A 288,358-nucleotide genomic window follows, 5' to 3' on the forward strand; every position below is an offset into this window, starting at 1 on the left:
GCCCAAAAATTGTTGTCATCTAGGGAGTTGCACGATAAGCACATTTGGATTTGAAAGTATAGTTGCAGAGACTCCTAGTCTTAGAATTTAATTTACTCGTTTTTTTTCAAAGAAATTCTTTGGATGATAAGGAGTACTTATATGTTTTTGGGAACAGCATGGGAATCACACTTGAATATAGTTTTTTCCTCAAAAGTGCATTTCTCGTTATTTTATTTTTATTTTTTGCGAATAATTAGTTTTCCGTCCACTTAGTACAGCTAAAAAAAATCTACTTTGCTTTAGATGCTCACATATATATGCTTATCTCTATATATATTTTTCACACCACGACAAAAACTCTCATGAGACTCAATACATTTTTCGCAGCATTTTTTCTAATTTTCAAACGAAAGCTCGGCGCGCTCATAACTCATAACACCTGCGCCACACACGGTGGGGGCATGCCCCAACGTTGAAACGCCAAAAGTGCCGCAAATGAAAAATGCAAGCGGAATTAAATTATAGTCAGCAATGAAACAAGAATAAAAAAAAATGAAAGAAATAAAGAAAAAATCAGCGCAAACTAAAACTAAAAAGTTGAAACAAACGTCGCGCATAGTTGGCTGCTCGGGTCGCACTCGTTGCCTGTTACTTTGCGAAATTAAATCTGAGCGGAAGCAAAGCAAATACACACACGCTTTACTCTACACACACACACACACACACACACACATACTCACACATACACACACACACATTGGTTACAGACACACTCACGTAATGATGCAGCAGCTGCGCTTAGATTGCATTAAGTGGGCGGCCTGTTGGAGGCACTGCAGGCGCAAGGCACTGAAGGCAACGTGCGCAAGTAAAAATTTTAATTTCCGCGCAAAAATCACAAAACTGGCAAATAGCAAGGCAAAGAGTCTGAAAAAATAGCATCACAGCTCGAAAAAAGAGGTGTACAAAAATTGTGCACGCTTTTGCGCACGTTAATGAAACGCTCTCGAGTGGAGGGCGGAGGCAGCTCGTTCAACTATACTTGTATTGGAGGTGAAGCTGGTTCTGGTGATTGGTGCTCGCTAATGGATGTGGAATGTGTAGTTTATGTGGCACTTCTCTGAACGAAGTGTTTGGTTCACACAAATAATTTCCATCAAATGCCAGAGAACAACCAAAAACAATCGTTTGATAATGAAAGCCATCGAGCTGTTAAAAATTGTGGTAGGAGATCCCAACACTCGCAGATGTTCTTTAGCGGAACAATCGTTTTTCAATCATTTGTGCTCGTTAGCGTATTGAGAGGAATTGGAGAGGAACTCTATCTCTACTTTTGGGAATACGATGGGCTTATTTGATTGAAAATATTGATTCCTCCCACTAATATCGCATAAAAAGCGAAGCAGCCTGAAGACCTTAGTTACTATGCTTATTAAGATTGTTATTTAGAATTAAGTTATAATAATTTAAATTTTTTCATTCATAGACCTGTTTTCACAAGCTTTCTTAAGCATGCCCCACAAATATGCATTACCATAAATAAAAGGTTCAAAAACTCTTTTTTCGTTGAATCTGTGAACATCAAGACAGCATTGTGGACAGAGTTTGTCTCAAATTTAGGTATAAACCAGGCAATAGAGATTAAATTTGTTAATAATACAGCTGTACATGTATTTAAAAGCCAAACTACAAATATATTGCATACTACTTTACTCGAAGAGCAAAGACAGACTACCCTAAATGTAGTTTTTAAAATCAAGTTAGAATAATATAGTATGCATGATTAAAAGAAGAAAAACAAGAAAGGAATGCTAAAGTCGATCAGGCTCAACTCCTAAATACCCTGTACCACCTCACCAAAAAAAAAAAGAATTTATAAAAAAAATTTAATTAATTATTTAAATTAAATATAAAATGTTCCATACATGCATACATACATTTACATCAGAATCGTGTCTATTCGTGTTGGTGTACTTGTACATATGTATGTATGTGTGCATTACATAATTATGTCAAGGCAGCAACAAATACAGCTGCAGCCAGAGCTTGGGCCTGGTTATGCGGCTATAACTTTCTTTCTAATCAACATATCATAACAAAACTTAGCATACGGATATAAATTCACGTAGTTCAAAATTTCAAGAATTACGGGAGTTATATAAAATCGTGAATGGGGGGAGTGGGGCTGAGCATCGGGAAAAATGAACACACTTGTCCTTTCTCGGGCTCAGGAGAATCTGTACACCAAGTTTGGTTATTCTAGCTCTTATACTTTCTGAGATCCTTGCGTTCATACAGACGGACGGACGGACATGGCTATATCTACTCCTGATTAAGAATATGTATACTTTGTGAGTTCCATGTACACTCGCACAAAACTAATATACCCTTTTATAAAAATTTGTGTATCCTTAATGAGATCTGTTCAGAGCATTCGATCAACCAGACCAATATACTCGTATACCAGTCTGCAGAAACATAAAATTCAAATTCCAGCACATTTTCATTTGAACGTAGAATAGAGACAGTCATTAGAGTATATCAACGTCGACATTAAACTCATTCGAAATGCAGGGTAATACTCTGCTCCGCATCCGCATAAAAATAGTAAATTACTTGAACAAGTTATTAAAACATACATACATAGGCACATTAAAAAATATACTATACAGTATAACAAATTTCTTGCAGAACTCTTGCAATTTCCAATCAAGCATGTGTTTATATTTTAAATGGAAAACTTGTAAAATATACATACGTAGGTACTTACATACGAGTGTACGAGTACGAGTATGTGCAGGGCTTTAGGCAGGAGCAACATCTTGCCAGGAAGTAATAGAACTTCGACGGCTGCCATATACACGTGATTAAAAAGTTTTACTTAGTCGATGTTGTGTCATGTACATGTACGAGTATTTATATGCATGTGCATGTGTGTGAGTGAGAGTGTGTGTTCGAGTCTCCTTCTATGGCTTGGTGCACTTGTTTTTCTACTTTGTATGCACTTAATAACTTTTACATACTTTTGTACATTTTATGGAACATTTTCTTTTAATTTTCTTACTAATATTCTGCACGACTTGAGCTAGTGGCCCTGGCCAGCACGAAACTTATTTGTAGGTGTGTGCGTGTCTCGTTAGTGCTTTGTACGCATGCATTTACCTATGTGTGTGTGTGTGTGTGTGTGGTCATGTTTGCACTCATTATTGTTGTTCCAAGTAAATCAATTTATGGCAAATTTCCATTTCTTTTAAGGATTCAAGTTCACACACACAATCTGTCGCATGTTCTAAAATGCTTCATTGCCTAGCAACTAGCAGAATAGGACGAGTGGCTAACAAGAACAGAACAGCAACTAATTGGACAAGTGCAATTATTATTAAAGAAAGCTCTGCTAGGAATCGGAAAGAAAAAGTTTGATTCGACTTCGACCGTCAAGTGAAGGTCCTACGTCTAAATGAAGGGCATTCCGGTTGCAGCCACTTCCCGGAAGGATGCGCATGGCTTTAGTAAACGACGTAGCACTTTCTTCGCTTTGACACAACATTATAAGAAAATCAAAAAAGTTAAATCAACTCGTGGCGCCTTAATATTAGCAGAGTCTTCTTGCTAAGTTTGGTGAATGTGGGCTCAACCGTCTCTGAAATCCAGGCGCTCATCCAGACGGACTGGCATCGCTCTATCGATTCGTCTCGTCATACTGGTTAGGAATATATGTATAGTGCTTTGGGTCGATTAAGCTTCCTTCCCCCTATTACATACTTTTAGCAAACCGTACTATATAGGTACAGGCTGTGAACAGAACTCTTAATTACATTCATTCGGATGTGTTTATTGTATTGTGGAGAACAGCGAATACATAGTGTAATCGATATCTTGTTATCGTATTTCGCAGAAGGAGGCTGCCAGATTTGTCCCAGTTTCTTAGTTGATTGCGCCACCTTGTTTGTTAATATCATTCCTTATTTATTATTTCGTAATAAATTCAACTCTGATTAATTGGCGTAAATACGTAAATACTCTACTGGTTTCTTAACTCTTTCCAATAATGACATTTCCATAATGCATATTTTATTTATACTTGTATAGAACCATTTTTAGCACAAAGTACTTTTAAAATTCTTTTGTTATTATGAATTAATTATCTTGATGTTTTTTATGCCTTTTAGTATTTAAATAGTTTCGAAAAATATTAATATTAAAAGTGAAAGGCGCAGCTAGTTGATTGGAATAACACTTACTTGAAACATACCTAACGACCGTATATGTATGTTTGTATGTTAAGCGGTTACACTTTGTATTTATACCCCACAATACCGCTGAAAACCGACTTGAGAATTCTAGTCAATTGAAAATTAATATATTTCCAGTATATTTAAATCGACTACAAAAATTTAAAGTTGAGAAAGATAATATAATTTGCTATGGAATATAGTAAATTTAACTATTTGTTTTTTGAAGTGTGTGCATATTAATATTTAATATGGTTCAACATTAAATTGAATATGACACACTTTAATAACGAAGTTTTAAACTTTGTGTTGAATATTATTCATATTAAAATCACTAATTGAATATGTTTTCAGTAAAATTTACGATGCTTCTATTTGATTTGAATATGAAATAGTAGAACATTAAATTTAATATGCAAATATTCATCTGTACTATGCAACTATTTTATCAGTGTAGATGATGCATCTGACACATCAATTATGACATGCTCTAACAGATTGTGGTTGCTTTTCCTACCATCTAATAACTGCTATAATTAATAGATCATACAGTATGTAATTTCAGCTTTTTGCTGATATACCAATGGTTTGTACCTTTAGCTTCGCTGGTTTATTTTTTATTTGCAGAATTAATATTCCTCTACTTTTATAATTTCTCTTTTTCTGCAAGTCTCTAGCCCGAACCATCATCAAAAGCTTAGCAATTTGTTACTTTGCCCAGCGCTCGTCAGCTAAGCCCTTCACAAGTTGCAGCTGGAGTGCCGCTTCCCACCGCTCTCACAATATTTGTCTTTTTTAATAAAAATAATATTTTTACAATGTACGCTCCGTGTGGCACAGCTCGTTACCTTAACAATGTCGTCGCAGTGCCGGCTAACAAGTTGAAGTGCAAAAAAAGCTCAAATAACCGCAGCATATGCGCAACATTTGAGCAAATATTTTTACTGGCACGACTTCCCTGTTTTCTTTTTTTTTTTTGCAGCCAACAAGTTAAAAGTTAATGAGACAACATAACTTTTGTGGTCAGTAAAATGAGTTGTGGAAAGCGAAAAAAATGTACATTTATGTAGCATAAATTGCGGCGCTCTGTCGCACTTGGGACTACGAACGCTATGGGCAACTTTTTAATCAATGTGCTGCTCAAGTTACTGAGCCGCAAATAAAGCAACTCATCAACACAAGAAGAAATGGCCAAAAACGGAAATAAACGTGAATATTAAACAAAATCATTTTTTGTCAATTCGAAGATTTAGAGCTTTCCAAAATAAGTTGGCAAACCCAATAGTAGTTAGCTAGCTAATTAAATGGCTACCATCATTGGAATGAAAAGCTTTTTGATTAAATATAAATTCGTGCGAACAATTTAGCAAACACTAGTTTCAAGCACTTAACGACACATCACTGAGGATTCAATAAATGCCACTCAATATTTTTAAAGCATTCTGCGATTGCATGCACTGGGACCACATCCGAAAAAAAAGAAGCACATTTCAAAGAATAAGATCAGATTAAGATTTCGAATTCAAATATATGCAGAACATTAAAAAGAAACAGGAAATCAAAGCAGAATCAGTTCCTTTATTTGAGTATATAATTTAATTAATTTACTGGACCCAAGCATTAAGAACCGTGCAAATTGTTTCGATATTTGGAAAATGTATAAAGTTCAATAATGAGTTTAGGAATTGCATAAATTGAATACATTTTTTCTGATATAACATTGTGCTGTACAAACTCTAAGCCTTACCTTGAAATGTGGCTGAAGTAACACAGCTCTAATTCCACAGCATTCGGGTGATCGAGAACGAATTGTAGGTGGAAACATAGTCCATCTACAATGAAAGCCAGTACCAATTTTCGGTTTCATCTAATATTTAATTCTGTTTCAACTTTCTTTATTTTACAAATTTAGTTTTGTAATTCATTAATACTAAATGGCAATAGATCAAGGTCCATGTACAGCTTTATTTGCATGAGGAAATGGATTAGAAGCATATGTTAGGCCATTGGTACTCGTAAATAAAATAAATTACAAAATGAATAGAATAGGTGTCGCTACAAATTTTTCCAGCCCGTAAATTTTACTTCGCATTCGTTGTGCTCATTTAAGCCAAAGGACAATTGCAAACCCACTCCTAACAAGGCAGAAGTGGCTCGACACTTGTGCAACTCCTGTGTCTTACGCCGTGTTAACATTGCAATATTTATGTGAGTTTGACGCTGAATGTTGGCAACCTCCTTCACACCTCAGCCCCACAACTAATCCCAGCGTATCCCTTTACAAAAATCAACCATTAATCAGCGCTACACTCCATGCCACACACTTGTCGCTCAAGCGACGCTTATCACTTGCGCCATTGAACGGTGAGTGCTGTCCACATCCCCAGCATAAATATCACTTAAATCAGTTGACTTAGCGACGGGCGAACTGGCGTTGATGCTCTGCAGGACATATCAACTTGTAATTGTGACAATTGCTGTCAACAAAGCGCAGACACAGACAGAGACAGAGACAGAAACACAGGACCAAACCAAAGCAAACCCGAATTCCGGCCAGACACAGGATGGCAGCGAGAAGTCCAGGACTGCTTAGTCGAATGCGCGACTCCAGTATTCCTTTCCTTTTTTTAATTCATTTTTTCAGTTCTCCTCTGCTGGACAATTTTTTGACAAAATAAGATAAATGAGTTGTTTTCGCATGTGTGTGTATGGTGGGTGTGTTTGTGTATGTGTGTGTGTGTGTGTGTGTGTGTGTGTATGTCTATATGTATGTGTCGGAAGTGTGCGCCATAAAATGACGCTTACTATAAATTTTAAAGCGAGACAAAGTTATTTAAAAATCACTGAGCCCAGCACACGACTTGAACGCCCAGCTTGGCTTTCTCGCGCTCATTTGCCTGCAACTACAATAAATTCGCGATTTCGTACACAAACCCTACATTATATATTTGTACAATTGTATGTCCTTTAAAATTGATTGAAATATTGATTACTGGATAATATTTCCCCGATGAATACATTTTGTAAAGAACAAAAAATAAAGCTCCTCTAAATCGTACTTGAAGCGTCAGATGAATCCATTAAATTAGCTACGTCTAAGACATATGACAGTATATGATTGTTTTGGGATTGAAATATTAGATATTCAAGGCCGCTGTCTAAATATATGTTAACAGTTTTAGATAGTTGCACCAACTATGATAATATATAGAACCTATCGTTGAACTGACGAGAACCTTTTGGGAATCTTATGGGAATAATTTACAAAACATTGGGTGAAAGCTTGAAATCAAATTTCAACACCTTTTGTGAAAAGGGTTTAGCATATTAGAGAGCACAGAAAAATAGAAGTATTTAAAATAGAAAAAATTTATATTAAAGGATAAACTTTTAGTCTAGCTATTAACATTAGGACATTTATTATACATCTCTAGTGTTTAATTTTTAAAAACCCCATCATTTGTTTTTAGTTGATTGTACATTTTTAATTGTAACCACATTAATCTAAGTTAGAGTAATAATAACAGTAAAATTAATATACTTGTAGAAAAGAATAAAATATTTTACGCAATCCTTGAATTTATTTTATTAAATGCTGCTTATAGACCTTAGGTGTTTTTTAAGAGATTATAAAAGGTTTGTAGAAATCAATCCATTCTTCCGTAGAATTTAACAATCCTTCGTTACTTGTAAGCTCGCAGCAGACTCACGTTTACTGCATTCAGGCAAACCTTTCTAGAAGATCTCACAGATACAGCAAAACTGCAGATTGTAAAACTAACAAAGTCAGAAAACAGACCAATAAAAGCGATGAGGATTAAAGGGTGTAGGTGTTGGTTTAGGCGCCATAACACCCTACCTAACATAACAATATCGGATTATGGGTTCGTCATTTCGCAGTGAATGCGTAGTGAGCAGTATAGGGCATCTAATATTCGTATCAGCACTTTGTGTTTTTACTCTTTTTTGTAGACCATTGGCTAAGCCAAAGTCTGAGTCTGATTCTCGAATTTATTATGCCCATACTGCAGTGTGGCGCGCGCTTTTTTGTTTTTTTTTTGTTTCTTCGCTTTTAGCTTCGCCTTTTTTAATTCAATTTATTTTTGGATTTATACGTATTTATGCACATGGGATTCATTTCCGTTTGGCGACCGCTTTTCTAACTTTTCGCGCGGCTATTTTTTGTTGTTTGAATTTATACTTTTTTTGTAATACATACGAGCGCCCGTGTGCTTTTAATGAAAATTGATGCAACACAAGTGCGCAAAGGTTATTGGCGTGGCTGAATTAACGTCTCTGCCACTGATATGTATGGGTGCGTACCTATGTATGCATGTATTTGCATATGTGTGTGTGTGTGTGTGTGTAACGCCCCCGAAGCGCCAAACGGGTACAAAACTGTGCGCTGCATTGTGTTCAATAAAATTTTGACATTTCTTAATTGAATTCCGCTGCACAAGTTCTTCGGACGGCGGCAGTGGCAGTGGCAGTCGCAGTGGAAGTGGAAGTGGCAGCGATGCCAACTCAAACAAAAGCCAACAAACCAAAAATCAAATTACAACAAAAGTCAGGGCAAAATGAAATTTGTACACACACACACACACACACACAGACACTCGTTCATATAAACACATGGCATGCGCGCCAAAAAGTTGTTTCCAAGTACAAGCAAACTTAGAACTGACATCGCTATATGCTCGCATAACATACATACATATTCATACCTGATCAGCGTACAAGCAAATTTTATAACTTCATTAAATAATTGCGCGCAAAATGTTGGGCAAAGCCATAAGTGTGTATGTGTGTGTGTGTGTGTGTGTGTGTGGTGTTTGTGTGCAACCGTGTCCAAAAACTTTGAAGCGCCAACTGGCAAAAGACTCGAACAGTGAAGGCAGCCGCAGAAAGGTGTTCCCTGGCTTCGGACTGGTGCTGCTGTCGGACCCAAAACTCTGCGGGCATAAGCTGCCTGTGCTCAAATATTGAATTTTCCGATTTTATATTGAAATTCTGCACTGCCACTCAGCGATGAACAGAAAGGTAACTATGATGTGCCAATGGGTCAGTGGCAGACAAATTTATTGCACTTCTGGCTGCTTGAAGTCCATTAGGCGTGAAATTGATCTTAAAATCGTTTCCGCAGTCTAAAAGTAAAACTAGTTATATGTAGAGTAGTCGAAAAGGGTACGAGAGATAAGAGATGCTGGCAGAACAACCAAGTTGATCTCAGTTCCAACTACTTTCTTCTAAGCAGGGATGCGATTTCAATAAATATTCATCCTGTTCTCCAACAAAATTTGAATTCAGAACAGTAGTTCACAATTCCAATTCTGCTGCTTTAAAAATAATAATAAATATAAATACTGCAAGATTGATTGACCTAAAAAAACAAGATCATAAATTATCTAAAAAAGTAAAGAAATGTATACAAGCAGACTTGAATATGTTTCTGCTCCGTCTACTTATTATCCATTGGGCCTACTTCTCTTGGTCCTGTTCTCCAACAAAATTTGAATTCAGAACATTAACTCACAATTCTGTCTTACTACTTTAAAAAATGCAATGAACAAGATCTAAGGTTCATAAATATTCTAGACAATTTTAGGAATGAATACCAACAGAGTTAAATTGGAAAGGATTTATATTCTGAAACAATTTCGTTTCTAACGTACCATCTCTAAAGTTTCCTAGAAAATATTCACAACAATACTATATAAGAGGGAATAAATTATGTACCCAAACAGACTTGAGACCAAAAATCAAAAAGGAAGAACACAACTAATCCGCCTTTCTTAGGATTTACACAAAAATAAAATACTTAGGAATAGAGAGACATTTAAACTGCGTGTACAAAATTTGGTTTGCGAAGGAATGTTAATTAACAACAATTCTGTAGGTGGCTATGCTCACTTACCCCTCGGCTAGAGGATATGAAAAGTTGCGTCCGCAAGTTATTTGTGACATGCCTCTGTTCAAAGCCATTTTACCACATTTTACGACTCATTAACCTAGAAATGAAAGTGTCATTATTAAGCGGAGTTGCATGTAAATGAACCAAAAATAATATCCACTAATATTTAACACACTAATTCTATTAACTAACCATCGATTATAACGCTTATGAGTTGCGTGTAAGACCCAATTCCTTCCTCCAGCTAGTCAGCCAGTCAGCCAGCCAGCCAGCCAGCCAGCCAGGTGAGTAATCGAAACAAAGCAACAGCAAACAAAACGCAAACATTACACATTAAATGTTAATGCTGCCTAATTGTGTAATTTGGTGTCGCATTTGATGTCATTTGCATAGACAACAAAAGCGGTAATAGTAATGCCCAGCAACAACAACAACTACAAAAAAAAAAAAAAAACAACAACAGTAACGGGGAACGTCGCTATTCACGCAAGACTTACCTGAGGGGTTGGAATACGCTTAATGGACAGAAGGTAGCAGCAAACGCTAATGAAGTAATTACAACAATTAATTTAATTATAAATTAAGCTATTGTAGCTTTGTTGCTCCGCCGAGCATTTAACCTGACATTTATGGACATACTCCTACTTTGTCAACATGTTTACAGAAAGGACAATGAAGCAACCAAGCTACTCGTACTCTATATACTATATACCAAGTATATTCCAAGGTTTCAAGGACAATGCAAGGCGCGCTTTAAACTTGCCTAAAAGCAAGTTCGAGTGGCAATTAAAACACGCAATACGGTCAACTGATTACGGACTTCATTAAGCGCGTATTGTAATACTATACATATGTATATGTACATACTCGTATAGTCTGTTTGTTTGCAAACGTGTTTATGTGTGTGTGGCCGGCACACTTATCAACAAGGCCATAATTTACAAATTATCGCCAAGTGGCCAACAACGCGGCCAATCTCCCCACCCACCCTCACCACCAGCTCGCAATCATTTCCAACAATTTTCAATAAATGCAACCCGCTATCACACGTCTGGCATCATTGGTCATTTGCGAGCATAATTTTAATTTTAATTGGCTTATTTAATATTTCAATTAAGTGCCATGTGTCCATGAATCCATATATATATGTCTGTGTGTGTGGTTGTGTTTGTGTGCGTGCAAGCGCATTGAGCGGCGGTAAACCCCAAAAGCCAAAAGTGTGAAAATATGTGGCAAAATATTTGAAGCCTCTGTGCATATGGGAAATTATTTGCACATGTGTGTAAACGTCGGAGCGTTCTGGGTTCCCCACTAAGTCGATAATATTCAACGTTTGAACTAGTTACCTCACATATTACTCTTCGCTGCACAAATTATTGCATTTTGATTTAATTGGCATCATTTGAATTCAAACACGCTAATAGGCACGCTGTAAATGGAAGCTGAGAACTGATGTCAGAAACGAGGGATGAAACCCGGCCAAAAAAAAAGGTAAATTATTTTAATTGATAGAATAGAAAAATTATTTTAAATTAGTAAAAGGTTATTACTTGATTAGAGCGAATGGTCATATGTAACGACATTCAAAGGATCAGCGAAATTTGCACATAACATTTTTATTTGATAAGGAATAATAACAACATATATTAATAACTTAAAATAAATAGTTATTTGAAAAATAATATCTTAAAATTTGATAAATTCTTCAACTTCAAAGATTGTACTCAATTGGCCTTTATTGTAAAATAACAAAATAAATAAAAATAACATTTAAAAAAGTTCCGTACTAGTTCTTAAAACAACTAGTGATCAACCGTATTGTTCCGGCACATACGAATGCTGCTTTGTTCTGCCCACTCGGCTCACATTTCTGTGGTCGTGTGTGTCTGTTGCACTCGATGTTACCGCAGCCGCCACATTTATGCGTACTTAATGCGATAGTAATTAATATGAACACTTTTAACCAGCCAATTGTTATTGCATTTGTATTCATAACACATTAAATTTAAGGTACATTTTGCAGCACTAATTATCCAGAGATAAACCATATAAATACTTAATGGTCCCGCTTAGCTTGGTTAGCTTGTAAAAAATACCAAATCGCTTTTAAATTGTCACAATGATTTAGTACGCCCTTTGTGTTAGTAGTGGTATGTTTTTAACTTAGTAATTGTATTAAAACAAATCTGCAGTCGTCCTAATATATGATATAAAACTCATAAATATTATATTTGCTTCAAATATCTACATAAAAGAAAAGGTTATCCTGCTAAGAGTGACTTTTGCACCGATCGATCGTATGACTACTTTTTAAAATAAAAAGGAAATTCTTATTCTGGAATAGACTTTGTTTGCATATGGTTAAGACAAGTCTACATACCAAGTTTGGTGTCTCTAACTGTTATGGAGCAAAAGTTCGCGACGTTCATACATTCGAACGGACAGACAGGCATGCCTATAACGACGGTCATGCTGGATATGTATATACTTGTACTTGTATATATTGTTATACATTGTTCTGCTACCTAATTTTGCCGTTGTGACTTATCTAGTAATCTGGTATGTGTGTAGTAATATTTTTTACATATCTAATATTTATTCAAATATGGGAGGCGGCCATTAACGTTAGTTTTGAATATAAGTAGTACTCATAATAGATACATCGAATTGATTGCAAAGCTACCATACCAATATCTTCAAAATTCGATCACTTCTTAGAAAGTATTTTCAATAAAGATAGAATTTTTGTTCGCAAAACTTGTATAAGTCCGTTTATTACAAAAATTACCATTCACTCATGAATTAACATACATTGAATTCAAACATACTCCATACATACATTTCCATTTATCAATACAAACATTTTTCTGATATGTACAAATTTCAGGCCACATATTGATTAATGGTTTCTTATAAATGCTAATAATGTAAAACTTGATTAAATTAAATAAAATGTACCTACTTACATACTTACAGCCTGAGTAACTTTCGCTAAAATGAATAGTATGTATTTGAAGGCTTATAACTAACGGGTTTGCAAACAATAACATATCTGAATTTGATCCCAATGGTTGTTTTTACTTACTTATATATATTTATTTCGATTTATAATCCCCAGCACTATATTATAATATATACATATACACGTATTAGTATACTGTAGTTTTTAGCTTTCGATTATAAAAGCAAAAATAAAGATCGTTGCTTTTCTAGTTTAATAATAATATAGTAAAAACAACTTTCAAAATAGCTCTTGATCCAAAATATGCCTATCTCTACAATTGTAGAAGCGTAATAAATTAGATTTGTTCAAATCCTCTATACGTGCACTTACATATATCTATTAATGCATAGTTTATTCACTCAAATGCATATCGTTAGCCACTCAAACCACATCAGAGCTCTACGTCTCACAGTACTCATTGCAAGCAGATAGAAGGCCCCAAAAGCAGAACTGAACGAAGCGCCAACTCCAGCTACAGCAACGCCAAAGAGCGCAGAAATTGCAGCGGCTAAGAGAGTGCGCAAAACAGGTTGCTCTTGGACTGGCCACGATGCTCTCAGCCAACGTTAGGCGCTGCACGTGGTCGCGTTTTCTTCTTTTCTTTTATTTATGCCCCCGTAGCTGCCTCCCCACTCCCGTCCAACTACAACCATTAGCCATTAAAATGAGCAACAGTGGAAATTGTGTGCGCGCTGCAGGAAAAAAGAAAAATGTGCCAAGCAGCGCAGCTGGCGTCATGTGTGCAGAGAGTCAGCATGCGAGAAAATGAACGAGTGAGAGCAGCGGCTTTTTTGATGCTGTGGAAAAATGGCACGAAATGAGCGACGCTTCGCTCTTTTTATTTTTTTCTACTTACGCTGTCGCTAACATTTTCGTCGTGTTGCTTTTTGCGTGCGATTCGTAAACAAATTCTGTGATTGGTTGGACATGGGCTGCCGCAGTAGTTGTTGTTGCTGCTGTTGGCGGCGGGCGGGCGTGCAGGTTGGTTGCTCACACTTGTGTGTATTTGTATGGGAGTGTGTGCGTGTGTGTGTGTGTGTGTGTGTGCATGATTGTGTAGTTTTTGCGTCACGTTTTCCTCTTATTAACGCGTTTTTGTGATTGGGTTTGGGTGCGCCTGCAATGTGTCGCTACTCTGCGTGTACATGTGTGTAAGTGTGTGAGGTGGCATTGTATATCGTATTTGTGTGTGAAAATGTGGAAAATTGCCTATGCGAGCACCCAACCCAACTACAGCAGCAAAAACAACAACAACACCAACAACTATGTGCGCGCTCCAAATATACGAAATGAGTGTAATGAGCGTAGCAGGCGCGCATTTACTCGCTCGCCTTCTCGCTCGCTCTCTGACTTTTCTGCCTGCTTCCTATTTCACTTGCACATTACACATACGCCACGTTATCTATGTATGATGCGTTTTTTTCGCATTTTCTAACTGCGTCGTCGTCGTCGTCGTCGTCTTCGTCGTCGCCGTCGTCGGGCGCCGTTGGCTGTTGGTTGGCCGCTGTTGGCTGTGTGTATGTGTGGAATTGTTAATGTTTTTGCGTGTTTATGTTAATCGCAAGGGGTGCAACAGCCGGGCAGCGACGTCGGCTGCGTCGACTGCGGCGGTTGCAGCGTACTGCCTAGGCCGGTTTGCTTAGATGACGCCTATTTTTTGAGCGCCCACTAACCCCGCTGCCATGTGCATACATATATACATACATACATACTTGTATATGCATGTATGTTCGTGCATATATACATATATTTGTATTTGTGCGTTGTTTTTATGCATTTACTGCTATAGCAACATTTTGATTGCATTTTTTGGTTTGGGTTGTTGCCATTTGCTTTTTTATGCAGACTAGGCCGGTTCCGTTTTCCGTTTTGGTTACTTTTTTCAGCTTTTGCAATGGCATAATGAAAAATTGTGCCCCACTATGTGTATATGCAAATATATACAGACATATGTATGTACATATGTATATACGAACGAGTATGTACAGCATATGAACTTGAATCAAAGAGAGATAGAGCTAACAATTTTAATTGCAATTTTTCATTAATTAAAATTTGCTTAGCTCGCATTTGAAAGTTTTTATTACTGTACGTTTGGGCATGAATGGGCCTGAGTGCACAAAAAAAGGAGGAGGACAGAAATTTGTATGGATTTGTTGTGATTGAAGGCACGGAAAATTGAATGTGCTTTGTAAATGTGAGTAAAACATAAAAAAATTTACATATTTCGGATAACATGAAAAAGCATGGGCATAGATGGTTTTCATATTTTTAAATTACCTTAAAGCCGTTGTGCCTAATATTGTTATAGTTCGCATATAAATATTAGTTGCATAACCATATATTCATAGACGAACACTTATACATATAGTATGTACTTATAATTGTAAGAACTAGTTGAATAAGATTGCATGTTTTTGAGTAAGTGCTTAAGTGCCAACAAAAAGTAAAAGATACAGTGTAACCCAAAATACGCCTAATTCTTTTTTTACACGGTCTTTTTTACACGATTTTGACATAACACGGTTTGAAAATAAAGAAATTCATATATATTTTTTTAGATAAGGAACCAATCACCTACTTTTTGATATGATCAATGTCTTTTTTACACGGTTGTTTCTGGAACCAATCCACCGTGTAAAAACAGAATTAGGTGTACAATACAATTCAGAAATCTAAACTAAATTTTACCCCTAATACCATATTACCTTACTTGTCAACAACCAAATACATAATGGCAATATAGTGCCCTTTTTATTTAATTTGCATATACCAATCATTTTTATTTAATTTCCTTATACCAATAAATTAAAATTAAAATATTGATATTATCAACAATTTGCCATGGAAATATTAACAATATGGTTTTCCACTCCCGAGGTTTTTTTGCGGTTCTGGAACTGAAAGATTGTGGCTCCACTAATTTGTGTTCCACTTTTTATGCTCAGTGCTATAGCTAGCGGCAATTAATGATATGGCCTCAGCAGTCAGAGCACATCAAATAGCAAGCATGCCACCAGAGACGCACATGCATACCACAAACCGATACATATATACAGAATAGGGAATACAACCCGCACATATATATGTATGTACATACATCTCTACATGCCCTACCCAGAGTAACGCAGCTAACCAACCAACCAAACAAACATTTCCCCAACGAAAGTCAAAAAGTGCGTAATGCCCATGCCATAGTCTCCCTACACACACACACACACACACACACACACAGGCATTCGCACACACCTACCACACCATACTGCCTGCACTGCGCTCGCACACGACTGCAAAATGCGTTGAGCTGATTGGTGGGAAGCAAATAAGACGAGAAAAACTGCAATACATGCATAGACTCGGCTTACACACATACACACACAAGCGTACACAAATGCATGTGAGTGGAAAGGGGGTCGGGTCGAGTCGCCGTTGCAAAAACCACAACAATACAAAAGTCAAATTAGTGGAAAATGCAAATGGCGAGCTACAGAAAAAAAAAACAAACAGAACAGCAAAAGCGACAAAAACCTGCGTGCAAAAAACGCCACTAGAAAATATAGACATATAGACACATACAGCGTGTTATATGGCAACAACTATGACACGTTTTAAAAACTGTACAAAATGTTGTGACAAAAAATCATATTATAATTACAGCGCACGCTCGTCAAACCGCAGTCGGTGTTGGGGCAACCCTGATGCCAGAATCCAAACTACAGCATGCTTTTAGGCCCTGCTTTGTTTGATTTCAGTGGGTATGTGTGTGTGTGTGTGTGTCTGCGGAGTTACTGTCATATGAGTTTTGCATAAAGTCAACTAAGTCAACAAATTGCAAAAAGTTAAGGCTCAATTTGCTGTTCTTTTCTCCCTCTTTTTTGCAACATTTTGGCGCACATATAGTATTTAGGTATTATACCTATACATACATAGGTACATATGTGAATGGTTGCCATTTTTGTGCTGTAATTGCCATATGTTTTGCATATAATAAAATTTAAATCTTTGATGGCTTTCATCTCATTTTGTTCCCTTTTATTCAATCGATAGCTGTCTCTGCAAACGTTTGCGAATTATACATTGTATTTTCAACATATTTTTAGTTTTTTCGAATTTCTCCCCGCTTAATGCAGGCTTGTGTCTATATTCATAGGTAGGAATATTTGCATACGTAAAAAGTTAATTAAATACAAACACAAACTTGTGCATCAGTTCAGTTTTTACGAAAATATTGAAAGGGTTGAACTCGACAACTTTTCCACAAAGTACAGAAACTATGAAAGCAAGTCTGAAAAATTAATCATAAGCTTAATATTTTGTACCTATTCTGCTTAATGAATGCAGCTTTTATTTAGCTCGAACACATCGGCCTAGCGAATTTATGCATAAATATATTAAATATTATTTTCATTTATCTGTGTCCCTGAATATATGTTTTTGAAAAACCATTACACAAAGGGTAGTTCTACAGATTTCTGATGACGGACGTAGAATACGATGGCAAGCCGAGGTCGGGATCCCAGCTTAAACCACGAAGTGGAAAAAGTAAGCATCAATTTGGAATCAAAAAGTATCCCAAAATATTCGACTGTCGATTTATGTCGGGAACCTCCATTTAAAGCAATTGAGTTGATTAGCCAAGCACCAAGATTGTAAGCAGATCATATGTTCCTTCATAGGATTACAATGAAGGGGATCATATGATAGAAGGTGCCTTACATGATCAGGAAAGGGTTCAAATCGTAAATAAATAAAGTAAATGGTAAACATACTTGTAGTCATCATTTCACAGTGCACATAGATACTAGTTTTTTTCTGTCTCAAATTCTCCGAAAGAGCAATAAACATTCAAAAAAATTAACAAAAATTAATAGCGATCCACGACAAGAATAATGCTCAAAAGTTATTTGAAATGACAAATCACACAAAATGTTAGAAAACGTGAAACATTCATAATTTTGATTTCGATTCATAAACATATGTTTGTCAATTGTCTGATAGATATTTTTGTTCACATTTTTTCAATCAATTTGTTGGTTCTTCTCTGTAAATTCTTTACTGATTGTATTTTGCAACTTTCCCCTTATTCTCAGTTTCTTTTGACAGCCTAATTTATTTCACAAAAAGTTTAAATGTCATGAAAGTGGTTTTTATATGGCTAGCATCTTATCAGACACTTGGATAGTATAAGAATATATAAATCTTTTGCAATACTTCCTTTCTTCTTCACATATAGCTTTTATTTCTTTAATACTGAGTTCTCGCGTTATATTCTTTTTAAATGAGCGCCTGTTGGTAATACTTGCCTATCTACTTATTTAAACAGCTCATTCTGTTGACATTTTCTTACTCATATTGTATACGAATAATATGTGTAATTAGCTTTTAATTAAGACTCTTTATTTAAAATGTTTATTTGTCTTTTCACGCGAGCTTATCAAGCAAAGAGGAACTGTAAAAAGTTGGTAATACGAGCCAAATATAATTTCTAACTAATCCAGCAAAATCTAAGGAAAAATACCGTGACCCACAAAGTTGATAATTTATTTGCTTTAACAGCAGCTGTCGACGTATACTCGTACCGGGTGCAGCACCCTCCCGCAGACTAAGCTTTAACCAAACATTGTGCAGGCAGCGTTTAAAAATAAAAACATTTCTTATCACATGGATTTCATTTAAATACACACGGAAAAAACTATGCGGTAATTAGATAATTCCACTTGAATTTCAAATAAACGCAACTAGTTTTACTCTTGAGACAATTTTTTTCGGGGAATCCAACTATCGAATTGGTTCCCAATCGTTTATGGGAAAAAAAAAAACATCGATATCATGGTTTGGTTAAATTATTCTTCTTATTATTTCACAACACCAATTGATATGATTTTTTAATTTTTGAAACTTTAATAGCTTTTAGCTATGTATTAAGATAAATGCATTAACAGAGAAAGATGTTTCAGTCCCTACTCCCTATTCACTAATTATTGGATTTTGGAAAGTAATATTCGAAAAGATGTATAAAGCCGTATTTTATTTTCGTTCGTTTATAAAAATTTCTGTTCTTTATTTAGTTGTTTTTAACGAATCAGTTGTTACCCGCATTAGCTCTGTTGTGGGTTTGAATCACTCCACAATATTTTTTTTCAACTAGAATATTCAGAAATAATCAAATATATTTCTCACCTTGGTTAGAAATCTAGTTTAAAACACACAATCGCAATAGATTATTATAAATAACTCGAAGAATAATCATGCATTGTTCGTTTCTGAATTTCAAGGCGAAACGAGCAAACCCTACAAGTAAACACCCTCTACCCAAAAAAAAATTCCGCAGAAGCAAAAAAATGAAGAAGAAAAGCAGGAAGAAATGAAAATACTTTATGTGATCGCAGATGTTTCCGTCGTGTCCAGGAATGTGAGAAAGATTTCTCAATTTAAATAAAATATTTCCTCTTAAGAGAACATTTTAAAATATGGAAAATTTGTTTTTCGCAGTGATAGATGTACCAACACGATGTTATTGCTGCTGCTGTTGTTGTTATTCAAAACGGCCAAGTTCAAAAACGAGAGCTCCGGAGGTCATCAGTTGCTCGGCATTTGAGGCTTTTACTATATATTTGCACAACTGCAGTGACGAATGGCATGCAGGTTTTTGTCGTCATTGTCATTGAAGTGGGAAATCGTTTAAATAGTATTGAACCAAAGCGGCGTATACGCGACGGCAAGCAGCACGCGTATAAGCTGCAGGTACGCCTATTTGTCTAACCATGTTTTATCAACTGTTTTCATTTTGCGGGGCGCTCATTTTATTTTATTGTATTATGAAGCAAATTGGATTCTTTACTCGCCTCTAGTTTGTATTACGCTTGGGGCGCAAGTGAAAATACGCGCAGTCTAGAGTTCGCATTTCAATCGGGCGGTCGTGCTAAAAGTAATGTCTTCAAATTATCTGATAACGCTCTGCGGGCTGGTAGTGCTGCTCGTGCAGCTCACTGCGAGTGCCTACTTCGCGGGCTGTGACAATACTTATCAACTACAGCCCGGCCTCTCCTATGTAGAGTCGCCCTACTACCCCAATAATTATCCAGCGGGCACCTCCTGCCGCTACAAGTTTGTGGCGCCCTTGGACTACTACATCAAAATACAATGCAATGTGAACTTGCCCTCAGTAGGTGATGGTCGTGGTGGACGGTAAACCATTTACTGGAGCTGATTACTTAAGTCATGATCTTTATACAGACAAACGGACAGTGCTCAACAGACAATTTCTATCTGGACAACGAGGGGGATTTGCTGATGCGGGGCTCGGAGAATTTTTGCGGCACTGGCTCCTTTTCACGGGAGTCGCTATTTACCGAACTTGTCTTGGCCTACATTTCGGACAGCTATAGTTCGGGTAACTTCAAGTGCACCCTAGATGTCCAGCCTCAGCCCTGCAGCTGTGGTTGGTCAATCAATATGCGCATTGCTAATGGACAGCAGGCCTCAATCAACGAATTCCCCAGCATGGTAGCCCTGAAGAACAGACAAAGCAATCAGCCTTCGTTCTGTGGTGGGGTCATAGGTAAGTGAGGATAGCAATCATATAATCGTAGAAAACATTATTTCAAAGGTGTAGAGCTAGCCCATGCAAAAGCGTGGCAAGGTATGGTGTCTATATTATGAGCCATTAGACGAAATCACCAAAAGTGCACCTCAATAATTACATTTTTGAAAGTTGAAGGATCATGACAAACTAAGTACAAAAAGGAAACCACGCTAAAATATATATATAATACATCGTATTCTAAAATGTTACATCGACTCTGGGCTGTGACATCCACATAATATGATTTTTTGTTTTTTGTATACCCTGTACCCAAAGGGTGAAAGGGTATACTAGTTTTGTGCGAGTGTATGTAACAGACAGACAAGCCGAGTCGATATAACCATGTCCGTCTGTCTGTCCGTCTGTATGAACGCAAGGATCTCAGAAAGTACAAGAGCTAGAATAACCATATTTGGTATTCACATTCTTCTGAGCCCGAGAAAGGACGAGTTTGTTCCTTTTTTACGATGCACCCCCCACTCCCCCGCTATTCGCGATTTTATATAGCTCCCGTAATTCTTGGAATTTTGAAATCAAATTTGGTAGTTACGTCCAGTTAGCGCTTATGTGTCCGTATGCCAACATATCATCATGATAGCTCAATTCTGAAGAAAGGAATAGCCATAAATAAAATCGCTGCCCCTGCTCGGCTTGTAGCGCTGCCCGCAGCTGTTGTTGTTGCTGTTTTGGTTCAACTTTGTGCTGCATACATATACGCATTTAAATACACATAGGCACATGATATAAATGTAAAACTCTACATAAACATGTCTTCGATGTATGTATTCAATCAATTTTCTTTATTAATTTAATTAGTTAATTCAATTTGTTTTAAATAATTCAATTCTTTTTATGTCTTTTTTTTAATTTTCTTTTTTTGTGGAGAGTACAGGGTATTTTACTGTCGGGCTTGCTCGACTGTAGCGTTCTTTCTTGTGTTATTACAGTTTCCCATCGACATATTGTCTCCGCTGCCCATTGCGTTCTACAAATCGCTCAGCCCTCCGACGTTATAGCCATTGTAGGCACAAACAATTTACAAAACCGTAAGTGCCGGCATTTTATATAGATCAATACCCGTATTTGACTAATCAAGCAAGAAATTATTTCTGTCACAGCATCCAGCTCTAGATATTATGCGCAATATAATATTATGCAAATATTGAGGCATGAGCAATACCAAAACGACCCAGAGGTAGTCAATGATATAGCAGTTTTGATTACGTCCACCACTATAAAGTGGACGCGCGGTAGTGGACCCGTTTGCTTGCCTCCAACAGGAACGTAAGTCGAACCAACCAAACAGAGATAACAGAGATATTAACACTCTTTCGCACTCGTAGCACCAACGATTTCACCTACAGCAACGTAGATGTGATTGGCTGGGGCACCTTATTCTTTGCCGGTCCCACCTCAGCCACTCTGCAGAAGATCACCCTCATGGTGGTGGACAACCAGGTTTGCCAGACAGAATACAATGGAATCGCTACCATAAATTCGGGTCAAATATGCACATACGACGTTTCTGGCAATGCAAGAGACTCCTGTCAGTACGATTCGGGTGGCCCAGTAATCTTTAAACAGCCCCGCCATTACCTGGCGGGCGTGATCAGTTTTGGCAAGGATTGCGCAGCTGGCTCTTATCCCATGGGTGTCAACACCCGCATTACCAGCTATGTACCTTGGATACGGAACAAAATCGGCAACTCCAACTGTGTGGTCTCAATGTGAATAAAAGCATAAGAAGGAGTCTTGCCAATTGGGTTACTATTGTTATGTTAAATATATATAATTGATGAGTCGCAGAATGAGAGCCATGAACGGTCTTACCATATCTGTACAGTGTAAATACTTCTATATACAAGTATGGCCGATATGCAAAAATCATTAAAAATGCTTTCTGATCGTTATTCAAAGGGGTCCACAAATAAGGCTGTCAATGCATGAAAAGATTTTTGGAAACCACACTAGTACTAGAACAAACTTATCAGATATCAGAATATCAATAATATATTACAAAAGGCTTAAATCAATGCTTTAATCTATTTGAAAAGTTTAATATCGATGCATCCGCTTTTCATGCAAATCCGAAGTTTTATATTCCATTAAATACAATAAAAGCTAAAAAGAAAACGACAACAGTTTAATGTTGCGTCAACCATTTTTGGATAATCTAATGAGTTAAAGGGAAGCCTGTTGTGCACGAACGGATATATTCATTTTGGTTTTTGTATATTTGACAATCTTCGACCTGTCAGAGAATATGTGGCAGGAATATGTTATAAGAGAGTGTCACGAAGATATCGTTGGCGTTCAAGGAATGCTAAAGTGTCTGTAATCGAAGGCTGAATAGAGACAATGAAATCCACCAATTCTTATACCACGATAAGCTTAAGTTTTCCAAAGGACTATTTTTAGTAAATAGGTTTGTTTTACGATAATATATCAAGGTTTAATGTTCTTAACACAAGTGTAAAATATATTAATCAATTAATGAACTACTCATATGATACAACATTAAACGAATTGAAAGCGAAATAAACTTGAAATAATACCTATTTTGTACTTGTACTTGACTTATCCCTAATCAATCTAAATATTACAACACTCACTTGTTACTCAGATGAAACTTCAAGATTAAGCTCTTTAATAAAGTTCGATCGGTAAAAAATAATGCGCACGCTCAAAATATAGTACTTAATTGGAATTCAAATGGACGCGAGGTACAAAGAGCTAGAATTTACCAAACTTGATATCCAGATTCTGTTATTTTTTTTAAATAAATCTATCTATAAATCTACAGCTATACACGACACGGGTCGTATTTGAGAAAAAACCAAAAGGCGACGCCTTTAGTTGCATTCCATGAGTTATGAATTGCCTTCGCACACTGACATTGACTTTAAAACCCCATTTGTTTTGTCTGATATTTGCTCTGATCTTAAGAGTTATGGCTCTTATGCAATGAAATTCTCGCGCCTTATCAGCTGCCATTTACTATATAAGTATAGAGCGCATTTGCAGCTTTAGCTTCAGTGCATTAACTCGTAGCCAAGTCAAAGACATGTTTGCACGGTCTAGTCTACGGTGTAGTCTGGCGCAGTTTCTGGTGCTCGTCACAATTGCCGGAGCTCAGCAATGTAGCCGACAATACAACCTACAGATAAATCAGCGACTGAATATTAGCAGCATCAATTACCCCGGCGCCTATCCTCCAGGCAGTAGCTGTCGCTATCTCCTTGTGGCGCCCCCAAACCACGTTGTACACCTCAGCTGCCGCTTCGAAGTGGTAGGTGCTGCTTAAGCCAAAACAAAACTGGAAAATGTTCTCTAACTCTCTATTCCATGGCGCATAGTATCCCGACAATTGTGGCACAGAGTCCCTGTTTATCTCTCGCGATGGTGACATGCAATTCCGAGATGCCGAACGCTACTGCCGCATGGGTCAGATTACACGCCTCTCCAACTTCCAATCTCTGGCTCTGGCATATTATTCCAGCAACTCGAATACCCAGCAGCGTGCGCGACTCAGTTGTCAGGCCACAACCCGTCCTGCACCCTGCGATTGCGGTTGGTCCTTTCCTGCACGCATAGCCAACGGCGTGGAGGCGGCCAAGCACGAGTATCCCTCGATGGTGGCGCTACGAGATCTCACCTCCAATCAACGTGTCCTCTGTGGGGGCAATATTGTGAGCGATCGCTACATTATTACTGCAGCACATTGCACTGCCAGACAACCAGTGGCCAGTCGACTGATGGCCCTGGTGGGCGAGCATGATCTAAGCAGCAGTAAGTTAACAAAATCCTACCAAAGCATTCATTAGCGAAGTTATTGAATTGCATAATACCTGAAGACGACCAAGTGGGAGTCTGTCCGACAGTCCGTTCAGCCGTCTGTTAGTATGAACATCGAGAACTTCTGAATAAGAATAACTAGATATCTCAGACTAGGAACGTAGACTTGTTTTATCCTTTTTTACACACATTAAGATTATTAAAAACCATATATAGCTTAATTATGTTTATAGCCTGCATGGGAAGAAATGACTCTGGCCAGTGGACACATCGCTTATCTTGGTGGGAAAACGATATTCTCTTTTACATAATGTCCCACTCTATTCTGAAGTTTTATAAATTATTGCGTCCTAAATAAATTTTGTATGTGTTAGTATTTCTCAACATTCCTTAGCTACCATTATCATATTCGAGTAATAATGTAATTTATTTCCCTCGCAGATAGTGAATCCATTTATGCCGCTCAGTATCCCATACGTAGCATCATTAACCACCCGGCCTATACGGTAACAAGCTCTGGGGACCTCAATGACATTGCTCTGCTACAGACCGCCAGGCCCATGCGTTGGTCGCGTGGTGTTGGGCCTATCTGTCTGCCTGCACGTCAATCGTAGGTGTCGAGAAATCGCTTTTTTAGTCGGCAGTGCCTAAATCTATTTATTTCTGTAGCGGCGAAACATTCGCTTACGAGAACGTGGACATTGCTGGCTGGGGAACTTTAGGATTTACAGCGCCCAAATCGAATACCCTGCAGAAGGCCACACTGCTTACGATGGAGAACCGGGTGTGCGAGCAACGATACAATGCCAGCATTGCTGCAAATCAAATATGCACTTACGACTCACGAGGTCAGGGCCAGGACTCGTGTCAGTATGACTCGGGAGGCCCAGTAATTTTGCGGCAGCAGCAGCGACTCTTCCTGCTTGGCGTCATCAGCTATGGACGCGTCTGTGGACAACGCTATGGCATTGGTGTGAACACGCGGATAACAGCGCATCTCAATTGGCTGTGGAGATATGTGGGTGGTGGAGTTTGTGTGCGCTAAACGAATTACAAATTGAAGTAGAGCCAAGTTTGGCAAGCCATATTTCCTTCGACATGCATATGCCTCAATCTCGTCCTTGCTAACTCTATTTTGATTCCTGCTCCAATGCACTTGCCACAAGCACTTGCTGCTCGAACGCCTTGTGCGTTGCCCTGCGTCTTCCACTTCTTAGTTCTTGCCAGCCTTCGAGTGTTGACAAAAGCCTTAATTTGCATTTAAATTAAAAAGCTGTGACATGTTTTGCCTATATTTAAACAAAGCACAGAGAATTTCCCTCCAACCATGCACATCACATCCGAACGCACTTCAGTCCGCAGGCTCAATACCTAGTTCTCTAACGCAAGACAGCAAAGTAATTCTGAATGTGTGACTACACTTTTCTAAAATAGAAAGTATTCAAATTTTATAATAAAGCATTGCCACATACTATATTGTATAGGTGGACTAGACAATAGAGTTTCTAAGAAGCGTTTTTGATCAATCAAAATGTTAAAACTTTACCGATTTTATTGAACCTTAAAAAGTAAATACTAAATTATTTATAAACTGCATATAGTGTTCTGGAAGTCCTCTTTTTCTTTTTTTTTTGATAATGTCTCATACTTTTCCATTGGCATAGCACTTCATTGGTTTCTAAATCCTAAATATAGGCTCAAAAGAGGCACTTGATCGATTTTTAACCAGTTATAAATGTATAATTTATAAATTTATACAATCAAGCCTTTGATAAAGCTTTAGGAATGAAAGAAACGAAATACTTAATGCTTTTCAGGGAAGCCACAATCGCACGAGAAAAAGATATATACATAAGATTTAATTTATGCAACTATCAGCATGAAATACTATACAATGCCATAAAAAGTGGAAGCCCTTCAATGGCCAAACGGTTGTGAGCCAGTTGGAAAGAAGGACGACACAAGTAATAGAAATATTTTTGTAACTTATTTGTTAACTAAATTATTTCCCCCATTCGCAAAATAGACGCTAAAGCAACACATTATAAGTAGTTTGAATATCCGATAGGCTAACAAATAAAAGCTAAAACGGAGGGCATATCCTCACTAGAAAAATTCGTACCATATAGTATTCCAGATATTTGCTTGTTAAGGCTGCAACACATTTTCAATTGCCTAATGCAGCTTTAGTTTCAATACTTCTGTGCTTTTAGTTTGAAATCTTATGCTGGCCTTGGCCATCGTAGAGTAATCAGACGTCGTTTTCCTTCAAGTAAATGCTCGGTTTACTTTAGAGGCCTTCTTGTTGATTTTATTGTTGGTGGGTGGCTTGTAAAGTGCAGCTTTATCATAATTGTTGTTGTTTTTGTTATTGTTACTGCTGTAGTTTTATTGTAGTAATTGTGTACTAACTCAATTGTTAGTCATTGTTTTTATTGTAGTTGTCTGCTTTTTGTTATCTCAAAACTGCGTTAAATTCTTGTTGTCCTTTAGCAACACAGCGTTCGACAATTATTAATTGGGAAAGGCAGGGCACAATTCATTATTAGTTTTCGATTTATTGAGGAATTTGGAAGAGTAGATTTTGATTGAAATTTGCTGAAATAAATAAATAGACATATATAGTAGTAAATGAACCAAAAGACTCTTGATTGTTCGCCTTACAATGCTTTCTATTGAACTCGCGAGGTATTCTAAACGAAAATAGCGCCAAATCGTGATAGCATTTAATAATATTTCAATGCGTTAGTCATTTGTCAGAGCCCAAGCCTAAGGTATAGTCAGTTTCAAAATTCAGGTCAGCTACAAACAACCACAAATATTTTATTTTATTATTTATTTTTTAAGTAAAAAAAAATAGCCGAAATTCAGAGTTCAAAATTTTGCAGTTTCCCAAAACAAAAACATGTCGTCGATGTCTAAAACCAAGGGAATTCTAGCGATGCCGCACCTTCTGGGGGGCATCAGATACATGCAGATCGCCAATTTTAGGAGACTGGCCATGGATGATGAGGAGAGGATGCGGCCTGCTACGCCTAAGCGCAGGTACTTGGAAGAGTGGCCGAAGCGCGAGGAGGCCTTTGCTGCCGTACGAGCGCATCTACAGGGCCCCAGCTTCCGTGTGGCCCCAACTGAAGGAAACTCGGAAGAAACCATCAAAGGAAACATCAGCGCAACCGAGACCCGCTTCAGAGGAACCAGTCTGGAAGAGCCGTTCAGGGGGAGCAGGACAAATCTGATGCAAAATGAAGGCAGTACTAGACCTTCACCTGCCTTCATGGAGCCGAAGCTGAGGCCATTAAATATGAGACAGCAGAGGGAGGTTTATATGTGGTCCGAGCCAGAACCCAAAGAAGAAACTAGGGCGGAAAGTGTTCAAGAAGAGTCGAGCGAGGAGAATATGCGAAAGAGATATGTTCCAATGCAGGAGGTGGTCTACGGACGCAACGAACCGGATGACCAGGTGGAGATGCAACGTAAGGCTGATGCTGAGCTCCTGCGTCGAGTCAGAAACCGTTCTCTGACTTTTCCGACCGTATCGGCCAAAGTGAACCTCTCGGACGGCGCATTCAATCAGCATCGTAACCGCTGGGCAATCTTTAGACGTAAGATGGTCTATGGACGTGCCGAAAGCTAATAAAAGACCAGTTGCCGGCATTAAAGAAAAGCCGCAAGGCCTGGACAACTGATTTACAGCACATAAGAGCGACACAGGACAGACATCTTCCTACTGCTTACAATCATCTAGAATCAACGCACGAGAACAATACGTGTCTGAGCTTTCGCAGCTCCGACTATATCCATCCAGCTGGTCTTTGCAATTCTCAGGCCGCAGGAACAATCCGTTTTTGGGTAGCATAAGTTGTTTTTTTTTCATGAAATTTTAATGTAAATACACTTGAGAGCGTAAAGGCATCACAAATTAAAAACCAAAAAAATAAATAGCTGAACTAGCACAGTAATAAAGAGAAGCTACAAATAAATAGTTCTCTATAAACATGCCATCTTTTCTTCTCCCTATAAGTAAGCTAAATACTCATTAAAATTGCGAGTTTCTGTGCAATATATGTTTTTCATTAAAGTAGCAGTAATACTGAAAATAGTTTACTTTGATTAATTTCAATAAGAATACCTTCAAGTCGATTGATTACAATTCTAAATTTGTGTGCTTGTATAAAATAAAATACTCCCAATGCTCCCATCTGCTGCAATATGTTTCTTATTTTTGTTTCAATTCATTTACATAATTCCATTAATGCCTTTTCACACTTCTAATATGTCCAAATCGAATTTGTTCTCTTTTCTTCGTTCTCAAACCGAATACCACTCTCTACTTGTCCATTACTATTGTACACGTACTGTAGGGAAACTCACTAGTGAGCCTTCAAGCCCTCGAAATACTTGATTGTTTCTTTTCAAGTTGAAGCGATTCTTCTCATTAGTGCACAGCACTCGTAAGCAGCAGCAATGCCGAAACGTAATTAAACAATTAAAAACCCTTTGACACCCAAACTCTACAGTGTGCTCGCACTCAGACTCTCGGCTCTGCTTACTAAGTACTTAGCCCAATTTGGCCAGGCACATCAAAGCCTCTGTCGCGTCTAATTACGTCAACAAGTGCCAAGCGGCACACAGAACATAAAAAAGGGAAAAAATGAATTGCAAATTTGCAACAACATGAAAAAAATGTATGTACATCAAAATTAACTCGCAGAAAACACTAGAAATGGCAACAACAATAACAATGAGAAATGAAATCAGAATTTTCCTGCAAGTTAATTGCAGACAAACAGACAGGAGTCGGCAGCGGCCCGTCCCCACTGTACTGCGGGGGGCGGTCAGAGTACGCTAGTGGGACACCAAGGACTTGGTGCTTTGAATGAGAAGTGGCCAACAAGCAGGCAGCCAAGCACTCGACGAGTCGGTGGCAAGGCAGCCAGCCATATCCTTCTGCCTGGACCCTAATCCTTTGCTCTGCAGACGACTGCTGTGCGCGTCGCCTTTTTAACATCGATTTTTTCTACTTGTATATTATAAAATTTATGCTACTTTACAAAAAACAAAAAAAAGTGCTTGATGCTGTTGTGCGCTTTGTTGCATTCACCAACTGTTGTTGTTGTTGTTGTTGTTGTTTTTGCTGCTGTTGCCGCTTGCACTTCATTTTGTGCCTTTTGCTTTGCGTTTGTTTTTATGCCAAGCGCTCGTGAGCTTTTGTTGTCAAGTGGCAACCCAAATGGGGTTGACAATAAAAATTATGAAGCATATTACTGGAGTGCACTCGGTTTTGTATGCGGACCACTCTTTGCCACTTTTTTTTTTACTTTTTTCGAAAGAAAGGACATGAAAATATGCCAAAGATTGTCGCTAGTTTGTGAAGAGCAAACCTGCGTGTTAAGTAGCAAACGAATAAGAATACTTGGCTGATAATAAACACAATGGCCAGAACAGGTAGGCCAACACATCAAGAAGAAAAACAAAGCAGTTCTGACATCGCTCTAAAAAATAATAACAACTGGTTCTACAAGTATATATTAATTATTTTGTGGGAGTTTTTATTAAATTGTTGTCAGTGGAATGCAAATATTTAGGGTCTATACTTGTAGAGCAGAACATTATTATTTCCGATAAAATTCATAAAATATTTGTGCAATCACATTTCCGTTGCACGCCTATTGACTTCCTTCCAACCTACATCTTTAGTATTTCAAATGAGGTGGTTGGAAATCGCCAAACCTAGCTACTCATTAATGAATGTCTGGCGCCCTTATAGAACATCTTCTAGCCTAACCACTCAAGTGGCATGTGCTCCAAGGACCAGTTTACGCCGGAACTCGTTCCAACGATGTTTGTGTGAGAAGCATCGATTCTCTTCGTGCAGCGGATGCTTTGTCAGAGCCCTGCCATACTTTATACGCATACGCCTCCGCAAATTGATGTCCGAACCAGAGCCGGGATGTATGTGCTGATGACGCTGCAAGAAGTCATGCACATAAACCTCGTCTTGGCTTCGACGCGTTTCCGGGTGACGGGACTCGCAACTGGGCAGGAAAGTTGGACGAACGCGATAAAAGCGTACTGCAAGCGGCGAAGTCGCAAAACGACGGCAGAGCAAAGAGCTGCTGCGCAGCTGATTGGCCAACATGGTGTTAATAAAATTTAATAAAACTTAAAATTTGGAATTTGAATTTTTTCGTGTGTGTTTCCTTTTCCTTTCCTGACTAAACCAAAGTAAGTGACTTAAAAGTCTAAACAGGCTTAACGTTCAAGTGGCGCACAGTCTTTTTACGAACATAAACCTTATGCACCAATTGTTGTACTGGAAGCTACACTATGAAGTACTTCAACATAAAAAGCTCATGAATACGAACTTCGGTTCGAACATCTTTCCAATTTCCAGTATTTTTTACCGATCGTTCATATGGAACTTGTAAAAACTACAAATGCTGTTTAGTCGTGCACCATATGGGAGTCCTTTCCTGTGGGGTGCACTCGATCTAAGTGGTGATCGTTCGACCCATCCTATAGTTAGTCATCTTTTGCCCCTTAACGTCATCTGGCGAGAGTTAGCCTAAAGGCTTAGAGAAACCTTTGCATGGAAAAATATGGTAAAGGGTACGCAAGGATTCTTCGTCCAGTAGTTACCTTTGTGAGGCAATAAGCAGTTACATATGTAGGTTTCCCACACGACTGCCTCTGGGGGGAAGTATCTTCTCTTAGCTCTTAGCTTCTGCCACATTCTAATTGTATGGAGTTTTATTCAAATCGCAGACTTTTCTTGAACAGCAACCTTTAATCTTTTAAGCATTAATCAAGGCATCTTCTAAGGCTAGGCTACAAATTCATAGATACAGATAGTTCAAAGATATATTTTTCATTTATTGTAGTCTTTCCACCAGGGATTTGATTTTAGAAATGCAGCACACTGCGTGTCCGTGAGAATAGTGCTGTGACAGAGATAGTCCGCAAAATAATCAATATTTCGGTTTTCAAACCGCTAAGCAATACAAGTTTCGGTTTTCAAAAGCTGCATCTCATTTCAGTTTCCGACAAAATTATATTGGCTCGCACCTTGTTCCCGCTCTGGACCCTTGGAATTTTGTTTAAATTTCATTTTTTTTTTTTTTTTCTCCACTATCGTTTGATTTTTCTCTCATTTCTATATCATGTATAGAATGCTTTCAGTGCTGCTAACAATTCTTCTTTGGTTTGTCAGCTGCGAAAACCTTCTATATATCGTATATTCCATACACCATGCGCCTGCGAAAGTCGGCCCAACGGTATCGAGGGTTTGAATGGATTATCCTGTTTACTCTCAACTCTTGCCCATGCTTCTCCAGATCATTCTGGTACTTCATAAAGTTCTTCACATAGCAGCGCGGTGCATGGTGGTACTCGGGATTCTGTTCACCGCGCTGACTATAAATGAACTGTTGCAACTTAGTTTGCTTGCGTTGGTTACCTAGAGAGTCTAGGGACTCTCCAGACCTGTGCGCTTCATTATGCTGCAATCGAGTCTTGGAGCCGAACGGTGATTTGGTTGCTTCAATGATAGTCGTTCTTAGTAGTCCCGTCGAAAGCATGGTAGGCATGTGATTAAGCAATAGATTCCGGATATCTTTTTTTCCACGCGTGCGCAAATTTTGAAAACTGAGGCTCCAAAGCTGCGATGTGTTTGTTGGCAAACAATAGGCCGAAACGTTGAATAAAAATTAAAAAGAATATACAACACGTACACTGCGTAAAAGTGTATTTTGATAATAACAGGCTTTTTGAGCCGAAGTAGGGCGACTGACATTTGGCTGAAGTATAAAAAAAATGTACCTATATTTTTTAACCAAAACTACTAGAAAAGAAATTAAATAAGAAATGAAGAATTAATAAATTTGACAGCTTTTTTATTACGAAATTAATTTTCTTAATATCTTTTTTTTTTTTTGTGGGTCTATGCGGGACTCTGATTAAATTGTTATATATCGAATAAAGTATATATTTTAAACCAATGGGTACACTTCTTTAACTGAAATGCAATTTTATATTGATATGTTTACCGAATATTAATATTGAATATATCAAGTTAAAGTCAATAAAGATATAACCCTGCGCCCATAAATGAGAAGATCTGATTGGTAATTGAAATGCAAGCTTATGTTTCATTTTACGCAGACACTTTTTAATTATACCGCAGATACTTTATAATTATGACACAAAAAACTGTGCAGCTCTACAAAGAAAAGACCTTGTATACCTAAGCAGGATGCAAAACCCCAGTAATAAACTCAGTAATATTTGCAATTGAGTCAAAATTCCAATTTTTTCGCTTGGAGTGAAGCCTCAACTGATAATTCCAATGTTAAGTTTCTTCTGTTAACTAACAACGCATCGTCTTCGTTGCTAGCGTTCGCTCGAGTTTTAAAGAAAGAGTATTTGACCTTTATACACAATATTGCAAACAATTAAGGATGGATCTGTTGAGCTCTTTAGAATAGAAAATCCCGCAATGCTTTTAAATATCTAGAAACAAAAGAATTCAATAAATTCAAGTGAACTTGTCGAATTCGATTTGCACAAAACAAATGGCTTTATTGGTCTTAATTTTAAAATGGAAATGCTGGAGTTATCGCTTAGTAAATGTTCCTACTAGACTTTTAAAAACGGCACAGGAACCTATATGTATTTATGTTAACTAATTAATTATTACATTTATGATATTGAAGCTTAGAATAGCAATAAGCACAAAATTGACAAACCATAGTCCTTTTATTTAATAAAAACTTGTTTTTGAAAACCGCTTCAAACCCATGCGAGCGTAACTTTTGGGCATCGCCAGCAGACTTGAGCCAAAGAGCCGCCAATGCTCAAAAGCTAGCTTGCATGATACAGTGCGACAAAGTGGCATCAATTCCGGAAGTACGAGTTGCCCGCTTCCCGTTCAAAGTCTATCCAGCGATGTCGTCCGTCGCGAATGGTGCGATACGTTCGAAATATCGGCTCGGTCGTTAATCCGAATCTGTTTAGGAGATGTCGGGGAACCGGCAACATTCTCGCCGCCTCCATGTTACGCACATTAATAAAGCTTCTGATAAGAAGTCGGGGCGGTCGGTTCTCATCCGGCAATTTAAACGCATGTGGCGGATTGATGAGTTGCCTAAATTTGTGCACCAAACGGACCGAACTCTGCAGCCCCATCGAATTCCAATGCACCAGCCACTAATGAATTTTTTGTTGCAAGCGCAGATTTTTATTATGAAAACTGTAAATTTGGACTGCTCTAAATGTTTTCGGTGAAGTGTGAAGTGTACATGTGTGTGCTTTTTCCTGAATTTTGAAATGTGAACACAAAATACAACTAGAATGTGTTGCCTACTGATAAAGGTCTGTTTCGCTAATTTTTGACCACGAGAAATTGTATGGAAAATATTGCAGAGTGGAAAAAAAAGCCTAAACTACAAACCCGTATGCTTTTTGCGATTTTTTTTCAAGACAATTGGCCAGCTTTTGCGCCATAAAGGGTGTTAGGTTACGAACGCCCCGTGCGCGATCGAAAACGTCAATTGCATGAGCAGTAGCGTCAATATTTTTTAGCAATTTCTGCTTCCGTTTACCAAATTGCCTTTTAAGCTTGTTAGCTGGGAGTTGAATGCATGCTTTTTACATTTCCAAAACGAGAACTAAGCGTCGATGTTTAGGCGCGCATTACGCCAACGCTGCCGCCGCTCTATTTTTTAGTTTTTATTTCACTTTTTTGTAATCAAGTGCAGCATAGAAGAGCGAGATGGATGGATAGAGGCATTGGGCTTGCTTTCTTATTAATTGAAAACTGCAGGTAGTGGCTATTCCTAGTGCTGTTGCTGTTGCTGTTGCTGCTTTTCAATTAGTGCCAGAGCACATTTTGCCACACCCATGGGCGCGGCATGTGCCTAAAAGCGCGCCACAACACTTGATGCCTGCTGCAGTTGATGCGGCACAAACGTAAATTGAACAACAGGCTTGCAAGGCACAGACATGTACCGACTAAAAAAAAAGCAAACAAACACATGCAACCAACACACATGGCAACATAGTCAGGAGCAGGAGCAGTAGAGAAAAGGACACAGCCAATACATTGCAACAGCGCCTAAATGCAGGCAAAAGAAAAATGCAGGCGGCTTAGTTGTTGCAGACATCGGAGTCTGCGTGGAGAGTGCGGGTGTGCATTGAAAAAATGCAACGAACATTAGACAAAACCTCTCCATACAAAACCTCCAACCACCAACGTACCATACTAGTATATGGCGGGGGCGACGATAACGACGATGCCAGTCAGCCAGTCAGGCAGTCAGGCAGCCAGGCAGACTACACAGTGCTTGCGATTTTTGTTACCTTTAAGCCTAAAAGCAATGTTCATATGTTATGCCAAAACGTTTAATTATTTATTTGAAAAGAAGACGACAGCATCAGCCAAATGCAAACAAATCAAAACAAACGAGCCCACCAAACAAAAGCAAAAAGAAACATACAAAAAAAAGAGCTGCTAAACAACATTGAAGATCTTTCGCATTGACAGTCGAAACGGTTGGGTTTGGGCTGCGGATTCGGCTTTGGCTTTGGCTTTGGCAAGGACTCCAGTTTCAATGGCAGCCAACGTGGCCAGCACAGCCTGTGCAGTCCATGCCATCCCTGTGTTGTTAATTAGTTGACATTTGCGCTTAATTGCAATGTGCAGCAGGCATTGAGCTCAATTGAGGCGTTAAGATTTACATGAATGATTGATGAGTGCCTGCATGAATAGCTCGGCATGCGAAGTGTTCAAGCGAAGTGAAGAAATTTACACCAATCGTATGTACTTATGTATTTATCTACAAGTATGTATGACAACTAGCTGATTGAACAACATTTTGAAAAATGGCATGTTCTTATGCCTAGCCTAGTTCTGAGGCTTTCCACAACTTTATGCTTATCTACTTCAATCATATACTCGTACTTCCCGCACTTTGACATGGCTTGGATGGAATATGGAAGATGACAAGCTGCCTGGAAGAGTGCGAAATTTAAACGCACTTCTAGCGCACTTCTCTTTGAAAAAGAACCTTTTTACTTTTTAATTCTTCATATAAACAGCTAACAATATTTGGAGTTCATATTTAATAAATGAAATAAATCAAGTCAAGTTTATTTAACCATGATTGATGATTGATTGATGATGATGATTTAACAATGATTGTCCACGATAGATAGTTTTAAATAAAAGCACTCTGTGAATACAAATATTTTGACAACGCTTTGTTGAAATCCGGAGTAAGATTCTGTTAGCGTTACCTGGAAGAGAAGAAACTAAAAATGCACTTCTCAGCCACTTCATTTCTTTTCAATTCCCACCGTTTTTATGATTTTGATAATGATATGTTACCCAAAGCTTTGCAGAAGGTAAAAATTATGTAATTATGTAATTACAAATCCCTCCGACCCGATACATTTTACAAGACTGAGCCCGTTCAAATCCGTAAGCAAAACGAATTTGTTTTTTTTTTTAATTCCCACCCCATTTTTTCGTTGCAGAAACGTTATCCTTGTCATTTATTTGTAATTGTCAAATCGGTTAGTCGTAAAAAGAAGTGATTTGCGAGACCAAGTCAAGCTGCTATCGGTTTATTAATTCTCTCTTGTTGTTATCACGTCTATTACGTATTGTCGAGCCACCATGGATCCTGTACAGGCCTTCATCTCACACAATACTTCACCTCGGGAGTCTTGGCGCGAATCCATTTCACAAAAGAAGCCACGCGTGTATTGACTGAAGGCTGTTCTGTGGCGCACGCATAGCCATAGCTAACAATTCCCACTGCCACGAGGCGTCCACTGCTGCGCTCATACAGAGCCCCCCCAGAGTCGTACTGGCAGGTGTCCTTGCCTGGGGTGTATGTGCAGAAGGTGTGTGCCGGCGCGCCCAACAAACGACGACACTGGGCGACGTCGATGACATCAAGCGTGGTCTTCAACAACCGCTGAGATTGTGGACCACCAAACGAGGTGGTTCCCCAGCCGGCTGCTACCACCTGTTGCCCCACATGGGGCAGCTTCTTGCCGTCCACTGGACGCAGTGGCAGACAAGCTGGGCCTACACTCCGACTCCAGATCATGGGCAAGCGGGTGCGCAACAGCGCTATATCATTCCGTATCTGGCCATTGGTGCGACTGAATTTCTCATGTGGAATCAGAGCGTCCAGGTCATAGTGTTGTGTATACAGAGATTCGTAAAGGCTGGACAAATCGTGCTCGCCCACAACCACACGCAACAAGGAGGCGCTGCCCGTCTCAGGGGTGAGAAAACAATGCGCTCCGGAAATCAAATACCGCTGGTGTACTGTGTGGAAGAGCAACAAATTCCATTTGCATTAAGTGCGGGCTCATTATTTGGATGAATGTATGAGGAATGGCGATGAATAAGGGATGTGGGTTATGTTGATTGGCAACCATGTTTTAGCTCCAATGAAGTCCAGTTACATAGCAGGTCACATTTTAACACAACACAACATTTCCCAGCTTCTAAACTGCTTAAAACATTACAAATTAATGCTTAGAACCGACTTTTGTATTCCTACACTCCTTCCTGAGAACTTCAACTAGAAGAATCGATTCTACTGCGACACATACATGTATGTAGACATAGGCAAGCATTTGAAGAAAAGTTTAAACTATAGTTCACTCAAGGAACTTAGTCTACTAGCCTAAGCGTAAATTGTTTAAGCTGTGGCATATAATAGGAATTTATAAATACAAGTACCTCACACATATTTTGAAACTGGTTTTTTGAAGCAAAACCTTATAGTTTAACATAGAATTCGTATTGGTTTTAATTGAAATTCTGAAATTCGACAAATGTGAACACAACTTCAATAGTTTGTTTGGCCAAAAATTGTATTAAAAATCACTACTTTAATCGGTTTCTAATAAAGAAACATGTGTTTCAGAAACGTAATTTAAGCTGCAGTATAACATAATCATAACATAGGCAGAAAATTGCACAAACTATTTGCCTGTCTGACCAAACCAAACCAAACCAACCAACTCTAATCTCTCGAATCTGACCTTCATCTATACTTGGGACTCGACAGCCTCGATTTTAAGCAACGCGTTTTGCTTTCTTTACTCATGAACTGGCAGAATTCCTACAATTTGAATCAATCACTTACTTATGGCGGCTCCACAAAAGATCTTGCCCTGCCGCTTAGTCAGCACACCTGCCATGGATGGGAACTCATTGAGGGCCGCCTCACTGTCCACAGGACTGGCAATTTTCAGCGTCATGCTCCAGCCGCACTCGCAGATGGGCGCCAGCGCCTCAACCAAGCAGGTGAAGCGACCACCTCCGGGCACACCCGCTGGATAGCCAACTAAGGAAGTCACAATCTTGGCACGTTTAACGGAAGCCACGGCACTTTTTGCCGGACGCCATGCGTAGCTGTTGGGCAATTGTTCCAAGTAAGTTGTGCTCGCAATTGCCTGAGACTGAGCACCAGCATCTGGTTCGTTATAAAGTAGCGCAGCCATATAAGCCAAGGCGTCACTTACGCCCACATCCTCCAGCACGTGCAGCACCGAGTCCGTTAAACTCTCAGACTCAGTCAGAGGTGCTGGAGTTGTTGTTGTTGTTGTTGTTGTTGAGGTAGTGCTGTTGCTGTTGCTGCTGATGCTGAATTGTGCCTTGAGCTTATCCCTGAACTTTGGGAGCACACCACGCTGTGAAATATAGGAAATCACAGCGCGATTCAGAAAACTTTGACGCTCGACTTTGCCGCTGCCGCAAAAAAACTCGGAACGCGTCAGCAACTCGTCACCCTCGGCATTGAAGTGAAACACCTCCTTTTCACAATTTGTGTCCGTCACGGCCTGTGGACAAAGCACACAAATCCTCTAGCTTCCATACTCCATTCATATCATTCCCTACTCCACTCACCGTTCTCAGCTGCAGCTCGCACTTGAAGCTGAGCACATAATCCGTTGGCGCTTTCACCGTATAGCGGCAGGAAGTGCCCGCTGGGTACTCACCCGGATAATAAGGGGAGTTAATGTACACTTTCTGGCCAGGCCGCAGCTCCATCTGATGGTTGCATTGCTCGTACAGCGCGAGTCCACAGTGCAGCTCGACAATGAGCAGAAACCACAGAAGCCACATGGTCGGTCACGAAGCAAGCCCAGCAACGATCGCGGACGCACTGAGCGTGCCGCACGGACGCCACGAGCTTAAGAATCTGCGCCGGCATGTGGACTGCCGACACCTTCTCAACACATCTGGCAACAGGCATTGACAGCGCAAGTCACGCAAGGGCGTACAACGAAACTAGACAACAAATCTGAGAAACCATAGTGGCATAACTATCTGTTAACTGTTGAAATGTAAAAATCAATCCAACATTATGTCCGTGGTTCTGGAGAAATTTCTGGGAATACTTCCCTTCTTTAAAGCTATTGAAATTTGAAACGAATCAACATATTCTCCATTTACATAAATACCAATACAATGTATAAGGATGAGAGAGAGAGAGAGAGAGAGATCAGTGATTGGAAATCGCACACACATACTATATGTATATCAAATATCGCATAAAACAGGCAAATTGACATTTTTAGATAGCTTCTATTGGAATGTAAATTGAAGAATGGCAAATAAATAGGTTGCTTTTTAAAATAACGATTTCTCCTTAAGGAACTACAGCAATTGTGTTCTTTACTATACTTAGAAGTATACAGTGAAAACTCCCTGCATGGACACCTCTTTTATCCGGACACTCTCTGCGGCGGACACTTTTTCTAAAACATTCGATCGGTGTATAAAGTATTTAAGTATCTCCTTAAGCGGACACTCCACCTGGGCGAACAAAAATTGGCCGACCCTAAGTGTCCGTCCAAGAGAGTTTTCACTGTATTATGTGTCTTTAATCGATTTTAGGAAGAGCATTTTTATTATTCAAATAAATGTGTACATACTTCAAATTTAATGTAAGCATCGTAATCAGCAAAAGAATATTTATTTTACAATTTCTTCCAGCTTTTATTATGCAATCAATTCTATTTCTCATCGTTGGATTTCAAAATTATACCAAGTTTAACAAAAATGCAAACCTGGCTAATTAATGAACTATAATTTATAGATCCATTTTCGATTTGGAACCGAAAGTGGACGGAAGACAGTGCTGCATAGTGTAATTGAAAGTGAAACGACCAGCGACGACATGAAAAGCCGTTGCCAGCATCGAGAGCAGACACCCACATGCGGCTTGCTTTAAATATGTGTTAATTAGGGTCTTAAAGTGGTGGCAGGTAGCAAAGATAGCACCAAGCACTCTTGCTGCGGCTAATTGAAAGAAAGTGCAAGTGGGTCAGCCTTTTGTTCGGTCCAAACTGGTTTCACAGATTTTTAAATACAAGTAGATACCTGGCTTAAGTGTTTAAGCTGCCACATATTGGGGTAGGTTTGGATGCAAGTCTCTTTTCGACATAAAGCTGAAAGCTGGCAGGGAATACAGATGGAAAGATTGGATGAGAAGAGCGAACAAGATGATCGTTAAAGATTAAGGTCTTTACATAGTTTTTATTCCAATTATACAAGAAGATGTTGTTTTTCTAAACATTTGCTATGCTTTTTCCCAGATTGTCGTACACATTTTCATAAAATCTAAACGAAGCTATCAGAATTACTTGTATTTATAAGCATTATACTTGTAGATATCGGTTTGAGAACAGAGCTAATAGAGCTGTGGAATTCGAACGGTCCCTGCGTTAATCTCTCCAACTTCTGACCGAGGTCCTTAGAAGGATTCAGAAAAAGCTTAACTTAATATTTTTGAATCTCTTAGTCTTCTCTCTCTAAGGGTACTCCCAAAATGAAATAAAATAAAATAATATAATATTTAAATATAACTTTAGACTTAAAGCCACGCCTGCAAATTTCTGCTACTCTTTAGAAGCGCTGCTTAATTGGATGTGCTCCGTGCTGTCGGGCGCCACACATGGCGCAGATGATAAACAAATAAGACACAAAAAAAAAAAACTACATGACGGCAAGTTTGTCGCCCATTTTGTAAAATAAATAAAACCCATACAATGGCGTTGGGCAGCTGGAGCGAAGGGTGTGGAGGTACCGCGACAGTCAGGCGCGCAGACAAACGCTTAATGCTAATATTATTTTCATCCTTAAGAGGAGCGCTGCCGCATTCGTCCAGCTGTGGACCAGCGTCCGGACAACAAACATGTGACTTATTTGCGCAAGCCATAAAAAATTTAACTTTATTTCGCCATTTTTAATTTCCTACTCCGCGGCGTGCATTTGGCGTAAACAGTCAACGTTGGACAATAACTACAAAACGGGCCACGGACCACGGACCACGGGCCATGAGCCGCAGGCATGAACGTAACGGAGAGAAGTCCAACCGAGAGGACACCAGCGAAAAAGCTACAGCTACCCACATACACTATATACTCGTCCATACATACATATATACACACATTTTTTTGTTTGGCCGGCGAACGCGGAAAACAAACAGCAAATAATTCAAAGTGGATACAACTAAGGCAAGTCAAAGCTAATATACGAAAATGTAATAAAAATTAAAAAGAAATAAAAACGAATTAAAATGAATTTGAAGGCAGCATGTGTAAGTCCTGTGTCCAGAACTCGTATGTGTGTGTTGGTGTCTTTGTTACGAATGTGCTGAGGCGCTTCAAGTTTCATTTTTTCTGGAATTCTTATCCAATTCTTGCAGGTGGGTGACAGCGCTAGATGAGTGATATTTGTAACTAATTGTTTGCCCCGCTGAGCGTGTCCATACATATGTCAGGAAACTCCTTTAGTTCTTAAGCTACACTGTGCTTATATCGTCCTACCTCATGGCCCTGCTATATGCCTGTGTTCCTCTTAAAAAAGTGAGTTATTCTTAATCAAATGAGGATCAGCTAAGGTTCTGGATCGTTAAAAGCGATTATTATGTGATTGCATATTGCAGAATCGAGAGCTAAAGACTCACACACGATGTCGATAAGAATAATTTGCAATCTCATTTTAATTAAATATCCCTCAATACAGTGCTTTCAAACATAATTGAAGTATATAGTATATATATATTCTTGACATGAAAAGTACAAATGTTATATCCCACAAAATATTTATTTCCCTCTCTGCAATTTAACACTCTGACAGAATTTGTCAGCTATTTCTGAATCATAAATTGCAATGCATTATAGGAACCTTGATCTTAGTTGACTGACCATCATAAATTTTTAAACAGGTTGGATAATTTTAGAAGTATATCGAAAATTTGAAAATTCCCTACGAACCACTTGAACTTTACCAAGAATTCCTTTCATTACATAAATTAATGATTTTAACTTATATTATTTGTTTCATAAATCCATTTCATTCAGTATATCATATTTGAGGCGTTTTCCTTATTTTTTATAGGAGATAGATAGATAGAATATCAAGCAAGTTTTTTTTCTTGTTCAATAAATTCTTCATTTTATAGGACATTTAATTGTTAGTATTAATCTCTTTACACAAATTGTTCAGTTAACCAAAAGCAAATGGCTTTCAGCCGCATTCTTAGGGCCAGGAAGCTGAAGTTAAACATGATTGTCAACCATTTACTAATGGCCGATTAATTGGTCATATCTAGTCATATCTAATCAATAACTATACTAAATGTGAAACAGTTGTATTGCTGCATCATTGAATACGGGCTTATTTGAAAAATGTGATTTGTTATTAATGAACAAAGGTAGTTCGACCAGAACTAATAACAGGAACTGATAATCACAACAAATAGCTCACAATGTTAATAGTAAATGCATCGCTTCCAACCCAGCTAAAATTATATAAGCCACGAATCGGCGGATAAAACTGAAACTTTCTTGTTCATCATGTGCAGAGCGCTTCACACTTTTGGATTATCTTTGTTGGTTCTACTACTTCAGCATCGGGAAAATGTAATCGGAAGAACACGCAATATTTAAATGCGATATTAATTTAATATTTGTTTATATGTGCAGCATGGAGCCTTCTACAAATGGACCAATACTGTGTGCGAGTCGTACAACGAGTCCTGGGTCAGGATCGAGTATTGTCGACTGAAGGCTGTCAGTCGGTATGTGGTCCATTTCAATTTAAACGTGACCTTCCTGCATCCCGCGAACGACATAAGCATACGGTTTCAAATCCTGAAGAAAGCAAATGGCTACAAACCATGGATAATAGACTACACAGTAGATGCTTGCGATTTGGTGATGAAGCACAACCATCCCTACCTAAATTTGTTTCTTAAGCACATCAGGGAATTCTCTACGATAAATCATACTTGTCCATACGTGGTATGTAAATGGATTGATCCTTCAAGTACGCCATCTGTTCGATATTTGTACTTATACGAGTTATTTTTGCATTATAGGGCACACAACTGGTCCAGAACTTTTACGTAAACCCCGAAAAAATTACACTTCTCCTGCCACCTGGTGAATACGCTTTTATTCTTACGTGGAGTTTTAAAAAGAGAAAACAATTTATTACGAAACTCTATGCTTTATATACGGAAAGACTGTAAGAAAATGAGGTGTTTATCGGACAAGATCGATTCTATCTTCTTCAATCTTCATAAAATTATTGAGTATAAGCACCTACATATATATATATATATAATTTGGTTGACTGATTTCAATGAAACTTCATACCTGCTGAGTCATTGTAAGAAACCTTTAACCGTATTGTGATCTATTAATGAACATACTTGTAAATGTTTTAGGTGTTTTGGGATCCTTCCTACTTTTCTTAGAGGGGTATAGCAGCAACCTGAGCGAGTTGTATAAACGAACTAGGCCGGTCGTAAAATACAAATCTGTCCGCTTATGAAGCAAAAATATGTTGAAAAAGAACAAATTGTCCGAATTTTGAACAGTTTTGACGAATTATCTGAACTCGCGTGGCCTGGGAACTAATTCTGCGGGTCTACATGCCACGTTTGGCAGAGGCCACACCTTTATTAAGTCGCCTTGTCATGCCGATCCAATAAATAGTATATATGTATATACATATTTGTAATTCATGGTTTCTCTCTCCTTCGGTTACAATTTCAAAATAGTTTTATCCGCATGCACTGCTTTGCGAACTGCTTGTAAAATGTGAACATAGTTGCAATGCACCAACGGCAGATGACGCAAGTGAACCCTCGGTGCGTTAGCCGTCTACACTGCTTGCCGAATTGTTACTTCGTTTTTATACCATAATGCATTTAAAATTTCATCATGCGCCACCTAGTAGTGTCAATGTCTAATTTCAACTGCTTGTACAATTTATTCAACTGCTTCACTGCTTCTCAAACTGTATACCAAACAGACAACTTCAAATAATTATATTTAAAGTTTTCATAAATAAATCAGTTTATAAGGCAGTTGGCAACGGTTGTTCCTTCAATTAACAGAAAAAATTGTTTGTCCCCGCTAATAAGCATATCATTGATAAACATTTAAAATAAAGTTGAAAAAGTGTAAGCTGATTACCTTTCTTTCTATATTTTATCTATAAAAATAAGAAGCTATAACGGTAATCTAAAAATAAAGGTTTGTTTCTTAATACATATGTATGTGTTTTGTTTCAGAAATGTTTAAGACCTTTTTAAAAAATAAACTTCAATTTAAATATTTTATATATACATAAGTACTCTATATGTTTTATATTTATTGTTTAAGACCATTAATTTTTAGGTGTTTTATTTTTTTGACTATCCTCGTCAATTAACCAGCAACTTCCGGAGCCCCCCCTACAGCGGTCAAACAATAGCCACAATTAAATAATAATAGATTGTTTTGGTCACAGACTGAAAATTCCTACAACTGACCCGCAGGAAGTGCAAAAATGTTGAGGTCTTCAGGAAGGAAGTGATGCGCAACAGTTGCATGAAGTGCGGGCACTTCAAGTTAATAAAAGGAAACTGAAGAAAACGCACAAAGAAACGGAAAGGTCAGCCAATGGAACGCAACGCAAGTACATGTCCTGCCTGCCTGCGTGCGGTCCTTTCTCACAGGCATGCACATATACAGCATGTCCAGCACAGGTGAGTGTGTATTATTATGCGTGTGATTTCAAGCAAATCAAAATTTTGCTGTTGGCCCCCTTTGATGCCCACCGCCAGGCCGAATTAATGGACTCGCGACCATCTATCATCTTGCTGCATCTTCTGTGTTGCGCCGAAGGATAAATCAGGACTCGCATGGCAACCCTGACTACCTGTCGCCAGCCACCACTTAGCGCGCCTCGCCGTCTTGTGAGAAACGCGCTCCATAAGTGTGCGCGTATCGAATTACCATTTCATTGCACTCCACACTCTATACTCTTCGCAAGGGTATTTGGGTTTATTCCATCAAAGCGCGAACAATCACACAGTAGGAGAGGCGAAGGAAAATTTCACAAGGATGAGTATCTAGAAGCATTGATAAGCCAAAGCTTTGCAACAATTGTAGCAAAGAAATTGAAAAAAACCCGAAATAAAACTATATTAAATGTAAGAGAAAGGAATTTGCGAAATTCTAGAAAAGTTCCCGACTTAAGGTAAAAAGGGAAGTGAAAATTTAAGTTGCTTAGGACTTCAAGGAGCTCACAATATATATATATATATATACCCGCCTATTGGATCTAGTAGTAAGGGAAGACATGTGCTGAACATTGCATCTTGACAGACAATTTGCCCGAGATGGGTTCCGCGATGCTTCTTAACAATAAAACCGACTTTTCATCGATTCAAAACGATGGATGAATCATGGGTCCATCACTTCACGCCAGATACGCGGGAAGAGTCAAAACTAAACTAAATTCATATTAAGTAGAAAATATTTTATGCAAAGTACATTCATTTTTTCACTGTTTCTTTTACTTTTCTTTGATAAATGAAAATATTTCCTTAAATCATGACCACTTTTTCTATTAAATGGAAATTCAGCTTGTTATTTTTTAACTAAATTTGAGGAGCTCCTGTTTATGCAAAAATACTTTCAGCTACACTCTTACTTTTTATTAGTTGTATAATTTCAAAATTTCTTTTCGTTTTAGTTAAAAATAACTTGTCATTTCATAAAATATGCAGAAAAGTTGCAGAGTATTTCAAAGGCGAGCAGGCCTCGCTCTTGAGTGTTTTCAAGGTTTCCTTACTACGCCTTGGCCATTGCATTCGTTTTTTCTCAGGCAGCGAGGGCAAGTATCCTTGCTGGGAGACTCTTTTTTAATTGTGTGGCTAATGGTCTGGGGCCAGTCGCGGAATGTAAATGAACACTCGCTCTTCTCACAATCGAATTTCGAGTAAAAGGAAACCACTTCACATAATTTATTAGTCGCATGACATGCCTGGTCCTAGTTTAAAATGATTTTAGTGCCTTCTTATGTTATGCTAAATAATAGCCTTACATAAGTATCTGGGACCACCCACTACAGGAATATGCATCCAGTCGATCACTCTTGCCCAACTCTAATCCTGACTGATCCTCGGCTAAATACCTGTTAACCTCTCTGTGTACACAAACATTGCAAAACAAAGAGAAGCCCAGATCTTAAGAAGTGTATCTTCTCCTGCCCTCTGCCGCAACAAACGAGATTCTTCTCGACAGAACACTTGCTGCTCCGACGACCCTAACGATGCTATCAGCGCGAAGGTGGGCCCACATTAAATTGGGCATTGGCTTGGTCGGGACACAAAGGCTCTGCGCCTACGTTCCCACAGATGTGCGTGTGAATGTGTGTATGTGTGTGTGTGTATGTATTGCGGTCCATATTTTGCAATTTAGATTTCCACACTTTGTCTGAGCGATGAGAACAAACAGGACCTCCATCCCCTTTGCATGTGCCCAGTTCCGCACACCGGAAGGAAGTGCACAAACGGTTTTGTTTCAAACCATTTTATTGGAAAAAGGGATTCCAGAGGGCATGCTGAAGGTGTGCTAAATGTCGCAAATACTTTAACGAGTCAACAGAATGAGAGTTCAAGGGGGAAGACTGCTTCGTAGTTCTGAGAATGCGTCGAACCTGTTTAAGAGTGTGAACGACAATCGACTAACGGAATAGGATAGATAGAAAATAGATAGAAAATTAAGCGTTTGATACACTCGTACTACAAGTATATAAGTATGATACTAAAATACAAGGAACAAGAAAGTTCGGTTAGATCTTGGGATAGAACGGTTCCCAGATAGATTTTTTGCTTGCAGTCGAACAAAAGATGAAGTGATCTGTAAATCCGACAAGTTCATCATTTAAAGAGCATTATCTACATGAAAATTTATATATGATGCTTTGATTACAAAATATTAAGTCTATTTAATGTAGAAAACCAAACCTATTTGTTTGGACGAAATATGCCATTGAATTAAATGTCTTTACGTCGTCGCTTAGGTTCAGAAACTAAAACATTATGATTTTTAAAACATTTCTTTATTAATACATATAAACATATATATAACATATAATACATGCATAAATATGAACTGTGAGTCTAACTAACTGACAGAAGGGGATACTCCCTAGGTCCTATATATGTACCTAGGTTCCACATACTTAATAACAATCCCCTAAGAAAGGTGTAAAAAATTATTTACATGTCTTTAAAAACAAAATTATGCCTAATCAAATAGAATAAAACTGTTCATTTCTTTTCCAGAAAAAGATCAGATCAGCAGTACATATCAGCTGAATCTGGGATTGGAACCAAAGAATTATTAAGTCCTTTATTTTGAATAACAACTTGCAACCATAAAAAGGCTTAGTTCTTGTACTTTCCATAGCAATTCGAGGGAGCTTTAATTCGACAAAGTACCTAATGATATTAAAAATATTTAAGAAGCCAATTAGAAATTGCAGGACATCTCTCTCTATCTATATATCTCTTTCTGAAGGACCAGGCCGCAACGCTATGTTGTTCGTATTTTACATTTTTTAGGTAAAGTTCTCTTCTCGTTAGGTTTCTCACATCAGACATTAAGCATTACTTTGCACAGTCTGTTAATTCCTTCCTTCTGAACACTTTCCCAGGCGCCGTTTGTCAAATTCCCATACAAATTTGACTTTGCAATTTTCGTTATTTCTTCTACAATATCTGTATGGTATAGTCTACCTGTTATCCCAGTTGCTGACGATTCTCACGATCAAACGGTAACACTCCAACGCACACAAAAGGACATCCAACCCCCGAAACAGGTTATTTTTTAAACAAACCAACGAAGCCATCGACGAGGACCATCCCGGCGACACGTCTGAAGTAGGCGCTTCGTTTTCATTTCGTTTTATTGATTCAGTTCGTTGTTGATCATAATAAATGATTAATGTGTGTGCGTGTGTGTGTGCCAGATCCTTGCTTATCCTTACCCAGCGTTTTTTCGTCTCCAATTGTGGAATTTGAAATTCCGTGTGAACACTTGTTACTCGATCTGTGGCATTTTTGGTGGGCTGGGAAAATTAGTTTAGTGTTTGTTATCCTTTTCTTCAATTCTGTTTTATAGCTGCGACTGTATGGTTGTTAGTTTTGGGCATTTATAGAATTTATAACAGCTATTTGTAGATAGAGCCTCGATGTGTTTTGATAGTTAATTGAATGTGCGATCTTCAATGAGAATGAAATACAATGCTCCTTTAGGACACAAAGCGCATTAAGCAGTTCCGCGAACCGCAGATTTCTGCACAAACTTCTTGGAATCTCAGACTGCCTTCGAATAGTTCCAGCCAACTTCGAAAGTAAAAAACAAACTCTTCTTATATAATATTACCTCATACCCGAGCATACCTGAATTATTATACGCAAGGAACGAAACCTTTTTCAAAAACTCTTACCAGGAATCAAGAGTGATTTTTTCCGGAGCGTACTACTTTATTCTGTTACTTGTATTTCTCTTTTGCGCAAAAGTAAGCACTTCTTTTAGTTAGCAGCACTTTTTGCGCAAAATTAAACATACAAAAAAATGCATCACAATTGTTGACCTCTTTCCGGGAATTGGCAACTAACCTTACCCGATTAGCCCTTCTGCGGCCCAAACACGCATACTCGGACACATACTCGTACAACCCGCTAATCGTTACGCTAATGGCCCGAAAGTTGCAAGGCTACGTTGCATTAGCCCTGCCACCCGCCGATTTTATTGTAACCAAAAGAAATAATCACCCATTGGTCATATTGTTCAATGCAAATGCGTTTACGAGTCGCTCGTAAAGTTATCCTTTCTTGCATCGTGGCCTTTCGCTCTTAAGCGAGTTGCTGTTAACTTTGCGCATCCTTTTAGCACAGCCCTTCCCCGGGCCATTCCATCAGTCCCAAGCGCTGCAGTTAGGCCAAACATAGCCTTGGGCCGCAGCACCTAAAGTGCTATAAACACATTTACCCATGCATCAAGGCTATGTATATTTGACTTGGCCGGCAATTTAGCTGGAAGCGCTCAAAGGACATTCATGAACGAGCACGCATTGATGGTTGGTTCAAGGCCTACACAAACTAGAACACTGGAACTCACTTGAAAAACGATCAATTCGAATATACGGATTGCACTTGGCCGAAAAACTATGCTCACCACCTGAGATATCACCTACATATGTACATATCTTTGCATGCTGATAATTAAAGCTTACAAATGACGCCCTGGTAGCCGTCACAGGGTGTCGTCACCAAGAAGAGCGACGACACAGCACAGCATGATTCAACTCTGTTAGCTAACAAATGTTCGCATCTTATAAAACTGTTATAAGTGCAAGGAAGCCACAACAAAAGATACGAAACAGTACCGCAAATCAATTTAATTTAATTCTCTTTATTTGTTTCTCTTCTTTTTTTGGTAAGGCGACATGTTGTCTGCCCAACTGTGACGATATTGAAGAAAGAGAAAGCATGCGCTAACCAAAATGTATAAGCATGTCGAACGATTATGCACATCGTATGTAATATGTTTACATACATACATGTATACATACACGCATACATACATACATAAGGCACGACATAAAATCGTAATTTAATGTTGTTTTTAAAAAATATAAAGAAGTGCGTACTTACACATATTTATTTATTTCATTTGAATTCAGATCCTTTTATTCCAAAATCAATATTAAACTGCGAAGCACTTACACAATCACATGAAAAAAAAACCAAAACAAAAAGCAGTGGATTTAAAATCATCCACACGCACACTTAATACGCATATATGTACATACATATGTATGTACATATGTACACACAACGCACACACATACATACATACACACGTGTAGATCGCGCAACACCCCGCGTGAAAAATATTAAAATTACGCACTATTTAACACTTCCCTTTCACCGTTTTGATTTGCATTTATACACACAATTAAATACAAACAAGTTGTGCATCATTTTACTTATATTTAGTGTTTAATTTAATTCTTTTGCAATAATTCTTGGCAATGGCAACGAAAACGACGCAACCCGCTCATTCTGCCGCGCAAAACTAAGCCCAGACCCTTAGCGGCCAGCTGTTCTCTCTTAAAGAATGCAAAAGCAAAAGCAAAGAACCAAAAATCATAGCTGTAATTCAGCCTTTGCAAGTGGCACATTGTTAAGAGCGCAGCGAGGATCATAGCAAAGGGAATTGAATGCGCGTTGCCTCTTATATTAAAATTAGCAAATTATTAAATTAATAGTTATGTTTATTTTAATAAATCATTTAATTACATTTAAGACAGTTTGCATGACTATTCAATTAATTGCGGTTCATTAAATTAAGAGTAACATTTATTTACTTTTTTTCATCAATTTTACCTACTAATAATAATTCATTTAATGTATTAAGCACATACTTAATTATTTTTATATGGATACAAATTTCTTATTTATGGTCATTTTTCCTTTTACTTATTTAATCAAGTATGTAAATAAATATAATGTAAGCCCCTATTGGTGCCCCATTTACAACCATGTTCATTAACTGTTTGCTTTGCTTCGTCTTTTTTATCTCTTCCGTCACTCTCATCTTAACTGAGAGCAACACTTACGAGAGAGTTTAATAAGGAAGATAGATTTGGCTTGAACTGTTTACTGTGAGACGCATTACGTGTCTGTTAGCTGCGCAAAAACAATGATTAATGTTTTAGTTCTTAATTTAAATAGTACTTTAGTATATGGAGAATAATGGAATACTAAAGTCTATATTAAAATCAGTATCTTGGCTATATGTGTGTCTATGCGCTTGTATGTATGCAGTACAGCTTTGAGCAGCAACACCAGCTTCGGGTAGAGTATGGGCAGAGTTTACATTTATGGCCATAGCTTTGTTACCAATATGGTAACTTAAAAAGATGGCAGACAAACACTTAATTACATCCATTAAGTGTTGTCGAACTTGAGTAAAAACTCCAAGAATTAATTTTTCAAAAACAATTTAAGTCGCCACCACAATCACCATCTTTAGGAACTGCTAAAGCGTCGGATCCTTTTTTATAATAATGTTACTTCGAAGCAAATGCCAAATACGCCAGCAAGTGTCCTTCGCAGTCAAAGTGGTAGCCGTATCCTTGGCTGTATGACTGCTAAGAGACATCGATTTATCCCGAGGCTTTCGTAGAAGATACCCACAAAACCTACCACATTACAAAAACTCACAACATTGATTCGACATTGATAGAAAATTCCAACCCGAGATTGGAGAGCTCGGATTTTGGTAGAACAATGTAAAGCTTCTGACTGCCATTAACGTGGAAATGGCCAGAGTGATCTTTGTCTCTGCCATCATCAAGTTGACACACGACCTCCCCGCGGTGCTCTCTGGGTAGCTTTCCGGCTCCATCCGGAGTTGGTAAGTGAGCAAATGTGTGCAGCGCTTTTGTGCGTAGGGCTTGGGACCCACCACATGAAAATTTTTTACTCCCAGTGAAGGACATAACAACAGCCTCGGATAAGGAACACCCAAAAGTTGACGACCCTAGCAAACGTTTAAAGGACCACGATTTAAGGATATGCACCTGGAATGTCCGGACCCTTAACAGAGGAGGTGCTACTATCCAATTGGCGGATGCTCTCAATAAAGTAAGAGCTGACATCACCGCCATCCAGGAAATGCGATGGACAGGTCAGGGTTGCTCCCAAAGAGCAGCCTTTGACATCTACTACAGCTGCCATGCAGAAAGACGCGAATTTGGATGCGGTTTTGCGGTCAGCAAGAGATTGCGTAACTGTGTCTCTAGGTTCACACCTGTGAACGAACGGCTGGCAACCATCCGTGTCAAGGCGAGATTTTTCAACATAAGCCTGATTTGCGTCCACGCTCCGACGGAGGACAAAGACGAGATTACCAAGGACGAGTTCTATGCGAGACTGGAGACAGTCTATGACCGCTGCCCCTCTCATGACATTAAAATTGTTCTTGGCGATTTTAATGCCAAGGTTGGAAGAGAGCGCGTCTTTGCCCCGACAGTCGGACAATTCAGCCTCCACGAGACAACATCCAACAATGGACTGAGGCTAATTGACTTCGCCGCAGCACGAAACATGGTGGTGAGTAGCACCAGATTTGAACACCTTGATATCCACAAAGCTACCTGGCAGTCACCCGATCGAATGACAAAAAATCAAATAGACCATGTTGTGATAGATGGAAGGCATGCATCCAGTGTGCTGGACGTGCGTACGTTCCGTGGTGTGAATATTGATTCGGACCACCAACTTGTTGCAGCCAAGGTTCGCATGCGATTATGCATGGCGAAAAATGTACGCCCCAACACGCAGCGAAAACTAGACGTCGGAAAGCTGCTAGCACAACAGACTGCCGAAGCTTACTCCGCTCAACTCTCTGAGCTGCTTTCTCAACCGTTCTCGGAAACCGATACTGGTAGCGGACTTTGGGCACATATTTCTCGCTCACTGCACACAGCCGCAGAAGATGTCATTGGTTTCCAACAGCCGCTACCGAGAAACCAATGGTACGACGAGGAGTGCCGCGAAGCCACTGCAGCGAAGAATGCCGCGTACAAAAGAACCCTGCAGACGGCGACAACGCGCGCTGTGCATGATGTATATCGGGAGAAGAAGAGGGAGGAGAGGCGGCTTTTTAGACGCAAGAAGAGAGAGCAAGAAAAGCGAGAGCGAGAGGAGATGGAGCTTTGTAGAGACAGGAACGACGCTAGGAAATTTTTCCAGAAGGTGAAGCGTCTAACACAAGGTTTTAAGCCCGCAGCGTCAGCCTGTAAGAACTCGGAAGGAAATCTGGTGGTGGACGGGCAAGCGGCACTGAGACTGTGGAGGGAACATTTCTCCAATCTTCTATCAGGCGAAGATGTTAACAATTCCGCCAGCGGAGATGACCCCACAGAACCGATCGCCGACGATGGTATTGAAGTACCGTCACCTAGCCATGACGAAGTCGAAACAGCCATCCAGCGGCTCAAAAACAACAAATCTGCGGGAGCAGATGGGCTGCCTGCGGAGCTGTTTAAGGCAGGCGGCGATGAGTTGGTAGGGTGCATGCACCAGCTCATTTGCAAAATATGGCTAACTGAAAGCATGCCTGATGATTGGAATCTCGGTGTCCTATGTCCCGTCTTAAAAAAAGGTGATCCCACGGTCTGCACCAACTATCGTGGAATCAGCCTTCTTTCCGTCGCATATAAGGTCATATCAAGCGTAGTGTGTGATAAGCTAAAGCCATTTGCGATAGCACTGATTGGGCCTTATCAGTGCGGCTTTATGCCTGGTAAATCCACCACTGACCAGATATTCACGCTACGCCAAATCCTGGAGAAAACTCATGAGTTTCAAATCGATACCCACCATCTTTTCGTCGATTATAAAGCAGCATTCGATAGCCCGAGGAGGGAACGTGTATATGCCGCACTGTCTGAGTTCGGTATCCCTGCAAAGCTAGTGCGACTTTGCAGAATGACGTTGAGCAACACTCGTAGCTCCGTCAAGGTAGGAAAGGACCTCTCCGAACCCTTTGATACCGTTCGAGGTTTCAGGCAAGGCGATGCCCTCTCGTGCTATCTCTTCAACTTCCTGCTGGAGAGTGTGGTGCGCAAAGCTGGTGTACACCGAGGCGGAACGATCTTTTTTAAAAGCGTTCAGCTTCTTGCGTACGCTGATGATATAGACATTATCAGCCGTACCAGGAGAGGCGTCACCGGAGCATTTGCGGCTATTGAGAAGGAAGCTGCAAAAGTGGGTTTGGTGATAAATGAGAGCAAAACTAAGTATATGTTTTCCTCTAGCAGGGACACGCGGCAACCAGACTCCCAGATCGCGGTGGAAAACTATACTTTCGAAATGGTGAAAGATTTTATGTATCTTGGCACCACCGTCACAGCAACCAACGATGTCAGCCTAGAAATCAAATGGAGATTAACTCTAGCCAATCGATGCTACTTCAGCCTCAGTAGGCAATTGAGTAGCAGAGACCTTTCTCGAAAAACCAAGCTAACGCTCTACAAGACGCTCATCCTCCCCGTGCTGCTTTATGGTGCAGAAGCATGGGTGATATCGCAGACTGATGCAGCAGCTCTTGCAGTGTTTGAGAGAAAGATGCTTCGGAAGATCTTCGGTCCCATACGCGTTGGCGACGACTACCGCATACGATGGAACAGCGAACTGTACGAGCTCTACGCTGACATTGACATAGTCAAGCGAATAAACATGCAGCGGCTAAGCTGGCTAGGTCATGTCGTGCGTATGGAAGAAGACGCTCCAGCGAAAAAAGTTCTCGATGCGGATGTTGGGGGGAGACGACGACGGGGGAGGCCTTGCCTACGTTGGAAGGACCAGGTAGAGAACGCACTTACTACCTGCGGAGTGACCAACTGGAAGCGACGCGCGCGAAGCAGAGGCGCGTGGAGAGCTGTGTTACGTCAGGTCATAGCCCGATAACGGGTTTGAAGACCAGTCAAGAAGAAGAAGAGATTGTGACCAACTATGTATTTCATATTCTTGCGATCGTAAGATCCCATAAAGTGTCTGATCGCACTCCGATAAAATACAACAACTTTAGCTTCTTCTTGCGTTTTAAAAACTAATTGCAAATAGTTGATAGGAAACGACGAATGACGAACTGCCCCTACACCCCTCCCAGCACTCACACGCTTCTGCCACATTCCAGATAGATGCGCCGCAATCGATGCCCTACTGCGCCGAGATTTCTCTTCTCCTTTTTGTCTAGTATATAGTTAAGTAAAAATCTGCTCTAATGGCAAATGACGGGCGCATGGAGCGCATAAAACAAAATGGCTGAAGCGTGGCCAGCAGGGCGAACAAAAACTTTCACACGCGTTGCGCACACATGGCCAAGGCGTACTTAATCTTTTTTTATGTTTTGGGGTGTCTCTGCAATGCCTTCAAGAATAAAATCTTTCACGCAAAAACAACAGCTGCGCAAAGGAATGATTCGAACCCCTAAGCAACCCAACCCAACCCAACACAACTCAACCCAAGCCGACCCGACCCGATCCGACCCTCCCAAAAAAGCATCGTACGTGCGATAGCAAAGGTCGTTGCGCTTCAGCTACAATGGTCTGGCTGGCTGGCCAAGAGTAACCCAAGAACTACTTACAACCCTCTGTTGTGCATTTGGCAAAGATTTTTCTAAATCTTGCGACATGCCAACGACACCAACAATGAGCAAGGCAAAGGGGTGGTTAGGACTGCGCATGCGCAACAAACTTTGGCTCGTTCTTTTTGCGCAGCAAGGCGACTTTTTTTCTACCTCCACTCGTAGGTACATCACTTTCATTTGCATGGTTCCACACTGCCTTGGTTGGCTGATCAGCAGGGGTATAGCTAGAGGAGTTTGCTGGCTCCGGTTTGGTGTTGCGTGTGTCGTTTGCGAGTTGGCGCACACCTGGCCACACGTTTGTTCGCCACCGCTGCGTTCCTTTTGTGGCTTGGCCGTCTTTGCTTTCGTTGCGCCTCACTGATATGGTAAATTAATGATTTATTCATGTACATACAAGTACGTGTAGATCGCTCATTTTTGGAGTGATACCCTGGTTTGTCACTCACCTTGAAAGTTTCTTGAGTTCCCTTTCGTGTTTGGAAATTCCTACAATATGTTCTCAAAGGACAACCAAGCAAATCACGAAGTCTAATGACATACTATAGTATACTGTTAAAATGTTTCTCCAGACATTTTAGAGCACAAAAGATGCATTTTTATGTGAATCATAATCGCTTTATGAGCAATACTAAAAAGAAAGCCGGCCAAACAAACGCAACTGCTCAAAATATTGTTGATACAACAAGATCTTAGGCAGGCTTTTGGGCAGAAATATGGTAGGTAATGCGAAGGACCTTCCAGGAAAAGACGTTATGGTTTTATAGCTAGGACTATTCACAAACCGTGCTCGGCATATTCTCTCCGACTTTTTGAACCAAATAAAAACCTTATTAACGCGTCGCCTTGGCTACCCCCAAGCAGCATGCCTAATGTATTTATGAGTGGAAGAACTAGGGAGTGACTGCCTTCCGTCAAAGTCGAAGTCGCCTTCGTTGCCGCCATCGACACTTGCTGTGGTCGCTGGTTTTGGTCTGCATGCTGTGCGCCTGACCAAGAGCGCGAAAACCCCGAACCGATAATTGGCTGGCAACCATGAAAATGGTTAGCATACTCGCTGCTTTCTTCGGAAAAATGAACACGACATTTAAGTTGAGACATTTCACGCCTATCTATGCTAAAACCGACAGTTTGCGGATGAATTTTTGAAATTTAAATGTCAACTGGATAGAACTATCCAGATACTGCGACCTAAACTATGTAGAGACAATTACTTTTAAATACTCTTCAGTTCACTTCACCATATTTACAATCAAAATAAGATATTATTTTCCACATTGTCGTTCAGGTAGACAATTCAAGTTAAAAATTTCGCAACATTTCAAATTAAAGATAATCTTAATCTGAATCTGAATACGCATTAGGAATGCCTATAACTGGACTACGTTTTATGATTTATGGAAGAGTTGTATAAATTATCCCAAACAATCCACACTTCATCATTTTCTCTCAGACCGGTGTGATATTTTATGCTGTGGTTATTATAAACTAAGACAACCATAAGTAAAGCACGCAGTATGTTTCCATTGCCTGTAGAAGCTCAAGAAAATACAACTTCATAAAAAAACTCATAAATATAAAGTTTGCTTTCAAAATCGTTTTCATATGGGTATTATTGGCGGATAAGGTTACATGCCAATAATAAACTCAATTGTTTTCTATATTTATATGGACAAGTAGATCGGTTGTTCTCGTTCCGATGATCAAGGGTCGCCTTCTGCCTTCGGACTCAGATTGCCAACAAAAATTCCAGTCTTGGGCTTCAGGACTGACCGAACCAGGCCAATATCTAGTTTGAGACTTAAAGTAAAAAATACATCTAATAAATGTTCCAAGTAAGTTGTCTTTTTAAGATATAAGCTAAATTCCAGCAATCGCAAAAGGTCCTAACCTGAAGCTAGTGAGTTTTTCGATTATATTTACAAATCAATATAAGCTGCAGAAATACCAACAACATCGTTTTTTCCGTTAGCGAACCGCTTTAGCTATTGCCCAGATAAATACACAATTTGATATTTTTCATTCGATTCTTCAGCAGCTATGAAAATACAATAGGACGTGCAGCTGTGCCATTAAAAAATTAAAAGGAGGGAGACGAGAAGACTTTGGCGCGTGCCAGTCGCAAACACCGGGCCCGAACACAATGTAACGTACATTTCACAGGATCACTGATAATAATTACAAACAGGACAAGGCTGCACAACTGCCTGCCAGTCGGCGGGACAGTTGACGATGTGGCTCAATGTGCAGCTACCCCCGAGCTCAATGCAGCGATGAGGGTCCTGGTCCCGCTACCAGTCCCAGTTTTTCAGTCTATCTACGTACATATGTGCGTAAAAGGCGCGTGGCTCAATAATTTTCTGTTGTTGAATGTTAGATTTATACAATAAATACATTCAGATGCATGTGTGTAGAATGTGTTTGGCTGAAGCCTGACCACAAACTACAAAATTTCACACACACACACACACACACTTCCTTGACAACAACATCCGTTCTTTCAATTCAACTAAATTAAATCAATTTGATGTCACTAAACAATTCCATTTGTGGGGACCATCATAAGTCACAATAACCACAATCACATACTATACAGTATACAAAAAGTGTCAAATCAAAGCCCTGAAAAGCTGCCACCAGCAAACCTCAGCCCCCCCAAAACATTGTATGGCATGGCATAAAACTGTGACAAGTGCTTCCTCAGTGCACGGGGTCCGCAGTCGCCATTCAACAACAATTTGAACAGCAATTATGAGTCGTCGCATTTGAATAGACTGTCGACTGCAGCATGCATATACAAGTAGAATACAGTATGAATGGGGATGCATATGGTGTGCTCATCAAGAGCACCACTTCGAATAAGACCCATGAGGGGTGGCTTGCGCCAAGACATAGCAGCGGCACGGAACGGAACAGAGCAGAAAAGGCAAGCCTAACCTACTTTCAAGCTGATGCTGCGCCACTTTAGGAGCTGCCTCAACATGGCCAAGCCATTATCTCTCCACGTCCCCCGGCCCCCACTGCTCACCTCTATCTCCTTCACTTCCCCGCTCGTTGAGGGCCAATTACGTTTGTGACCCAAATTTTGTGGAGGCTAGTGTTTTGTGCATTGAACTGTCAATTTTTTCAGTGCTCTGATATCGCAAATGTGTCCATATGTATATAGTGGGTAAAAATCTGTTTCCAGGGTCAATCATTTCTTGTTTTTATTCATATATAGTATTGGCCAAAAAACCGCAAATCTGTATCGTGCACAACTGTTGCTCAATTATTCAAATTATGGCAAGTACTTGATTTTAAGCGTTTCGATTGCCGCATGACTGTCTGCTTTTGAATGGCTGATAACTTAAAGAATTGATCGGCTATTGTACTTGAAAACATATGTCAAGTGTTTTGACAGATTGTGAAATAAATACCAATAATCATATGTACATATCTATATTGCGAAAGAACAGCACGAGCGCAGTCCTAAGAAGGCAAGAAATGTGGCATGCAAAGGGTTTTTTTTTTTTGATGCAGATAAATTAAAAAAAGTTAAATATTTTTTGTAGATAATTCTTTAGTTTTCATTGTGAAAACGAATGTCTGTGAAGAATTTTATTTTGAGGGTACAATTCAACCCGCCTTTTCAATCTCGTAAATAGTGCGATCGAAGTTAACATTTAAGGCTACAACCGATGTGGCCTTGTCGGCATAGACCAACGACTTGCAGTTCCTTCATAGACATAATCTAATGCTTTTTGAACGTTTCTCAAATGGTAGACTTACGCTTTTGTAGACCCTCATAAGGCAATACACTATTATTATTTCAATTATTTGCAATGGAAGTCTTTAAACGCCTAAGAAATAAGAATACCATAGTTTCAGGAATCATGAAAAGTGTTCTGCTTATCAATTGTCAATTTTTTTTGAGCATCTGGAAAAGTTCATTATGGCTATTACAAAAGAACTTACTTTGTAGGTATTAAGGAATTTATGATATAAAATCAATTTTAAAGTATGATTTTATACATATATAATATTGTTTTAAACAGGTTTCATATCATATTATTAATAGTTTATATTGTTTTAGAATAACATATATACGAGTTTATAACAGACTTGACTCCGTTGAATAATTTGATGAATTTATCCCCAAATTATTTGCCCCTCTGACCAAGGGCGTAGCCAGCTTTTACCAAAGGGGGGGCCAAAAATTTAAAATTTTGATTAAATATTGCCCGATGCAATTAAAAAATAATTTATGCATATGATCAATGAAAAAACTTCAACAAATCCAACGCAGATTCATCTTAAGGCGAAATAATGCGTCATAATAATGAACGTGTGGTCGACTTTATATGGAAAAATTTTTTCTAGGGGGGCCCCCCCTGCCTACGCCCTTGCCTCTGACTATCAAAAATGTCATAATTTTTGAAAAAGTAGAGGATCTTAATTGTTAATCAATGAATAGACAAATAACAATTAAATTCCCACCATTCTCCATACCATGTGAAATACGTACACATGCGCAGTAACCAGCACAAATAAAACAAATCCCCGATACATCATCATTATGTTTTATCATCGGCGACGAGACGAACGGAGCTACCCGCATAAGAAGGATCTCCTCAGTTATCATATGGAGAACCAAAACTATAACACCCACACAAAAGAGTGCGGAGAGAGCAGCGCACACACCTGTTAATAGCTTCATTCCCAGGATGTCGCCGGCACAATGAAATCAACTGTAAATGCACAACAAAGGGATGGCGAACAAAATATTTGCGAGCGAACTGTAAACGGAGTACTCTCTGTCTATCTCTATCTGTCTCTTAAGCGGATGTTATGCACGCTTCGTGCGCATGCGAAGCGGAAATCAAAACAGGACGAACAAGAGAGTATCGAAGTGACATGGATTGTGTGAGACTGCGCGTAAATTACCGCTATGGGTCGGATCTATTATTTGCAAATACTGAGAGGAGAAAGGCAGGACAAAAGCGGAAGCAGAGCCTGTCACTTCCGTATTCAGCAAGGGAATGTCTGCATCTACATTTGTATGTATGTGCTTGCCAGGACCACATAGCTAAGCGCCTTCCCCAATAGATTGGCACTACAATAAATACAAACAAATAAAACACAAGCCCAAGGAATGTGTCAATTTTAACAAGTGTCCTATTTACTTGACCCACAACAAATTCACAGCACCGATCATTTACGATCTATTTATGTGTATGTATGTATGTATGTATATTTATCTTTACTGCACACGAGTATGTTCATAAATGTGTGTGTGTGTGTACATATACATATTTGTGCTTGCAGTTTATCAAAAGCAATTGTAGCAAAGTCTACTACCAGTTGTAAACAAGATGTTCGAACGCAATTCCCTCTGCTATCTCAAAAGTTTCCCACACAAGTATTTTATAAACTGACTGATAGGCCCGCACGATCTAATTTCTTTGTTTGTAAATAAACCAAATGAGAATATATGTATGAGCTATCATAAAATACACATCAATACTTAGGATGCCTATACCCATAAATACTTCTATGTATATGTATATAGAGGAAAAAAATGTACCCTCGCTAGAAGAAGTATGCTTACAAACCAGCAAGCACTATTTCTAAGGAAACTGAAATAGTTTCAGTTGGTCTGAGTTGCATATGCATAGTTCGCATATTTTTCAAACTGAGTGTACGAGTATGCTTGGCGCCCTTATCTACTGCTGACATTGACGTTGCCGTTACGAGACGCAAGCAGCGAAGACGACGAAGGCAACGTAATGAGGCATGAGACGAACAAACAAACAAACAAACCTATAAAAATCACTTCCCGTTGCGGCGGGAAAAAATGTCAAATGTCAGCCTGGGTGTCATTCCATTTTGGGGCTACGACAGTTGCAAGTCGAAGCCAAAGAAATTTGAAGCGGAAATTCAAATAAAAGTCGGGCTCTCGCCAGCGCAATTGAACACTGAGCTCATTTAAAGCGGCGATTGCGCGGCTGCGCAACAAAAACAAAACACAACAAAATCAATTGGCCAAGCCACTTGCGCCCGCTCTCTCACCATATTTGCGCTCAAAAAACGTCTCGTACTCTCCCACTCTGCTCACGTAACTATGCACATACATACATGAGTATGTATGTCAACAGCGGTGACCATTTGAAGATTGCAGTCATGTCTGTGTGGGTGAGAGCGTCCACTCTTGCGCTCTCCACAATATTCGTGTATGCATGTGTATGGGTGTTAGAAGAATGGCCAACATTTGTTTTTAATGTAAGAGCTACATATGTACATACGTATGTACGTTTCGAGTGATTTGACGTGCAAGAATGTAGCGCAAACAAAACAAACACTACAGGGTGTCTGTTAACAGGGCAAGCTTAAACCGCCATCTGTGATGCATGTGGTGTGGTACAGAGTTATTAATAAGCATCAAGATATTATTAATATTTGTATTATTTGTATGTGAGTCAGCTGCTCTTAAAACAAGCAAGCTTTTTACACTTATTAAAATTAGATTTGCATCAAATTAATCTATTATAAATCAAAATCAGTTGCAGGAATACCCCCATTGGGTCTTAACAGTGGATCCCATATGTTATGCATGTGACATTACAGGGTGCCTTGTAGATGAAGTTCCTGCGCGTATCAATTGACGATGTCAAGGCAATCAAAATGTTGTTGATTTTGTGCATTAACAACGCTAGCATTTAAGCTGATAAGCTTGGTAAAGTAAACTCAAGAGTCGCGTACTCTCATTTCAACCAATACATGCCATACTGTATGCATACATACACATACATATGGATGTTCTATATAGTATATGTACACATACATACATATGTATGTATGTAAGTGCTTGTGTATTTGAGTCATCGTCCTAAAAACAACACATCACTATAAAACTTCACTGCTGCTTTGTGGCGTTCATTGATCGCTACGCGTCGGCCGTACCAACAACAATTGCGGCTTCGGTTAAGTGCTGCGTCAACATTGTTGACTTACATACATACACATGCACACACACATACTCCGCATCGCCCCCACACCTCTAGCGCTTTTGCCAAACGACGCTCTTGCTCCATATGAATGTGCACACACATACACATGTACATACTCGTACATATGTTTGCTATGTATGTATGTATGTATGGACATGTGTCTGTCTTTCACTGCTGAGTTTTCTTTTTACGCTTTTACGGCATTAATTGAGTGCCTTTCAATTGGGTTATGGATTAATTTTTATGCATAAATTAAATACCCATGGCTGTCTGTGCCGGCCATTTAGAAAGCAATTTTAAGTGGGGCTTGCATGTACATATGTACATACATACATGCATGCTACATGTACATAAATAAATGCACATTGCATATAGGGTGTGGTGACGGTTCGGTCATATGAAACTTTTTTGCATTTCGTAGCGCATATACAAATATGGGTGTAGGAACAAATGTCGGCGCAATTTAAGGCGCGATGAACTTTAGCACTGTGGCTGAAATTAGAGATGTTGTGCAATTGTAATACGCTATACTATGCGAGTACATTGCAGAGCAGTCTATGGAAAGCATTTTTGCCCCTATTCGAAATGAAATCCTAAAAAATGGAGCCCTTAAAAACTCCGGGAGGATTCTCCCCTTCATCATGCTTTCCGTTCGGAATATGTGCCTGAATATATATAAATTCTTGAAAATTAATATAATTCACCCACCGCACTCTAAGCTAACGCTATTAAGCAAGCTTTAAACTTTTACGATGTTTAGCTGAACAGCATAGCAAACAGACATCAAATTTATCATGCGTCAATTCGCAAGGCGGACTAGTATTATATAAACAAAGTTTAAGTACTCCAGCTATAAAAAAAAACTTTTTAAACACCTTACGTGTTTTTGCATTTTCGAGGAGTGGAATTAGTGGAACCCTCAAATTCACTTTTTACTTTTCAATGAAGCCAAACCGATTTCGAAAAAGGAAAAATTCTAAATCCTACTTAAAACACCATTCCTCATATTTGATGGATATATTGTAAGACCTTTATTCACATGTGTGATCAGAACTAAATTAATGGTCACCATTTTAGAATTATAAGCCACTGACAAGAATAAATATTACCTTTTGTCTCAATATACATATACTCGTATATCTTGAAATTCGATTTATAGTAATTTATTAAGCACGTAAAGTGTACTATCGCTATCTTCAATGCAGATATTTAAAATCTAGTTCCGAATCATATAAGCATCGCTTGTAGCACTAGCATAAGAATAAGTAAACATCTTAAAATTTAAACTAGTTTTTTATTGGATTCTTAATTGAACCATAATTGCAAAAATGTAAACATAAATAATTCAGTCCTATTTCATCTTTGTTAAAAAATCTAAAAACAAATGGCATAGTAAGCTTTAGAAATTATAAGAACACTAAGAAGCATTCTATTGTTAATAAATCGTTCGATTTAAAAAAAAAAATGGTTTAACATTTCAAGAAAATAAAAAGTATTTTTGAAAAAACCTTAATCACAAGTATAAATTTAGTTATTCCTAAACAATGGTTTTAAAATTCGCGTGTTTGGTTCCAAATATGTTGAACTTTGTTGAAGATAGCTGCGGAATACAAAAAACAAAAAAATTTTCTTCAAATAAAATGTTTTAAGTGGAGTTTAGCTGTAATGCATGTGATTGATGAAAACCCATTAATTGTGATTAAGTTAAAGCCGTTAACAATTAGGAATGATGCAAGCACCAAGCCGCGTCATTCACTTTTCAATTGAATTCGATGAGATTGTTTGGGTCTGTGTTTGTTCAACAAATTAGACGGTGCTGTAAGGTGAAAGGAATTCTCAAACGAAGCGTCACTGTGCTAATTGACGCTGACACGTGCCCCAAGGGCGGCACCCTGTATGTGTGCAGCAAAGCAAACGCTCGGGGCATACATAACAGAAGAAGAAAGAATGGCTTTTGTAGTTAAACTAAAAAGAAGACTTTATTTTAAAATGCAAGAGTATATTTTGTTGCTGTTGGTTGGTTGTTGCTTTTTGTTGTTACTTTACTTTATGCATAATAAGTAAATACATATAGCACGTTATTTTATATTTATATATATGCATTTATGTATGTATATATAATGGTATAATGATAAATTGTATAGTATGTATAATTAAATTTTAGGATTTCAATTTCTTGTTGCTTACGTTTTGTTTTTACGTGTTAAAGTTTTCTTTTCTTTCTTGTTGTTAAAGTTATATATGCATATGCTAGATATTAAGGTATTTTTTAAATACAATTTAGGTTTCGTTTCAATTCTCATTTATGCTAGCAAAAATGTATCGTCAAGTGTTACGTTTCTTTCTTGTTTTTTAAATTAACTGTTAGTTACTTGTATTTCTTTTAACTGTTTGATGCGTTTTTAAATAGTTTTGATAAAATACTGCAATAATTAACTTTTAAATGTAAAAACAAATGCAAATGCGCGTGGCGTCTGCTGAGTGTTTGTATGTGTGGGTGTATCAGAGTGTGAGTGTGTGTGTGTGTATGTGGTTTTGCCAAGCCGTGACATTAAGCGCGACCAAATGTACCGCTATATATGATAAATAATGCGTGTGTTTGCTCGAGATTAGCGCTTAAGTATGTTGGATTTGTTAAGTAGGCGAAGGAAGGAACGAAGGGAGGAAGGAAGGAGGTGGAGGAGGAGGACTATTGTCACTCTAGGCTAGAGCCTTGACTTAGAACAGACCCTTCTTCTTCTTTTCCTTCTTGCCATCCACGTTGTCGGAACTGCTATTGGCGCCGAGACTGCGCCTCTTCAGCTCCTCGAGCGTCACATGATTCATGTCCTCCCATTCCTTTTTCTCGCGCTCGAACTCACGCCGCTTCTCTTCCAGTTCACGTATTTGCAGCTCTAACGCCTTCTTGCGCTCCTCGTGCCTGCGTGCCAGCTCCAGTTCGGAGTCCTTGAGCTTTTGCATCTTCTCCTTGACCTTCATGTCAAACACCTGCTCCATTTCCGCCTCCATTTTCTTCATCTTCTGCTCATGCTCGCGCTTCTCCTCCTCCATTTGGGTAAGCGGATTCTTGTTGGACAGCCGCGCCTTACCATCGACCAGACCCAGCTCTGATAGCTTGCGACAGCGATAATTCTCATAGTGCACATTGTTGGTGACATCCTTGAGGTCCTGCAGGTGTGTACGTATGACCATATTGCGCAACGCTATGAAATCACAATGAGTTAGATTCTCCACCTCGACAAGACCCCAGGGATAGCGTCGTCCACGCACCTTCTTCCCATCCTGTTCGATAATGGTGTTGGCGCCCACAACGGCGAATGGCACACGATTTCGTAAATTTTGGGTTGCCTTCGATTCTTCGGCCGCATCCTCAAGCGTGGCAGGGAAATCATAGATCTTGATCTTGTGCTGAGCAATCTCGTTGAGTATCTGCTTCTTGAACAGATGCACCTCGTCTGGTGTCATGGTGTCTGCCTTAGCTATAACTGGCACCAAATTCACTTTATCCGAAAGGCTTTGCATGCAGGCAATGTCCAGTGGGAGCAGCCCATGACCCGATGGTCCAATAAAGTACAGGCAGCAATGCACACGATTATCCGATATCGACTTACGATAGACACGCGATTCCGCTGTCAAATACTCCTCGTACTTGCTGTCCACATACTCCAGAATGGGCACCCAACAATTGCTGTTATCGACGGCATCTCCAAACCCTGGCGTGTCCACCACCGTTAGCGTCAAGTTAACGCCATTCTCTTTGAGCATGACCTTGGTGGCCTCCACTGCGACAGTTTTCTTCTTGCGCAGCGACGGTCCCGGATACTGCTCCGCATTATAGATGTCTGACAGAAACATGGAATTGATAAGCGTTGATTTGCCCAAACCACTGGCACCCACAACCATCAATGTGAACTCGAAGCCGCGCTTCACTGCCTTGCGATAGACCTGATTAGGTAGATTGGCAAAGCCTACGTAGCCAGCGATCTCCATAGGTTTCTGACGCACTGGCAACGGTGGCTTCTGTGGCTTCTGCGCTCCTTCCTTTTCATGCAAATCGTGCGTTAGTTTATTGGAATCACCATTTGTCGATGCCTGCGTCGTCGCTAATCCAGCGCTGCCCTCGGACATCTGCAATTTGCTCATTGCCGCTGCAGCCGCTGCCACTGATGGTGACGCTGATATGGGCACACTGGGTGGCTGCGTTTGTGGTGGATGCAGAGGGCGTGGAGTGGGAGTGTCACCACTAGCGCTTCCATTGGTAGTGACCGCCCCCGCTGCTGCCGCCGCCGCCTGCTGCTTTTCTCTCAATGACAATTGTGCCAGTGAGCTGGGCAGCGCTGCAATGGCGCCGCAGCCGCTGCCGCCATTGACCGCGTTTGTGCGAGGACTATTCATTTGAGAATGGCCGCCTGGGCGCTACTGCTCACTTATTTTCTTTAATGTATGTATATGTGTGTATGCCGTGTTATTCACTTTTGCGCTTAAACACTAATTAAAAATTGTGCGCTTGGCTTTTTAGTTTTTCGTTTCGTTTGTTGCACGGATTTGTCACGCCTAGTTTTTTGCTTTGCCTTTTGATTTTTTTTCGTTTCTGTGCCAGTTTTCGGTGTCAACAACAGCTCTTCTTTTACAACACACACACAACTTCTGCACTGTGCTGCTGCTTCTTCTTACTCGCAGCAACGACTTGGAAAGCAAAAATAATAAGTACGCCACCAACGTGCGTTTGAGTGAGCGAAAGACAAGCGACTGCTTCTGCAATGAGAGCGCATGCTGGCCACAAGCATGAAAGAGATAAAATGCGCCAGACACACACATACACATGCGCCAGCATAGAGCGTAAGCCAACATGAGTAATACTCACGCACACACGGTCATATTGCACGAAATAGGCTTGCCAACACGTTTACTTGCAAATGTGTGTCATTTAATAGAGGAAATCGTCGCAATGAAACAGAAACTGTGTGCATTTTAAACAATTTTTAAAAAAGATTACAAATAATTTACATTGTTATCTTGTCAGTTATTCACCGCGTTTTAGTATAAAATAAACACATATGTGAGCATTTGAAACATTCGATCAGGTTAGCAGCGCCAGTTGGTAGCCCGCTGCATAAATGGCACTGCCAGCACTAAAATTTCCCCATACAATACAAAATTGTGAAAAGCAATTCCCAAGGAGCATTTTAGCTGGCAGCTCTGTGTTTCTTTCCTCCGGCAGATTTATCACTGCACAATTTCCTTATCATTTGTATAAGTATGTATATATGTATATGATAGAAATGCATACATATATTTGCATTTAAAAATAGCACTTGCATTTGTATGCACTTTTTGTGTGTGCTCGCATTTGAGTTATTTTGGTTTCAAAATTCTAATTAACTGCTCTTGACGACTTCGTATCAACGCTTTGTTTTGTTGTTTTTGCCAAAAATTGTTTTGCGCATGAGTACGAGCGCGGTTGTGAGAGCGCCAAATAGTAAGCTTATTTTGGATTAGTGTATTTGCAAGAGAGCTGAGAACGGCCTCATACTTTGTAGATACGAGTATCACGCAGTATATTCGCAATTTAACCATTTTCCCGCCAGTTCTGAAGGTGTTGAATGTTGCTAGCGAAAATAGTGTAATTTTATGTGGATATTAATTAATATGCAATAACTTGATTAACGCTATTGGTTTGTAATATTGGCCCCCCTTTTAACACATATTAAGGTTTTAAGTTATATGTGGAAGCATAACTTGTAGCCCAAAAAAGGAGGGGTTTACTTCCTTATGTACATGTATTCATACATACATATATACACATAGTTCTGTTTTTTTTTACGGTTTAGTTTGGTTCCAGAAACAACCGTGTAAAAAAGACATTGATCATATGGAAAAATATGTGATTGGTTCCTCAACTCTAATAAAATATGTATATTTACATATGTATGTATAGTATGTATATAAGAAATTGTTAAATTTCAAACAGGGTTATATCAATATCGTGTACAAAAAGATCGTGTAAAAACAGAATTAGGTGTACATACATTACTTTTGCTTATGAATATTTGGTTTCCAAATTTCATACATACATATAATAAGCATTATTATATTTAATGCATCACAATTTGTTTAGCTTTTTCTAGCTTGTTTTAATTGCTTTTTCTGCCACTCGAGAATTGGCATTTCTGGATAGCAGTACCACGAATTCTGATGCCTTAAAGCAAAATACAGAGCATGTGGGTGCGTCGTGTCATCTTAATTTATCAGATGGAAATTTTGAAAAATTAAAACGACGATTCATCGCAATCCAAACACAATTGTGGGAATGTAGCACATTAGCTTGTATTTAACCTGGGTCCAATAATTACCGCCCTCTTCATGCTCGAGCGGTCCTCGTCCTCGCTAAAGTTCCCACACACAAAGCCGCCAGTTGTCCTTTGCGCCTGCGCCTGCGCCTTCGCCTTAGGCCCTTGCATGCCGATACATTTCGACATACGAGTATGTATGTATGTACATATATGTGCTATACATACAAACAAAGAACAACGGTTGTGCGCGATGTTTGTTTGTAATTTAAATTCTCATGCATGCCGTGGCCACTTCAGGCAGGCAGGGAGGGGGCCGCCAACCACCACCAGCTTTGTCCTGCGTCCTACTCCGCCTGCGTGTCGCACTTCTTGCTTCCTTCCGCAGTTGTCGCTGTCACTTTTTGTACTTTAGGTGAAGGCGATGGTGGTGGTTGGTGGTTCGTGGTTCGCTTCCCCCTTTTGCACGTGGATTTTTACTCGTCGTCCATACACACATAGGTGATCGTGAGAAAGTTTTTTTCTCACAACGACTTCGACTTCTGCTTAATTTTAGCTACACAAACACATGCATATATGTATATTCATTTATGTATGTATGTATATATCGGAATTGAACCTCATGCATAGGAATTATTTTTATTTTTATGAATTGATATGCGCTCAGTCACAGTTGCTTGCAGCAGGATTTATTCAGGAACTGAAACTGTACTTTTCCCTAGACCACAAATCTTTTAAGCAAACTAAATGCGCATGCGTTTAATCCTATGCCACCATATGACTTAGACAACCCTTCATTGGCAGCTGTGTCGAATCAGGCACGCTTCGTTCGGCCCATTTGTAGCTCCTTAGGTCCAGGGTCCATCTCTTTGATTATGTAAGATGTGGCAGCCAGAGGCAGCAATTAAGGCGCACAAAAACGCCGCACGTACCCAAGAAGTCAGTTCAGTCTTAGCGCCGTGACTGGGACAAGGCCATTGTTTGTTTGAGCGGCAGCTGTACACCAACTTTTGTTGTGTCTTTTGGCTCATGGCACGAGTTTGAGTTTCTAATGTCATTGAAGTCCCTTTGGCAAAGCAGCTGATTCCCTGTCCTGACCGTTACATATGCGGGGTTCTCATTTGGGCCTATTGTGAAAAACTCCAAACTAACTAAAACGAACCAAGACCGAATGCAGTTAAAAATCTTAAACCATGGTTCGAACTATTTTTAAGGAATTATTTGTGTTAATGCGTTACTTTAAAGGAAATATTTACATTTTGGATCGCTGCTCGTCAATGTGTAAATATTGCATAATATCTTTTTTTATTTTGATCATAATATTTTTACTAGTATGTTGTCGGTGGCTTCTCCTCACTATCTTCCATACTCCCACTGCAGGATGCTGAGGGATCAATAGAGCGCTCTTAACACCAATTTGTGTCTATATGGGCTTGCCAATGAACCTCCACCGGACGAGCCTAGCCTATCGTGTCTCTATTTCATATGAATCTTCAAAGCTAAGTGTACATCGAATCGTTCTTGATCCTAAAAATATTTTTAAACAAATGTACTATAAATAAAAATTATATAATAATGTCTCGCTTACACAAAAAAACGTTTGAGTTATACATATTTCAATAATTTTTATTAGTTGATAACGCATACACACAAATAGAATGCCTTTGTTAATGTTTGAAACACTCGTTTTATAAAAGGGCTTAGAGCTGTGAAAAAAGACACAACTTCGTCTTGTAATGTTGATGCCCCACCTCCACATTCACTTTCCTGGACATTTATCAAATTCATAAAAATAAAATATTTCTAAAATCCACAGACCTGTCAAGGTATCTTTTCTACACACACACGACACTCTTCATTTCCCCCCAAGTATAAAACGCACACTTCAAGAACTAAGCGCCATAAAAATCAACCAGAAAATTCATTTAAATCAACATATATCATGCGTTCCAGTCAGCCCAAATCTATCCAAAGCCACTCCTACTACAGCCTTCAACGAAGCCTCTTCACACATTTGCTACCGTTTCATATTTTTAATGCTCATTATTTTCACTTTGGAGGGGCGGCACGACAAGCCTCACATACTCCCTCCCCCCTAGACATGTATGTATGGCTGTGGGTAGTAAATGCAAAGTTCCCACAGGATTTTAGTTGCTTAACTAAAAATACTCGAGGAGGCACTAATTTGAGGTTGAGAAAGGTCTCACATACGAGAGTGTGTGTGTGTGTGCTACCTTAGCGAGTTGATTACGAAAGGGAAGCAATCGTCAGATCGCCCGACCGGCTGTGCAATAAAAATTAAAGTGTTTTAATGTGTAAATCGTGCGTTTTCGTATATAAAAAACAGCAAGAGCAGAGCGAAAATACTGCGCCTAAAAATAATGCACAAGGAAGCCCCAAGCATGCGTCGTCGGCTACTGTAGCCGATCGTGCCACACTAAACGCCATTTACCTTGATCCCAAGCCGTATGAAGCAGAATGGAAGCCAAATCAACTGGACGCTTACTCGGCTAACTTGGCTGACTTGCCTGACTGACTGACTGACTGACTGACCGGCTGTCTGATATTGAACTTCAACATTTTGCACTTTTATTATAGAATTTCATTTTCAGTTTGGCGTTTTTTCTTCACGAAGCGTTCGAGAGTGTGTGACTTTTTGTTTGCCGTCGATTGGCACGTTTTGCCGTCAGAGAGAAAGAGAGACTCTGAGGCGATCAGTCCAGCCAGTCTGCCCCATAACGATGACGATAATGGCGAACTGATGATAATGATCATATCCATATGTGTGATGCGTTGCCAATTCATGGCTTTTATTGTGATTTCTGACAGAAACGTGGGAAAACGCAATCAAATTGGAACATTCAGAGCTGGAAGGTACACACTTTAAAAATTATAGCAGCAGTGGAAAACCGCACAAGATGCCATTTATACAGAATCATTATAATAACATACGTGTTTAACTTAAATTGGTAAATAGAATAACCAGTGGTATTAAAAAATAGTTGCTCAATAAAGTAAAAAGCAACTTCTTTTAAATTTTCTCTACAATTAACCAGCGTGTATTAAGTCAGTTTAAATGTTGTGTCTTGTTCCTTATTGACTCCGTCAGGATTCAAAAATAAGTGTCCATCATGAAACATTTCCAACCTGCATTTCAGAATATTAATGTGATAATTTGGATATGGATTTGGAATAATGCCACAGTCTTTTCATATTTTTAAAATGCTAATCACTCTTTCAAAACTCAGTAAAAAACTTGGTTATATATCCCGCAATTTCTCTTCTCATAACCTTCATTATACTTGTAATATCTACAAATTTCGAACCATGGATTCTCTTCGAGGATTTCAATCACCAACTCCTTTGATCGTAGACCATTGCACTCTTCGTGTTGTTGAAGCTTTTCAAGTTCTCGCTAGAGGTTCTCAAAGGAGCAGGCTAAGGCTAAGAATTAAAATACAAATGTATTTATTTGTGATCGTTCAAATAAAAACCTTCACTAAATAAATGTAATGCCCTCCAAGAATATTTATGTATAAATTCACTTACTATATTGCATTTTATAAAGGGCTATGCAGAATCCTCCAACTCAAAAATATTTACAACTCAGACCACTCAACTCAATTCGAATGCTCTCTGAGAATATAGTAATCGGCACTGAGTGCATTTCTTTGCATAACAGGGTTGTCAGCTATTCGCCGAAAGCGAACGCGTGCACAACATTTTTATGATGGCCACATCATAAATTCTGGGCAACCAAGCCCAATGGCAGCTGTCAGCTGCGTACTTGGTCTAAAGCTGGCTGCCATTACCAAATTTTGCGCCTTAATCCTGCCAACATTGTAAAGTAATAAATTAGATTCAAGCGTGTGTGTTGCGTGCATGGGGAAAATCGGGATCGGATCGGATCGGATCGCAAAAATGGCAAGTCAGGTAAGCTCGTCTAATGATTGACCCGTGCGTATACAGCCGAGCAACCCCCTGGTCTGCTAAGAAGGTAGAAATGTCTTAGGGGGTTGTGCTGAGGACAGCTGTCAGGCGCAAGACAATCTCGACCTCCTCGCTGTTTGTGTTGTCAAGAAGAGATTTAATGAATTGCAAAACTCATATGCAGGACATTGAATAAACTTCAGGGGTTGCATACTGTATATTGTAGGCTTGATAGGACAGCTGTCTGTTTAAGATACGAGTATGTTATTTGTAAGTAAAATTACTGACTGACTTTTGTTGAGAAGACTGGCTTAGCCAATTTAATTCGTTTTCAAGTAAATATTTTGCTGGAAATTAGTTGAGACTATCGAGTCTTGGTTTAAGTATGTCGTAGTCATATCTAGTAGTTGCGATTACGTTCAAAATAGTAAATTCCTCTGTCGCCTCGGCAACTCTGAACAAGTTCGAAAACTCACTCGAAATTGAGTTAAATTCTAGCGTGCTGATATCTCTCGTTGGTCGGCTTTGCCCGCCGTCCACATACACGAATGTGATACGAAACCACCCCAAATGCAAACGTTCGCTCGACTCGATCTGTCGTCGCTCTTGGGCGCCTACCTGCGCATGCGCTGTCGCCTTTGCTGCCCAGGCCAGGTAAATGCCGCCACCGTCGCCGGACTCGTTTTGCCTTCGCCGCATGTCGTTTTTAGTCAGCGCATTGCATTGACGAGGATCAGTATCCTTTTGGCGTCTCGTGTGCGCGGTTGTGTGCCTGAAAAAGCGGCTCATGAACTCGAACGCGAAATCTCGTTAAGTGTTTCCCGCAAAGACATTACTTTTTAAAATATTATTGCAACATTAACTACGTGCAATAGTTGTTGACATTTTTATTTCGATATCGCACTAAAGCCAAAATATTACGTGTTGTGTTTATTACAAAAAAATATTGTAAAATATTTTAAGAACATTGTGCAAAGTATCTTCAAAGTATTTGGATTATTACCCTTTATTTGGATTAAGTATGGATTACAAACACGATATTAATTCGGATGATGATTTCGACTGCTCCAATGGATATAGTGAAAGCTATGGCAGCAACGGCCGTTCGGCCAATCCAAACGGCATGTCCAAAGCGGAGCTGAGAAAGGTAAGCAACAAAAAAAAAACCCAATCCCAGATATGGATGCCAAATTATTTCTTTGAATTCCAACTGTGGATGCAATTGATTTTACGAATTTCTGTCATTTTCTGGATCAGCGAGAAGGCCATTTAACAAGAATTAAAATATATATTTTTATTAGGATTTTTTTATGAATAAATTATATTGTCATAAGTATTTGCATCGATGTTGTTAGAAATGAATTAAAAATACGGTCACAAAGCTGGTTAGAAATTGCATTAAAATTCAATTTCAAATTGTTATCAATCTTCAAGATCAGTTTAAAAATTCAATTGCTGTTCTTTTTTATTGTCTTGACTGTCAATAAACATGTTCAAATAAAATGTAATATTATCGTTGAGCACAAATTTGGGGAAGCGGCAAACTTTTCGCGCTTTAATTTAGAAAGTATATTAATGGTTTTATTTCGAAAATATTATTCTAATTTTTCGATTTATTTTTCAGACAAACAAACCCATCATGGAAAAACGTCGACGAGCTCGCATTAATCATTGCCTCAACGAGCTCAAGTCCCTGATACTGGAGGCAATGAAGAAAGACGTAAGTAGAGCCCTAACAAAACAGAAAGTTTTTACTCATAAATTGCCGCATCAGTTAGGATCAGTTTAGTTTCCTTATAAAATGAAGTCATAAAATGCATAAAAGGTTAGATCACAAATATCAAGTGTTCGGGGTTGGTCGGCAAAAGTACAAAAGGACACTTAAAACTCCTACACAGGCGCACACAGAGACAGAGAAAAATGGCAACAATTTAATTGAGTATTAAATTATATTGATGATCATTACAAGAGAGCGCCGATATCGACAGACGAGACAGGCAACAGACGACAAGCGACAGACGGGGCAGCTCAGTCAGACCAAAAGTGTTAACAAGTCGAAGAATTACGCAGAAATCTTGGGCTGAACAAAAAACCTGTTCTGTGGTAATGGTGGCGGCGGCGGCGGCGGCGGTGGTCACAGGAGCCGCATTGGAGATCCTGCTGTGAGAAAATACATAAAAAATCTCAGCAGCAGCGGCAGCAGCAACTGAACGACGACGCCGGTGTTGCAGATTCTTTAGGAGCGAGTCGACCAAAAAATCAAATAAGAAAGACATTGAAGAAAAAGCAAAAGTAAACAAAAGAAGCAGACAAGGCAAGAGGAGAACAGAGACGAGTGGTAAGCTGCGAGCTGCCAGCGACCTGCGTGGGAAACTTTTGCAAAATATGCAGCAGTCCGTCCCATCCACAGACAGACAGACAGACCGACTGACAGACCGACTGACTGACTGACTGACTGAGAAGGCAGACGAAGGCGCAGCGAGCGTCGGCTTCTTGCACACCTTCACGTGTCTCATACAGTGGCCAACTAGCGAGCGTGTGATATTCGCAGGCTGGACATTGAAGACCCAGCAATCGTCCGGTGGGGCAAGGCAGTGCAAGATCAGAACAAATAGTTAGACATATGAGGCACGAAACGTGCCGTTTGCCTCGGCCACTTGTTGCGTCTCTGTTTTTCTGTATTTCCCATGCTGCTGGCTGACTTAAACTTGTTATAGGGCTCGGGCTCAGGCTCAGGCTCAGGCTACTGGGCAGCAAATTGCAAAACAATTAGCCACGTTAAACGAAAATGTTAGGCGGCTTCTTGAGCGCGGCACCAAACTCATCATTAATCTCGCCCCTTTTCCGCTTCTCTCTTCCTCTCTTCCCTGCAGCCGGCGCGTCACACGAAGCTCGAAAAGGCCGACATACTTGAGATGACGGTGAAGCATTTGCAGTCTGTGCAACGCCAACAGCTGAACATGGCCCTCCAGACCGATCCGAGTGTGGTGCACAAGTTCAAGACGGGCTTTGTAGAATGCGCCGAGGAGGTCAATCGCTATGTGAGCCAACTGGATGGCATCGATGCGCAAGTGCGTCAGCGCTTGACCGCCCATTTGAGTCAATGTGCGAATAGTTTGGAGCAAATCGGTTCCATGAGCAATTTCAATAATGGCTATCGTGGCCAAATGCCCACATTGTTTCCCAATGCGACGGCCGCACCGCTCTTCGCTCAATTGCCACAAGATCTGAACAACAACAACAACAACACCAACAGCAACAATTGCGGCAATGGTCGTGAGAATCTTGCAGCCACGCCGGCCATACAAATGGGTGGCCTGCAATTGATACCCTCGCGTCTGCCCTCGGGCGAGTTTGCGCTCATCATGCCCAATAGTGCGGCCAGCACTGGGAATGGATTGCCGCCAACAAATGCGAATGCGCATGCCCCCTTTGTCTGGCCGGGAGCAACGGCCGCCAGCAATGTGGCCAGCGCCGCCTTGGCCAGCATTGCCAATCCAACGCATCTGAGCGACTATGCCCAAAGCTTTCGACTGAGCGCCTTCAGCAAGCCGGCAGCGGGCCTGGGAGCCACCAATGGACAAACCCAGCTGATGCAGCAGAATACGAAGGCAACAAATAGCCCGCCGCTGAGTCCTATCTCATCGATTTCTAGTCATGGAGATGAGTCGCGTGCTGCCTCGCCGGCGGCACAGCAGCCGTTGGTGGGCTCTGCAGTTCACAGTTTTGCGGGCGTCTTCTCGACCCCGCCGCCCACCAGCGCTGAAACCTCGTTCAACTCCAGCGGCTCCCTAAACACCAGCAGTGGCTCGCACAACTCCAGTCTGGGTCTCTCCATCTCGGGCACTGCGGTTCACTTGCAACAGCAGCAAGTTACCTCGACCAGTGGCCATGAGAGCACCGGCAAACGGGAGCGCGAAGCGGATGCCGAAACTCCATTGGCGGTGGAGCAGCGGGAACAGGCAGATTCTAGCGATTGTTCGTTGGACGAACCATCGGCAAAGAAATTTTTGGCCGCCGCCGCATTGGAGAAATCAACATCTGCCTGGCGTCCTTGGTGAACACCACAATCCATAATACTTAAAGCCATGTTTGCCATCTCTAAATATTTCCACCTTCAACTCCTTTAAAATGCCCCCAAAAGTTAAGTTTTTCGTCACGAGTTAATTATTTTTGTTAATTTATTTACGTCAACGTCATTGATCATTATGCGCTTTAGCCCCATTAAGTTTTTCCTTTTCATCTTTATTCAATCTGTTTTTAAGTTCAGCTGTGATTTTTGTGTGTATTTTGTGTAATTATTTGTATAATTCTTATATTTTTTAAGTAAACATTTTATTATATCCTATACTTGATTGTAATGACTACAGAAATTATTCTCCAAAAACATGTTTGTCTGTTTTTCTCTGAATATTGTACAATTCTTAAAAGGTTTTATAACTAAGTTATGTAGCATTTGTGTAAAATGTTTTAGTGTTAAGTTTTTCATGTTTTTGAACCGTATAACCTATGTCTTATTTAGCTATATAGTTGTAGATGCCCATGCTGCAATTCTTATGAGCAGAGAGTGAAAATAAAATTGCTTCGAAACAAGCGCAAAATTATGTCGATTATTTCAGCTTTAATGGGTTAATGGATCCAAGATTTTAATCAATTCGAAAATTAATAGCTACGAGTAGAAATCTGAAAATGAAATGGGACAATCAGAGCCTCAAAAGACGACCGAAGCTTGTTTGATTTTTATCGTGGTTAAAAAATGTGATTATTAATTCGCAAATAAATTTTGTTTGCAGCAAGTGCTTTATAAATATTCGGTGAATGGCTAAATAAGTATTATTCATTCTCTATTAATAGCGATATAGCTTAATTGATTTTTATCCTGCTTTACAAATATAATCACATTTATTTTCGCAAATACATTTTTTTGCACCAAGTGATTTAAAAATATTAACCGTCACGTTTCATTCTCTATTAATAGTGATATATACATAGCAGTACTGGAATATCAGTTATTCCAGCATTTAATATATTTCTGTGATATTAGGAGAATTTTAAAATGTTTTCATTTGTATATTTGTTACGAATCGGCCTACATCTTTGACCACAACACGACATTTCAACATTTTTTATATAAGTGGCTAATCTAATAGAATTTTAAGAGTGCAAGTACAAGTAATTTTTTAAATCATGCTTTATGCGATGATAGTGTGGCCGTGTTTCGAACCAAGTGCCTATTGAGAAACGAACTCACTTTCATGATTCTAAACAATCCATAAAACGCAGAACTATATAAAAAATATATTAATTTTTTAATGTGTCCAAATATTTCGCATATTCATTAAAGAAGAATCTCTCCAAGTTATACGCATTTCTAATTGTCAGATCTAATAAGGACAATACAATTCTGGTATGTTAATTAAGCTTTTAATTCAGTTATCTGAACCAGATATGTATATTAAATCAATATTGAATTTATATGTTCTTCAGCTTATTATATAAATGTTTCTCGGATCGCATAGGCATGAAAGACTAAGCAACTAGCTGTGTGTGTTTGTCAGAACTTTCCGTAACTTAAGCTGATCTTGACCCAAAAACATACCTGAACCAACGAGCGGAAATGTATTTTCAACGATGGCGATAATAAAAATTGCGCTACGGAAATGACCCTGAGGCTCACGCATAACATTAATAGCATCTACATATAGTATGTGTGTATATATTTTTCGCAATGATCAAATAAACTGATTACCCCCTTACTCAGCCCCAAACGCAACCTATATAAGCTGTCAGCCACTATAGCGCTGATCATACGAAAGTAATTGCAACACCAAAGAGCACGCATTGATCTAGAGAGAGAAGGCGCGTCCGTAAAGTATTCGCCATGCATCTAGTCAAAAGTCCCTGCCTGTTAGCTTGTGCTCTGGTATATCTGTTGCCACTGGCCGCCTGTATAGAACACATCACCGAACAGCAGTTGGAATTGCACAAATATAGGGTCTCACCCAAGCTGACGGGGCCAGTGAAGTTTGTGCACGATCCAAAGGATGTCATGTTAAACGAACTGGACTCGGCATTGCAGAAAATCTCCACTGTCTATATACAGGCCCTGTTTTCGGGCACCCATACGCCAGAGGTGGAGGGACGCATGCGCAGTCTTGAAATCGAACTTTTCGATCTGCTCGATCAGCTGTACAAGCAGAATCGGCTGGCCGACTATATGAAGTACGAGGCGGAGGTAACGCGACAAATGATTATCTATAATATGCTAAAGAAACTGTTTGGCTATGCGCCGGAAGAGTTGGATGAGAAAGTGGAGTAGATAGAGAGAAATGTGTTTTAATAAAGTTCATACAAGTATGGATGAACACGCTCAGCCGATCCCTTATTTACTTCCGTAATAACTTCCGCACAGCAGCCGTACTCGTACCCTTCTGTTCGGGTCCTGCTGTCTTGCGTGTGGCTGTCGAGCGTCACAAAATCGGTGGCGACGCCTACGTAGCGTAAATGGAAGGGACGGGCCTCCAACTTCCCACACTCAATCATATCGACGTTGGCTGCTGTTACCCGATCTGCTGTGAGAAAAAAGAATTATCATAATTTCCATTTCCTTCTGCGCTATTATCCTTTGCATTTTCAAATACCGTTGCACTTGTTCGCCTGTTCCCACACATCCTTCAGATCCTTTATCGTGCTTGTTTGCTTTGTGTTTGTTGTTCGCAGCTCACCGCTCGGCTGCCTGTTTGCATTGCACTTGTCCTCGGCGTCCTTTTCCTTTGTGTGTCCGTGTGTCCGTGTGTTTGCTGTGATTTGATGCTGGCTGTCTGTGGTTTCGTTTGCCTTTGCGTTTGGCTTGCTCATGCATTCCGCTACGGTTTATCACTTTTATTTTACTTTTGATTTCGTTTCTTTTCAGGATCTGTGGGAATCTCTTGGGGCATTGAAATTTGTGTAAATTAATTAAAATTTTCACATTTTTGTGGCGAAGCTGGAGTTGCGTTACTTGAGGTACGAATGAATATTCTCAGGCCAGGCTGAAATCATGCATAATCCTGTTTTTTTTTTTTTAACAAATGCGCAATGGCCTTGTGAATAGCTTTGGGGGCTCACATTGGCCGCCCACTTTGCCAAATGCGCAGTTTTCAAAACAGGTTTCTTGGGTTAGAAAATAAGAATCCTCTTGTTATAGAAAGTAGGGTTGTTGGAAGGTCAGTTAAAAAGGCTCATCTGTGAATGGGTGAGAACTGGTTTTGCCTCACTACTCTCTTCTTCCCGTCGTTTCATTCAAATGAAATAATTACTATAATTACAAATTAAGTTGCAAAACATTTCGCCAAAATTGTAGGTATTATGTACATAATTTTATGTGTCTATTTTCCCACACCAGAATACGATTTTAACCCAAAATGTATATGTATCTATATCAGACAATAGACAAATCCTTCAAAACAAACCAAAGAACGAAGTCATGCCGCGTTTAACAGGAACTCTCCCACACACACAAAATCACTTTAAATATGCCAATGCTTAGCATCCTTTTCCATACAAATGCTATGCCTGCGATCATCAGTCTACCTTCTTACCTGGTGCAGCAAATTCAAATCGCTTGCATTTTCCCATTGGTTTTTCACACGACCCAATCATCGGCTTTGATTGTGCGCCGATACCAGGCAGGCAGGTTGTGTGCGGGTAACAAGTGTATCTTTGTCAATAAACCAGGCTAGGATACTTGTATGCGTGAGGTGCCATCGATTGTGCAGATTTGTGTAATATGGGAATGCATTTGAACAACTTCCGTTGGAATTAATAATGCTGGTAGTTGCCAATACTTACATACTCGTACAAGTATATTAGAAGCTATACAAAGTTATCTTTTCTAATAAAAACCTCAGCACTTACAGATAAAATGCATTCGGAACACAGCCAAGTTATTTTATTTTTCAGATAAAGTTCACAACAAGATTAGAGAGAGATTAGAGCTCTTTCGATGACGTATTATTACAACAAAGCAATACAAATTTTCCACCAAAACCTTCTGACAACGAATTTGGTTTTATACTCGTAGTATGTATAAACATATAGTTTCTTTATTTCTCTTAAACATCAAACACTTGTCTTACATCAGCCTCCAACAGGCCAACAAAATGACCTCCTCAGGTAAACGACCGTCGTCAACGTTTGCCGAGGCTGAAGTGTAAACGGAAGTACCCAACACGCTCCCCACGCACACTTCAAACTGACGAGAAAGGGAAAATTGAATTTTTAGTGTTTACAAATTGGTGTGGAGTTCATATCCTTTCGTTTCTAACCCTCACACATAATGGGATACAAATTACGGTTGATTTTTCCGGCTCCTTTTTATAATATCGCTTTTTTTGCTTCCTATTTTGTGAAGTATTAAGTGAAAAGGTTAAACATAAAAATGGAAAGTTACTTCCGCTATTGCTGAGATTTTGAAGCTGACTGAAAAGGATGCCATATGTTTAGGAATTCAGTAACATACTTATGTATCTTTTCTGAAACATGCAAACTACTGAGTGTGTTTGTCAGAAGTTTTGTAAATTTAAAGCAACTGAGAGCCTCAACGAATTCCTTTAATTCGAATAAACTGATTTTAAACGAGAGTATCTTCCTTACCTTAATTGATAGAAAAGTCAATTCCAATGGGTATTTCTATACTAGAGAGCTTCATCATTCCAAATTCGAATAGTATCCCTCAACAAACAGAATTCAATCTTGCACCCTTTAGTCTCGAATCGACCATTAAAGCAGAAAAGCTCGATAGATCTCATTATTGTGGCTATATCGATCCGATTTTTCATGAAGATCATACTGCAATGTAAAAATAAAAAAATTACGTTTTTTAGTGTCTAATATGTAAAGTTATTTTTTATTTTTTACAATTGCTTTTGGGTGTTTTTAGTGCATATCATTTAATACGTTCTATTAACGATTTCTTATACATACATATTTAGTTGATGTGTATTTAATTTTTACATTCTTTAGATTTAAAATTTGGCTTTTATCTGAGCATTGTTTATGTTTTGTTTTTTTTTTTTTACAAGAAATTGCTTTTTTATTTTATTTGTTGTGCAAACTATACATAATTTTATGTAAAAGAGTATCTATTTATATGATGGGCTCATCAGTTTGTTCGTCAATTATTCGTTTGTATGGAAATTGGCAGTCTAGTTCACAAAATGATTATTGCTGGTTTTAAAATGTTTCTAGGCTGTTAACAATAAATATAAATAATCTGAGCCTTTAATTTTTTTACACGAAATGGCATGTTTATTTTAGTTTGTGTGTAAACTATACATTATTTAATGTACCATATAAAAGAGTATCTAGTTCTATGAAAGGCTCATCAAGTTGCTAGTCAATTATTCGCTTGTATTAAAACTGAAATTAAATGCATTTTTGGTCAATCTAAAAACATATGGTACGTATGTTTTTACAATTTCTTGTTGGCGCTTTTTGTTCACAAAATAATGGTTATTGCTCGTTTTAAAATGTTAACTAGGCTGTTAACAATCAATAGAAACAATTTTCATAATATGTACAAAGTTTTTGAGCTGCATTGAGTTGCTTTAGAAACTAACCCTAATATAAATGTACAAAAATGGCTGAGTATTAAAAAACTTAAACGATAATAAAAACACATGGAAATATACTTGTAAAAGCTCTTAAACAAATGACAAGAATGTATCTAAGATAAGGACATATGCATAAGAAGCTGCATAAGCTGCCTAAGCTGCATTCCAGCAGCTCTTTCTTTCTTTGGATGGTCGGCCGAAAGGAAACAAGGAAAAGATAATTTATAACATTTAAAAAATTCGTAATATGGCTACGCTATCAGTCCTTTTTTGTTCGTGTTCTCATATTTCTTAGTTGCTGTGTGAGTATGCGCCTTTAGCTTAGCTCCTGGCGGGTCAATCATCAGAGTATGTCGGGCGTATGGGTCTCGTCGTGTGTGTGCTGCAATAGACAATTCCGCTCATCGGGTCCAGTGCTGTGAGCAATTTCCGTATTGGCTGGCTCGGCAATAGCATCGGCGTACATGGATTCATACACCGGATTGGCAAAGTTACCCTATTTGCACAAAAGAGAACATTTTTAACAAACACCTAAACCATAAGTACTTCAAATATTTACCTTATCGTCCTCGTGTACAAATGGCGGCGCCTCATCGGCGTCGCCGCGATACATTGGATTGGTCAGCATAATCTCCACATTATCTGTGAGACGTGCATGCGAGAAGGGCTGTGCAATGCGGTGTTTTCTAAAACGAAACGAAAGAACAACAAATCAAATCCACTGATTTATGAATGTGCTATCAAATATGATGCCCATTGTTTGTATACATACTTCAGGAAATAGACTGCGGCACCAAACAGCGCTAAAACCAAAAAGGCCACAGCGAGTGTTACGGCAAGCACCGACAATAAATTGGCCGATGGCTCCTGCTGCTGTTGATGCTCCCCGCTTAACGTATCCGCGCTATCGGCCAGACAGGGCTCAACCGCACCATTATCGCACAAGCACTCATTGATGGAGCTGCCAGTGCGACACACTCCGCACTCGCTGACGCAACGCGGGGGCTTATTGCATTGGCTGCCCTCCCACTCGCCAATGCAGCTGCAATGGGGCTGGCCGAATTCGTTCAAATGGCAAACTCCGCCGTTTGTGCAATAGCGTACACACGGATTATCCTCACCCACGGGCAGTGTACAGAAATCTCCGTTCCATTGGCTCGTACAATTGCAAACGGCTAAGCCCTTGACCATATGGCAAGTGCCGCCATTCAAGCAAATGATGGCAGTGCAATCCCTAGAGTTTGTTTCACAGAACCGTGGGGGACTGGAGGTATTGCACAAGTCCACCTCGCAATGCTCGCCGATGTAGCGCGCCGGGCACTTGCAGCTGAAGAGGTGATTCTCCTTAATGCAGCTGCCACCATTCAGGCACAGGTCGCTGCACGAATCGGTTTCGCAACGGTCGCCGTAGTATCCATGGGGACAACGGCATTGTCGCTGCCCCTTAGCGCCAATGCTACAAATTCCTCCGTTTTGGCAGTAATCATCGCATTCGTTAATCTCGCAGCGCTTTCCCGAATAGCCATCGGGGCATTCGCATTGGGGCGTGCCAGTCAGCGTTTCGCGGCAGATCCCGCCATGTTCGCAGGTTAAGTTAATGCAGTGTTCGCATTGCTCGCCAAAATATAAATCGGGGCAGGTGCACTTCATGCCTGCCGTCTCTGTGATGAGACAGGAGCCGCCATTGTGACAACGACTCTGGCATTCCGGCACTGAGGTCTCGCAACGTGCGCCCGACCAACCGGGCGTACAGCTGCACTTCAAAGGGGGCGGTTCCAATGAGCCCGGCACATGTGGGGCCACCGTACACAGACCAAAGTTCAAGCAATGGCCGGAACAGCGGTAATGCTCACAGAATTCTCCCTCAAATTGAGGCTGACATACGCATTTGGGAACATGATCCACCAGCTGGCAACTGCCCAGATTGCACTTCAGTGGACAATAGTCTGGTATGTCCGCATGGGCTTTGCAAGTGCCATCATCGGCCATGATAAAATCATTGGCGCACTTACAGCTGTAGCCGCTGGAAGTTTCCGTGGAGAGTATGCAGAGCGCATGTGCTGCCTTGCAAGGCTCCTTAGCGCAGGGATTGGTAACTGAAAGGGATACGAATACAAAATACATGTGAACGCGGAGTCAAGAAATATATATGAAAGGTTCAATTACTGTTTCGATTCTGCTTCATGGGATGCAGGATGCCAATGTCCGAGGATCGGTAGCCTTTGAGCAAGTAGGTGCCATTATCGTTGCCGAACTTGTTCATCTTGATAATGCTTTGATCGTATAACTTGATGTACAGATAATCCTCAAATACGTCGATTTTCTGAGGCTTCTCCTTGTTGGCGAAACGTCGCACAACATTGCGATCCTTTCCATTAAGACGACAGGTCTCGATGGTTCCCTTGCGATAGTCTGCCCAATAGAGACGACCTGTGGGATAGTCGATGGACAAGCTGATGGGCCAGCCCACATCACGTTCCACAAGACTCTTCTTGTTGCTGCCATCCAGCGAGGCTACCAGTATGCCATTCTCCAGGGTGGACCAAATCATAATTCGAGACTCAGGCTCCAGCACAATATCAGTGGGATTCATGCCAGTTGATACCAGCGAAATGTACTTCTTGCCATCAATATCAGTTGCTAGAATTTGATTGTGACGTGAATCGATGATGTACACCATTTGCGTAATCCAGTCTACAGCCAACGATTTGGGATCATCTAGATCGGGTATCTATAAGGGAAGTAGCATTAAGAACATGTCATTAAATTAAACAGGGACTGCAACCACTTACATTAAAAGCAGTAAGCTCCTTAAGGTCCCGTCGCACACGCACACCGGCGCCCTCTACATGGGGCGTGGCAATTTTCATCGTGTGCACCTTGCCATGGTGCGAGTCAATCCAGAATAATAGCGTATCTTTGGGCCGTATCAGTATATCGAATACATCAATCTTCAAGCTGTCCGTCTGAAAGAAGCCGACGACTGTGGTGCCCTCCTGCTTGGCTGGCAATATGAATCGAAACTCTTGCTCAGAGGCCAGCAACAAGATTTGATCCGGTCCTGAAGCCAGGCAGGTGGCATTCTTTTGCGGGCCCTTGTGATAGCCCGCCGTACATTTGCAGTTATAGTGGCCAGCCTTCTTTTCTATGCAGATTTGCGAGCACGTTCCAAAGCCACAGACCGGTGGCTGACAATTCATTTCATCGGAGCCATCGATGCAATTGTATTGCCCATCGCATCGGAACATTTTCGTTATACAATCATCATTTTCGCACTGGAATTGATCGTGACGGCATTTCGGCAATGCCGCACACACTTCGTCCGACTCGTCCTCTCGATTGCCGCAATCATTGACGCCATCGCACAAAGCAGACTTGCGAATGCAAATAAGATTGGAGCACTTGAAGGCATTTGCATGGCAATGCACATGGGCACAGGTCGCAAAGCTCTCATCGCTGCCATCGAGGCAGTCATCCCAGCCATCGCATTTCCAGCGCGACATAATGCACTTCCCATTGCCGCAGGTGAAATGATCGGCGGGGCAAGTGCAGTTCACTTCATCGGAGCCATCGGGACAGTCATCATCACCATCGCATTGGTACTGCCTAAAGAAAGAGTAAAGCAATTAATATTCGCTGATGAGGATAGTGATGTTAATCGCTTACTTATTGATGCAAGTGTTGAAGGCGGCGCACTTAAACTGGTTGGCTTTGCACGTTATGTTGCAATTGATCTCGTCGCTGTTATCATCACAATGTATTTCGCCATCGCAACGATAATCGTGCTTGATGCACTTTCCGGTGCCGCAACGGAACTCGCTCTCCGAACAGTTGCGCATTTGGCAATGCAACTCATCGCTGCCATCTCCACAATCGTTTTCGTAGTCGCAACGCCAACGACCCGGTATACATTTGGAGTTGTTGCACTGGAAGTACGTGGGATCGCAAGTGGCCTTAGAGGTGTGGCAAGTGGGGGGCTCATCTTCGCCATCCGGACAATCCTCTTCATCGTCGCAACGCCAGGAAAGAGGAATGCACCGACCCGACTTACATCTGTAAATAAGAGATACATATAGGTGATTAGTACAGGATTAAAACCTAATGCTAAGGCATATTTAACGCCTAATCCCGATTAAGGATTACGTTACATGAAAAAGTGGGTTTTATAGGCTTTTCCCATCGTATGAACTACTTACTTAAAATCGCTGGGTGCACACGAGACCTCTTCGCAGTTGGCCTCGTCTGACTTGTCTGGGCAATCGATGTCCCCATCACAGACCCACACATACGGCATGCAGCGGTTGTTTCCACATTGGAACTGATCCTTTTTGCAGATGAGTAGCGTACAACCATTTTCGTCCTCGCCGCCCGGGCAATCACGAACGCCATCGCAACGTTTCACGTTGTCCACACAGAAGGCAGTACTATTGGCAGTCGCTTCGCACTTCAAATGATGCTCGAAGCAGGTGAATTTATCACAATTCAACTCGTCCGTACTATCGCCACACTGATTGACACCGTCGCAAATGGCTGACGGGTGTATGCATTTCTTGTTTCCACATTGATACTGCCCTGGCTCGCAGTGGAACGGTGGACAGGACTCTGGCTCATCAGAGCCATCCCCACAGTCGTCTTGGGTGTCACAACGCCAATAGAAGGGAATGCACTTATAAGTATTCACGCATTCAAAATGCGCGGCGGTGCAGTTGGCACGACACGTGCGTCCATCCTCTGCCAGCATGAAGTTGTTGGGGCACGCACACTTGAAGTACGGCTCCTCGGGAGACAGCAGACAGAGCGTTGAGCAGTTAGCCGTCAGGCAGGGATTGCCCGTAGATGGCTGTTGCTGGCGATATGGATGGAAGACACGCAAGTCCATGGGCCGATGAATTGTGGTAATGAGGGTCGAACAGTTCTGACCATCGTGCTTGTTGCAATATTCAATGGATTTGGTCTCCCAATCGGACCAGTAGATTTTATCTTCCCACACGGCAATGGCGAATATGTGATGGAGGTTCAAATGCGGGTTAATACTACGCGCGAGCAGCACTCGCGTATTGTTGCCATCCAGATCACTCACAGAAATTGTATCCTCTCGTGCGTCGCCCCAGAAGAGTTGCTGAGTCTCGAAGGATATGGTCAAGGCATTGGGCCATCCCAAATTATCGCGAACAATAATACGCTGCTGGGATCCGTCCATGCCTGCCTTGCCAATGTGTGGGTTATCACCCCAATCGGACCAATAAATGTGTCGCTGATAGGGATCTAGAGCCACACCACGCGGTTCACGAAGCTGCTCACTGATCAACACGCGCCTGTATTTACCGTCCAGCTGACTGACCTCAATCGTGTCCAGACCCTTATCGCACCAATACAAATTCTTCGCAACCCAATCTACAGCCAGACCGTCTGGATTCTTGAGCATTGCCTGATGTAATGTCTGTGTCTTGTTTTCCACTGGACAATACCGTTTGATCATCGCCACCGTGGAGGTAACATCTGACCAAAATAAGCATTGCGTATCCCAATCGAAGTCCAAAGCTACCGCATTGCTCAACTGATGTATCAGTATGGTGCCATTTCCCGTTACATTCACCTGCCGTATGTAGTAGCGATTAGAAAATATTAATTTCATGGTCTCGTTACTGGTGGCCTTGCAGGTATGATGATCGTGCAGTTCATAGCCCTTGCTGCATAGGCACTTATATGAACCGTAGGTGTTGACGCACATTTGCGAACAAGGATGGTGTTCGTGGCACTCGTCGATGTCTGCGCACAGCGACATGCTTTTAGGCAATAGTTTAAAGCCTGGCCGGCAACGACACTCATAGCCCACGACCTTATCTACGCATTCGTGCTCGCACACATCTGGAATTAGGCATTCGTTCAAATTGCATAACTCCTCGTCGGAGTAATCAGCACAGTCGTTGCGTCGATCACAGAGCAAATCGGCGCTTATACATGCACCATTCTTGCAACGGAAGTCATCGGCTCCATTGCAAGCACGCGTATGAGCACATAGAGATCCCGATTCGTCAGATCCATCACTGCAGTCGGCATGTCCATCACAGGTTTGATTCTTGAAAATGCACATTCCATCCGTACACTGATGCATCACTGCACTGTTGACCCCCGGACAAGCTCCAGCCGTGTAGGTGGACTCACAACCCACGTACTCATCATCACCGCCGGGACAATCGACATCGCCATCGCATACGTAATGGGAATCGATACACTGACCATTTGAGCAAACGAAAGCCGGTGGCGGGCAATCAGGAATGCGCGCCACACTTCCACTGCCGCAATGCGGTCCTTCATCTTCTTGACCCTGGTCCGGAGTTCCCGGACAATCAGGTTCTCCATCGCATACCCACTTCTGTGGTATGCAACGACCGCTGCTTTTGCATTGGAACAAGTGCGCCCGACATGGACGATTTGGACACTGTGGTCCCTCATCGGAGCCGTCCTCGCAGTCCTGTTTGCCATCGCATTGCCAACTGCTGGGTATGCAGCCAGAGTCGCAATGAAATTCATTCATTTTACAGGCTGTACGACAGCCAAACTCATCGGAACCCTCGCCGCCTGGCTGACCCGCCTTGCCGGGCATATCATTGCAATCATTCTCGCCATCACATCGCCAGTTGGCATCAATGCAACGGCCATTGCCACAACGAAACTGGGTCATGCTACAGGTCGTCTTTGACACATCGCCGCAGCCCAACTCATCTGTACCTTCGGGACAGTCAGATTCTCCGTCGCAAATAAATCGAGGTAGTATGCAGGCGGTACTATTTGCACAATGAATGAAAAGGGTATCACCCTGCTCGCACTCACGCGGCGCACAGTGCTTCTCATCACTGGCGTCACGGCAGTCATGTCGATTATCACATAAGTGCTCCTTATCGATGCACTCCCCGCTGCCACAACGAAACTGATTCGCCGTACATTTGCATAACAGTGGAGACTCATCGCTGCCATCGCCACATTGCTGCTGCCCATCACAGGTGTGCGCTTTGGGAATGCAACGATGGTTCTGGCACATGAAATGGGTCGGGGGGCATTCGCGTATGATGCAATAACTTCGGGCCTCATCTGATCCATCGGGGCAGTGGGTTACATTGTCGCACGTCAACTCTAAGGGTATGCAATCGCCGGAGTGGCAATTGAATTGTGATTTGCCGCATGTTGTCGACACGGGAGCAATGCAACGATGGCCATCTGGCGCCAGTACCCCTTGGGTACATTGGCAGCTGGCCAATCCATTTTTGCTCAAAATGCACACATCTTCGCACATGCCATTTAGAATTTTACATTGATTCGAGTCACAATTGATGCTACTGTTCTGCACAGCTATAATTCCCATAGGTCGAGCCACATGCTCTCGTAGGAAAACGACATCTGTGCCGGTGTATTTGTTGGCTCGGACAACAGCATGCAGCACCCAATCCGTCCAGAAGAGCAAGTCACCGTACACCGCCATAGCAAAAGCGTGTTTGGGGGTCGAGTGTGCCAAGACCACACGTTGTGTTCCATCATAATTGGCGCGCTCGATTTTGTCTAGACGCGCATCGGCCCAATACAATTTTTGCTCCTCCAAGTCCAATGTCAATGCATTGGGCATTTTAATATCTGTGCGTATAATGCGCTCCACACCATACCCAGTGACAAATGCTCGCTGAATAGCCGGTGCTTCCTCATTCCAGTTTGTAAAATAGATCATACCCATGCAGGGCTCCACGGCTATGCCACGTGGCTTGTCCTTGGGCTGCAAACTAAGCAGAAGACGCACATGCTGAGCATTCTCGTCTGCAGTTGCTGTTTTGCGCAAGTGCAATAGTTCCAAGGTCCGAATAGAAGCATCGTTGTTCGACGTCCAGAACAATTGTTCATTCACGATATCGTACGCCAATCCCTCGACGCGTCCTTGCTGTGTTACCAACACGCGCTGCCCAGTGCCATTGAAGTGTACTGCATTGATTGTGCTCAACTGTACATCCGAGTAGAAAATCAGCTGTGCCTCATAGTTGTAGCTAATGGCGATCACGTTGCGCATGAGAGTTGCATTTTGTATTAACTGTACTGGCCAGTTTTTATTGGCATGCTCCGTCATGTGTATGCTCTCAATGATGCTACGATAGCTGAAGAGCAGAAAATTGTCATAGGGCTCGCAACTATAGCCATCGGCGGCCAGGCGACTGTGTGCGCATGCGCAAACGACGCTGGTGCCATTGAAGAGGCACAGCTGCTCGCACCCGCCATTGTTAGCGGCACATGGATTGGTGCCCTTCTGCACGCGCTGCGAGTAAATCTTGAGATCACGTATAGCATCCTCCTCGGTTTGCAGTATTGGGCGTGCATCGCTGAGATTGGAAAGCGGCGCCACTTTAATGGCTCCCACATGGTAATTATTCTCTGCCCAATATAAATAGTCTCCCATCTTGGCCAGCGCTACCGTATCATTAAGCGTATCATTAAGAAGTAGCTGGCGCAAATTTCCATCGTAGTCAACTTTCATAATCGCATTCGGATGACGTTCGGCCCAGTACACCTTAGTGGCATCTATGTCCAAGATAAGACTGGTAACAGCCACATTATTGCGCGTTTGATTGACCAGCACAAACGGCTGACTTCCATCTAGACCGGTACGTCCAATGTGATGTTGTGTGACATAGAAGAGTAAGCCCTGCTGCGGATCCACGGCCAAGGCTGTAGGTTTTTCCACATTCGAGACGACCACATAGCGATGGGTACCATCCAGACGAGACACTTCAATCAAATTGCGTTTGGTATCGCTCCAGTAAATGTTTCCTGCCACCCAATCTATCGCAAAACCACCCAACCAATCCTGCTGCTTGTAACCGGCTAAATTAATGGCCTCCAGGACCGTCTGTCTTTGCGTGCCATCACGACGCACGCGCGATATAGTGCCAACTTCATTATCGCCCCAGTAGAGCATATTTGTGGCAGCATGATATTCAATAAAACTGGCCGAGCTAATGCGTGAGATGGGAACGAGTGCCTGAAATCGAAAATCAAGAAGATTACATAGGGTTGGAATGGAGGCCACAAAATGAAAGGTCTTACTGGTTGCGGTGGGTTAAATTGTTCACTGGGATCGATCATTTCAACGCCATATAATACATCTATGGAATAGAAAATAAACTCGGCACGGGGTACGCAACGCGTGGGATTGTTGGGTTCCACATCATATCCAAGTGCACAGCGACAAACGTGTTCGGTGGGCGATGTGGCTAGACAGAGCTGTTCGCAACCACCGCGAAAAGGCCCAGCACAGGTGTTGGTGCCCGTCTGCGCTTCGGCATGGAACATCTTCATACTTTGTATGCTTTCTACGGAAAAAAGGAGCAAATGATATAGTTAAAGCTTACACCAATACAGCTTAGTATAATCGATAAAGGTTTTCGTTTATTAATTGAGTTTGTAACTCGAATGGAATTTGTAAGAACGTAACCTTTCATTAGATGCAAGGTACTTACTTGTATTGACGCGAAGGAATGACATATTTAAGCATTGTTCCTTCTCACAATGCATGATTACGCTTTGTATGTTTTCCGGAAAGTATAACGTGCCATTGTAAACCGTTACCGAACTGATCGAGGTGATTTGACTAGCCACCAAAACCTTGTGCGTTTCATTTCGTGGTATATCGTAGTACGCAATACCTGAATTATCATAGGCGTAGTACAAACGCTGTGAATCAAAATCCATGGTCAAGCTCTGTAAGCTGTTGTCGTGCTCGTAAATAACACTACGACCGGAACCATCCAGATTCGCCTGCTCTAGCTGCCAGAGCGTGGCATCGTGCTTTGAATGTATCCAATACATTTTGCCACTGCAAATACAAATCGATATATTCATGACTTGAGTAAATTGGGGATGGGGAGTATTTCATTAAACTTACTTAGCTGGATCAAGTACGATGCTCTCGACAATGTTCAGGCCTTGCTCAATGATATTTGTAACGTACTCCCCCTTTAAATTGCTTGCGAGAATCTTGCAATGCGTAACACCGGAGGAGAAGTACATATGCTTTGCAATCCAGTCGATGGCGAAGCCATATGGTTTCTCAATGTTTGTATTGATAATAGGCTCGATGATTCCATTCGAAATGCCTGCCATAGATATTTCATTCTGTTGTATATCCGACCAATATATTCGTCCTTCCTCAACAAGAAAATCAATGCGTTGTGGTGCAACAAGCTGTGAATGGAAATCAGCGGTGTAAATGGATGTAACCTAAAGGGGTAATGATTATAGGGTGCTTACCCTCGGGGATTGCCTGATGGTCGGTATTGTATGATGATTCGGTTGTTGTAAATCGATTCCACGAATCTCGTCGCCCATGACAAAGAGCAGAACCTGCTCATTGGGCACACATTCCCGCTCGTTTGACGGATCCAGTCGCATCACATGCGGACACTCACACTTGTAAGTACCTTTTCCACTGAGCAGACAAAGATGCGAGCATCCGCCATTGTTTTCTCCGCAGGGGTTGCCTTGCCAAGGCTGACGACTCGAATGTAATACCTGTATGCCGAATGGTTGGGTTTGGGTTCGTTGCATAACTTGAACGTCACTACCGTTCCACTTATTGGCCCGTATCACTGATGTAGTGCGCCAATCCGTCCAGTAGACGAAGTTCTCAAACACAGATATGGCAAAAGGATGCGATAGTATGTCTTTATTACGCAACACTACATGATGTTCTGTGCCATCATATTTCGTGGTCGTTATGGAATCAGATTTCGCATCAACCCAGTAGACACGTTTTTGTGTATAATCTAGGGTTAGGCCATTCGGCCAGCCGGCACTTAGCTGCCAGCTGGTGGAGATCAGTCGACGACCTTCGCCTGCCATACTGCAGCGTTCAATGCGCGGCGAGTTGTCATCCCAATCGGTCCAGAAAAGCAAGCCCTCGCGTGGATCCAAAGCAATTGCTCGAGGGCTTTCCATGTTGCCAGCAATCAGTGTTCGTCGAAAGCTGCCATTTAGCTTGGACACCTCGATTTGATCAAGATTCGAATCAATCCAATAGAGATTGCGACCTATCCAATCCACAGCCAATCCCTCTGTGGTGGACAGCCCTGAGTGCACAACGGCTTCCACATTCCGAAGACTCTCGCCAACCAATTGACCTCGATAGATCTTATCATCAATTACGTCCGTCCAATAAATTTCGACCGACTCGTTGGTGTAGAGAAAGTCTAGAGCAATTATGTTACGCAGGGATGTGTAGAAATTATTGGCACTCGAAGTTTTCAGATTAATGCCACGAATGTCCTGACGATTCGTGAAAATGACGTAAGGATCGTCTTCAGCGGTGCTCTTGCACGTGAACTTATCGTAGGCCAATTCGAAACCATCATGGCAACGGCAAGCGTAGGCCTTGCCCATAGTCTCACATATCTGTGAACAGGTGTCCCAATGCTGGCAGGCGTGTTGCATGCTACAACGCCGCCCATTCGGCTGCAGGAACATGTGCGGGGGACAAGAGCATATGAAGCCCTCAGGAGTATTATGGCAGTAGTGCGAGCATTCATTTTGAGTGGAACAAATATCGTCCAGGCATAGAAAGCCCTCATCAGTCGTGTCCTCACAGTCATTGTGGCCATCGCAAAGCTGACTCACCGTTACGCATTTGTCCCCACACATGCGATCTGGGTGCTCACAAATGACAGTCTCGTTCAAATCAAATCTTGTGGGATGCAGCTTTGTGCAATTCTCTTCGTCCGTCTTGTCGAAGCAGTGAGGTATGGTGTCACAGCGCAAAAAATCGGGAATGCACTCGAAAGGATCTGTGCAGGCAAATTCAAATGGAGCACATTCGGAAAGGTCCTTCCAACCACTGAGCGGGTGGTTATCGCTTTTGGTTTCAGTACAATTAGCTTCGTCACTGGAGTCCAGGCAATCATGTATGCCATCGCACATGTGCATCTCATCGTAGCAACCAATGGGACGGCAATATCGCTCCCCGTGACCACATTCTAGTTCACAATTGAACTCGTCAGCATTGTTGCTGTAAAAAAGAAAAGGGAACTTTCATAAAATTAAGTAGAAGCATAAAAGAGAATGTGCCAGAAGCTAGATGAGCTAAGACTAACCCCATCATCAGGTGGAATATTAATTTATGGTACTATACGTGTATATCGCCTGTTTTCTTACCCGCAATTATCAATGCCGTCACATAAGTCCGAGAGCTGCCGGCAACGTCCATTGCCACAGTCGAATTCTGGACACTTGCTGCCCGACAGAAATATATCCGTAACATCTTCGCCGGACTCATCCGAATCATCGTCCGGTCCACAATCAATAACGCCGTCATTGACCCAGCTCTGCTGAATACAGCGACCACTCTTTTCGCACGTGAACTCGTTGCTGTTGCAAGTGTTGTGTTCACAGTTGCGCTGATCGGAGCCATCGGAGCAATAGGCGATCGAGCTGCAGAGGAGCGCACGCTGATAGCAACGGCCATTGCACACAAAGTGCAGTGTCTTGTCGCAGCTAAGGGGATTGCACGGCCCATAGGCATCGCTGCTCTCATCGCTGCCATCGTCGCAATCGTCAAAGCCGTCACACAGATCCTTGCCGTCGATGCACTGTCGCGTGCTCCGGCATTGGAACCCCGACGTACAATTCGCTCGCACTGGTGTTAGGACCGATGCCAATTGTGGTATGCAATGGGTGCCGGTGCCGTTTAGTGTGTAGCGATCGGGGCAGCGACAAATAGCGCCTTTGGGCGTGTTCAGGCACAATCCGGGGCATTTGGATAGCGCACAGGCGCTGGGTGTCTGGGGCATGGGCTGCGTAGCGACGTCAAAAATGCGCAAATCCGACGCTCGCCCGGTTTGCTGTAAATGCATCGTAGAACTGAAGGTGCTGCTTAAATTAGCATGATGCATGTGGAAGCGCCAGATAGTCGCATTTTTGCTGTCCGACCAGAAGATCATGCCGTTATGCTGCACCATGGAGTAAGGATAGAATTGATGTGATTTGAAGAGTATCTCACGGCTAGTGCCGTCAAGTTTCATGCGCTCGATTGTGCCCGCGTGCAAGTCACACCAGTACAGGCGTTTAGTGCGACGATCAACGTCCAGACTACGCGGTCGCTGCATCGGCATCTCGCTGGTGCTCTTAGCAAGCACCTCTTTGTGCGTGCCATCCATCCAGGCGCTGTAGATGCCAGCTTCACAGGAAAGAAAAGCCCATTGGGCCCAGTACAGCAGTCCCGTTGTTGGATCGAGTTCCAAGGACCTGACAAGAAATTTAAATTCTTAAAAGTCCTTAAGCAAAGGGGGGCATACTTACATTGCATCGCAGTCCGTGTTAAATGTGAGAATCTTGCTCATATTACGCACCGGTGCCACATGAAGCTTGTGATGATTTGTCCAATACAAATGCTCATTGATCCAATCGTAGGCCAAGGTCGATGCTTTCTTGAGGCCGCTACTCAGAATACGCGATACACTACCATTAAGCGACTGACTCCGAATGCTATAATTGGCATCATCGTCGATTCCAACTGCGCCATTTGCCACCACAAAATAGATGGACTTGCCGCGCACATTCACATCCAAAGCAAACGAATTATAGAACATAGGCACCATTACGTCTGGCTCGTCACCGCGTTCCATTGATTTTTGCACATCCTCTGTGTTTAATGGAACACCGCTAATTCGCCCCAACCTCTTATCACTATATACTAAAAACTTATCGTGTGCGGCTAGGAAGCACGTTGTTAGATTGTGAAGCTGATATCCAGCCGTGCACAGGCACTTGGCGCTGGCAAATCCGCGGGTCCAATGTGGCACGCAAATTTGATTGCAGTTCCCGTTATTGTCGCGGCACGGATGTGCAACCTCCGGTTGTTTTTGGCGATGGAATATGCGGAAATTTGTGCCGCGACTAACGTTGCTCAACAGTAAGGACGTCTTCAGCGTGAACTTGTCCAGCGTAACCACAGCCCGCTCAGTCCAGGGTGCCAGAAATATTGAGTTCTCAAACACTTCGACAGCCTGTATATTTTTTAGTGGCATTAGCGACTATAAAAAGTTAATTAGTACAGCTTGAAAGAAGAAGAATGATTGGTTATCAATTAGATAACTTACATCAGCAGTCTTCTTCAATGACCAGCGCCGTTGGCCCTCGTAGTCAACGCGCTCAATGAGATCCTTGTAGATGTCAATCCAATACACCTGCTTGTTGGGCAAGTCCAGAGTGACGCTACTGGGATGATATATCTGTGTGGTCACCAACGATGTGACATTTTTGCCATCCAGTAGAGACCGGGATAAGCTGGGCGATCCGTCGGTATAGAACATATAACTATAAGCAATAAAACGCATTATGAATCTGATTACAACCATGTTGTAGATTAAGGACTATATACCCGTTAAGTGGGTCGAGCACTAAGGAAGACGGATGCTGCACTTCCGACAATATCACACGACAATATGTCATGGCATTAGTGCACAAGTACACAAGACCATCGTCCTCATTCAGCAAATACCAATTGCGAGATAACCAGTCCAGACGCAGCTCCACGAAAACTGCAAACAATACGCAATCTCAGTGAGACAAGGACGAAAATTATGAGCACGTTACACATACATTGCAGGGGCGATATAAAAGGCGACACGGCCAGCGTCCAGTTAACATTGGCATCGTCAATTCGCTGACACTGCATGTACAGATCAGTCCAATTGTTGTGTAGTGCACACAATGTGCGATTCCGGTGCCACACTTCAAATGCCAGGACATGACTCACTGGCTGGGTGGACAGGAGCCGTGCTGAGGGCTCCACTTTTGGAGCAGTGTTAATGCGTCGTATACCGCTAACGGATAGCATCGTTAATGTGGCCGGCTCCGTTGCTGGCACTGCAATGAGAATGAGAATTTATAGGACCCGCTGTTGCCGCAATCAGGCATTCCATACGCACCATTGATGGCCAGGCAGCGCCTGCCCTGCTTCACATATCCCGACACGCATTCACACTCATAGGAGCCGGGCGTATTGCGGCATAATTGATCACAGGCGCCCGACTCACTGCACTCATCGTAGTCCATGCATCGCGTCGAGTTGAGGGACTCGGGCACCTGACCAGCAGCGCAGTAGCAACGCGCTCCTTGAGGTGTCAGCTTGCAGTTATAGCTGCAATTGAGCGCGGCACAGGCGGCATTTTGCTTATCTAAAGGATTAACGATGGAGTTTTTAATTGGTAGCTGGTAAATGGCAGTTGGTACATAAGATGGTCACCAATATATCTTCAGCAGAGACGCAACAGAAATAATACTTGTAATATTCGGAACATAAAGAAGACGATAAATAACAAAAAGTATTCCAAGAAAATAAGACGGGTTATACTATATAAACAAACAATATGGATTTTATTTTAATATTTCACACACATATAGTATATATATATAGAGTATATAATATATAATAATATTAATTTATATGCACATAGCACAATTTCCAAACATTAGATAGAACAGAAAGCTCTAGGTTCTGTGGAGCTTTGATTAAAAACTGTTTCGGTCTGACGGCTTATTTACTTTGATATTTTAAATACGTTTCAAGCCCTTTTATATCTGGGAGCCATATATTGCTTATGGGAGAAATCATGTGATAGAAGCTTCAGTTGTTTGCGATGAAAGTGTCCCATCTAGGGTTAAAAAATTGAAAACCGAAAATCGTTTTTCCTTTAGAAGTAGTGGCTATGTTTCAATAATTGTAAAACTACATACAGACAGGTTCTAACAAATTTTTTACATTCTTTTTACATTACAAAATATATGCAGCATCAGTCTTATAATGTGGTTCTTCTACGATAAAAGCTTTGAGAATTTTAAAAAACGATTAGTGGAATGTTTCTGGGTGAAAATGTATTTAATCTGTTTACTATTGGAATCATATTATAAGACTGTGACGGTAGTAGAATGATAGTGTGTTTTAAAAATGTGTTGCCCATTTTACATATAAGTACTACTTAGTGTGCGATGCGAATTAGTGGAGCACTCACCACATTGCAGCTCATCATTATCACAGTCCCAGTGGCCATCGCAAAAGCGGGACAACTCCAGACACACGCCATTGTGGCACTCGCCTTCAAAGTCGCGACAATTCGGTGCCTCAGTATCGTGACCTGAAAAATGCAGTTTAACTATATAGCAACTGTATATGTTACATTGTATGCATATAATATCATTTACAATTTTTCTCATCGGATAAATCGCCCTTGCCGCAATCGTCTTCGCCATCGCACAGCCAATTGTCTGGTATGCACTTTAAAGTCTGGGCACACTGAAATTGTCCCTCGTTGCATTTGGGGGCCTTGGCTGTAAAGCAAAAACAAAAATCAAAAATGAAGATTTATGAACCATACGAGTAAGCAGCTTGGTGTATCTGGTATCTGGTTGCACATTTTCTGCTCAGTCAGAAGAGCGGAAAACATAACCAACCAACATTAAAACAACAACAACAACAACAAAAACGAACAAAAAATGTAAATTGTCACACGCCAAATTGTTTAACAAAAAGAATTCAAATAATGCGTGCCCAAATCAAAGGCGACGCCAACGAGAACCCAACGACGCGCGGCCATAACCATAAAAGCCACGTTAGCGACACATGGGACGGCCAAAACAAGCTTTGCTTGGTTCGACAGTACGAGTAGCTTATACCCCAGAGACGTGAAAGCAAACCAAGCAATTTGCATTGCAACGCTGTAGCTTTTGTTGTTGGCCGCCCCTTTTGTTTCGTGGGGTTGCCGAATTGGCATTGGGCGGAAGGGGAGTCATCATAACAAGCCCAAGGGCATGCGTCAACGCGATGGGACACATTTTAAATTTTTTATTTCATTTTTATGCGGCGGGGTGCTAACAAACCCAAAGTTCTGCTTCCGTTTTGTGGAATGAGCATACATTGAACTGGGGTCGTGCTTGAAGCTCCGCGGGCCATTACTGGGTGTTGGCATTTATTTAATCAACTTGGCCTAAAAAAGAAAAACGTACTTACATATTGCCCAAAAATTATGCTATTAGGCAATTGTGAAACATTTGCGGGCGACGGTAAAGTCAAGTAGCTTTAAATAAAAAGCAACCCCAAAAATTATTCAACAACTCATTTCAAATACACTTGCAACCGTTGGAGAACAAATTGGGGTAGAAGTGAAAGCGTAAAGGAAAGAAGGATAATCTTCAAACAGCAGCCGCTTTCCGCTTTCAATTTAATTTCAATAACACTGGCCAAACGACTACGCATATTAATATTAAAAAATGTGCTTCCTAAGCTTTTCACTCATGTAATCGCTGTACCACCAACTACGCTTTGCACAGTTCGTTTCGGGTTCTATGTAGCAACTACTTATATAATCAATTAAGCCATCTCTTTGGCCATGAGAGCTCTGTCGGTTCGATTATGCATACTTTATTTCTTAAGACCTGAATAATATTTTTGTTGCTCTTTAACATCTTTTTTTTTAATTATTTACATTTATAAAGGTGGCACAGAAAACTTTACAATCTTTCCAAAAATAAATTTTGAGAGATTTGATTTTTCACACTTAGTGTAATTAATACACATTTTTATGGTTTTTATGTGAAATAAAAATTTAGTCAAATATTGGTTTTACTTTTAACTCTCATTTAAATTTAAAAATAAGATTCATCTTAGCAAAATATGAAGTGCGAAATATGAACAATTGAGTTAAGACCAAGTTAGCTGTTTTATTGCTACGGTTGTTTTGGCTACTGTGTGCGAATGCTAGTTTTTTAATTATGGCTTTTGAAATTACCTTAATTGTTAATATACAAAGACGAAAAGTTAAATATTTTTAATGTAGATTGTTGAGAAAAACAATTGCTTACACTTATTACCATGATAGATTTTTTTATTTTTTTTTTGTGTTTTTAACCAAATCTGTAGACAAGAAGCCTCCCATAAGAGTTCTCTGCGCCGAGCATTGGTTGAGGGGCAAAATTTGGAAGACGGAGATTTCTGTGTCATCCCTGTTAAAGTTTGTATTTGTAGTTCAAGTTAAGAAGTTAAGCCGATCACGACGCTATAGGTGTCTTCACTTCATATTCAAAGATATTTGAAACAGACGACGAAATGGTATGGATTACAAAAAATAACCACATCGTTGCTAACTTTGCTTACAACGTGCAGAAAAGTGGGGCAGATCAAGTGTTTTTGATACTGAAAAATTGTTGATCAACTTTAGCGCTCAATTGAAATGAAACCACAAAGGATCCACTCATATTTCCGACAATTTATTTCACGCGACTTACATAAGTCAGTGACTCAATGCACTGCCCTCTCATCCGTTAAGTGTTCGTATATTGGTGTTTGTATGCCGCACTTGGCATGGCAGGCTTTAATTGAAATTGCATTGGGGTAGAAAAGAAAGCGAGCTTGGCAAATGTAGATGACAAGGCACTGCCTGGCACATTTATTATAATCTGTTGCATTAATATTTGCCGACAATTTGTTGTCGTCGACGTAGCTGTCGACATTGTCGTCGTAGTAGCTGGAGTCATTGCCGCCATCGCACAATGGGACATCGGCCACAGTAAATAGAAAAAATATACAAGTATATTATACAATAAAGTGGACCAATCCATCAATCATTAATACAAATAAAAATAATGACACACATTGTCGTAAATTCTTACTTTAAGTTTTTTATTTTTTTCTTTTGATATGTACATATATTGTTCTTCTTTGCCGACAGTCAATGTTTGTTGACATAAATATATATAAATAAATAAATAAATAAATAAGAAGTAATGTCTAAGTCGAGGGCATTCAAGAACAGAAAATAAGTTTCCTATAGAATTGTTAATGTAAGTTGAATAAACAATTCTTTTTGTTGTTGAAACGAAACTAACTTCTTATAAAAACAAGTAAAAAAGCTAAAGTCGGGTGTCCCGACTTTGAAATACTCTGTACATATGTTTACAATAATTATAGAAAATAAAAAAAATTAAGAAAATAAAAAAAAAAATTTGATCGATTTTACCTCTCTCGGTATTCGAACTCCATAAAGGGTGTACAATTGCACATTTACATAGCAATTGCGTCTGTGTGAGTGTATGTATGCCTATGCGCATCAATTCGTGTCTGTGTAAGCATTTTCGCAGTCAACCAAACAGCAACATCAACAACAGCCGCGGGCAGCGCTTGAGCAGCGCTGCATCAGCAAATATATTTATGGCTATAACTTCTTGTTAAATCGGTCTATCATAATGAAATTTGGCATACGGACACATAATAACTAACTGGGGGTATTTCCAAAATTTTAGTTCGAAATTCCAAGAATTACGGGAGTTACGATTTGCGTGGTAGAGGGGGGAGGGAGGGAAATTCCAAAATATACATTTTCTGCGTATTCACATAAGGCATCTGGGACTAAAATTTGGTGTTCCTAGGTCTTATAGTCTCCGAGATATAGGCGATTATACGAATGGAAAATCGGGAAAACCCCCATAGGGGGGAAGTGGGGGGGAAAATCAAAAAAATAAAACAAACTCGTATAGAATACACACATAACGCATCTTCGTGCAAAATTTGGTGTCTCTATCTCTTATAGTCTCTGAGATCCAGGTGTTCATACGGACGGACAGACGGACAGACAGACAGACAGGGCTAGATCGACTCGTCTAGTCATGCTGATCAAGAATATATATACTTTGTGGGGTCTGCCACGCCTCCTTCTGCCTGTTACATTTTTCAGCTCCCGCAAACCTAATATACTCTTGTACATTTCATGTACAGAGTATAAAAATTCTCTAAATCTAAGAGGAAACTAAGCCTAAGATTTATTCGTATAATACTGTTTGTTTTAAGAATCGTGTGCTGCACATTTCACAAAAATAACATATTTTCTCCAGAAAATATGTATAATGATTTGATATGATATGATATGATAATGAGATAAATATTCATACATACTTGTAACAGGTTATAAATCAACATAAATAAAACAGAAAACATAACTTCCAAAGCTTTTTAAAACGAATTACAGAGAAATCTTTTAGGATTGTAGGATTTTACAGAACACACTTGTCATTTACTTTGTTGGCGAAAAAGAGAATTGTGACCCACTGTGCGTCGTCCGTGTCGCACTCATCTTCGTAGTGCTACAAAAATGCCACAAATATAAATGAAATTAAAAATGCCAACGCCGGGCAAGCTGCAACGGACTAATGGCAACTTCTACTGGCAACAATGGACGACCAAGTCGCTTTCTGGCGACGACGACTCTTGTCGTTGTTTTTATTGCTGTGCAGAGAAATGTCTACACATTAATTTAGCGGCTGGCGAGTTGAAGAGCTCAGCCAAGTGCTTTATACTATAGTACAATGAGTATAAGCAGAGTAAATACATTGTGCAAAGTTCAGCAAGCTTGAAGCATGCCGTAGTCAATCATGGCAACGCCTGTGGACAGAACTTTAAGTGATATCAAATGTTGGGCGACAGTGTCGGGTGCCATGCACTTTGCATTAGGGCCACTAACCAAAATGCTTTTGGCTTTTTGGCCTAGCTGAATGTACAGGCGGACACACACACACGCACATACTACTACACTCCATGCCACAGTAACGGGCACAGTAAAGTGCAGCTACATGCACGAGCCACTAATTGCATTTGGGGCATTCGGCTATTCGTTGATGCATTGACCACCTGTCATTAGTCGATGGCAGCAGCAGTAATGGAAGCAGCAGAGGCATTCAAAAACGTTTACAACTAACAATCAAACCCATAATATCGCAATTTCTGGCTGCAGTGTGGCAACGATGGCAATGAGCGCCACATAGCCACATAGCAGCCGCACAATTCCGCTCCACCAATGCCCGGGATGGTTGGAAATATACGCATAGGAAGAAGGGGGCTTTGCTTACTCACCGCATTCACTGCCCTCATCAGAGCCGTCTGTACAATCGGGCTTCGAATCGCATTTCCACCGCATTGGTATGCAAAAGCCATCATTGCATGTGAAATAGGAGGCTGGACAGGGATCTGAAATGGTGCAGAAGCAGAGTAAAATGTTACTATAATGTGACGTCAAGCAGAGTGCTTAAGCACTTTTATCGTTCAAATCGAAATAGAGTGACGGCACAATGGGACTTTGCGGTATTCTAATATATTAGAAAACTATTAAATTTTTGGTCAGCGACGCTACATAGGATATTACTTGTATATATATATCTCATTAACGCATCAATTTCTTTACTTGTTAAAAAAATTATCTCCGAAGAATGTTGATAAGAAATGAAGAAATTTCAAAAATATCTGAAACATTCCTTAAACCAGACATTGATCAACTACACCAAATGAAACTTAATTTTCTCTGTTTTCCCTTTGTATATAACTTAAACAGTGTAGTCTGAAAGGATTTTTTCACAAACTCCAACATCGAAAAAGCTGAGTATTTTTGGAACCACGGGAGACTTGACTTTTGCGAGGCACAAAAATTCTCTTAAAGTGATGTTGACTGATCCATTTGGAGCACCAATTCTTTGATATGCATGTTCATCATTAGTTACTGTTGCATTTGGTTCGTCCTTAACTTTCTCTCGACCCTTTTTGAACGGTTTTTGACGTAGCCTTCTGCAACATTCTTCACGATTCGGTCGCAAAAATAACACTCAATGTTTAAATGCATGAATGTTATCTGCATTTACATTTTATTGGTAATGTTTTTTTTTTGAGTTGAATCTATTTTATGGCCCAACCGATAAATACTAGTTATCTAAAGAAAATTAAAACAATTTTATTTATTTATTTATTTGAATTTTAACAAAAACATAATCTAATGGATCATGAATTAATGCCTTAAATGTCAATTTATTGTTGTACACTACATATACATTTATAGTATCTGTATCTTTTGTATCTGTATTTTTATCTATGGCCCAAAAATTGTCATGTTTATGCAGTTGTGTGCGCAGTAGCGGGCGTGCGGCGCGTACGTGTCTACAATTAAAATGAATAAAAAAGAACGGGGGCGATGATAATAACCAAAACAGCAACAACATGCTCCGTTGTTGTTTTTGTTGTTGTTGTGGTTGTTGGCGGCAGCTCGTCGCGTCCAGTACGTGCCTTTAGAACATTGGATCATTAGTTCAGCTCATTCAGCGCCTGTATCTCATGAACAATAAAAACTCATATGTAAGGGCCCTTTAATGCATAAGTAAAAGGTGTCACAAATGTCGAAACCTTTCTGATAAACATTTAATCAAACACAATAACAACAAAGCAAACAGCTTGTTAAAGTAACTTTAACCCATTAACACAATATTCAAATGCATACACTTTCAAGGAAAATGGTTTTGAAATATTTTAAGAATTAATAAAAGTTTAAGCTATAAAATTTAATAAAAATAAAATACATTTACAGCCATTATAGGAAGTCATACAGCGTCGTATTACTCGTATTAATTAAATTAAAGTAAAGTTTATTCATAAGTATATTGTTCACAAGCGTCTTCACGCTTCCGAAGTCAAACTCTTACTGCTCCTAGTCTACCCTGGACTGCCCATAGCGATAGATTGATGACGATCCGCTGATTAAAGAGCTGCCAGCCCTACATAAGTATTAGATATATTTCTGATTTCATTCTTTAAAAATATAACCCTTATACATAATCAATTAGGAGCTAGTATTAGGTCTGCAACCAAACAGACTTAATTCATTTGCCAAAGTTAATTTACTATAATGAATTAAAATCTGAATTATTCATGATTTTAGCTGTGCCTTTTTACAGCACATTATTACATAGAGGTTAAAATGTTTTCATCGGCTCAAGAGTTAAGTAGGGCATAGTTTACCTAATGCTGAAAGCCAGCTCTCTTTTTCCGGGAAAACATATGCTTCGCATTTATTCTTGTGTGTTGGTACAACTGTTCGTGTAATAAACAATAAACAAACATCCACAACTGCATATAAGCCAGCAATCTGACGGACAAGTCCAACAGATCAGGAACAGCATGTCATTCAAGAGTCTTACTTTGTTGGCGCTCGTTGCGCTGCTCTGCGTTTACGCCACGGCTGCCGAGCGCGGCCACAGAAGTCGTAGTCGGACCATCCAGGCTGTGCCGCCTAAGACGCAGAGTCGACGCCAAAGCAAGGATATTTTAATTCCGCAATTAGATGAGGAGACCGACAAGAAACTGGATGAGCTTGAACGGGAAATCGCGGTGGCTGAGGCTGAAGAAGCAGCCAAAGAAGCTGAGGAGAATCAAGATGGGGGGCTGATCATTGCGGATGCAGAGGAAGATGCGGACGATAATGTCGTGTTGGCCGAGTTGGATGAACAAATTGCCAGGCTGGAGCGCGAGGAGGAGGATGATGAGCAGGATGATGTTGTAGAGCCACGTGCCGTACGCCGCCATAGGCGTCGCAGCGGTCGCCGTGGAGGCAACAGACGTCGTCGTCGTGGCGGCAATCGAAGACGTGCACGCAAAGGACGCAAGGGCGGCCGAAGGCGATTGAACGCAAAGGTTAGGACTCAAAAGTAAATCCATGCCAGACCGGGCAGCTATAGAAAAATGTTATTGTAAAGCAAAAGCAAAAACAAGTGGCACATGTGCACACACACAAACACACACACACACACACACGTATGCGAATAAAGCCTGCACTAACTTTTATGTAGCACACTTTTCGGCGCTGTTCATTCGAGTCGGCAAATTTTATTGTTATTAACGCGCCATGGTAAAGTTTTATGCCGGTTGCTAACATTTTATATGTTGCTACCTGCCTCGCTGAATAACAACTACACAGCTACTTGTTGTCGTAGTAATACACACGACACACAAAAATGGCATCATAAATTCAGCGCTTTTGTGTGCGTGCGTGCTGTTGTTGTTGTTGTTGTTATTTAAGTCGGGTCTCTCATAAATTATAAGCTCTGCAATTTCATTTAGCGGCTTTGCATTGTTCGAAATTAGTTTTCAGGCTTTTTTGATTTCGTTTATATTGCCTCGATAGCCGTGGTAAAAAAAAAAGGTAACCTCATCGAGTCTGAGTTTTTAAGCTCAAAGGCGTTAAAGCTGCTCGCATTTAATATGACTGTTGTTCATAATTTAACAATTGTGCTTTGAGCATTTTCATATTTAATTTTCATGAGCGTGCTAGAAGCTAACCGTGAATTAATACAAAACCGTTAGTTTTTTAAATCAATAATTAATAATAGATAGTTTAAAGTGTTGTTCATTTCATTTGTTAAAAGCATTTTCCATTATTTTTGCCTTTATTCTAGAGTCGGGTAGTATTCGATTGTTGTTATCTAAAGAGTTCGCTTCTTTTAAATTAGAATTATCAAATTGAATTCATTAGCGTTTATTTATAACATATGTTTAAATTTGTATTTCGAATACCGAACTACAAAAATCGTCAACATCTACAGGTTTGTAATCTTATAGTAGGCAACAAAAGAGTCAACTAATTGAGTATGCAGTTTTCAAAATATTAGCGCTCTTGTTACCCAATACTAGCAACCATCTTTTTGGCGGCTTTAAATATTTTACGAGCGTTTTGTTGTATTTAGGATCACTAAACAAGTCCCTATAGAGGGACATATACAGTTGGAAAAACAATCTTCGGTCAAATACAAAGCCACTATTAACAAGTTATCATAGAACTTACAGAACTAAGTTACTAAAGAGTGAATACGAGTACTCTGAAATATTTTAAGTAATACTGCTCAGGTAACTTGTTTGTTATACCCTGTACCCAAAGGGTGAAAGGGTATACTAGTTTTGTGCGAATGTGTGTAACATGCAGAAGGAGGCGTGGCAGACCCCACAAAGTATATATATTCTTGATCGGGATGACAAGGCGAGTCGATATAGCCATGTCCGTCAGTCTGTCCGTCTGTATGGATGCAAGGATCTCAAAAAGTATACGAGCTAGAACAACCAAACTTGGTATTCAGGTTCTCCTAAGACCGAGAAAGTACGAGTTTAAGTTTTTTTTCGATGGTTCAACTGCATACATACACGCATATAAACACGCGGAGACACGGTTCTGATATAAATTTATTCTATTCAAATTGTACCTAAACACTTATGTACATATGTATGAATGTGTTGAATATTTTATATTTAATTTAATTAAATTAATTAAATATTATAAATATTTGTTTATTGTTTAAAATTTCCTTCTTTGTGGAGAGTACAGGGTATTTTAATGCCTGGCTTGTGCGAATGTAGCGTTCTATCTTGTTTTCATCCTAAATATATGCAGCTGGTTGAAGGACATCAAAGTCATAGATAAAGGCTATTACTTTACATGTCGTTTTACTTGCCATTTGGCGACATCTTCAAAGCAAACATTGCGATGATACGAATTGGCACATTTGGCATTTGGCAGCATATTAACCAAACATTTGACAGCAGCACATTAAATTTGTAATAATGTCTCTGGTCTGCTGTCTGGTAGCTCCCCAAAGGTATAGTTGTGCTTCTTGTCTGACAACTGATGCTGTTGATATTGCTGAGGTTCTTCGGTATGTCGATTGGTACTTGCCAGAAGGCGACAGCTGCAAAATATTTAACTTACTTCCACATGCCCACTAACAACGACACCTGTCTGCCACAGGACACCCAGGACACCCACCAGACGCCAAACTGCTGCACTCAATTTCAGTTTATTTTACTTTCAGCTCATCTTTTGCAATGGCTTTGCCATTCAGTGAGTTCGTTTACCTGCCAGCATCGTCAGTGTCCTCATCGTCCTCAGCGTGCTTATCGTTGTTAGTGTTATTGTTGTTGTTGTTGTTGTCAGCACTGACGTCCTCAACGTTATGTTTGCTTTACCTGTAGCCAATTCCATTTGGCCCACTGGCTTCTGTTGGCATTTGGTCAGCAATGTGGGTGGCAATAGCCGATAGTGTACGAGTATGTGCACGCCACAGACATTTGCCAAATCAAATAGAAATTTTAATTGACTTTTGTTACTGCTACGTGCCTTCCTGTCCATCCAAGTTCGTTTAGGTATGTGTATACTATACGAGGACTATGTGTGAGTGTGTCGGCCATTTTAATTTGATACGCTTTTGCAGCAGCTGGGCTGTCACATTGTCGCGAAATGTTTTGCACCCTATTACTTTTTCACTTTGATGTAACTTCCAGTGGCACGCTTCGTGTCGCTGGCAAACAAACTTTTGCCTAAGCTGGCGCTGGCGCTGGAGCGGGTGCTGCCACTGCCGCTGCCGCTGCCACTGAAGTGCTTGCCTTGTTTTCCTCATCAGCGGATGATGTTGCCGCGCGTATTCTCTGCCACACTATCGTACGTGCGCAGCACCAACAGAAACTACAACAGAAAAAATCGGGTTAAGCGCCTTTGGGCCACACAAATACGCACACATACGCACACACACATTTGCATGCGCCGCGCTCTGTCAGACTGCGTGGGATCCACGAAAGTTGGTGCTCCTGCTCCGGCTCCTGATGCTGCTGCTGTTGTTGTTGTGGTTGTTTGTCAACAGCTTGGCATGCTACTCACTTTTTTGTGGGTCAAAAAGATGTGCATGTTTGTTTGCCTGTCTACAAGTATGTGTGTGCGTGCAGCACTTTTTAACATAGTTTTTCACTTAATTAGCGCGCTGAATGACATGTTGACAGCTAACGGCATGCGCCTTTGGGCAATGCAACGCTTTACTGTCGCCTTTCATATGATAGCTGGAAGAACAACAACGACAACAGTAACGCCAACAATATAAGCTGTAAACATTGGAGTGTGATGCACGCCTTGGGTTATGCAATGTTTTTCCTTTTCCTTTATATATCTATATTCGTTTGCATGTGTATTGTCTGCTCGCGTGCAACAAACTGTGGAAAAAGTGCAGACAACATTTATGCAGCAGCATTAAATTGTAGCTCTAAGCTTTTGCAAGCCCATTACAAATTACATAGAAGCTGCTCCCTCTGCCTCTTTGTGCTCTTATCTGTTGGCAATTCACGCTTGTTGGTTGTTTTCCTCCTTTGCTGTCGTCTGGTTTGAAGTTGTAGAGGACTCACCAAATATATAATACGCTTACAATTCTTATAATACCGTATTTAATGACATTTTGTTTTTGACTATCTTCTTCAAAGTTAAATATTAATTAAAAGAGACCTCTTTGAAAATGTTACATTTTCTTGAAATTGTTAAGCTTGTATTTAATAACTAAAATGCGCTTTTTCATGAACAATAGATTTTTATAATGAAACTTTTAAATATATATAACAGCTCTTAATTAACTGTTAATTTGCCAAAAAGGTACAAACTGATTCTAAAGCGACATAACAGCGACATGTGCAGTCAGCATTGATCGTTTCATCTCTAATTTTAATTTTATTAATTGGATTATATCATGAATGAAATCAAGGTATATTAAATTGATCAACTTAAAAGGTTGTAGTCAATTATGGCATTTGATTTGCGTTCAAAAAGTACTGATTATTCAATCTATCTTATATATGTATGAAGGAGGCTGAAGGGGTCACACCCTGCTGATCTTGCCAATAGATTTATATAAAGTATAAATTATTGCAATAAATAATTAAATAAGACTAAGATCCTAGTTTATGCTGTATTTGTAATTTTCTCTAATTTTAATTAAAGTTATTGTAAATAATAACAGTATAATTAAAGTTTTAAAGAATTAAAAAAAGTCTATACAACATTATAATTTATAAGCATTCATTTATTAAAATTCTAAGAAGATTTATTAAAATAATTAAATAAATAAAAAAAACCTGTTATACAAGTATATATGTATATAAGGTCGGATTGGAGGTTAATGAATAAAGGAATTGGCAATCAGAAGAATACATTTATTTCCCACCGCGAGCTTTTTTTTTATTGAAAACATGGTTTATTTGATCGACTTCTGCAGGGCAGAATTACAGCTTCTTAAATTTCATCATGTATCCGAGTATATAATTTTAAAACTATCGCACTATATACACAAGTTTACTCATTGCTTTGGAGCAATAAGTATTTCTAGGATATTGGCAACATTTTTATTACCTGACAAGAATTCAGTAATTGTTTTTACCTGCAGCTGCAGGCAAATCAGAGGAACTATTATATTCGGACTGTTTTGCATTGCCATAGGCAATTAGAGGGTTGCAACGGAGTTTTCAAACGTTTTAAAAGCTATGAAATAGGCACAAATTTGCGCTTCTCCTACCCTCTCTGTCGCTGTAGGGGTTCGACTGCGCATCCACATTTACGAGCCAGCATCCAATGAACGCAGCGTTATTTCATTTCCCCGACTAGCGACCGCCATGCACCACATACACGTATTCGGTATGCTGTTGGTGTTCCCGCTTCGACTACGCATTTTTAGCAGTTCCTACGCATTTACGACCCCTTTTAATGAGCACCATTTCCACATACATAGCACACACACACGCAGCCAACATACACACATATTTGGCCTGGTACTAAAATCAAGCGATAAAAAATGCACATAGCATTTTCGCAGCAATTTTCTTCCAGGTTTTTTTTTTTTTTTTTTTTTGTTGTCCATGGATGGTGTGCGAAATGATAGCTTTAGAATGGCCATAGTATGCATTCATGCAGCACTGCATGCCACAGACAGAGGCGCTGGCACGGTTGAAATTCATTTCATAATAGCGTTTTCCTGTCAACGGCAGCAATAGCTTTAACAAACTAAGTTTCCTAAAAAATAGGTGACAAAACGTTGCACTCCAAACAACAACAGACACAGCCGACAGGAATCAGAATAAAACGAAACAGAAAAGTTCAGAACAGGCGAATATGGATTACCCTCAACAATTCGCAAATTTAAAACTTAATAAAAATAAAAATTTTAAAAATATGTAGAGCAAACTTTATCTGTAAGAGCTGGTATATATTTTGGAATATATATTCAGTTTTAGCAAAGCAAAAAAGGTTATAGGTTATAAAAAAGATTTAGGCAATGTCCATGTTTTTATTCAACTGTAACAATTTCGGAGATATTTCCTAAATAATGATCGTGTCCTTTTATGGACATGGTTTTTCTTCAAGCCAATTTATTGTTAAACTCTTACCCATGATTAAAACTAATGCTCTCGTTCGAACTTTTACCCATAAGAGAGCATAAAAATGCGGCACATTGAGTCAACCAGATTTCCGTTTCCGCGGTCAACTGTCTGTCGGCGTGCCATGTGGCGTATAAGCAATGTACTCAGCAAAGGAACAACAGCTGCCATTTGGCTTTCATGCAATAACCACGCGTACAAATATGGCGGCTTCCGTTGTCGTTTCAGCTTCCTTGCAATGCGGTCTCAAATTTCATTTATATTGACATTATCTCTCGTCCTCTCCCTCTCTCACCCTCTGTCTCTTTTCTGTTGCACACTTCCGCCCACACTGTACATATTAATGCACCGAGACGCGCATAATGAGCGTGATTGACATAAATGAACTTTAAATGCACACGGGACTGTGCAGAGGACTGAGTAGGGACTGTAGCAGAGGAATGTCTGTCTGCAAGCCTGTTTGACTGTCCAGTTGCCAGCCTGAAATTTATACAAACAACAAGCAGACAGACAGACCGACAGACAGAGCAGACTGACAGACGCCCAGGCTGGCAGGCAGTCCAGGCAGGCAGGCAGGCTGATAGACAGGCAAGTGGTTTGGTTCAGGAACAAAACAGAACAGAACAGAACCGGGCCCGAGGTCCGAGGCCAAAGTTGTGTCCGGCATTTCTGTTTGTTGTTCCCTCTCTGCTTGTGTTTTTGTTGTTCTCCGTCCGTATGTTTTTTGCGCACTTTAATCGAGTTTATTACGTGTGCACGTTTGTTTGTCTCGTTCCACTTCGTTCTAATTTTTTTGTGTGTGTTGCATGGTTTATTGCATGTTTTGTGCTTAGTTCTTTGCGTTTGCCCGCACAACAAAACCAAATCACTTTAAAACTTTCGAAACAATCATCCCAGGCATGGTGCCACAAAAAGTTTTGTTACGTTTTTGTTTATTAATTTTAATTGCTTCATAGGAAAATACCAAGCAACTCTATAAGAACACAGCTGGCTTTCACATGCACACTTCTTGATAAATTGTCCAAAGCATATTTAAAACCATATATGTAAATGTTAGTAACAATAAAAACGAAATAAAAATCATTATTAAAATCTGAGTATATCGAAAAATACTGAGCCCATTTAAACGACCAATCCATTTCAGCTAATAACAGTTGAGACAAGTCCCACATCTATGTATTACTGTTGTAGACATTATTAAACCATACTCGTACGTCTTTAGCGCAGAATCAACAAATCGTTTTTATGTCCGTGCCAAGTCTTCTCAAACTTATTTGAAATAACTTTTTTCTTAAGCCATTGCGGAAAGTTTATGACAAATTGTTATACATTGTACGCAGTGCAGCAAAAAGCTGCATTAATGAAATGACAGAAGATTCGACAGCGTGCCACAGCTGCTTAAACAGTAAGCAAGAGCTCAACGAGCAACTCTACTAATATATTAAATTTTAATAATCCTAATCTAGAGCAACGGAAAATTGTTCCTACAATTTCTGTGTCTTGTGCCAATACTTTTTCGGCTTTGCTGCTTGACACCAAGTAAGAGCCCCAGTTGCCTTCTGCCTAACTGGTGCAATCGCTGGCAACACTTTGGCCAAGAAACTATAAAAACACGCCCACGAGCACCCTCTTCAACTACCTTATCCCATGCAATTTTAATCTGCATACATACAAGTATATGTATGTACTCGTATATACGCTTATATTACCGAGTGTGAGTGCCTGCTCGCTTGATAGCCGGCAGGCAAAAAACTTTTCTTCACAGCATAATTTTGCCGTCTGCAAACTTTTGCTTCCGCCCGCTTTGCCCGAGTTGCCAGAGTTTGGAGTTTTTGGTTTGAGCTTTGCTGTCAATAACTTAAAGCGATTCGCCTGCTACGCCTTTGCATGATACGAGTATGCTCTGGAGTTCTGTTTATCTGGTTCCGCACAATTCACCAAACCGGTTTAACGCTATCATTTTTGCCCGAATATTCAAATAGTGCTGTATATGTATACAAGGATTCAAATGGTTTACAAATGAATTAATAAATTACCAAAGAGCCAGAGGGCAACTGAAGTCAAAATAAATAAAATTGTTTAAATATAAGAAAACCGATACTACTTATTTCAATTCAATTCAGAATATTTCGATTGTAGTTATAATTGGAATGAACAATGACAAATTTTTAGAGCAAATTCTCAACTTCTTTTGTCGTAAAAAAAATCGCCACGTACGCTTGCAACAACATATAAATAATAATATATAATAATGATTTATTGCCGAGAAAAACGATCAAAAATGTTGTACAACTTTGACGAAATTGGATCCATAAGTAGCCGAACAAGTTGAAGGTTTTCTATATCTTTATTGTAATTTAATATAAACATCACAATTTGTTGATTTATTAAATAAAATAAAATAAAAAACATTTTAAAAAAGATCTGGACCTTTTGCATGTGTAATTATGGTGATCAACAAATTTGTAATTTCTTATGCATACGAGTACATACAGGGTGCGCCATCTTTTATGTCGGTATGTAGATATTGAATAACTTTGTCATTAGTGAACCGATTGACTTGAGTAGACCACAGTTGAAAACCTCAGTTCAAGAAATTGTACAGAACCAAATTAAATAAAAATATCTCATACTTGAAAATCGGTTGTTTATTTTCAAAGATATTCAATTTTTACATACCGACATAAAAGATGGCGCACTCTGTATATATCTGCCGAACTAGTTCCACCAAAAAAGCAAACATAATGCTAAATGCTAAATGAACTATACCATATGTATACGAGTATGTATGTATGTATGTATGTGTGTACAAGTATGTGTTTGCACAACTCTAACCACTAGGCATGGATGATAACTGCTCGGCTCCTTGTGGGTATGCAATGAAATTTTGCGCACCAACTCGCTTCATAAATGTTTATAAATACAATTTTAAGGCATGCTTTTGCTGTCGTTGTCGTTGTTGCTGCTGTTATTGTAGTATTTTTGGCAAGTTTTTGGCTCCATAGTCTGGCCATATCTCTTTTAGCTCGATGGTGTACTATATAGTAAGTACATACACGCTCTCATCAATCTTCTTTAGCCACTGACATTTGTTGTTTGTTTTGGTCTGTTTGTTTGCTTGTTGTTAATTTTGTTGTTGTTGCTCTGCCGCTTGAATGCCCTCAACGTACAACAACCATACATTAAATGCTTTTTGCATTGATTGCAACGATAGTGATGGCGCTGACAATGACGATGACGATGGGCATGACGTTCACAATGACTCTAAGCAGCAAATTCATTTTACTTGTTTTCGTAGTTAAGAGTGCTTAAAATATTTATGGATTCATGTGTGTGTGTGCTACTGGTTTTGTCATGTACTTGTTCATGCGTTTGTCCTATGTGGTGACCAACACAAGAACGATAGAAAAATATATATTTCTGCTGGCATATGTATATGAAAAGAGAGATGAAAATAAGAAGCTGAGTGCTGTGGTAAACTATCGATTGATGGTTCCATTTGTTTGCTGCGGCTGTCAGTTGAGTGCTGCTCTCAGCTCCAGTTTCATTTGCGGCCGTGTCAACCACACAAAACTTCAAGCACAACAACAGCAATAACATGCTCAATAAATATTCCAAGCAGACATACATATGTCAGCTGTCAGACTGAAGCTGTTTTTGTTGTTGCTGCTTGCGCTTGCAGCATAACTTTTCATTAGTCTCGTTGTTTTTTGTGTTCGGTTTAGTCGCACGCTTACCTGTGCATAGTTGAGAATTTTGTGCAGCTGTTGTTGTGTTCAACATGAGAAATAAAACTTGGGCAAATGCCATCCATGCCTACCAACAGCCTCCCGCAATAGCCTGTACATAGTGTGCTCTTCATGGCAATTACTTGCTTAAAGCTACATAAAAAGTAGTTCACAGCTTTGCACTCAAGAGTTAAGACTGAATTAAACACAAACACACACAACTGTTGCTTTTTACCATCGCGCTTTCTATGTCCTTGCCATCGCTTTGCTGGCATCTTTCACAATTCATTTCCTCTTTGTTAACTGTTTTATATGCGCAAATAATCCTATTTGAAGCAGCTCATGCTCATTGTTGTTGCCATTTTGGCTTTGTGCCGCCATTGTCGTCTGACAGGCTTCCCATACTCATGTCCAATATGTCGCCATTCTTGCTGCCACAAATCCCACACACACACACACACACACACACACACACACACACACCCACACATACACTAACTATATTTACACACTCAACCGCACCCTCCTACCCACACATTTAAGCTCAATTGCAACCCTCACTTTCGCCTTTTCCTGCCTTTCTGTCAGCTCATAATTCTTTTTGGCTTTCACTTAAATTTGAAGCAAGTCTACTTTAGGGCGTTTGTCAGCTTCCCAACTCTTTGGCACTTAAACAGATTTACGTGCCACTGCGCACTTGTTTTTGTTGTTGTTTGTGTTGTAGCTGTTGCTCTTGCCTGTTCATGACTTTTAAAACGCTTGTCAATCACATGGCGCGCACGCGACGCATTGATATAGCACTCAAGCCAGTCGCTGTAGCATACTTTTGCGCGCTCACAAAAACAACAAAAAATTGAAAAAACCCTTCAAATTATTACGTCAAAACTTTCGACTTGTGAGCGAGTGCATATTTTAAGTGCCAAGAGTTGTAAAGAAAATAAAGACGAGCAAGGAACGCAAGAGGAATGTGCCAATATGTAAGGAAATTGTTGCAACTACTGCTATTTTCCATTTTCCTACTACTACAACTACAACTACCACTATTGCTATTACTTTTCTACTGCTACAAAGCAATAAAACGAAACTAACAGCAACGGCAATAACAACAGCAACAGCAGAAGTATCAGCCAAGGCAGCAGCAGCACGCCAAGTAAATAAAAAATTATTGCAAAACTTTGCGCAATAAACGAAAAAGTAAGACGTCGTCGACATTGTCGGCGGTGAAGCATGAAAAACGCAGTAAAATAGTCAGAAAGCAGTACCAACAGCAACAGCAGCAGTAGCAGCAGCAACAACAATATCACCAGCAGCAACTAGCATTTCACTGAACGTTACATTGTTGCCCCACTTGCTGAAGAACCTACAAAAAATGGGAAAAAAAGATGTAAGCAAACCAACCGGCCACTTTGTGTAATCAACACAGGTACAACGCACGTCAATAAGCCGTCGTAGGATTTAAGCGCTGTTAAGCGGCTCGGCAATGGCAGAACGCTCATAACTTCAACTATTGCTAGAGGGCCAGAACGGAGCAGACAACAACACTTCCGTTTGCCGTTTTACGCACACGACCCACGCACGTGACTTAGCAACAGAGATGCACACAGTGGGCGCAAGCCGACATAAAGCTCTTCGGATATTCTACAAATTTATTGAATTTTCTACAGTTACGTCTGCATCTGCTTTTTCTCAAATAAAATAATCTCAACGAACATTGTAAAAGATGAAGTACAGTACACTACAGATGCGTTGTAAATACTTTTTGTGGGAATATGCAATAAATGTGATTACAAATATTTTAACATCTATTCATATAAAGTCTGGCAACTTTTTCCGAATCATTAAAAACTCCCCGTTCACTTATTAACTGTAATAACACACTTTATATTTAATTACGTGGATAAGATCTTATAACCTGAACTCTTTATTGGTCATTAATAATAGAAACACAAATAATAGAAACACACAAAGCCATTGTTTTTATACCCTGTACCCAAAAGGTGAAAGGGTATACTAGTTTTGTGCGAATGTGTGTAACAGACAGAAGGAGACGTGGCAGACCTCACAAAGTATATATATTCTTGATCAGGATGACAAGCAGAGTCGATATAGCCATGCTTGTCTGTCCATCTGTCTGTCTGTCCGTCTGTCTGTCCATCTGTCAGTCTGTCTGCCTGTCCGTCTGTCTGTCCGTCTGTCTGTCCGTCTGTCTGTCCGTCTGTCTGTCCGTCTGTCTGTCCATCTGTCTGTCTGTCTATCTGCCTATCCTTCTGTCTGTCTGTATGAACGCAAGGATCTCAGAAAGTATAAGAGCTAGAATAACCAAATTGGTATCCAGATTCTCCTACGCCCGAGAAAGGGCAAGTTTGTTCATTTTTCTGATGCACCCCCCACTTTCCCGCTTTTTGCGATTATCTATAACTCCCGTTATTCTTGGAATTTAAATTAAATTTAAATTTTAAATTTAAAATTTGGTAGTCACATCCAGCTAGTGATTGTATATCCGTATCCCAAGTTTTATTATTATTATAGGTTGATTAAAAAGAAAGTTATAGCCATATAACCAAGCCCAAGCTATGTCCGCAGCTGTATTTGTTGGTGCTTTGACATAATTATGTAATGTGTAATGCACACATACATATGTACAAGTACAGAAACACACATAGACACAATTCTGATGTAAATGTAATTGTATGGAATATTTTTAATTTAATTTAATTAATTAATTTGATTAATAAAATTTTTTTAATAATTTTTTTTTTTTGTGGGGTGGTACAGGGTATTTTATTTACCATTCCTTTCTTGCCTAAAATTAATTTTAAACAAATTGTTTTCCATTTTTTCTTTTTTGTTGGAGGTATTTAGAGTTGAGGGTATTTAAGAGTTGAGCTCGCTCGACTTTAGCGTTCCTTTCTTGCTTTGAATAAATAAAATGAAACGAAAAACATATATAAAAGCATTGATCCAACAAACCACCAATTCATTTCCCCAATTATGCACACTTGAGTTAATATTTGATTTCAGAAATGTTCTTTGTGCCCCACCGTGTGACTCATAGTTATTAGGGAAGGCTGCACAAGCTATCAAATAGCCATAAAAAGTGAGAGTGAAGTTAAATCGCAGTAAAGGATGGGCAGGAGGGTATTGCGCCTGACACGACATGACCCGCTTGGCTCTCAGCTTAACTGTCAGTCGTCGGTCTTTAGTCAGTGCCTGGCTCAATTAGCTTGCTGTGGGCTGTTGAATGCACAGCCTGATTGCAGTGTCTGAGTTTCCGTAACACATTGCGCCCCCCTCCTGTTCTCATTAGCTAAGTAATGCGACCCTCGCACAATTTCATTTTTGGGGCACGTTTGTGTTGCTTCTCGTGTTTCATATTTGCCAGAAATTTGTTCTTGGGCCCTCTTTTTGTTTTTAATTATTTGATATGATTTTCTCTGCCTTCAACTAGGGTACATTTACTGCTTTGTTGCATTTCAAGTGGCATAAATCACACGCACACTCACAAACTGACACAATGGTATAATTGAATGGAATTGAAATAAGCTGGGAGGAATAATTTGCCGCTGCTGCCCCTGCTGCTGGCATTTAAAGTGTTCAAAGACGTCTGCCATGACAGACACTTATGCTTATGAGAATGACAAGCCATGTATGGTATCATAATGGAGCATGTGGTATACTTTTCTCGCACAGCCATGCGTGTGTGGTTAAGGGGTAGATAAGCAGCTGAATGCAAAGTACTTTTGAAGGGTGCGTAATGGAGGCATTTGGGGAATCACTTTAATCGCGGCACAACATTTTAAAGAGGTGACAGCTTAAAAATATCATTTACAAACTTGAACATGACCATTAGCGGCTCTTGTTGGCCTCTGCCGCTGTCCAATGCCCAAAGACATTTATCATTTTAGCATACAAATTGTCAACATGACACCGCTGACCTGGCCCCATGACAACTGGCAATGGCAAACTAACAATAAGCAACAGAAGCCGCAGCAGCATCATTATAAAAATATTATACAGAGGACGAGGACCACGAAGCTGTCGACGCGCAGGAGGAAAGTATCCTCGGCACAAGCACAAAGCAAACATCGCTGGCATAATAGAAAAACGTGACCACATGGCGCTCTTCGGGCATTGAATGATAACGAATAAAGCTCAAAAGCGGCAACAAACTTGAAGCGTTGCCAAGTTGGCCAATTGTGGCAAAAGTTTTTGTTGCCATATATAAGTGGTAGCGGTAGCTTTAGGATGGGAGGTTGGTTGTCTGCCTTTGAGATATTTGCACTGGCTTTGGCGTATTTGCCGCAAATACGGTTTCAAAAACTGGACCCCCTTCCTCCCTTCCTTCCTTCCTTCCTTCGTACTTGTACGAGTACAAGTTTAAGCAAGCGTAGCTTGTCAAGCATGAAAACGCCGTGGCTGACAACGAAATGCGCTCGGTGGTGCACAAGGATTTGGTCAGATGGGAAACCGCAGCGGTAAGCAACCACTCCTGCAGTTGACAGGCCACAGACGGCAGTAGACGGTGGTGGACGGTGGTAGCATAGCTTTAAAGCTCCGGCAACGCTGCTCATTAAAAACTGTTGACTGCACAAACAAGCCAACTACAAGTCCCCTTCTCTACTCACTGACTGACTGTCTGGCTTACTGGCTCGCTGCCTGAATGTCTGTCTGGCTATCTCCAGGGCTCCAGCTACTGCTACCAACTGCTCATATTTGTTTAGCAACAAGAGTGAAACAGAACTGCAGCAAATACGACAAAAAGTAAATATACATTCTGCAGGCGAGAACACTCAGCTAGAAAATGCTCTAAAATATCCCTTTTAACTATAATATCTAATATAGAATTGAAATTCAGCCATTTACATTAGTCGAGGGAATGGCGATACTAAGAGATATCTTTCCCAAAGTTCAAACACGGTAATAGTTAATAAATGCTCTATTTTTTGAATAATTTGAAATGTCTTATCAACAAAGACTATACAAAGTACAAGGTAGTTTCAGACTCATTTCATTGATTACTAATGACAATCTTGGAGTCTTGGCTCTCTTTGTTTCAAGCTGGCCTTTTAGTCAGCCTTGCACGTCGCATTCTGCTGTTCGCAGTCGAAATCCCTCCACTCTAAGTGATTTCGCTTTAAAAGCGCTGGAAAAAGCGCACAGCAGAGCGGTCCATGTAATTGAATCACCCTCGAGAACATATTAAAAACATCCAAGAGGCAGCAGCTCGTTCTGAGTATTGTTCCGACGTGGCTCTTGTCGTCTCCACTGCCTGTGGTTTGTCCTTCACACAGAATGACCGATACCAGCTTAAATCTGCTATTCTTTTTCTTATACACATGCTTACTTGCTTGCAACTGAACAGGTTCCAGCGAAGACGACGACGACGACGACGACCACGACGATGACGATGACAACAAAGCAGAGAAATCACGTCTGATAAATAAGTATATATCTTGGCATGGATGTCTGTGTGTGTACGAGTATGCCTGCATCTGTACTTATATTAAGCTGCACACAGTCGTCGCTGTTGTGTTGATTTCTAAGCTTGGCGCGCTTATCATTCGTACGACTATCTGTGTATCTGCTGCCAACTGTTAACATTGAATGCACTCAGCGCCTCTCACGGCTCTGCCCGCCCGCTGTTCACGCTTTGTCTGGACATGTGCTGCAGTGGAACAAGCAAAGCTTCCCTGCCAAAAGGTTTTAGCCGACTGCTACATTAAGCCAAGAAACACTCGTCGCTTTACCGTCCAAGCCAACTCGGCTCAGCTCAGTTGAGCTGAGCTGAACTGTTCCCCTACCAGGTTGCCTTTGTCATTCTTAATGCAGAAATCTGATGCCAGCTGCTTGTTAAACTTTGCCTTGCCTTTGATTTCTTCGCTTCTTTTTCTGTCTGCCCTCCATTTTTTCCGGTCTTGGCCGTTCTTGGCCCGTAAGGTGGGCCAAGTCTTGCAGTTGACTGCCTTGCAGCAACCAACAGGCTGCAATTTTGCAGCTGCTTCGTTTGTTTTTGTAATTTCAAACTGTTTCCCACATTAAGTTCAGGTTCCCTTCTTCTTTTGCTCTTGTATTTTTTTTCCATTTTGTTCTTCTTCGCCTCAGACTGAACAAAACTGAATGCAAAACCCATCGATGGCCACTGTTAAAAGTTCAATGAGCGGTTCTGCAATTCTATTAATGGCCAATGATGACCTAGCAAGTCTCCCAGATAGTTTACAGATTTGCTTTGGTTAACTAATTGTAGTCGATGAACAGAATGAAGATGCATCTGCATAAAAAATAATTAAGAACTATCTACAAACTAGTAGAGTTTGTGTACTCTGCTATTAGCTTACATGCCTTTCTTTTTAAAGAAATATTAGAAGTATTTTTTGCTGTAGCTTTAAAAATACAACATTATCTTTGCGCAATAAATCAGTGCAATTTTTTAGTGCGGTTTCTGCTTTCCACAAATAAAATATATATATTTATTCTGGCAAATAATAACAATAATAATATTAATAAGAAACAAATGCAATGGAGTTCAAATGACTCTGTTTTACATACTCGTATTAGCATTAGTTGGAGAGCATTTCTGATGAATTCCAACTGTACATTATGTGGGCTTTATATAGTGATAGCAAAATCTGTAATATCAAATTTATTATGCCGCTTAGTGGCAGCTAGAAAGTTCATACGACAAGACTCAAAGAGTCCCGCAGCAATCAATTTGGAGCCGACGCACACTTCCCTTTAACGACAGCTTCTAATGTTATTTATGAACTATCATCAAGCTTGCCCCACAGACGCATCTTTGAAATACCCACACGGCCCGCTCAACACCTGCCAAAGTCGCAAGGGGGATAGCAAGGGAACGGGGGAAGGGGGGATGATGGAGGCAACGCCGCAACACCCGCCCGTATTAGAGAGCACAAGCTGTAAACTAATCTGGCCAACTAATCTCATTGGAAATCAATCTAAAATAAATCGATCGATTGGACAAACATGCGCTACGTGAGCAGCGTGCTCCAAGTTGCCAATGCTGTTCATATTATAATGTGATTTCAACTGTAAATGTGCAATAATTTATTCAAATTCCCAAATGTGTCTACGAACGAGGTAGCGGCCGAGGGAGCAGGCGAGTACACACTGAACCCAACTAAACTAAACTGAAATAAAAAGCAGAACTCACGACATACAGACAAACTGAACGCTATTAATATGTACTTTTTATAATGCGTATATATAGTATGTATCTGTTTACTCTTGTATCTGCTGAGCTTGTGCCTGGGCTTTACTTTGGATGGTGCGTGGGTTTGGGTCGACTTTGAAAGTCGTTAACCGGCAGCACGGACAGCCCAAACAGATCCGGCAATCAACTGCAAAACTAGTTTAACCATTTATAGTCGTTGTTGTTGTTGTTGTTGCTGGGGCTGCCTTTACTTCAACGGTCGTTTTTGTTGTCGTACCTGCCCCGTTGAGCATTTAAAGCACCTAAAGCAAGAACAAGCAAGGAAAAAAAAAACTATAACCCATGTTCCTAAGTGACAAGTTTGGACATTAACATGCATATTAAATTGGCAGTAGAGTGCGACACTTAATTAGACTACTGGGCTAAAACGAACATAGCTTTAAGATGCTCATCCCATAAACGTATTGAAACAGCCTTTAAGATAATAAACTTCATCCACTTGGCCATAAAATAAACCATAAAAATCTGCACCATTTCCTATGCTGTACAAATAATTCATTTTGATTGAATACGAGAAATTCCAACGAAGGAACATTAAACAAAAAACGCAAGGAATGACAGAATAATGGAGAATATTATGTGCACAGTAGCTGTAACAATCGGACTGTCTGTTTTGCGTTAAAAAAATAATAATAATTCTTCTGTTTCCCATTATAAGTATAAATATACTACTTATATACGAAATTATACATTTCTATTTTTTGTCATTGCATGCTGAGTTGGCTCCAAATCAACCTTGACAGATTAAATGGGAGAGATAGTCGGCTGCTGAGCAGCCGGCAGCACTTGCCAACACAATCGGCTATTTTTCATAAACAATCTTTTTATACCTCAATAAATATAATTAGAAATGTTTATAGATCAGGCAGCACCTACGTGCCCCAGTTTTATAAGTTTGTTTACTATTGGTTCCATGTTCATGCATTGGTTCCATATCGCATTTCATGGAGCACATATATACTTGTATATACGAGCATGTGTATATATTAGACATGTAATGTTCCATGTGCATTGAGCATGATTCTCTTTGTTACGAAGAAAACTCATGTATGTGCATAGACATAGTTGATACTTTAAAACGCACGACGTAATATCATGCTTATTGAAATTTTGGAATTTTTATTAACACTTTGTTTTGTCTGCCAACATTATATTAAGTAATGATCACGTTAGCTTTTCCTGACCCCGATTACGATAATATGGATAAGTAAATAAATTATAAAGAAGAGTAGGCTATACTAAAAATTATTTTGAATCGTTTTCAAAATATGTATAAAAGATATATTTTTATCCAGCTGGCATTTTTTATCTGCAAAATCGCAAAGTTGGATCAGACCTGATGAACAGTTTTTGCTTTAAAAACTTTCGATATGCAGACTAATTCTTATGTTCGAATTTCATTTCATCTTCAAATTCATTTTGGACTCTTTGTCAGAGATTTCTCCAAGGTATTTGGAATACCAGAGGTTTTTGAAGTTGTACAAATACATTGGTCCTTGATTTAATTTAGTAGATTGTTCAAATTTAAGAACCTTTTTTGTGCATAAAGAGTTGTTGATGGTTCAACATTTGCTACGCATGAAAACACAAACCAGATTCCAAAAGGATCAGTGCAACAAATTAAGTATGAGTACGTCAAATTCATATCCAAAAAGTACAAGAAGTCCCATAATATTAGATCTTATTTACTCGCATCTTTCCACTATGTTATTTCCCTATTAGCTGAGCTTAAGTTTTCTGATATTAACTGAAGCGTTAAATATTTCAATTTGAATAGATGCTCTCTTGATAGCGTTGCACATTTCTTGAAATGATGTTGCTGGTGCTTATGTTCTTGGTATTGGTGTTACCTTTATTTCTCCTACGATTCTCAAAGCATTGAGGGAAAACATAAACACTTAACCATGTTGCTCTAAATAGAAACAGCTGCAAAGCAAACGCACTTAAGCCGCTCTGCTCCGCATCAGAAAACACAATCAATAAATAAAACTCGGCAGCTATAGCACTTCTAACTGAAAATACATGGGAGGAAGGAATCGGAAGGGGTAAAGCCCTGAAGCTGAGAAAACCAGCCCGTTGGCAAAGGCTGTGGCTTTCAATTTTCTCAAAACAAATCAACGTTTACTACGAACGGCATGGTCTATGGGCCATGTGGGCGTTAACTGGCATGTACTACCACTGTCTAACAGACTGGCTAGCAACAATAACACCAACAACTACAACAATAAGTACCCAGCTTCCAGTTGCCAAATGTAGTCAAATTCACTCAATTTGTGAGTAGTATGTTCTCTCTCAACTTGTTTCAATTGTGAACAGAGTCCGTGAATTGTGACCGTCTGGTCTGTCCGTCGGTCCGTCGGTCCGTCTGTCATGTCTGTCATGTGGCGTTGGTTTCTGTGGCATGTGGCACAAAATTTATGCAGCAAATTAAAATGTTTTTGTCATATTGTTTGTTGTTATGGTCATGGCACCTGCTGTATGAATAGTTGCTGTTCCTCGTATTTCCCTAATTGTTCTGCGTTTGTTGTTTATTACATATATTGGCTTTTGCTGTTGATTTCGTTTCTGTGGAGCTAATTAAGTGGCTTTCGCTCAGTGCCATCAATAAGGGATCGAAAATAGCGTAACTAGGAGATTTTACTCTCGGGCTTTTGTTTTGGCGCATTAGCCAAGCTATTTGGCCACGTGATTTGACAGGCAATGCCTGGAAAGCAATGCCGAGCAGGCATCAGGGCTTTATAAACGGGCTATTAAACTGCCAAAATGTTCATCACTCACCACAGCAACAGCAGAGGAAAAATGGACAACAACAACAACAACAACGACAAAGTTAGAATATTGTTGCCTTTTTTGTTTGCCTTGACCCCACTGTCTGGCCTGACCCCCGAATGCCAACAGTGCCAGTGCGTTGTGGCCGCCTGTTTACTTAAGCTTCAAATTACGCTTAAATTGTTTTTACGCTGCTGCTTGGCAGCAAACTCAGTAAAGATCTATAAAAACCTTTGACGCAGCGACGGAACAAACATTATTGGTCAAGAGCACATTGTCGAAGCTCAAATGCGCTGCGGCAACGTTTCGATAGTCTTTGCTGAAAGTTCTGAAAGATTTGACTTCCAGTTTTTAATGTAAAGACATAAATGGACCTTAGCTGGAATATATATCTTTTAGGCTAGTTAGAGCTATAAACGGGGATATTTATCTTTTAATCCTAAAATCTTCGCTATCTTAGGAATGTGTAGGGAGAAGTATAGGAGGGTATATGATTTTTTCAGTCTTTATTTAAGATCTATCCTTGGTTGGACTTCGATCATGCCTCTGCAATGATGATTGCGGAACCGATGGACGATTGCCTTCGAAGTATAGAATAGTGTAGGATCTGAATATATTGTTTGAGCCTCCACAACTGTCTCAAATTTAACTTCTTTTCTATGCTGTTAGTTTGGTACTTTGATACAGCACTCAATGGCGTATTAAATCGCAGTAACCACAGTAACAATAGTAGCGCACTCATTTACAACAACTACAATTTTTGCACATCATTTTCTAAAATCTCGAATCCCAAATGCTCCCCAGCTACATCGACCATACATACTGTACTGTGCTGAGGCGTTGCCGGGCAAGAACGCATTGTCTGTCTGGCCATCAATAATTTATGCATTCAACCATCAATCACTTTGAGCTGCTGCTCCAAGTTGGGCTGAGAACGACGCAGTCGCCAGCATCACAAACGTCGTCAACATCGTCATCGTCTTAGAAGCAAAATAAAAGCCAGAACAAAAAAACGGCAAATACCAACCGACCCAAAAGGCCGATACAGAGAGCCGGCAAACTTACTCAAATCAGTGAGCTGAGTGGGGACGAGTCTTTGCAATAGTAATAGAAATAGCAAAATTGGTTTGGGTTCGTACAAAAAGAACCCTTACCCCCTCCGCCTCCCTCTCTAACGTTCAAACATTCCATTTCAAAGTGGAGCTGTGAATATAATACGACAAACGGGCGATGAAACGACTGCCTCTCTGGTCGCATATTTTATATATTGCTTCATTTTACTTATTTTTGATACTTCTGTTCTGTTCGTTTGCCCTCACTGTGGTAGTGTATTGCCTTACCTCAGAAAGAGTATAGCCATTCAGGCATATTATTTGTAAACATTAGCATATTCTACTTAACATTGGTGTTTAGATTTAATTTATTGAGTGATGGATTTCTAAATACATTATTACCTTCACTTTATAAGTAAGAGATCTTATTCGGGTTAGAACATTAGGCATTCTTAATCTTGATTTAAGTTTGTTTCAGTGTTTTAATATATGCCTACATTATACAACATTAACAGCAGATATAAATAGGCCTATAGGTAGAACTGCAGTCAGAACAGTTTTCAGCATTAAAGCCAGACTTTTTTATCTTTGAACGCACTCAATGATTATATGCTTAGCATCCTTATCAAAAAGGATGCTATATTATAAATTACAGGGTATGCCAATATCGGTGACGATTCGGTTTGGTTTGGTTCGATTTCGTGCTGATGCAGCAACTTGACTGCCTTCCCATGGCTGTCGGTCGGTTGCTGCGTGTTGGTTTCGGCATCAGCTTCGATTGTATTGTTGGCTAAAGTGTACAAGAAAAATAAGTTTTTTGCTGCTGCTTTCTGTAAATTTGCTAAATTGCTTCCTTATTTCATTTTGCAAATAAACTGTGTGTACACACACACACACACACACCCAAAAATTACTGATATAAATGTAAACGTATGTATATATTTATATAGGCAGCATATGTGCGCAAATTGGCAAAGCGGCGCTCATTTACAATTTTTTGAAGGCCATGTTAAAATCTACTTGAATGTGTTGGCTTGGTCGGTGGGGGGGGGAGAGGGGAGAGATTGTACCCTGAACAAATTTCACACTTTTTTGGGCAATTGCTGACAGTTGTTGTTGATTTATGTGCAAGCTGCTCAAATTGATTTGCAATTGGTGGCGCGCGGCTCCTGTTCTCTGTCGCATCAGTGACACGCGCTCGGAATTCCTCATGGCAACCGTCTGCCATGACAGCCAGAGGAAACCAAACCAAACCAATTCAGAACTCGCCAGAAGGAGCTGGCGAAGGAGATGAATACGGCATTCGTTCAGCTATGCAAATGTGCCCGCCGAGGCGTCAATGTGACTCAAGCTGTTGCCCTCGTCTTCGCTGCTCAAGTTTTCCATATGTGTGAAAGGCAAACAAGGCAAAGAAGTCTTTGCCAACAAGAATAACAACAACAATAACAACAACAACAACAATAACGGCAATGACACAGCAGGCGACAAGGCAAAGTTCAGCGGCAGTAACAACAAGAACAAGAAAATCCATTTAAATTATATTGAGTTTCTTTTTGTGTGTGTGTGTAAAATATAATTTTGAATGTTTGCCAAAGCATCGCTTGAGCTGGTGGCAGGGGGAAGAAGAAGCGTCATTTACATATGTACTTAACACGTGTCATTTGGACAATGATACGCCTGTATGCCTGTTTGGCTGTTTGGCTGTAAGGCTCTGCTCTGTACCTTTGCACCCACGCGCTCCGAACAGCCAATTAGTTAATGAGAAGCGGCGGGAAAATGTAAATACAAAACCCAGAGCAGACAACGGAAGAGACAAAGACGAATAGACAGAAAGAGATGGCTGGAGTGTTTTGTTCTTAATCAAATTACAGCACTAATTAAGTTCAATTTGTTTGGCATGGGCGAGACGAGATGGCACAATGCTGTGCCTTGACATTGAGCGAAACGCTGACAAAAGTGGGCAAAAGGTAAATAAAAGGGTTAAAGGGAAATGAAAAAAAATCCAAATATACTGCTGCATAATAATTCCTAATTGCAATAACTTAACAGCACTACTAATAATTACTGCCAACATGGTTTTAAAGTTCAAAATAAGAAAAAAACTTATTAAAAATAATAATATCTTTTCAACTGAAATTTATAGTTTGCATTAAACAGGTTTGTGGATCGTTAATCAAATGAAATTGAAATTGAAGATCAAAAACATGAGAACGCTTAAGTTGAGTGGACTCAACTCTTAAATACCCTGTACCCACACCGCCAAACAAAAATGTAAGGAAAAATTGTTTAATAAATTTTAAAAATTATGTAATTAAATAATTTCAGTTATATAAAAGATTTTTAATACAAACAGATTTGGAGAACCTGAATACCAAATTTGGTTATTGCAGCTCTTGTACTTTCAGAGATCCTTGCGTTCATACTGACAGACAGGCAGACGGACGGACATGGCTAAATCGACTCGGCTTGTCATACTGGTCAAGAATACACACACTTTGTGGGGTCTTCCATGCCTCCTTCTGTATGTTACATGTACTAGCACAAAACTAATATACCATTTTACCCTTTGCGTACAGAATATTTTCTTGATTTAACTGCATTCAAAATGTTTGCATTTTTACTTTATTGAAAGGTTCATTGAAAATAGCAACGGAATGGTCCCCTGGTTTTTAAAGGAGTGTGTTCATTTTTGGATTAAGTGAAATTTAGTTTGTGCCTATTTCTGTGACAACTTGGTTCACATTGACTTTTTTTTTTAGCAACTCAATCATCAAGATTATGTTTATTAAAAATAATTTAATCATGTTTTTCTTACTTGAATTCGAAACAAAATAGATATTCATAGGAGTACGATAATACCAATCGGGTATGATATCAAAATTTATCCTTTTATCTGTTAGTTAGTATTTTACACAAACTTGAAAATTTGACATTCTTTTATTGAGTGAATGTTAAATACGATCAATTTTTGAATTCATAAATCAAATTTATTTTAATTTTGAGCCACAAACAATATGCATACTCTCGGTCCACAAAGTTTTAAGGGTTTTCTTCAAATATATAGTATGTGTATGACCACGGTGCCTATTACAAGTATATCCCAACATAAGTTCAATTCACGAACCAATTGATTTGGCAGCGAGGTGAAATACTTGAAGCCGGTAAGACAGAGACTAGACCTGGAATCAGGCGCCAGTTGGGCAGGGCAATTGGTGAGTGTGGAGGCGTCTCTGCAATAGTCAGCATGTAACGAGAAATGACGACGCCAACTCACCGACTTACACAGACACACAGACACATACACACACACACACACACATTTGAATGCACACAGTAAAGTAACCGGTGCTTGTCCATGACCAGCGCAATGTGGTTTGAAACTCTAGACAAAAAGCCAAGTCAGCGAACAAGCCGCAGTCGTAGCCGCCACCGACGTTACCTTATATGGAATATACTGTAGCCAGAGCTTATAGACTGTGCGGTGACTGCTGGCGGGCATTAATAATGAAAATATGCAAGCTGACTGCTGCTGATTGAAACAGAAAGGCAAAGTAGCGGGCGGCAATGTACGTGGGAAATCTTTAGAAAAAGGATTAACATTAAAACCCTGTTTGACGGTGTGCGAGTGAAAAGTTGGCGTGGGGCATGGGGCGTGGGTTTGAGTAATGCGCGCACATAATGAGTAACAAAGCGTCCTAATGAAGTACTCAAGTAGGTGGTGCGGTAGATGCTGGGGATGCGGCGACTACCTTCACACCACCCCACTCATTTATATTGGGGCAGCGCAGAAAGTTTAGTGCGAGTCGTAATGTTAAACATTTAGGAACGGTTGCTTCGCAAAAAGCTTAAATAAAACGAAATCAAAACAATCAAATTGCAAACAGGAAAATAAACACAATCCAAATTTAATCGCAAAAAGCAAAGCTCGGCCGGCTGCTGGTCTAACAAATGCCAGAAACAAACAACAGAGTGGCATGGATCCGTAATATCCGATGTTGATCGCCACGCGTGCAAATTTTCGAGAAGGCCTTACAGTGTTCTGCGAGTGTTTACATTTAAATATTTTTTGGCAATAATTTGGCTGCTTTTTTTTAAATTTTTAATTTTCTCGACAATATTGTTTACAAATAAAATTTACACACAGCCGCCAATTGTTCAAGCACATTTTGTTCATCTAATCATTTCAGCAAGTTCTTTTTTCAATAAGTTTATGGATTCACAAAAAAAAAAAAAATACCCATATAAAATTCCGGCGCGCAAATAACAGCGCAAAACAAAAGCAAACAAGTAGAGAAGCTAAAGTCGGGTATCCCGACTTTGAAATACTCTGTACATATGTGTAGAATAATTATGCGTGTATGTGTGTGTGTCTGTGTGTGTGTGTGTGCCTGAGCAAAGCAGTAACAACAACAACAGCTGCCGGCACTGCTTGGTCTTATGTACATATATGGCTATAACTTCATGTTAAATCGGACTATCATAATGAAACTGGGCATTATGGGACTTATAATCACTAACTGGAGGTATTCGCCAAGTTTGCGTTCAAAATTCCGAGAAATACGGGAGTTGTGGATTGCGTGGGAGAGGGGGAGGGGGGAGGGAGGGAAATTCCAAAATACACATTTTTTGCGTAATCACAAAAGGCATCTTGGACTAAAATTTAGTGATCTTAGGTCTTATAGTCACCGAGATATAGGCGATTATACGAAAGGAAAATCGGGAAAACCCCCATAGGGGTGAAGTGGGGGGGGGGGGGGGGGGTAATCAAAAAAATAAAACAAACTTGCACAGCGTAGACACATAACGCATCTTTGTGCAAAATTTGTTGTCTCTACCTCTTATAGTCTCTGAGATCCAGGTGTTCATACGGACAAACAGACAGGGCTAGATCGACTCGTCTCGTCATGCTGATCAAGAATATATATACTTTGCCTGTTAGATTTTCATGTACAGAGTATAAAAAGAGCAAGAAAAAGAGGCAAGTATTATACCTTCTGAACAAACCTAGTACTCGCATTCAGAAATTTGATATGCTTTGCTCTCTGACTGCATTTCCACAAAACTAATCAGTTCTTTTACCTATTGGTTGCAGGGTACGAAAACAATATTATTCTAGGGGCAGTCTCGCAATCGCGAGATTTACGGAAGTTCCTAATCTACCTCGGAAATACTTGGGCTGTCTTAGATTGGTAAGCCCGATTCGAATTATTATTATGTGCGTGCCACTCGTATGATATTTAGCTGATCCAAATTTTTTGAAATGAAAATAATAAGATAATAAAATATTACCCCCAGCACAAGTTGACCGAAACGGGGGCTTCAGCGGAGGGTGGCCAACTTATGCTGGGTTCACAATACATACTCGTATGTAAAATTGTAAAAGTGTTTTTATTGTTGTTATGATTGACTGACTTACTGACTGCTCACGGCACTTAAGCTGATTTGAATCGCGTTTCTGTTATTGTTATTGCCGCTTGTTGATTGCTCGCACTGTTTGTGGCATTCTATGTACATACGTATACATATGTATATGAGTATTATTTGCTAAATACACATCACATACAACCGCAACTTGTGTTCCTATTTATTTGTGCCTTGCACCCGTCATTGTAGTTCTATTGTGCGGTTGAGCCACAATAATAATAACAATAATGCCATTATGTGCGGTGCTTAATAAATTTAATAAGCGTAAATTTAGCACAAGTTAGGCGAGCGAATTTCATGCTCATTCGGTAAAGTTCTAACCAGGCAGTGGAGGCGGCCATATGAGGAACTCGTAGATGATTTAAGACTTACCTAAAACGAAAACCAAAATAAATCAACATTAAGTTAGTTTTTAAAGTACATGTATGAAACGAAAACAAAAATAAACATAAATTAGTTGTCTAAGTACATGTTATTCTATCACTTCGTCAAATTAAATTTTATACTTAGAATTTGAAAGTCTTAGATTATTTAAGACTTATTAAAACGAAAAAGTTCGTTTTTAAAATACATGCACTTCCAATATATTTTTAAATCAATACTAATTATAATACAACTTTTGACGTAAATTATTTAATTATAATACGTATGTTGACGTAAATTATTTATTTATAATACAATTGATGACTCTCAGTATAACAATTTTTTTGTACAAATATGAGTATAAGAGGCTGCATTTCAGTCTCTTGATTGATTCGGGATGTATATCTTTCAAGACACAAGCAGCAAAGTATCTTCTCTTGAGGCGGGATGTGAGAGAGGTTCCATGGGTGGTCTAGCCAGCCCGTTTCGGTGATCGGTATGGCGGTTTATTTGTAACCCATCCATTTCCAGATTTAGGACATGAAGAATTCACGTATATCAGAAATATCTGGATCTATATGTGGTATGGTCTATATCTACAAGTAGTTGCTATCCAATTTTAAATGTACACTGTTTATGCTGTACAAATTGAAAATTCCATCATTCGTTAGGGAACTATCTCTACATCGGCTTTCATACATCCTGTGTTATAACTGTTTTCAAGATTTTTTCAACCAGATTTAATATTCAAGTTTATTGTACTCGTTTTTGATTATAATGAAAATATATCCTCTATTTACACTCTGTACCCAGATTGTTCTTCGTCTTTCTTAGTCTTCCGGTGAAACATTTCATTTGACCATAGGTGAACCTATGTGAAAAGCCAATCTGCATGCAAATATTACTTTTAATATCTATTGTAAAGTAAGGTTTTTAATCAAAATCTGCAGCTCTTTGTTTTGTCCTTTGCCAGCTCAACAGAGCGCACCATTTGGTCAAGTAAAAGCGAACCATCCTTCGCTCTGGCTTTAAATTGCATGTTAAGTAAACGCCGAGTAGAGATACGAGAACGCACGTTGACTAACCTGCTGACGACTTAACCCGCCCGCATGCACATAAATTTTGAGAAGCAGACGTTGCTCAAGATAGGACGATAAAGATGGAGGGCCAGACAGGGTTGGGCCTTAAGACTTTGGCCCAGCAGCCTTGCGAAATTTATTATAAAATTCAATCTTTTTTGCTGGCACTGCTAAGTGAACGTTTGCAACGTGTCCAAACGAACCCACCAAGCGAGAAAGGAAAAACGTACCAAGGTATTTAAATCGTTTTTAATGGAAAAATATGCAAAGCAGCGGTAACGGTGGTGGCGACGGCAACGGCGACCAGAGAGTGTATGCTCAGTAGCTTACACTGAGCAGCGAAGCTGTTGCAAATCTCTGGCGTCTATTGGCCTGTCGTACCTGCCGCCATTGCAAACGCTGTCACTGCCATTGCCGCCTACTTTGACGCCCCTTCATTAAAATTCCAAACATTTTCACTTTTGCCAAGAAAACGACAGGGGGTGGGGCAACGGGCAGCAGGCAGCAGGCACGTGAATGCCGACACACTTTAAAACAATTTCGGGCATAGCCATGTTGGTTTTCCTTTGACTTTTCTGTCATGGACAGGAAATATGTACATGCACACATGCGTATGTATGCAAAAGCTGACAATGTCTGTCAAAAGATTTAAGGGAAACAACAAACATCCATTTCGGAAGCCTAAAATCGCAGTAATTGGAACTTGAGACGATTTCTAAACATTTTATTGTCTTTGCCAGCAGTTGCTCCACAAAGTATGCTATGTTTTCTAGAAGGCAACACTCGATGTCTGTTAAGAATATGCTACGATCGAATTCAAGCATTTTATTAAATTATTAATGGTACACTAAATTTAAAATTTTAGCCACAGAAATACTCGTAGAAATTAATTCATGCTTGGAAACGTGTTTCCTCTACCTCGTCTGATCCGTGATATATTAATGAAAGATCTAATTAAAGAACTCCTTAAAAAGTTTATAAAGAGACCTATCCTCCTTATTGATTTAGCATCCGGAAGAATAAAGAATAAAGATTTCATTAACTCATATCCACTTTCGATGAAACGAAATCGAATAAATAGTTTATGATGGGCCGATCGTGTTGCTCAAAACTTTGCCAACCAGCCACTTGCTATATAGCATGCCCTGATTTGTATATTTGAAGGCATAGTATTTGATGGCCAGTATTTGCACAACGCAAGGCTGGTTTGCAGTTTTCAATGATTTCATTAATTAAAAGCTTAAATTTGCCAATAAATTTTTAATTTGCGAGCAATGGGCATTGGCAAATTCAATTTGATCACTTAATGAGCAGAGCATTGAGGGAAACCAATTTTTAATTGGAAACATGCCTGCATCAGTGTTAATTACAACAACTCAATTGAATACAAATTGTAATGTAATGCACTGCCTAAAATAAATTAAATTTCTATAATTTGCCACATGCACAATGGATAAATAAATTGATGCCATATACCAATAAAAGCAAATATGGTGATTGAGTTAGAAGAAGCGTGCTTAGTAACAACCTTACAAACATTCATATGTGGGGGTACTCACAAACATACTTACATAACTCCGCACGCTCAACTTGAAGCAACTAACCAAGCAAAGTGCTCAAGTAGCACTAAAAAGTGTTAAGTGTTTGAAGTGCCAGGGTGCATATAGTATGTAAGTATGTAGTATAAAGGTAAGGATGTTGCAGGAAAAGAAATGCCGTGCAAAGTGCAGTTTGTTTGTACACGAGAACAGAGAACAAGAAACTAGCACACACACACACATATAAAATTAAGATTAAAAGCAAGCTGTACTTAGCGTGTGTGTGGGTTTGTGAGCCTAAGTAGCTTGCTCAAATGTCTAAGGTGCGCACTGACTAGCGCAATAGCCAACTGTTTGTTAATGGTTTGCTACTTGAGCGACACAACAGCGACAGACACAGACATAGCCATAGACAATGAGAAACAGAAGCAAACAAACAGACAACTCCTGCAGTCGTCCTTAGAGAGGGAAACAACAAGTTATTGTCTCTACATACATATACAGTACATATATTTGGAAGAAGAGGGAGAAGCTGCCACTGCAATTGGCAACTGACGTTGCAAGATTAGCTAGCTGGGGCTAGGAAATTAAAAATTTCTATGTTACACACAATGGGCCACAAGCGTAAAGTGAAACAAAGCAGCATTTTAATTTCCTTTTGTTTGTCCAAGGGTAAAAAGTAGCACACAAAAATGCAACAACAACAGAAATAACAACAACAAATACAAAAACATGAAGATCTTTTCAAAAGCAAAAAACAAAAGTGCAACGGTCCCGTAATTGGGGAAAGAGGTGCTAACTCTGACATATAACCGCAGGCAGTCGGGCATGAGCTTTCGAAATGGTGAGCTGCAAGTTTTGAAGCTGCAACAAAATGCTACACAAAAATGAGGGAAAATATAATTAATTACAAAATTAATCCCATTAAAGCAAATTACAAAGAAGTTCAAAGAATCATGCAATGTATTGGCAGAACAAAGTATATAAATTACTACGATACCCTTGAGTATCTTGGAATTATTTTGCCGCCCAATTTTCACTGAAGAGGAAATTCCCAATCAAGTTATTTGTGTAAGGTTCGCTTGAATTTAGATTTTAACTTTTATGCTTTTATTATATATTGACCTTCAAAAACATATAATGTTTTACAATATGTTTAATTAATGTAATTATTACATAGTTTTGAAGCCATTACTATATAAAACTTCAGTAGATTATGCTCCTTAGCACGGTAATTTTATTCAAATACATAACGTAAGCCCTTATCCCCAAATTATTTCAAAAAATTCACAGGCTCGTATATACATTCATCTTTTATATCATGTCGATAGGTTAACAAGCTATCATCACAAATATATAAACATTTGATTCAAAATGGTTGATTTGCGGCCGCATTGACTATTTGCTACAATTACTAAAGCGAAAAAAAAATCAAAAGAACCGAAATTGAAGAAAAAACTTAACGAAAAAATAAAGTACCAATTAACAATTAGAAGCAAAGCCATATAAATGCCATGAAAATTCACAATTTACATAGAAAGTATACAGAAATGCTGGCGCCATCATAAAAAAAAAAATTGTAAAAAAAATATTTACTGAATAGCACAAATCAAAAAAGTTTCCACGCTTTTCCGCCACCCTCTCTATGTGAGCCCAAGCCAATACAATTTATGAATTTCGATTGGAACCATAAAAAACGTGGTTTTTTCAAGATTGGCCAACCATAAATACGGGCTCTGTTGAGTATTGACTGATGCCAATGCTCTCATAAAATATACGTTTTCCATTGAATTCTGTTGGATCAAATGGCGCAGCAATGGTGATTAAAATGCACTAAGGGCGCAATTTTTGATACAAAACCAATTTTTATTTATTTGATAGAGCTGACTCATGCGTGCTTTTCGTGTGTTCTTAAAACTTGAATACATCTCTACAATAGGATAATTCCTATTGGAACATGATGAAATCGTTTTGATAATATATTTTATCTTCATACTGTGCACACCCATCGGAACGTACTGCATATTCGTTCGGGAAATAAATGAATCAATGAATGAATAATTTATTGCAATGGAGAAAATTGAACGGAACTCTGTAACGCAGTAGTAAACAAAAAATGTAGCACAATTCAAGGCTACATTTTTGTTAGCACTAAGCTTAAAGTTGTAGCTACTTCAAGCAATCCTATCTATTGGGTAGAAGGCATTCAGAGGTGTGCTGCACCTGCACACTGCTTTAAATATTATTTTATTAAGTAACAAATTTGATGCATGGTTAAACAGTGACAAGCCAGCAATGTGAGATTCCAAAAAATAATTCTGATGAAATATAAAATACGCCCAAAAACCATAATATTCAAAAATACTTATTTCTCCTTTTTTTGTTGGAACTTTAGCAAAATTCAGAAATTTCTAATCCAACACATAACTTTGAATGTAAAGTATTACCATTAAAATATACATGCATATCTGTGTATCGAAGTGAGTCGGGACTAGCTAGATTTTCCTTTGTGTTTTCTTATTTTCTCTCTCATAACTATTAAATAGAACTCAGTTGTTCCCGAATATCTATTTACTATTTTTAATGTAACAGTTTGGTGCGCTAGGACGGAGGCGGTCGTAGACTTATTGTGTTCTTGTTCGATTTTCTTAGAGCTTTCATATATTTAAAGTTTAAATATAAAATAATATAAAATAGTTTTGGTTTTTGATTTAAAAAAATACTTGCTAACTTATTTCAAAACTTTTCCCCAAAAATGATTTGCTTTCCTTTGGAAAACACAGAAATCTCTTCAGGAATACATTCCAGGCATGTCAGGCATACATTCCAGGCATGTCAGGCATACATTCCAGATAAGTTAAGGGTCATCCAATATTTATCAATGGCTATGTTTACTAAAAAAAAAACAATATGCATACACATTTATGTATAAACAGACACCTTATGTTTTACATAGGTGTGTATGTTGTAGAGTATTTTCTGTTTTTGCGACGGACATATTTTCCATTGAAATGCCAAAGTTGTCAATCATGTGTCATTTGTCAATTTGGCACTCTATCAAATACATATCGCTTACATATTTTCTTTTTTCTTTTTTTACAAACGTGTAGTGCATATACATATGTATGTATAGATCCCATGTCATTTGTAACTCATACGGGTCGTCGGAGAATGTAGTTACATACGTTTGAAATATATATTTGTATATTTTTTTTATGTGCGTGTAGTGTGTGTGCGAGCGGTTGACTTTTTATTGGGAACATAAATTGAAATTCATGCGAGAAAACTGTCAGCAATTTCAATTTTGTGTATGCATATGAATGTGTGCTTTGTATTATTGTTATTAATGCCAATGAGAGGGCTCGGTTCACAGCATACATATGGGAAGAAAAACATGTATCTTCCTACTTATATACTCGAACTATAAATCACATGTAGCGATTGTAATTTCAACATTTGTCCCGCTGCCTTGGCCATAAAAATTGAAAAATTGCAGGCAACGCGTAAATTACAAAAGTCAGCTGCAATTGCAAAAAAAAAAACAACAAAAAAAATAGTGGGGGCAGCATAAATAAAAGCAACAACTGACGAAAATTAATTGTCACTATTTAAGAATTTTATTGAATGTTTCCCTCTATACGAGTATGTATTCAGTATATTTTCTGTTTACTGCTTTATTATTTACATATATCAATTAACAGTTTGATTGGATTGTGTGTGAGAGAAACGCAAAAAAATATATATTTTAATTGGCGTTGAAAAATTGACTTTAATTGCTGGTCATGCGTGGGAAATTTTCAAATTGCACTAACGATACAAAAGTTTAGCGGGGGCGATGGGAGTCGCAGGACCAAACTGTTTGCTGCGGTTAATTAGGGCTCATTGCTCTGCAGTGCTCTATTTTTTATCGCCCTCAATCGCACGACGGGATAAATGTTTGAGGTGCAAAAAGAAGGTGTGCAAAAATGTTTGCTTAATTTATTGACCGGCATAATAATTGTATTAAAATCTGCCGCCAAAATGGCTGATATATTTACAAACTGCAAGAAATTAATCAAATTAAGAAAAACCAAACATATGTATATACATATAGTATTTAGTGAAGCATTAAAAACCATCATTGCCAAAAGTCTCATATCTAATATTTCGTCCTGATGGATAGATGGATAGGTAGATAAATATCCAACCTAACAACGAAAACACAAACGATTGGTGAAAACTGCTCTTTATGTCTCTACTCCCTTTTGGATAGATACACCCCTACAAATGATGTTTAACTTCGGAAAAAGGAAATAGTCAAAGGTGCAGCAATTGGATAACGGATGTGTGAGCCGTCATTGTACATTGTCTTGTCTTATCAACTGTTTCTTTTTCGCCATGACCTTACCTGCGGATGGAATTGTGGTCACCTGCTTTGGTAACCATTACTCAGGATCCTCCGTAGGAGTTATATTTTATAGAGTCCTTCGTTCTTGCCTCTGCATTACATCCCAAAACCTTATCTGCCTTTGATTATATTTATATATGTACAGCATGCACGGAATCATAGAAGATATGGTATATAAGTATATTCAGACAATTTCGCACCCAAACTAAACGGTAATATGTTTTTGTGCAAACTTTTACGAGCACTATTTTGTGACTAAATTATACACCAGGCAAACATAATTTTTTGTCTCACACGCAAAAAGAGTGGTGCGAACTAGTTTTAAGTCTGTCTGCCTTTATAGACCGAATTGCTTCATTTCCGCGAGACGTTGTTGCCCTCTGACATCTGAAGCTCTGACAAAAAACCTAATTTCCTACTTCGCTATTAAACTAGATAGACGAAGAGAGTGCGGCACAAGAAATGAAAACTTTTGCTAATCATTCAACCCAAAGCGACTTTAAAAACATTGAAAGGAAGAGCCCATTCCCTTCACCGTAGCCCATGTTTCTCCTTTCACAACCACAGCTGACAAAATTGCTTGGCAACAAAACGCAGTTGAAAAGTTTCTACATTAAAATTGGCGCTAAAACTAACAAACTTTGTCAGCGCGCGGCCCCCCAGGGGGTGTACAGGAATCATATAACGCGCGCACAGCAAAAACTTGAGACGAGCTCGATCAAGGGTGTGTTTGTTTCTATTTGCGAGAGTGTGTGTGTGTGTGTGCGTGTGTGTGAAGGGAAGGCGTGGCTGATAAAACAGCCTGTTGCAAGCAACACGCCACGCACCACGCACCACGCCTTGCCCGACATCCCGTCACGACTGATTTATAAGCCAAAATATTTTAATTAGTTTAATTTTTGTTCAGGGCTGAATGGCCTTGGCTCGAGAGCATAGGCACAGTTTTTGCTTAAATTGTTTTAGTAGACGGCTTCGGCTTAATTAAATCGTTTCGTCATGGAGGGCTAAAGGAGGTTCATTTGCATAGAAATTTAATTAAAATAATGTTTATCCACTGTTCGCAAAACTTTTCAGCTCATATGCAACGGGCCGCAACTTTTTACTTGTATCCTGTTGCAGAACAGAAGAACATTGTAAAATAATTATAAGTGGTATGCAAGTTTTTGTTCCTAATAAGTTATAATTAATTACCTTTGTCCATTTGAGGTCATGCAAAAATAGATAAATGAAGAACGAATTTTTTGAAAGATAGTTACATAAATCTAAACAAATACGGCATGAGACAGAGTATCAATTTCCCACCTTTCCTAGACGAAAGTAGCCACCGTTGGATCATTATATTCTATCAAGGATACCGTGGATCTACATCTTTATGTGCGTAAAAAAACCACATAGTTGAGTGTTTTAGCAGGACAACGATCCGCAACACACGCACTTAGCGTCTCCAAGCTCGCTCAATAAACGTACGTTAATGGCCTGCACATACACCAGATCTCAACCGAATTGAGAATCTGTGGTGCGCCGTGGCGAAGGATCATGTTATGTTGCGCAGTTGTGGAAAGCATTTAGACATCTGGTGGGCTCGATACCTTAGCGATGTACAAAAGCTAGGCTTGGTAGCCACTAATACATAGCACTTTTATAGTCGTAATTTAAAGAAGGTTTAGAAGGGAAGGAGACTTAGATATGAAACAGTATTATTGTTTATATCATTTCATATCAAAAATTTGTTTGCTCGAATTCAATTTTAGGACTAGCACTACTAATATTTTGAACCTAGCCCAGCTGTATATCGGTATTTACTTCTTTGCATCTTAATTCCTATTAAATGCATGTAGCAATCATTGCTTAAACATTTTTTTCAGGTTACACATTATGTAATAATTACTAACATGTATACACGTATATGTACATATGTGTTTACAAATTCACTATCGCCTGATTGATAGGTCACAAGTCAAAGATTATCACACTGGCACACACTACAAGTATTTACTTACATTGTGGCTGGTCCGTCGAGCGTGTCTGACTGATAAGTCCGTTCTCAGCTACCAGAGTTACAACTCTGTCCGACAACTGTCGCCCTTGTCGTATATGGCGCTAGTGGACAAGACATAAATTAGGCAGAACGTCGACTGTCGACTGTCGCCTCAGCAGCGACCAGAATGATGATGTGGAACAGCACTGTGACAGGGCAGCAGATCGATGGCTTATCGGCCAAATAGGGTGCTGGCACTAATGAGACGCAACATCAGTGAACATCAGTGGCATGAACTTGCTGATTAAACGGAGCGAAAGTTAAAGTGATTGCCTTAAAGAATGACGTTGCGTATAATGGAAGGGCCAATGCAACTGCAATGCGTCCCATTCCCGTCAGATCCCCAGTTGGCACAACTTCATTTGCCTAGCAAATAGGCCAGAACTGCATACTCACACACATACTGTCTATAGAGTGGCAAACAAAAGGCGTCGTGCAAAACGAGAAGTGGAAACAATTTGCCAAAGCGTCGAGCGCTTGGTTATAATAACAGCAAGAGCAGCAGAGCAGGCGAGCGAAGCAGTTGGAGAAAAAAGGGAGCCGAAGCAAACAAAAGGCGAACCAGGAGCGAAAAAAATTGTGCGAAAAAACGCAACAGCAGCTGCAGCAACAACAATAACAGCCGCCGTAAAATGTTGAGTGCATAAAGGTAGGCAAATATGCAAAACCCGAAACACACACAAAAAAAAAAGGAAATGTTTTAGGCGCGCACTCCCAACTCTTTTATATCCCCTATTCAGCTTTGGAGAAATTCCTTCCATTTTGTTTGATCTTGATGTAAATTATAAAATACAGGTTAGTAAACTGCACGTAAAATATGAGAATAAAATTCCGAGAACTACCAGTCATGAAGACAAACATAACCAGGAAGAAGCTGCATAAGAGTCTCTTTTCGAAAGACGTGTGTTTATATACTATACTATACATAATAGTTAGGCGAAAAATATTTACTGACACGCTCGCACAACACCTCTTGGTTGTTACAAAAAAGGGACGATTTCGTAATACCCGTTTGTACAGAGAGTACTCGTATGAAAAAGAAGAGACATTTAATAGCAGACAGGCAGGTTGTTCGGACACTTCAAACAAAATGGCGCCCACGTGGAAGCGTGCGATTTACCGCAATTGCGTATCATTAATTTGCGCTTTGGCAATGCCCCATACCCAACCCACTCGTCTCTCATCTCTCTGCTCCTCCTTCTCCTTCTCCTCTTCCTCTCTCCTTCTCTCCTTTCTGTGTCGGCACACGCTATAATTGCACAGAGACGCTTTTGTAGAACGTTCATGCATTTGCCTGCAACACCACGTGGCGTATACGCAATAAATGTCGCATGCACGCACTCACACACACACGAGCACACACACAAGCTCAAACTCGCATACATATATACAAATGCGACAACATTTCAACAGCCATTGACTGTGTCCCTATGTTGTATGCAAAAGAGTGATGGGAGGGGACTACGGGCCACTGCGGCTTGTCGTTACATGATTTGAACATTTACTGGCACAAGGCATTGGCAATGGCAGCAGCAACAGCAATGGCAACGGCAACAGCAACAGCTTTTGCTTCTCTCCCCTCCCTCCACCCCATGGCCACTTCGTGCTGTTGCTTTTTCTCCGCCTAAGCGCTGAGCGACTGTTGTAAACAAAATGCAAACAATGTAAAATGATTTTTAATATTAAAAGGGGGCAGCGGTCATGTCAGAGTAGTACTGCCATAGCAGACATACACATATGTACATACATACATACATATATATGTATGTGCACGTATGAATACCAGAAAGCTTGTTTTCTGACAACGATGTTGTTGTTGCTGTTGTTCTTGTGGTTGTTGCTAATGCTTACCACAGTTTAATTGTTACCCATGCTATTTAATGCCCTGTCATTATACATATTATGAATGCTCCAACAAACCACGTCTATATACTATACATACTTGTATGTATGCATATAGCACTCTTACATATGTTTCATATTAAACGAATGTGTTGCATACCCGCAGGCGTTTTAGTTAGTTACATAAATATGTATATCCATGACTCGAGCACAAAAGGCAAACTCAACGACTATCATTTATACAATGACTATCGAAATTTCACCAATATATGGAAGGAAATCAAACTAATTGCTACACAAGCTGCTGTAAGAGAAACATAATCATGAATAAACACAGACTAGTACATATCAAATTAATAAATGTATTAATAATTAAACAATATGCAGGCAAACCGATGCTAAAATTGAACATAAACCAATATTGGATTTAAGGACGGCAAAGAAGGGGTGGAGAAGCAGAAGCAACTGCAAGCCACGAAAGCAACATAAGCCACACATAGTTGATAACCGGCTTACCATTAACATAATTCAGTATTATTTTATTCCTATAAATTATTACACAAGGATGATATAGATGGGGGGCTGTAAACAGTGTCCGGTTACATACACACTAGCCTTTTCCTATTTGGGAGCTATGAACTGTTTTTTATTGTTTTTACACCATGCTGTGGTACTTACACACTTTCTATAGTTCAGTTCATCTCTTAGTGGGTGGGACACAAATTTGCGATGGAACGTTTTAACTCATCTTAAACTATTCAACGTTTTAAAGTTCTAATACTTCAAGTACTTAATATCTTTTTACAAATACAAGACTTTCCAATTATATTACATCAACTTATACTATATTATTATTTATGTCAAAATCAAAATTATACTAATAATTTGCATCAAAAAGTTGTTCCTCCTTTTTAAAAGAGAACAGTTATGTTTAGGAAACATGAGACAAACCGAAAGAAAATTAATAGTACAAGTTAATAACAAATCATACACACGACTGTGCTCATTGATTAATATAGCTGACATAGGAACGATCGGTGCTTCACTGTAGTTTCATTTCATATTAATATAATATTGACAATGGCGTCAAATCAAGAGGTATGTACTATATCACAAAAAACGCCAATATCTGAACTTTTCGTTGAAGGAAATAAAAAGGAAAAACATTTTAGCTGCTGGCAGTATTTTAAATAATGACATAGGGAAAATAAATCGCAGTCAGATTTATTAAACGCAATCATTCATCTGATGTCTAATGTCTGATGTCTGCTGTCCGCGCACACCCCCTACCTTAGATGCTTAAAAAGTAATTTCTGCAATCTTTTTGGCAATTCCCTTTTCCTCCTTGGCCAACACTTCTGCACTGCTGCTCAGTAAATTTGGCCTCGAACTGCGGTTGACCGCACAACACAGCCGCCTTAAAATCCGTTTTACTCGTAATCGAGTGCAAAATGGTTGCACGAAAAAGGAAAATGGAATGGAAATGAAATAAAATAAAATGAAATTCCTCGAGTGCACCGCGCACTCAATGAGCAGGCCAAGCCAATTATAAAACATTTTTCATTATGAGAGTTAAGCAAATAATTATGCCAAAATGAGCGATGAAAAAACTCAGATGAGAGGAATGAAGGAGAGAACGGACCCCGGAGAGGGGAATGGGGACAGGGGCGGGGACGGGGACTTGAGACCGCTACGATACTTGTAGTCCACTTGAGCCCCCGCAACGTTGATGGCTGGCTGGCATTTGTAGCTTTCGGTTTGTACAATTATTTTATGCTCATTGCTAATTAAAACTAAATTGAGTGCACACCAATACACATATATACACACACACAAATACATACATATATGTGTACAATACATATATACATACATATATAGCCACATTCTGCGGCTGAGTTTTGCGGTTAATGAAAAAAGCAAATTCATGTCATCGTCGGCGTCGACGTCTGTTAAAATAATTTAAATGTCATAATGTTCGCAACTTGAGCGACTTGGTTCGTTGTCAGGCTACTCATGTATCTATGAGAGTTTGTGGCTCATTACAAGCCGGCATAGAACGCCCACACGCCCACAGCTACATACATACATATAAACATACATATATGTATGTATGCATATAATGCCGACTTCTGTACTCTGCTTTCTGTTTCTGTGTGGGCGGTCGGTTGGGTCGACTTTGTATAATGAATTTATAATTGCCGTCTAATTATTTGCAGTTCTTAATTGGAAGTTGTTGGCGTATCTAAAGCGATACTCATATGTATACCTACATAGTACAAGAATGCTGCGAAATGTAAGAATTGCATGAAAACTCAGCGACAAATCGTTCTAGCTTCGTCTTTAAGCCACTGTTTAGAGTTCACCAAAAATTTGAGAAAAATAATGATTTTTTGAAGGATTTTTACCATTTTTTGACATTTAAAAAAAAAAAACAACAAACAAAACTCGTAGTACAAGAAATATGCAGCCCAAGTTCAAGATTTAGGTATGTTTAAATGTTTGTTAATTGACAGGAAATAAATCTAGTTATTAGTTTAGTTTTAAATTAAAACACTAGATCAAGAATGGCCTCAAAACAAGGATATATCAATAAAAACACCAACCCAAAACACAAAAACATTTTCTATAAAAATTCCAAATATTGGAATAGATGCTAAAAAAATGTATGATATTTTATTTTTGCAGGTTGCACAGTGTTTTTTTTTTCCCCTTTTATTGGCATAAACTTAAAAAGAAAGGTATCGTCTGCAAAATTGTGACATAGAATATGTATTGCGATTATTAGAAATTAATAGAACAAAATTTGGGCGGATTGGCCTGTGAGGATATTCAGTGTTTTAAACTATGTTATTGTTTTCTTTTTAATTATAATAGTAATACGAATATAATATTATAAGTATATACATATCCAGATTTCCCACAAACAATCCGTGGGTTTTTTGAATTTCTATAGAGTTTCATTACAATTTGACACGTGCATTTTATTATACATAATTGGCGAGGGCTTTAACTTTTTCCGATATCAAGATAGTATTATATTTAACTAAAATTTTTACTTTAATTTTCTTCAATATATAGTGCTTAAATGTGTTTTCTGAGTTTTTGTTACTGCTCCAATGTCAACAATTTCTAAAAGCCATACTGGGCTGATAGCAAAAATTTATAGCAATATCTGTTTTAAAAATAATATAAAATTCATATACTTGAAACACAAATACATCGGCATCTCATACATATATGCCTTAATAGCAAATAAATTTCAGTTCTTACTAAAACAACCTATTGTGAAGAAGCAACAATCTACAAAAAGTTATAGAAAAGTTCTCAAGTTATCTTTGAATCATATCTTTCCGAATTCAATTAGCTTCCAAAGTACTATAAAATAGGAAAAATTGTAATTATGAATAAATTACAAGAATAAACTGCAACGACCTGCTAGTCATATGTACAAGCAATTACAATTTGATTCGAATTGGAAACAAGTTGTCGCAATTGCCATCCAAGTACATAAGTATATACTTTTTAAGTATTTGGAAAGCTGTTTCATTTTCATCTTTTTCAGCTGTTTTTCATATTTCACTCTCGCCTGCTCTTGAAGCTTAAAATTGCCGTTAGCATAGTCAAGGCATCGCTATACAGTACAGCATATATACTATACAAGTAAGTTCGCGCCATATAGGACAGTTGATGTCTAGACCTGGTTTACGTACCAAGCCATATCTCACGCCATGCGTCATGCCAGACAGACCATAAAAGTAACTACAACAATAGCAAGAACAGAGCGCAGCCCGAGTCATGAGTAACAACAATAAATTGTGTAATAAATCAATAAAAATAATAAAAATAAAGAAAGAATATGGCAAATAACGATGCAAAAGATGCACAAACACACACACTCATTTGCTTGCCATTGTCCATGCTCTGTGCTTGCATTTTTAAAGTCCTTCTTTATTTTTAGCTCTTCAGCAGTTCTGCAAACGGACAATTCCGTCTCTTGGCCTCTATTGTATTGTGTGTTTGGCCGAGGCTTCTTATTTTTCCCTCGCCTTCTGCCCCAGCCATGATCCATTACTGAACTGAGCAAACAGAACGGAGAGTACTCTCTAAATACCATAAAAGTAAATCGTGCACTACTTCAGTGCCAACAACGCCTAATTGTTTAGACTAATTATTTGCTTTTAAGCTTAGCTTATGCGTATATGCTGCCGCAGCCCTACCTACTGCTCCCCTCCAACTCACGCACACGCCTCATTACAACTACAAACATGACACACATGGGAGCAGGCCGCAGAGTTATGCGGCTGACTGGACTCCCCGAAAACCTGAAGAGCAGCTCTGCTTGTGGCCGAACTAGTCTACAAACTGATTTGAACTGTTCTTTAAATTTACTCAAAAATGTATATTTATAAAAGTTTCTAAAAGCATCAAATCTAAATTATATATTAAAGATCTATTAAAATCGCCATAAATTCACCCATTCATTTGTCTAAATAGCTCCAGTAAACTTAATTCAATTCAATATGTATAATAATTCGTATTATTTATTAGGTAAGGTTAGGCCGCGTCGCTATAGCTAAGACTGTATATAAATGACTTTCAAATTAATTGACAATTTAATTTTATAAATAGTGATCCTTCCTGTTTCTCACAGATATAAGTAAATGGGAATTGATAATAATTTGACTCTCTATGGCATATATAGTACTCATATCGTATACACAAAAAGCTATCTAGAGTAACAACATGACTCTGAGCAGACCGAACCTTTGCATTTTATTGCGTCCGATAAGAAAGATTATGCTGGAAATAAAAATAAATCTTTTTTCCATTCTTAGTAAATATAGCAACGTATAGCGTGTGCATACAAAGTTTCTTTACTCGTTCTTTATATATCCGAAAATGTAAAGGGGATTTGTTTTCTGTAAATGGAGGCTTACATACTCGTATGTAGGTAGGATCAGATCTGTATATTCTTTCTTAGATTTTCTCGATAGCGAACTGAAAGCAGCTGCGGCTGTCCTTTATCTGCATTGTTGCTGGCCAGTGACGATTCGAGTAATTATTGCAGGCTAAACTATTCGTGAAAAAGCGAATGCAGATCAAGCAGAGGTACCTTTTTGTCTCCTTCAACAGTGTTGTTTTGAGCAATAGCTCCTTATAGAATGGAATGGGGAACAAAGGGGAATTTAAAATTGAAAGTTTATGAAACCCCCACCTATTTGTTTTTTAGTCGATCAGGAATTAGGATGCTTTTTAACCGATAATGCACATTTTGCTGATGTAGTAATTGTAATTTGTTTAATATTTTTCAATATTATCATCTATTACGTAATTCGCCAAATTTTGCAGATCTGAACGTACTTCAGTGGTTCTATCTCTAAAAGTAAAAATATAAAAAAAGGTTTAAAGAGCTACTACAATTCAAGATTTTGTACTTGCTTTAGAAACGTTTCTTATTGTTATCCTTACTTTATTTCAATTGACGAGGATTTTAAATATTTTATCGTTCCAAAAATTATGTGTAATATCGTTTTTAGCTAAGATTTCCTAATTTAATCAATTATTTGAGCTGCGTACTACAATAACAAATTGTATCTTCAACACACGTTGGTCAAGTACTCATATTTCGTTTCATTAATATTGAACACATGTTGCTTAAATTGGGCCGAGATAGTTGTACAATTTATTCATTTATATGCTTCATTTATTTGTTTATTTATTACATTTATTGTATACACATTAGTAGAAATTCATTTCCTAGTTGATATGAGAATTGAGTTTTTCTATAAGTATCTAGATCGCTCGATTGAACTAGTTAGCACAGCTCTGGAGAGTTCGTCAACGTGCGGCACCATCAACTTTTCTTGTTGTTGTTGTTATTGTTGTCTACTTATATGCCGAGTATGTTGGCGCTGTGGCTTAAAGCCGGCCGGCTTGGCCGGTTGCATGACCAACGCTTCGCAGAGACTGGCAGCAGAATCTCTGTGTGTAAATATTTCTCCTACTGTTAGCTTTGTTTTATTTTTATACTCTGTACATGAAATGTACAAGAGTATATTAGGTTTGCGGGAGCTGAAAAATGTAACAGGCAGAAGGAGGCGTGGCAGACCCCACAAAGTATATATATTATTGATCAGCGTGACAAGACGAGTCGATCTAGCCCTGTCTGTCTGTCTGTCCGTCTGTCCGTCCGTATGAACACCTGGATCTCAGAGACTATAAGAGATAGAGACACCAAATTTTGCACGAAGATGCGTTATGTATGTATTCTATACGAGTTTGTTTTATTTTTTTGATTTTCCTCCCCACTTCCCCCCTATGGGGGTTTTCCCGATTTGCCATTCGTATAATCGCCTATATCTCGGAGACTATAAGACCTAGGTACACCAAATTTTAGTCCAAGATGCCTTGTGTGAATACGCAGAAAATGTATATTTTGGAATTTCCCTCCCTCCCCCCTCTCCCCCGCAAATGCGATTTTCTCTAACTCCCGTAATTCTTGGAATTTCGAACTAAAATTTTGCAAATACCCCCAGTTAGTAATTATGTGTCCGTATGCCAAGTTTCACTATGATAGACCGATTTACCAAGAAGTTATAGCCATAAATATATTTGCTGCAGCAGCGCTGCTGCAGCGCTGCTCAAGCGCTGCCCGCGGCTGTTGTTGATGTTGCTGTTTGGTTGACTGCGAAAATGCTTACACAGGCACGAATAGATGCGCATAGGCATACATACACTCACACAGACGCAATTGCTATGTAAATGTGCAATTATACACCCTTTACGTGAGTTCGAATACCGAGAGAGGTAAAATCGATCCAATTTTTTTTTAATTTATTTTTTTTTTTATTTTCTATAATTATTGTAAACATATGTACAGAGTATTTCAAAGTCGGGACACCCGACTTTAGCTTTTTTACTTGTTTGTATACGAGTATAGATACACATATGTATGTACATACCTACATACATACATATGTATTTGTTGCTGTTCTTTTTCATTTGCTTTTGTTTGCCTGCCTTAAGCAGGTGTGACTTATGCGTATGCGCTCGTGTGTGTGTGTGTCTGTGTGTGTGCCTATGTGTGTGTGTGTGTGCGAGTATGTCTGTGCGTGTTCAAAAACTTGTTTGTTGTTGGCGTTTAGTTCGTCTACTTATTGCTGTAGCTGCTGTTGATGTAGTTGTTGTTGTTACTTAATCGCCTGTACATACATATGTACATATGTATGTTTGTAAGTTTGCTTGCAGGTTATCGTTTGCTCTTGAACTTGAGGCGAGCGCCACAAACACAAAGCGAGACACCTAAATGGGAACGTTCAAAGGTGCGTCAGGTACTTGCATAGTCCGGAGTGTGCGTCCCCAGCAGCAATAGCAACAACAAGAACAACAACAGCAGCAGCAATGACAACGGTATACAAATTATAAAGACAACAACTTTGACAACATTTAGCGGCTTCGTACCGAACGGTTGGCCATGCTGCAACAATTAAAATTAAAACACCGCCATTGGCGACATGATAAACGATTTCCGCAATATTTCCGCCAGCCCAAGGGGCGGATTCGTAGCTGGTCCATTGTATACCAGGAGGGTTGCATTGCAAATGCAGGCTCACTGGAAAATGTCACCCCTCTTGGTGCACGGACCCGCGGGGCATGCTCAGAGTGCGGCACACTTCAACAAAGCTTCATGATTTTTGCAAAGGCAAATTGCTGCAAGCAACTCGTAGCACGGGATGTTTACACTTTCCACTACAGTAGTTGGTGGGAGGGCGAGGAGAGAGGCGTGAGAGACTGAGATTGGAGAGAGGGCTATTGAGGGTTAAAGAGGCGCAGAGAGAGAGAAAAAGCGTGGATGCGTAAGTACATAAAGGAATAGAAATATGAAACCAAAACCTTAATTTTTTGTTCATTTTTCCGTAACTTTCAAAGACCATATTTAAGATGTAAAAGTCTAGCAGAAAAGATTGTTCACTTTCTGTGTAAAATTGAAAAAAGGTATTAACTTTGCTGCAATATAGAAGTCGAGGGATTACAAATAAAGACTGAAAGGCATTTCCACAGATAACTGTGGAGAATTTCCTGGGGACATTCTATAATTATGTGTGTTACGAATAAAGACGTTAAATTGTCATTTATTTTCCACGTCATTCTTTAAGTCAAAATGCGCTTATGTCTGTGAGATAACTTCCGAGATTAAGTGCAGTTTTCCCCTCGAGCCATACTTCCATATTTGGACCAGCAAAAAGTCCATATTTCAGTCTGCGAGGATCATGAAAAGAACTGTTCCGTAGAAATTCGATATGTCTTCAGTAAATTGTTTGGCCATCACTGTTAAGCAAAAGAGTCTTGAAAGATCCCACAAAATGATGAGACAGCTTAAAATGGCTACGAAGGAAAGCAAGTGTACTTTTTATTTGAACTATTAACACTTTATCCATTGAGGTGTCAGAAATCAATGTCGAAGAAACTGTTTCCCTTAAACTAGATAATTATCATGAGAGAATGCTATATGCAGAAGGAAAAAGAAGAAAAAGAAGCGCTAACCAGAACTGTAACAACAGACAACTGATTTAGATACAATTTTAAACTAAAGTAGAGAATGTATTCATTACTTGTACAAAATCTGGTTTTGTAGCTTTGCAAATGTGGACAGTATTTATGAAATTCTGTAGTGGGGGAATTCAAATAAATAAATAAACTCGTGAAGCCAGAAGTTTGTTTGGGTGCAGAGTATTTTAATGTCGGGCTTGCATTATTATTCTGTCTTGTCCTTTTTCTATTTTCATGCAAAATAATTTTAACCGACTGTTTTACAGTCTTTGTTTATTTATATGGTTTTTTTTAATAATCTTGCTTCTTGCTGCCACCAACAATTTTGATTGATTTCTCAGCTGGCATGTTTTTCATGAAAATGCGCTGGCGAAGTATTTGCTGCATGAATGTATGGCATGTTTGTTTGTGCTATACATACATACGAGTACATACATATGTACATAAAATGTGTGTACATTTTTCTCACTTAAATTGTCGCACAGTTTGTTTGTCTGTCTCTCTGTCTGTATGTTTACTTTGTTCGCCTGGCTGCGCCTCAATGAGGAAATGCTTACTTTAATGTTTGTTTTTTTTCTGCCCGATCTTAAAAGGCGCGGGCGCGTGCGTTTCTGCGCGTGTGTGTGAGTGTGTTTGTAAGTCGCTAGCTTTGTTGACTTGTTCATATGCAGGCCAGTCCCAGTGCCATCCCCGGCCCCCGGCCCCCGGCCCTGTGTTGGCATTTGGAGCGCATGTGCATGCATAATGCGGCCCCAATGAACTGCCTCGGAGATGCCAACTTAGAAATTGCCGCTACACATATTTATTTAAATTTATTCCTTTTTTTCGCAGCTCCTGTTGTTGTTGCTATTGTTTGGGAACAAAAGTGTTATGGAATTGCAATGAGTGGTTTATGATGCCGTAGCCGTTGACAGCAGAAACCTTCTAGGAAGGGGTAGGTAGCGTTTGATTTGGTTTTCAGGCGCAGCTGTTCGCATTCTTTCCGACAGCTGTGTGGGGTTCCTCCATGTGGACATTACGATCAACATGTACACAGTACCAGTACATATGTCAATAATGTATTTGTCAAAGAATTAGGGTAAGCCCTTTGTGTAGATACTTTTACTCTCGAACTATATAGTATTCTATTTGATGGTACGTATGAGCATATATATTTTGATTCACCTTTCAGATCTAACACACAAAAGTGTTATTTATCAGAGTTAATCCAAAAAATATCGCAAACTCTTGAAAGAAATATGTCAAGATCTGTGAGACACCACTTACGTCGATGCAGAGTTTTCTATAGAAGGCAACACGTCTACAACTCGTAAAAGTTTCATTAAAATCCATGTAAAAGAAAAAAGATCCAGAACAGTGTTAGATTGTTATTAGGAGGTAACTTTTCGGAGGTTACGTTTTCCCTGGTCGACTGAGATTAAATGCAACTGTTTTTTACCCTGCCTACGGCTCCCAAGCCAAGTATAGTTTGGGAAGCATTTACTGCCAATGTATTGGCCCCATATATCGTATTGAGGAGACAATGAATGACATCTAGACTCTGATTCGTTATGAAAAGGTGGTTTTCGGATAACAAAGTCGATCTTAGTTTTGAAGGGTAGAAGATCAACAAACTGGGCGCTGATGAAGATAGCAGGAAAGCGTTTTCCTTACTGCATACCAAAAATTGGTTGATTCAATGCACATCGATATCTAGCAGATATAACAGCTTTGAGAAAAATATATTATTTTTTTGTATTAGCAGAGTGTTTTCATTTAAATCTGTCCATCGTGGACAGTCATTAATTTTGTTAAATAAACTTGATTTAATGATTAATTTATGATTGAGAAAAATATGAAATCACAGAAATAGCTGACAAATAGTGTTTGAACATGTGGGGAAACCAGAACTGGTTTCATTTCGCATAGGAATAGTCATTATATTCAACAACTTTTTGTATACCGAAATGTAAAGAAGCAGTGCGGGATTAGTAAATATACCCTTTACACCAAACTTTTTACTGGAACGCAAGTATTACTTGTACATTAAAGTCAGCAATGCATATGACAATGGACATGACTATAACTCTAGAGAGAGCGACTCATTCCATCTAAATCAACTTCCCCATGAATATGCCAATGTCCTTGTTGATCAGAAACTTGTAGAAGTTTCACTTAGCCTTAGCTTAACCTTCAAGAAATTGTAAATAAACTGTCCTATGTTGTTGCACAGGGTGAAGTTATGGAAATACGTGTTTTCCTTTTGTTGGCTCTGACTTGGTTTATTTGCGGTTCAAACAAATGCTCATTGCAAAATTAATTTGGAATCAGCTGAACTGTATTTTTTTTTTTTTAACCCCGATGTGTCCTTTTTATTTTTCAAATGAATGTAATTTGTAATTTGTTGTCAAACATCACTAATTGCTCACATCGAACTAGAACATTCGCCCGTTCTTGACACTTGCTCTCTAAACATCAGAAGAATCGGAATAATGAAGAGGTTAATAGTTTTCGTCTCAGAGGAATAGATTCAAATACATAAATACTTGTAAGTATGTAAACATTGTTGAGCAACAACTAAATCGATTTTATTTAAATTGAATCCCATTGTAGTAATTCATTTAAACAGTAAACTATCATAATTATTAGATGAAGTAGTAGGATTGTGTGTGAATTCTGTTGAATACAACTATTTTGAAAGTATCGATTAGTATTGTCCTTATAAAGAGGTAAAGAAACATTTTTTTCTCAAATTTTTTGGCGTTTTTGATGCAGTGGTGCAGAAATATTTTCGCGTCCATTCATTTGCACCGGCTACGAAAATTCCATGCGAATCCAAAAATAACAATAACAAATTGTTTTGCATATTTTTGTTGTGGTATTTTTAGCCGAAACAAAAAGCAGGGAATTTGCATAACAAAAAGTGTACAGAGGCCAGTCGAACTGTTGTTATTTCTGGGGTGAGAGAGCGTGGTGAGAGACATAATTGAGAGGGGGGAGAGCAGTTTGTGTGCACGTTTGTTTACTCAAGCCATGTCCATGTCCATGGCGTGGCTGACGTTGCCATCAACGTTGTCGTCGACGTCGACGTCGATTTCGATTGCGAGGTTCTGACAGCACAAGGTTAATGCACCGCAGATTAACAACAATTAGGCAACAGCCAAAAGAGATAAAGCATGGCAGCATACACATACATATTTATGTGTATTTTCTGCCAACACAAGTATGTATGTAGTACACGCATGCATATACATATGTATGTATGTGTATGTGCATGTATTTGTAAAATGTGGCATGCCTTGTTACGTACCTTTCTCGGCCAACGGCTTCAATGTTGTTGTGGACTCCTGTTGCTGGTGCAGCGACAGTTGCCTCGGCTGCGGCGATGACAACGCCAACTGCGACCGCATACAAACTAACAACAACAACAAAAACCATAGTTTTGTTGTTGCCGGCATCTTGCCGCTTACTTTGCTTTTGCAGTTCGTTTCGGCTCTTTAGTTTTTGACTTTGCAAAAACCCACAAATAAAAAACAAACACACTGGCCGACCCTAGCAAGCAAACGACGAATTTTCTGGGTTTTCTTTAAAACATTGGCGTAAGATGATGGTTTTTTTTTAATTTGAGCTTAACATTTTAGCTACCGTTTACTTATTTTTGATTTCAATTGCACATTTGCCGCGCGAATAACAAATCTACACACACATACACAAACGCACGCAATTGCATGCATAAAACACTAACACACATTAAATCGGCGTATGTTACAGACTTTTTTTCGAACTTAAAACAAATAAATATCGCCGTCGAATTACTAAATGTATGCCTTTTACATTAACATACAATTTGACACAAATTTTAGCACCATTTTCACATAATTTTCGAATTAAAATTTTCTTTTTTATACGGAAGCGATGGCTTTCTTTCACAGACAAGCGCAATTCCGCCTCACGCGAACACCACGAAAACCGAAGAGAGACTGACCACTCGTTGGCAAACAAGTTTTGAGCTGCCATTCGCACAGCTGTTTAGGAAAAGTAGGCGTTTGGCATTTTGTTGGCATATTTGGCACTTTCTCAAAGCCGGTAGTCAGCTGTTATTTATTTTCTTCAAAATATAACTTTGGCCGTAAACAAAACCAAGCAAAATTGCTGGAAAAATTCTGAAATTCTCAACTAAAACTATACAGCCATACATTACAAACAATGTTGCGTCAATTAACGGTAAGTGAGCACGTCCTTTTTGATGCCAATTTTGTTGCATAATGAAAAATTGGTTTGCTGAAGTTGACGCGTGACATTTCACGTTGGCTGCTGATGCCATGGCGTCGCAATTGCTCGTCCAACGCAGGAAAGGAGAAGCCCTTTTTCACACCCATAAATGACGTCATCGTGGACTTTGACGACCCCGACCATTTGCCCATTCCCGAGTATCCAGCGCGTCCAAATGAGCCGCTTGCCAGACGCAAACAGCGGTGAGTAGTGCTCTTCCTTCATATGCTGGATATATGTACATATGTATATGCAATTCCATTTCCATATTGCTTAACTAGCTTGATCTACCAATCCCGCAAACGCGGCATGCTCGAGAATGATCTGCTGCTTAGCACCTTTGTGGCGAAGTACCTGAACGATTTTAATGAGGAACAAACGGCAATCTATGATCAGCTCATCAATGGCGTCAGCAACGATTGGGACATCTTCTACTGGGCCACCGGCGTGAAGCCTACCCCGCCAGAATACGATACAGAAATAATGCGGCTACTCAAGGAGCATGTCAAGAATGCGGAGCGGGTGACGCGCTTTCGCCAGCCGGATCTAAACTAAAGCATTACAAATTTTGCATTGTTCAGCCCTACCTCAACAAAACTCTAGCATCCAATACTTAGCTTATTTTTAAGCTTAGGTTATGTTCGATCCTATTTTAACTAGTAGTATACACATGTCCAATATAATCAATAGATATGCCTCCAGCTTAACATTGGCCTTCTCTACATTATGACCAAAAAATCCTTTTGTTAATTGTTGTTGAATAAAAATGTGAACTGCTCATTAAAATAACAACTTTCAACTTTATTAATTCTATTACACAATACCTGACCATAAATTGTAATAATCTAAATAATCTAATCAGATCTAGGCCTTTATGCTTTTTAGACTTTTAATGTATAATCAAATGCAAAATGTTGTTATCCATAGGATTTGTAGCTTATTCCTGATTAGATAAATCGCATGCATCTTTCTACTAACAGCGCTCAAATACTTTATACAATTTTGACAGGCTAGTCAGCTCATAGAGTTTTTTATTTAATCGTTGCGGGGGCAATAGGAACTTCTTGAATGCTGGATACATTACATGTTCCACTTGCCACCTCTGTTTCTTCACATCCGCACTGTCTTCAAACTCCACTTGGGCATAATAGCGCGCCGTCTCACGGCAAAATGTTTCGAAGCATGGCGCCTCCTGTTCCCATTCAACCTCCGTGGCCAGACGCAGCAAATAAAGTGGCAATTGCGCCTTGCTGGGCATATGTTTGGGCAGCAGGGCAGGCAAAGATTCCAAATATCCGTCTTCCGAGATGCGCAGAGAAAAATACTCTTTCATAATGGGCGCCTTTTCTTGCAATATGCCGGTGGCACTGGTTGCCAACTCTTGCTTATCCCCATCCTCGGCCGTCCACCCGGCAGCTGCACTATCTAGCGCCACCAGTAACAGTTCCTTAATAGCTAATGGTGGCGTTACTGTAATCTGAGCGCAATTTTGAAACTCATAGACTAGTCGTTGGTAGAAAAGTTCCTCTCCAAAAGCGAACATATCGCACATGTAGAGACGAGTCTCGTACTGGAAAAGCGAGTGACGGGCATCCACACAGCCAACATAGACCAATTGCTTGAGCATGCTGCGCAGCTGGACATGGCATTGGTGTTCCAGTTTCTGCTGCATGTCCAGCACGCTGCTGAGACGCACCTCCTTCGATTTACGTGCTGCAATCTGGCGAAAACTTTCCTCCTGTGAAGGCTCTGAAGAACTCATGGAACTGCCCGACAGTCCCGAAACATTTTGTACTAATGGCTGCAAAAACTTATCCAATTTTTGCTCACGTGAATCAGTTCGCACCAAATCCTTATCATAAATTCGCATTACACTTTTCTCTTTTGTGTCTTCCTCCGACTCTGCCACACCCGGCAGTTTTAGTTGCTTGTAGAAACTACGGGTTGCATTACTGCCGAGTAATTGAGCCTCCACTTGACCTTTCAACTTCTCAATAATTTCATCCTCGTAGAGGAAGTGGACTTCGTGCTTGGTGGGATGGACATTGACATCGATATTGTGCGGCGGCAGCTTTAGGCTCATGTAGACGAATGGATGACTTCCCTTTGGTAAGTAACTGGCATAAACCGCATCGACAGCTCCTTTGAGAGCTGGAATGCAAAACGGAGCCAACTTAAGCAAATGTCTTTAAAGTTAAGATATTGTTGGGACTAATAATAAAGGAAACACTCACGTGCAGATTCCACCAACCGCTCATTTATGAAGAGCAGGAGCATGCCCTTCTTGGCTGCATAATTCACCTGAGTCATGAGGCAATGAACCTCAAACCTAAGCAGGGCATCCTCATAGGTAAACTCGAGCAGTTCCTTGGCTATGGCTGCTCCATAAATTAGGCGTATATTCTCGGCACGGGTGGTGCCAGCCTGCGTTTTCACCGATGGCGGCTCTCCATGCCGCTTGAGTGTGAAACCCACATGGGGATTATGAACGGCATATTTGGATAGAACATCGGAAACCTTTTGTTGCTCTTCGGCTGGTGATTTCAGCACCTGTCTTCGTTGGGGCATATTATAGAACAAATCCTCAATGGTGATGATGGTGCCCTGATTTCCAGCACATGGTTTGGGAGCTGCCAGCAACTTGCTGTCCGCATAGCTAGCTTTGTATCCACAACGCTCCTGCGCCGTCTTTGTCTGTATGGTCAAATGGGCCACGTGACTGATGCTGGCTAACGCCTCGCCCCGGAATCCGAATGTAGCGATTTCCGTCAGATCCTCAAATTTGTTTAGCTTGGAGGTAGTGAAGCGTTCACAAACAATTGCTAAATCCTCTTTACGTATGCCAGTGCCATTATCCTGGATCTGGAGCAGCTTCAAGCCCCCAGACTTGATAGTTACCTAATATTTACTTCATTAATACACTAATCTATTTAGTATTTGGATTAATTACCTGAATATAGTTCGACTTAGCATCCAAACTGAAAGTCGAGTTTTAGTGATTTTTCCAACGATATTATTATTAACCTTTTACCTGTTTTCCAATAGCTCCTTAAGCGCATTGGCTGGACGCTGAATTATTTCGCCAGCGGCTATTCTATTAACAACTGCCTCATCAAGTCTTTTTATAACGCCCGGCTCCTGCATAGCGCCAAAGAAACGTATGGTGCTAAAAAAATTGTAAACAAAATACTAAACCGTTGGGGCTGCCAACTTATGTGCATTTGTGTGAGCGCTTGATGCGCAAAACAGAATGAAGCGCGGACTCGCACTTTATCTCCACAGTATGGTGAATTATAGTTTTTTAAAAGTATATGTATATCACAGAAAAACGAGCTTTTAAACAGTAATTCATGCTCAGAAAATCAAGGATCATCTTTTTAAACGCATATTTAATATTTAAACATCAACGTTTATTTATTAACTCATTTAACTTCAAGCTTCAACAATCATATAAATTCAAAAGATTGGTGTTTAAGCAGTAAGCTCTCTATTCGAAAAGGTTTAACATATTTTGATTAACTTGCATATACTTAATGGAATTTTTGAAATTCTTAATGGAAAGGAACGCTTCAGTGTATTTTTGTACTGTATTCGATTCACAAAAGTTTTGTGAACTAATAATACGGTTTGTGTTTAGAAAAGAAATTTGCACTTCAAGCAAACAAAAACTGAGATTCCTAGAATAATTGTTGTGTATTTGAAAATTTTACGCACTTTGTTGCGTTTGCGTTGTGCCAAAATTTCATTGTAGTCGATATGAAGCGGATTCTTCGGTGGACTAAAAGATGCCAGCTGTGAATAGATATTGGTGGTAAATAAATGTTAAATAAATAACTCGCCTACTTACGTATTTTACGGTCTTTTTGAGATCGTTAATGACCTCACGATATGCCTTTAAATTGCTTTGGAAGTTAGCCAGTTGCAGCTCGGTTAGTTTACCGAAATTGCCAGCCTCTTGATTGCGAATAACAAAACGTATGGAGGACTGTAGGATGACCAAATGCTGCAGGTGATTGCCAGTGATCATGAGGATTTCATAGAAGCTGCAATCGAAAGAGGGCGGGTTAGATACAACTTTTGTTATGCGGTATTTCTCAACCTACTTATTCATGCCGTCCTTTTTGATGCGCGCAATGGACTTTTTGGACCAATGATGCAGATGAAAACTATCGCATGTAAAAATTTGTTAAATATATGCGTAAATTATTAACCACGTTTAATGCATACTCACTCCAATATGCCCTTCATAATCTTATTACGGTAGAGAGGCATTTCAATGCCCACGTCTTGTAACTTCTTTTCATCCATTACTAGAAATTCGCCCAACGAAACGCGCGCCTTGGCAAAATGTTCCAACATATTCTGCATGTTGATCGAGTACAGAATAGTATTCAAGTCCTGAAAGTACTCGGGACATTCCGTTTTCAGAAAAATTCTTGGTATGTGATCACTCAACTTGCTGTAACCCAAAAATTGGGATGGCACTTGGTAGCTTGTGCTTTTTCGCGGCAAGATGTCGAGTAGGTCATAGAATCCATGAAATTCGGCCACCTGTGTGGGGGTATAGCCCTTATTATTTGCTATTGTCGCATTAACGCCAGCGTCCACCAACAACTTGACAATATCGGGCCGATTCATCTCAACGGCGTGAAAAATTGAGGTACAACCTTGATTGTCAACGGCATCGAAAGATACGTCCTTGAGCAGAAGCCGCACAACGCTCGTATATCCATTACGGCAGGCGAACATAAACGGTGTCATGCCATATTTATCCGATACATTTATGACGGCCCCACTGCGTAGCAGTAGATTTACTAATCTCTCGACCAGTTGCGGTTCGTTGCGACGACAATCGCAGGCTTTCATTAGCGGCATGTCAGAGTCTACCTGCTTATTGACATTGGCGCCCCGCTTCACAATCAAGTACTCGGCTAAATTGTAGTGTCCTTCAGCGCAGGCATGCAGTAACATTGTAAAGCCTCCACGCACGGAATCGTCCACATGAATACTAAGAGCGTCGATTTCCGCGCTCACCACTTCCACATCGCCATCCTTCAGTGCATCATAGAGTTTTTGGTCTTTGGGTATATATGATTTGGGCCTCTCGCGTTTAAACTGCGGCAAATTGGGAAAAATGCTTTACTTGTAGATGAGGCACGCAATGGCGGAGCTCGCTTACCGTCTCATTTGTATCAAAGTAGAAACCATCATAGCTTTCATCTGAATCCGAATCTGGCGGGGGGCCATAAGTGCAATGCATTTTGGTCATTTTATGTTTAGGCGTTAAAAAATTCACTTTTCCCAAAACATTTCCAACATTAACAAAAATGCGTACCGAACGAAAAACCAAACAAAAATGACATCGAGAACCTGTCGCACCCAACTTAACGCCGCAGCTGAGCGAGCTTCCAACAGATTGGCATCACTAGAATATAACGGTTATTTTAAATAATCCCAAGCCATTTAAAAACTTGAAGTGTCGGCAATGTTTGATCCTAAAAGAAATTCTAAACTGTCTATTTTGAACGTTATCCAAAAAAATATTTGATATTAGTTATTTATTATTATTTTATATACATTTGCATTTATTTATTTCTACCCTTTTTTGCATGGCGCGGACCTCCAAAGTTTTTGCCTTTGTTGAATTTATTTTTGCCTGCTTTGTTGGTTAATTTAACGCTGCTTATTTTCTTCTTTGCCGCAATTTTGCTCATTTTCTGGTGACGATTAGCCTCGGATCTATAAAGAAATTTTAAAATAATGAACATATAAACTAATATAATCTGTAATATAACATACCTTAACCGGAGTGCACCGCCGCGACTAACATCGGTCAAATCATTTGTAAAAGCGGACTGACCGCCACGTCTTTTGGGTTTTCCTCCTCCTCCTGCTCCAACATGCCTGGGGACATCTGAGGTGGCTCCCAGTTTGCCCGGTCGTTTGCGCAGTTTTGCCATTTTGGCACGCACCAATGACACTTTCTCAATTTCTTTCATGGCACGTTCTTTGGCCAACTGCTCGGGCGTTTTTCTTCTCGGTTCTTCCTTCTTCTTTTTTCGCTTGGCCTCAAGCTCCTTGACTGGTGGACCATCCTCACCATCGCCTCCGTATTCGGGGCGCTTACGTTTGATAGCACCCTTTGCTTTTCCGGCCGCTGTCTTTGAATTTTCATCGGGAGTGGTCAGCGACAGCCGTTCCTTCTCTTCCTCTCGCTGTTTCTTTGTTTGGAACCAAGTCCGCCTCTCATTGTTTTGTCCCAAAAGCTTCCGCTCTGTCTTCGATAGTTGTTGCTCTGTTTTGGCGAGTTGACGTTCAGCCTGTTCCTCATCAAGAATGTTCTCTGTTTGGGATTAGACATAAAGTATTTACAAAATATGGTGATATTAAAGTCTGCTTACGAATCTCTGGTTCCAATGCTGTAAGTTTATTGCGGTACTTCTCTATGATTTCTGGTGGTATAATGCGATTCTTCACACTGCTCTCGGCATTTTTGATAATATCCTTAACAATCTTGCGCTCCTTTTCGCCAGCAAGTGAGACTGATATACCCGCACGTCCTGCACGTGCTGTACGTCCTACGCGATGAATATAATGCTCAGTGGTAATGGGCATTACAAAATTTATGACTGTCTTCACTCCCACAATGTCCAATCCACGTGCTGCCACATCTGTTGCAATGAGCACATCGATCTGCTCCTCCTTAAACTTTTTAAGGGATTCCAAGCGTTGCTGCTGCGTCAGATTTCCATGTAATTCGCCAGCCCGCACGCCAAGCAAACCAAGAAGTATATGAAGTCTGTGTGCTTGTTTCTTGGTCTGCACAAAGACCATGCAATGATCGTGAAAGGTGCGGCATATCAAGCTGGCAAGGATGGGCTCACGATCGCCCTCCTTATCTTCACGAATACGTATAAATTCCTGGCGCAAATTAAAGGCTACCTGTTGATTATTATTTACAAACACCTTGACCGGTTTGTCTAGGGATACGGCAGCTAAGTCCTTCACTTGCTCGCTCATGGTAGCTGAAAAGAGCATAGTCTGTCGTGTCTTCGAACAGGAGTTAATGATTTCTTTCATTTGCTCAGCAAAGTACTCGTCCAACATACGATCAGCTTCGTCCAAAATGAGCACCTAGGAGTAAAACAGAGGCAGATTAGTATGGAACTATGCCGTTTTAAATATTTAAGAAACTATTTTCGCTCAGCTTGCATCTGCTCAGCAGACTCAAGAGCCATAGCACTATCTACACAGCCAGAAGGCTCAGTGCGCAAGGACGGATATAATCACAGCATTATGGAAACATTTTAAAAGAAGAGACTGACTCACCTCTATAGAATCCAAACTAAAGCTGGGTGTATTCTTAATGTGATCGATTAGACGACCAGGTGTGGCAATGACCACATCTGGGCTTTGACGCAACACCGCTTCCTGTGCCTTAACATCCAAGCCGCCGATTGCCAAACCTACATCAATGGTTGTGAACTGACAGAGCTGTTTAGTGACCTGATAGACTTGGGCGCCCAACTCACGCGTTGGCACCAAAACGAGCACACGTGTGACGGTCTTGTTGTTCAACGGTCTATATAATAGACGCTCTACTGTGGGCAGCATATATGCTGCAGTTTTACCCGTACCCGTGGCTGCGCAGCCGCATATGTCTCGACCTAATAAAGCAACCGGTATGGTAGAGGCCTGAATTGGAGTGGGGTAAATGTAGCCTAGCACACCGATGGCTCGCATTAATGGACGAGAGAGGTTCATTTGATAGAATGAGGTAATCTGTTCATTGCTCTCCACCGTATCATCGAATTGCATTTTTTCCCCTTCCTCTTCTTCATCATCGTCGTCAATTTGCCTTTTCTTCTTCTTGTTCTTGCTCTGTTTTTTCTCCCGCAGTCGCAGGTTATCGTGCTTGAGCTCGTCATCAGACAGTTCCAGCTCCTCATCACTTTCTTCAGCATCTTTGGCCGTTGCTGCAACGCCTTCGCGTTTCTGCAGCCGTGCTGCAATTTTATCATCCGTTTTTGTCCGCGCCTTGCGCTTCACATATTTCATTAGATCGTCCCAAGTGTCCTGGTTGTACTCCTTGACGGAACTGACAAATTCGAAACCTTTTTCGAATTCGGTTATCTTTTTGTGGCGCAACTTCGTAGGTTGATACTGTGCCGGTTGGTATTATATTTAAAATCTCTGTTACACTATTTAACAACTTATTGCAACTTACCTCCACTTCGGCATCGGAATCCTCAGATAAATTTTCCACTTCGGCGTCATCTTCAATGGTGCCAATCAAATCTATGTTCTTTGTTGCACCCATTTTGATTAAACGAAAAATAGATAGCGCGCGTTTAGAATCCGCAACACGTGTGGCATAAGAACAGATGCGCAGGTAGAGTAGAGCGTAGGGTTGCTTTGCAGAAGATAAATTGGCAGCACTATTAGTTTTTAAATTTGTATCTGTTGTTCGCTGTTGACTGTTTACAAAGTATTTTTAATTTTTTTGCATATTTAATTTACACTATTTCTGTAATTATTTTATTGTTGACTTCTAATATCCTTATTAAAGAAGAGTCAGTAGGGAGTATCGTAGTGTTGATTGACCGTTGAGAACTGCAAGTAAATTGTCAGCACTGCAAGAAATTTCGACGCACAGCTGTTTCTCATTTGTTATGAAATTTTGTTCATTGTATTTGATACATTAAAAGCATTTAAAATGTTGCGATTATTGAGAAAGGGAAGTGGTATAAAGTAAGCTTGTATTCGCACTAGCAATAAAAATAGTTTAAAATAATATTTTAATATATTTTATAGACCAATTCATCCGACTTCTGTTTCTGCGGCTCGGTGTTTCGCACAAAAATTGCCAATTGAAGATAAAGCCGGAGAACAGCAAAATACAAACGATCCTATAAAATTCTTTGGAAGCCAGGCGGCTACTTGGCGTGCGCGCGACACTCGCAGTGGGGGCAGCGATGAGGCGCTGTGGTACCAGCCCTACGTAATCTCCTTCAGCCTGGGCATCTTTCTGCTCTATTTTTGCGTTTTGCGCGAGGAGAGCGACGTTGATCAGCGACTAGAGGGAGATTTGTACGACCACGTGAGTGGATTAGAAGAGGTGCAGCTAACGGTCAACTACAAATACAATAAAGAGCACGGCTTGGACACCAAAGAGCAGGAAAAGCGTCTTATAGAACTGGGCGTTGATTTGAGCCAACTGAATGCTAAAATGGCTGCACAATAATTTAATCAAATACATAGATGGTTAGAGAAACGTCATAAGTTTAAAGTTTATTAAAAAACTATTTTATTTTAATTTATTTTGTTCTCCAGCCTGATATTCAGTTTTGCAATGTCGAGGAAATCATGAAAGGGGAATTTAAAGAAAATCGAATGTCTTTAAGCATTCTAACAGATCGAAAGCACGTTCATGGAACAGAACAAACCTTTACAATAGAGGATTAGAGGGTTATTTATTATACATAGTTAAGAGGTTATATTTTGATATATCTAGTAGGCAAGTAATTAAAAAATTGCATAGCTAATTTATAAATCGACTAAAGCGGAGACACTTGTGTAAAAGTAGTAGTTCCAATGAATTTTTCTGACACCGATTTATTAATATATTTCCAGTTGTGCTATATTATATTTAATTGCAATACTTCTTATTGTCCTATATTATAGATTGTAAAAGTTTTTTAAGTTTAATTAATTTTAAAAATTTAAGATAATTTTTTTTAAAATAAGTACATCTAAAAGAATAGGTTTTTTCAGTTTAATAAAGATATGTACCTTTGGTCATCGACGCTATTTTGATTTTTTAGAGCTTTTCAACACTATGTAATCAGTTGTTTTCATTCGCTTGGAACAACAACAACGTACGCGGCGGGTGAAGTTTTTGTGGCGTTCTCATAAATATACATACATTTTTTGTTATTTAGTTACCATCGTCCACACTGGGATAGTCGCAAAAAATAGAACGCGTTTAGCATAGTCGAAAGTGTAAGTGCTGCGCAGTTGTGCGTGGCCGATCACTTTAGCAATCCAAATTCAAACCATTGGCAGATAAATTCACACACATCCTCCTCACGTCTGTGCATACACTTATACATATTTATATCAATTTATTATAAATTAAACCCGTCTGCAGCCAAGTTAGCGGCAATGGCAGCGACCGCTAAAGTCCAAAGTACGCTTTTTTCAAAAAATGCAATATCTGTGTGTGAGTGAATGTGTGTGTATTGGTGTGTGTGTATGTGCAGGTGCAGCGTCGTTGCAACATACATACAAGCATACATGCCAATAAAAATCTTTTAAACATGCCTGTGTGTCGTATTTACAGTTTGTGCCGTTCTACACGCAACATGGCTTCGCATTTCTTCTACCGCACTGCATTTTACGCAACTGCATCGAAAAAATCAATAAAATTGCCCTTTGCGGCAGGCCGCACAGCCGCAACATTGGCCGTGGGTCTTTCATTTGGTGGTAATTTATTTAGTTGTTTAATGGAAATGTGTTATTGTTTATATTATATACGTACATACATACATATATACTTGCGTTCTTTGTCCTTTTCACGCACACACATGTACGCAAACACACACACACACCCCCCCACTCATTCGGCAAATATCAACGCAACAGCACAAAATAGCCGCAGCATTGCTGCGCCGTTCGACAATCTCTACGCCGACAACAGTTTCAGCAAAGGCCACAATGCTCCAAGCTCCTACACCTTCTCCGGCGGCAAGGGGCTAGGGCTGCTGCGGCAGAGCGAGTCAATGCAACGCCCGTTATATAGAAATTTCTCAAGCCTGCAAACGCCGTTGCAGGTAATTATGTTAAACATAATATAATTAGCTTAATTCTTTACCCATCCAATTCAGCTCGTTCAACAATTTAACCTATAATGAGACCCTATAATTTTTCAATTAATTATGCATTCAAATTGAAGCTTGAAATTGGCATAACATTTGCATTTCTACTAACAGTTCACTAACATTACTAAAGAAGCAGCACCGCATTAGCAGCGGGGTACAAAATTTTGCAGTGGATCTGTTAAATTGCTCTGTTAAATACCTGAACTTTGTACTCGGCTTTAATTTGTGCTTTGTTTTATTCTTGCTATTTTTGTTGTCTGCCTGATTGCGCGCTTTAAACTTATACTATGTCTGGCTTGTATAATATAACATTTTATAATTTTTATTATCTTTTAATTGTTTGTAATTAGTATACGTTAATTTTATGCTTGACTTCATTTTGATGGACATTTAAACCGTCCATCGAACTTGAACAACCCTTCGCCGGTTTGGTCAAGCCTCGATGGATGTTGTCCCATTTTTCTTGGCCTATTTCTGTACAGTTACATACATACATATGTACATAGTTACGTGCGTACGTACCCGACCTTTTGTAAATTCAAAGCCGACCTCTTGGCACGCCATCTACACACGCTCAATTGGAACAGTCGTGTAGCTTTTATGATAAATCATAATGGCCATATATATACTATATATGTACATATGTATTTGCGCTCAATGTCAAGCTTTCGGTCTCTCAACTAAAATTCCAGCCAACTAAGCTTCCCTCTTTTGTCAAGCCACCTAGTCTGTTTGACGAGGTGCTCTTTCTTCCAGTGACGGAATGAAATATAATCCGCCGCAAAAACATTTGTGCATGGGTGTGTAAGACCACGTCTGATCCGCCATATGTTGCACAAGCTCTTCCATATAGACACACACACAAATACACGAAAACATTTTATCATTGGAACATTTGTACGTAGAATCCAGCCGTGATCGTCCCATTCGATATGGCAGTCAGCCAGTCAGTCACTCAGTCAAAGTTTTTGCACCTGCATCTACTAGCTAGCTACTCAGTATTTTGGATAGTTTTTCCATAATTATGGACATAGTAATTGAAATTGCGCTTTTGGTCATCTTGTTGGTCATTATTTTGCGCGTATATCAACGCCTGAAACTTGTGAGTCAAGTTCAAAATGTCAAGCATAAATAGCTAGGCGTGTGTGGTTGAATGAGTGGATAATTTTGGAGTGAAGAAGAAGAAAAACGTGCAAAATATAAGCTAGTCTTTAAATAGAATCAATTATAGGACTGTGATATTGCTCCAAATGGGGTAATGACCACTTCATTATCAAACAATTCATACCACACAGAAAAGAGGGGAACCGGATATGTTTAGTCTGTTTACTATATGTATTCATGTGTTTCAAGCTTAGATTAGATTAGATTTATATCTCAAGAGCTAGTAAATAGATAAACATAGCCTACTAGCATTAAAACCATAGGATAGTAAAGAAGCATGTGGAAAAGCTAAAGTCGTGTCCTCCGACTTTAAAACTCTTTGTACCTATGTGTACGATAGGTATAAACATTTTTAAAATTAAGAAAATTGACCAAATTAACGCAATTGTAAAATGTGGCAAAAACCAGTGGAAAATCTAAAGATAGACCGATGGGCAAAAGATAAAGTTTTCGATCGAACGAGTGTTGTGGGCTTTAATAATTTGTAATTGACTTGAACAAACAATCAAAAGCTATCTATGTCTATCTGTCCAACCGATAATCAAATTTTGTTTTTAATTTAGATTTTGCTGTGCCCACATTATACGCTAAAATAATTTCCCTTATCTTAACAGCAAGCTCTTTCGATAGGCCGGGGGTGTTCTTTCAAACTTGAGGGTGCTATCGTTATCGGCTGTTTAAACCCCAGCAAATCGAAGGTTCAGCTGGCCTGTTTAGTTTTGTGCTTACATTTGCGAGTTTGGGTATATTTTCGAATTTCTGTGAAGTCCTGCTGCTAGTTGCTTTCATCCTCCTTTCCATCCTTTCACTAAAGATTTAAAAAGCGTATAATGAAATAAGGTGAACTATAACAATAAGTATTTTGGACAGTTCCACAACAAATAAATAAGTCCATATATGTAATTAGATCATCCACTTAATTTTTTTATGGCATTTAACAGCTGAGCTGCATGCCAAAGTCTTCTTAGCTTCTATCTAATCAATAAACCATAAGTCTAACGCGCCACTAAAGCCACACGTATCTAATCAAGTAATTGACCAGACCTATCCTATATGCGCCAACTCCAAGCATGCATAGATTGTAACCAACAACAATAACAAATCAAATAGTCCCAATACCACTTGTTGCTCAATAACCAGGAAATATACTATTAATGAGCTCTATCTTTACTTTCTTCAGAGCGCAATGGCACCATTAAAATCTCGCCGGTTCATATCCTCCAAGGATATAACCAAAAATATGACATTATATACGAACAACAAGGCCAATATCGAAGTGGATCCACAGACACTAGCTTTCAAGAAGCCCACAGGCAATAATCCACTTGTTATGATGATGGCTTGGCTGATGGCCAAGCAGAAGCACTTGAAGAAATATGCCGAGATCTACACTGAAATGGGTTTCGATGTGATGGTCGTCCATATTACACCCTGGCAGCTTCTCTGGCCAACGAAAGGCACGCAAGTGGGTCCTTGATTCTGTACTGAGTCGATCTGAACCCTAAATAACAAATTGCTCTCTACTCGAATAGGTCGTAGCCGCAGAAACTCTAAAATTTCTGGAGAACAATAAATCATACGCGCCTATTGTGATGCATGGCTTCTCTGTGGGCGCCTATCAATTTGGAGAAATTATGTTGCAAATGTCTCGCGATATGGCACGTTATGGCAGTATTCTTGATCGTTTTGCCTGCCAGATTTGGGACAGTGCTGCCGATATTACCGAAATACCCGTGGGTGTGCCCAAGTCAATATTTCCGAAAAATGCACGCATGCAGAGCGCATTGCGCAATTATACGCTCTACCATCTGAAGACATTCCACAATCAGGCGACCATACATTATATGCGATCCAGCCAAATGTTTCACTCCACAATTCTCAAGGCTCCGGCTTTGTTCTTCGTCTCAGAGAATGACCTGATTGGTCCACCAAAATCGAATCAGGCCGTGCGCGAAAATTGGGAACGCGCTAATATTAAGGTAGAGTTATAGCTTGAAATTAGATTGGAAATTAAATAACATTTTATTTTTATTGCATAACAGGTGACCTTCAAATGCTGGGAACGGTCGCAACACGCCGGCCATTATGTGAAACATCGCGATGAATATTTGGAGGCGCTGTTCAAGCATTTGGAATTGTGCGGTGTTCTGGATTCGGTTGGTGTGCCAAAGCGTGCCAAATTGTAAACAGCGTAACAATATTGGCGGTGATAACTATATATGAGAACGACATAAGAAATGTGCGCGTATACAAGCAAGGAAAACGAAAAGGTCTTGTAAGAACGTAAAATGAAAGATAAGAACCCATTGTAACAATAAACTTAACTCCGAAGAATATACAATCGTACATTCTTCAAAATGCATGCACATACGAGTATTCTATTTTGAAATCGATGCCTTATTCACAATTTTGAAAAAATTTGAACATATACTATAAATAAACTGTATTAGGTTTTGTTTTTAATGATATTTGCGTTGGACACATTTGATGTAATTTATTAAAGCATAACTAAATTTGATCCTGGCGTTCAGTATTTACATTAAATATTTCAATTTATATTTTACGTTCTCGCAAAGCATTTTGTGCACGTTTTACACTAAGATTTTGCGATTTTATACATTTAATTACACATCATATATGTACGTGTTTTTGTTTGTCTCTGTCTTGTACTGGTTCGCTGAAAAGTTAACTGCGTCCCTGTGCCGTTGAATATTTTTGCTTAGACTGTAAGTTAATAATTGCATTGTTATTATTATTGTCTTTGTGAAATACATGATCGTGAAAAATTGACGTTAATTTAATAAAATTAAATTTAAAAAAACGACTATCGGGCTCCATATATTTTAAATATCGCATATACACAATCGACGCTGCGGACAGGATTCGAACCTGCGCGGGTAGCACCCAATGGATTTCAAGTCCATCTCCTTAACCACTCGGACACCGCAGCTTTTTTCTGGTGGCGACAAAGTGCAAGCAACTGTCCAGGGTTGTATTTGTACTAATTTGCCACAAATTTCGTATAGGTGGCGTTTTGGTTTCAATTCTTTATATAGTATATTTGTGCCGCCGTTCGACAAGCTGCGGTGTCCGAGTGGTTAAGGAGATGGACTTGAAATCCATTGGGTACTACCCGCACAGGTTCGAATCCTGTCCGCAGCGACACATTTTACGGTGACCAATGCCGCTTTTTTGCAGTATTTTTATATTATATTTTTAAATTAATAATGTCCGATTCTCTTTTTAAAGTTTTGTGCATGTTACAAATAAACTTCATTTTGATTTAATTGTAAAACTATGGTTTATCTATATTTATAAAAGAAACTTAATACAAAACGCTTGGATAAATGAAGGTAGTCTTAAAACTAACAACGCCCCAAAAATTGCGATTCACTGCTTCGGTGGTGGACGATATACGCCCACAACAACAGCATGATCACGTTCATAGGGTTCCAGCGTCAGTTGTTCCTGTGGTTTCAGCTTGTCAGCCTGCATCTTCTTGACTTCCGCAGCGAATACTGCTTCAGGTTGCGCCGTCGAATCAATGCACGACGCTTTAATCGATATGACAAAATGTCCGTTATTTTTAAGGAAATGCTGCGCATTCAGGGCAACAATACGTCCCTGGTCGGGTTGGGCCACATCTGCAAAAATCGTGTCCACCATACCAACTAGCATGCGGTACTTGTGTGGATGACGTGCATCTTCAATGATCGGTATGATGTTCGTACGCTTCTTTGCCACATTGATCAGATCGCGACCTGAGCGGTGAGAGAATTCAACGGCATAGACCAGACCTTCGGGTCCAACAACATCGGATACATGCGACACGGTAGTTCCGGAAGCGCCACCCAAATATAACACCTTGGAGCCAGGCGCGATGTGAATTTTCTCCACACCGCCTAGAATGGCAGCAGCCAACTTGGAACGGAACGGATTCCACACACGGTACTCAATCTTCTCGCCGCCAGTCTGTGAAACAAGTTACAGAATTGAAAGATTAGAATTGAGAGGCTTATAAAAGACGATATCATTCTTGGACGCGTTTTTGCGATTTGACCTCAGTTGTGCTATAGTTCTAAGCGCACCACCGCCCAACGGCAACTGCTTCATGTGCACCTAAAGTGCACACAGCACCGATAGATGCGACGGCGGCTCATGGCCACAGTTTGCCATGTTCTGTACCCCTGCACAACCTCATCATGGGCCATAGAAATTTGACAGAAAAACAAGAGGGAAATACCAGTTACGTACCTCAACGGAAATACGTTTCTCGCCATACACTTCGGAGCCAGGCACAAAGTTGCGTGTAACAAGTGCATCCTCCTTGCCGCGGGCAATAAAAACACCCTCGTGACGATGTGGCTCAATTGTGACAGTTTTGCCGCCTTTAAATCCGCCAGCGCCACCGCCTCGGCCGCCACCACGTCCACCGCCGCCGCGTCCTCCTCCACGGCCACCACCGCCACGTCCGCCGCCACCTCCACGACCAAAACTGGGTCGGCCACCCCCATCTCCTCCTCCACGTCCACCACCACGTCCGCCGCCGCCACGTCCACCAAATCCTCCACCTCCTCTACCGCCGCCGCCACCACCACCGCCACCACTACGACCAAAGCCACCTCCTCGACCGCCTCGATCGCCACCACCACCTCCTCCACTGCCGCGACCACCGAAACCGCCGCCACCACCACCGCGTGGACTAAATCCTGCAATAAAAATATTTTTTTTTTTCAGTATATACGAGCCGCATTTTTTTAAGCCACAGAGAGGTTAAAAATGATGTGCTTGGAATTGTGCAAACAACCATCCAACGATGTATTTCACTTTAAATATATGTTACTTGCCTGGTTTACCCATAATTGACTGTACCGATGTTGTAAATTAGAAGTTATAGAAATTAAATCTCCGGAAAGGCACGCGGCGCTTCAAACTGCTGTACTCTTACGCGCAAGAAAGAACCACGTGTGTGTGTTTGCCATTCACAACAAATTTTTATCGATAATAATGGTTTTGGTGTTGACCAGAGGCGAAATTCGATAAGATATATAATTAAATCATGCTTGCACATCTCCAATACAATATGGCCGAAATTGCGTGAAGATTTTATTGGGAGAAATTATATTTTGTTCGTCGTGAGTTTATTGCATTGCTTATTTGAAGCAGCCAAATAAAAGCTTGCACGCAATACGAATGAAAATGTAAGCAAATTAGTTTAGTGCTTGTTACTAGCGTTTTAACTAGCTTAAAGTCGTTGGAAAAGAGTGCTTGCGTCGCTATCGCTCTCGTCCCAGTCGTCGCGGGTGTCGGTATTCGGTCGGGTCGGGTGCTCTGCTGACAAAGCAAAAAAAAGTTAACGTATTTATGTGCGTCTAATAAAAATAGAAATATATTATATCCGGGATTGCCCTATGCTTGTGTATGCGAAGGTGCGCTGCAAGAACGCAAAAAACATTCCAAAGAACTTATGTTGTTCTTTTTATTTACGTGAAAAAAATGCCATGGCTACCGGTTGAGACTACAGCTGGCAAAGACAAAAGACATGAAAACAATCAAAAACATTTGTGTCCATGCAATTTGTTCGCACATCGATTATATTTACGCGTCGGGGCATGGCTGGATCCTTGATTCCCGGTTCCGTATGCGCAACTAAGCAGCCGCGATCGGGCGCGTTACCTTTTACGTTTTCAGCCGTTGAATTTTTTTTAACGCAATGGGCGTGTCCTTGCCTTAGAGTGGGTGTTGGGCATGCTTTTACATTGCGGCGCGAGCGCCTTTACTGATGCTGCCTCGCGCGATGGACTGCAATATCAAATGCACAGGTGTGCAATTGTTGTAATTTATTTCATTATCTCCTCTTCATTGTTGGTTAACGCCTTTTCCTTGCCAAGTTTATTAAATAAATATCAATTGTAATTGTATTTGCAGCTTTTTGTGAAATATTATTAATAAAAAATATATATCTGAATGAAAGTGTTTTAAAATTGTTTACCGTTGTTATCGTTGAATAATTCGCGCGTGCTCGCGTTTGCTAAAAAAAATTGCAGAATGGCGTCGCGCAGACGCGCCGATTTAAATCCAAAATTGCATATGGACAGGCAGCCCACAGCGGCACGCATAACAGGTACTAAACCTTTTGGTAGATTTAAAGACGATTCTTATGTACATACATATGTGTAGCCATCAATTGGGCAACTTGTTGATTGGGCGTGTGATTTGAACGGGTTGCCATGTCTCATATTTTGGCCCTTTTCGCTGGATCAATTGTTGACATCACGAAATATTGTCTTTGTTTTTCGTGGAATTTAAAAAACGTACCATACTTTGTTTATTTCTATGAGATAGATTCTTAAAATGTTAGTTTTCCTGTGGTTATTAGACCAAATCATTATAAATTAAAATCCTAAAGACGGACGAATAAGCCTGGCTATATCGGGTCGTTTCATCCCAAGATTAACCATATACATATATACTTTGGGTATAAAAACTACAAAGTCGTATATATGTAATAAGTTCGATTCGTTGGTAATTGGAGAAAAATAGGCACTTTTAAAAGTTATTAACATTTTATATCATTTCTGAAGTAAGCTCTTGAGTATATATATATTGCACTTGAAAGTGAAATCCGATAGATAAAACCCATTAACTAATCCACATAAGCTTATTAAATTGTGAATTATCACATATAATATGTATGTTCTGAAATTATGAACCAATTTATGAGAAAAATCAAAAACAATAATAAATGTATTAAAAAGTAAAATAAAATAAAAAGCAGAACTTAAATGAAATAACAAATGAAAACTGTTGATCCTCAAACGCCAGGGGTTAAATTTAATATTTAGACTTCTGGTATCTATACCGATGTTGTACTATAAACCGCTGCTGTTTACGCTCATATAAACAATTTGCTTAATTTCCCATTCTTATGTCTATTTTAGATCCTTCGCTACCCGCTGGCAAGCGTCGCGAAATAGACAACGTGATGAAGAAGGCACGTGCCAATACTACTAACGATTATTGGGATAAGAAGTTGATTGAAGCCGAGGAGAAAGATCCGAATAGATGGCGACACACCGGCTACAAGAAGATGTACATACAGGGCGAAAGCAGCTCTGGCGAGAGTGAACGCGATGGCGGTGGTAGCAATGCATACGGTCGTTACAATTCGGGTGTGGGCTCCGCACCAGTTGGTCCCCCACCACGTTATGCTCGATCTCGTTCTCGAAGTCGGTCTCGGTTGCGTAAATCTCCACCGCTGTCGCCGTTACCGCCGCGACGTCGCTCTCCACCGGGCCCGCCTATGCATAGCATGGATCGTCGCGGTATGTCGCCTCCATCGCCGCACCCACCACTGCGTGGTCGTCCGCGTTCACCCCCACCGCGCGGCATGGGGGCGCGTTCTCCAAACGATTTGATGCGTCGTCCTGGCGGTTATGGGCGACCTCGATCCCCACCCGAACCGTCGGCGGCATCATCGTCGTCGGCGCTACGCCGAAAACCTAGATCGTCGCGTTCGCCAATGAGTCGACGTCGTTCTCCACCACCTCCGTTACCACCTTCAGGTGGAGCTGATAAACGTGGTGTCATCGGTGGAGCACATATATTGCCACGCTCCAAGCGTCCACCGTCACCACCACCGCGGGTAAGACACTCTTTTATGCCCACCTTGAGATTAATGCTGATAGCTATTTTGTCATATTTTATTGTAGCATCCGTTACGTTCGCGTTCCAACAGCTCAATGAGTAGCAGCTCTGATGATTCCTGCTCGCTCTGTTCGCCCAGCCATCGTCATAGATCTCGGTAAGTATATGCCTTTGCTCCAGAGTTTCTCATCATCAAATTAATGATTCTTATTTGCCGTCATATAGTTCGCGCGGTCCGCGTTCCCCGCCGCCAAAGCCACGGGGCCATTATCGGGCAGGTGGGCCTGCACCGCCTTTGCCACCGCCGGAGTCACATGGACGCATTCATGGACGGCCAAGTACTCCGCCGCCTGTGCGAGCCGCGCCTGGTATCGATAAATACCGCGATGGCAAAATGCGACATATTAGTCATGAACGTAGTGCTTCGTCGGATATGCACATGAAAATCGGACGCGCAACACGTCACTCGCCGCCGCCGGAAGATCCGCGTCTCAAGCATCGTCCGCCAGAGCCACCAGAGCCCGCGTCTGCTGCCTCGACTGGCGTTCCACCACAAGCAAAAAAGAAAAAGAAGGAAAAAGAGGTGATTATTCAGGGTGATAGTCAAGGGATCAAAATGTATATTTGGGATTGCGACTTTAACACCATTTTATTAATTAATTAACGATTATTTATTTCCTTTCAGCTTCGGCCGCGCATCAAAATCGAGGGTGAGAAACGTAAAAAACATCCGAACGCTGGCAACGTAGCCTCAGCATCGTCCAGCGCCGCTGCCAATGGTAACTCTTCATCAGATTCGGACGATTCGGGTGGTTCGGACAGCGATGAAGCCATGCCCAGCTTCTCGGCCACAACGCGGCTAACGCTGTCTGAGCGCTTCGGGAAAATGGCACAATGGAGCATCGATCGCAGCAATATGGAAAATATGCGCATCACAAAAGATTCGACCGGCGGCGCGCTTAAGGTAATGATCGAGGAGGGGCTCGAAACGCCACCGCGTCGTTACTCCTATTCGCCGGCACCGGCTGGCCACTTTCCGGAGGAGTTGGCCACAACAGCACCGTCGGGCATGTTGTCGTGGGATGACGTACGCGTCCGTTACGAATACTACAAGAGTCGCGGTTATTTGCGCGATCTGGATCTGAAGGTGGATACAAAAAAGCAAAATCAAATCAATGCTTGTTAATGTAACACTAATAACTCGTTTCAGGACTACATCAAATGGGAGGAATGGTGGTATAAATATCAAGAGTGGTTAAAACAGGAACGCTATTATGAGTACTGGGATCGTAGCCAGCAGCTGCGACGTCGTCGCAAAAAGTTGCCAGTCACTCAGCGTTTAAATTAAATTGATTCGTGCGTTCTGCGCTTTTTGCAGAAAAGATGCTTTTTCAATCATTTTGCTTCATCTCATTTTCCCATTTTTTGACTCTGTTATCTATTATTCTCTTTATCTATTATTCTATTATTTTCCCGTGTGCTTGTTGCTTTATTTTACATTTTTTCATTGTTCTTTTTGTACATTATGAATGTATGGAAATTGCATTTGTTTGTCACTTCCTTTTTGCACAACTCACCTTTTCCATTCTTTTCTCAAGCGCGTTGACGGAGCAACCGACATTCATCTAAATAACGGTAAAAATAACATTGTAACATGTAAGTTATATACTTGTATGTATGACTGTGTGTGCACGTGCGATCAAACGCACCCCTTGCTGAGACATTTGTAAACGCATAAAGTATATATAACATTTAACTAATCACAATACAAATACAACATATAAATTATACAAATCCAGTGGTTTTATTTTATATTCGCGCCTGGACAGAAAAATAGGTGAGCATATATACATTTTTTTTTTTAAAAAAAAGGCTTGGCTTTCATATTTAATTTTTTTTTTCAAATAATGAGTTAGTTTTTGAAAGAAACACTTCAGCGACAAAAGAAATAATAAATAGTTCCACCAACTATTAAAAATAACTTGGCGTTTGGTTAATAATAGGTGTGCCCAACAAAATTAGTAATAAATATTGCATTTTTGCCATTTAAAGTCCCATATTGTACTGAATTGATTAGAACACACTGAATATCCGCCATTATTCTTGATGATTTTTTGATTTATTTATTTATTGGTAAATAGTTCCTAGTGCAACAAATACTTATATGTTACAGCACTAGTCTTTCTAACAACTCAGTCGTTAAACCGAGTTTTACATATATTAATAGGTTTAATAATCGTTTATATATTAAAAAAAAGGAACAAAGGATTCTCACAGGCATAAAGGATACCAACTTCTGACAAATCTGTACAGGAACGTTGAACCAAACTTCTTGAATATTTTCCTATAAAAAAGTACAAATATTTTCTGCCAGCGCTATTTACGGCTTAATAGGCCTAGAGAACGAGTTATAATTATGGTGTAATGCGTGTCCTTAATTAACTAAGCATGACGATAGCTAGCAATAGTAAGATTAAAATAATTTCCACCATTTTTTATGGTGATATAAATATTTGTTTTTAGTTTTACGGTTAGCTGTTTTACAGCTGAAGCTTACAAATGATAAAATTGTAAATATCCAAAATGCCGAACAATAAATTGAAAGCACTGTAAAGGATAACATTGCCTGAATAATTTTGCAATCCTGGTCCCACACATTCATTTACCATACCCGACATAAGAAGGGCATTATCATTTGCCATGACATACGGTTCAAGGAGATAATTCGTTTGTACCGCAATGAAGGATGTGAAATGAGTATCCGCCCAGCTTGATTTAGCACTGCTACAGGTCCTCTACAGTGGGATAATCAACTAATTCCTTGGCGCATAATCCAAATGAGTCATACGTGGTCTATGGTCATTCAATGATAGTCGACCCTTGGGCGAGAATCGTAAAAAGAGCCGGCGCTGGCGAAGAAATTATCGTGGCGGATCTAGATTTCTCATTAGTGGAACAAGCGCGACAGCAAATACCTTTGTTTAGCCAACGAAGACCCGATCTTTATGGCACCGAGAGGAGAGGAGCTTAATGCCAACCAAGAGTTATGTATTTAAGTTAAATATGTTTGTAAAATATAAAAAACATATTCGTTATCTGAACTCATATGTATATGTATGTATGTATATAGCCGGAGAATCAATCTGTTGCTGAAATTTCTGGTCGAAAATGGATATTGACTGGACATAATTCATATGAAAGGTTCTACATATATTTCAAATTTCATTTGAATCAGTTAATCCCAAGAAAGGTTATCAACGAAATATTTGCTATACGCACATAACACAGCAGCGGAAGTTTCTTTTGGAAACAGATTATTTGTCAGCATCTGTACAAAAATTGGTAAGTCAATGCATATGTATGGATGAACCCCTGTATTTTGGAAACGACTTAGCTCACATTAATCTTATTCCGAATCCAACAAGGGATTGTTTAATTTTTTTTGGTTGCGAGACGAATCGTGATGTCGATTTCACTATCACTTTCATAGTTTTAGGTAATTTACGTTGAAGCTTTGCATCCAGAGTTTTTAATTAATAAGTTTACTAATTCATATCGATACTCTACACACGAAATTGTTTATGTATGAAAATATTGGAATTAGTTAAGCAGCATATTTCAGAATCTTATTGTCACACTGGATGGTAAGTATATGAATGCCGAGCAGGTCGCGAATAGTTACCATGGATGACCAAATGACAAATAATCAAAAAATACTCTGAAATGAAAAATCAGAGTAGGATATGCATAAAGTTTATATAGAGGATAGAGTACTTGCTTGAGATATTTTTTTGTAAACAAAAATGTTATTCTACCAGGTCTGATTTTTCTATGGATCGATGCTGCGCCTGCACCAAGCTTAGTGCACCTGGCTGTTATGTTTCAAAACTTAACAACACACAACTACGTCTACCTTTTGAGTGCATTTGACCTTTGTACTTTGTTTTACACCCTGTTGTCCGAATGTTAAGAAACCCTTCCCTCCAGGCTACAAAGTTTTATCAATACTGTCAACAATTCCAGAGTCACACACATGAACATACATATATAAATGAACTTTGCAAAATATATAAATAACTACTATTAATTATAATTTAAATCGGTTAGTTCTACAAAAAAGTTCGGCGATTTTACTCTAGTACTATGCCCACAAATTGCAGCAGGGAGGTTGCTAGTCTTCTTCTTTTTGCTGCAGCTATAAGCCTTTTTTTTTTTTTTTTTGGCTGCAGGACATATCACAGCCGTGCTTGCTTGACATTACATTCTATCTTGTTAACAGTCAATGTTATGCTGAAAAAAAAATGTTTATATGAGTCGATATAGCCATGTACGTCTGTCCGTCTGTCTGTCTGTATGAACGCAAGGATCTCAGAAACTATAAGAGCTAGAATAACCAAACTTGGTATCCAGATTCTCCTGATGCACCCCCTACTCCCCCTTTATTCACGATTTTCTATAACTCCCGTAATTTTTGAAATTTTGAACTAAAATTTGGTAGTTACATCCAGTTAATGATTATATATCCGTAAAGTTTCATTATGATAGGTTGATTAGAAATAAAGTTATAGCCATATAACCAGGCTCAAGCTGTGTCCGCAGCTGTATTTGTTGCTGCTTTCATGTAAATGTATGTGTGCATGTATGGAATATTTTATACTTAATTTTATATTTAATTTAATTATTTAATTAAATTAATAAAATTTTATTAATAATTTTTTTTTGTGGGGTGGTACAGGGAATATTTTATATTTAATTAAATTATTTAATTAAATTAATAAAATTTTATTAATAATTTTTGTTTTTTGTGGGGTGGTACAGGGTATTTAAGAGTTGAGCCTGCTCCACTTTAGCACTCCTTTCTTGTTTTATGTTAGGTTATTGCAGCTGCTAAAACTTTTGGGTGTGTGCACTCGCTAAGGACAGTTTATGAAAGCTCTGACGACATTTTGAAATCCAAGTTATTTATATATTTATCAAGGTTATTCCTAATGTAATCTACATAAGCGGCAAAACCATCTTGTAATGTGGCTGCCAGTATACGACATCTTTCGTACTTTTTTTCCTGCTCATACAAAAATAATAAAATGGCTGTTGACGTCGCTGACGCATCGCAAAATATGCACGCAGCGTTTATTTGACGGAATATAAATTGAAAAATTCACATAAAAATATGTAATTATCTCGCATTTTTTCAATTTGCAAAAGAAGAAGAAATGTCTGTGGGTGCTTGGGATGTAGGCGGAAGACTAAAAGGCGCCTTCACTTCCGCTGCTCATATACGTATTAGCCGTGTCTATCAGGCAGAGTGTGTAAGCAGATTATTTTCTTGGCATTGAGATTGGGGATAAACGGAATGAGACCGGGTCGGATATCTGTAGGGAAAACACAAAGCTGATTAATTTGTCAATGTGTGTATATAGTATTTATATATTTGTTTAAGTAATATACCCATGCTCCAGCAAAAACGAGCCTTGACTAGCTCTCTACATATGCATATGACAGAGGCTTAAAGTAATTATTTGTGATGTTGCCAACATTTAGGCATCAATCGGTAGACATTTTTATTATACTCTGTACATGACAAATTTCGTAAGTACTTTCAGTTAGTGATTATGATTCCGTACGCTAAATTTCATTATGATAGGCAGATTTTAAAGGAAGTTATTGCCATATATAGGTTCTCCCTACACAAGGGTTGCCCGCAGCTGTTGTTGTTGCCGCTGCTTTGGTTGAACTTTGTGCTGCATACATACATGCTTACACAGACACGCATAGACATGCATAGGCATGCACGTCCACTAAAAAATTACAAATCCATTCGGTACAATCAACTATTTAGACAAGAAAAATGTTCGGCGAATCCTATACCCAATTAATAATAATTTTTTGATAGGTTTAAATATACTATATAGGGGTCGATAGACCATTTCTATAATGTCTACCATTGTCTAAATTTTAGAGACAACTATTTTATGAGCAATTCGTTTGTTAGACCAAAATAATTTTTGTCTTTGCAGACTGATGACCTGGATTCGTTTCAAAAGTTTTCCAGGTTGTATTGGGGGGATGTGTAACAATTTATTTACAAATTTCTTTTACTTTGTAAAACTTGATTTGCAAAATTTGTGCCAAATTTTTGTATACTCTGTAACCAAAGGGTAAAAGAGTATACTTGCTTAGTGGTAATGTATTAAATACACAGACACAGACAGACTCCTCAAAGTATATAGTTGATCAGATAGATGTCCGTCAATAAAAAAAAAACAAGAAAAAAAGAATTGCTGTTGTTGTTGTGGGGTAGGCACAGGGTATTTAAGAGTTGAGACCTCTCGACTCAAGCATTCCTTTATTGTTAATGCTAGCAAATGTATAAATGTATCTGAACTTTGTTATGCAACTGTATATATACTGGATAAAGGCTGGGATTTGACACTTGCCCTGTTTAGTGTTCACATAATTGGCTTTGGTACTTGTGGTGCTGCTAACCTCAATCCTCAGAGCAACCTCACCAGCCAGAGGCCAAGCTTTGGCACAAATAACAATAACAACAATACTTTGAACAACATGCAGTCAGTCCTACACACAAACAAGTACACACACACACACCCATGCATATAAGTAGGAAAAACTTGAGCAAAAGTCACGTCTAATTATACAGATCTTGAGGAGATGTTTTGACCTGGTTGTCGCATAAGCAGCCCACCTCCCTCCCGCCCCACACCTGGTCCTCTCGAGCATCCCATGGCGTCTGCCGTTTGTTAAATTGGTTTTCAAAGCAACGGAGTAAGAATGTGAGCAATTATTACGGTTAAGTTGCACAGTAAGAGACCCGTGATATGGCACGCAATCTCGTGCTTGTGTGTGCATTGCGTAATCCTCGTATATCCTCACAATTATATTATGTGTCTAAAAAGACGAATAGGTGTCAACAAAAAATAGAATTAATAGAATAATATACATAATAATAACACTAGGAGCATGTCTTGAAACAGACAAGTGTTCGCTCATATCGGTCGAGTATGTGTGAAAAAAAAACAGGATATTGAGGCTCTATTGGCTATGGGCGTTCAAGCTACAAAAATCAAGTGAGAAAAATTAAATTGATTGCGTTTGATTGGAGAAATCACACGGAAAGCAAAGTCAACGCCTGTAGGCCGAGTCTTCATTAAGCAGCCATTTTGAGCCGACCAATTATGGCCAGGGCACACCCATCCATACACACACACACACACATTTACAGCACAAAGAGTGCCACAGGACCTGCATGGGCGGGCGGGAGAGTGAGAGCAAGTAAGTGCAACACTTTTTTGAATTAACAGTTCCTTTCAATTAAGTACAGAACCGACAAAAAGGCTTCCCAAAAAAAAAAAAACTACGAAGGCAACAACATGGCAAACGATATTTTCGTTGCAATAAAAATCAGCAACACTGGCAACGTACAACTGCGCACAAAGAGGCGCACGAACCAAACTAAATAAACGCAGAGCTGATAAAGGCTGGCAACGGCAGGGAAGGGTACAGGCAGCTGTAACAAATTTCATGTTCTTTTTATTTTTGCGTCTCTCTCGCATTCTATTCTTTTTTTCGTTGTACTTGTATATTTCGTTACAGTCAATCAGTTTTGCATGAGCGATTTCTTTACTCGTTTGCGCCAACTCTACAATTTATACACAGCGCTACGACAGGGGGGTAGGTGTTGCATGGCATAGCACGATGGAAAGCTTGACTTGGTCTCTACAGCTAAAACGAAGCTACAACATTTTGTTTTCTCACTTGGTTGTCGTAACAAATTCTATTGACATTCCCCATATGTATTTTTCGTAAAAAGATGCGCAGCTCATTAGTGCAGATTAAATTAGCATTTCGAAAAGTCGATTTAAGAATGCAGTAATATCACATCATTTCAGAATATTGTACACATTAAAACTTAATTTACAATATCGTCCACATCTTTTTAGTTAAAAAGGGCAAAAATTCCAAATATTCTTACACCTGGCCAAAAAATTATAATTTTGATTAAATAATGCACGATGCATTTAAAAAATAACTTATGCATATGATCAATGAAAAAACTTCAACAAATCCAACTCAGATCCATTTGAAAGCGAAATATTGCGTCTTAATAATGAACGTGTGGTCGACTTTATATGGCATAATTTTTTGCAGGGGTGGGCAACGCTGCCCCCCTGCCTACGCCCTTGAGCAGGAAGGGCTTGTCTGATCAAGAATGTGGGGTCTGCTTTTTAGTATACTGGTACCCTTTGGATATTGGACATAAAAAATAAATTTAATGGAGTTAAAAAATCGTGTGTGCACTCTTAAATTTGGGTACATTTTTCTGGGTAGATATACAAGGTGGGTTCCAAAGTAAACAGGACTTTTAAAAAAAAAACAGAACAAATGGTTTTTTCGGCAAAATCAATTTATTTTAGTCTCCTTCTGCTTCAATACAGCTTTTTGCACGATCCAAAAGCATGTCGAGCGAGTGTTTTAGCTCGTTGGCCGGTATGGCCGCCAGTATGCCGGTGCAATCCTTTTGAATGGCCTCTACGTCTGCATAACGCTTTCCTTTCATGGGCAAATGCATTTTTCCGAAAAGGTAGAAGTCGCACGGTGCCATATCAGATGAATACGGGGAGTGGTTAGTGGTTAAAATGGGATTTTTGGCCAAATAATCCGTCACAAGCGTCGATCGATGAGACGCAATTTTTGGTCGTCAGTCAATTTGTGCGGAACAAACCGTACATACACCTTTCGTAATCCCAAATGTTCGGTCACAATGAGATGTTTTGGATATGTTCAATTCCATTTCCATCAATTTCAATGATGATTTCGGCTGATTTTTGATGAATTCACGCACAGTTTCGATGGAATTTTCGGTGATCACGAATTTTGATTGGCCCACATGTTGATCGTCATTTATGTCCTCACGACCACTTTGAAATCGTTGAAACCACTCGTGCACTCTGCTACGGGATAGGCAATCATCAGCATAAACTTGTTCCATCAAAACAAAATTTAATGTTGCACCAATAACACAAACATATTGACACTTAAAACGCAATAACTTCACTTCCAATCGATGAAATGTCATGAGATTCTCACTGGACAATCGATAAATTTATTCACTTTTAAAATTGTTGTAAGCTACGATTTATAAACTTATAATAATAACATGGTCCTAGGCACATTTTAAATTATATAAAATTGCATTTGTTTTGTGTCTATTCCTGTGATTAAAAATGCTGGAATTATAACAACACAACATTTTTTGGTATCGAACTAACTGTAATTCCATAAAGGCCTCTGAAATCGTGCAGAAGCTATAAATGAATAGTATCTCAGTTAATGGTTGCTTACATCTGCCTCCAGAGATTGGCTATAATTGGCTATAAAGCGATTTCATTAATATTTTTTTTATTTTTTACACCTTTATTTGAAATTATAACGCTGGTAATTATAATTCTGTTGTTTGCATATTCATTAATTTTATTGGCATAAACTATTAGGAAGCAAAGAATAACTTTATATTGGAATATATACATACATATATACTATATACAATAAAGATAAAAATATATTCATTAATAGTTATACGGAAAAATCACATTCACTTATACTTTTCCAATTACATGCAATAATTTTGGTGATTGGCGTGCATTTTTTTTTACTCCATTCTCATTTAAATAAACCTATTTCAAAATTTGGTAGAACTGCGTAACAAATCGAGCAATTGTTTAGCAAGCAAACTGAACAACACTACCCCTCAATGTTTATCATTAAACAAAGTCGAACAATTCCATTTCCTGACATCGCTTCACTTTAAGCACTTCCTGTAATTAAAATCAAGCATCGAAACGTTCCTTTTAGCTTGCGCCAGAAAAGTTTCGGCACACACGTAGAGATTTTCACACGCACCTTGTAACTTTGTTCCTGGTACTCGGTTTTGGCTCCTTGTATCAGCTCGACTTCATTGCCATTCGGCTTTGATTTGGCTGCTTGAAGTGATATTTGCTTAATTTTTGCCAGTAACTGTTGGGCAGGGGCCAAGGGTGGATGTTGCGAATAATTATTTGCCCATTTGGGGGAAAAGTTTGCAGAGCTCAGGTAATTTGCTCCGTCGCCGTTGTGGGCGAGCTAAGCGGGCTGACTTAGTAGTTGCCTCCCCTGCTGTTAGAGTAGACGAAAACAATTAGAATCGAATCCAAACGAATCTAACCGGAAACAGCACCCCGAACGGATTGCTGGTACATGATTTCGGCTTTGTTACTCAGCAGTCTACGGGTATGTGGGAGGCGCTGTGGCATCTATGTCGAATATTTTGTTGGTATCTGTCGACCTAAACAGCAGCTTAAGCTACTCATTCGCTTTTGCTTTTAGGCCTAACTCTAGGTAGTTTTGTTTAAACAACTGACAAGGGTCGCACACTTAAGCTAACCAGTTCTCAAGCACCAAAAAAACGTGAACGCTTCGAAGACAATCCATTAAAACAACCAACGCGCTACATACTTATTTAAGGTCAACAAATGTATTGTGCTATTTTTGTTGTTTTTCGGTCGTTTATTTATTCACATGTTTTGTTGTAATCTAAAAATAAAACGCGTCGACGTAGCCGTAAGCTGTGATAAGCATTCGATCGATATAGATTGTTAAGTCGCTTTGTGTTCTACAATGTGTTTTGTTTCCACGCAAATACATCGGTCCTGTGGCGCAATGGATAACGCGTCTGACTACGGATCAGAAGATTCCAGGTTCGACTCCTGGCAGGATCGTGGATATTATTGTCTTTTTGTTTTTTTTTTCAATCTATTGATAAAATAATGTATGTATTCAACAGCAATGCCAACAGTTCTTGCTGAAAATTAAATTATTTAAGTATTTATTGGTTGCTAAAAATATAAAAACAAAACAGTCTAGTCTAGAAATAATTCTGATTATGTTGGACCACCAGCCGAAGCACTCTTTATGCAAAGCACAAATATTTACATTCTTTATAATATGTACATACTATGCAAATAAATGATTATTATTGTAATAATTTTTATTTTGTAAATCTTTAGACAGACATTTTGTTGTCATCCGCCAACAATGAAGTCAACAGCGCTTGCACAAAAATTAATAATTGAATTGAATACTAAATTTATAGTAATTTATATTTAATTTATATAAATTTATAATATTAGCAGACTGTTGTTTTAGTGAGAGAATCAATTAAAGTACTATATAACCAAGTTTAATGTTAATTTATAATCTGAGCATACGTATGAATACTTGTATAACCAAGAAGAAGTCGAGACGAATCGGTTATGGTAGAAACATATATTTCATGAGTTCTAATATGTGCAACAGGAATATTTTCTTGTTCTATCGAGGATTTATGAGCTTCGTTTTGTGGTCACCATTATTTAACTCTGAAGTGGTTTTAAGCTTTGTCGTAAATCAAAAGCTGTAGTAAAACTAAGCTGACGTATTGTGGTAACAAAAAAAATTGCAAAAAATATTAATCACCGACTGTATGACGAGTAACAAACTTAAATCAAAATCAAAAATTGTTCATTTATATATGGTAGGCATATAGAGCTTTTGTTTTTAAATATAGGATAACTTTTTTCGTCATTTCACATTTTTATAGCCAATTAAACTTGTGTCTCTGTTCATTGGACAATATTGTTTTATTTCGTGTGTACTCTAGTCAAAACAAATTTTACGACTCGCTCTGACGCATTAAACTTCGCGAAGCCAGTGCCATGAGCCCCAAGTCGTCTAGTACTGGAATCCTACTTTAAAAAAAAAATCGTTATGCGGAAGAAAAACAGCCGCTTTCCTCGCATGTCAACATGCCTGCTGCCACCACCCATTGAGCCGCAGATAACGTTTATTTGCTTAATCTTTGTATATACATGCATACATATATGCATGTGTGTCTGTGCGAGTATGTACATAATTTTTGTGACCTCAGCCTTAGTAGCTGGAAGCTCTGTCTTTATCTATTTTATGTTTATGTGCCTGTGCTGTCTTTTATTTGCGCTTTGTCTTTTTTACTGCCATCTTCAGCAGGGCCGTGTGGAGCGCAGGTGAAAAAGTTTTGCTTGCGGCACATTTTCAACAGAGATACTTAGTAGATGTCAGCGTATTTCAAACGTGTCACGGTCTGGGGAAATCGTTACAGAATTTGTTGCATTCGGCGTATTTATTAAACACGTGGGCGTCAATTGGCTTTCGTTGCATCAAGAGTCACGTGCAACATAAAATTAAGCGAACTTTTCAATGAACTTAAGCGTGCACTCGACTTGCAACTCAAGTCAAGTGCAGAGACTGGAGAGCAGTCGATGAGGACGAGGATGGTGATGACCGTCCTGACTATGCGGCACTTGACCGAAGTCAACAACAAAACCGCAAGTGGCCCGGGCTACGCTTTCAATTACCAACTTAGCACTGATTACTTATTCCGCAAAGGAAAATCCTGGCATGCGCTAAGCTGGCAGCCCACAGAACTCCCACAAGCATATTAGTCAAAGCGAACTGCTTGTAAGGAGTTGCGCATCGTACTTGTACTTTCACTTGGCTTTCTCGCTCTGTCCGCCATCGTCATCGTCATCGCCATCGCACATCGCCTCAATCTCAATCTCCATCTCCATTGCTGTGCCCCTCTCGCTCGTTCGCTCCTTTTGCCACTTAATCTCGTCTTTTTGGTATGCACGGACTGTATTCAAATGAATTCTGATTGAATTCATTGAAGCTCATCAGTAAGGAGCGATTTTTTTTGATCTAACACACACACACATAGATACATACATAGAGCGCAAATAGAACAGAGCGCTTGTTTCCATGAGTGTGGGTGTCCTTGGTCGGTCGGCACATCCTTCAGACATTTATTTTCAGTAATGGAAAAAATGTGTTCTGCAATTTCGCTCATTTTTATACATAAATTTTCCAGGGAGCGCAGCGCAAGAGCAAGGAAAAAGAATGCTAAAAAGTAAAGTAAATAAAGGATAATGCAGCAGGGATATAAATTACATAAAGCAGCAGCATGAGTATGACTAACAGTGGCAGGCGGTAAGCGGCATGCGGCAGGCGGCGAGTGGCAAGTGGCTGGCAGTCAACAGCCGCTGGACGTGGCCGCTACAGTTTCCAGCATTAGCTACTCAAACAACAAAACCAACAAGGAACGAGCGGAAGCTATGCCGGCGCATTAGAAAATGGCGTCGCTTTGTGCGACGCACAGGATACGGAAGTATTTTTAATGATTGGTAAATTTTGACGGTGGCTTTCTTGTTGTTGTTGTTGTCGTTGTCGTTGCTTTTGTTGCTTTTGTTGCTGTCCCAAAACGCATGGACCAAAGGAGCGCAATGTCTAATATTCTTGATGGAAATGCAAATTGGTTTTGCAAATTTTCTTACTTGTTTGGTTTGTTGTTGGGTGTGTTGGGCGCTTTTCCTTTACGCCAGGGACGCATAATTTTCAGCGGAGAAAATTGTTAGAGGCAGACAGACAGGCATTACCAAGTTGCGTTTGCTGTTGCTCTTAAGGTACTTAAAGAAAAGTAAAGGAAGTGCCAAAGCTTTTAGTAAGACAACGCAAATAGGTATGGAGTTGAACACAAAACCATTGACAAGCAATATTAAAGCAGCTCTCAAATCTCCAAACTCTAACTGACTATTTTTTACACCCATTCGCTTGAGGATTTCCGCCAATTAATTGTAGGCCCACCAATATATATCAACGAGGTGGCTTTTCTGCCATTCGACTGAGTTACCAATAGGCAAAAAAAAAAAAAAAGTTTCGAATATTGAGTTGAAATATGAAGCCCAAGGCAGTTTATGTGGCTTTGGCTTGTGTTTCTAAGAAAGAAGAAATTGCAGAAAGAGAAAGAGAGAGGTTGAAAAAGCTCTGTAAAGTGGAAATATCCAAATAATAGTCGAATAATTAGCTGAACTATTTGTAGAAAAGTGTTCTTTGTAAGGTCAAATGAATAATCCAATGCCAGAGTTATGTTAACCGATAGCAGCATCTTAGCCAACAATCATAAATTGCTGAGATTTTTAAAAGATTGCATTCACTTGAAATTTTATTATTTCCAAAAAGTTTGTTCAAACTAAATGCTGGTCTCGAACCATTTCAAATCATCGATGCAATTATTGCCATTGTAGTGACCCGTCTTTAGCAGCGTCTCTTGCCTCTCATCTTGTGACTGCATTTTACTTCAAAGTAATTAACGCCGATCCAAAACAGACGCCAATTTACATAGTCGGCCCAACTCACTCCCTTCCTTTCACTTGCTGAAGACGACTTTCAGAAACACGTACACCCACACCCACACCCACACCCACGCACACAAACACACACACTTGCAAAGTTGCAGCATGAAACAAAACCTCTTGAATTTTAATTAAACGTTTTTATGCAAGAATCCGGAATAACGCCTTGCCCTTGCCTTTCCTTGCCTTGCAAAACTGAATCGTAGTTTTTCTGCATATATTTTGGAAGCTCGTTGTTGCTGTTTTTGTTGTCGACTGCATTTGAATTTTTGCCTTTCGCTTAAGTCTACAAATGATTGCATTTTCTTCCATACAGTAGCGGATGCGAATATTTTTCTGGCAGCTGAAAGAATAAGACCAAAAGAAGGGTGCAATTTCTTTCTCGCAGATTCGATACGAGATGAGCAAATGGGCAAGGACGAGGACGAGGGGGAGGGGGCTGGAGGTGGAGGTGTGGCTGCGTCTAGTGACTGTCATTGATGGCACTCTGTAATTCAATTATCGACTCTTGGCAGTAAAAAGTGTTAATTATTAGTTTCCTTTCTGGTGCTGCAAGATGTCGCCCAAGAGAGCGTAGAGCGCGTTACAGGATAAAGACGAAAAGGGAGTGGGGCAGAGATGCTGGGTGGGTTGTTATTGCTAATGAAGACGTTGTTTGGCGTATTGTCGTTGCATCGCCAGCATCGCCAGCATCGATGCGAGAGCGAGCACAGCAGCCATCGGAAAAAAATGTATTATAATTAAGCATTCTGGCATTGATGACAGTGGCAGGCCAGGCAAACTGCCACTTGATCTCAAGATGAGGCCACACTGACGCTGTTGCTTGCACGTCCTTGGAGCGCGCGTTGTTAATTGATATTAATTTTAATCATATTTTTGCTATTTACGCGGAGCGAAGTACTATGGCTTTCGCACTTCCTAAGTGAACTAATTGGCTTACAGCAAAGTTTGAGGAGAAGCAGGAAACTTTAAAGCACAACTGCTGTATACTGCTGGGTTAAGGGGGAATGCGTTTTCAGAGTTATGGTATTTGAATAATTACTACCATAACAGTTTCTTGGCGGCCCAAGCTATAATAGTGCGTGGGCGCAACTATAAAGATTGAGATCAGGAAAGAGGGAAAAGCTGAGGTCAGCTGTGCCAAGGCATTTGCATGAAGAGAAATAAAACGGGTAGAAGGTCAAAGACCGACTTCAGAATGCTCTGTACACCTACCCTTGCCATTCAACTCAATGTGCTTATGATATCTTTATCGTTAACTTATCTTTATGTTGTGGCTGACAGCTGTTAAGGCTGTTCTATTGTTTGTTAAATCATTTTGCCCCTATCGTCCCTGTTATTCAGTTCTATTCAGTAATTTTGCATCGATTAGATCGATAAAGATGGCTGGAAGGACCTAAAAGTAGTATGAAATATTACATACTTAGACTTTCTTGTATTACAGAAACCTCCATCGACTTCAAGAACCACTTAATTTTTAAAAGGAAAAATGTTTCTTTCTTTTTGAATGAAACATTTGAGCAGTTAATTGAGCTTAAAAACAAAAGTTATAGTTAGTGGGGTTACAAGAATGAGGCATGAGTTAGGCTTTAAAGTCGCACAAGACAATTAGATTGTCATCGACCTAAGGTCAGCAATTTTTTACACCTCCCATTGTAGAATTAGGCTGAGTTCAATCGCGTTCGATGCTGCTGCAAATATTGGATGGCAGAGTTAGAGCAATTTTATTTTTCTATGCCACAGCATGTACTTTCCACTGCAGTTTGGATTTTCAGTCTCACAGTCGGGATTAAGAATTCAATGCAACTACCGCGTGCTGCATATTTTTAGGCAGACAACGCCTAGCCACTGCCATCACCGCTAAGGTTCCACTTCGTTCTGAATTTGTGTTTTGCCTTTGACACCAGGCTAAAGGGTTTTCGTGTATGCCTCTTTGCCTGCCCCTTTGTTTGTCTGTCTGTGCTGGAGCTCTGCAGTTTTTGCGTGCCTGGGAGTTGCGATTTGAAATGTCTGCAGCATCCGCATTCAAAATGCAAAGGGCCGAGCAGCACACCAGCCAAGTGTGGAGTCGCACAATTTGACGATAACCTGCGCTAATGAAGTGTGACGCTGCTCAAAATGTTTGCCATTTTTTCAAGTTTTTTTCTGGTTATGCGTCTAGTGCTTGCGGAATCTTAATTAGGCTGGACAACGTGTGCCGCTGTACGTGCATGTTCTATAGCACTTGGAGTAGGTTCTAAGCATATTGCTGTTGAATTAAGCGGGCTTGTTGATTACCAATACTAAGTTACTTGCTTATATTTCCTTAATCTACGTAATTTGAGCTGTCTATTAAAGTCGTTTCCTACATCTACAATAAAAACTATAAAAGAAATGCTGAAATTTATTGTGAACACCTGACAGCAATTGAGAGCTTTTCATTGACTTAGGCGTGTTTTCATTACGTTGCGGCGGTTAAAATGTTATAGTTTTAAAATAAGGCACGTGCAAAAAGGTCAGAAACGCAATTCACTCTTATTGAAACATTTGAGTGAGTCATTTCTTTATGACTTTCAGGGTCCTACATGAAATGTTTTAATAAAATGTCTGGAAGAGTTTTTTAAGTGTCTTGTGTAGCCTAGTGTGATGGCAACATAGCCTTCGAAAATTCAGTCCCAACGCATTTAATTTCATTTATGAACGAAATGCTATATACGAGTATTTAATTAAGCCCAAGTGAAGTCAAAACTGTGAATGCTCAAGAATTTTATTTGCCATTTGGCCAGTTATGCTCCGATTAACAGTCATAGTATGTGGTCAGAGACATCATAGACCTGATAAACTAAAAACAATAGAATGGAGCAAACCATCAAATTATCAGCTAATTATATAAAGTAAGATGCAGATCGAGAGAAACGAAAATTTCCAGTCTCTAGTTGCCAGTCCAGCAAGCTATGCTCTGACTCACAGCACAGTAAGTGCTCAGAGATTTCCCCGGAGATAAGTGTAACAGACAGTTTTTATAGAACAGAGAGAGATAGAGATCTGTCAAAAGTAAATGTGAAAGATCATAATAATTAATTAACCATTATATTCAGTTGTGCATCTAGACAAGATAAATGGAAAATTATTCCTAATGGAACTGAAAAATTTAGTCGACCGAGGAGTCTACCTCACCGATAATGAGTAAAGCTTTTAATGAAATCAATGAAAATTGAGAAAAGCTGTAAATAAAATTCATATTTAACACCAGAAAGAGCAATGAGCTATGCGGACCACTGTTAATAATAGCCGTATTGAAACACAAATGTAAATATTGTAAGGCAATATTTGCATTTTATCGATGAAGCCAATGCAAAATGAATTAAGTGTCCAAAAGATTCGATGCAACCAAAGCTTACAAAAAATAATGCCAGATAATATTTAAAGCTCCGCAATAGTTTCGACCATATAGTAGTCAAGTTTTTGCAGCGCCTCAAAGTATGCTGTATAATTTTCGCGCTTCCAAAGTGCAAATTTATCAATCATTTGCCGCATAGGGCAACCGGATGCCCCGATCCATCCATTGGCGTGCCAGAGTGTGCGAACGTGTGTATGTATGTGTGTGTGAACGCATAATAAACTGCTTTCAATGCATGCTCGCCTGTCTTTATGCATTAATTTAACGAACGTTCGGCTTAACGCGCTACGTAAATTGTATACATTTTAATTTCTCCTGCTTTTAAAAAATATAAATAAAATGTGCACTTTGTTGTAGAGCTCACTCTTGCTGCTTGTTGTTATTGATGTTGTTGTTGCTTTATTTGTTGGCCATGTATTAAATTTAAAATATGCACAGCAACTAAAAGTATTTTTCAGACAAATTGACTTTGCCTCCCAGATCCCCCCTTCTGCGACAACTCATGGCAAAAGCCGCTGCTTCAGTTCCTGCTTCAGGCATTGCCAATTTTGCTGCCAGTCATCGGCCGTTGTTGTTGTTGTGTTTCTTTCTGCTGTTGTCGTTGACGACATGCGAAATTTGCTGCCATTGCCGCGTCACTCACACAAAGCAGCACACACACACCCACACCCACACCAACATTGACACCAACACTCACACCAACACACTTATGCGGCTCTTTTAGCTTGCGGGTGTTGGCTGACTGCTGCCTTCTGACTGCTGCCTGGCATAATTTAATAGAGTCGGTAATATCAATAAATTTTAAAAGCCTTTTAATGCGCATCGATAAAAATAACCATGGCGCATCTTTGGCGACATAATTATGCCTCGCTTGGGGTAAGCAGTAAGCGGCAATGCTGCATGAGTATCGCAGCAATGACATAGCATTACAACCACACTACCACACCACCGCCGCACAAACCGCTTAACCGCATGACTGTGGGCACTCTGGGCCTGGTTTTGCACCCCAGGCACATTGATTAACCATCTTTGTGCTGCTCGACTAGAAATTGGAATGACTGCCAACCAGTTTTATCACATTATGGTGGACAGCAGAGCCGAGCCAGGCTTCTGAATTGATAACAGCAGCAAAGGCCTACAATCATTTTAAAAGCTATGCACTTTTTAAAACAGATATTTTTTGTGAATTTCTTGACAACAGTGTGAGAGAATAAAAAAGAAAGAAAGAAAAGAAATGCTATAAAGTAATGCAAACGAATGAAAGGCTTATAATAATTTTAAAAGACGTACATTTCTTAAAACATATAAATTTTTTTTTCAATTTCCTAACAGAACAGTGTGAGAGGATTAAAACAAAAGAAAATAAAATAAATTCAACAATGTAATGGAAGCGAATGCACAAAAATGCAGACTAATATGGACCCTTAAATTTTACCTCCAAACAAATCCAGGCAAACTAATATCTAATTTTGAAATATGGCTAAATTTTGTTCATAATAAGTTTATAGTTTATTAAACCTGTATGTTGAAAATTAATGGGAAATACAAGAATTGTCCATAGTTTACCTCTATACAACACATATACTTGTACAATGCAATATTCACAAAATTTTGTGCATGGCACTTCTTCACGATGTTAGAATGAAAATCAGTATTAAACAAGTTCTTGACACTGGATGCCAACGATGTAGCCAAATTACTTTATAAGATATTAGTCATTGATTTATTTTATTTTATTTATTTAGTGATATTTAAAAAATGCAGTACAATTTCATAAATATGAATCAAATTATTTGTATTTTATGTTCCAATGGCAGTTATATTTAATAACTGTGTATATGTGTTTTTTATTGACTTGGTATGCATTTTGATAAGTGGCTGCTTTGGTTAAAATCTCTTCGCAATCGAATTTATATCACCCATTGCCGAACCCATCCGATCTTGCAAAGAAAATGCTGTATATACCCGAAAAAGATTTTGGATTCTCTTTGACTTCCTAAATTTTCACTATACTCGTATCCTTAAATGGCACAATCTGAACGAGGAGAGGGACAAAAACAAACACATTCTTTACATGCATATTTATTTCCACGTTAAGTGGATACGGGAATCTAAGAAAAGCACAAGCATCTCAGATTGAAATCCCTATGGAAGCTTGAAACACCAGATCAGCCAAACGGAACATATTAAAATGAGTAGCAGGCAGGCAGCTAAACAATCAAAAATAGTGTTGAGCACTGAGCTTTATCCAGTCTTTCATATTCAAGCAAAACCGCAGGCGAATCCAAGCGGGCAACCAAAAGGCGCGGCCCAACTGAAGATGTGCTCAGCGACTGGGCGGCAAAGACAATGCCAGCCCAGTAGCTAAATGAAAAAAAAGGGAAGTACACCGAAACCCATGGCAACTGAAATGCAACCAACGAAAATTCATGGCATTAGGGGAATGCCAAACGAGCTGGGCAACCAGATGCAGATCCAGCAACAACATGAATAGCAACAACAACAACAGCAACGGCAACAGCAACACAACACGGAGGCGATGCTCTGTGGCTGAGTTGCTTGTTGACGATTTGGTAACTGCGGCAGCGGCAACTGCAGCTGCTATTGTTGTTGCTGTTGTTGTTGTTGTATTGCTGTTACATAGCAACTATTGGCCATGGTCATAGCAGCGCCTTGACTACGGTTTGTGGTTTATAAAATATTTAAACGTTTGTGGCTTTGGCCCCAGCATATTTGCGCCAAAAAGTATGCAAGCGCAACATTTTGAAACTACTTTGCTGCATATATTACATACACGAATATGTATATGTATGCATAGAATGTGTGTGTTTTTATAAAGTGTGCGATTTCTAAAGTGAACGATAAATTGTAATAAAATTGATCGAATGTGAACATATGCCAAACTAATGTATACAAGTATTTTACAATTTCAAATACAATTTAAGTATTATTAAGTATTTTTATTTATTTTATTTTATTTATATTATATTAAGTATTATTAAACAAATTTTAAAAGGGAAACATTAAACAATTGCATTAAAAAGATGAAAAATTAAATGAAACGAAATGAAGTGTAGGTAGAATGGGGGAAAAACACAAAAGAAACACAAAACTGTATCCTCAAAATTACATTACAGTATTTGTAAATCAAAATACCCATCGACTTGTTAGAATCTAATATCCATAGAATAATTTGCTAGTAGTAGACTCTTAAAAAGAAAAGTCAAAATTGAGAGTAATTGATGATTAATTTATTTGTTATTTGGTATTTGTTATTCTATAGTGAAATATGTAAGATATTTCTGAATTTTTCAATAAGTCGTTGTAACACATATAGTAAACTATCCTTAATATATTTAAATAAAATGTGGGAAATAGTAGATAAACAGATAGAATAAAGTACAGTTGAATTGAATAGAAGAGTGTCAGGCTCAAACATTTAATTCGAGAAACAATATCGTGTCACTTGTAAGAGATATTCCTTATGTGGAAACTACACTGTTGTCTATTAGCATTTGACTTAAAATATAAAATGATCGCGAAAAAGTTGTACAAGAGACAAGTTCGTGCTGTGCGCCTTAGTGTATGCTTTTCATTTTATGCGATAGCTGGCCAGCTGTTGGCCTGCTTAAATATTTATTCAATACGCAGGAACTACAAGTACAACAACGCGGCTTATCAACTTGACAAAGGCGTTGTCGATGATGTGCACGACGATGGGGACGACGATGAGCAAACATTGTCATTGTCAAGTCTTGGCTGCCCCAGTGCTGCCTGATATGCTAATACGGTTATGGTTAGTGCTGCTGCTGCTGTTCGTGCCTCGCACAGTGCGGCTGCTGCTCCCATTCTTTGCGGTCGTCGGTTGAGAAAATTTCATTATGCCAATTACTTGCATCAAAGCTGCTTGGATAATTGACTTTGCTTAGCGGCAGCCCTGGCCCCAGCAGCCGCAAAGGCAGTGGGGCCCCCAACCCCATCGTCCTTAGCCACTTTAGCTGGTGGTGCATGCATTAAATGCTTTTTGTAGATGTAGTTGGGCTTAGTGGCTTGTCACATTGCATATTAGCTGCTGAAGTTGACTTGACTTGACTTCCTGCTTGTGCCACTTTGGCCCATTTTGGGGCATAAAATAATTAAACTTAATTGACAGTTTTTTGTTGCTGCTTCTTCACCTCTGGGTGAAAGGTGCACTGCAGTACCCCTGGAGTCGTATGAAGTGAGTTAAGTACTGGCTTAGATTGAGCGTGAATTGGGACACACAACCATCAAATAAGTTGCTCTTTCGAGTTTGTTCGGTAAACAGATTGTACCTTCATATCATGTTATTAGTTGCCCCAAACTTTATCAAGTTTTCCTGGCCTTTCTATTGGAATTATTTTTTTACATTTTCTTCACACTCTAAATTCGATTTTTTAAATGTAATTAACACTTATGTTCAACATGTTCTTTCCCCTCCCGTGTGTACTCTGCATATGCTTGTACTTTTTTATGCTTTCGTTTTGCTTACTTATCCACTCACTCCCAAAGTAAACGTCTTTTAAGTTTATGCACTGCTGCCCTAATAATAAACCACATTTTTAATACCGCCTTCAAATTTTGAAATGGGCGACACGACGTTTCCTTTTTATGCCTAAGAATAATGGTCAAATGAAATTTGGCGTATAAAATCGCAAAGCCTTGAGCAGTTATATTGCTTTTACTGATGTTGGTGGGGGGAAGACGGTGGCTAGGCACGTAAACAAACCATTTGGGTGAGCTTAAATATTTACAAGTTGCGCTAAGCACTTCATTTTCTATGACTCAATAGCAATTAAACAGATAGACGTGCCAATAATGGGCTAAATTCAGGGATGGATTTTATTATTTATCCTTATATTGGTATTCATAGTGGATTTAGTTGAGTGGTTACTTACGAAAACAGTGATGGAAAAGTGCTTTTAATGCATACTCCAAATGCTCAATCAACAAATTGTGCTGTCGATTCAGATCTAACAATAATGATATATAATAATATAATGTTATAATTTTAACTTCACAGAATGAATAAATAAATAAGAATATTGAAGCTGAATGTCCAGCCTGCCACGCACTCCGAATGGAGGAAAACGGGCTTCAACATTTGGGTGCAACATTTTTTATACTGAATAGTTTAATGTGAGAATGAAGGAGATATATAAAGAAAGTTGTAAACACAAATACTTAGCCCAGGAACGACGGACAATACTTGCCTGTCTAAAAATACAGTTGGGATTTTGAGTTTATTTATAAAATTACTTTGTTGTTTTTTAGAATAAAAAGTATTTAAAATTTATAAAATTAATTTCAAATATTGCTATTTTTGTTATTTTACATTTAATAAAAATGTTATTTCTGTCGCCGATTATAATTTTTTTATTACCAATAATTGTGATTGTGTTGGAAATCATATTAATAAACATTGCTGGGTTAGCTTTGTAAAAGTTGTCGAAAACTTTCGACATTATTGCTCAGACCGTGTTCGATAAAAATTGGTAGTGTTATAAACTTTTGTTCAAAATTTTCTGCAATTATTATTGTAATTTTTTTTAATGCATTTTACTAAATTGGCTGTACCATGAAATACTATCCTAGTCCCGATATTTCATTCTATGTGGACAAGCCCTCTGGCTGGGACCACTATTTGCGATATGGCCCACACCACAGCTGGAAGCTTCCTAAGGCCGACTTGCCGAGAAGCAAAGTCATGTATTACTGGCGAGACATCGATGGCGCCAAACTGCCTGAAATAAAGCGCAAGGACTTATACTTCGATAAGTGGCCGAAGACGCGTATACGCCCGCAAGCCTGCCTGGGCATGCTCTATGCCACAGGCTATCGATTCATCAAGCTGACCCAAGCGCCCCCCGGGAACTTCAAGTGTGCACCGCTGCCGGTTAATTTGGCTACTGCTCGTGTGCTGAAAGGTATGAGGATTACTGAGTTAGTTAGTGGTTTGGTTTGAGTTTTCACCTCTCTGTTGTGTTTTTGTGCAGTTGAGCTGAAGAAGCGGAAGAAAGCAGCTGCAGCTGCTGCTAAGAAGGCCAAGCAGGAAGCAAAAGAGGCCAAGGCTGGCAAAAATAAGGCTGGGAAGAAGAAGAAGAAATAAGAAGAAAGATAAATGATGTAAATCGTAAATAAACCAAGATTACTCTGGCATTTGCAGCACGCAGCTTCGCGCCCACTCATTTAATTTATTTTTTTTCACCATGTCAACGAATTCTTCGAACTAGAGATGAGGGCGTGATCTTGAAGTTTCTTAAAGGTCAACCAAAAAATCACCTGCTCATTAGAACCGACATCTTGAGAATGAAAATATTTTAAAAGACCAAGTACTGCGGAATTGAACACAAAATCTTAATAAATAAATAGATCACTTGCTGATTAAAAATGAATTCATGTGAATAAAAATATTAAAAAATACCAACTACAATTCTGAATTGAAAATAAAATCTCAATAAATAATAGCAGAAAAAGTTAAAGATCTGAAGCAAGACTCTAAAAGATGTTTTTTTTTTTTTAAATTCGAATATTTAAAAATTAAGCACCGATCTAGTATTTCGATTAGGCTCAAGAATCTTGCAGAATTTGTACCTTTTTTAAAAAAATATATTAAAATGTGTGCAGACGAGTTGTTTTAAGTAGGAATTTAGCAGTTAAGTTAAGCCCAAGCAAATTTAATATCCAATCACTAATCAAATATTATTGATATTGCACTTGAAGATCAGAAATCAACACTTTATTAACATCATATTGGTAGTATGTATTATCTAGATTTGATGTGCCCAATAATTTTCGATTTCGTGACTGTGTATGTATGGGATTTTTGGCACACCCATCCATCCATCTCTAGCTCAAGTTTCAACTGCTCAGCTTTTAACCAACGAGCGCACCAACCTTTTGCCTGATTGGCTGCATTGCTGCATTTAATCGAATTAATTAATGGCTCATTTCACATTCATCATTTAACAGGCTGCATGCCGCCTTCTCCCTTTCTGCTGTGCTTTGTATTTTGGTTACCTCACAGCCCGCAACTGCCCAGGACACCCATCAGCCATCAGCTATCAGCCATGCCACCCTGGATGCCGGCTGGCTGATTGCAATTGTACGGCGAGCACGCGTTTCATTTTTTACTCTGTTGTTTTCGGCACGAATCAACGAACTGCAAAATTCAATTGAAAATCGTTGAATGCAAGTTAATCAGTGCGCTTGGTTACGCTAATTATGCCGCCGATACCGCCAATGCCGCCTCCATTGCAGTGATGTGGCCAACAAAAATCGTCATACGCACTGTTGTACATAACATGTATGTACTTGTATGTACATCCGAGTGTACGAGTATGTGTGTGTGTATTTGAATGTGTTCAGGTTATATTGTGTGTACAAGCATGGATACATGCACATGATACTTACATATGAAGTTGCTGCCGCTTTTATGCTGAACTCAATTTGTTGTTGTCTAATGAGTTGCATTAAAGTCAATTATGCATGCGGCTTTTATTATGTGGCATATAGATAGTTAAACACAGGCTTTTAACATTTAAACGCATTATTGTTTGAATAAGTTGTAAAGCTGTTAATGCTAGAAAAATCCGAAAAAGTAAACAGCCACTGATGTACGTTTATATTGAAATCCTTTATTTCGTTTAATTCATTGTAGAGACTTCTGTTAGCCATATTCGAATGCAATCTAGTCAGAAATATTCGAATATTTTCAGAATTATTTTGTTTTGTTTTTAACATTTTACAATATTGAAAGACTGACACATTGAGATGAGCAACTTAATACGCACAGTGGGCGAAATGATGGAAGAGACTTAAATCAAAGAACATGATTGGTTTTTGTTCTATCTGTTTAATAAGTTGATAATAGAATATATTTCTTTTAATCAGTTTTCACTTTTTATTTGCATTGAAAAGTTATAAATTTAACTCAATTATCACATTCAAACATTAAAAAAATAGGCCATAGCTAAGAGCAACTCACTTTTTTGTCAATAATTTTAAATACGAATATATCAGTATATCGACGAATTAGCGCCCTATCAGCCGTTGATCAATGGAAACTGTTTCAAGACTTATTCCATTATTTTTAATACAAGCTTCACTTGAGTAAACCAAACACTATAAGTCTCTATAAGAAACAGATGCGTGCTAAATAAGCCTTCCTTAGCTTTACAACAAACATTCATTAATTTACCGATATTCCAGTGTAGTTAGTTATACCCATTGTACAACCCAGTTAGTCATGATATTTCTCGTGAGAAACTCACAAATATCACAATATTCCAGTTCAACAATACCAAAAAACTCCCTCACAATCGATTCCTTAGTTGCAAATTTTCGTTAAATATCCTACCACTTAGCAAACACAAGATGAGACAAATGTCGCATATAAAGCCAATGGAGCGGAAGCAATACGCCGAGGATCGGCAAAACTTTGTGTCCACACGCATGAGTCTGCCACTTTTCATGTTGGCTCGTAAGTACAGCTCCGATCTTTGTGCCACACAATCTGAGTTGCGTGTATTTTTGTTTTCATTCTACAGGCAATCGCTTGCGAGAGGATCACTTGCAACGGACAAAGAAACAGTTTAAGCTCGCCGGAGAACATTACAATAAGTATTGCAAAGAAGGTGGGCACTGGACAGAGGTATTCTCTCTATGAAGAAAAGAAACTAATTGGAATGACTACCCCGCAGAGAATAGAGGAGAGGCCGCCAGCGCTGCAACCTATGAGCATTACAAACATATTACAGGCTTTGACAAGCTGCCCGATCATCCCTATCCAGAGAGGCGTCCTCTGTTCTTTGATCGAAACAAGACAACTTTTCTCCCTTGGCAGCAAGCGCCCAATCGGTATGGAGTGCCACCGGTTCCATTTCTCTCGCAGTCTGGCACCAAGGGCACTGTATTTCAGAAGCTACACAGTAACAAAAGCATTAAGCCGCCTGTGGAGATGCCATATCAGTTCTATGAAGTACCGACATCGATTGAGTGCATGTCTAGTCCGGAGAATAGGCATAAGGGTGTCTTCTTGTCAAGTAGGTTACTTTGTTTTTCCATTGCTCTCCTATATTTCACGATCCATTGCCACGCCATCAGTGACAGTGTGTTATTTCCTTTTTTTGCGAGCATTATAGCTATTTATAACGGTGTTTCTAGCCATTTTCTACCCTTTCTCTAGCTACTTATAATTATTTTGTATGTTTTTTTATCCGGGTTTCTAGCTATTCATAGCGGGTTTTAATCCATTTTCTGGCGATATTCTAGCTCGATAACCGAAAGCAATAGTCATTCTTTTCAAGCCACTTTACATCTGCCAACAATCATTGATTAATAATTATAAAGGCTCCCTTCAATAATCTACAAAAAAACACAATTGAAATGAAACCATCCGAATACAACCATTAAGCTTCTTTGCTCTGACATAGATTCAAGCTATACACTTGATTTCAAGGGCGTAGGCAGGAGGGCAGGGGGGCCCGTTGCCCCCCCCTAGAACATTTTTTGCCATATAAAGTCGACCACACGTTCATTATTATGACGCATTATTTCGCCTTAAAATGGATCTGAGTTGGATTTGTTGAAGTTTTTTCATTAATCCTATGCATAAGTTATTTTTTAAATGTATCGTGCACTATTTAATCAAAATTTTAATTTTTTGGTCCCCCCTTTGGTAAAAGCTGCCTACGCCCTTGCTTGATTTAATATATGAACTGTTGAATTGCAGATGCGCGTGATCGTCGACCCACTTCACGTTTTATGGTTTCGAATCCAACCAGCTGTTGGCGCAATCCCAACGAGCCCGGCGCTACCAGCCACTATACAAAATATTATGAATTGGCTGCTAATATTAAGTCAGTCATAAAGGAGCAGCCACCGAATCCGCATCTATTTTTACGGCACTCTTGCGTCCCAACGAAACCGAATTTGCTGATAAGGCGCCACTTAAGCTTCGAGCCGGCCGTTGGCCGTTATGATGTACGCTTCCCTAATGTTTGCCCATGTGCGGCAGGCAAGATAAGTGTCCCCAATCTACAGATACTGATCAATGATCAGAAGCGGCTCAAGTTCCGTAGGTTGCCGTACACTCGGATCAGTAGTAAGCAGTTATGCGAACCGGACTGGCGGCATGTGGTGGGCAAGGGCCATACATATAGGTTTCGTATGTCGAAGCGAGATATGCCCAGGATAAAGCTGAAGAAAACCGCAGCGGGCGGCAAGAAGCCCGAGAAGCACTTGAATATGTTTGCTGATGCAAAATATTTGAATATGCTCACGCAGCCGCAGCGTGCGATCATTTCGAAGCGTGAAATAGCTCTGCCGCCGTATACGCCACGAATCGTTTTCAATTCAGTGGCTAAACGTGTTGTTCGGAAGCAGTTGCGCAACAATAAGAAGATCGCATTCAACAGTGGCCAGGAGCGCTTCAAGGATGCTGATCGACCCATGCAGCTAACGGTGCGTCAGCTGGAGGCAATCAAGGCTAGACTGCCACCGGAGCGTCGCCTCGTTGATCGCCCGCTCGATTTGCGCAAGTCAACGATCGTGAGCAAGCTGATGCAAGTGCCCGATCACCAGAAGGTGGCCTACATGCCCAAGTTGCGGAAACGCCTGTTTAAATTCTTACCTGTGCCTGCCGCACGTGTTCTCGTCACCGATAGCGATATTAAGCCTGACATTCCGTACGATCCAGATCATCCGACTGGACTGTTTAGACAGAGGCTAGACGAGCGCACCTTCTTCCGCGATAGTGTGCTGGAGCAGTTAATGAAAACTGAAAAAGTGCAAATCGAAAAGGATTCAAACCAGACATCCAATATGTCCATCACCTCGAAGGCATCCAAGCATTCGCTTCGTAGGCACGGCAGTAAGCGGTTCGTTCTACCTGCTGAATAGCAGGAATAGCAAACAGAAAATGGTAACTCAGTTTCATAGTTCATCGCTTTAACAATTACAATTCTTGCAATTACGGAGTATGGAGGTGATCACTGACTAACGGTTACATAGTTTATGATTTATGTTCAACGCTCGAGTAAATTTTTGCAGCCACCAACTGGGTGGAGGACGCGCACACGGTCGTTGCATGTGTGCCGTGTGGTCATAAAACAGTCGCAAGTAACTTTTGACCATAAAATAAATAACTTTTTAACTGTCGGTGTGACTGTTTGTCTGTGTATATATATGTACTATATATAGTACTTGTATGTATGTGTGTATACGTGGTAGTAGGCAAGCCAAAAAAGGCCAACTTACGGCCGACAACGAGCAGCAGCAGCCAGCACAAAATAATTAAGTTTTCTAACGTTTTACTGAATCTCTGCACGGACCCTAGTCTCCCATCCACAGAGCCGAGGCCTGAGGCCAGGCTACGTGCGTGCACTCCACATGTGGCCCTTAAAATTATACATATACTGTATGTATGTATGTATGTATGTACATTGATACACACACATATGTATACCCGTACTAAGTATATCTGCTGCAAAGCTATCTAACTGCCGACTTCGTGCTTGTCTTGCTCCTAGATTGTAAAACATAATCTGTTATCAATTATTTTAGCTGCTGGCCCAGCATGAAGAATGGGGCCACGAGGTTGTCTACAAAACATACACTCACACACACACACACACACACAGATAAATGTATATACCTATATGTATTTGCAATGCGCTCACGTTGCAGTTTTGTTAAAGAAAAAAGTTTGCCGTTGCTCATATCGTATATTTATGACTTGGTTAAAATTTTGGCATGTAAGCAATTTAATTTTCCGTGCTTCAGTTTATTATGTAGGCTATAAAAAATTGCGTTCCATTTTATGAAAAGGGCGATGATAAGAGCAAATCTGAGATGACTAGTAGATATTGAAAAAGTGATAAGGCGAGTGAGAAATATTTTGTTTTCAAAAATATGATAACTAATTAGTTGAAGGAGGCATGCAAATTATTCTTATAAAAATAAACTCTTTGGTTTATTTATTTAATTACATATATATATTTGAAAAGAATAATAAAAATGGTTAATTTTAAAAATAAAATTAATAATAACATGAAATTACCTAATAATAAGCTCGATATGATTAAATTTGTAATGACTAGCGTAATAATTTAAAAGTAACCCGATAATTGTAACGCTAGGATAAGGTTTATAAATAAATAAATGAATAAATAAAATAAATTAAACATAAGTGTAACTTGGAATTAAGTTTAAAGTGCAATATAGAGAATGGAGATTTTTAGTGAGGTGCACTGATTTGTGATGAATTGTCAGAGAAATGTTGAACTGTAAGGGTAGATCTATTTCAGTATGGATAGTGAGAGTGTGTGTGTCCTAATCTGGGTTCTTTTAAATTTCATTTCTATTTAAAACTAATGGATTTAATTGTGGTCCTAATCGGAGTCTTGTGTAGATAAGTGCATCTTTTCTGTTTATTGGGATTGGAATATTTATTGGCTATGTTATTGCTTTTGAAAAAGTGATTTTACTCGTTTGAGATGGTTTTATAAATGGCTTTATTTGAGAGGACGAGGTTGCTTATGTTTCTTATTGTTGCACTCACACAAAAGTATTCACAAAACGGAAATTTTTTCATTATTGTTGGAAGTTAGTTCCGAAAAAAAGGTTGTTGACACATACATTGATCTATGCAGATGAAATGGAAGAACAATCAAAAAGATAACGGTTCATATGAGGGAGATGTAAGGATGAGTAGTGATGCCGATAAGTTGTCAGAAGTAATAACAAAAAAAATGCAGTTGAATTATTTATATTGATATGTTAAATTTTTCATTCATTTTTTATGTCAACTTCATTTCTATAACTAATACTTGTACTTAGTAACGCTGTCCTTCGCATTAATAAGGCCGTATTTAAAAATTCGACACTAGAATAGTAGCAAAGCAGTTTTCTATCATTATTTACTATTGGACGTATAACTAGGCCTCAAAATTGTAATGGGTTATACTTTTGTTTACAATTTTTTATAGTACCATCCAAAAACGTTTCAAATGAACTTGACTAGCACTTGGTAAGACGGAAAATATGTCGCTTAGATATCTTCGCAGGTGCCTACTGGCGCCTATTCGCAAAACTCTTGCACACATATATGCGACGCAGGGCATTGCTTCATCAGCTGTGCGTTCGTTGTCATTCGGGTATCGCAGCTATAGCGATAAAAAGGATGAGAAGAAGACCTGCACCAATCCCGAACCGAAAAAAAAACCCAAGCCCAAGAAGAAAGGAGAGTGTATGAGTTACAAGCCGGATCCATGCTCACCGGGGGAGGAGCCAAAGAGGAAAGATGCGAGTGTTGCGAGTCCTGCTGACAAAATTACCCGAAAACGCGAATTTCTTAAGACGAAAGGGAATAAAGGAAAGAGTCCATGTGGTAAGGAAAAGAAAGATAAGGACAAAGACCCATGCGCAAAGTGGAAAAAGCAGAAAGCTGAAGCTGAAGCAAAGCGAAAGGCCCTCAAAAAGGAACTCGAGGATGCGTGCAAAAAGAAGAAAGATTGTTAGACCTGACATACTATAAGCAAAATAAAAAAAATTAAAGGCAACTTAATGCCTTAAATAGTTCCAGTTATTTTAGTGGTTGTACAATGTACAATAATGCATTGGGCATATTTATACTCTGTACATGAAATGTACAAGAGTATATTAGGTTTGCGCGAGTTGAAAAATGTAACAGGCAGAAGGAGGCGTGGCAGACCCCACAAAGTATATACATTCTTGATCAGCGTGACAAGACGAGTCGATCTAGCCCTGTCTGTCTGTCTGTCCGTCTGTCCGACTGTCCGTCTGTCCGTCCGTCCGTCCGTATGATCACCTAGATCTCAGAGACTATAAGAGCTAGAGACACCAAATTTTGCACAAAGATGCCTTATGTGTGTACGCTATACGAGTTTGTTTTATTTTTTTTATTTTCCCCCCACTTCCCCCCTATGGGGGTTTTCCCGATTTTCCATTCGTATAATCGCCTATATCTCGGATACTATAAGACCTAGGAGCACCAAATTTTAGTCCAAGATGCCTTGTGTGAATACGCAGAAAATGTATATTTTGGAATTTCCCTCCCTACCCTCTTCTTCCCCGCAAATGCGATTTTCTCTTACTCGCGTAATTCTTGGAATTTCGAACTAAAATTTTGCAAATATCCCCAGTTAGTTATTATGTGTCCGTATGCAAAGTTTCACTATGATAGACCGATGTAACAAGAAGTTATATCCATAAATATATTTGCTGTTGCAGCGCTGCTCAAGCGCTGCCCGCGGCTGTCGTTGATGTTGCTGTTTAGTTGACTGCGAAAATGCTTACACTGACACAAATAGACGCGCAAAAAAAATACATACACTCACATAGACGCAATTGCTTTGTATATGTGCAATTATATACCCTTTACTTGAGTTCGAATGCCGAGAAAGGTAAAATCGATCAAATTTTTTTAAAATTTTCTTATTTTTTTTTTTTTCTATAATTATTGTAAGCATATGTACAGAGTATTTCAAAGTCGGGACACCCGACTTTAGTTTTTTTACTTGTTTTTTTTTTTTATAATAGGGATAAATAATTCTGCAATATTTGTGATCACACTTATTATGTACAGCGAAGCCAAGCTACAGGCTCCAAAGTCAACACAAAGTCGAAATTCAACAGTGAGAGTAAATTATAAGCTAAAGGCAAGAGAAACAGCTAAATAAAAATAAAAGAAGGAAAATACAAACATGACGTCGTGTTGAAATGAAGCTGATTGTGCGCGAAAAGTTTCTTTGTTATTTTATTTTAATTTTTTTTTATTTTTCGTTCGTATCTGCTGTAATAACAACAACAATAGGACAACGCACAAATGTTGCCTGCCACCGTCATCGCACGGTTTTCGGTTAACATGAATTATTATTATTGTGAAGAACCAGAATAAGGGGAAGAAAGGGGTAGGAGACGGAGGCGGGGAGCAGGGAAAGAGTTTCCAACTAGTTCAAGATGAAGTTGTGTGGGTGGTGGGTGGTGGGTGGGCTGTCTGTGAAGGGGCAGCACAATAAAAAACCGGGTTGCATTGTCTTGGCTTGCAACTAATGCCGCGTGCTTTTTGTGCGGCAAGAAAACAAATGAGCCCCACCAACATACACAAACATAAACACACACCCATTCACAAACACATTCATAAGCATTCAGCGAGTGCCGCAAGTCTATGAAAGTTGCCTCTGCCTTCTGTTTTGTTTGTGTCGACGACGACGACGACGACGACGACAACGTCAGCGACTTGCCATTTTCTGTGGAGATTTTTATATGGGTCACGGGGTCGTAGCGTGTGCAAATTGCAACATTCTTTGCTTTTGCCTTTGTGTATACATATATATATATATGTATATATGTGTATGTGTGTGTGTGGTGGTGCGTCGACATGTCGACTTTACATTTTCAAATAATTTCTGATTAAGCGCATTGCACGAAACCGACCAAGCAGCCAGCATTTGCCTCGGCCTTCCAACAACACCCCACGACGCTGCAGCTACAGTTACAGCTTCAGCAGCCATCATGCTGTTTGACAAACGCAACGGGTGGCAACTCTGGCAACATGCTGACATATTGCGCTGCATAATTTACCGTTATTGTTGCTACTGCACTGCTATTGCCGTTGTTCCTTTTGCTTTTCCTTTTGCTTTTGCTGTTGTTTTTGTCACCGAGTAGCCGAGTGCAACTAATTTTTGAAATGCAAACGGTTGCAAAGCCACCAAGATTTATGCACGCAAAAATTATGCTTTAAAAGCTGAGCATATGTCTTCGTTGTTGTTGGCTTAAGTAATTTAATATACTTTAATATCAGTTCTCCCCCTCCTCCTCCTCCTCCACTCTCCCGTACACATACTCATACACATACTCGTACATACATTCACATACGCATGCATATGTAATGCATATTAGTGTATGCGCATATAAAAGACGCGCATTACGGGAGCGTGAAATGTTGTGGGGGAACGCGCAGATGTCTGTTATATGTTTGTATGTGTTTGTGTGTAAGTGTTTACTTAAAACAGAAACAGAAACAGAAACAACAACAACAACGCCTAGCAAAATGTTCATAAAAATGCAAATGTGCAAAATAGCGCAAAAAAAGCAAGATGAAAAAGTAGCAGAAAAGAGACAGAAATCATAATAAAAATGTGTAGGCAAAGCAAGTAAGGCTTCCCGAATGTAAGCCAAAGGTTGTGTATGTGTGTGTGTGTGTGTGTGTGTATCTGTGTGTTTAGGGTGCTTTCGCGTTCATGTGTCAGTTTTTGCTCTGACATTTTAAGTGCATCTTTGTGAAATATTTAAACAAAGAATAATTACACACGGCATTACGAACTTAATGCGGCTGAGTGCATAAGATTTCTCTGTTTGTGTGTATATCCACATCTGTCCGTATGTATGTACTTGTATTTGTGTGCTTGTGTGCGTGTGTGTGGTCATATTACGTTTGCCTGAGTGGTGAAGCATGCAAAATTATGCAAAGGTCGTCAAGAGCTAACAAATTCAAGAACACAGTTTATGACGGTGGTACGACCATACTACTTAGCAGTATTTATTAGTTTGGTTGATATACTCGTATACCCGTACAAACGTACTTCCACAGTTGTACGCAATTTTTGGTTTAGAGCGTAAAATCATAATGTTGTAAAAGAAATTTGATTTTGGATTTATATTCTATTTACAAATAACAGTATCTTAGCTCAATCATGACTCTTTAGTTTTTATTTAGTTGTAGTTTATTTATTTATTTAGTTTTATTACGAGTATATTTGAAAAAGCTTAAAAAATATGAAAAAAGTTGAATGAATTGATTGTATTGACCTAAAAGGAGACTCTGTTGTTGACCCTAATTTAATATTGAATAATAACGTAACCAATTGGTTTTTAACATCGAATATTTTATTCACAAAAATAAACTTTATTGCTGTTTAAAAAACGTCGTATTGTGATGTTAATCTTCTTTTTTGGATTGAATTGTTTAGTCACATAAAAAACGTTTGCACCTATTTAATCTATGCAATCGGATTAGAAATCTTTATGCGTTGTTCACCTCGATTGAGATATCGCATCACATGATCGCGTCGTCATTGCGTTGTACCCTTCATTAAATTTTAAACCAAAATTACTAGATATTTCTAAACACTAAAATAAATAATTAATAGCTACGATCCATAATAAATATTCAAACTATTTCAACCCATATATATTTTCACTTAATTATAAATATTCAAATACAAGCAATGCATGTTTGTTTTTCGTTTTTCCCCAGCCACAGTGAATTGCGAACATTCAGTTATTTGGAACACACGCTCAGAAATCCAGTTAGGGTTGATATTATGCGTATTATGCAAACCAAGCTGAATCCTAGTCCATGGATGACACTTCCATCTGGTTTTACTCGCCTTTGCTGCGTATTTTTTTTGCTATTTGCTTGCAGTAAAAGCAAAAAAGCCAAATACTCGCAAACCGCGAAAACTCAGCTAGTTCGACTATGGAATGAGCTTTTTGATTCCAACTTTTAAAGTTTTGAGCACAAATATTAGATCGGATACTAATGACTTCGAAAATATCAAATTTATACAAGTATTAATAATTAAGAGTGTCTGAATATTTAATATCAGATTTATGGTTGTTGTGTTCGTATATTTCTTTAAATATTTTGAGTGCAGCTTAGTTTTATAGTATTTATCTTAATGCGGCATTATTTATTATTGTGGAAAAAATAAAAATACTACTTATATTCTATAATTATTGTTGTATGACATATAGTAATACCGTTTTAAATAAAAGTATATAACGGGGCTTAAGTGAATTGATGTAAATTTATTCAATATTTATTAATATTTTTCGGTCGTAAATGTTTTAAATGTTTAAAATAGCAAAATTAATAAGCAACAATTATTTTTGTTTCATAGTGACATTAGTGAGATTGGTAATATTTTGGTACACTGCCACGAGTTTTTATTTCTCGGCATTATTTCCATTTCGTATTGTTAAAATATTGATATTCTTTTTCCTAGGCATTGCGTATAGGGTATAGTTCGTACATAGAAGAACTTAGAGCTAGTACTCAAGAGTGCTCAAAACATAGATGACTGTAGCGCCACAATGAGATGCATGAAGATGAAAAAATGTCATGTGTAAGGTAAGCGGCTAAATGGGGGATAGGGAGAGAGGGAGGGAGAGAGCAATGTGTGTGTGTGTGTGTGCGGCGATATATGCGCATGTTGAAAAGCACTAAAAAGTATTATATAAATGATAATTTGTTGCTTCATATGTGCACATGGTTGTTAGTATCATATATGTACGAGTATGTATGTGTGTGTGCATATAGTATGTGCCTGGAGTACGTTGTTTTCTGAGTGATGTAATTTTATTTGTTGGCTGTTTGTGCTAAAATGGGTTGGAATGCATAAACCATTGTGGACAAAGGCTTTGAAAGTTGTTTTCTCCTTTCTGCATCGCTGTTTTTCTCTTTGTTATGCTTTACCTTTCTCTAAAATGCATGCATAATTTGCCGTAAGCATATTTCCGCTTCCGGTTTTGCCCATTTGCTGTGGCTGCTGCCATTTGTTGGCTTGCAATGAAACAAAAGCACTTAGCGCTCGGCAGCAAAAAGCAACTGAAATGGCTTCAAGTTAAATAAATAAATACAAAGAGAGGGAAATAGCTAGAAATTGTTTTAAATGCTTAAATAACTCAAAGCCAATTCAATCAAAATCAAACTCAACTCAACTCAACTCCAAATCTAAGTTCAAGCAAAACTTTCAACAGCCAAAGATTAGCTCACCTCGTTTACTTCGTCACAAGTCCACATCAATTGCACATTTTGGGCAACTTCGGTCCGAATGCAATGCAATTAAATGCGACAAAGTTCGAAATTGAATTGCACGTAGTGGGAAAGTCAATGCACTGAACTGAACTAGACTGGGTTGCAAAAGTCTGGACCCGAGATCACTGTGCCCCAGGCATTCACTCTGTCAGTCTCTGTTTGTTTGTGTGTGCATGGGTGTGTGTGTGTGTGCGAACTTTGTCGAAAACAAAATGCAAGACAAACGCTGGACATCACTGAAATTCAATTCTGTTGCGCTCGATTGCGTTGCATTTCAATATAAATATTTATTTTATTCATACTAAGACAGAGAAAGACAAAGAGAGAGAGAGACTCCAGATTGCCAGAGACAAGTTGCAGCTGACAGTAAAAGATGTTGTGTAGCCCATTTGTTTTTTCTGAATGCTCACAAAGTCAGGCTGCTCGTTGCTCTATTAGAATTCAATTTTCCAACTGATTTTGTATGTGAAAGCAACCAAGTTAATGGCAAGTTATCTCTCGTGTCTTGTATCTTTGTCGAATGCGTCGCTATAACTTTGGCTTTGTCTACCACAGAAGTTTATAGTGCGCCCCTTACAACAAACATTTGTTTTCTAGTCCATCTAGATTGAATACTTGTACTTGTACCCTGCACCCAACGGGTAAATTCTAAACTAGTTTTTGCTAATGCGCGAGGGTTGCTCAAAAAGAGTAGTCAAAAAGTATAAAAATTGTCAAACTGTCGTGTTGTGGCCCGATTCGCAACATTATAGCTATACAAATAAATGTTCTTCGTACTCTAATTTGTACACTTTTTCTAAAGTTGTTTCCTTTTGTTTAACCTCTCGAAAAAATACGATTTTTCAAACTCTCCGGAATACGCTTCTGTCTTGGTGATAACTTTTTCATTTCAGACGATTTTTTTTTCCTGCAAGCCATGTTTTCAAGTTAGTGAACAGAAAAAATTCGTTGGATAGCAGGTCGGGCGAGTATGGCGGTGCGAAAGCAATTCGTGGTGCAGTTCGTGCCATTTGGCCGCGACAATTAAAGATGAATGTGCTGGTACGCTATCGTTTTTTTCTTAACCAAATGGGGCCGTGTCTCCTGCAATTTTTCATCGAATCTGTTGAACAACTCACTATAGTACTACGCTGTGAACTAAAAAAAATTATGGAATGCTTGTTGCTTTTTCGGACCAGATTAGTTCGAAAAAAAAGATTGTTTTGACTGTCTCTTGGTCACCGAATTGTAATACTAATGTACCCAGGTTTTATCCACTTTAACGAATTGAAAGTGAAAGTGCTGCGCATCTCGTTTAAAGCAGTATCCATTGGACCGACAATTTCCTCACCCGATCTTATCATATAAAATCTTGATTGCTGTTCCAAATGAGACATTTATGGCCTATGCCTTATTACCTGGAGAATCAGGTCGTTGGAGTTTTCGATGATATCCTCCACGTTTGACAGGCGTACTTCATCTAAGCCAGTACGACACGCTTAATACCGTGAAAGCAATATTTTATCGGAAACTTATTTACAAATAAATAATTACACTTAAGGGTTCTAAAAGCGGGAAAGTACATTTTATGAATCCTTCTTCAAAGATCAAGTTAATTCTTTTGTAACTTTTGAGCGCCCTCATATTTATATTATCAACTGGATTTTATTCAAGTTTTAAACTAATTATTAAATCACCTAGATTCTTGTAACATCGACGGACTTTTCTCACACAGGTATTTGAGATAGAGACAGTAATGATGTTATTGTCTGTGCAACTTTTAATAAAACTGTTCAGCTAATTAATTGCAAACTTCTCTCTTCTTTTTTTTTAAGTATCTGCGGCGTGTACTGTAAGATGCAAAGAATCCGGCTTCTGTCAAAGTCATAGTTACATCCAAAGCCAAAGCCAATGCCGCAACTGTAGCCGCACCAACGGCAACGACGAGTCGTTGCTAATTTGAAAGCATTTTTTGTATTTCGTTGCCTTGGAAGACAAATGCAAAATGTCAGTGCAAGGCAGCGGTGGCAGGACAGGCGATGGGTGCAAGAGGAGCATGCATACTTACCCGCACACAATAGTTGTGTTGGCAACTTTTTCATTTTGAATTTTGCTTAATTTCTGTTGTCATTTTGCATTGCGAAAATGTCAAACTTATCGACGCTAAGCCACGTGCCACGTGGAACTTCGGGCAGCAGCATCAACGAGGAAGCCTGTGTGCGATTGTGTGGCTGTGGATGATGGGATGGTACTCGTAGACTGGGCTACTGGTACCTGCAGAGTCCTCTGCCAGTGCAACCCAAGCGCATTCGTGTTGCTGTGGCACGCCAATGTTGCACGTTCAAATTAACTTTAATGAACTCAGTTTAGTTGCAAATGAGTTACAAAACTCGAAAACACATCGAGACGTGTTTAGGGTTCATGGCTAGTGTGGGGGACGTGTGAGCGGGCACTGGCAGGAGTTGGCAGGCAGGTGTTTACCTCAAAGGGGTTCCAAGATTTCCGCCTTACAACGAACAGTTGCCTTGGCTGTTTTAATTTGTTTTTCAGTTGCGTTGTGCATCCCACACATTTGTTGAGCTTTTGTCGCCCCTAAAAGCATGCTACAAACATAAATTTAACATTTAAATAAGATGGCGGAGTGGTGCAGAAAAATCTCAGGGCAAATGAAATGTCAGCAATGTTTGTGACAGTTGGCAAATTGCAAAAATTTTCATGTTGCTAACACACAAAAAATATAAAAGAGGTTAAGGCCCTTGTCTGGCATGTGTTGGAAATCTGTACATATAATTTAAAGATATCGAATATACGAGTATAGTATTTCTGGTTGCGCATGCGAATGCTTGATATTTGTTTGTCATCGCGTTTAAAAATGTGCTAATGTGTGCTTTTTTGACAGCTATGCTTATTTATGGCTATGTTTTTCTTCTTGGCCTTGTCAATGCCACACCCTGTGGCTTGCCTGATTTTAAGTCGAATAAATTTATTGGCTTGCTGTGTGCCGATTATCACAATATCCAGATTAGTTCGATGCCCTCTCCTCTTTTAGTCGTAAAGAATTCCAAATTTTGTTTACTCTGCTCATAAGAAAGGCTTAAGCTGAAGCAGTTGAGGAGCGTTGAACTCGTCTATGCGGCACGGGCGCAAAGCCAACATAAATTATCTGAGCCATGAAAAAATTCGCTGCACCACCAAACAAATTGAAATAAAATCAGATACTTGTGCGTATTCGTATGTGTTTTGAAGTGTATATTTGTGTTTGATAGTCGGCCAGCCAAAATATGCGCTGCCAAAAAGTGTGAAAACCGCAACAATAGCGGAGTACAGCGGCCAGCCAACCAACTGGCTGGCTGATATTTTGAATTCTTGCCCAACAAACAGATTTGGTTGCGGTTAATGTGTGTGGAAATTCATGTTCAAAAATAACACTTTAAGCTAATTATTTTCAAGTGCGTAAATAAATGATGAAACATATGAATAAATAATAATAAAATATAATTTATATAATTGACATACATTAAAGCTATAATTTGAAGAGCATTTTATTTGACTTTAAACAACATTTTATTGTATTGTTGGCTCGTAATACAATGCAAAACGACACTCCTTAGAGTGTGCATTATAATTTACAAAAATTTAACATAAAGTAAAGGCTTAAGGTGATAGACAATTAGTTAAATTAATTAATAAATTATCACGACCAAAAGATTAAAAACACAAATATATGGAAATATATTTTTAAACTACAAGTATGATGCTGCAGTTAAAGAGTTTTTTTTTGGGACAGTAAACAAGTGTATAGTAAAGCAAGAGTTTTCTGACTGTGCAGTCTGTTCGTCAAACCTTGGGGTCTACTGTCACAAGAAAGCGCCAAAGAAAGTTTTAAGATGCCACCTGGCTTGCAGTGTTAACGCTAGTTTCCTGTTTGAAAGACAAATCAAAGCGATGGGCGAAATAGAAATATTGACGATCGAGCAGAGCTGTCTAATGGTCGTCCTCACACTATTACCACAGCACTTATGCTTACACACAAAGCAAATTAATTAAGCAAATATTGTTAGTGTATAAAGTATTAATATAAACTAGTATATAAGGCATTTTTCGTATAAAAAGAGCTCAATAAACCATGATCAGCACAGAAGGTTTTGATTGAACGTCCTCCTCATTTATTACACTTGACTCATTCTTTAAATAAGTATATAAAATATTTGTTCTGGAGTGTCGTGTCCATTGCTGGTTACTGCCAGAACAATATAAACGCAATCGGTAACTGCTTTATGAACTCGGCCATTTATGCTAGTTAAAAGCAAAAACTTTGTTGATACGTGTAATTTAATTTATTAACTGAAGAATTATTTAATATTTTTGTGCACAATTCAGGCTTTATCCCTGCAGTCCACTCCAACCACGCTGCAACCCATTCCAGCCCCAAGCACCCACCTGTGCATCAATCCATGTTCTCAACGCCATTACACTTGTGTATACACCGGGATAGGACCGCTGTGCACAGCCAATACCCCAGGAAACGATGCCATATAGCTTGCCTCGGGTCTCGCCCGGTTGGTATCCAACCAGCGGGCCACCTGAATCACCCTGACAGCTGTCAGCTCCATCTCGAGCGGCACATAGCATGCGTTGCGTCACCGGCAGGACCTTACGATAGGCACGTCGACACAATGTCGTTGGCACATAGCTCACATCCGCATAGCGCAGCACTGGCGATACACCTGCCTCCCCCTCCTCGCTCTGAAGGCCCCAGCCGCTGACGTACAAATGCGTGTCTGGTGTGAGTGCATCCTGCTCGGTTGCCGTCGCAAGGGCCAGCGCCTGCAGCTCGCTTGTGTAATTGAGCTGCGCATTGAGCAGAAGGAGTGCCAAGTCGTTGTCATGCGACTGCGCGTCGTAGGCCTCGTGGCGTATTATTCGCCGCACACTCAGCAAATGGCCGCCAGTAGCATGCTTTGTAGCTCCCACGCGCACGCTGTAATCGAGTGCCGTCCATGGCTCTTCAAAGCAGTGTGCCGCGGTCAGGACGAAATGTTTGCCAATAACGGCTCCACCGCAAATATGTTCATGGTTGAGCTGTATGGATGCCTGATAGGGAAATTCGTGTATCGTGGTCTCCATGCCGCCCACAATGCGATGATCGTATGCCACTACGAGACCCAAGAATGTTAGCAAAATGATGAGTTGCTCGGACAAGTGGGCCATTTTGCTTTGCTCAGAAATGTAATTGAGTGATGCTGGCTTGAACTGCCTTTTCTGAATATGCCGCTGATAATACACGTCTTATCGGCAGATGCTGCTTTTATATTGGCATTGTATTATTTTCTGGTACGGCTTTATCAGAACGCTTTTATTTGTTTTGTGTTGTTGCCTTTAGTTGCGCTTAATCCATAAATATATATGTATATCTTGACATTGGCCTAGTCTTAATTAACTCATTAACAATAAAAACACGTGTCTATTGAATAAATATATTTACATCTTGAAAGTAAATATCTTTCGATAAGTAACCAATAATATTTGATATTAAATTATAATCCGTTTCAAATTAAAATTTGCTTAATATGCATTGGCTTTCTTAAATATTTGCTATTTAAATATTATGCAAATATTTGCATATCATATGGCCTCAACAGGCATTAGTGCAAGTGGAGAGTACATTTTATAAATATCGAGAGTTAGGGAAATATAAGTAGTGGAGTGAAAGTGTAGTGTACAACGCCCTTATACATACTTGTAGTTATTATATATTCAGAGTATCTTTTCTTTATTTCACTTTTTTCACGAATATACTACTGTGTTCAAATATGACCCGCATTTTTTACTATAAATTTATTACACAGTTGTAACTCACACGGAGCTAAATTAGGCAAAGTACTAAACGAGATTTAACTTTTCCTAGTCTCAATAGATATCTTAAAAATCTGTTCCCTGATTCATTAGAAATGCTAAGACATCAGCAACAACCCTTTGATTTGATTTGCTTAACATGTTGTTCATTAGCTGATGGTCTAATTAGTTTTGGATGTGGTTCGTCTTCAACGCTTTCTCGTCCCTCTTTTTGTAACATTCTCCTAGTTTCGGCTTCAAAAATTCCATTTTTTTCACATTTTATGGATTATGTAAACATCACCAAACACAAGTCCACTCATGTAAGCAGGGATGAAAATAGAATGGAAAATCGACACAGCTGGCTAGGAAAGACTTACAAATTTAAATATGCATTTTAAATCTCGTTTTTTTCATTTGAGTAAAACTTTTCAAAGGACTGCTGCCAAAGGTTTAATATTATTTATCAACGTTTTGTGATCTGTTAGTAATGCAAAAAACGTACTACCAAATCAAATATACCTTCCTTGTTGGTATTACAAATTACTGAATGAATGAACTTCTTTTTTACATTAAAGTAAGTTTCCTCAATATTTAAGAAACTATTGTGTACGGTCAAAATATACTATAAGTGTAGCATTTGCGCTTAGAAACAGTTTTAAACTCGAATTTATTTTTAACATTCAACCGAAAATAAATTGGGAATCATAAGCAGTCCATTGGGAACAAAATAGCAAATAATAAGTGGTCTATTGTAACGAAAAATCACGTCAACGTGCATGATGGCAGTGTGGGTCTCTCTTGTATACTTAAATCAGGTAATGGAATGTCAAATGTTATCCCATGTGTTGTAAAAATGATATTCATTGAATTCGTATTAGATGCCAGTTTCTCTTTGATATTTACTTTGGAATTTGTACCTACCAAGCAATTGAGAAATGAAGTAAATAAGTGAGTAAGCTTTTAGGAAATGCAAAAGACAGGCATACATAAGTATTTCAAAGTGTAGTTCAAAAATGTTAGCTCTGGCAGTTTAGCTCGACTTGTGAGACTCTCAACTAATTCTGATTCAATGAATATGTTAACAACTAAGTTGCCAAACCGTATTTTGGCCTCGTTGCGTCTGTGTGCAAGTAAATAAATGGTTGCTTGCCTACGGGAGACCATAAAACGTGTGTGTGTGTGTGTGTGTGTGTGTGTGTTCGTGTCTCCACATGCTGCATGGTTGCATGGGAAACATTTTGCACATGTATTTTATTTCATTATAAGATAAAACAACTTGCAACCGTAGCCAGCAGGACCAGTAGCAGCTCTGCAACAACAAAAATAACAATAACAAATGATTAGTGCACACAAAAACAAATTGCATAAATATTTTAGCAACGAAAACCGTTGACCAGTGGCCGTCATGTGGTCGGTAGGCCAAGAAGTCACTCGATGGGTCAGCTTGTGTTGGTCGGAGGGTTAGTTGGTTGGTTGTCCGGCATCTATCAGATATGTTTGCTACAATTTTAATTTGTTTTGTGTAAATGTGTGCTTGATAAGGCAAGCACATGCACACATTTTAGTAATTGTTTAATTTTGCTTAGACACAAACATACTATATTTCATTTTGAGTTTTCGGCAACAAAATTCAATTTGTTTCTACCTGACACGTATCGGACAGCTTTGGTTAGCTACAAGCTAATTGCATATTCGCAATTAATTAAACGTGGCACCTGCTCGTTTGTTGCTGGTTAATAAACTTTGCTTACATGATGAGACACACTCACTCGCACAACACAATAATTCGTCAATGCAATGCAAGTAAAATAGTAATCCATAAATAACAACAAAAAAATGTTTCGCTTTGCTTTTCGTTTTGCAATTTCCCGGCTCATGTATTATGCAGACAAAAGTGAATAAGAAGAAGCAGCAACGAAAGGAGAAATATTGCCAACCGCAGCGCGCAACGCGCAGCTTTTTATTGGAGTTATTGGCAAAATGGTGTGTGCTTGTGCGTGCGTGTGTGTGCGAGTATGCAGCAGATTTTTTGCTGCGATTTGCCATGGTTTGGCCCCCTAGACTTGTAAATATGATCAATATGCGCTGTAAACATGTGAAGCGTGTAAAATATGTGAAAAGCAGCGCGCATAATGCGCTAGCATGGTGCTATGTGCGTGCGCCTGTGTGTGTATGTGTGTGTGTATGCTGTATTGATGGTGGTCTGACAATAAAAAAAAGCAACAACAAAGAGAGCAACAAACTCATCTCATGGGTTTTGACTGACATATGACATAGCATATGGAATTTCATTTGGCTTGGGTTCAATTGCAAAATATGGAGCTGCCTCAGCATGAATTTAAAAATTCGTGATATGCTTTATTAACACATCTGTTTTCCTTTTATATACTCAAAATTAGTTGAATGCGAATAAACCCAACTCTGTTTTTAAATGGTTTTTTTTGCACGGTTTTGATTAACACGGTTTTATTTAAAATTAAAAATTTTATATACACAGCTGGACAGAATAATAGGTGTGAGAAAATTTGTTTTTCAAAAAAAGCTTGCCCTTCATATATACTATATTCTAATTTTTCTCAAAAATCAATTAGTTTTCAAAATAAACATACTTCAGCGACAAAACAAATAATAAACGGCTTTACCAACCATTAAAAATAACTTAGCGTTTAGTTAATTCATAAAATACCAATATTTCGATTGGACAGGTGTGCAAAAACAAAATTTGTAAAAAATATTGAAATTTTGTTATTTATGGTATTTATGAATATCCGCCATTATTCTTGGTGATTTTTTTAATTCCAGCGGACATAAAGGATATCGACTTCAATCTTTGAAGGGATGTTATACCAATATTTTCCCATAAAATGTACAAATTCATTGCCAGATCAATGGGATGGTCTGAAAAGTTCGTAACGAATGCTCTCAAACCAGACAAATCCATCGAAACACGAGGGACACCCAGAGTTCGACAACCACATCGTTGCATTAGCTGACCACGAACCGTTTATGCCTATCAGAAGGATTTCAAGTGACGGTTCGACCAAAGGACTGCTGGCAAAGTTCCTCTGCTTAAAGCTGCAAATTCCACGATGGGGGTAAAAATTGCATCAATTCATAACACCTACTGGAAAAGGAATTGGTAATAAGCAGGTCAATTTGTTTTATTTATTAAGAATCTGAAGCGTAATGTATTTTAAGAATGTACTATTTTCTGTTAAAGCTACTGATTATACTGAAACGAATTATTCATTAAATACACTTTAATTCAGTCTTAAACCTCACATTATTTCAATAGTTTCACCTAAACCCACATAAAACGGATATTTTGTTTATCGTCAAACTGATATTATTTAACAATAATGGGAATAAAGATCACATTTTAAGAGAGTCAACAAATTACTCAAAACATACATTTTCTACTTTATACACTTTTTACACATTTATTAAATAAATTATTTTATAAATATATAAAAAGAATGTTCGCTAGGCTTAAGAATCATATTTCGTTAGAGCCTCAGAGAAGCTGTTTTGGTCCAACACACCGGCTAAAGATATACATACATACATCAGCTAGCCGAGTCGGTCTGATGATGAGCTCAGACACAACAAAGGCTCCATCAAGAAGCTTGTTTGGCATAAAGACAAGTACATGTAGGAGTACATAAATGTTGTTCATTCTGTTCATCCACTTTACTATATATTCCATCATATATCGGTTTTGCTGATTACATTTTAAAATATCAGATACATTAAATATCCACCTTACTTGTTTCCAATATTCTGGCTCAATAATACGAGACAGAACTTGCTACTGCATCTCTCTTTGAAAATTTAATGAACTATAAACGAAATTAACCAGGAATTCATAAAGTATGCTGTTCTTGTTGTTGCTGTTGACTTTTGTAGCTCCCACGTGGCGTTTTTGGAACCGCACGCACGTATCTGAATGGCAAACCAGACAGCTGTGACTGCGACAGCGTCTGCGGGCATGGGCGTTTTTTGTGGTAATAATATTTACATGACCTGCATAAATAATTAGCCTATGCGGACAAAAAACAAAACGCACTTGCTTACGATTTTTTTATTCGGTTTAATACAAGTATTTGCTCTTCTTTTCAGCTCGGCTTTTTAAGTCATCCTGCGGCTTGTCATGCTCGTAGCAGCGGTGTCGGCATTTCCGGCATCTGCTTTAAAGTTTTCGCATGTTGCGTTGCCTAAGCAACTTGGAAAAACTTGTGCGTGAATAACGGAACGGTAAGTCCTCAAGTGTTGATACAAGTATATACATATAGCGCTTGAGTGTCTGTTGACTGTAGCTGCTTGACAGTTGACTACTTTTGTAGCTTGATATCTTGATACTTGCTTTATAATGTAACTCCTTGCCGAGTCTAAATATAAAATAGCATTATTATATTTCTCTTGAACATTAACATTAAAGTAAACTAAGCAACAAAATGAAGCAGTTGGCTCATGGTCCAATGGTACTAGAACTATGCACATATTTTGCATTTCATAACGACGGTGTTTATTTATTTTATCGACAAAAAAAGCTATCGATATAAAAACATGAGAGAACGCTGCAGTCGAGCAAGCCCTACAGTAAAATAGCCTGTACTCTCCACAAAAAAAGGAAAATTAAAAAAAATTAAATTATTAAAAAAAATGAACCAAAGCAGCAACAACAAAAACAGCTGCAGGCAGCGCATGAGCAGTGATTTTATTTATGGCTATAACTTTCTTCACAATGATGAAACTTGGCACACGGACACTTTAGTACTAGCTGGATGTACCTACCAAAAAGAATTTCAAAATTCCACGAATTACGGAATTTATAAACAAAAACGGGAATTTCGTGGCAGTGGGGGGGGGGGGGTGTATCAGAATAAAAAAATAAACTTGACCTGCCTAGGACTTAGGGGAACCTCGATACCAAGTTTGGTTATTCTAGCTCTTGTACTTCCTGAGATCCTTGCGCTCATACAGACAGACGGACAGACGGACATGGCTATATCGACTCGTCTTGTCATCCTGATCAATAATATATACACGCCTCCTTCTGTGTGTTACATACGTGCGCACAAAACTAGTATATAAAAAAGTATAGCCTTCCACCCTTTGGGTACAGGCTTTAAAAATTAAAAGAGAACTTGCACTAAATAAAACTAAAGAATAAAAAGCCTATAGAAATTACAAAAATATCTAATAACGAATCCGATCCGGTGGGGGAATTTAATTTGCCCAATGGCTGGCTATGCGCCTATTAACAGCCGAGAGTCTTCAGATACATTATTATACCTAACAAAAGCGAAATGGGGATGAAGAAATAGCAATAAAAAATCAAAAACAAGTATACTTAACTTAAAATAATAATAAATTAAAATGAAATAATAAGAAGTGCACATACATATATTCCCACTAGTTTCGATAAAGATCGTTTGTGTGCATAATAACAGAAAAGCTTTGCTTTTAAGTTTCGTAATCAGATTATTGTGAGGTTCCTTCAGTGAATTGCTTATTTGCTCTTAAGAAAATGATGACCATAAAAGTTTTCTCTGCTAATACTTTGGGTACAGGATATTTCAGAAGTGGCTTAAAAGTTGAAACATATCGGATAGTTGTCATAGTTGTGACAGAGCATTATATCATAATGGTGGCAATGACGGTAGCACCTAAATGGCTTAAGCTGGACTTAAAACAAACGTAGACAGATTTTCTATTTAAACAGAGCCTTTTTTTTTTAGCTCATTCAATTTTATTTAATGGGAAAAATTTACGAGTAAAATTTGAGCACCCAAAATTTGCAAATGAAAATAAATTCGATTTGTAGCCGAGCGTATGAAAAGGAAAAGTCAGCGCGGAATGCATAGATGAAGAGCTAATTACGATGTTGCCATATACGAGTATGTTGCAAGAAACCACAGGCGTACAATTGAATTTGCAAGCACAGCATAGACACATCCCCACCAATATACATACTTGTATATAGTATTTTTTTTTTAACACACGCACAGACTGGCCCGCCCGCTCGTTCACTTATCATAAAAAAGTAGCTAAGCCTCATCACATTGTAGCCATGTCCTTTTACTGTATTTTTATGCAAAACATGAACGTTTAATAGAACGTTCTACGAATTTTTAATGAGCCTCTACCCAGAGCACATACTCTGCGTAAGTGTGTGCGTGTGTGTGTGCGTGTGTGTGTGAGTATGTGTATAAGGGACTTCTTTATTGTAATTTTTTGTTGTTACATTTTACATGTTGTATGAGTTGTATTATTTTTTGTGCAGGTAACTTGGTCGCGGTCGCCTTTGGGCCTTCCACCTCCAAGGCCTGTCGTCGTTGCACGTACAGGTAATCAAATCAGTTGGTGCGGCAACTGCGTGCGTCACATAAATTTGCCAACATTTAGTAGATAATGAGTACAATTAGTGACTGGACTGAAGCTGAAGCCGCAGTATGTAAGTGATGCACACAGGTCTGGCATTGCCATAAATTAAGCTACTGAGCTAACGAAACAGGCTCCCAAACTGGGGACTGGAATTTAAAATATAAAATAATTTAGTTATTTTAAGCAGAATTGCCACGATGTTTCAGTATATGTATAAAAAGGTACTTGTATGTATTGAGTACAAGGCTATCTTAACTAATCGCATCTTATTTTGTTTGATTGATGATGCGGGTTTTAATGCTTTAGAATCTAAAGTTTGGAAATTTTGTAATTTTTGTAAAAATTAGTTTGATAAAAAAAGTTGTGTTTCATTTCTGCATCAAAGTTGTTAAAGGGATCAAAAAATGACTTCTATTAAATTTAATGAAAATTTTGAAAATCAATATTCCGTTTATTGAAGCATAGTGCAATTCCACCTTTATTGCGCATTTTGGAAACTTGCATCTTAGCCGTCTATCGGCCAATACAGGGTAATGGTCACATTGATCCTGTGTGACCATTTGGGTTGGCATTTGCTATGTAGATCCTCTTTTATTTGATTTTTTTGCGTTCATCCCGTTTTGAAAAGTGAAACTACTTTTGCGGGGTATTCATTTGATTTATAAACCGTTAATATAATAGTCATGCATAGGTCAATAAAATGGTAAGAAACTCGGATTTGCCCCTGTTGCTTCTTACTGAATTTTGATCTCACGAATAGACGCACAGTATCCATGGGCAAGACTTCAGCAGATTTAGACGCTAACGGCAATAAATACTTATTACTTTTCTACATACTTGTTACAAACATAAAAATTTTGTTCCTTTATTCTCTTGCCGTATTTAAAATATCCCATTTCATTGCCCCTTCTTGGTCTACTGCAAAAGTATTGACAACGTCCATTCGTTTCTGGCCTCGTCTAGCTCCAGCTTGCGTTGCTTACCACTGACTCTGATTAATACCTCAGTCGACCAGATGTTGTCCAGCTTGAAGCTTCGCATTGACATTTTATGTTTGGACTTGGATTGCGAGTTCGCACTAGCCAGTTGGAGCGTTGTCCGCTCCACAAAATCCCACACCTAGCTTTGCACCTAAGTAAATTATCGTGTTTCATTTGGCAGCCAACCACCGCCCGCCCCTTGCCGCCCACTACCCGCCATCGTTGTTGTCGTCGTCATAGCTGTTGGTGCGTCTACGGCCACACTTAGTCACTTGGTTTCATGAGTAAACACACCTTATAAATTATTCAAAAACGCAAAAAAGCTATTTGCAACACTTTACCGGCGCTGCCACTCGGCGCTGCTTCATTTTTTAGCACGTCCCTGGCTCTTTTTTCTAGCTTCTTGGGACTGTCGGTGTCGCTGTTGTTGTTGCTGATGCTGCAGCGGTTGCTGTCCTGTGCAATCAGTCAAAATGTGGCGCAACATATGCAACAATGGGGGTTGATTGTGGGTGACATGGGCGTGGCAATGCCAACACCTCGCCTTGGTGAGCTAAAAAGCGAAGCAACAGCCGCGAGAATGCTGAGCGTGCAAAAAGCATGACAAATGGAATGTTCAAGTTACGCTTTAACGAAAACGAACCGAGCAAGTAGAAGAAAAAGAAGAAGAGTAGGAGAGAAAAAAGAAAACTACAAAAAGGAGAAACAGTAGAGCATTTTTTGGGCGCAGCACACTCAGCCATGTACTCAACTCGATTCGACTCGTGGCGTCTGAGTTACTCAGTTTCCCGTTGCCTTAACACTGACAAAGTGCCTCAGCTTACTGATGCTGATGATGCTGCTGCCGCTGCTGCCGCTGCTGCCGCTGCTGCTGATGATGCTGCCGCTGCTGCTGCTGCTGCTTGGCGACCGTGTGCTTTTGGGCATGTAAAATGAAACCAACCGACAATGGCGATGCCAATGTCGACGACGACGACGGCGACGACGTCTCCACTCAAAAACTTTTTCGAGTTCCTTTACTTTCATTTTGCGATGCCGCTCTGCTCAAATATTTAACTTAAGTAAGCGTTTGTAATTAATTTCACGCTTAATGCTGACACTTTGCAACACTTTTTAACACTTTTTTTTTTTTTAATTTGAAGCGACCGCTGCTGTTGTCGTTTTTATGGCATAATAAACACGCGTTTCATAATAAAGTCGTGTTAATGTGGCGCAACGTTTATTTCTTATACTTTTAGTAGTTGCCTGGCCATGCTTTGACTTTTGTCAAGGCATGAAAAGGAGGGAACTAAAAAAAAGGAGAAAAACTGCATAATTTATGCGCAGGGCTGTGGCGACAGTTTCGGTAATTGATGTGCCCTACAATTAAGACGCGTGTCGAGGATTTATGCGTCGAGGGTTTTCTTTTCCGGACAATGCGTTAACACTTGCTGTTGCACAAAAAAAAGATCAAAGCTCTACCAATTATGTTGCTAGCCACAAAATAACCAAGTAATGGAAAATTCATAATACAAATTACACATACTCGTACGCCACGTTGGTGGCACAAAAAATTACACAATTTGTTGCTATTCCTTCACTCACAACCTAACCCTAGCTCTTTCGCCTCAGTTCATATTGCGTATACGTCGTGTATGTCGCTTATGTCTTTTAACGGCGCTGATGTCGTCGTATATGTGCGTTGCTAGCACAATGAAATAACTGTTATTATTGCTTAACCAAGCTAACAAACAGCGCGCTGTCGAACTGTGTGGGCGTTTATGCCTTTGTATTTACGCCCAATTAATCGCTTGTTAAATCAATTTGTGACTACCGCAAATGTCAGACATACTAGCGAGGCTAAGAAACTAAGCAAATGGGTGGGAGCTAGGTAGCTGAGTTTGTAAAGGTGTCTTTAAATTGATAAAGAATTTCTTTCTCTAATATATACCCATATATATTATACATATATAGCATATATCTCTGATATGGTGCAGATTGGGGCGATTCTTTTACGAGTATGTGTAGGCATTCTTGTCACACATTATTAACCATTTTGTACTTTAAATTGCCTTTAATTGCCTTTAAATAAAGAAACTTTTCCAGTTACTAAACTAAATACAATTTAAGCTTTTAGTTATATTGATGTCAGATACCCTTATAGGTGCTCCAATATGCCAACAAATCACATTTTCCTTTACACTAATCAAATAATTTGTCAATAATGCCAAAACAGCAGCTGCAGCTCACGCTCGTCTGATTCCATGAAATCATATAAATCACAGTTGAGGTCAAAAATAGTCAGCATTTAGTTTCGACAGATCAAATAAGGCTGACAGAGCTAAGCAGGAAGTGTCATTGAAAATCACGTAAGCATCAGGGATACACACACACACACACAGCTGATTGTTGATGATGGGCTAACAAAACATAAAATTTCATTTCAATGCTTATTCTTTTAGCCAATGCTGACCACTTCCCTAAATTCGAGCCCTCCCCCTTTTTTGGCCAACTCATACAAATGCAAAGCGGAAATAACATGAGGGATAAATCAGGAAATTGCTAAACATCAAATAAAGCTGATAACGTAACTTAACGTGTGTAACCATGACACACACACACACACACACATACATTGCATGTACATATATACTAAATACGAGCAGGCATAGTTGCCTGCTAGCTCCACAATGCGAAATCATAGCAATGATGACGAGGTAAACAGCAGGCGGCAAACGAAGAAAATGTCCTGCCTGCGTCACATGCATGGCGTGTTTTTGTGGTTGCAAGGAAAAAAAAATTCAATTTTGCAATATGACATCCGGCACACATGCACATACAAACACACACGCACACACATAAACACCCACACACACATACAAGAGCATACATTCCAGCGCGCTTCTACTTAACGCTGCTGCGCTTGAGTCCACAGCCAATGGCATTGACGTTCTGGCATTATTGCAATTGTTGCTGTAGAGCCAGTAGTCTCTTGTTTGGCTGGCTAGTCGCCAGCGCAACTCTGCAGTTTTCGACGGACAGACTCGTACTACTCGTATAGTACAGTGGCCGGGAGTTGGCAGTTGGTTGCAGTATTGCGGTTTTCCCTGCGGGTGCCACAAAAAGTTGGTACGGCTAATTATTGGAAGTCAACATCATCTTCAAATATGTGCTATAATTTAGCAATTGTTTAAAGCAGTTGATTCGCTTCTAAAAAGAATTAACTCTTATCATGATAGTACCTCTGAAACGTTTTTCCTCTTATTAGCTATCCAATATAGGAACCATTTTTTTTAACATACAATTTTTTTAAATTATACAAATAAGTTTAAAGATTTCCTTACATACGAGAGTTGAGCAAATGCTTTTAGAAAATGTGTTACTGTTTTCGTATTCAAAAATGCAATCTGTTTTCATTTGAATTCCATTTAAATACTGTTTAAGTATTTTTGAAAACTATAGTACTGCCCATGTTAAGCTGTTTCTATACTGCCTTTTCCAATTTTTTCTACCTAACATACAAGTTTATTGCTCTTACATATACTCTACATACATATAAGAAAATATTTAGGATGTTTTTCTGAATTATTTTTAACTATTTAGTACTGTAATAAGCTACAAAAGCATTCTTGTTTTTCCCTGTTTCGTGGCCATCGTTGATTGCTCTTCAGCTATATAGCTTGTTAGTTGGTTCACCTAGAGATAAATTTTCGAAATACCATGTCAAATTAAATTTTCGTCCCCCTTGTGTCTGCTGCTGAAATAGTAAATACGTTTATGGCATTGTCTTCCAAATTACCTTCTGAAATGCGTTAGATAACTTCCTTAGAACAATGAGAGGCATTAAACATTTTTTTATTATTGGTACCGTGGGTATTTTATTGCTCCCTGCCGCTGTCTGCTGGTTACACGAATCACAAATTTCTATCTGTCGCAAGGTTTGTTTATGAGCTCCTTGCCTTTTTTGTTTTTCGTTGTTGTTGTTGTTGTTTCTGCTGGCTTTGCTTGTCCATTTGCTTTAAAAGGAAGAACTGGGCTGGTAGCTGTTGTTGTTTTTTGTTTTGGTTGGCGTTGACAGCATGTGGCTAGGATAGCGATTGCGGCTACTTAACGTCAAAGTCGTCGCTGGCGATTGGTGCTGTTGCTGTTTTTGGCACATTCGCCTGTTATTTTAAGCTGCTTTTGGCCACTGCTCTAGCTACTTATTTTGATTAAATTTACATATTTCTTTTCTGTTGCTTCGCAGCATTCCTCTAATTTAATTATACTTGTTTTACTGCACCCCCTTTTCTCGCAATTATATTTTTGCCAGCCGACAACCGAGTGACCCATTAATTCGGCGCTCTCTGCTTAATATTTGCTTGGCACTGTTAACTCAATTGCCAATATCAAGCGCAAATATTTCATCAGCAGTGCAAGCAAAGCTCCAAACTTTGTAACTTTTGGACCAGCTTTCTGATAGCGGCTCAAACCAAAATCAAATACGTAGCGGATGTCGTTGAGTGTATAATTTGCGCTTTATCTAACTGTCAACACTTTTAACCCATTTTTGTGGCTATAAGTTTGACTTAAAATGCATGCGATGAGAGGGTACAGTAAAGTCTAGAACAGATTGCACTTTTTAAAGCTCCAACACTGAATGCTTTTACCGATTAGCAAATGCTTACTGGTGTCAAACTACACTGGCAGGCTCTAGGAGTTTTTGTTTTCATATTTTACATTAAAAATACGAGTGCTCCTGGAAAACCGGAGAGCCACAAAAAATGGCGACTCTTCAAAATCAAGACCAACCAGGTACACATAAATTAGGAGACGTGCTATTGGTTTCGTCACAGAAAATATTGCTGATCCAGCATCCAAAAGAAGTTTCACTTTAACAATCTGTATATGTATCTTAATCTCTTTTTTATTTAGTAGGAATATAACTTATTTCTTTCAGCACATATCTATTTTGAACTAGTGAACTGCATGACTGACTATTTAGGCAGGTTTCACTGTTTAATGCTGAGGAACTCTTTTTGCACTCATTCTTTTTGATGCTGCTGCTGCTCAATGCTGTGCGCTTTTTTACATTGAGCGGCAAGCTCTCTCGGCTCTCAAGTGCCTGCAGACGAGGAGCTGAATGGTTCACACTCACACTTTTGCTCGTCATACTTTTCGTTTGGCTGAAATAATATTTGCAATCATAATGGATTTTGCCAATTTGAATATTATTACACACATACTAGCATCAACACACCCATACACACATACACACACACACACACACACACACCTACACTTGAACATTTTCATTTTGGCTGGCAAAAAATTTTCTTAAGTAGTCGGGCTGCAATGAAATTTAGATTTTTGCATATGTAGATTTGTAGATACTACTCGTATATGTCGAATGTTGATAATGAAGTGAGTAGATAAAGTTCGGCAACTGCATTTTTAGTTAAATGTAAAAACATTCAATATACGAGTAAGTAAAACCTCCTCGTCGTTGGCTTCGTTGTTGTATGGCAGAAAATAATTTTGCATGCCTTGGCCACACCGCAAACAGCAAGCCCATTATCCTTGCCGGCAAATGACATATAAAACTTAAATATTTGCACAACTGTGCCTCAGCCAAACAACTAACAATCAACATCAAGGAGCAAGAATGTAGTTGTGGCTGGCATTGCTCATACAATATGTAGTCCGTGCTATGTAGCGCAATATTTACTGCGCTTTGCCTGCGGCTGTCCAGACGACGATGTCGACTACAGTAATGGCATCGGAAGGAGTCGCAAAAGTAATAAAACTTTGGGTACAGCCACTCTAACTCACGAAATATAACCGGTTGGCCGACTATCCACACACTTTGAATGTGTGGATGAGGTAAACAAATGCCTCTGGATGGGAGCTGGCCCATTTCGCTTTTGTCAAGTTCATTACACACTTCACAAACGAATATGTTGTGCTTCTAACTATTATTATTATTGGATCTCATTCAGCTAATGTACATAAGAAGCACAGATGACAGAATCAATACGCACGCGTATAAATAAATATTTATAAGATCGGAATGATTATTTCAGTTTAGTTTAGACATACACGAATTTAAATTCAATTTTCATATTATATTTCACATTTGTTTTTATTTAATTTATTCCATTTCTTTTTATCTTACAAATGGTCAAGAGAAATCTGATTCTAGCACGCTCTCCCTCTCCTATCGATAGATCTAACTGCACTATCTTGCTTCTTTGCGACAAGTTAGGCCTTTCAACCACCACCCACAATCAAACTTGTCCATACAATATTATACACAACTCGCTTAACTTACAATTGTAAGCAAATTCTAAAACCGTTATACACAAATAGGAGCTGCAAAACATACGGCATACTCGTAGTAGTGAGTTTCTTCTTTCTTTGTTGTAATGCTCTCTTTGAGAATGCTCTCTTTGAGAATGCTCTCTTTGAGAATGGAAGAGTGGAAACAAAGAATGAACTGTGAATCAACTTGCGCGACTGCCAATTGATTTGCTAGGTTTTCAATCTCATCTTAAGAGAGAGAGGTGAGCGTGTGTTTTTGTGCAGCGACAAACAACATACGACGATTAGTTTTCTTTAAACTGTTGATCGCGTCGCGTTGTTTGTCTGTTTAGTTACGCGCAAATAATATTTATTGTTTCTATTATTAATGAGGGCAACAAAATAAGAACAAATCAAAATAAGTGCGTTTGTAAAAATCTTGTTGTCGCCTAAACGAATGTGTGTTTGAGTATTTAAGCCTGGATTTGTTGTTTCTTTTTACAAGTTTCGCATTTTGTGCATTGAAATTAAAAGAATTAGTACATACATAAGTAAGCATTAAAATATTGTTTTTATTTGCATTTATCTTATCTTTTAAACGATCTCGTATCACATGTACATGTACTTGTATAACATAAATTATGTTTGTATGCATGTGCTTACATATATACAAGTAGTATACATATTTACATATATACATGCATTTGCGCATTTTGGAGCTCTCTTGTCATCTTGCGATAAAGCTCAAAATTGGTTCAATTGAACTAGTTTTAAAAATAGCTCATTTTGAAATGGTCGATACCGATATTTTTGTATTTACTATTTAAGAAATCTATAAAAGTTGCGTGCTACTGAAGGTAACTGGGAGAACATGAGAAATTGTTATTGGTACAAGTATTGTATCGAATGTTCGCGATCATTTTTATAAGTTGTTTTGAAAAGAAATTAAAATAAATAATAGCGATTAATACTCGGTGTAAAATGATTTATGTATATTAGTATTAATGTACCTTTTTAAATCCGCTGCTCTCGCACTTTAAGAGAAATATTGAAACAAAAAAACATATCCATTTAAGCATTTAGAATACATAGCTTGCTCATTAGAAAGAATAAAAGATTGGGGCCTGATTGGGTTCACTCAATCAAAGTTAAGCCTTTTCCTTTCTGAACACAAAAAGCATACCTATCGAGGCGATACGAAAATATTAGCAGGCAAACTTTTACCGAGCAGCGCCTTTAGCGACTGGACTGCAAAATTGATATAAATAAAACAAACGCAGCGCAAAACTGTAAAGAAATGTTTGAGAAATCTGCGAATGGCGGTGGCATGTGGACATGTTATGCATGCTGAGTGCGCCGCTGTCGCATTTATTACCACGCCCCCGACTCCTCCCCCGCCCACATGCGCTGTCAATATGAAAAGGAGCAGCAGAAGGAAAAGAGATGGGAGTAGGAATCTATATATCTCATTGCGTTGTCGTTCTCGTTGTCGTTGTCGTTGCGTATTGGTACGTGCTGAATGGTAACAGAAAACTTTTTTAATTTAAAAATTTTGTTCTTTTGCTTGGGTGCTTGGCAAAAAGGAGCCAGCAAGACAGGACTCATGAATTGCGTTTGATGCGGCCAAAACTGAACTCAAGCCATGTTAGGCCAACGAGCCAAAAAAAAAAAATAAAAAAATAAAGCCAACCGGACTAGAAATAGGCATGTGGGTAGCTATAGAGATACTTGTATATACAAGGGTATGTGTGTCTGCGTGTTGAAAAATGCGTGCCGCCGCTAGCTGTAAAGTTAATTTACAAACGAAACATTCAACGGTTGATGTGAATGCCACAAGCACAGCAACCGACGGATGCGGCATAATAAATATAACTCCGTTCCTTGCCTTTGATTTTGCCTCTTGGCCTTTCATTGTATTTGTATGCTTGTACGAGTATGGACAGTAAAGCCTTTCCAGTTAGCCATCCCACCAATTGTCCAATTTCTATCTAAATATTACTGCACAATATTCATATCTAAAACTATTGAACAGAAGAGCAGCGATAAACACTTCAACCGGATGTGAAGTTAATTGAACAATTTTTTAGGATTTCATTATTTTTGGCGAAGACCATAAAAAAGATTTATTCTACATATTCTACATTCTACAATTGATTCCTTCAATGATTCTGAATTTATTCATTTATTGAAATGGAAGCTTTCCTAATAATTTATTGCGAACAATTAATTTTAATTCTTTTAATTTTAGAATTTTAGCATTTCTCAACCACAAAAAGTCACTTGCTAAAGTTGAACTAAGAGTGGCCGACTAAAGCATACTTCACTGTAAATAAATATGTATTTGTGCTAAAATAGAACTTTGCCAATAAACAATATGCAAACACAGTATATACACTTTTATATATATTCACATTGAAACAAAAGTTGCCGTAGCCGTGCGTGTGTAGCATAGTGTCGACAGCAACCGGGAGCTGGCGAATTTTATTGAAAATATCTGCTCATATTTCAAAGGGACAATCACGGGTATGACAGCCGCAGGCTGTCAATGGTTGACCATTTTGCTGTTCCTACAGATTCGGCTTTTTCTCATAGTCAATTGTTGTGGCCGACCCAGAGTTTTTATTATTATAAGCCATGCTGTGCATATAATATTACCGCACAAAAACTGTTAGCACTTGCTCGGAGCGATGGGTGGAGGGCTTGTGCGAATACATCCCGTTTCGGGGTCATTGGGTGTGGACACAATTGTCACCTATAAATTGGCATTTACAGTGTGAGCTTCGTTTTGGAATGGGCTGTTGCAATTTTCGACATGTACTTGTATAGATAGTATAGAAATAAATACCAGAGAAAGAACGCATAAATAATCATTTTAATCATTACCAAGGATAAAGGGGTAAACAGAGAAATAAGAAAGGAAAAAAAGTTAATCTAACTTATATATATTTATTTTTAAACAACCATATTAAGGCATACAGGCATACGTTTACCACATAATTAATGTCATTAAAGAGCACACACAATGTGTGAAAAACTGAAACTAAATTATAGATTGTAAAATCGAGGCACTTGGATATAAATAAAGATATAGGTAATAAGAACAAATGTTCTTAGTTCATTGCATGAGTATGATTTCCCCTATTTATAAAGTTTCTAATTATATATCTTGCCAAGATAGTCAATCATGATTGATAAGAGTTAGAAGCAATGTTATCTTTTCGCGCTTGTATAACTCCCATTCAAATTCTGAACTCTTCACACAATAAAACATACATATCTCCTCCCTTTCACAGTAGAGTAAGAGCTATCCTTCCCAGTTTAATCTTTGCGAGTGTCATTTTTAAAATTCTTTGCTGTATGAGTATTGTAAAGAACTATGGCTTATGATTTCTCCTAAGAATTGGGGAACATATTAAAATTGGCTGAATAAATAAATATACTATAAATCTCGATATGTTTGTGCAATGTTTTTTTATTCAGTTAATATCATTAAACAATTACGCTGGCATATATATTGGTTGAAACGCAAAAAGCGAATTTATTTATTTTTTTGGTATAGCACTTCAATTATTTATAATTATATAATGTTTACTTTGTTAAATGCGCCGGTCGCTTGGTTTATGTCCGTTGTTAATTTTAATTGAAACTTTTAATTGGATTTAATTTCAACAAAAATACACACACACATCCGAACAGAGAAATTGCATAATGCATGTGGTAAAAAAATTATGCAAAAAGCTAAAGCATTTCATATACGCAGAGTATATACTTGTACGAGTATGAGTGTACACACACATCTGCACATAATTGTGTGAGCCGGTGGTCAGCAATTAAGTCTGACAAAAAGTACACGTATATGCTGACCTGCCCTGGCGTTTTATTACAACCATTTTATTTAAACAATGTGCATGCACAAACACACACACACACACACACACACACACTCAAATAAATTGGCCTGAGCAATCGTTTTTGTTGCAATTTTATTATGCAACAATTTGTTGCACACAGAAAGATAAAGAAATGAGCACTAGCATAAAGGAGGGCAACAAAAGGGGCGAAGCAAAATAAATATAATGAAACAATATTTACCTTCGTTAGCACTCAAAATAGTTTTCAATTTTCTTATGCAGCTGCCACTGATGCCATTGTTGTTGCTATTGCTACTGCTGTTGCTGCAACATGCTCAACGAACCGTGTGGATGGTAAAATGCACAACTTAAACTTAAATTTTAACAAAATTTGCGCAAGTCAAGATAAAAATGAAAAGGGAGCCAGCAAGTCAAAGCGAAAACATGGTAAAACTATATGCAAATGGCACTGCCATCCAGTCAGCCATTTACCCATCTAGACAGACAGTCAGACTGAGGGACAGACAACCAGCCAAGCAAGCAGTCAGCCACTCAACTTGGCAGTCAAATTTTCTTAACAAGCTTTTGGCCTAATCAAATACCAACGTTACAGAACCCTTTGGCGAGCGCAGCAAAATGCCTTGACAGGCAATTGTCTTATGTGGTATGCTAATTTTTATGTGGCTATGGCTTGATATTTATGAGTGTGTGTGTGCGTGTATGTGGGAATTTGTCAAAAATTAAAACCATAACCTCTTTTTACTTCAGGCTCTTATAGGGTTTGTTTCCTTTGTAACAAGCTGTGTGCGAAGTGGCCAAAACATTTGCTTTTTAGTGTAGAAAGAGCATTGTAAGATTCGTAAGAAAAGTGAAAAAGCTGGAAAAATTGGTAACCAAAGCGCAGGAATGTGTTTTGTGAACTCAGGCCACGCTCATTAGGTACAAGTATTCTTTTTACATTTTGGAAACCCTTCTAGTTGTACTCTGCAATACTAAGTGTTCGTTTTAGAGAGCTATTATTGATAATACGTAGAAAGAAAATGTTAGCAAGACCTGGGTTAAATGCTTGCTAAAAAATGGCTGTTAAATTAAGACTTTGCTATAAATATGTACTCTTTTCAAATACCTATACAAATTTAAAAAAAAACTTAATTATTTAATTAATTAATAAATCTGGAATGGTACAATTTCTTTGTCTGATAATCAGATATTGTTTTAAATTCTTATATTTTTATGAAAAGCTATGTAGATTTATAATATATTTTGTAGTTTATTTAAATTAATTTAAATATGACAATTGGATAATATTTAAAACAATTGTCAGCATGTAAATGGGACTCACATACCCGTTAATGGCGCCCTTATTTGCCATATTTCCCTTTAATACCAAATATAGTATGCACCATATATCCTAATATTAATTAAAAAATGTTGCAAAAACTTCTCAATTTTGTATAAAAATTGTATTTGGCTTTTTATAAGTTTATAATAAAAAAATTATTCATTACTGGTGAAAAAAAAAAACAACAAACAAATCAAGTTGGGGAGCAAGTGTCCATTTCAAAAGCGTTGGAATATCTCGACACGTTTTCCAACTATTTCTTCGAAGGAAAACAACAGTTCTTCAAACTTGCTTGCATTTACATTCGTACATTCATTGACACAGCCCTTGCAGCCCCCAAGCTACCTGCTTGCCTCCATATATGTACATATGTACATAATATATGTATGTAAATGTATATGTGCATGTATGCACATATAGTTCACATACCAAATTACGTATTGCTTGTAACGTAAAAGTTTTTCATAACTTTTCATAAGTTACGCTTATTTATACGAGACCACAATTTTGTACTTTGCATTTTCTTTATTTCTTCAGTCGAGCAGCGAATGCTTCTGCTTCAGCTTCTGCTTCAGTTTCTCTCTGCCTTCTTTGCTTTTCACATCATCCTTTTTTCGAGGAAATTGAAACTTTGCTACTATTTTGCATAATTTTCTTATGGTGGCAGCCAAAACGAAACGCAGAAATGCCTTAGCAGCTGAGCAGAGGGGTTGGACGGAAAGGAACCGAAGAAAGAGAGAATTCATATGCCAGTGCATACAATTGAAGTTGAGGAATATGACGGCAATGACGACGAAACCTACGATAGCGGCGACGTCGACGCCTTGCCAAGAGGAAATGTCGCTGCGGTTGTGTGGCAAAGCCAACTAAATTTAGTATTTACTTACCACATCCTTTACGGCTGCCGCTCGACTGAGTCGCCTGCCTTCTGGCTGTCTTCGCATTTGCATACAAGTATGTACAATAACGTAAGTGTATCCATTGGGTGAATGGTTTGTTTTGTCAGCTACAACAGTACAGCAGGCTGTCAGTGGGTTCGTTTACTTTCTTTCGGGTGCCTCTTTATGTTGCCAGTGACAACATCGTCAATGTTGTCAGACGTGAAAATAATATATCCATTTATGATTCAAACATGCCAGCTGATTCGTCTGAATGAGGCTAATAAATAGGTAATGGCTGGGCGTTCACCTTGCCAAATTGCCTTCTGGAAATTACTTGCAAGTTGCTTTTGACAATTACATTAGAAACTTCTAGTTGGCGCCTTGGCCAAGTTGCTTGGCCATTTAGCAGAACAATAAAACATTTGCAGACCACAAAACTGGCTAAATGCACTGGCTGACTGGCTGCCAAAAATGCACTCACCCAGATGAGTAACGGTTACTATCGTCCGCATAGTGGTCTGTGAATAAAGCCTTAAGACAAATGTCTTATAATACTTGCTGGTGGCAAAAACTGGACATGAATTAATTACAAGCTCTGTATTAGATATGTGGGTATTGTATGTGCGTGTGTTCGGTGTAGAAAATCTGCTTACAAATCAGCGTTCATAAGTCAATATGCCAAATGCCAAAAATGCCGAAATATCCGCCATTGGATTGGTCGTCGGTCGTCGGTCGTCAGTCGCCGATCGCTGGTCGCCAGTCAACGATAAAGTATTTATAGAGTAGTGCCGTGCCGTGCCGTGCCATGCCATGCCTTTCAGAATAAAACCACCCCGACCACCCGTCGAGTTGTGTGCCCTGGAATTAATTGAAAGGCTTTTGCTGGTTTTCTGTCTTCCCTCTCTCTGGCTGCCCCTGTGTATCTGTTTCTGTGTTCCAGCTCGAGTGATAAATTAATGTGTCGATTGTATGGCGAGGATTAAAAGTAACTCGGTTATGTATGTGATTTTTATTTTGTTCTGTTTGGATGCCATGTGGGCATACGGACGGGCGTGGGATTGGGCTTGGGCTGAAGCCCAAGAATATCTTGGGGCTTTCATGGGGATTATGCACATGTTTACAAGGTTTTTAGTTATTTATTATTTTTTGGTATTTGCTGCCTATGGCAGACAGCGTGGTGGCCCTGCTTCGCCTGTTTGCTTTGGCAGCTTTATTAGTTATGCTGTTGGCTCTGAATTATTAAAAATAATACGATGGAATAAACATGGAAATTAATTGAATGGACCTGGCTGCTAGGGAACCCTTCAGTTGCTAAAGCAATGAATGTGTGTAAGCTAAATCCACCGCTGTTGACCTATGTTCTTATTCAAGTGATGATATTTCTAATCAATCTATTTTCGGCTTCTACATTGCCATTACATTATGAGCTATTCATAGAATAAAAAAGCAGGTGCTTGGCTATAAAATTATATAACAAATGATTTGCAATCTAAATGAAAGTAATCGTCATATTTTGAACGATATTCAAAGCAGATGCATAGGAAAAACATACAGGAAGAAGTATTTAAATTTTTGACTTATCCAAATTCCTTTATGGTGTTTCTGTGAAAAATTTGCATGGTATTACTATTAGTATGTAGTACTTATTTTTGATTATTAATTTGAAATTGTAATATTATTCGTGCTAATGCCTGTGACTTATTTTTATTAAAAATTTCTGTTGAGGCATATTCTGAAGTTTTTTCAATTTTTGTATTGTTTTTAAAAACTTTTTAAGAACTTCTTAACTACATACCTAATTGTTATGTTGCTTTGATTTTTAATATTTCTGCCCCATATACCTTTTGCATTTTCTTAGCAGACACAATTTCTCTATACATGCGCAGCTATAGTTTTATATTTATTGTGTTTGCAAATGAACAAATTATGTGACAACACCATTTGGTAACATTGCAATGCAATACACAAAATTACATAAGTCTGAAATTGAAGAAGAAGATGACTCGAAAGACTTCTTGTTTTAGTAGCTTGCTCTTCTTAATTATAAATACTCGATTTTCGGCTTAAGACATATATAATAAACAAGCCTGCGTTGGACTAGAAATTCAAAATGTATGCGCAACAGCAATAGTTCAAGCAACATAAAATGCTTCATGAAATGATTAAACATAATTAATGTGGCAGATTATATTTATAAACATGTATGTTGCATACATTACAAAATATGTCAATTAGCTTTCTTAACATAATTATCACATGCTCCGGAAACGAAACAAGCGTCTTCATAATACTAAGCCGCACTTGGTGCTGAATTCGCCAAGAATTCACCCACAAATACTAGTACAAGCTTCCCCACTAATCACATTTCTAATGTGTCAACCAGTCGGGCAACATCCGAGTCTAGGCATTTTTTGTTTTGTTTTGTCTGTTCATGGACAAATTAAATAATTGGCATGACAACATGACAATGCAATAGACTTGTAGTATAAAGCGTTGAGCACAAAATGAAATCTGATGTATGCAGTACGTGTGCGTATGTTTCGGCGGGAGAGTGGAAAGAGGTTAGAGACTAGTGCTGTCGGCACATGGACCCATCGGCTCCATCGGCTCCATCGGCTCCATCGGCCCCATCTATCGATTCATTAAATCAACGAGCATGAACAACAATTTCATTAGAAGTTAAGTTGTGTGCGCCATGTCGAGTCATTGTCATCGAGAGGCATTACAAACAAAACTACTTAAGTTACCACGATTACATGTTATCGTAAATTAATTGTCCGACATTTTGTTTTACCAACAACATACCGGATGGATGCGTCAAAGCTGTGCACGATGTACTTGTAGAGTGTGCATTTGAGTGTGCGAGTATGCCTGTGTATCTATGTGTGTGAGAGAAAACATGAAAGCCGCCAGCAGAATGTTGACGTCACTGTCATTCACTTTGCGCTGCTGCTATTGTTATTGCTGTTATTTTGTATTGTTGTTGTATCGTGTGCTAACATTGCTTGCCTCGTTACTGGGCTTGCTCTGCCTTTGCTCTATCTTTGCTTTGCTTGTCGACTGGACATGTGCGAATGTCAGTTGCCTTAATTGACCGCAAATTTCAAAGGTTGTACGGCAGGCTTTGAATATCGTTCAGCCTCTCATTATTACAACCAAATGCTTGGGCTACCTATTGCTGTCATGTATGTAACTGTATTTGTGCTTGTGCTTGTGCTTGTACTTGTGTCTGTTGTCTCACTGACAAACTTCTTCCTTTTGCAAACTAATTAAAATTTTATGCTAAAGTAACGCCGTAAAGCATGCTGCACATTTTTCCCAACTGCCTCTAACTTGTCGGTTCAGCTTGGCGCAGCCCTTGTTCTGTGGTGCACCCTAGAAATTTGTGTGAGTGTGCATGTGTGTGTGTGTGCTTTTAAGTGTTGAGGTGTGAGGAAGCTTGCCTATGCAAACTACCTGCTGCCACCTGACTTAATGCATAATTACACACACAATTTTCATTAAATAAACTCGCGCGCAATGTTTGTCGGCAGATGACGCTGCAAGGTGCAGCACCACCGCCATTACCACTGCCGCCAATCTCCTCCTCCACCAACGGCATTTAGAAGCAGAAGAAGAATGTATACGACTACAACGACGAGTATGTTTGATTTGCCGCTCGAGTTAGCTTGCACATGCAACAGCACTTGTTTATAAGTTCTCTAATTAATTTTTAAGTGCTGGTGCTGGTGCTGGTGCTAACTGCCTGACGGACATGCTCGGCATGTAGTTGCACCAACACCCATTAGACGCTCCTCAGCACCCTTGAAGTTCCAAGGTTCTGCGTCGACAGCCAGCTTCGTCGAAAGCAGCAAAAATTGTGCACATATGATTTGCTGGCCACAATGAAATTAGATGCTCCCGCGCCAGGATGCAGCCAACTGTGAATGCAGTGCGAGCACTGCTAAGGACTTCCATTGGGCTCATTGGAAGGTGGTCCGGGAGTTGTTTCTAAAGGCATGTGCTAATTGAACTGTGATCCAAGTCTAATTGCAACCGTTTAACGATTGAAATCTGCTTTTGATAGAATAATTAAAAAATGTTAAATTGTTAAAGAGTGTCGCTGTTTCGCCAATATTGTATTTTAGAATTACTTGACTTGGGTGAAATTTTAAATAGTGCTAGTGAATTATTTAAATTATTTATTGATTTTCGTTGGAACGTTGTGGAGAGCATGTGTTGTGCTTGTGTGTTGCCTGTAGATACCGAGCTTATCTCTTTCGAAAATTCAGGCGTTTATCGAGACCGATTGGCTTTTTGTGCTGATTAAGAATTAGATACTTTGCAAATACGAGTACCTATAGAAAATAAGAGAGTTGAGCGCTAGAGTGTTGGACTGTAGATTAAGGATGATCCTGTTGATCCTTCTGCCATTACATACATGCATTTAGGTTAGGTTGTAATTGTTGGAATGATTGCGCTCACCCTCCCACTTAGGCCTATAAGATTGTACCCATTGTGATACAAGTATATATGCATTTAAGGTATTTATCATTTAAACCGGATTGGTACTATTTTAATTAAGTGTCAGTTTAAGTTTTAATCCACACTTTACTCGTAATTTCTTAAAAACAAAATATGCTTAAATTGAAAAAAGAATAAAATATATGTGCTTAAAACACAGCAGACTACTTTAAACTAAATACATAACACAATTATTTAACATATTGGGGTTGCCTTTCAAAAATATCATTGTTCAAAGCTTGTCAACGAAATGGCGTTGATAAGTTTATCGTTTATCGTAAGCTTGTGAAATTAAAATGAATAATTAATTAAATTAAATGAAAAATTAAAGGAACACACAGGGAAATACATGAATTTCATTGGTAGGAATGTCAGCTTGCATTAACAACATGAATTGCTTGATTTATATATTTGTATATATCTCTGATTGTCGTTGTTGTTGTTGTTGTATGTGTTATCATGATATGTGTGGGAATATTTGCTCTTTGTACGTGTGTAAACAACCATGTACGCTGCCGTGGTTGTTGTTTTCGTTATTTAGAATTAATCTACTTGTAAAATCTTAATTAAAGTTATTATAAATATGTATGTCTGTATGTGTGTATATACGTTTGAAATGGAGAAACAGCAGCTGTGGCAGTGTCAGCATCATCTTCTGGCTCAACCTACGGGTTCACGCAAAACCTTCTTGTACATTTTGTAAATATGTCTCTCGATGTCGCATCCGTCTGTTTGTCTGTCTGTCTGTCCCTCAGTCTATTTGTCTGTTTGTCTGTTTGTTACTGGCTCTACTTGGGACGTAAAATTGCGCAGCTGTTTGCTTTTCACTCTGTACGTATAGAGCGTTGCGCCCTGACAACCAATGTGCCCCACCCATTACCATTTCCTCTTGGCTGTAAAAAAGAATTGTATACACTTGTCAATGAGTGTGTGTGTGTGTGTGTGTGTGTGTGTGTGTGCTGATGGTGTGCCGGTGTGTGTCTGAGCAGCAAGTGGCATCAAAAGTATTTGCGCTTTATTATGACAACTGACATTAGTTTGTTTGATATTTGTGTTGCTCGGGCGGCTGACAGGCTCATGCGTGCCCCATTTGATAAGATTTAATTGAGTTGAAACCGTGTGTGTGTGTGGGTGGCCAGAAGGAAGGACAGAATAGTGGTGGGGGCTACGGCTACGGCTGCGGGCGCTGTGGGAAAAGTCAAGTGTGTACGCTCTTCACTGTTTTGTTTGTTTGTCTGCTGCACGCACACTTGGCAATGAGCCTGATGATGATGAGTTTTTCGCTTTTGAAGTTTTTTAGCACACCCCTGCTAACCCTTAAGTGTTGATTTTCATCGTGTTAATGCGACTTAATCAGGCCAAAATGCACAACTAATCAAATGGCATAGCTAAAGCTGCAGGATTTCGCATTCATTTCAAGCTGAATCTGACTCTGACTCTGAGTCTCTGTCTGTATCTGAATCCGTTGCTTTGCATGCGGATTGAAAAAGTTTTGCGCAGAATTTAATGAAATAAATTAAAAAAGCTGTCAGTTGACTGTAAGTTTATATTAGAGTTGATAAAAATGCGACGTTAAGAGAGACGAGGAATATTCTTAAGTGTTGAGTTACGCTAAATGGATTTTAAACTTGAGCTCGAAGTTAGATCGGAAGGGGACAAAGAAGTAAACTACCACTAAAATGTTACGCAAAAAATATACAAAAAGAAGATGAAGAAATGCCGTGAAATTCGATTAGCAACGAGCTATTTAAAATGCTCGGACAGAAGAGGAAATCTGGCATTCTTTTAAAATTGATAAGAATCCAAAAATTAAACTGCCAACTTCAGTTGCATTAATTAGACAAAACGGCTGATCTTACTCTCATAAGTAGAGGAAAGTACTTGTACATATACTCGAAGTAATTTACTATCATACAGGAATACACAAGATTATAAGAAAAGAAGAAAGTTATTAAAGAATATTTTTCTTTATAAAGTAGCCAAAGTAATAAATAGTAAATAGTTCGTATATTGTATTGCAATTTGCAAATATTCTTAACATAAATTAAATGATTAGTTAGTTATTGAAACATCTTAAAATAAACATGCTACTTAATATCAGAAAGCACTGCTAATCAGACACACAAAAAGATTTTAAAGGGCCAGAAGAAGTCAAGTGGAATACACACACACACACACACACACAATAAAATAGTCCAAGACATGAGAATAAAACATATTTTCAGGCAACACAACAGTAAAGTAAAACAAGATAGAACGCTACAGTCGAGCAAGCCCGACAGTAAAATAGCCTGTACTCTCCACAAAAAAAGAAAAATTAAAAAAAAAAAATTTAAAAAAAAATTAAATTATTAAAAAAAATTAATGAATTAATTAATTAAATTAAATTAGAATATATGTTTATGTTTAGTTTTAACAGCATGCATTTACATCACGTACTTATGCGTGTTTATATGCGTGTATGTATGCAGCACAAAGTTGAACCAAAGCAGCAACAACAACAACAGCTGCGGGCAGCGCTGCCGACAGAGGCAGCGCATGAGCAGCGATTTTACTTATGGCTATAACTTTCTTCAGAATTGACCTATCATGATGATTTGGCACACGGACACATTAGTACTAACTGGATGTACCTACCAAAATTGATTTCAAAATTCCGAGAATTACGGAAGTTATAAGAAAAAACACGAATTGCGGGGGAGTGGGGGGGTGCATCGAAAAAAAACTCAAACTCGTACTTTCTCGGTCTTAGGAGAATATGGAAACCAAGTTTGGTTATTCTAGCTCTTATACTTTCTGAGATCCTTGCGTTCATACGGACAGACGGACAGACGGACAGACGGACAGACGGACAGACAGACGGACAGACGGACGGACGGACAAGGCTATATCGACTCGGCTTCTCATCCTGATCAAGAATATATATACTTTGTGGGGTCTGCCACGCCTCCTTCTGTGTGTTACATACATGCGCACAAAACTAGTATAGCCTTTCACCCTTTGGGTACAGGCTATAAAAACAGATACGAATAGTGTATTATAAGCGCGAAAGAGAAGGCAGTAGGAAGTCAGAGGCAAAGCGGTGTACAGCGCCGTTAAAACACACACAAATGAATACCTAAAACAACAGACAGACAGACATAAAGAACGAGCACTACTTATGGCAGTCAACTAAAGTGCAAGAAAAACTATTGCCATACCCGTACTATAAGTATATGTAAGTAGTATGTACATATGTGCATCCACATGTGTGCTCGCATATAAAACATTTATTTGTTTTTGTCGGAAATACTTGGTGCGTACGATAATAAATACTTAATCCTCAACAAAAGAATATTAAAAACAACAATAAATGGAAATGCTAAAAAGCATAAAGAAACCCATAAAAAAAGCATGCCAACAGAAACAACAACAGCAATACCTACGAAATGGGCGTTGTAGCAAAACAAAAGGAGCTTTGTAATGTAAAATGAACTTGCTTTCATGCTTTTTAAACATGCATGCATATAAAGTTATACATAATCGTTTGCTCGAAAGTGTGTACAAGTGTGTGTGTGTGAGTTTGGTTGAAGCCAAAAGCGAGTATTTGCGTGTGTATAGGTGCAGCGTTATGCACTAGCCTTGGCCATAACGACAAGCATGGCAATATACTCTCATATACTTGTAGATATTTTATGTGCAGTAACTTTATCAAAAATAAATAAAACTTTCACAACATTTTAATGATGACAATGATGACTATGATGCTCACAATGACGACCCCAATCAGCTATAATTAGTGAGGCAGGAATTGAAACCGCAGAGTAGCTCTCCACACACTACATATACCATTTGACTGGGCAATAAAGAAAAGTCATTAAAACTGCTGCAAAATGAAAGCACATGCATATAAAGACACATACACATGTAAGCATTCACACAGAAACACAAAGAGACTTCAAGTTACAGTTAGCTCACTAACTGTACACACAATTATTACAATAATAATCATACGCACAGTTGCACAAACCGCACCCAAACGCAGACAACAAAATCTATTACTGATGGCAGTTAATGCCCAAAAGTTCTAAAACTGAAAAGTCACCCATATGCACTAGTTAGTTCATTACGAAATTATTAAAGGAGCTAGTTCCGTTCTGACTAAATACTATTAGCTGTATGTACAGGCAACATTTCAAAGTAAACACGACTTTTAAAAACAAGAGAGACAGTGATATAACCTATACCTGAAGCAACTACTAGAAGAAGTAGAAGAGCGAAAAAAATAACACAGAACTGATATTTTGGCAAATAATATTAATTGCTAAAGATTAAAATAATACGATCCATTTGTTCACTTAATTGCTTGCACTATACTATAGTATAGAGCTTAATTGTGCGTGAATTATTTAAACGTTTTTTGCATAATTAAGTGGCCTGTATTTTAATGGGAACTTAGAGAATAAGTCGATCTCGGATTGTTTTGAACAAAATGAAATAGCTTTAAAATACAAGACCACACAATAACTTCTAGAAACTGCCGTTTGATATAATATAGTTTAAGTATTAAGTAGAATTGTTTGTTTTCAGTGCTCACTTGAGTTTGAAATATCTGGGAACGCAATTCAGTTTTTATTAAATACTTGTAGTTCTTCAAACGTAGCAGATCTTATACTTTTGAATATTGAAGAATTGAATTGAAGACCTTAGACTGAATTCTTAATCCTTAGGCTACTAGTTACTAATCATGTGCGCCTTGTTGGGGACTAGTGCAGTGATTCCTGATAAAGAACACAGACAGAATTTCGCTTTTGCTTCGTGGTTGTAGTTTAGTTTTATAATTACCATTTTATGCGCTTTATTTCAAATATACTATATATGTATATGTACTTATGTATAGAGATGTATTTACACATAGAGTCTATACTGTGTGCGAGAGTTTTGCGTTTCAACAAATATTAACATTCCACGCTGCCGACGATAAGCGAACGGGCGAATGAAAGAACGTGCGAGCTTCTGCGGCGAACTTTTCGTGTGCGTTTTTCGTTCAAATTATTTGCCAGCGGCGCATTATTATAGAAATGTTGAGTGGAAAAAAGTTTTGGATTTTGCTATCAAGAGGCAATCTAAAGCTGCCTCGCCATGGCGGCTGCTGAAAAGTTGCGAGTGTAAAACTTTAATTACAACTATTTGACGTTGCTGGATGTTGAATGTTGGTCGTGGGATGTTGGATGTTAGATGCTGAATGTGAGCTGTTGGCTTGTTGGCGCGCTTTGTGCAGCAAGTTACGCGCTTTTCCCCATTTCTATGGCAGTTCTCGTTGTTGCACATGGGGCCAAAACTTTTGGCGTTAAGCATGCTTTTAATATATGTAGTCATTAGATAATAACATATTAACTACGCTTATTATGGCTGACAGGTAAAAGGTTTTGGTGTTGGTTTCACAACTGGGAGAGAGCAGACACAGCAATTGGGGAATTGGAAAATGACAGCCAAATGTCTAATCAACGTTTGACTTGACCTTGCATTCTTCAGTTTCCATTAGTCCTAAGGACTTTTAGGTTCAATTACAATGTCTTATGTGCAGAAATGGGTTAAGTGCTGCTTTGATCTGTCAGTGTGTTTAATTTGTAAGTAGTAAACGTTCTGGGGAAGCACTTGAATATAATATATATACTTGTAGTTTTAATTAAATAATACAATACAGTACTTGTCTGCCATTAAGTTGTTTCTTTTGGATCAGGAAACTACTACCTGTTTGTAGCTATTTTTTATTTACTGGCACAGTACAATCTTTTGAAGAACTTGAAATCTTGATTAGTCATTTTGGTAAAATGTTCCTTCCAATTTTTCCACTATTGTAACAACCTCTGGCATTTGCAATATATTTCGATTTCGTTCGCTTTATACCCGGTACTAAATTGAGCAAATTATATTAACGACGAAAGACAATAAATTGAAAATAAATTGAACTACAAATACTTTGACACCCGTGCATAAAGCTTACCACATTATCTTTGCATTTAACTCTTTTTGTTTTATTTAAAAAAAATCACAAAGTCTTGTTTCAATGCAGCGCACGAAATTATTATTATTGCTTTTTTATTATCACGACATATTGATTTTAATCATTTACTACTTAATGTTCATTACATGAAGCAAATATGCCGACTCTCTTCATTATATATATATGTATGTAGTGTTGTTCGTCGACAGGTCGGGTGCAATTTACATGCATGGTATTGCACAACGTTGGCAAGCTGTAAATTGACAAGGAAAATATTACGTATACGCACTGACATGCACGCACAGTTGCAATTGACGAGAGTGAGGAACAAGGCGGCGGGCAGGCGAATAAGCGGATTGGAGAGCTAGCAGGCGTGCGATCGAGCGTACGCACGTTTAATGTATTGGAAAATTGCAAAAAATTTGTCATACAGGAAAACAAATACATTAAACTTCATACGAGACTCCTTTGTTGTTGTGGCTCTCTGTTTATGCCCATGGCGACAAAATAATTTTACAATACTGACACATTTTATGTTTATTAAATCAGTGCAGAATGGCATATAGACCGGTTGGTTGACCCGTTTGGCCATCTGGCCGCCATAGCGACCAAAAACGAACCCCAATTTGTGCATGGTTCATTTGATTAAACATTTATGCTCAATGACCGTTGTGGGCAGTTGCTGTTCCCATTTTCCCTGATACTTCTGTTGTTTCTGTCATTCCTGTTGTTTCTGTTGTTCGTGGCATGCCGTTGTTGTTTGGTGTATGAAATCATTCCATATGATTTACTCAACAGTTCATTGGTCAAGGCAGTGGATGTTGTCCAGGAGCAGGTCAGATGGCTGGTGCAGCGTACGCAGCACACTCTGTAAGCAAATCAAGTGACCCAAAAATTAATTGATTGGAAAATACTGTTTCATGCATTTATTGATTCATGTTGGAGGCAGCGCACATGCGACTTGCTAGCTATATATATAATATATATACAAATACATTCTTGTACAAGTATACGTTTGTCCGGGTCAACACTTTGTATCTATAAAGCAGCACTGATTTGTGCATTTGAATTTGATTTTGCGTGTGCCGGCGTGTATGTGTGTGCGCGTCTATGTGCGAGCGTACTTCTAACACAATTGTTTTTTGGTCTGTGTCACTGTGTATTGAGGTCAGTAAAAGATTGTGGCCTACCACTGTGTGTGTATGTGTTTGTGTTGATTTCAATTTGGTTTCCGGTCAGTCCACTTTAATATTTATCTACTTACAATATACTCGTACTGTTATATGCTCGTACATACGGTTTTTGCTCATCAGCATTGTGAAGCAGACGTCCAGTCCATTTCTGTTTGTATCTTATGCAAAATCCATATTCAATTTGGCAGCTGAACATCTGTGCAAATATCAAATATTGACTACAAATATGCTTCTCCTACTCGTGCTTCTGTACTCATATGTACGTTTGTGCATAAATCTGTATACACTCGTATGTTTGTAGCTGTGTCCACACATAATATGCTCAAGTGCCCACGGCCGTACATTAAATTGCAATTATGCAATTTTATTTGTTTTTTGAACTTGTGCTAAAACTATTATTTACATATTCTTATGCTGACTTTTCTAATACCGACAAATCTGTCATTCTAGCTGTATTTTTTTAATTGATTTGATTGATTGATTAGTTAAGTTGCTGTGACTCTAATCTTCTCGAAATACCATCCTGACGCGAGCAGTCGCCAGCAGAGGTCCCAACAGCTGCAAAGCCTTTAGCTTACTGTTAGTGTTACTTAACAGAGTCATATACGAAAAGCTTTTACTTAACAGCATCGCGCTGTTATGCTCTTCATATGACTAGAAGACAGCTCTCTTAAATTTTTGAATAAATGTGCTTTTATGGCTTTTTCTAATCCTGAATCTGTTGCTAGACAAAATAATGTTACTTGATTTTAAAAAATTATTCAAGCCGGAATTAAGTTCTTGTACTTATGTATATGTAAAGCTAGAGAATATATCGGAAAACAAACATTAAAGAGCTGTATTTTTATTTTAAAAATTCTATTCTTATGCACACTTGTGAAAGATTATGTTTACATAATGTTTAACTTGTGTTTTCTTGTTGTCTTTTTACCATTTTTACATTTTCTAATGCTAGTCCCTAAATTTTTAAATCTGAAATAAAGTAGCGTAGTATTCGGCCTATTAAACTAGTTTATAAATGCAAAGTCTTACGAGTTTGATAATAAAATATTGGTAACATGAATTTGAAACGCTTGCACACGTGTTGCACCTTTGGTCTTCTCAGCGCTCAATACGCGGCCCTTCTTGGCTACGGACACTCTGTTATCGACACTTCCCACTGCTGGACTGACAATTCCCAACATAGTAATATTTGAATATATTCAATAACTATATTAACATATACTACACATTAAATTAAAAATTCAATTCAGCTATTATTCCTTATCTTATAAACCATCTTCAGCTTAAAACACAGCGCAGAGCGGCTTAGAGAAGGTGTGATTTGCAGCCTTAAATTGTGCCAATTCCTATACCAATTCCCAAGCTTAGTAAACTTTAATAAACATGTTTATTTATCAGTATTGGCTTGATAATTTATTGTTTTATTGCCGCCCATTTCTTTGATAACCGAACGTGTCCCTCAGTAGTCGCTCCTTGTCGGAGTGCCCAAATAATTGAACGTTTATCGTACACTTCAATCACATGCACGCACACACTAGCAATCATACTCATAACATTACCAAAATTGCGCCTTGCCGCAGATGCGCCCACATGGAGCCGCACCATCAATGTGAGGCAAAGCAAAGAGCCCATGTTATTTCACCTCATAGCTCGAAATGTATTTAGTGGCCAATCAAGCAGAATGACAGACACAAGTTCAAGGCATAAATAACAAGAAAGGCACAGAAGGACTCCCCGTTACCCAACGAGAAGAAAACATTTGGTGGCACATTTTTGGAAACAACAATCGAAGCGAGGCATAAATGAAAATTGATAAAGCTGCACACGTGTGCCCCAATAGGTTGTGTGGGTAGTTCATCTAATCAGGGAGTGGCCAAGAAAACATTCGGGCAAGTCGTTCTGCACTGTACACAATATATTTATGCATAAATATTGTTTTCTTTCGTCATATTTGTGATTCAAGTAATAAAACAGAAATCATTCTTACAAATTAATACATTTTGCTTATGAGCGAGCAGCTGTTGTTTATTTGCCACATCATGATTGTTTAGAGCCTTCCTGAAACAGGCAAGTTCATGAAAGTTTCTTGGGGCTTATTTGCAGGTTTAGGTGCGTCATATGGTTGATGATAAAACGGTATTTATTTATCCATACTACTAATGCCAAATGAGATATTACGTAAGCTTAAGCTGAAAAAGACTTTATGGCCAAATGTATTCAATAACTTTTGTATACATATTTATCTGCCTACATTGAGCCAACACCTTTTTTTATTTGTAATATATATTTTTCAAGTTGCGTTTGTGAATCTATTGAATGAAAATCTAGTGGAAAAATTGGGAAATTGCCTAAATAATTCAACAGGGTAACGAAAATCGATTTATAATGTTATATGAGAGATCGTTCAGTTACAACACGACTAATAATTGTCAGCATTTAACTTCACGTCTGAGCTGTATGCGAATTAGTCAGAAAAGAAGGATGTTTAAAGTAACAAAGAGAATAGTGAAACATATATGATATTATAGTAGCATTTATCGTTAACACGACAATGGAACTTTTTCAAAATCCACATACAAAACTTTATATATTTTATAGGCCAAATAAGTAATTTTTTATTTCAACTATGTCGTAATTTGTTAAAATAAGAGTTCTATGAAAGAATACTGAAATTAGTGAATATTAAAATCTGTGAAGCTTTTCAGACTTTCTAGCATACCCTTTATAAGTACATATATAAAATAAAAAGACGAATAAAATAAATATTGTGCGTTGAAAATATTTCTTTCTTTTAATTATCATTTGGGAGGCGGCAGCTCAAATAATTTGCTGGCCATAAGTCAGGGACACATCCAACTTCTGCCTAATAAAATCTCAACCCTCTCTTAGTCATTCAACCACAAGTTAGAAAATTTGTAGCATAAAATGCCACGCAAAATTAAATTTTTTGTCTGCATAAATCCAAAAAACAACAAGTGCACAAGTGGCGTACACAAAAGTTGTGCCATGTTTATAATTAAATTAACTTGCTAATAGTACACAGAGCTCACGCCCCACGGGCCCCCGCCCCCCTAGGGTAAAGGGCAAAGACAAAGTCAGTTGGCTCATAATTGAAACGCCCCAAAACCGAGTGAAAGGGTTAAAAGGTTAGTTAGGCACAGGCACGGGCACGGGCATGGGCACGGGCATGGGCCAACTGATGGGCAGCAAGGAAGGCTGACAGTTGTCCGGCATGTTTGGCAACATTTTGTTGAGGCGTCCACCAACTCACTCATCCAGCTGCTGGCTGGCTTCCACAACAGCAATGACAACAACAGCAACAAGCAAAAAGGGTCACCAATAAAGTAATTAGGCGCTCAGTGTCCGAGAAATTTGTGACATCAAAAGGAGGCAAGTATGGGTCCCTGCTACACCTAACAAAAGACCCGTCTCTGTTGTCTTTTGTATAAACTTTGTAAGCATTTTTGTTGTTGCTGTTGCTAATGTATCTATCGCTTCTGTTGTTGTTGTTGTTGCTGTTTATGTGCTCTGTTGCCTACAAATATGGGATTCAATTATTGTAAATAGGTCGGAAAGTGTGCAAAAATGCCTACAAAATGAACCTGTCGATGTCATTTCTAGATAACTAAATTGCGCTTTAAGTGAGCACTCAGTGAATAAAAAGCACAAGAGAGTATCTTGCCTGATTGACATGGTGACAGGACTATTGGCGTAATTTCCAAATTAGAAGTGTCACTTGAATTGCTAAGATGTTCCATTTTAAGACAGTACGAATAATGCATTTTTATACCTTGTACACGAAGGGTAAAATGGGTATATTAGGGTTGTAACGGGGAGAATGTGGCATATCTGAGTCCAAAAAGTCTATTTTTAATCAGCATGCTGTCTGTCCGTCAGTCCGTCTGTCTGGATGAACACTTGGATTACTGAGACTAAAGACGCTCCTAGTTCCTAGACAACACGATTTTATTATTAATTTTTTTTGATAAATGTTTGGTATGTTAATAGAGTTGTATACTCAATGAGATTATACAATCATTCATTTATTGATCGAACAATTAATATAAAAAGGAAAACCTTTAGCCAAAACCAAAAGGTTATGCGAAGAAATTGTTATCTAATATTTGATAGAGTGTAGGACTACTGATATGTATTTCTTTACATTGCACCTACAATTATTTATATAAAATATAAAAAGGGTAATATTTTTTTCCAATTCAATATATATAATATACGTCCTCAAGGTGCAAAATTTCATCACGATATCTTCTATACTTTGGGAGTAGTCATGGCTGAAACAGACAGCCAGACATTATGGCTTGGACTCGCCTGTTTTTGGTGACAATATTTCTAGCTGCACGGTGTGGTTTATCGTTATTCCTTCTGAGCATTACAGACACCGAAAACAATATAATGTAATATAATACTTTTTACTAAAGCATATAAAAACTATTGGCTCCATGCCACAATCGATGGTCTAGTAGCTATAAAATGTATATACTAGTCTGCTATATATTTCAAGTTATCATTTCAGTTTCATTGTCTTTTGAATTCTCTCCTTTGGCCTCGCTACGATGATCTTTTATCCAAGTTCTTTCATGCGACACCAAAAGTTGTGCCGATCTGCTACAGATAGCTGCAATAGCTGCGTAAAATACAGCAAGAGTGTCAAAAATGTTATGCTTCTGTTTGTGTAAGCAACGAGAGTCACGGAAACAAAAACAATATGCTAAGCAAAAGAACTAACTTGAAATGAAAACAAAAAAGTGTTATCAGCTGAAAAGAGTGGCTAAAAAGCAACAAAAAGTCAAACTGCAAACCCGTATCTCGATGAAGCTTTAAAGTTCTCCCCATTCGTGTTGCTGTTGTTAGTGTCGTCACACTGGCGACACTTTGATGGCCAATTGCAGACAGCCAGAAAGGCAGCAGCCAGGCTGATTGCCGTATAGAGAGCGAGACAGAGTCTTTGTCTAGGTTCGAGGTGTTGCCCAGCTTCATATTGCGCCAATGCTAACATTGACATCGACATCAGCTCCGACATCAGCTCCGACTTCGACGCCAACACCAATGCACACGTCAAATGTGCAGGGCAACTGTCATAAATTCAAATAAATTTTTTTTCTTGTTTTGTTTATGTTGCCTTGTCTGGCGTGGCGCTGATAAAAAATATCGAAATAAGCGCCGCCTCTAGTCCATAGGCGAAAAAAATTGCTTTTTAAAAAATTACATTAAATGTATACGCTTGAGTGGGCAGGCATTTATTTTGTGAGGTCCTTGGCATTTTTCTGTCGACTAAGGACAATGATGTTGTCGTCCGAGTGGCGAGTAACTACAGCCAAAGCCGCATCAAGTGCCAGACAATCAATGGCGAAATGGCAGAAGAAACGGACAAAACAAATTGTGCCCAAAAGTTGAAGTTGTCTTGGCTTTTGAATTCAGCAGGGTGCGCATATAGGAGGGGGCTCTCACAGACATATATCATAAGGATTTACAGCAATATAATAATGAATGTAATTAGCTGAGAGATAAAACAAATGTGTGCCCCATTGTGAGTAACTGTTTGGTGTCCAACATGAATGTGGGCAGAAAAGAAAGCTACATCGAACATAAAACAGAGCACATGGCATGGGAAAAACATATTTATTTTTAATTTTAAATTAAATTATCTTTTAAATTATTCAATAATGAAGTATATCAATTTATAAATTTAGATCTATTGGCCAACTTATTAATTACTTATTTAATACTGTGAAATAAAAACAAACAATCTCTTTAAATTGTTGTTTTACCTTTAAACAGATAAATATGTCGTTTTAAATATGTGCACAAATATATAAGCCACCTCTCTTCTGAATTACTTATATATATATGCCATATTAATTCCCTGTTTTCGGCCTGTGTTCAACTGGGCAATAAAGGTCAATGGGCTTAAGCACAAAAGAATGATAAAAATTTATAACATACTTAATTGGGCAGAGGTTTTTGTTGCCGAAAAGTGAATCCAATAATGAAAAATCAAAGCATTGCCAGGCACTTGAGGTTGTCTCAACTCAATATCGAACATATTTACCGAAACTTGTCACTGATTATTAATTTGCTGCCTTGTCACAAAAAAATTACGCAATTATTTTGCTCCGGCTTCCACTTTTTTTGGGCTCTGCTTTTTGGTATTCGGTGTGGTCGCAACTTCAAAGTAAATGTTGAAATTGTCATCATTTTGGCGCGTCAAATTGAACTTAATTGCATCACGAGGTTCTGATGTCAGGCGCAGCAACAACGTCGACCGCACATTGGCCGTACAATTGTTGAAGGTGCTGTTGCTGTTGCTGCTGCTGCTGTTGAAGGGGACGTGGCTGGTGATGCTATTGCCTGTCATTGAGTGGTATGCGAAGTTGACTAGATTTGGAAGTCTGATGGCGCGCGGTACGTTCATTTGCCGTGCGCATTGTGAGAAGTCAAGTGTTTGGCAGTGGCAACAAAAGCTGTCAACGTAGTAAAAAAAACTCGTTGTTAAAGTGCCGTCTATACGGCGTTACAATAACAATGAAGTCAACAACAATAATAGCAGTAGCAAAATCAACACCAACACCAACACCAACAACAGCAGTAGCAGCAGCAATAGCAACACAACAAACGCCACAATAAGCGTGGCATAATAGCAAAAGCTTTTCATATGAGTCGTGCCCCAAGTATCCGCAAGAGCTGCTCGACAATGATGGCAGCATTTTGGCATTTTGTCAGTGGATTTTGCGCGTTTGATGAGGCGTACCATAAAAATTGGAAATTTATCTTTGATCTTTTTATGTGGATGTAAGTGGGTAGCCTGATGGGGAACAAACAAAAAAACATACACATTTGGTCATGTTATTGACACGCCGCAGTTGTTTCGGCTTAGATTTGAACACAAATATTAATATAGAAATTAAAAATCAAATTAAATATTATTGCACAATAAATGCCTGTTGTGCCTCAAATGGCTTTAATTTGCAAATGAATTCAGGAAAAATAAACGAATTAAAATAATTAATAATATAATTCAAACACATTCAAACATATGAATGATCAGAGATGTACATAAATGGACATATGAGTATTCAAAACGAGTAAGACCTTAAAAGATAATGGAGGAAAGTAACATACTTTTTAATAATTGTTGATTTACTTAAGCAACAACGAAAAATCATCGACTCGCTAGGCCTCAATTAACATCCGCGTATAGTCATTTATTTCTCTGGAGATGCTTCGAAAGATATTGTTTGAGAATGTGTAGAGCTTTCTATCAGAAAAGGGTCAGCAACATGCACAGGCACGGTATTTGCATTACACGTGGTGTCTAACAATCACAATCCACAATGTAAGTCTATAAAGTTGCTCACAGTGCCGGCATCTGACTTCAGGGAATATAGTTTATAATTAAAGGATTTTTTATAAGGCTATGTAAAACATCATGCTATTCATATCAAGAACAGAACATAACCAACTTAATAGAATTCGCCTTGGACATACCGAATTAACACACACACATTTCATGGACCAAACTCTATCTAAACACTGCCCTTTCTGCAATAACGCGCTAATAAACATTGCACATATCCTCACCTCATGCCCCACACTCCTACCAAATAGATTATCTATTTTCCCAAACATTAACCCCACCACTTTAATTGCAAGCCAAAAAGCAAAGTTAGCTGAAGGCCCTAGTAGCCATTGCTAACATAATTCTCTTCTGTTAGTTTTAAGATTTTAATCTTAAGCTAGCATTATATAAATACAAAAATAAAAAGTCATGCTATTCAGGTTTTAAGGATAGAATCGGATGGACCTCACAAGCTTAAGACACTACCCTAATCATGATTTGTTGAGTGACTCTAGCATATAGGAATTCGCCTTGTCAAGTTGATTCTATTGATGTTTAATCTAAAGTTCTTTTTATTCAACAGTACGTTGTAAAAGACGTTCTCTTCTTTTAAAGCTGTTATACTGAATTACAAATAGTTAGACGCGCCTGAATAGGGGTTGACAAGAGCGTTCCTCTTATGCTACTGCCATACATATTATTGATTATTGGCTATATAAGGTGCTATTTCAAACAATTTTTCCATTATAATAATCGGTCAGTTCCTGTACAATATGATAATAAAGATATTCAGTTTTCCATCTTCCTTGGCAGAGAGAATTGCTCCTCAGATATTGACCATTATAGCGGAAAATGTATGCGGTCTAACCATCTAAAAACTCACAGATTATTCATCCACTTCAATGCACATGTGTACATTCTACACGTGAATCCTTGCCTGCTACTGGCTACTGGCTACTGACAACTGTCAACTGTCTGTTTGCCGCCCTACATTTTACTCAGTTTATTGACTCAGGCGTCGACCCGGAACGACAAATTGCACGAAAAGCATGAAATAAGCTGAGAGCATATGTAAAAAAAAGTGAGACTGTGTGGAGCTCGATAAGAGCATTTTCTGTCTTATTAATATGTGAACACATATCTGTACATGTACAGTAAAGCAAACCTAAGTTGAATGACATTATATTGCCCCACCCTCGAAGACTCTTCGCTACATATTTACGCCGCCCAAAGATTTATTAGTTCGGCGTTAATCCCCAGCGGCCTAATACATCATTTCAATTTGTTGCAAGTTCTGTTTATTTGTTATAGTTTTGGAAAGCAACTTCGGGGGAAGTTCGTGGGGTTGGAGCCAAGTTGAAGACATTGCCAGCTATTTGAAACAACTACGAGTGTTTCACTCAGTTACTTCCATAACTTGCAAATTGTCAACTTATTGTCGGACGGATTTGCGAAAAAAACCTAAACTCAATGACAAAAGCCCCTGAAGTAAGTAGCTGGGAAAGTTTTGTGCGACAGTTGTTCAAATAAGTGGCTTATTAGGGTGAGTAGTCGAGTGGTAGTGGAAGCGTTCGGGGACGGGCGTGACCGGTGCTTACAGTTGAGGTTCCATTGACTGCTTTATTTATGAAATCACGCTCATGTGGCAGGCATGTACGTTCCTATAATTTAATTAGCTTAAAAGTGTGCAAGGACCATGTCAGTGACTTATTTGAGCAGCATCCCAGACTTTCAGATCTGACGGAACAATTTTCTTCTGCTTTTGTTGAGTACCAAATAAGAAATAACATAATACAATTGATTATGTTATTGACAAAGGAACAATGTCTATAAAAACTGTTTTCTCTAAGACTGTGATAAAATGTGCAAGTATTTTGAATATTATACAAGTATGCTGATGTTTATATTTAGATAATTATACATAAATACATATACTATATACTCGTATTTAATTAAAAAACAAATTAGGAATCTTGGATATTCTCCACGCCCATGTCTTATCAAATTAACAATTTAACAGATAAAATAGGATTGTGTTTAAAATTCGATAATAAAATATTTAAAATTAAGGAAACTTTCGCATTCGATTCAATGCAAAGGGTTTTCAACATTTATAAAATGGCTAAGCACATGAGCCTTCTATTGAAACAAATTGTTTTCTATGTTGCCTGTCGATACATAAAACTGATCCTTATACAACTTAGCTTCTCTATTCCTTAATGGAACATCTTGAAATCATCAGGAACGCAATAAGTGGTTCCAAAAGCAATTTATACGTTTTGTCTCCCGTGGATTAAACTGGGATTTCATCATATGCTTCTGCAGGCTTTTGCATCTTAATCTTCTCTATTACGATGGTTTCATGTAACCATCGCCAGGGAAATCTCCGACCACCAGATTTGTTTTCTTTTTCTTCTCTTTGCTTAATTTATAGAATTTTTTTCCTGCTTCGTACAATTTCTTTCTCAAAACTTTTTATGTTTTTAGTTTTATAGATCTAACAACGACTCTGACCACCTTTTTTAGGACACATTACAAACAATTCGTAATTATGTACTAGTTAGCTAAAATTGTTGTTTATGTGCTACTTACTTGTATTATTTGGTTTTGCTGTTTTCTCTCGGTGTTTCCAATTTATTACAGTATTCAAAGGTACATCCTTTGATGCCGCTCAATAGCTCATGTAATTAATTGCCTCTTGCTGTCTGATTGTTGTTATGTTTTTGTACTTCTGTTCTTCATGCGCGCAATTTCCTTTAATCAACTCAATTAGTAGAAATGTTATAACGATTGCTAAACCGACAGTAAATACAAAAGAACAAACCACAAAACGCACAACTGACTTTGACAGCGTCATTTACATTATACGAGTATACTCGCACACACACACATCCACACACACACACACACACACACACACACAGACAAAGCCACAGATACAAACATTAATATGTACCTACAGAAAAAGTATTTGCATATTGTTTTGCTGTATGGTGTTGCCTTCACATGAAAGATAATCATACGTGCCGTCCTTGTATTTTCCATGTTCCGAGTTCGTGCTCGTGACCGTGCATGTTGTTCGATTCGCATCTTCTTTTGCTTCTGCTACTGGTTTTGTCTTTGGCATTGCCATTGTTTGTGCTTTCTTTTGCTTTTTGCTTATCCGCTTGCGACTTTATTTGCATCTGTTTGCTTGTTTTCGCTTTTAATTTCCTATATGGTACTGTTTATGATTGCTTTATACCTAAAACTACCCACAAGCTCAAGCGAAAAGCCACTAGGGGCTACATTTATACATACAAACATACATACTCGTACATACATACATGTATAAATATATACAGACAGATACAGAGGAGGCACATTGGTGGCACTTTCGATCTCTGTCTGTGGCATTTGGATGATTAATGTGTTTACACAGGCCACGAGCTCTGCGGTTTAAGCTGATTTGAAAGGGTTAAAAGGCGTAAACACAAACATGCACATCCCCTTACACCTTCCCCCCCTTCGTCCTGTACAGAATCGTATATGTATGAGTAATTTTATTTATTTATTTTTCTTTTGTCCTGAGCTTGAAATTGACTCCACACAGGACAAATGAAAAAGGCCAAAAAAAAACACACATGTGTATATACTATATAACATGTAAAAAATTTATGATTTTTTTTTTTTTTGTTTATTTGGTTTCTGGTTTACATTTTGATTTGCAGTGCTTTATTGCCGCTTTAATGTGTGTAAACAATTTAATTGGAACGACGCCTAAGACGCAATGCCGAAGGGTCATGTGTGGGTGGCACGCAAGTATATTTTATTTGTTAATGTAAGGGGTCATGAATTGTATGAAGATAAAAATCATTTAATTTTAGTAATAAATGCATTCATCATGAATATTTAGGACAAAGGAACTATATAATTAGTTTAATTTCCAACCAAATAATAAATAAATCTTCATTAAAAATCCTGCGACTATAATCATTTATTATAAAAAAAATAGACTAATGATTATTTTTAATTTTGTATTGATCGCTCAGAACTTTACCGATAATAAATTTTTTTTCGGCAAAAGAATGAAACTCATAAAGTAATAAATATTCAGTTTTTTTTTTGCTTACAAATAGAATCTGAAATTTTGTATTTTTCTTAGGAAAGAAGTGACAAATTTATTTGTATTCTTTGTCAGTGAGCTAAGACGAACCTATATAATACTAACACTGACTAAGAACGTATATATAAATTAATTAATAGTTGGTAATTACTTAAGGGTATTTGTGTAAGCAGTTATACCAAATTCCCATAAAGGTTCCTCCATTGTTTGTTTATGTTCACAAATATAATCTAATATAATAAAATTTTTTTTGTTTTCGAAACGCTCAAAGTAAAGATGTTATTATCTAATTTAATAGGAAGAGTTGTGTTGTTTCAACGTGTTTTTTTATTTTTTATTTATTATTATGCTGCGGAATCGGAGTCGAATTGAGATTTCTCTTTCAGAATTTTTACTCTGCAAGTAATTTTTGAAATCATGCTTTATGCCGACGATGTCTGTGATATTAAATTATTCTTCGGCTTGTATTAAATCGGACAAAATTGCCTACATTCGAGAATATGTTGGCACACACATTTCGTTGCCTACATTTAAGCGCAGATTAATTTCGGCGGCGCAACATAATTGCCTTTATTTTCGAGTAGTATAGTGTGTGTGCCGCATAATCTCGTGAGCGCCGTGTTAAGTGTGTGGAATGAGAATTTACTGTTGCAACAGCTAAGTGAAGGACACGGTGGCAAAAAGTAATGCAAATATATATGTACAAGTATATATGAACATGCAAGTTTATATGTATTTATGTTTGTGTCTGTGTGCCACTTGGCCAAGCAGCAACTGGCTGCAAGCCAGAGCATTTAAATTATTTAAGCAGCATTGCTGGCCAGGGCCGTCGTCATGTGAGCCACATATGTATGTATGGATGTGTCGGATGTATGTACGTGTATATACAAATGTGCTTACTAGTTGTCAAGGGATCAAGGATGCCACCGTTGCTGCCGCTAGGCAGGTGCCAATATTAAATAGTTTAAATGAGCGTCACGGCATGCATGTGAGCTTGTGTCTATACGGGATACTGACTTTATGACCATGATAAGCAACCTGGCTCGTTGGCAGACCCTTTTGATTTGGTTTAGGATTTAGGCTGTTGCTGTTTGAGCAGTTGTTGTTGTTGCTGTTGCTGTTATTGTCGCTCCCCGCGTTCTGCTGCCGTCGTGTTTGCCTTTTGGCTCGTTAGTTATGCACAGGCTAGAGGACCTTTGTGGCCAACTGCTTTGGGACGGGCTTAAGGTTTATTTAAAAGGCCAGTGCCGCATGTTTGGGGTTTTGTATCTCAGTATACATGTATGTGTGAGTGAGCGTTTGCTGGTTTTAATATGACACCTTTGCCGATGGTAATTTATCACCTTAAACATATGTGTGTTGTTTTTTGTGCCATGCCTCTTTATAACCATTGAGGGATTTAGCCATGTTACTTTAATGTGGGACTGGCCAACGCCAACGCGAACGCCAACACACAAACAAACACCGTGTGCATGTCTAAAGTTGGCTTATAGATAATTAGATGAAAAAGATTTATGACTGTGTTGGCCCAAATAAAGCGAAATTAAATGCAAATAAGCTTGCCGCCTAATTAAATCACAACATTAAACGCGTCAGCTTACGTAACAAATCAAAAACAACTATGGGTAAAAGGAAAAGTCCTTGAAGTACCCAACTCAATTGCTAAGCTGCTCATCTGCTTGGCATCCTGCCATCCTGCCATACACGCCATAGAGCGTGCAAACTTGTCAAAATTATGAAATGTGCCATCAATCTCATGCAAGTAAACAGTGAGTGGAACATAACAGCTCAGAGAGCCCCCCTGTTAATTAAGTTTATCCAACTAAACGTCAACATTTTACCTTTGTCAACTGAAAAACTGGCATGTTAAAATTGTTGTGCTTAAGCCTTTTTAAACATTGCGGCTTCAAAAACCCTGTACGCTCTGTGATGAGCAACGGTCTGCCGGTTATTTTGGGGTTAAGCCTTAGTAGACCCACGCACATATGTTGTGACTTAAGGCATGGCATCAGAGGGAGCTTGTGTAATAATTGGCAAAGATTTTACACTAATCCGGTGCTATGTAAGCGCCGGATCGCTTAAAATCGTTATTAACTGAATCAGCATTACGAACAACCTGCATATACTACTACACTTTTTCGCAATTAAATGTATGGTCGAGGATTTTGGAACAGTCTGTAATTTACGAATCTTAGCTTTTTGGTTGGCATAATCTCCAATGAAATGAACTTTATTTAGTATTTATTTTAAAAATTCTTTGAAAACTTATTTAAACTTATTCGTGTTAAAAGATAGTGAAATTCCACATTTTGAGCACTGTTCTTGAGAGAATCCGGTGCTCTTGGGGTATTTGCATTTTATTCTATTTTTGGTACAAATAACGCCCCTTTGTTTTTTATTATTAATTCGTTTTGTTGATTAGTTCCTCGTTTTTCCATTTTTGCAATAGTTTCGATTTTGGTAAGCATTTTTGCTACATTAACGAGAAAGTGTCTAAAAATGTGTAAGCTGCTGGAATTATTTGCATGTAACAAAATAGTGCAGAGATGAGCTCATTAAAAGCTTGTTGTCAGAGTATGGTTTGAACAAGAAAACGAAAGACATACTTATGGTTTGAAATGATCAGCAAATTACTTGTATAAAATAAGTAAGGTATAAAACGATATAATTTATCTTTGCTATATTTATTTTTCTTGCACACAATTTAATTTATTTGTATGAAATGAATAATCCTGATCTCCAATTTAAAAGAAGCACTAATAAAGTATTGCATGTACTTTCGACATTTTACTGTTTAACTTATTTTACTTAAGATTTGATTGCATTTTTCATTCTATTTACTCAGCACTTGAAAGTAAGTGCAAACATTTTCATGGATTTATTTGAAGCATTGGGGCGAGAGCTAGTTGATACATTTAACTATCATTGGTTGGATAAAAAGCAAATCTCCACAAAATCAATGCAAATTTTTATAGCACTCATGAGTGCTATTTGCAAATGTGCTCTATTTTGTTGCATCACTGTTAAACCATTTTAGTATATGTACGAAATTCTTGCTTCCAGTATTATTCTGCTCTCTCCATCTCGTCCTGTCTCTTTACCACTCTGAACAGAAAATTATAAACAAATTTGTTACTACTTTTCAGCCACATTTGGTAACTGACTGTGGAGGTGGGTTTGCCTTCATTTGGTATGCGTGGCATGTAGGCCGCTTTGCCAGCGGTTGCTTGGCTAAATTCACCCGCCATCCTCATCATTATCATCACCACCACCACCACCATCATCATCATCTCCACCTCCATCAGCGATGACAACAACGTCATGTCAGATCAAAGGAACTTTGACAAAATCAAACTCAAACCATTTACCACGTGTGCGTTAATGAGCCATAAAAGCATTCTACTTGTACGCCCAAGGCGACAGCTTGCGGGCTTCTGTCGCATTCATTTGGTTGCTAAGGTGATAATACTTTTAAAATGATGAGACTCTTGGCATCTCCATCTTTGACAAGTAGATTTCATGCAAAGGAGTATTCGAAGTTGCACAACTTTCATAGCGAAATATTGCGGGAATAGAAATCTCTTACTTGACTAAACTGACCTCTTTATAGGTTCTTCGTCTCAGTCATAAGTTTGCATCAAAAATTCAATTTCCTTGATACACACTACATTTATCGTGCCTCTGTTCCTTTTTTGTTCTGCCTGTTATCCAACTTTATTTTACAAAAACTTTTGTTATCGACTGTCGCGACTCAAAAATAACAAAAAATATAAAACATTATGTTAATACAACATTCAACTCCCGAAGCGAAGAATATGCCAAGTAGTACTTCTGCTCTGTTCGTTTTGTATCTTGCTTTCTTTTGGCATTGTTCGCGACTTGGCGGCGTCAATGCGACAATAAATCAAAGTTTTTAATATTAATTTCAAATTCAAATCATCAGTCCTGATGCGACTTTAAAGCGCGACTTTGCGGTCGTTTCAATTCAAATGATATACAACAAATTTTCAGGCTGTCCACTATAAAGTATTTGGTTGGCGAACCCTAAAATAACCCCAGCCACTGATTTAATATTAACTTCATTTGCCAGCCAGCCGCAAAGCAGAAAAGTTAAACTTCTACCCGCAGTACAAAAAATGAAATAAAATGGCAGTTATATAAAAAAAGGAACCAAGGAACCAACTTGTTTGCTCAACAGCACAGCAGCATAAAAAAAATTTTATTAGCCGCAGTGGCAAAGTTTTCAGGCAGCGGGAGGAGCAGCAGCAGCAACAGCAGCGATGGGAGGAAAAAAAGAAAAATACTTATAAGAAAATCAATCCCTACGGCCAAGTCAAGAATTCTGAGTATTTTATTTATCAACTCACGCAACGCGCCAACCGAAAAAAAGAGCAACAAAAAAATATGAAGAAAAAAATTGCAACCTGAACAATTTCAGAGTTTCAATTCAACTTATGAAACAGCTCGCGGCGATATCGATTTCACGCTTGACGCTAAGAAAATTAACTTTGGCAAGAACTCCAAAAACCAACAGCCGGCAGCGGCGAGCAAAGAGAACGTTGCAGATACTTCGATGCGTACGAGGGAGCGGAGCGGAGGGGAGCGGAGCAGAGCAGAGAAGATGACGACAGTGGCACACAAAACAATTCTTAAGCCGGGCACGTACTGAAGGTCCAAATATTGTAAGTGATTTGGTGAAGTTGGTAAAAAAAGTTTGCTTGGCTTGCGAATCATGTGCGTGTGTGTGCGTCTCTCCGTGAGTGTGTGTGTGTGTGTGTGATAAAGGTGTACAACGTGCTTGTAATGCACGAGACAGTGCGCCTAATTTGCCACAGTTACTTTTGCCCACTCTGTCCCCCATCCCCTCTCCCCCCCACACCGTCCTCCAGGATCAAACACCCCTTCTTTTTCTTCATACTCGTATGTTAGCGTGCGTACCATTTTCACTTTGAACTCAAATGCAAAAGTCGGTTTGGTCATTAGCCAAGCAATTTTCAAATGTCATTTGCCAACCCACCACGCCCATTCCATTACAAGCACCCATCGTCCACCAAACCCCCACCCCCTCCAACCCCTCCAACCAGTCCACTGTTAGGCGCTCGTTCAATGCAATTAGTGCGCAGAGTTCGCGCAAATAACTTTTTGACTTTGGCGCATAAAATTCAATGAAAATACCATTATTCGGAGCAATGCAATGCGGCTACGTCGAAATGTATACAAAAACAACAAAGAGCGAGGACGAAAAAACCGCAACGATTTGTAGTTGGGCTCGAGTGTAAATTGTAATTGGTGTAATGTGCGCAGATAATGTTTATTGTGTGTGTGTGTGTGTGTGTTGTGCACCATCCATGGCCATGAGGGGGACATGCACTCAATGCAGTCGAATAGAGTTGCCTGATTTTAATAGCAATAAGAGCGATATGCGAGCCTTCGTTGGTCAGCTAATGAGCTGCATATGACTGTTGTTGTTGCAATGGAAATGCTGCTGCTAAAGTGTTGACATTGTTGCCCAAATTTTTTTTCCATTTACTTTATACAGCAATATCGGAACGAATTTTGTTCTGCTTTTATGCAAATTTGTAGGCAATGTTGAACCTTTTGTTCATTCATGTGCTGCTGTAAGGAATTTACTAAAAAGCTCTTTTCAATTAGAAGCATAGTTCATTAAACTCAAATATTAATGCGAGCCGTTATTAGCTTTTAGTCTCACACTATTAACTTTCTTAAAGAAACGGAAAACTCTTATAATCAATATATACAAACGTGATGAAAAATAAAGTTTATTTGGATTCCACACAACATCGCAATAAAGTCAGTAATCATTAATAACAAATCGTACCTTCATTAAGGAACTTAGAAAAGCCAATATTATATTTTGTAATACTCCTCTTAAAAGTTAGGTTAATACACAATGCTACACATTGAAAATTAAATGATTTTTGTTAATAATAAGCTAATAAGCTAATTTTCATATGATTCGCTGACAATTGACAATAAAGGAACAAAATTATTTCACTTGAGCTTTCATCTCTCTAGATATTACCGAACATAGTTTATAGAGTGCATATTTTTCTTCTCATACCATACAATATTACCAAACATAGTTTATAGAGTGCATATTTTTCTTCTTCGAATTCTCAGGCTATAGGATTTTCACAAATACTCGAATGCAATTATTTAATAAACAAAAAAAGTAATCTTTGAAAAAAATATTGTTGGCAATGTTTTAATCCGATATTCTTAACTAATTTCACAATAATTCTGCATTTTTAAAATTAATATTAATAATGAATCAAACAAATGTTTGAAAACGGTTATGGCAAAAGAACAAAACAAAAACAAATCAGACATCAACAATACCGATAGCGATTCCATATTCTACCTATTCTAGTATGAATTGATAGTTGAGAGGCTCTTTCAAATTGTTGCCAACTACATTTGCACTTTGTTCTCGCATTAGCCGGTGGCTGCTTTAGATACGTATGTACATACTACGAGTATAGCAGAATGTATTAGATTTCCTGATTCAAGCCAAAAAACCACAGTCGCTATCCAATGCAAAATCTCACATAATTGGCGAGCGAACTGCAATTGGGGCGCACAATGTCTGGCCATTGCTGTGAAGCCAACAAATTAAGATGTCGGCGATAGACAAATTACGAATACGCAACGTGGTGTTCATATAAATTGGAAAGCATTTAACGTTGTTTAGATTGCAGAGAGTTTGATTTGATTGTCTGTATGCAGTGTAGATTGTTAAGAGCAATACTCGTATATTTATTATAATTTGTTGGAATAGCAACTCCTTTTAGCATCTGCCTTGGACGGGATTGCAGCTCGTCAATGAACAGCGACAAGTTCAGACTTAATTGTCTTAATTAGCTTTGTCTGCACTAAATTACTATAATTAACTGGTGCACATGATTAGTTTATTTATGGGTGCAGCTACAACTACTGTTGTTGTTGTCCATAGCAATACCAATTTACCAACACCTGCAGTGTATTCTATATGGCACATGTACCATCGCATTGCAGCCAGACGACACTAGTGTTAATTGCATTAGTTTGGCGTTGCTATAGAGTCATTAAAATCAAATCGATAAGTTACGTGTCGTGTGTAGGTGTCGACAAAAACTAAATTAAATACTTTGTTGAACATCTTTTGCGACAAAGTTCAAAGTGCTCAGCGTTTTAATTAAGCGAGTAAAGTTATTTATGTGCAATTGTTGTCATCAGCAGACCAGACCTATTGAGTTTTATAAAGAAAAAATAGATACGTATATATGTAGGTATCTATTTTATGTCCGCAGGAATAAAGAGCACAATAAGTATTTTTGTATATATATTTTTTACGAACATATTCTGTGCAAAAGTTTTTAATAAATAAGTAGCAGGATAGTGAAGCGCAGCCACATGTAGCGTTAAACTATTTTTTGCTTCTTGTTTTTCAAAATAGAAACAGCAGAAGCACAATGCTATACATACGTACAAGTATGTGTGTATGCATGTATCTACTTGTATGTATATGTATGCAAAGCAAAAGGGTTACCAGCTGGATGCAAGTCATCAGCAGTCATCAGCAGCGGCCATGCACACTGCATGTGGTCGATGCTTGCGCTCATTAATTCTGCTAGCGTTCCCATTTACTCGGGGACTGCAAGTAAATGCCAGAAGTCACATAAATCACACAAAACTCTGGCAATAATTTAAAGCGCGTGGCAAAAAGCACGAAACCGCATCGAATGGCGAATGGGGGCAGAGGAAAAATGAAGTGAAACACGTTCGAGCAACTTCGAACAGCATCTTTATTCAGTATTTTATGCGATTTGCTGCACGAATGCAATCCAAAACCATTTCTGGAAGCACATTTATCTTCACCTGGCCGTTAGTATTTGAAATATCTGTGCAATAGAAGAACGTGTAGAGATAAGTGATAAACAAAATAGGCAACAAGGCATGGCAACAGCATTCTCCACGCTTTGACAATTTCAACACATAAAAAAAAGGAAAAACAATATGTACTATTTATAATCCCAAAATAAATTGATGTGAAAGAATGATATAAAATGGTGATATGAAAAGGCATTTTTAGTTTAGCAGTGCAATTCAAAAATCTAAAAAAATTTGAAAATGAAGAAATTTGATAAATATTTAACCATTTTCCAATTGTTCCGTAATCTTGAAAATATGAAGAGTATAAATTTCTTGGAAAAGATTATTTGGAATGTATGTTGTTAAGCTTTTGAATTTTTTTTTCATCTATTTGATGAGTTTTTTGATATCTTAAAATATATAATATTCTATATATATATATATAGAATACACAAAAATTTTTGAAACTCCATCTTACTTATCTAAAATACTCACTTTTTCAACCCACAAGGAGCATAAAAAGAACTTCGCATAGACAGTGTTCTATGATGTTTTAAGTCATTCTTGCTAATACAAATGTTCTCCGGTGTGTATCTCCAATTGCTAGTGTTAGGCGACTTCGTTTTCCATTGAATTACTCATAGTGTGCTTTTTCCCCATCCTGTGTAGGTTGGCGGCCCTCCGAGTTGTACTTAGGTTGTGATTTTTGGTGACAGTCTAGGCATCCTAATGTCCTCGTTCATCGCATCCAGTCTTCAGTCTTCAGCTTACATTGGTTAATTAATTTTTTGGATTTTCTGCTGTTGGTCTGCTTTAATGACTGTTTGAATGGCGCTTATTAGATGCTCATCATAGAAAAAAGATTATGGAATAAAGGCAAGTTAAAAGGAAAATTAAAATAAATTGTACTGTATAGGTTTGGTCGAAATAATAAAAGTTATAATCAAGTTGGCAAATTTTTTTCTCTCTGCAGAATTTGTGCAAGTCCTTGCAATGCACTCAGGTAACCTGTCAGTGGCAAGTCATTTGTTGAGCGCCTGTGCACGAGCCACAACGACAACAACAACTGTGATTGAGCAACTTTATCATACAAGAAAGTCATTTGCCAAGCTGACACCTAAAACTGATTAAAATATCAGCGCCACATGCCATAACATATACAGCATATGTGCGTGTTTGTGTGCATGCGCAGTCATTTTGTTTTGTTTTAATTGCTAAACATTGTCAACACAGATTTGCATATTTCGTGGTCGGCACAATGCACAATCACCCACACACACACACACACACACGCACACACACACACACACACATAAATGTACACTCATACACACACGAAGAGCAGACATCCGCTGACAGCGTTATTAGTTGGTCCGGCCAACGTAACGAAAATTGTTGTTTTTTCTTTTGCATAAAATATTCATGGTGGCCGAATATTTTTTATCAAAACATAATAAACAAATTTGCATGTTGCGCTGCAGTCGTTACTTCTTGTTTTTATAATTTTTACACTGGTCTGCGTCTCATTGTCAACTGCTCAACTTATTTGATTAAATGCATATGCTTATTATTGTTTTGTGAGTTATGTGGATGGACCTTTAGCCTTTTGGATGAAATTTAAAATTACGTTCCACGCTCGACTCCACAAGAATATATTTGATATATAAATATTCATATGTTTGCGTTTTTGAAATTATTCGCAATTTACTTTACTTACTTTTTAGTGCTATTATTTGCAAGTGTTTTAAATATTTTGCCAAAGGCAGCAGATTTTTTTAAAATTAAAAATAAAGTCGAAGCTGGCTTTGGTGAAAGTACTTTAGCTGGTTACCCCAATTATAATTTATTTAAAATAAAGCGTTTGCTTAGAGTATCGAACATTAAATACTCTTTTGAAATACTCGCTCGACTTTTCTTGTTATACCCTGTACCCAAAGGGTACTCTCAACACAACTTGGATTTATCGGTTTTACATGTAAGATAGTATTTTATTTTTATTTATGCCCTAATATATATTCCTATTGGTTTGGTGTAAACTGATTTATTATTTTCATATTAAAAAAAAAATAATATAGAAAAATGGAAGGAAAATAAAACCACGGGACTATTTTAAATATTGCCACAAAATTTGATCGGTTGAGCGGTTTCGGAGTCTACATGCATACTTCCATTTTTATATGAGTATATATAGATTATATTATAGATATAGATATAGTGTATATATAGATTTAATATTTTATAAAACGTTCATTTATTTTGAAAATTAATTTTATCAAATACAGAATTTTGAATTCTTCGGTTTGCCAACCTTTAACGTCCACGAAGTTTTGTTGCAGTTCGTGTTATTATATTGTTTCATTTGCTCACACAAATCGGCATGGTCTGTTTAATACTTATTATATTTTGAAAGGGTAAAAACAGCACACAAATGCTGATCCTTCCCATGCTGATGTAGTCCCAAGCGCAATAATCATACGCCATGTTGTCCCTTGTACCATCAGCTGCTTATGTGAGCTTTTCAATTTGTTTTGTTTTCCAGCACACTCACTCACGCACACATACACACATACACACATACACACATACACATATGCACATATTCATATATACGCATGCTCAGACATAAAAATAGCAAGTTTTGCCAGAGCTGCCATGGCCATTTGAGCTAAATTTTATATATTTTCGCATTGTAACGGTTATCACAACAAGCTACGAAGCAACCTAAAAGCGGGCAAATAAGCTGGAGCGAGAGTCAGCGAGCGGTCCCCCTTTTACTTTCATCATCAACAGCAAGACGCGTGCTGTTGGCTCTTGGTCGTTGGTTGTTGGCTCTTGGATGTTGCCTGCTGACTATTACAGTTGGCCTTAATAACAACACTTGTCGTAATATCCATTTTATGTTTGGGGTGGGGTTGCTGGGAAATCGTTTTTATGACACGCACCCGACGTTGTCGCCGGTCTTGGTCGTGTATGTGTGTGTGTGTGTGTGTGTGTGTGAGATAAAGAATTGATTTTATAGCGTCAAACATGCGATTATGAGAGCAAAGACACACTCAGGCATGTTGGCATATCAAGCCAAAGGGTGCCACCTAGTCCAGTGCGGGTGTCAGAGCAATAAAAACTTTGCACAGCTTTTTGGCTTTGTTCAACTAGCAACAATGCTGTACAAAAAAAAAGAAAAGAAAAGAAAAGTCTCATATACTCGTATATATTTAATATCCAACGAAAAAACAGCAAACACTTTGCGCAGTTTTGTCATTGCTACGAGCTTGTGCAGCAATAAAATAATATTTATGACAAGTGGCAGGGTCTTTGGCTTGAGGCTTTGGGCCTGGGCCTGGGCCTTGAATTGGTGCTCACTTTTCATAAATCAACTAAATAGCGTGCACAGCGGGTGTCGCTCGTCGTAGGCGCTGTGACTAATTACCCCTGCCCCTCTCATATCGCCATAAAGCAATTAAAAGTTACGCAGAAATAAATGTAGAAATTAGAAGTCGACGCTGGGTTAATGTGCTTAGAGAAGGCAGAAAATTATTCAACTGGAAGGTGGTACAAAGAGCAGACATCTTTTTTCTTTAGATTCCCTATAATTTTCTTATGCATTTTAAAGTTTAATAAATTACAATTACAAATGTACACAGCTTTGAGAATGTTTCTTTGCCTTTTTAGTTTACATAAATACATGTAGTATTTGTTCGTATGGCACCTGAATTTTAAAGTACACCGAATTCTGTCTTTTTTACACGATTTTGATATAAGACGGTTTGAAAATTAAAAATTGCATATATATTTCTTTAGAGATAAGGAACCAATCACTTATTTTTGCATATGATCAATGTTTTTTTCGCGGTTGTTTCTGGAACAAATCTACCGTGTAAAAACAGAATTAGGTGTAGTCCAGCCTGTATCAAAAGTTGCAATATATCGGTGTGCACGTTGTTAATGCGCAAATATATTGTTTTCAATACATAATCAAACAATTGGTTAGGATTTCAAACTCATTCTTATTTTATTTTCCAAAATACAGGTCATTAATACGTTTTCGTTGCTTATGTACTAGATATTTTCTTCATCGGGGGCTTTTGCTGATCATTTTCAATTTCTTATATTGGGAATTATATGGGCTAAAGGAAGGGTACATGTACAATTAAACCATAATTTCTATCCTATTTATCTAATGGGGGATCAAACTTCACATAAACTATCCCCAACAAAGTTCTAAAAAATCGCAAGTGTAACACTATTTTTGCTACATTTATTTATCCAAGTATATAATCCAATACAGATTTAACACTTTCATGGCCAAATTGGTTAAATAAAAATATTGTTTCTAAAACAGATCGTTTCTGAGGCATTTATATGTACTTTAGTTGTCCATTCGCGCTGGTTTTAAAAAACTCTTTCTGTGCATTATTGAAAATAGTTATAATTTAAACAAGAAAGGAATGCTAAAGTCGAGCATTCTCAACTCTTAAATACCCTGTACCACCCCACAAAAAAGTAATTAAATTAATTAATTAATTAAATTTAATTAATTAACTAAATTAATTTAATTAATTAACTAAATTAAATATAAAATATTCCATGCATGCATACATACATTTACATTTACATCAGAATCGTGCCTTATGCGTGTTTGTGTACTTGTACATATGTATGTATGTGTGCATTGGGCCTGGTTATATGGCTATAACATTCTTTCCGATCATTCTATCATAATGAGACTTGGTATACGGTTATATAATAACGGTCTCAGGAGAATCTGTATACCAAGTTTGGTTATTCTAGCTCTTATACTTTCGGAGATCCTTGCGTTCATACAGACAGACAGACGGACAGACGGACAGACAGACGGACAGACGGACAGACGGACATGGCTATATCGACTCGGCTTGTCATGCTGATCAAGAATATATATACTTTGTGGGGTCTACCAAGCCTCCTTCTGTGTGTTCCATGTGCACTCGCACAAAACTAATATACCCTTGTACCCTTTTGGGTACAGGGTATAAAAAAAATCGACACAAAGCATACTGGTCGACATAGGTATAAACACCATATCCCTATCCATATTAAATGAATCAGTGCTTCTAAGCCCGATATTAATTTAAATAAGAGATAGGGAATAAGTATATTTCAAACATCTATAAATACAAATTGAAATTAGGCGTTGATCCAACTTCGTATCAAATCGATGCCCTTTTGTTTAGCAGCTTTTGTTGCTGGCCAATCTTTTTCGCTTCTAACGCGCATCTCGTGACAGTGACCGATTCCTGTAATCAGGCATGAAACAATGCAGGGAATTGTGTGATGGGGAGAGATAAAAAGTAACGCTCACCTGGTATAATAGTAGCACGCTCATCGTGTATGCCAGTTAGTCGCCATGGATCTAGATCTGAAAATGTATAGTAGGCATTTTGAATTCCTGGCTGATAGCCACCAAACTTGACATTCATCTCATCAATTTTCGAGTTAACATAGTCTATTGTGTATTTGGGACCAAACTCCTTCCTACATCTGTCAACTTGTTTTGTGAAGGGCGATTTGTTGCCAAAAGGCTGATGCATTGACGAAGTAGTCTGAAAGTTGCCAAATCCATTGCACTGCTGATATAACCATTGACGTCCTGCAGTGGATAATTAAATCAATTGCTCATACTTGTAAGTGTTTATAATACACAGAATATGCTGGACTTACCGAAAGATTCGTGATTTATTTTTGTACCATTGTATGATCCCATTTCAGGGATTTTTCCGAGTTCTTTGGTTAGGTATGTAGCCATTCCAACAAGATCATTATTATCAAACGACACCAATGTCTTACAAAATTTATCCAGATAAGTGCGGCTGAAAGCAATGAGAGTGTTTCAATTAGTTTGGCGCCATTACTTTAGTAGTTTATGCCTCTTACTTTCGATGTTGTATGTTGACGGCTGTTACCATATCAATTTCTTCGAGGCCTTTAGTTATATTTTTGGCTTTCAAATCACGCAAAATGTGGTTATCCTTCAATTTCTTCAACTTGAGGTAGGTGAGGGTTGTGTTTTCTATGCGATCATAGCAGGGGTCACCTCCAACAATACGAAGTGCCTTGCCAATGCTAACATTACCATCTAAAAGGTATAGTTTCTATTCTGCACGGAATATACTAATAGTATGTCCAATGTAATCACCTGAATAGTCCAATCTATACCAAACCGGTGCGCCAGCCGCCCAAATGCCGGCAGCTAGGTCGGGGTACTCCCTTTTGAAATAGATGGACATGGTTCCGGCATAGGAGCAGCCAAAAAGTACAACTTTCGCGTTTTGCATGCCTGGTATTGTTTTCCGTTTGTGTCGAATGAAGTGTGCCAAGTCCGCCAGCGCCTGTTTAATATCTAAATACTTTAGATTCTCCACAGACCAATTGCTGTGAAAAATGTAGTTAGATTTAATGATGGGACACAGGTTTTCACTGAACTTACGGTCTTGGCTGACTTTTCCCGTAATAACGATGCTCGGTGCAAGCAGAATAGGCATTAAACTCCTTGACGAGCTCATAGTACAGTCCTATCAATACGTCCTTATACGTAACTTCCCATTCACCACCAACATTAATAAATAATGGCCCTCCCGGCTTATAGTAACGATCGCTGGCCAGGTACCGCTGCAAACAAGCAGAAAATGATTAAACAAATTTAATAATAGAGGGTCCATTAATACCATTTTCCAAGTGCGTGTGTCGCTTTTATTGAAATGATCCAATTTCTGTCGAATCCATAGTGGTTTTTCTTTAAAGGTCGCATCCAGTGGTACATTTTGGACTAATTGTATAATGCCAAAAATCAAATATAACTGAATCTGCATGTTGACAGTTATACGTTCACTGTTGAAAGTCTATTTGAAGTGAGAAACAGGCTATGAGGTGCTACGTTTAAATACAATGAACGGCCGTATCCAAACGACTTAAAGAGCGTAAACTTCTTGTAGTCGTAATATCAGAAGTCGTGACATTTTATGCTGTTTCAAACCAATTACGAATGGCGAATTATGCAAGTTGGACTTAAAGGTTAAGTACCAGCTTTGAACTCTACGAGCTTAAAATAAAACGGAGAGAAAAAGCTTTATTTATACTCTGTACATACAATGTGCAAGAGTATATTAGGTTTGCGGGAAATGAAAAATGTAACAGGCAGAAGGAGGCGTGACGGACCCCACAAAGTATATATATTCTTGATCAGCATGACAAGACGAGTCGATCTATGTCTGTCTGTCCGGATGCACACCTGGACCTCAGAGACTATAATTACTATATTTCCCTATCCCCCCCTTCCTCCATTGGGGGATTTTCCGATTTTCCGTTCGTATAATCACCTATATCTCGGAGACTATACGACCTAGGTACACCAAATTTTAGTCCCAGATGCCGTATGTGAAAATGCAGAAAATGTGTATTTTGGAATTTCCTTCCCTCCCCTCGCAATCACTGATTTTTACCTCCCATATTTCTTGGAGTTTTTCATTGAAATTCGGAAAATATTTCCAGTTATTTATTATTATGAGTCCGTATGCCAAGTTTCATAATGACAGGCCGATTAAACAGGAAGTTATAGCCATATCTGTATATATGACCAAGCAGTGCCCGCAGCTGTTGTTGTTGCTGCTTTGCACAGGCACACGAGACAAACACAGACATATTTATTCAACACATAAGTACAGAGTATTTCAAAGTCGGGACACCCAACTTTAGTTTCTCCACTTGTTTTTAATAACAGCTTATTTACATAAATAGTAGGAATGGCTCGTTTGATGTCCGTACCGTTCAATGGATGTTCATTTTCTCGTCCTGTGAAAACTTATAAAATGTGGTCTTCTGCTTATTGTATACCTTCAGAAATGAACATACTTCAAATACAAGAAATAGGCCTTCTGCCATTTGCATACATTTAGAAATTAAAATAACATATAATCTGAAGTCGAGTTGGTGCTTTGCCTCAGAATCAAGGTAAATATAATAAATGGCAATCTAATTAGTTAGTTGTCAACCAATTTCCATTTAATTACACTGATAATTTCCAATTACAAAATAATAATTAACATGACTGATAACAAATTATCTTTTAATTTTAAACTGCAACTATGGGTAAAATATTTTGAAAAAATTTAAAACAATTTAATTTTAAAATTTAAATTTTTTTTGGCTGCTGTTTATGATAACTAGAAATACTTGTACCCTTTTTACAATATTTTATGGCTTAATAAGTAAACACAGGATATAATAAATTTTAATGCCAGCCCAGAGGCTGCTAAGCCGCGTTCTTCAACGGCCTCAAATGACAGATTAGCGCAGATATTTAGTTTAATGTGGACCACGTTGTCCCCTCAAACCTGCCACAGCCAGGTGCTGCAAACAAGGGGTCGGGAAAGCCGCTTACGTATTTGTTTAGAGTCTATTATGTTTAAGCTGAGCACTCCAATACCTTGGGCAATGGAGTGTGTGCAGAGCTGCCTACTTGCTGGACCGAGTCTCGTTGAAGTTGCTTCAGTTGGGGCTGCCTCGGCGCTTATACGAGTATTGTCCATTAAACACCAAGTCATAACGAGCGCAGGCGCTGGCACGGAAATGGGTTAACTATGTATGTATATAAGTAGTATGTACATGTATATGTGGGAGTGTAACGTGTTAGGGCTTGTAGTTTATGTAATAAAAGTAAATAGGCGATAAATGGTGACTTCAAACTGCGTCTATCAGCACACACTTTCATTTCGATACGTGCACGAGTTGCACGAAGTTGAGCTCGTTGCTTTTGTTGTTGGACGCTGCTTTGTTTTTAAACTAGCACATAACTATAACAATAATTACAATAGCAGCACTGACAGTCAGTTGGCAGACTGTTGTTGATAAGCATTATAAATTGGGGATATGCCCGAATGGGTTTTAGTTGGAACTTACGTTTTATAAGAAGTAACTGCAAAAGGGACAACAAATAACAGACAGAACATATTTGGAATGAATCATTAGTGGGTGTGTAAAGAAATCTATTTTTTTGATTAGTTAACTTTAATTATGGTGAAATCTTTCACTCAGGCGGACAGTTTTGCTAGAACATTCCTTCGGTTGTAGTAAGCATTTAAGTATTCCTAGCTTGGGTAAGTGTCTGGCCAAGAGGGTTTTCACTGTAGTTCTAATTCATAAGTAATTGGTCAAATTGGATGCTTGAACTTTATATGATAATGAGATTCCTCTCTAAAAACACTAGTTAATTATTAAAATGTCGATTCATTTCTGGCATTCAATAAGTAAAAATTCTGTATTCCTTAAATTTTATATTATTTATTTTTTGATTGCATTTTAAACAAAACTTAGACAGCTAAGAGTTTGTAGACATATTGTACGGCCTTGATTGCGGCTCAGATAATTATGCGCAGTTAGTTTCGATGTGAAAGATGAAGACTGCTCAAGAGCTTGAAATTAACCAGAAACTTACAAAACGGTAGATTTAGAAAAATGCTCCATCTTTGGGTGCCTCAGGAGTTTTAGAGGAAATACGTAATGCATCGAAATTCAAAGTAACGACCATGTTGTGTGGAAAAGTATTTAAGAAACGACCATGTTGTGTGGAAAAGTATTTAAGAATAGAATATATCGAAAAAAGCTCTGATGATGATAGTTATTCCATGCCTTAAAATCTGCTAACACATTCATTGTTCATATTTCAAACATATTTTATAAAGATTTGTTCTTTATGTAATCCTACAAGTATAAACCTGACCTTCGTCAAATTATGGGCCAGCTAAGCAGATTGTATATTAATTCCAACAAATCATCATAAGCTTAAAATATGTGCATTTGGTTAATGTATACGTGAGTCGGAAAAGTGCCTAATAATTTGCCGAGCTTATTTTTTTTAATGACACATGAAAGCAGCTACTTATTCTATACTTATGCCTAATCAAAGTTGGGCACCTCACAAGAAGACAGGCATAATAAATAGCTTATTTACATGTTAATATGTGTATATAATATGTATATAAAGAGCGCCTGCAATTACATTGCAAAACTTATCAAGGCTTAATTTTTGGGCAAGGCAAGGCAAGGCAAGCCAAGGCAAGGCAGAGAGCAACCTTCAAACATTTGGAGAAGTGGCAGAGAACTTTAGTTGCTTAGTAGTAAGTAGGCTGGGAAAGATCAAGCGGCTCAAAGTTATGAGCGTGGGTGGCTCGATAGTTCCGCATGGTAACTGCTCCGGCTTCTGGTTGCCAAACAAAAACTGCTTGATGCGGCAGAAATCAAGAAACAAAAAGTCAAACACGCAGCAGCAGCAGCAGCAACAACAACAACTACAAAAGCAAAAGCTGCAGCAGCTCAGCTCTCAAGTTAAGCAGTTTGTGTTGAACTTGCCATAGATTTTCGCATTGGCATTTTGACTTTGGCTGCGCGTTGCTTAGCTTTTGCTTTTTGTATAATTTTCCAAAGTTTTTGCCTAAGTCACTTTCTCCCAGCACTTTTGGCAGATGGTGCGGGTGTGGGGGCGGGTGCGGGTGCGGGTGGCAGGATAGCGGGGCTGTGCGCTGAACCTGGCTATGGGCGCAAATTGAGCCTCGAATTAATTATACATGCAGGTCACGCAGATATGATTGTCTTGCCAGCCATATCCAAGCCAATGTCAGGCAATGACGATAGCAACGACATCGTCGACGATTGTGCAGATTGACCAAAGCAACAACAACAACAGCAACAACAACAAATCCAACAACCAAAAGAAGTGCTGCTGTGGCAGCCATGGCTTTGGACAGATAAACTTAAGGACTTAAGCGGCTTGCATGTTTTGCTTACAGCTTAGACGGGTTCGCCAATGCAGAGCCCCACAGGCTTCCATGTGCAGTAAATGGAGGGAGCAGGCAGAAAACTTTTCTAATATTCCAGCAGCAGCAACAGCAGCAGAAGCAGGAGCAGCAACAACTAAAAGTATTTAGCTAATAAATTATACAAAAATTGAAACAAATTCGTTAAGCGTTTGAGTAGTGGCAGTACAGATATGTAGAATGGTGCACAGATTTTGGGCTTTACTAGAAAATTAATATTTAATCATTGGAGCAGGAGGGAGAGGACTTACTGTTAAAATGTTGTTGACTGAACTTCCAAACAGATTAGCTTTGATTTAATTGATTAAATTAAAGTCATTTCATTTGCCTTATTTAATCCCTTTCAGTACATATGTAAGCCACAAACAAATTTTAGTTCAGTCAATACGGTTTTTGGGTTTGACCAATTTTACAAAGCCACAATAAAATAGATGTGGCGAAGAAAATCAAATCTAATAAAGTGCATTCTCTACAGTCTGCTTTTGAGCTGGTCATGGGCTACTTGTATGATATTGGATTTTAAGAACCGTTTTAGATCGAATCAATAACCGAATGTGGAAATAATAAATGGCAGAGCGCTTACTAAAAGTGTATAAATCTGTATTCATTCATTTCTTTATTTGTCTGTTTGTTACCTCATTTTTAAACAACATTTCAATTTCACCAGAATTGAAAAAAGGTTATTTTTCCGAACGGATTATATTTGCTATTTATTAAAAATATTAAATTGTCCATAATGAGTTTCAATTAAATTTATACACTCATATGTTAGTTAACTTTGTTCTTTTGTAACTTAAACTCAACTTTTCGGCTTCAAGTAGATAAAAAGTATATAGTTAATAATTGAACGGCTTAGTTAATCACAAATAAATATAATGCATACATGTTTTTGCAAGAAAACATATGTAATATAATTTTCTTTTTAAATACTAAAAGGTTTCAAGCATAAAACAAAGATAGATGTTTCCAAAAAGCCTAGCAAATTTTTTCAAATTTTCCAAAGTTTTTTTTTTTCAAGGCAGCTTGTTGTTTAAAATTGTGGAAAAATATCGCTTACTTTATTTGGATACATACTGCTGGTACTATCCATAACGAATGTCCAATTTTTATGCCCACTTGGTGTCACCAAATGTTAGTTAAATAAGCATAAATTATGAAAATATTAAATCACTCTTTCTAGAAAAAGTTTTGTTTCCATTAAGCAAAATGTCTATACTTTGCACCAAAAGTGTTATAACGTTTTTTAGTTTATTGTGAGTGTAACACCCAGCAGTAGACATGGCCGACTCCACAATAGAACTTATATATGTTCTGGATTATTATGGCAAGATGAATCGATATAGCTATGTCTATCTTTCTGCATGTTTCTTGTTTATACCAAATTCCATACAGCTTATGTACACTCAAATCAAGCTTCATCGTGGTAGGTAAATTCTACCGTTTGTATTTGTAGCCAAAAATGCCACCTGCTCTTGTAGTTCTTGCCACACAATTGGTGGAGCTCCATATTGCACACAACAGTATTCCACTCTCTAGAAGCTGTTTATTCCTTTAATAAATGATTCGAGACTTTCTTAAGAAATCATTTAAATTAAACTGGGACCTTCAGAATAGGGCTTGTGAAATTAATTTTTGCTTTGCTCAGTTGCTAGTCATATTTGAACATGGTGTGGCACGCAAACGGATGCAACGCATGCAACACACTCAGGTGCATTAGTGGAACACAACAAGAACGAGCGAGACAAAATACAAGGAAGCTCGGCACAAAGCCCAAAGGCTAATGAGACTGGTTGGCGGGCAAATTGGAATGCATGTTCACTTGCAACACAGCAGGCAGGCATTGTGAAAATTGCACCAACGTTTGTTGCAGAAGCAGAAACTGAAACAGTTACAGTATCAGCTGCATCAGATTTTAGAAATGAACGCCATTGCCACGGCAATGGCAGCAAAAGCAAAAGCAGAAGCAACTGCAACTGCAACAAATGATGTGGGCTACAAGAGGCTTTCAACTGGCGAATGTGTAGTACAACATCCAGTTTGTTAGCTGACAGACAACAAGTGCAACAAGAGAGCAACAACAACAGCAAGAACAACGACGACAACAATTGTAATTAGTGCAGCCTGGCGCTGGTAGCAACAAATTGCAAAAAGTGCTGCATGCCTTCCACACGCACTTGCTGTTTGTATACTATCTACTTGTATACTATATATTCGAGTAGTATGTATCCAGGTACGTACATATAGTATATACATATATATGTATGTGGTAATCACAGAACGCAAAGCGCAACAATTATGAAACGAACGCGAGCTAGGCCAAATTAATTGACAAACAAAGGTGTGGCAAGACTGCCGCCGAGAGAAAATTTGTTTCAAATTTCAATAATTAATAAGAGTGTGCATTGCCTCCATGCCTCCATCTGGAATATGGTAGGAGTAGGGGCCTGTGATTAATATTTTTAGAATAAGAGTATCTGAAGGCATCTATTGCAGAAACTAATGAATCGACCTGTTAACCATTCGTTTCTTTCATTTCCGGTATAGCAATGCTTATTTGACATTTCGAAAATTGTATAATTTTATTAAATGAATTTATTAAATTAAACGCTTTAATTGGACCATTAACAATGGTTACTAAAGAGTTTAAATGATTCTAAACTTCCAAGAAGTGCAGGTGTTCTAGAAAATCAATAATAGCGAACCCGCTACTGAGGTGGTATATTAAAAAAATAAAAGCAGCGTACTAGCGTAAGTATATAGGACATCTATTGCAACATCTGATCAACAATATATATATATATATATATATATATATATATATATATATATATATATATATATATATATATATACATATATATTTTTTATATTCTGCCTGTTACAAATGTCACTTAGCATAAATCTTCCGCTCTTTTAGGATACTACGCACCATCAAGAAGGAAAAGACTGTAGTGCTCTACGTGAAGGCAGTGGATCAGCTGTCGTCCCAAGAAGGGAGCTGACAAAGCTCGCTAGACAGGTGATGACAGAAAGGCCCACAACCCACAAGGACGATGTGTGGTCGCAGGAGGATGACGAACCGACAGCGCAGTTCGTGAACATGCGAAAGATCAGCGAACGAGATGCTGTATGCGTAAATGTCGCTCGGTTGGGTAAGTTCTGAATTCCATTTAGAACTACATTACTCCGAATCTTCTCATATTACAGATCCACCGGTTGTCTTCAACATTGGCGAAGTAGGGACAATAATTTGAGCTGCAAAATCACAACGATTGTGAAGATCCGCCAGCAGCAGCCCTTTAGGTTGCTTAATATTTTACAACACATACTTGTATTTTCGAGCGGTGGCACGAGAAGGAGAAGCTGATTAGCGAGGGTTCCCCCGAAGGTCCAACTTGCGTCTGCTTTCAACGACCCAACTGCTACAGGTGAGTAACCTCCTTCGAACCTTCTGCCGTTACACATCTATTAAAAAATGACTTGTTGACCGTCAGGTAAGGAAGAACTCCAATAAATCCCTACCCGACTATTTTATCGATGACTATGGGAAATCGACGTACCCAAAAAACCTTATGCAGACCTGGGCGGCCTATTCTCTATTTTCGTATTTGCTGCAAGTCAAGGACTAATTCTGACATGTAACGGAAATCAGTAATTTCTGCTTCATATCGCCAAAGAATTTGGGTGAGTAGTATTCGTATCCCTAGAAAAAAGGGCTTCATTGTGTACAAATCCTTGCATTTCTTTAAAGGCTTCACTGCACTACCGGGGATTTAAGGGACTGCTTCTTGTTAACATGATGTCGGCCCGCAAACCTATGGATCGGACCATCAACTTTATTCAAATAAGTTGCAGCAGTAAGTCGGAATATATAGTTATTATAAGATTGTATTTCACAACCTTCTCACCTTCACAGATCTCAGCTAACGCGATTCAATTGGATATAGAGCTTGAACAGCTGGTGCAGGACCTTTTGAAGAGTTTATTGACGAAATTGTACATTATTGACGAATATGTACTGCAATGGCATATTGTGAGAAATGTTTTTCATTCTAAATAAACGGCGAAGCAAGCGCTTTCTTATTTTTCTGCAATACTTATTTATATGAATTACAAATAAAATATTAGAAAGTACTTGCCCCGTTATTCTTGACGGGCAATGATTTCCAAATTACTACACCAATGCACACTATCGCATGCATATTGCAATGTTAAATGAAAACAAAACAAGTTACGATTGAGGAATAAAAATTCTATATTGGATGTGACTTAAGGGGAAGAATAAAAAACCTTTTTTAATATGTATATATAATATGAAAACTTGAGTTTTAATCACACTTCCGGCATGTATGGAATTAAATCAAATTAATTTAATTATTTTGCAAAAAAAAAAACAACCTACTTTACTAATATCTGATTTAAAATATATATGCCACGTTAAGCACAAAAAATGTGCGAATTACGTCATCAAGCGTGCCAGCTTGCATTCAAATAATAAATCTAGTTGTAGTAAAAATATAGAAAAAAATACCAAAAAGCGAAATCCAAAGTTGGCCTTCGCAAAAACTTTTGCGCCACTCTTATGTACCAGGCGAACATAAATGAACAGCAGGCAAATGCATTGCATATTTATTTAAAGTTGGACAGCTGATTCTTGTTTACAATTCGAATGCAGTTTGTTTACTTTTCGCAATGCACCGTAAGGATCGCGCTTGTTTACATTTGGAATGCAACCAATGGGAGAGCCCCAATTTGTTTACACGTCGCAATGCACAGTTAGAATGGCGTTTGTTTACATTTGAGAGAGAGAGAGAGAGTCAAAATTTGTTTACACTTCACAATGCACAGTTAGAATGGCGTTTGTTTATATTTGAGAGGGAGAGAGCCCACATTTGTTTACAATTTGATTTTCGTTTACATTCTCTCTCCTGGGTTGTTTACTTGCTGATCATTTATGCTCGCCTGGTGTATGAATACACGAAATGCATTGAAATTCATATAAACTGGACCGAAAAACGAAATCCAAGTCGGACGCGGGTCTTTTAACAAACTTTGTGCCACTCTTATCCACCAGGCCAACATAAATGAGCAGTAGGTAAATGCACTGCCAGTTGGACAGCTGATTTTTGTTTACATTTCGCAGTTTGTTTACTTTTTGCAATGCACCGTAAGGATCGTTTGTTTACATTTGAGAGAGAGAGAGAGCCCACATTTGTTTACAATTTGATTTTTGTTTACATTCTCCCTGCTGGGTTGTTTACTTGCTGATCATTTATGCTCGCCTGGTGTATGAATACATGAAATGCATAATAATTCTAATTAAAACCGACTAATCGAAATCCAAGTTGGGTTTTAACAACCTTTGCGCCACTCTTATATACCAGGCGAATATAAATGAACAGCAGGCAAATGCATTACATATTTATTGAAAGTTGGTCAGCTGATTTTTGTTTACAAGTCGAATGCAGTTTGTTTACTTTTCGCAATGCACCGTAAGGATCGCGCTTGTTTACATTTGGAATGCAACCAATGGGAGAGCCCCAATTTGTTTACACGTCGCAATGCACAGTTAGAATGGCGTTTGTTTACATTTGAGAGGGAGAGAGAGCCCAAATTTGTTTACAAGTTGATTTTTATTTACATTCTCAGTGCTGGGTTGTTCACCTGCAGATCATTTATGTTCGCCTGGTATATGAATACACGAAATGCATGGAAATTCACTTACAGTGGAACCGAGGAAACAAAATATTGGACAGCTGATTTTTGTTTACTTTTTGCAATATTGCTGTTCCTGCTTTGGCTCATCTCTGTACTGCATTTGTGCTCAATCACAGGAACACATAAATACAATATCGATCATATCAATCCTGAAGGATTAAAAAACATGTTTTTTTTGTAAATCTTTAATCTTTATTTAAGATCTGGTTGGACAATTATTATATTTTATGATAACGTTGGAGTTAATTCAATAACATTTTGGGAATACAAAAATTGGTTTGTTTTTAAAAAAAAAATAATTTTTTGACTACACAGAGTATTTCAAAGTTATTGGGACACCCGGATTTTGCTCATGCAAACGTAAAAGGGACGACCGCAATATAATTCAAACATTTTGCCGACTTTACAGTCGTGACACAACCTAAGACAATTGCGACGCGACCGCAATGGGAAGTGGGCAGAGGGGTGTCCAGTCCGAAAACTTTGCATTGCTTTATGCCTTCGCTGTCTGCACTCAACTTCACCCCAATTCTAAATGGTGTCCTGCCCCCCGTCCTCATTTTGAATCTGCCCCACTATGTCTGTCAGAATTTCGCGTTTGAAATGTGTTGACAACTGGCGTTGAAGTGTTTGCCGTAAGCAGTCACATTAACTTCACTTGCATTTTGTTTTCACTTCGTTTGTTTATTTTGTATTGTTTTTTTTTATTTGTGAAACATTACGCATACGGCGGGTAGCAACTTATCCAATGTTTCAGACTCATTATGTGTATTTCCACTTTTAGGCATTTGGCGTGCAAATTTTAATTTCCTGTCTAGGGAATAAAAAACTTTTTACCCAAAATGTTGTCGTCTGAGTGACTTAAATTCGGCCCAAAAATGCGTGCCAGCCATGTGAGTAAAGGTCGGTGCGATGTTGTCAAAAGGGTCGGAGGGATGAACCACAGCAAACGACACTCAAGGAATTCAAATAAAGTTCATGTCGCACACAAACAGGCATACAGACACACACACACACACACACACACACACACACACACTCCCATTCAAAGCAGTCACGTTATAATTGATAGACAGTTGCAAAACGTGCGTTGGCTGCTGCTTGGGCGCCTAAAAGTTGACAGGCATTTGGTCTTTTCTCCCCCTCTTGTTCGTTTTTCGTTTCGTATTTTTTTTTTTTTATAAACTTTTCACGGTTTGCTTGGGCTGTCTACTGAGTGTTGTTAATAAAAACGCAAACATAAATGAGCGTGCGTAAAAAATTCAATTATGGTGCCTAGAGTGTGGCAGCATTGAATTAAATAAACTCACAGGTAAATATAGTAGAACCTGATTAAGACGATCAACCGTATTCGAAGCTAAATTGCGAAGGCTTTTACAATGAGAGGGATTTTCTGTTTTCTTGAAATTAAATGTTTGCGCTTGAATAGTGTAAAGTTATGTTAGGTAGCGATACTACTAGATACTAAATACTATGTGTAGACTTAGGTATTTCCAAAATCCAGGAGTTAACCCAGACGAATGAACGGACATGAAGTATAAGGATTGATTTGACTTAATATTGAACAATGCATTTATAATTGAAAATATACATATATGAATATTATTATTATATTTTACAGTACCTAAAACTAGATTCAACATATCTTACATTTTAGCTTTGAATTTAATAAGTAATATTTAGTTATAAATAATGCCAATAAAGTCTATTTGAAGTTAGTTACTTCCGGCAGACTATCTTTATACCCTGAGAAAAGACTAATGAAAGAAGAAGGAACGAACCAGCAACACTATATTGTTTTCTGTATCCAAATGATGAGCTTTTTACAGGGACGAGGGCTGCTCTATATTCCGTTCGGTGAGAAATGCAATTCATAGCTTTTGCTTAATACTTCTTGGTGAAGTGCTTCATTCTACTTTAGACAGATTCATGTTGTAGAGATGAACTGAAGCTTAACTAGAAAAGTGGAATAAAATCCCTGTAGATACAACTGCTCAAATAAATAATTTTCCGACTAACTTTGGTACGTATACAGGGGATTTACTGTACATAAAAAGAAGAAGCAGAAGCCGAAGCAAAAGAATCAACAGAAAAAGGAAGCGAGGTAAGATAGCCAGCGCAGTGGCAAAATGAACAATGACAGTTATGCGAAATGCGCTTGTACGAGTATACGAGTATGTGCGACTGTCTGTCTGTCGACTAGCTGTGGCAAATGTTTAACATTAAGCACAGCAAGGACGAGTCCTGTGTGAGGCAGGATGCTGCCTTTGCCACGTGTGGGCGCCGGAGCCTGTCTCTGTGACTCTTCTATGCAAACAGCACGCACATCCATCGGCGGGAGCGAGAGTGCGGCAAATGCTATCATCGGGCTTCCATTTTTCTGTCTTATAAGAGCATGGCGCCCATGTTGTTGCGGTTGCGTTTGCTGCACACTCACACTTACACACACACGCACACGCACACACAGACACACAAACACACGTCAACCTTTTCTGCTATTTGCCGAAGCATTTGGTGGTTTGCCTTTTGGGGCCCCGTTGGCGGCAGCGCGTGCACTTTATTTGTTTAATTAATGTTGCCTTGTAAACTGCAAAGTGTCTTCACAGTGTGTCTCTGCTCGGGGTTTGTGTGTGTGTGCGTGCATGTCATTGGGTTGGTCTGTTTGTTATGGGCAAATAGACACTTGACATAAACACACAGCCGAGCTGAAAACTTGATTAAATGTTAAGCTCCGACACGGCTGTGGTAGCCATCACAGCTCCACTCCTGACTGTCAAAATGCGTGTGGCCAACACTTGACAGGCGCACCTTGACGTTGGCTGGCACCTGCGGCTTTAAAATCAAAGCTGTCCACCACCACCCAGTTGCTTGATTAAGGTGTGACACTTCCAACGTCCAGGCTGGTGAATAACTTACTCGTGACGGCCATCTTCATGTGCGTCATCGTCGGAGAAATGCATCCCATTTAAGTTCTAAAAATAAAAACAAAAGACAATAAATTGGTTATTTCTGAGATGAGATACATTTATTTCAATACATTTTTCCGTATAACCAATGTTTTCATGGAATACAAGTGGTCGATTATTGAACCTGGAAGATGCAATTCCTCAGACATTTGTAGCATATTATGTGTTTTATTTCAAATTAGTTGTATGTCTCCCTAAACATATTATAATTTACATTTTCTACAATAAGATCAGAGAGTATTGCTTTGAAAAGCAAAAAGTGCATTTGCCAGAATATTATTACACCTTTTTGTTATTTCAATCCTCAGCCATATGTTACCGACAGATTGGAAGCGAAATTCGAACTGATCTCTGATTAAATTTACTTTCTTTGACAAACTTTATTAACAAACATAATCTAAAAGCACTTTACAAGTATAATACAAAATGCATTTAATATAAATAATATATTAATATAAAGATGGTTCTAAGTTATATTTTTTTTAAAAAGATTTATTTTTTTCGACTGTTAAAAAAATAATCATGATGTGTATTCTTAATAGATTTCTATTCTATTTCAATTTGCTTAGTCTATTGTGGGATCCCCTGACATCCCCTTACAATAGTTGCTAACATATTCTTCTGAAAAAGTGAAGAAACGAATTCTCTCATGCCAATGCAAGTTAAAGGCTTAAAGACTTTTGACCTACGTACCAAGTGTGGAATAATTTGAAGCATTTACGGGTATTCAAATGCAAGCGATTGCCCGATTGTTTAATGTTTTTATGTGAGAACTTTGCTGCCCACTTGCTGACATAAAAAGTGGCTCGCGATTGCCGCAAGTACAAGCCCGGCAACAGAAGGAGCAATAGCAACAACAACAGCAGTAAGAGCAACTGCAACTTAAGCCATCAACAAGCCCATTTAAAACTAATTATGCCTCGACGTGCTGACG

General features: G+C 38.9%; 22 protein-coding genes and 3 non-coding genes across 31 annotated transcripts; 13 read left to right on the forward strand and 12 right to left on the reverse strand.

The window, feature by feature from the left end:
- Positions 1-20,050: 20,050 nt before the first annotated feature.
- LOC115620677 (venom serine protease) lies at positions 20,051-22,601 on the forward strand. The gene is made up of 5 exons (XM_030514045.1): positions 20,051-20,294; positions 20,366-20,690; positions 21,662-21,760; positions 21,833-21,998; positions 22,058-22,601. The coding sequence occupies exons 1-5, from the start codon at positions 20,061-20,063 to the stop codon at positions 22,443-22,445; spliced, it is 1,212 nt and encodes a 403-aa protein (XP_030369905.1). The 5' UTR covers positions 20,051-20,060; the 3' UTR covers positions 22,446-22,601.
- Positions 22,602-23,778: 1,177 nt separating this feature from the next.
- LOC115620685 (venom serine protease) lies at positions 23,779-26,103 on the forward strand. The gene is made up of 4 exons (XM_030514057.1): positions 23,779-24,003; positions 24,071-24,503; positions 24,951-25,119; positions 25,179-26,103. The coding sequence occupies exons 1-4, from the start codon at positions 23,779-23,781 to the stop codon at positions 25,552-25,554; spliced, it is 1,203 nt and encodes a 400-aa protein (XP_030369917.1). The 3' UTR covers positions 25,555-26,103.
- Positions 26,104-27,414: 1,311 nt separating this feature from the next.
- On the forward strand, positions 27,415-28,146 carry LOC115634518. The gene has a single exon (XM_030532285.1). It carries the CDS (start codon positions 27,415-27,417, stop codon positions 28,144-28,146), a length of 732 nt encoding a protein of 243 aa, XP_030388145.1.
- Positions 28,147-30,028: 1,882 nt separating this feature from the next.
- Positions 30,029-31,225, reverse strand: LOC115634185. Its single transcript, XM_030531772.1, has 2 exons — positions 31,152-31,225; positions 30,029-31,095 (listed from the first exon to the last, which is right to left on the reverse strand). The coding sequence occupies exon 2, from the start codon at positions 30,649-30,651 to the stop codon at positions 30,301-30,303; it is 351 nt and encodes a 116-aa protein (XP_030387632.1). The 5' UTR covers positions 30,652-31,095; positions 31,152-31,225; the 3' UTR covers positions 30,029-30,300.
- A 134-nt stretch (positions 31,226-31,359) lies between these two features.
- Positions 31,360-32,229, reverse strand: LOC115634162. Its single transcript, XM_030531742.1, has one exon. It carries the CDS (start codon positions 32,096-32,098, stop codon positions 31,736-31,738), a length of 363 nt encoding a protein of 120 aa, XP_030387602.1. The 5' UTR covers positions 32,099-32,229; the 3' UTR covers positions 31,360-31,735.
- Positions 32,230-36,179: 3,950 nt separating this feature from the next.
- Positions 36,180-38,661, reverse strand: LOC115634520 (serine proteinase stubble). Its single transcript, XM_030532326.1, has 3 exons — positions 38,443-38,661; positions 37,679-38,375; positions 36,180-36,849 (listed from the first exon to the last, which is right to left on the reverse strand). Exons 1-3 carry the CDS (start codon positions 38,659-38,661, stop codon positions 36,206-36,208), a joined length of 1,560 nt encoding a protein of 519 aa, XP_030388186.1. The 3' UTR covers positions 36,180-36,205.
- A 24,841-nt stretch (positions 38,662-63,502) lies between these two features.
- LOC115621375 (protein peanut) lies at positions 63,503-66,781 on the reverse strand. Of its 2 annotated transcripts, XM_030515006.1 has the most exons (2): positions 64,771-66,781; positions 63,503-63,641 (listed from the first exon to the last, which is right to left on the reverse strand). In XM_030515006.1, the coding sequence occupies exons 1-2, from the start codon at positions 66,434-66,436 to the stop codon at positions 63,592-63,594; spliced, it is 1,716 nt and encodes a 571-aa protein (XP_030370866.1). In that variant the 5' UTR covers positions 66,437-66,781; the 3' UTR covers positions 63,503-63,591. The 2 variants fall into 2 exon arrangements, with proteins under 2 accessions (XP_030370866.1, XP_030370874.1); XM_030515014.1 differs by lacking the exon at positions 63,503-63,641 and having other exon boundaries at positions 64,215-66,781.
- Positions 66,782-73,282: 6,501 nt separating this feature from the next.
- LOC115634181 (protein deadpan) lies at positions 73,283-76,526 on the forward strand. The gene is made up of 3 exons (XM_030531766.1): positions 73,283-73,408; positions 73,886-73,981; positions 75,135-76,526. The coding sequence occupies exons 1-3, from the start codon at positions 73,283-73,285 to the stop codon at positions 76,320-76,322; spliced, it is 1,410 nt and encodes a 469-aa protein (XP_030387626.1). The 3' UTR covers positions 76,323-76,526.
- Positions 76,527-78,142: 1,616 nt separating this feature from the next.
- LOC115634521 lies at positions 78,143-78,580 on the forward strand. The gene has a single exon (XM_030532327.1). The coding sequence runs from the start codon at positions 78,143-78,145 to the stop codon at positions 78,578-78,580; it is 438 nt and encodes a 145-aa protein (XP_030388187.1).
- Positions 78,581-81,117: 2,537 nt separating this feature from the next.
- Positions 81,118-154,850, reverse strand: LOC115634177 (low-density lipoprotein receptor-related protein 1). The gene is made up of 21 exons (XM_030531763.1): positions 154,210-154,850; positions 102,781-102,894; positions 98,085-98,210; positions 97,895-98,017; positions 96,812-97,060; positions 96,483-96,749; positions 96,262-96,421; positions 95,981-96,197; positions 95,181-95,914; positions 94,038-95,126; positions 92,142-93,891; positions 91,777-92,075; positions 91,352-91,707; positions 90,939-91,204; positions 86,051-90,873; positions 85,521-85,907; positions 84,647-85,460; positions 84,021-84,585; positions 82,627-83,950; positions 82,414-82,540; positions 81,118-82,350 (listed from the first exon to the last, which is right to left on the reverse strand). Exons 1-21 carry the CDS (start codon positions 154,355-154,357, stop codon positions 82,198-82,200), a joined length of 14,091 nt encoding a protein of 4,696 aa, XP_030387623.1. The 5' UTR covers positions 154,358-154,850; the 3' UTR covers positions 81,118-82,197.
- A 141-nt stretch (positions 154,851-154,991) lies between these two features.
- Positions 154,992-155,877, forward strand: LOC115633870 (succinate dehydrogenase assembly factor 2-A, mitochondrial). The gene is made up of 3 exons (XM_030531367.1): positions 154,992-155,123; positions 155,187-155,374; positions 155,453-155,877. The coding sequence occupies exons 1-3, from the start codon at positions 155,106-155,108 to the stop codon at positions 155,724-155,726; spliced, it is 480 nt and encodes a 159-aa protein (XP_030387227.1). The 5' UTR covers positions 154,992-155,105; the 3' UTR covers positions 155,727-155,877.
- A 167-nt stretch (positions 155,878-156,044) lies between these two features.
- Positions 156,045-158,318, reverse strand: LOC115633331 (DNA mismatch repair protein Mlh1). The gene is made up of 4 exons (XM_030530767.1): positions 158,203-158,318; positions 158,122-158,149; positions 157,406-158,069; positions 156,045-157,322 (listed from the first exon to the last, which is right to left on the reverse strand). The coding sequence occupies exons 1-4, from the start codon at positions 158,313-158,315 to the stop codon at positions 156,145-156,147; spliced, it is 1,983 nt and encodes a 660-aa protein (XP_030386627.1). The 5' UTR covers positions 158,316-158,318; the 3' UTR covers positions 156,045-156,144.
- Positions 158,319-158,625: 307 nt separating this feature from the next.
- On the reverse strand, positions 158,626-160,652 carry LOC115634731 (transient receptor potential cation channel subfamily A member 1). Its single transcript, XM_030532615.1, has 5 exons — positions 160,351-160,652; positions 159,403-160,286; positions 159,275-159,337; positions 159,019-159,214; positions 158,626-158,963 (listed from the first exon to the last, which is right to left on the reverse strand). Exons 1-5 carry the CDS (start codon positions 160,438-160,440, stop codon positions 158,805-158,807), a joined length of 1,392 nt encoding a protein of 463 aa, XP_030388475.1. The 5' UTR covers positions 160,441-160,652; the 3' UTR covers positions 158,626-158,804.
- Positions 160,653-160,714: 62 nt separating this feature from the next.
- LOC115634730 (probable ATP-dependent RNA helicase DDX27) lies at positions 160,715-163,538 on the reverse strand. Its single transcript, XM_030532614.1, has 5 exons — positions 163,399-163,538; positions 162,501-163,334; positions 161,573-162,305; positions 160,971-161,514; positions 160,715-160,910 (listed from the first exon to the last, which is right to left on the reverse strand). The coding sequence occupies exons 1-5, from the start codon at positions 163,489-163,491 to the stop codon at positions 160,757-160,759; spliced, it is 2,358 nt and encodes a 785-aa protein (XP_030388474.1). The 5' UTR covers positions 163,492-163,538; the 3' UTR covers positions 160,715-160,756.
- Positions 163,539-163,819: 281 nt separating this feature from the next.
- Positions 163,820-164,761, forward strand: LOC115634735. Of its 2 annotated transcripts, XM_030532622.1 has the most exons (3): positions 163,820-163,922; positions 163,986-164,435; positions 164,505-164,761. In XM_030532622.1, exons 1-2 carry the CDS (start codon positions 163,888-163,890, stop codon positions 164,413-164,415), a joined length of 465 nt encoding a protein of 154 aa, XP_030388482.1. In that variant the 5' UTR covers positions 163,820-163,887; the 3' UTR covers positions 164,416-164,435; positions 164,505-164,761. The 2 variants fall into 2 exon arrangements, with proteins under 2 accessions (XP_030388482.1, XP_030388481.1); XM_030532621.1 differs by lacking the exon at positions 164,505-164,761 and having other exon boundaries at positions 163,986-164,491.
- Positions 164,762-165,036: 275 nt separating this feature from the next.
- On the forward strand, positions 165,037-169,678 carry LOC115634732. Of its 4 annotated transcripts, none has more exons than XM_030532618.1 (6): positions 165,037-165,173; positions 165,514-165,656; positions 165,816-166,003; positions 168,396-168,680; positions 168,748-169,194; positions 169,258-169,401. In XM_030532618.1, the coding sequence occupies exons 2-6, from the start codon at positions 165,536-165,538 to the stop codon at positions 169,399-169,401; spliced, it is 1,185 nt and encodes a 394-aa protein (XP_030388478.1). In that variant the 5' UTR covers positions 165,037-165,173; positions 165,514-165,535. The 4 variants fall into 4 exon arrangements, with proteins under 4 accessions (XP_030388478.1, XP_030388477.1, XP_030388476.1 ...); XM_030532617.1 differs by having other exon boundaries at positions 165,097-165,360; XM_030532616.1 differs by lacking the exon at positions 165,037-165,173 and having other exon boundaries at positions 169,258-169,678.
- Positions 169,679-170,083: 405 nt separating this feature from the next.
- Positions 170,084-170,165, reverse strand: Trnas-uga. The gene has a single exon. It is a non-coding gene; the product is annotated as a tRNA-Ser (tRNA).
- A 130-nt stretch (positions 170,166-170,295) lies between these two features.
- Trnas-uga lies at positions 170,296-170,377 on the forward strand. The gene has a single exon. It is a non-coding gene; the product is annotated as a tRNA-Ser (tRNA).
- Positions 170,378-170,497: 120 nt separating this feature from the next.
- LOC115634734 (rRNA 2'-O-methyltransferase fibrillarin) lies at positions 170,498-172,181 on the reverse strand. The gene is made up of 3 exons (XM_030532620.1): positions 172,063-172,181; positions 171,470-171,924; positions 170,498-171,187 (listed from the first exon to the last, which is right to left on the reverse strand). The coding sequence occupies exons 1-3, from the start codon at positions 172,073-172,075 to the stop codon at positions 170,606-170,608; spliced, it is 1,050 nt and encodes a 349-aa protein (XP_030388480.1). The 5' UTR covers positions 172,076-172,181; the 3' UTR covers positions 170,498-170,605.
- A 125-nt stretch (positions 172,182-172,306) lies between these two features.
- LOC115626612 (serine/arginine repetitive matrix protein 1) lies at positions 172,307-176,656 on the forward strand. Of its 2 annotated transcripts, none has more exons than XM_030522018.1 (6): positions 172,307-172,416; positions 174,157-174,860; positions 174,928-175,019; positions 175,088-175,445; positions 175,548-176,009; positions 176,073-176,656. In XM_030522018.1, exons 2-6 carry the CDS (start codon positions 174,201-174,203, stop codon positions 176,208-176,210), a joined length of 1,710 nt encoding a protein of 569 aa, XP_030377878.1. In that variant the 5' UTR covers positions 172,307-172,416; positions 174,157-174,200; the 3' UTR covers positions 176,211-176,656. The 2 variants fall into 2 exon arrangements, with proteins under 2 accessions (XP_030377878.1, XP_030377869.1); XM_030522009.1 differs by lacking the exon at positions 172,307-172,416 and adding an exon at positions 172,457-173,339.
- An 8,905-nt stretch (positions 176,657-185,561) lies between these two features.
- Positions 185,562-185,634, forward strand: Trnar-acg. Its single transcript has one exon. It is a non-coding gene; the product is annotated as a tRNA-Arg (tRNA).
- A 12,394-nt stretch (positions 185,635-198,028) lies between these two features.
- LOC115634110 lies at positions 198,029-198,944 on the forward strand. Its single transcript, XM_030531669.1, has 2 exons — positions 198,029-198,444; positions 198,514-198,944. The coding sequence occupies exons 1-2, from the start codon at positions 198,096-198,098 to the stop codon at positions 198,624-198,626; spliced, it is 462 nt and encodes a 153-aa protein (XP_030387529.1). The 5' UTR covers positions 198,029-198,095; the 3' UTR covers positions 198,627-198,944.
- Positions 198,945-200,786: 1,842 nt separating this feature from the next.
- Positions 200,787-203,677, forward strand: LOC115633903. Its single transcript, XM_030531407.1, has 4 exons — positions 200,787-200,999; positions 201,067-201,153; positions 201,220-201,561; positions 202,251-203,677. Exons 1-4 carry the CDS (start codon positions 200,894-200,896, stop codon positions 203,417-203,419), a joined length of 1,704 nt encoding a protein of 567 aa, XP_030387267.1. The 5' UTR covers positions 200,787-200,893; the 3' UTR covers positions 203,420-203,677.
- A 12,046-nt stretch (positions 203,678-215,723) lies between these two features.
- Positions 215,724-216,551, reverse strand: LOC115634524 (trypsin alpha-3). Its single transcript, XM_030532330.1, has one exon. The coding sequence runs from the start codon at positions 216,549-216,551 to the stop codon at positions 215,724-215,726; it is 828 nt and encodes a 275-aa protein (XP_030388190.1).
- Positions 216,552-273,044: 56,493 nt separating this feature from the next.
- On the reverse strand, positions 273,045-274,741 carry LOC115634526 (probable serine protease EDA2). Its single transcript, XM_030532331.1, has 7 exons — positions 274,598-274,741; positions 274,360-274,541; positions 274,069-274,304; positions 273,807-274,008; positions 273,594-273,742; positions 273,235-273,522; positions 273,045-273,169 (listed from the first exon to the last, which is right to left on the reverse strand). The coding sequence occupies exons 1-7, from the start codon at positions 274,739-274,741 to the stop codon at positions 273,060-273,062; spliced, it is 1,311 nt and encodes a 436-aa protein (XP_030388191.1). The 3' UTR covers positions 273,045-273,059.
- Between the last annotated feature and the right edge of the window lie 13,617 nt (positions 274,742-288,358).

This window comes from Scaptodrosophila lebanonensis, unplaced genomic scaffold, assembly GCF_003285725.1.
Source record: "Scaptodrosophila lebanonensis strain 11010-0011.00,11010-0021.00 unplaced genomic scaffold, SlebRS2 tig00000001-arrow-pilon, whole genome shotgun sequence".
NCBI classification, from domain to species: domain Eukaryota; kingdom Metazoa; phylum Arthropoda; class Insecta; order Diptera; family Drosophilidae; genus Scaptodrosophila; species Scaptodrosophila lebanonensis.

Coding starts and splice junctions, on each gene's coding strand:
- LOC115620677 (XM_030514045.1), top strand. CDS start 20,061: ATGTCTTCAAATTATCTGATAACGCTCTGCGGGCTGGTAGTGCTGCTC. Junction 20,295..20,365: donor GCAATGTGAACTTGCCCTCA/GTAGGTGATGGT, acceptor ATCTTTATACAG/ACAAACGGACAGTGCTCAAC. Junction 20,691..21,661: donor GTTCTGTGGTGGGGTCATAG/GTAAGTGAGGAT, acceptor GTGTTATTACAG/TTTCCCATCGACATATTGTC.
- LOC115620685 (XM_030514057.1), top strand. CDS start 23,779: ATGTTTGCACGGTCTAGTCTACGGTGTAGTCTGGCGCAGTTTCTGGTG. Junction 24,504..24,950: donor CGAGCATGATCTAAGCAGCA/GTAAGTTAACAA, acceptor TTTCCCTCGCAG/ATAGTGAATCCATTTATGCC. Junction 25,120..25,178: donor TGTCTGCCTGCACGTCAATC/GTAGGTGTCGAG, acceptor TTATTTCTGTAG/CGGCGAAACATTCGCTTACG.
- LOC115634518 (XM_030532285.1), top strand. CDS start 27,415: ATGTCGTCGATGTCTAAAACCAAGGGAATTCTAGCGATGCCGCACCTT.
- LOC115634185 (XM_030531772.1), bottom strand. CDS start 30,651: ATGTTGGCCAATCAGCTGCGCAGCAGCTCTTTGCTCTGCCGTCGTTTT.
- LOC115634162 (XM_030531742.1), bottom strand. CDS start 32,098: ATGCCTACCATGCTTTCGACGGGACTACTAAGAACGACTATCATTGAA.
- LOC115634520 (XM_030532326.1), bottom strand. CDS start 38,661: ATGTGGCTTCTGTGGTTTCTGCTCATTGTCGAGCTGCACTGTGGACTC. Junction 38,376..38,442: donor GCGAGCTGCAGCTGAGAACG/GTGAGTGGAGTA, acceptor CTTTGTCCACAG/GCCGTGACGGACACAAATTG. Junction 36,850..37,678: donor CTTTTGTGGAGCCGCCATAA/GTAAGTGATTGA, acceptor TCTTCCACACAG/TACACCAGCGGTATTTGATT.
- LOC115621375 (XM_030515006.1), bottom strand. CDS start 66,436: ATGAATAGTCCTCGCACAAACGCGGTCAATGGCGGCAGCGGCTGCGGC. Junction 63,642..64,770: donor GAAGGAAAAGAAGAAGAAGG/GTCTGTTCTAAG, acceptor TGTATTCCGCAG/CTATCTTCAACAAAGTTCAA.
- LOC115634181 (XM_030531766.1), top strand. CDS start 73,283: ATGGATTACAAACACGATATTAATTCGGATGATGATTTCGACTGCTCC. Junction 73,409..73,885: donor CCAAAGCGGAGCTGAGAAAG/GTAAGCAACAAA, acceptor TTTATTTTTCAG/ACAAACAAACCCATCATGGA. Junction 73,982..75,134: donor TGGAGGCAATGAAGAAAGAC/GTAAGTAGAGCC, acceptor TCTTCCCTGCAG/CCGGCGCGTCACACGAAGCT.
- LOC115634521 (XM_030532327.1), top strand. CDS start 78,143: ATGCATCTAGTCAAAAGTCCCTGCCTGTTAGCTTGTGCTCTGGTATAT.
- LOC115634177 (XM_030531763.1), bottom strand. CDS start 154,357: ATGCCGGCAACAACAAAACTATGGTTTTTGTTGTTGTTGTTAGTTTGT. Junction 85,461..85,520: donor TTCAACACTTGCATCAATAA/GTAAGCGATTAA, acceptor CTCTTTCTTTAG/GCAGTACCAATGCGATGGTG. Junction 84,586..84,646: donor AGGAGCTTACTGCTTTTAAT/GTAAGTGGTTGC, acceptor CTTCCCTTATAG/ATACCCGATCTAGATGATCC.
- LOC115633870 (XM_030531367.1), top strand. Junction 155,375..155,452: donor CTTGCCAGACGCAAACAGCG/GTGAGTAGTGCT, acceptor TTGCTTAACTAG/CTTGATCTACCAATCCCGCA.
- LOC115633331 (XM_030530767.1), bottom strand. CDS start 158,315: ATGCAGGAGCCGGGCGTTATAAAAAGACTTGATGAGGCAGTTGTTAAT. Junction 158,070..158,121: donor CTAAGTCGAACTATATTCAG/GTAATTAATCCA, acceptor AGTAAATATTAG/GTAACTATCAAGTCTGGGGG. Junction 157,323..157,405: donor GCGGTTGGTGGAATCTGCAC/GTGAGTGTTTCC, acceptor TTTGCATTCCAG/CTCTCAAAGGAGCTGTCGAT.
- LOC115634731 (XM_030532615.1), bottom strand. CDS start 160,440: ATGACCAAAATGCATTGCACTTATGGCCCCCCGCCAGATTCGGATTCA. Junction 160,287..160,350: donor ACTTTGATACAAATGAGACG/GTAAGCGAGCTC, acceptor AATTTGCCGCAG/TTTAAACGCGAGAGGCCCAA. Junction 159,215..159,274: donor AAAAAGGACGGCATGAATAA/GTAGGTTGAGAA, acceptor TTTCGATTGCAG/CTTCTATGAAATCCTCATGA.
- LOC115634730 (XM_030532614.1), bottom strand. CDS start 163,491: ATGGGTGCAACAAAGAACATAGATTTGATTGGCACCATTGAAGATGAC. Junction 161,515..161,572: donor AGCATTGGAACCAGAGATTC/GTAAGCAGACTT, acceptor AATCCCAAACAG/AGAACATTCTTGATGAGGAA. Junction 160,911..160,970: donor GGCGGTGCACTCCGGTTAAG/GTATGTTATATT, acceptor ATTTCTTTATAG/ATCCGAGGCTAATCGTCACC.
- LOC115634735 (XM_030532622.1), top strand. CDS start 163,888: ATGTTGCGATTATTGAGAAAGGGAAGTGGTATAAA. Junction 163,923..163,985: donor AGAAAGGGAAGTGGTATAAA/GTAAGCTTGTAT, acceptor TATATTTTATAG/ACCAATTCATCCGACTTCTG.
- LOC115634732 (XM_030532618.1), top strand. CDS start 165,536: ATGGCTTCGCATTTCTTCTACCGCACTGCATTTTACGCAACTGCATCG. Junction 165,657..165,815: donor CGTGGGTCTTTCATTTGGTG/GTAATTTATTTA, acceptor TCAACGCAACAG/CACAAAATAGCCGCAGCATT. Junction 166,004..168,395: donor GCCTGCAAACGCCGTTGCAG/GTAATTATGTTA, acceptor TACTTTCTTCAG/AGCGCAATGGCACCATTAAA.
- LOC115634734 (XM_030532620.1), bottom strand. Junction 171,188..171,469: donor AGAAACGTATTTCCGTTGAG/GTACGTAACTGG, acceptor CTTGTTTCACAG/ACTGGCGGCGAGAAGATTGA.
- LOC115626612 (XM_030522009.1), top strand. CDS start 173,264: ATGGCGTCGCGCAGACGCGCCGATTTAAATCCAAAATTGCATATGGAC. Junction 174,861..174,927: donor CACCGTCACCACCACCGCGG/GTAAGACACTCT, acceptor ATTTTATTGTAG/CATCCGTTACGTTCGCGTTC. Junction 176,010..176,072: donor TGCGCGATCTGGATCTGAAG/GTGGATACAAAA, acceptor AACTCGTTTCAG/GACTACATCAAATGGGAGGA.
- LOC115634110 (XM_030531669.1), top strand. CDS start 198,096: ATGAAATACTATCCTAGTCCCGATATTTCATTCTATGTGGACAAGCCC. Junction 198,445..198,513: donor TACTGCTCGTGTGCTGAAAG/GTATGAGGATTA, acceptor GTTTTTGTGCAG/TTGAGCTGAAGAAGCGGAAG.
- LOC115633903 (XM_030531407.1), top strand. CDS start 200,894: ATGAGACAAATGTCGCATATAAAGCCAATGGAGCGGAAGCAATACGCC. Junction 201,000..201,066: donor GCCACTTTTCATGTTGGCTC/GTAAGTACAGCT, acceptor TTCATTCTACAG/GCAATCGCTTGCGAGAGGAT. Junction 201,562..202,250: donor TAAGGGTGTCTTCTTGTCAA/GTAGGTTACTTT, acceptor GTTGAATTGCAG/ATGCGCGTGATCGTCGACCC.
- LOC115634524 (XM_030532330.1), bottom strand. CDS start 216,551: ATGGCCCACTTGTCCGAGCAACTCATCATTTTGCTAACATTCTTGGGT.
- LOC115634526 (XM_030532331.1), bottom strand. CDS start 274,741: ATGCAGATTCAGTTATATTTGATTTTTGGCATTATACAATTAGTCCAA. Junction 273,743..273,806: donor GTCAACATACAACATCGAAA/GTAAGAGGCATA, acceptor CATTGCTTTCAG/CCGCACTTATCTGGATAAAT. Junction 273,170..273,234: donor GCGTGCTACTATTATACCAG/GTGAGCGTTACT, acceptor GCCTGATTACAG/GAATCGGTCACTGTCACGAG.